This window comes from Nesoenas mayeri (genome assembly GCF_963082525.1).
Source record: "Nesoenas mayeri genome assembly, chromosome: 2".
In the NCBI taxonomy this organism is placed as follows: domain Eukaryota; kingdom Metazoa; phylum Chordata; class Aves; order Columbiformes; family Columbidae; genus Nesoenas; species Nesoenas mayeri.
In genome coordinates, this window is record NC_137543.1 from 104,882,559 (window position 1) to 105,170,916 (window position 288,358).

The 288,358-nt window shown below is 39.7% G+C and overlaps 3 protein-coding genes across 4 annotated transcripts in view; 1 reads left to right on the forward strand and 2 right to left on the reverse strand.

The window, feature by feature from the left end:
• The first annotated feature begins 57,938 nt into the window (after nt 1–57,938).
• On the forward strand, nt 57,939–107,746 carry EZH2 (enhancer of zeste 2 polycomb repressive complex 2 subunit). Of its 2 annotated transcripts, XM_080339093.1 has the most exons (20): nt 57,939–57,994; nt 76,733–76,856; nt 77,287–77,388; nt 80,298–80,414; nt 83,559–83,679; nt 85,829–85,972; nt 86,527–86,629; nt 87,188–87,351; nt 93,691–93,782; nt 94,768–95,008; nt 95,416–95,585; nt 95,954–96,048; nt 102,274–102,314; nt 103,445–103,570; nt 103,950–104,128; nt 104,958–105,053; nt 105,661–105,742; nt 106,546–106,626; nt 106,738–106,822; nt 107,578–107,746. In XM_080339093.1, the coding sequence occupies exons 2-20, from the start codon at nt 76,740–76,742 to the stop codon at nt 107,636–107,638; spliced, it is 2,217 nt and encodes a 738-aa protein (XP_080195219.1). In that variant the 5' UTR covers nt 57,939–57,994; nt 76,733–76,739; the 3' UTR covers nt 107,639–107,746. The 2 variants fall into 2 exon arrangements, with proteins under 2 accessions (XP_080195219.1, XP_080195218.1); XM_080339092.1 differs by lacking the exon at nt 57,939–57,994 and having other exon boundaries at nt 77,287–77,415.
• Nucleotides 107,747–110,028: 2,282 nt separating this feature from the next.
• Nucleotides 110,029–163,621, reverse strand: CUL1 (cullin 1). The gene is made up of 22 exons (XM_080339365.1): nt 163,550–163,621; nt 148,334–148,626; nt 137,938–138,112; nt 136,644–136,811; nt 135,571–135,621; nt 134,514–134,604; nt 133,666–133,829; nt 129,749–129,911; nt 128,062–128,192; nt 122,272–122,379; nt 122,081–122,187; nt 120,868–120,916; nt 120,209–120,340; nt 119,552–119,669; nt 118,517–118,593; nt 117,189–117,320; nt 115,384–115,476; nt 114,045–114,092; nt 113,853–113,935; nt 112,330–112,435; nt 111,486–111,599; nt 110,029–110,581 (listed from the first exon to the last, which is right to left on the reverse strand). Exons 2-22 carry the CDS (start codon nt 148,471–148,473, stop codon nt 110,501–110,503), a joined length of 2,331 nt encoding a protein of 776 aa, XP_080195491.1. The 5' UTR covers nt 148,474–148,626; nt 163,550–163,621; the 3' UTR covers nt 110,029–110,500.
• A 63,364-nt stretch (nt 163,622–226,985) lies between these two features.
• CNTNAP2 (contactin associated protein 2) overlaps nt 226,986–288,358 on the reverse strand; it is a gene marked incomplete at its 3' end in the record, with an annotated part of 1,137,334 nt that continues 1,075,961 nt past the window's right edge. Inside the window, exons 21-24 of the mRNA XM_080338877.1 lie at nt 286,177–286,270; nt 241,363–241,593; nt 228,120–228,191; nt 226,986–227,185 (exon numbers count right to left, since the gene is read on the reverse strand). Coding sequence (XP_080195003.1) covers nt 226,986–227,185; nt 228,120–228,191; nt 241,363–241,593; nt 286,177–286,270 — 597 coding nt within the window. The remainder of the gene's footprint in view (nt 227,186–228,119; nt 228,192–241,362; nt 241,594–286,176; nt 286,271–288,358) is intronic.

Genomic DNA, 288,358 nt, shown 5'->3' on the forward strand with positions numbered 1-288,358 from the left:
GCACTTTGCATCCCTGTTGAAAGGATGTGCTTCCCTGCTGCCTTAACAGGGGGACTGACTGTTAACAACCTGCCCAACAAAGCATGACTATTCAATTATTCTTGCAGAGGAGTTTAAAGCTGCACAAAGGTTTTTCATAATTAACAATTTGTCTGAAGCTAGTGAACAAAGCTCACCAGCAGATTATGAATAAAGGGGATGGTATCGAATCTCTGAGTGCTGGGATGCGCTTGAATGCTGTGCAGCTCCTGTTGTTTATCGGCAAAAGCTGAGAAGTGCTAAGTAACTGTTCAGGATCAGCTGTCAATTGCTGCTTTGTGTTAAAGCAGTGTAGTCTTTCACTTCAGGCCCTGGCATTGTCTGTCTCCTCTTTTTATGGTAGAGCGCTTTTTATCTACTGTCCTTAAATGTTCAGATGTGTGCCAAGCTTGGGCAATATTTCACCTACAAGACTCTTACTAAATTTGTTATTTTCCCATCATGTGCTATTTCTGTTTGCAGCTTTTCTGTAGAGCCTTCAAAGGCCATGATCTGTGCTAACTGTCTGTGCATAGGCAACAGGATGAAGATCAGACTTAGCTGAGCATCAGCTTGCACTAGAGGAGACTTCTTTCAGCTTTAGAAAGTACACATAAGCCAAGTAGCCAGCTTTGTCCTGTCTGCAAGTTGAGATCAACTCAGTTCTGCAAAGAAGTAGGCACAGACTTCTAAATCAGTTCTTAAACATAGTTAAGCTTATATCCCTGAGCAAATACCTCCCTTAATAGTCCAGGGAACAAGTAAATTACTCCTGCTTATTAGTTAGCTGTAGTCTTATAGGGATTTATTCCAAAACGAGATGTCACCTAACCAACAGAAGGATACAGATAAATATGGAACATGTGGAAGGGAGGGTGAAAAGTTCCTTATTGGTGCTGGGGACTACAGTCAGGGCTGAAGCTTTAACACTTATTGTCCCAAGAAGAATGAAGTTGACCGTAAGAGCTTCTCACCTCTGTTCTTGCAGGAGCTAACTTACTAACATCACTGCCAATGCTGTCCTGTTTTCTATAGATTTCTTTCCAGCAGGAGCTGGTACCACTCTGGGTTGAAAACAACCTCTCCAGCCTGCTGAGAGCCCTCATGGTATCAAAGGCACAAGGCGCAGGGGAGCATCAGGATATGTTTGCTGTCATGCCTTCCTGGTGGAGGCAGCCTGGTGCACAGTTACTCAGGGCTGTACTCAAAGACCTGAATTTTGTTCTGGAGCAGCAGTGCTTAAGTCAGAGCTAAATAAGGAAGAGGAATACACTAGTTGTAGTATTGCTAACTTAGTCTCTTGACAACTGTGAGCTGCAAGAGCAGGTAGTGTTACCCCAGGTAGGTTATGGGTTTGGGTTATGAGTAGTAGGGGGAATGAGGATTTGATCCATCTTTACAGTAGTGCCATCTGGCTGCGTTTCCTCCGAGTCCTTGGTTGTGCCGCACACCTCTGCATCTGCACCCCATAACTAATGTGTTTATCTTGATCACTTCCCAATAATATGAAGATATTGTTGCCTCTCAACTTTGAGCAAAGTCAGACATGAAAGCAAACTGCTTTCCTTAGCTCTGGTATCCTATGCCCTGCTGTTTGCACTATCAACATTGCGTTGACTTTCTGTGAAACTCAATGCAATGGCTACATTATTGAGCCTGTTATCTCTCTGTAGAGAGATAAAGCTCTCTACCTGGAAAACTATATTAATATGATTACCTTTTAAGGGGAACAGGTCACACCAACTTTTGGAATTCATTAAATGCATTATGCATGTCTGCTTTTCCCTTCCTGGTGCACTAGGATGTTTTCCTAAGTATCCTAAACTCCATTAAAGTATGACCTAGGTGCTGCTGATTAGCTTTGATGTTCCCTTCTTACAGAAGGAAAAACAAAATGCACAACAAGGGAGCTCCCCTCGCTTGCCCTTACCCACACCTGCATGAGTATATGGCATCATTCTGATTATAGTTTCAGGTGGAAGAAGCCTACAGTTTATACTTTGGCACAGGACCGGTTTGTGTAGTAACAACAGCTCCCAGGTGGGCTCCAAGGAGCCTGACCTGGTGTAAATATATTTCACACATGCATCCTCTGGAAAACAAATTTTTTTCTGTAAATGGTAGTATATCTTTTAAATAATCAGACTTAAGACTTGTTCATGGCACCTTCCTTTCCCTGAAGGGTCAAGGACTTCTGCCCCTCTACTCTGCTCTGATGGGGCCCCACTTGGAGTGCTGTGTTCAGCTCTGCTGTCTCCAGTACAGGAAAGACATGGACCTGTTGGAGAGTGTCCAGAGGAGGCCACAAAAATGATCAGGGGGCTGGAACACCTCTCCTGTTCCAAGACAGGCTGAGCCATTTGGAGTTGTTCAGCCTGGAGAAGAGAAGGCTCTGGGGAGACCTTATTGCCACTTTTCGTTACTTGAAAGAGGTCTATAGGAAAGATGGGGACAGACTTTTAGCAGGGCCTGTTGTGATAGGACATGAGGTAATGGTTTTAAACTAGAAAAGGGGAGATTTGGGGTAGACATGAGCAAAAAAATTTGCAATGATGGTGGTAAAACACTGGAACAGGTTGCCCAGAGAGGCTGTAGATGCCCTGTCGGTGGAAATATTCAAGGCCAGGCTCTGAGCAACCTGATCTAGTTGAAGATGTCCCTGCTCACTGCAGGGGGGGTTGGACTAGATGACCTTTGAAGGTCCCTTCCAACACAAACTATTCTATGACTATGGTAGGCAGCAACTCTAGCACAGCCAGGGCTCCTTGAGGAGTGAGTTTGTCAGTACTGTGTAGGACATTCAAGGTAACAGTAAATATTGGTCCGGGATCTTGATACTACGTTAAGTGCTATGTTTTTTTGGTACTTGAAGAGATTATTAACAGTAGAGGGACATGCCTCTTTGCCATTGAGGTTATTACTTGGTTTCTACTTTAAACAGTTTTGTTCTTCAGAACTATTAATTATGGTGATGCCTGGGTATTGCTCAAGATCTGGCTAGTAGCAAGCAAGCAAGACACTGCAGAGCTGGAGACTACTCCACAAAGTTTACCTGTCCTCTTGTAGCTGAGGCTATGCATTGAGAAAATGGGCTTCTGAAAAGCAGAATGCGAATAAGAACATATGATACAGTTTAAAGGCTCTACAGAAAGCAGCATTAACTGTAGTGGTCAGACTTCTGTCATTTCTTTTGTGGTAGGCTAGAGAAACTACTGCAAACTGTCCATGCTCCAGAAGGCTTTTTACTGACAGCCTGCGCTGGAAATAGACAATGATCAGAGGATTAAGTATTGTAGTGTGTATACTCAGCCCTTGATGTGGGGTAATGAGTACATCAAGCCTTGTGCAAACAAGTATGTAATCCACTTAGTCAAACTGTTACAGAGCCCTATATTTGTTACGCAGTTTTGCTTTGCTGTGATTAAGCTGTAAAAGGGGACCTTCTTCAGTGCAGAGCAGGGATCTGTGGGCAATGCTAGCAGGAGGCACTGCAATACTGTAGCATCTTGCCTGTGTTGGCAGGTATTTCAGCTAGTGGTGCTGCACAGCTTGTGCATGGAGGTGTCGCAGGAATCACTGCACATCACTGCAGTGCATTTGTCAGGGGAAATGTCTCCCCGTTACCAGCTATGAAGAGCTCCACTTTTCCTGCATGGACCTCTGGTGGGTTGCAGGAAGTCATGCAGACATGGGCAGGAGAAGGGTTTTCCTAGCATGCATGACCTGTCTTTGATATCTGTACCCAGAATCCCACAGAGCTCACAAAGTCAGTTTGTTTTCTCTGGAGGTTGCTCTGTGCTGAAGCCTCTTCCTTTAGAATCAGCTGTTCATGCTCTCAGAGGCCACAGACTGATGCCATGTTAATGCTAGTGCTGGAGTTTGTGTCATGAAGCCACTGTGCTGTTGTCTAACCCTTTGCAGCATTGCTTTCTGCACAATTCCTGAATGTCTGGACAAGCTCTGTAAACACTGTGTCTTTGCAAAGGCTGGGTGAGACTGCTTGGGTCTGGAAGGACATGGCCATTCTCCAGTTTCATTTCTGTGTATAGAGAGGAAGAGATCTGCTCTGTGAATTACCATGAATCCTTACTTCAGAAAGGTGGAAGTTTCAGTTTCAGAAATGCTGTTTGTTCAAATCCCAAGCTGTGTGTGGCTTGATTAACAAAAACATAAAGGAGATAAAGATATGTTTAATCCAATCATGCAAAGAAAACCCTTATCGCGATTGGTAACCCAATACTATGATGGATTTCCTTATGCCTGGGTTTTGAACTGCTGGCTGTTTCTTTATAGTAAAAGCTGATTCTTGTCAGCCTGCTTTTGATTAATGGTCTCCTCCTTGATTTGTCTAAGTTACAGGAGCCTTCCTGAAATTCAGTATGTTTCACTTTACAATAGGTGGGAATTGTTCTGCAATGCAGCCTGGTAAATTGCTGCTCAGAAAGAAGCAGAGTAAGAAAACACAGCAGAAGGTGGGCTCAGAAAAAGGCAAATGATAACGCAGATTTCCATAAAGTCAGAGAAACCAAGGCTAGATGGGAGCATTTGCTCACCTATCCTGAATACTTCACATATCACGCCACAAGTTTTCAGCTGTTTGCTTTCCATATTCAGCTTAATAACTTGTATTTAATCTATGCATCTGTTCTAAAAAAGTTTGCAACACAATCAAAGCTCCACAACTCTATTAAGAGCTGATGCTGAACTAATATTGACCTCTGAACCACAGAATAGATTCAGAAAATGGAACATGTCTCTTGAAAATGGTACTTCTTTGGGTAATGAAAGCAGTTGTGCATTTACTTGACATGTGAAATATTTCATGTTTCTTCTGCTTCTACCTTTGGACAGTAGATTTTTAGTCATATTTTAATGCAGAATTTGGCTCTTCTTTTGTACTTTGAGTTGATTTGCGTATTTTACAGTCTGAAGATGAGCTAACAATGGAAAGATAGCCAGTAAAACTCCACTACCTTAATTAAGCTGTAGCTATTCCCAACCAGCAGATCCTCCCTGACAACCTAGTGCCAGGTGTGTTGAGATTTATTCAAGATCCTTTCAACAAGCCTGAAGGAGCAGAAATAGAACACATAACTACAGCAGATGCAAATCAAGAGGTGCTTATTGGTGTACTAACCAATCCATCGAAAAGTGGCCTTACTGATCTGCCAGCCCCTTTATTTTTGTGAGAAATCACCCTTAATGTTCAATTTGGACAAACTCGTCAATCTTTGCATAGAAAAGTCACATTTTAAATAAAAAAGATCGCAGTGGGCTCTGTTTTTTATTCTTTTACTTGCATGACAATTCTGTGTTTGAGTGGGTTTTTTTCCGTAATAATGCAGCCTGTTCTGCTGAGGATTGTGGGAATGGTCAACCTTCAGCAGACATAGAGTACTTAACTTCAGTCTGAGGGGATCCTGTTGAGCTATAGATATATAAGGAATGAGTCATCCTTTTGGCTGTGGAACACTGCGCTCTGAAACTCTAACTTGTTGATGGAAAACGTACAGCTTGGAAAGAGGCTGTTAAGATAATGTGTAAAAAAAAAAAAAAAAAAAAAAAAAAAAAAAAAAAAAAAATCACAACACATATGTAATCATGAGTAACAGCCAATTACCCATATATGCCAGTAGCAAATACAGATCAATATGGGAGTGCAAGAAAATCTAGGAAAACATTTAGTCTGAGATATGCATCAGCTCAGACGTAGAATAAGTAGACCAGTATGAAGACGTTCTAGTGGGAATTGTGGATCTTGCATTACTGTTTGGGGAAAAAACAAAAGCGGAACTGGACTGGTTTGAAACCTTCCTAATTTTCATCTTAGAACTAGCTCAAATCAGTAACTAACTTAGACCACACATTTTTAATGGTGATCAAAGACTAGAGGAGCAGTGCCTGGCTTGAAATGTGCTCCTTGAATGGGCAAAGAAACTAACAGCTAGATGTAGTTGCTTCATAGACTTCGATTTCAGATAGTCCATCAAATGCATTTAAAAATACACTGCTGGACTCTTTTGTTTGAGACCAGAAAGAAGTGGTTATTATGTTTTTCTCTGCTGTCTACAACATTTGTGCTAGGTCAAGTTTTCTTTTTTCTCTTTTATTATGTTGAACTGAGTGTTGACCTCTTAAGAAAGATTTATCCATCATTATGGTGTGAACAAAGTTTTACTCATCCCAAGTCACAATTTATTAAATGCAGTAAAAGAGTCAGTACCTAAAAATTAGGTGACTGGTTCCTACAGTGGAATGTGAAGTTTGAAGTTTGATACCTGGGATGCACCTACAGGGGAAAAATCCTTCCGGATGGAGAAAATTAAGCATCTCGGACAAGATCTGAAACAAACAGGTGGAGAGTAAGAGAAATCAACCTCCAGCCTGCAGGAGATGCTGAGGAAAGAGCCTGAAAGCCACTTCTCTTCCAGGCTTAGGTAGATTTCTTGAGGTCATGGGAATGGGCTTGCAGTCTGTTGTGATCCTCAGCACAGAACTCTCTCTCTGGAAAGTGGGTGACTGATGTGCTCCATCCAATAATTTCTCCTTAAGCAGGAGGTGTGCCCCTCCATGATTTCTGTAACAGTGGTTATAGCAACTGCCCACAGTCAAGGAGGTATCTTCCCCTTTTCTTCCCAAAAATTATCAGAGAGGATACTCTAGCTCTTTACTCATCAGAGACAGCCAGGCTGTCCCTTCTGTAGCATCTGTTGGAGGTTGGGTTAGAGAAAGAAAACAAACCTTTACTGCATACCTGATGGAAAAGACCAGCTTACCGACTTTGTTTGCAGGGCAGGCAGGTCCTTCTCACCCAGTAGTTAGATCTGACCCATATTGTGCTGGAACAAGGCAGTCCAAGAGAGCATGGAGAGAGGCGATTACTCTGTTACCAGATCTGGTGTATGGGGCTGTCGCTCCCAGCCCACCCAGACGATAGTCTGTATGGCTCAGGGGATGCTGGAGGGCACATTTCCTCCTTATCCCTGCACATACAGCCAAGCAGGATGGAGAAACAGTGGTTTGAGAATTACCTTTCTGGGCTACTTGCTTTGAATGCAAGACTTCTAAAGTTAAAGGGCTTTAAAAAGTTGGGGATGAGGCAAGAAAGTAGTGAGCTGAGGGCAAGAAAAAAGAAAGGAAAGAATGGATGGAAGAGGACAAAGAACCATTGAATGGGAACATAAGGAGAGATAAAGAAACCAACCGGTAGGAAAAGCAAAGATAGTGAGAGTGTTATAATGCAATACTTAATCAGCTGACACATAGATTCATAGAATCATTTTGGTTGGAAGAGACCCTTGAGATCATTGACTCCAACCGTAACCTATATCTAAGCACTAAATTGTGTCCCTAAGAGCCCCATCTATACCCGTTTTAAGCTCCTCTGGGATGGTGACTCAACCACTTCCCTGGGCAGCCTGTTCTAATACCTGACAAGCCTTTCTGTGAAGAAATTTTTCCTAATATCCAATCTGAACCTTCCCTGGTGCAACTTGAGGGCATTTTCATTTGTCCTGTCACTTGCTTATTGGGAGAAGAGACCAACACCTTCCATGCTACAACCTCCCTTCAGGTAGTTGTAAAGAGTGATAAGGTCCCCCCTCAGCCTCCTTTTTTCCAGGCTAAACAGCCCCAGTTCCCTCAGCTGCTTTTCATAAGACTTGTTTTCCAGACCTCTTGCCAGCCTTGTCAGCCTCCTGTGAACCCTCTCCAGCAACTCAATGCCTTTCTTGTAGTGAGGGGCCCAAAACTGAACACAGTATTCAAGGTGGGACTTCACCAGTGCCAAGTACATGGCAACCATCGCTTGCCCAGTACTGCTGGCCACACTATGCTTGATGCAAGACAGAATGCTGTTTGTCTTTTTAGCCACTTAGGCACACTGCCAGCTCATGTTCAGCCACCTGTTGATCCTTTTCTGCCAGGCAACTTTCCAGACACTTTTCCTCAAGCCTGTAGTGTTGCATGGGGTTGTTGTGATGCAAACACAGGACCCAGCACTTGTCCTTGTTGAACCTCATATAACTGGCCTCAGCCCATCAATCCAGCTGGTCCAGATTCCTCTGTATGGCCTTATTACCCTCCAGCAGATCAACCCTCACACCCACCTTGGTGTCATCTGCAGTCTTACTGAGGGTGTGCTCAATCCCCTCATCCAGATCATTGATAAAGAGATTAAACAGAACTGGCCCCAATACTGAGCCCTGGGGAACACCACTCATGACCGGCTGCAACTGGATTTGACTCCATTCACCACAACTCTTTGGGCCTGGCCATCCAGTCAGTTCTTTGCTGGGCAAAGATTACACCTGTTCAGGCCATGAGCTGGCAGCTTCTGCAGGAGAATACTGTGGGATATGGTGTTAAAGGCTTTACTGAAGTCTAAGTACGCAATATCCACAGCCTTTCCCTTATCTAATAAGCGTGTCACCTTGTCATAGAAGGAGATCAGGTTGGTCAAGCAGGACCTACCTTTCATAAACCCATGCTGACTGGTCCTGATTGTTGTTTGTCTTGTATGTGGTGCATGATGGCACTCAGGATGATCTGTTCCATAGTTTTCCCTGGTACTGAGGTCAAACTGACAGGCCTGTAATTTTCCAGATCCTCCTTCCAGCCCTTCTTGTAGATGGGCATCACATTCACCAACTTCCAGTCATCTGGGAGCTCCCCAGGTAGCCAGGACTGCTCATAAATAATTTAAAGTGGCTTGGTGAGCACCTCCACCAGCTCCCTCAGCACCCTTGGATGGATCCCATTTGGACCCATAGACTTGTGTGTCTAAGTGGTGTAACAGGTTACTAACCACTTCCCCTTGGATTATTGGGACTTCATTCTACTCCCCATCCCTGTCTTCTGGCTCAGGGGTCTGGGTACCTGGAGCACAACTGGTCTTACTATTAAAGACTGAGGCAAAGAAGGCATTTAGTACCTCAGCCTTTCCCTCATCCTCTGTCACTATGTTTCCCCCCACATTCACCAAAGGGTGGAGATTCTCCTAAGCGCTCCTTTTGTGGCCAATGGATTTACAGAAGCATTTTTTGTTCTCTTTTGCAGCAGTAGCTAGGCTCAACTGTAGCTGAGCATTGGCCCTTCTAATTTTCTCCCTGTGTAACTTCACAGCATCCTTGTAGTGTTCTTGAGTTGCCTGCCCCTTCTTCCAAAGGTTATAAATTCTCCTCTTATTCCCCAGTCGCAGGCCAAAGCTCTCTGAATGTGATCGCTATGCCCAAGGCAACCTCCAACTCACACATCATTACCCACAAGTCCTTCTCTATTCACAGACAACAGGTCCAGTGAGGCACCTTCCCTAGTTGGCTCACTGACCAGCTGTGTCAGGAAGTTGTCTTCCTTACACTCCAGGAGCCTCCTAGACTGTTTCCTCTCTGCTATGCTGTATTTCTAGCAGACATCTGGGAAGTTGAAGTCCCCCATGAGAACAAGAGTTAGCAATTGTGAGATTTCCAGCTGCCTGCAGAATATCTCATCTGCCTCTTCATCCTGGTGGGTTGGTCTGTAACAGACTCCCACTAGCATATCCGCCTTGTTGGCCTCCCCCTTGATTCATACCCATAAACAGTCAACCCTTTTGTCACTCTCATCAAGCTCCAGACAACCTAACTATTGATATCTTTAAATTTCATCCCCCCACATGATGTGATTTGAAATGCACTAACAGATGAAATGTACCTTTAGAAGTGCTCCAATGGACTCTGAACCTTCCTTTATCTGACCAGGTATACATTCAAGATTCCTATACTGCTTCACAGAAATACTTAACAATACTTTTAATTGTTCTAACTAAATGGTATGTATCTATAAGTGTGTTCGTATTCATAAATACAATTCCAAATACAAGTTAACGGCTGCAGATATTTCCATTTTCCTCAGACGTCCTTTTTTTTTCTTTTTTTCCCTGAAGTTCAGACAAGTCTATGCCCATTACTTCAAAATAAAAAGAAAAGTAACACCTCCAGTGCTCTGAGATCTCCAAGCTTCCTTCAAACCACTTTTTACTTAGAAATGCCCTGAATTCCTCATTCTTTGCCCCTCATGATGTATCCACATTCCGTGAGCCCACATTTTGTATCATGCACCAGTCCCTCCCTTCCCACAAAAACTCAGAATTTCTTCTAACAAATACAAACCTGATATGCTCTCAAGTTTGCCTGAAGCTCTAGAACTCCACAGTTTCTCCCTCATTAAACTCCCTTAATTGTATTAGAGCCGGATTTCGTACCTGGACTATGCTGTTGATTTGTTTCTCACCCATTTTCCCTCTCGCAGCCCTGGGAAAGGGGGTGCAAAGGCTAGCAGGTTGGCTCACACATCCCGCTAAGGTCAGGGCAGCAGCCACAAGAAGAGTTATGTGCCTTTTGTATCTGAGCTCCTCTCCATCCTTTCTTCCACCCTGGTCCCCAGACAAGCAGGAGTGATGCTGGCCACCGTGCACTGCACTCAGCTGTTCCAACACAGTGTTAGAAGCCATAAGGCACAATTATGCTTTACGTAGCACATTCTGTCTCAAAGGGTCACCTCTGCCAGCACCACCCTGCTGTGCTTTCGGCATGTCACCAAACTAATCTCAAGTTTGCTTTCTATCTTTTCGGGTGCTTTCCCTTACAGTAAATCAAACCGAGAGACTGCAAGTACAGTATGCAAAATAAAACCCTGCCGGGTCTGCTCGATGGTGCAAAAGACTAGTCAAGTGCAGTAGTGGGAAGGGGGGAAAGAGAGAACGAGGAGATCAATCTGTAACTGACTGTGAACAATCATTTGAGATAACCCACTACCTTCGGACCAGCCAACACTTACTTCGCCTCCAATGCTATTTATAGCTCCCTGCTTGGATAACTGTATGGTCACGGCTAGTTGGGCAGAGTTGTTCCTAGTTTTTCTCTGGCAATATATTCTTCTCTGTATCCAGGAAGAGCAACGAAAGCCATGTCTGCAAAGAAACAGTTTTAAGAACAGCAACAAAAAGCCATCATTCCTCCTGCTAGTGGCCCCGCTGCATTCTGGGAAGGTAGTATGCAAATCAGGGCGGCCTCGGCTCTCACCGCCCCGCCCGTCCCCGGAGGCGGGGCTTGCGCAGGCGCAGTGGGCGAGAGACAGAGCTTTAACGCGTTCCAGTTTACTTCAGCTACCGTCCTTAGAGTGATCCCATGGCTGGGATAGTGATAGGGAGCGATACACACCGCAGTGCGCTCTTAAGGCGTGTTTCCTTTAGATGTTTGACCCACAACTGTTTTAAATTGGTGTGGAATGACTTCTTAAATTGTAGATCGGTGTTTTCAAGACAACAGTGAAAACTGTTTTAGGTGACACTGTTAGCAGCACTTCTTGTTTTTTCCCCTACTCAGGGTTTCAGTCCTAAGAGAAATGCCGTGTATCTCTGTGAAAACTTGGTGTGTTTTCTGGGCTGGAAAAAACCTGTGAAGTATCTGGAATTACACAACGTGTCTTCTTTTCCTTTCATAGTTTCCATACAATTTAGACTTTGGGAGGACTCTTTCTCTGTTAGGAATTAATTAAAACTACTTTATCTCTGCAGGCTATAGGCATTTGTATATTCAGAATCTTCCAATACCTTTCCCCAGGGAATGCTTGCTAAAGAAATAGCTCAGCTTTTTCAGCTGAGGTAATGATGTAGCATATTTGCAATTATTATTTCCTACACTAATCATCTAAGTTTGCATTTCCAGAATTCAGTTTAAATGACAAAACAAACTTCTAGTAAAAGGGTAACTTGGCCTATGTACTTTGAGCCATGTTCTGTTCAAAGTGTTTGTTTTGCCTTAATGTGACAATTTTGTAATCCGTTAGCCTTATGCTACTTCCCTATCACTCAGCTAAAAGAAGCTGAGTAAATTTTACAAGAAACTTGGTATATCATGAGAATATTATTTTTACTATTTTTGGTTACCACATTTGACTCTTGCAGGTTTATGGTGTAGATGTGGCCAAAACAATTGTGATTAGTCTAAAGACTGATGTGGATGCTAGGAAGGCAACAGTTTTCCCTTTGCAGCTTATTTTGGGGACCTCCTGCACCGGTGTAGATAACCCTTTGGCAGAAAAATAGCAATGTTTCTGTGGCACAAAGACTGTTGTGCAGAAGGTAAAGGAATGGGGAAGGAGCTCTCTAGCATCTGCCTCTGGAACTGAGATTAATGGCTGATGGCTGCATTTTGTCTCCCCAATGGATATTTCAGTGGTATTCATTAAGTTACCTTAACCTTTATTTCTTTTTTTCCTCCTGCTAAACTCCATGGGTCTGAGATGAAGAAAAACAGTGGCTCGGTAAATAAGCTACTCTAATCCTAAAAAGACCTATAAGTCTGGGAGAAGTGATTAAAAATTCCTAATGAAATTTCCACTTGAGTGATCAAACCAAGAGCACATGATTGCATGTGGCAATACCTCTTTCCCTATCACTGACTTTTATATCACATTAATTTGTGTGAGACTCAGCTGTTGCAGGTTTTATCACATAGTAATAAAAAGTTCACTAGGTTTTCCTTCACAATATTCCAGTAATCAATATTCTAATAATTGATACTCTGAGTAATTAAGAAACCAGTCTATAAAATTTCATTTGAAACCTAGCAGCTTAATACAAACATCATAGCTTAAAAATGTTCTGAAGAGAAGGTATTTTCTATAAAAATAATAATCACACAAATATAAAAGGCACTTTGTGGCATAATTACCTCCAAACATAAGGTACAGTATGAAGACTTGCTGTCCAAAATACATGGTGAGTCATGTTTAGTAGGAATTTATCTGCTGATCTAGTGACTGCAAAGCCAACCATCGGGTGTAATCAGCAGAGCTGGCTGATACATTTTTAGCAGACTTCCGAAAACTTGAAGTCATACAGTCCTAATGTTTAAAAATTTAAATTTTTAATTCCCCCTCAATTCACAACAGCTTATTTTTTGAAGAGACTGCTTTTAGGGTGACCTTTTCCTACATTTTTTGTAACTAGTATACATGCAGCCTTTACTGTTTACAGTGATTGCCTTTTCTTCCTCACCTAATTTGTAACCTTCAGGACTATTTTGGAAAACAATGGTGTAGTTTCTACATTTAGAGTGTAGGTACTACCACAGGTTTTGCACAGGCCTCCCAGATGAGGATAAAACTTAATCACTGCTTCTGTTTGAAGAAAGGGTGGGTTGTTAAGGCTTTTAAAAATAATGCTGACCTGGTTGTACCTTGTGGCAGAATGCAAACCCCCCTCTCTCCCCCTCCCTCCTTCAGTATGGAAGGAGTAGGCACATCTCCCTCTCCCTCTGCTACTTGAGGCTAACAGCTTCTTTTGTTTGGCCCCAGAGCCCTGGCCAGGGCCATTAGGAGAAGGGAGTGCTGAGGCGCCAGTGAGCCGCTGGGCACCTGTGGCCAGTGTGGGGGATGTTTGGAGGCTTCAGGGGCACCCACAGCCAGTGTGGGGGTGCAGAGAAGCTTCTAGAATGCCTACAGTCATATCTGATCAGCCAATATAAAAACGGGATTCTCGTCGAGACTCCACCCATTGTCGTGGGTCTCCTAGAGCACAAGCAAGATGCTGCCGCCGAGAGCCCCCCTCCCCGGGATGGAGACTCCGCTTGCCTTGCCGCCACGGGTGTGAGTAAAACTTCTCACAGGATTGCAAGTATATTTATACTATTCTCTGCACATATGCACGTATAACTTTCCGTGCTCAATATGAGCACGTATAAATTGATCCTCGCAGAATCGCGGGTGTATTTTCCTTCTGTAATAAATAATGGTCAAGGTTGTTGAACAAATCGAGTAGGGTTCAATCATATTATGCATATCGTTGTAAGAAGTAATTGCGTTTGTGCAAGTTTCATTATATTCTGTAAAAAATAGTAGTTAAGCCAATGACCGGATGCCGGGCCCCAACCAAGCCAACGGCCGGATGCCGGACCCCAACCAAGCCAATGGCCGGATGGTGCAACAGATAACAGAGTGGCCGGACGGTGCAACGGATAACAGAGCTCCCAGATGGTGTAACAGATAACAGAACTCCAGAGGCAGAAACACCAAGCGACACCCAGCAACATCTTTCACTGTCGACTAGCCAACCAGGAGCTAACTCGTCAGGGTGTCCCAGCGCGTGAACAAGTGTATAACATATATAAGCACATACGAAAAGTAGAGTTGTGTGCCATGGCGGAACTGAGCTTCCCCTGGTCACCCAGCGCTGTTTTGCCTAATTACTGCTTGCTTTAAATTCGCTTGCTCAATAAAATTAATTAATTGGCTCAAAGACTTGTCTTCATTTATAACAATTTTTGGTGCCGTGACTCGGATTAAGGATTTCTCGGAGGAACTTCTAAACTTCAGGGAGGCGCCCCGTCCCAGTTTCAGACGGCCCTGGAGTGGACGAAGGATCGCCCCGAAACCTTAACCTCCGAACCCTAAATTCAGGTAATTAGGCAAAAGAATCAAGCCCCATAAAACTTTGTGCACGAAGAACCGGATGAAGACCCCAGGGAGGGTAAGTATAGAAAGCGATTCCGTTCGGTTGGGGTGGGTTTCCTGGAGTGTGCTTGAACGAGACGCCCCCCCCCCCCCCCCGCCTTTTTGGGGAGGAAGCGAAGCGAGTGTGGACCCTGCCGTAAGGCAGGGCGGGACTCTCTAGTAGTGCGGTTCTCATTGCCCGCGAGGGCGTGAGCCACGAACGAGGGGGGTGTGTGTGTGTGTGAAAGAAGGCACTCCAGAAGATGGGACAGAGGAAGAGCAAGCCCTCTGATCTCATGGGGAAGGGACCCAAGGAGAGGTCACCGGATATTCCCCGAGATTCCCCACTGGACCTTATGCTCAAAAATTGGGAAGGTGCATTTTGCACGAGAAACAAGAGTAAAGAGAAAATGGTATATTATTGTATGTATGTCTGGGGAAACCAGCAGTGCCCTAATTGGGATAATCAAAACCCGGAACACAGGGACCATATGGGAGATCTCCGCACTATAATCGTACAACGGATTAAGGAATCGGTCCCTCAAGGGCAGAACATAAATAAAGCCTTTAATGAACAACAAAAGAAAGATGAGACTCCCACAGAATGGTTAGAAAGATTAAGAAAGAGCTTGCAGCTTTACTCCGGGATAGACCCTACGACACCGGTTGGGCAAGCTCTTTTAAAAACTCAGTTTGTGGTGAAGTCATGGCCGGATATTAGAAAGAAGTTAGAAAAATCGGAAGATTGGCAAGTAAAAAGAAACCCGTAGGATATTATTCCAAATTATTAGATCCAGTTAGTCGCGGCTGGCCTACCTGTTTACAGGCCATAGTTGCTACTGCTCTCTTAGTCGAAGAAGTCAGGAAAATAACTATGGGAGGAGAATTAAAGGTATACACACCTCATAATATACGAGGGGTATTACAGCAGAAAGCTGACAAATGGATTACGAATGCTAGGTTACTGAAATATGAAGGAATCCTATTGCACTCTCCTAAGTTAGAGCTTGAAACCACTAATTTACAGAATCCAGCCCAATTTTTCTATGGGGAACCGAGTGAATCTCCTTCCCATGATTGTATCAGGGTAATAGAATATCAAACCAAGATAAGGGAGTATTTAGAGGAAGAGGAGTTGTTATGTGGAGAAAAATTGTTTGTAGATGGATCATTGCGGGTAGTGTACGGGAAAAGGAAGTCAGGATACGCTATAATAGACGGGAACAGTTGGACAATTAAAGAATCGGGTCCCCTTAACATAAGTTGGTCGGCACAAGCCTGCGAACTATTCGCAGTATTGAGGGCATTACAGTTGTTAAAAGATAAGAGAGGAACAATATTTACGGATTCTAAATATGCATTTGGGGTAGTTCACACGTTCGGAAAAATTTGGGAAGAGAGGGGCCTAATGAATTCTCAAGGTGAAGGATTAATACATGAGACCTTAATAAAGCAAACTTTGGAGGATAGAGACCAAAATGAGCTGGGTGAAGTGACTCCCCTTAGCCCTCTTGAACATAAGGACACAACCGAGGGCTGATACAGGACTTTCCTCCTTTGAAATGTTATATGGAGTGCCCTATGATTTGGAGAAACCAATAGAACACCCTAAAGTGGAAGAAAAGATGTTACAAGAATACCTTATAGAGCTCATGAAAAGGAGGCAAGAACTGTTAAAGCGAGGCCTGGTGGTTCAAAGACCACCTTTAGATATAGCAATACATAGTATTAAACCAGGAGATCAAGTACTCATAAAAACATGGAAGGAATCATCGTTAACCCCTCGCTGGGAGGGACCTTTCCTTGTTTTACTCACCACAGATACCGCAGTCTGCACCGCGGAAAGAGGTTGGACACACCTAGTCGAGTAAAGGGTCCTATTCTGCACATAGACTGGGAAGTCGCCGGGAAACCGGATGAGTTGAAGCTGACCTTCAAGAGGAAACAGACACGTGACGCATAGCCCTGGATACCAGGCTTTTTATGGAGAATTGTAAGGAATTATAGAAGTCGCACATCGCATGTCCTGTATGTAAGCAATGCAATCCGTGGGTATGTCGCGTGTGTAACGGGTGTGGGATACAGCAGTGGAAAAAGTTTCCTTATGTTGTACGATGGTGTAATGAGTGATGGGGAAAAACCTTAGATACCATTAGGATATTAATAATCACTGGACGAGAACATAGCACGGATCCTAGTTACGAATACCGTAGAAGAGATTGGTACAAAACTGTTGCACAATTAGAGGAAGAACTTAGGGATATAGGGTGTAATAAAACTATTCAGGTACCCTCTGTTTGGACTGTAAGTCCAGACATTTGGGAAATAACCAAGAGGAATTGTAAGAAGCATTTTGGTAAGAAAAGATACAGGAAGTGTTCCAAACCCTGTGAGGATTCGGGACAGTGGCCAAAACCTTGTATTCGAAAATAGCCCTATTGGGTTGAGTATTAGAAAGTGGGTTGTGACAGAACAAGAAGAGAATTCAGGAGGCAGTTCCCTGAAGACTACAACTGCTGCCAAGAAGATAACTTACCCGGCTACTCTGAAGCAACAGAGTAGGCCCAGGGCAAGGCAGAGGGGTATCCTTGTGGGGATTGGCAAGTGCCTCCGAAAACTTCTAAAATAAAGCAGCTCCATTAAGCAGAACAACGCTCAACAAAATGAACCTCCACTGGCTGATTTTCAGCCAACTAAGGGCTGGGTCACTCTCCCTAATCCTCCTTACCTTACCGGTAATAATAGCAATAAACCAAGGGAGTTCCCATCAACCTTTTAAATGGACCCTCTATCGATGGGAGGACCAAACGATAATACAACAACAAACCACATCAGGGTCACCCTCTTTTACTCCAGCCTTATGCCAATTAGTTCAGGTTAAGCCATGCCTTAACGAAATGGGGTTTTATATGTGCCCTAGCACAGGACCCTCATTTTGTAATACCCCAGGACACTACTATTGCGCTTACTGGGGGTGTGAAACAATTGCCTCAAATTGGCAGATTCCTCAGGCCAATGTGGATAAGTTTTTAAAGGTTGAATGGGGACCTCCAGGATGCATTTCCTCTAAGTGACTCGGGGGCGGGATGCAATTGGCTCGCCGTGGGAAACTAGAACCCGATGGCAACTGTGAATACATAGTCATGAACATAACAAATCCTGAACATAATGGATGGCTTGTTGGAAAAACCTGGGGAATGCGGTATTATCAGCCGGGTAATGACAGAGGAGGCATGTTTATCATAAAGAAGGAAGAAGTTAAACCGACCTTTCGAGCAATAGGTCCCAATCCAGTAGCAAAATCCCCTCCCCCTCTAGGCAGGGAAACAAAGACAGTAGAAAATGAGAATATAATAGTAAGAGAGGAAACTGTCACTGAAGCCTTGAAATCTCTGAATACTGAAGCCTCAGAATCTTTGAATCCTCTGTGGGAAATTATCTGGGCTACTTATCAAACCCTAAACTATACTCAACCCAACCTAACCACTGGTTGCTGGTTGTGTTATAACGTTAATCCTCCTTTTTATGAAGCTATAGGGGATAATCGTCTGTATACCACAAGCAAGGAGTCTGCGCCTATTCAGTGTCTTTGGGAAAAGCAGTAAAGAGGGATAACTACGCAACATGTAACTGGGATAGGGACTTGTATAGGTAAAGTACCAAATTCCAAGAGGTCACTTTGTGGTAAGATCATACCGAGCCTTAATGAAACCACAAGATATATTATTCCCCCGAATGGAACAAAATGGATATGTTCCAGGACGGGACTTACTCCATGTGTGTCTTTAAAGGTGTTTAACAGTTCCCGAGAGTATTGCATGTAAGTTACCATTATTCCAAGGATATTATATCATCAAGAAGATGTGATGTATCCTAAATCGACTTATATGACTAGTTAAAAGCCGTGTAGAGCAGGTACACCTTATGCTGCTACAAAGATATGGTACTGATGAAGAAGCTGAAATGATCTTACTAGCCCAAGAAGCGGTAACTCGATTTGATCAACAAATAGATGCTCGAAAGGAAAGAGGGGAATTGTAATAAATAATGGTCAAGGTTGTTGAACAAATCGAGTAGGGTTCAATCATATTATGCATATCGTTGTAAGAAGTAATTGCGTTTGTGCAAGTTTCATTATATTTTGTAAAAAATAGTAGTTAAGCCAATGGCCGGATGCCGGGCCCCAACCAAGCCAACGGCCGGATGCCGGACCCCAACCATGCCAATGGCCGGATGGTGCAACAGATAACAGAGTGGCCGGACGGTGCAACAGATAACAGAGCTCCCAGATGGTGTAACAGATAACAGAACTCCAGAGGCAGAAACACCAAGCGACACCCAGCAACATCTTTCACTGTCGACTAGCCAACCAGGAGCTAACTCGTCAGGGTGTCCCAGCGCGTGAACAAGTGTATAACATATATAAGCACATACGAAAAGTAGAGTTGTGTGCCATGGCGGAACTGAGCTTCCCTCGGTCACCCAGCGCTGTTTTGCCTAATTACTGCTTGCTTTAAATTCGCTTGCTCAATAAAATTAATTAATTGGCTCAAAGACTTGTCTTCATTTATAACACTTCCGTGCACATTTGCACGTGCAACTTTCCGTGCTCAATACGAGCACGTGTATAAATTATTTCCTCGCACAATCACGAGTGTATTTTCCTCCCATGCTTCCACATAAGCATGTGTAATATTCCATGCACATTTGCACGTGTAAGTAAATTAACCCTCGCAGGATTGCGAGTGTATTATAAATTTACCCTCGCAAAATTGCGAGTGTACACTTTCCGTACTCACTACGAGTACGTGTATCTCTTTAAAAATAATCCCGCACCGTGTTCAGGCAAGTGTGTATTCCTCTCGGACTCAGGGCCGGCTCTGTCATTGTTTTGAGTGAAGCCGTGTGCATGCACAGTGTGGACCGCCTGTTGCATTAGTTGCTGCCCCTTAATAATTTTCCTCAACTGATACCCGAACCTTTATTTAAGTCACTTTGGAGTGTTAAAACCCTGTTTCTCACCGGTTTAATAAAAGTTGTTTTGGACCCTGTTGTCCCTTAATAAACCTCGGGGTGCCTCCGTGACATATCTTCAGAGGTTTCCTGAACTGTGTCACAGCAGGGCTGGGTGCTGCAATACCAGGGTAAGCAGAATACTTAACTTTCACCCCTCAGTTTATCTGAATTTTAAAAAAGGCCTCCATGTTTGGAAGAGGCAAAAGACAGAGCATGGATGTCAGAGGGGTGTTTTTTGAGCTTCTTGCACCCAAAAGGAAAAGATATTAGCAACTTACATTCACATAGCAGTAAGTTCTAGGAAATGATACCATATATTGCCTTATATTGGAATCCCCGTGAAGCTGAGTGTCTCAACAATTAAAGTGAATGCAAGGAGAAGATCAGCTGGTGATTACAAAAAGAAAACAACCAATATGCTATTTATGCCTAGAGATCCCTATTCAGCTCCAGCAGCTGGGGTTGTGGGTGCATTGGCATGGCTGTCTCCAGCAGGAGTGGTGCATTGGGAGGGATGGCAGGAGGGTACAGCAGGCCGAAGTGGAAGAGGAGATTGATCCTACATGTGACTGCTGCGGGGGTCCCAGGGAGGATTCTGCTGGGTCTCACTTCTTTAAGAGGCTTTCTTTCAAAATGAGCATGCCTGCCTGGAGGATGCAGCAAGTCGTAGGGAGCGGTGGTTAAAAAACAAAATCAAGACTGGGTTTCCAAAGCAGGAGAATAAAACTCCACGTGAAAGAAGAGCAATCTGGCATCATATACAGTAAAATAATTTTTAAAATTTAATACCTCTGAAGGCAGTGATGAATAACGCAGATGCCTTTCCTCACATGCTGGATACTGCATAGGTTTTATTAAATATCTCTGCAGTAACACAGATTTTACACAGCACATTGCAGAAGAGTGGTACAGTTCAGACATGGCCTCTCTTGCCCTAGGCATGGCAGAGCTGACAGTGGGCTGAAGCCAAACCCCAGCCCCACACAGCAAGGGGCGAGGCCCCATGGGAGGCCCTCAGGCCCTGCAGGGAGGCAGGCAGAGCCCCAGGAGGAGGCAGGGCCCAGGGAGGCTGCTGAAAGCTGAGGTGAGGCAGAGAAGAGAAAATGGCACTGAGGCCTGTCCACCAAAGAGTGGCTGGGGGCCATTGCTTGTGCAGGTGGGGTGGCACCACAGTGAAAAAAAAGCTGACATTGAAAAAGAAGAGAACGGATGCTTCCTGCCCCTTACAGAGGTGCAGAGGTGGCTGCTTCCCTGCAGCTCCCACCTGCCACCCTGCCCCTTGCAGCACCACGCATGGACCAGGCTGATGGAGACATGGCTGCCTGCAGGATCAGCTGGCCAGGCTGGAGCAGTGGGAGACCCAGTGTGAGGACGACTCGAAGGTTTCCTCCAGGTGTTTGCAACCCCTCCTCCCCCCAGAAAAGACATGATGTTGAGTTTGGAACCAGCTTTGTAATTTTTGCCTGCATGGCAAAACACCTGGCAGGACACCAGTTACTCAAAGGTGGATGTCACAGCATGGGATGAACAGGCAGCGTCTCCACTGGGATCCCAGCGGGCACAGCTGGATGGGCAGCAGGTGCCTGGTCAGCAGCTCAGCAGAGGGATACCTCGTATACAAACTCCAATAACCAGGACCAGGCTCTCAGCATTACTCCTGAAGCCCAAATTCCTTGGGATTTTAAACAACCATGTCCCTGTCGTATGCTGGAGAGGGCTTGCAGGTAGGGAAGTATTCAGGGCCCTGCTGAGGTAGAGCTGAGTGTTTCCAACCACCATACCCATGATAGGGCTGGGAAAGGGAGCACAGTTATCATCACATTTATTAACAGTGCTAAGTTAAATATTGGTATGTGGCAAAGGAGAGTTACTAGAAGGCTATCTTCAGTGCTCATTAAGAAAAAGCTTTCTCACCCTTGGAGAAGGGATGTACTGAAATACTACAACAGAGGAATTATATATGGGATTTAAATCTGTGACAGCATATGTAGGTTCCTACCATTCATGTCATAATGGTTCTTGATTTCTAGAGCTGTGCCTGCAGAGCTTGTGGAGCAGTTGCACCATGTGAACACAAGGGAGTTCTCACAGCCTTTCCATGTTCAGCCTGTGGACACAGTGAGGGAGGTTGTGGAGCGGGTGATAGTGTAGGGAACTATTACCTTGCCAATATAATAGGCCCAGGCAGGGTCTCTCAGCAAAGTATATTTTATTAAGGATTTTGCAAGACCGGGTGTTCTACCTGAAGGTAGGCACACAGAATAGGACAAAAAGCCCCTGCTTATAATTCCTCAAATCCTGTCTGCAAATTCCCTCCCCTCTTCCCCATTGTTTGGGTACTTCAAGGTTTACAGACTGCCTGATGCCTGCCTCAGTTTATCTATCTCATTCATCTAATTCTAACAACTCTCCCTGCCCCACCCCCCTCCCCCTTTATTGATTTATTTAAAAGATGGATTCCCGGCTCTTTGGTTACCCTTCCCCCTAGCTTAACTTTTTAAATACAGTAATCAATTTGCATTCCGGGTTTAGTCCGAAGAGACTTTGTTTTACATTAAGGATTTATAGTCTGATGTCTCTCAGTCCTTCCCCTCTGGTGGGGTCAAGCACCAGGTCCCTGGTTTTGTAAAAACAACATTCCTCCTTCGGTGTCTCCTTACAATAGGACTATGTAGTGCAACCGTGCCTCTAAAGCTCAATCCACAAAAGGAACCTTTAGTTTGTGTGCTATGTATTTGGGAGGGCTGTAAGTCACTCACAAGGTAGACATAATTGAAAGGAAAGCATTGGGGAAAAAAAACAACCAACCAACCAAACCAACCAAACAACAACAAAAAACACTAAAGGGTAATGGAAAAGAAAGACAAACAAGAGCAATAGCACTTTAGCTAGGAGGCATCAATAATTGAGAAATAAATGTATATTTCAAATAGATGAGAAATGTTTATATAAGGAACCTACAAGAAAATAAATATGTAGTGGCTGGGGGTGTATTCCTCTCAGCACAATTAACATCTCACAGCTGACTTAAAAAAACCCACCAACACATAACCCCCCCAGCCTAGAAAGAAGGGATAGAGACAGCTCGAGGCTAAGAGCTTTGAGCAGCAACATGTCAGAAGTGATCGTCAAAGAAGTATTTGAGGATCATGAAAGCCAACAATTAAATACATTTCTGCGTAAAGTGAATGCCTCCACCTTGCTCAGTTGCTGTGTTCTTTGGCAATCAAATGGCCCATTCACTTAAAGCACCTAGAGCAGAAATTCTTTTGTCTTAGATGTGAAAGGTTTAGGCAGCCATCACTTTATTTTTGCTATTTATCCTTTGACTGTTATTCCATTTGATTAATCTGTGAAAAGCATGCTTGAAGTTGTAAAAAGTGAAAACCATATAATTAAAGAAGAATCTCAGGTGACTCTGCTTTCCTCCTCTACCCCCAGCGGTGAGTAACGCTTTGAACTGCTATTGCAGAAATGCCTTTGAAGCACAGTGCCTGTGTTGTTAACAATGGTAAAAATCAAGTAAGTAGCAGGCACTATCTTCTCAAAGAGAGTAGGAAAGAAAGCATAGTCCGTGAGGGATTAAGATTAAAAAATATATTCTTGACTCAATGCTCATTTATTCCAGAAAATCAGAGCCTAACAAAAAAAGGCTTGTCAGCTTACAAATTAAAGGGAACAGGACTTACAAAAAATGTTAAAGTCACTAAAGCACTTGAAAAGTAGAAGCAGAATGAGGAATGTTTGATTACATGTGTGTGGTGTTTGAAATATTCCTGAACCTGGTCAGATGCATCCCTGCTTTGGCCTGCTCCAAGCTTCTGAGGTCACACTTTTTCTTCAGGATTCCCTGGTTGCAGAGTCCCACTCTCTCCTTTGCATCAACACGGCTAATCCAAGAAGTGATACAGTGGGGAAATAATACTTCTAATGTTACCTTTTTAGCCTGACCAGTTCACTGTGCATTTGCAAAAGGGCAGTGAAAAAAAACCAGAAAGGCTGGAATTGCCCTGGAAAATCTTCAGGAGCATGGGTTTTTATAGTAGTTAAATTGTTGTGTGTGCAGTAGCTCACTGTCTCATCTGAGGAGGAGGTTAAATAATCATAAAGAAAGCAAATATATTTGTCATGTGAAACGTCTGTGTTGAATTGCTTTTGGTAGGCCTGATCAGGGAATAAGACTTTGCTATGGTGACAATATGGATTTAAATATTTTCCTTGAGTTTTCTTACCCCTATATTCACGTATATTTTTTCACATCAGGGACGTACTTACCTTCACAAATGCATCTTTTATGTACTGCAGAGATTTTCAAGAGGTGATAGGATTAGACCTGTAAGAATAATCCCTTATTGCAGAAACTCAAAGTATTTGTAAACTCTGGTAGACAATGGGAACCTTGGACCAGCACACAGGGAGACATCAAGATTGGTCCTACCTTCATCTTTGGCCTTGGCCCAGCCACATCCCTATGGGCCTCAAATTCAGGATTGTTTTAGCACACTAATTAGATACCCTGCATCATGAACTGGGGTTCAGGGCTAAAGTAGGGTATATATGTCATGTTCTATACTACTTTTTTTCAATATACATGTAATAATACAGGCTGGACCCTTGCTATCTATTCCAGAGGACCCCATCTGCAGTGAAGACCCACTTTTAATGTACTAGGACAGGTCTTTAAGAAGGACTTAAGAGAATTTCTTTATGTAGCTTGTGTTAATTTGTTTGTTGTGAAACACTGCTCTCCTGACTAGCCCTGTTAAGTTTAATGCTGTCTTCTTCCCTTTCATTATCCACTGTGTGTTTAGCTGTGTCTTTAGAAATTAAAACTACAGTAAAAATATTTGACGTATTAAGTGGTGGAGTTAATCTTGCTACAGAAGCTTTTATGATTACTTATATATAGTTACTTTTGAACTAATTTTGACTGACTGAAAAAAGATGACAAAGATTCTACAGTGTGCTTCAAATATAGTGTGCTACACAACATTGCAACATCTAGTGTTAGTTGTGGGGCTATGGGCATTTGCTAAAAGCAGCAAATTACCTCATTTGACACTTGTCCCATAAAACATATTCCCAAGAGTGCTTGAGGAATGCAAGACAGCACATGATTCAACAAGTGTGTTCACCAGCTCTTTGTATCTGCCAGTGTAAACAATAAGAGGTGACTCCTTCTGTTGTGTAGGAATGGAAAAGCAGCTAATGTTCGTGAAAGCATTATCCTCAAGAAAAACAACTTATCCTTGAGAAGAAATCTTTTATCAATATTGCTGATCTTGGCAAACAATAGTATAGCTCCTGTCTCAGGAAGGAACTTTGCTCATCAGGACAATAATTCAAAGCACTGAGAAATAAACCTTGCTTGATTTCCATGCAACCTTAATCATCTAAAGAAAATACAGGAGTCTGGAGCCAATAAATGAGTCTTCAAAGTGAACTAATCTGGCAATAGGGCTGCAGTGGATGGAGATAAGGTCCCAAAGACATCTCTTTTCTCCTTTACCTTATATTTCCTAAGAGAAACACATAGTTTATTTTTAATAATGTTTTTCTGGGCATCCCTGGACTCATACAGTTTTTAAAAGTGTCACAACTGTGGCCAGGAAACAGTAGTAAAAAACATGTTTGGGGATGTAAATTTCCCAGTGATGGCTGAGCTTCCTGGTCAAAATCAACCAATTAAATATGACAGTATGCCATTATTTTTATTTGAAAAATTTATTTTTGTTCTCTGTACCATGTTGGCAAAGCTCTCCAATTCATTACAGACTTACAAGAGTCCACTGAAGACAAAGTGATATCACAAGGCTAACTAAATTTCTCATTAGTATATACTGCTTCGGTTTTCCTCCTAGGAGATGTAATAAGCCCATAACACTTCAAAATTACCATAAACCATGTGTAGTGACTACTTTTTTTTTTTTTTTTTTTTTTTCTTTCCCTATAAATGCAGTAATAAATGGCAGGACATTTCAGACTGAAGGAGTAATGAGACATGATGTAGTTGGGCAGAGGGACTTTGTTGTTTCATCTAAGGGAAAGCTTACAAATTGGCAGTTACGTAATTGGAAAGTGGAACAGAAATATCATCTTTTGAGCTTTTCCAGACACGGTGAAAAATGTTTTTCTAATTTCTCACTTTCTGTTTTAAAGGTACATCATGATTTAGTGTGCTGAATTAGCTAAATGTTAAAAATTATTAGAATTATTAGTTCACAGCAAAAAGCTTTCCTGCCTCTAAAGGCAAGAGATCATGACAGAAATATTTAAAGACTTGTAATGTTCACGATTATTAGCTTACTTGAAAATAATCTGTCCCAAGACTAAAGTTCGTTTTATTTACTTCTGTTCAGACAACTTTAGGAGAAGTCACCTGCAAACTGATTTCTATCAATTTCAGACAAGAAAATTATCTTACTGACTGTTTTGTTCTGACGGGCCTGACCATTTCCATTCAGAAAAATATATTTCAGTTTAAATTTTCTACCAATAAGTCTCTTGCCTCTCTCTATATTTCATCTTTCTAATCCAACTTGTTCATCTAAAGATGAACCGATATTGCAATTTCCTAACATATTGGTGACATGTCATCTTATTCAGGAACTTATAGATGCTGAAATAATGTTATGCCCATATAATCTGATATATCAATTATATTTGTCATGTGAAACGTCTGTGTTGAATTGCTTTTGGTAGGCCTGATCAGGGAATAAGACTTTGCTATGGTGACAATATGGATTTAAAACTAAAAATACAAATTATGGCCATGGATGTCAATACTATCATATTCTGAAATATCTCTGTTCCAGCTAACAAAGATTTAGGGCTACCCCTGACAAGTGCTTAGCACATGATGGTTTCAACTTAGTATTTCAAATAATCTTATCTCTCAGAACTTCACAGTAAGATGGCCTTTAAATTTAAAAAAAAAAAAAAAAAAAAAAAGATGCCTCTTTGCTTAAGATATTATTTACACTACATTTTTTTATTCAGGTTACAACCTTTTACTATACAGTCAGTTTATGACCATATGCAAGCAGTTAAATGGTTTATGGCAAAGCGCTGCTTAGTCAAATCTTACATAGTAACAGTGTCAACCGAAGTTCTGATCTAGCAAAATATTTCAATGTTGGCGGTACTGTAAGCATGCAGTTATTTCTTTTGATATTGAAAATATTGTGCATCAGTGTAATGCTGAATCAAGGCCATATAGTGTTTCATCTGTGCTGGTTGTCTAGACTCCGTTACAGATGTTATCCTGTAAAGGCTTTGGCAAACTGCACATTTGTGTTCCGAGTGGAAACCAGTTCTCGTCTTGCTGGTATCTCAGTGACCCTCCCCAAAAACATAGTGTTAAGAAAGGCTGAGGCTTCGAGACACAAGAAAATTAGGATAATTCAGTCCTTGGCAAGAAGGTGAGGAATGCCTCCTGAATTTTGTATGCCTCAACACATTTGCAAAAGTGGGTCTCAGCGGTTTGCTGAATGGCTTTGAAGCAACTAACCAAAATTAACTCTTATTTCTCCCCTGCAGCCTAGGTTTAAAGTTAATACTCAAAATAAGACATTTTGTATGCTAGAAACCTAAATAGCAGCTACTTTCTATGCTTCCAAAACGCACTAAGGAATATGAAAGCAGGTTTTTTTTAAAGACTGCAGTGCGCTAGGATGGAAGGATTCAAAGTTTGGAAAAAATACTCACTTTTTTTGTTTCAGAAGAAAATAATAATAATCACTATCTTACCCTTAAACTAACAGCATCCATTTTTAATTTTTATTCTAAGGTGTCAGTCAAGGCTAATGAGGAATTTTAACTTCAATTGAAGGTCCTCTGACAGTTATGTGGTCCTTGAGAAAGTACTTTAATAAGGCATTGAATAGCACTGGGCAAGAATGTATACACACATTACTGTATATATTCAAGCACAAGTAATGCTTATGTTGCTACAAAAGTCAGGAATGACCTAAGGGAGCCATGTTTGGATGCAGTTTACGTTTATAGTAATCTTTAGGCTATTATCAAAATCTGAGCCAGAGATTTTCATTTAGAAGGTTTTCCTTCTAGACTTTCCTTGTATTGTAAACCTTTTTCAAGGTCAGTTACATTAAAAGTAGGATAAGAAGCTGAAGTTCCTTCTGAGTTTGGGTTCAAACCACAGCATTTAGGCAGATTTCAGTACAAAAGACCTGTGTGTTTGTATTTCTCCTTGAAAATAGTATTCCTTTATATCAAAAATATTGGATTATTTCCTGTGAGAACATGCTTCAGTACTTTTGTTCAAGTTGAGTGAATACCTGGAAACATAGTTTTTAGATTACCAGCTACAATAGTAACATTTTCCTATCTCTGCTATTTACCTGCTTGTTTAAAATTCCTGTAGAAACTGGTAAGAACATCTAATGTAGAGCCATTAAGATTGCTTTGCTTGTATTAATGTAATTTAGTTCAGTAAAAGGCATAAACCAACTTATGTGTTTATAGTGTGGGCTCATGGCTGTTTTACAACATCAATTTTAGATTGATGCTGGTTAGAATACTTGAACTGCATAGTACAGACAAAGCTTGCTATAGGAAATAGCCCAGTATCCTCCTTGATGCAATATGTATTTGGTGAGAGGTAGTTTGTGAATTGTGTCTCAGCTGGAAAAAATTAGCTCTCCCAGCATTTCAGAATTGTGATCTCTGCTGTTTTGTACCACTAGTGCAAGGAAACAAACCAAAACATTTTGAGATATTGAATATGTTTCAGACTACTATGTGTGAAGAATTTTCCTTTATGTGTTTCTGTTCTATTTCCTTCTCTACCCAGAAAATGCTACTTGACAATGAACTGCTGTGAGGAGAGCCAGGTTATTTAAATAACTATACTTGGCCCATTTTACTGGGAATTTTTCCTGCTGATTTGGGAGTTTTCTCTGATTTCACATAGTGGTCCCTGACCCACCCTGACTTCTGGAGAGCAATGTAATGCCCTACAGAGGAAATTCTCAGACTAAAAATTACTAGAAAAATCAAAATATGTCTGAGGAACAAAAGATGTTGAGAAACAAGCAAATTTTTTCACAGAGTTCTACATAGAACATTTATCTGGTATGATAACTCATAACCAATGCCAATACTCAAGAGACCAGTTTCTACAGAAGTATGCAAGAACCTCTAATCAAGAAAAGGCATTTTTTCCTAATCCTCTCTAGCTTTTTGTTGTTGCATAAAAATTATCCTCTGTGCAAGATCATTACCCACAAAACTGCCACGTGAGTTTTGTTCCCCTGATATGGCAAGAATTTGCACAACTCACCAATGCCTGAAGTAAAATATGGTTTGTTTCAATACCTTGATTACCTTTCATCACTGTTAAAACTCATCTCTTCTCTTAATGAGTGTGAGTAGGGTCCCAAATTGACTTCCTCTCTGCTATAATTTTACATCCCTCTCTCATAACTCCATCTATTCATCTATTTTTTTCTCTAAACAGGCCCATCTTTTCCACAAATCTTTTACTTTCCTTGTCTGTGTTGTTTTGGTTTGGTTTTATTCAGAAAGCACAGATGAATAACAACTTCCTTTTGAAGAATGGGCTTAACTTATAGTTTGCCATGAAACATGCTCATTTCCATTTTTATAGGTCCTGATGATTCATCCACATGCTGAGACCCTTGCTGTCAGTGGAGCAGGCACTTCCACTGAGTTATCCATTGCATTGCTTAGGTTTTCTATTTTGTTACATACATTTTTTTCATCAAATGGTACACATATGTTTCCTCATGGCTTTCACTGGGTCATTGTGTCTGCATTGGTGCTTTGTAGGCCATTCATAGGACAACATTCAAACAAGTCACTGTGAAGACATTATCTGGACTTTTGTATAATTTTAACTTTTGACGTGATCACACTTTGAAGTCTTATTATAAATACCAGGCATAATTTCCCCTTCTTAGTTTGCTCAGTCTTGCTCAGAGTGTGACCCCAGCCAATGGGCCACTCACTTGGTACACCTGAGTGTCAGTAAGGATGCTTATCCTTGGTCTGCCTTCCTCAGTTGCTGCTCCAAAAATCTAATGAGATAAAGAATTGAGGTAAGGTAATTAACTCACCTTACTGAGTACGAGTGACGAGGATTTGTAAGTCCAGCTGGTAAATTCACTGCCATTGTCAATAAGAGTGAAACTTGGACAGGGAGACAGATGCAAGTCCCAAGTCTTCCAGAAAAGTAGACAGATAAAGAAAGGGACAGCATTTTTTGTTGTAGATTCCTTTGGTTTACAAATGATATAGAGTAACTGTGATGGTTTGATCCCAGAAAGGAATATCTACCTTGCAATCTGGATCAAGATAACACAAATATTATAAACAAATCTAAAGCATAGCTTTTGTCACAGATACTAGAAACTCCTCTGTAGAGCGAAAATATAATTAAACCCTCCATTTTCCTTTCAATCCTCCTGCCCTAGCAGACCTTTTCACAGCAACAGAGATACAGAAACAGAAAACACATGGTAGCAGATGACAAAGTGGATAATTTGTCATCATGAACACATTGGGAAAACCACATATTTACAATTATTTCTGTTAGACATAAAAACTTTTGCTGACTGCTCTTTGGTGAATGGAATTTACGTGCCCTGCTCTGATTTTCACTGAGGCTTACTACCCAGATCTTGTCCCAGTGACCATAACCCTCTACCTTTTTTGCCAAATAGGTGGTAGCACTTACAGTCTTCTCTCTCTCTGTCTGTCCCAAATAACAGACCCATACCCTCAGTACTGTCAATGTCAGGGAGAACTGCATCAAAGGAAAAGGAATTTTTTACACACTCATGATACTACCATACAAATGTTTGACATAATGTTTGAATTGGCCAGCTTATATTTCTGCAGGTACATCTTTCCTTTCTGGATTCTGTTCACTTCAAGACCAGGGTTTAAATTGCTGTTCAGCTTTCAGTGACAATATTTTTTTATTTTCTAGATTTTTTTGTTGTTGTTAAAATCAGCTGTCACGTACTTTTTTTTTTTTTTTTCTAGTCACCCTTGCAAAGATAGAGAAATCAGTCTGCAGTCTTAAGAAATCCATCTTTAAAACAATCATACAGATGTGACCTCCCTTATAAAATATCTTCCCTGGATGCTGGTAACCCTTACTAGAGAGAAATGTTTCTGTAAGTTCTTTACACTCTATGCTCTTCCCCACCTTTCACCATCTCCCATCTGGGTGTAACTTGCATTTTTCTACTGCAGTATTTCCCTTCCAATTCTCCTTGGCTTCTTAAAAGTAAAGTTCTTTTTTTGTTGTTGTTGTTGTTGTTTTTTCCCTGGTTCTATTTTATTCTCTGCAGGTTAGGTAGTGCTTACTGACTACCTAAATCTTACACAGCTGCAAGTACTGTTTTTTAATGTTGCCTTTTATCTAAAGCCATCATCAGCACCCTTTTGTATTCAAAAGAGTGAAATATAAGAGTTGTACTTTAAAGGAGGTCATAAAATACTGGCAAAGTAACAATTTACTGGGAGGATGTTGACTAATTCAATGAAAAGCTAAGCTTTAGAGAGAAAAAAAAGTAGTTACTTGTAACAAATGGCAGAGGAAGATAAAAAAACCAACTCTTTGTGGAGTATTATATGATATTACACACTTATAGGAAACACTGTCATGCATTGACTCCAGGGAGATTCATCAGTGTGCTCAAGCGAAGCGTGTAGTCAGCTTCAGAGGTCCAGACCTGCCAATCAAGAAGAGACATCTTGTTTCCCCTGCCACTGGAGTGCTGAACTTCTGCTGTGATACCTGGCAGTGGCTTAGCTACAGATAGCAGCACTGTACAATCACTTAGGAACCTTCCGACATGTCCACGGAAACTGTACAAATCAGACAACTGGGGTTAATCACTAGGGTTTCAATTTGGTCCCATAGCCAGATGTATCATCTCTATTTGCAGATGGTCTCCTGGAACCATGGCTTTTTTACTTCTGCCAAAAAAAGCCAACACCAGAAATTCAGTGCTCTGTACACCATATGTAGAACAATTATTCACTTTTGTTTCAGAGGCAAATGCACCATATACTGAACTATCTCCTGTAAAAGCTGCAGATGATGGTAAGAACTGACAGCCACGGCACTAAGAGTTTATCTGAGAAGATACAGACTACAGACTAATAGATGTGGTGGTCAACCTGTTGGGAAAAGCAGATGCCTAAAAGGCATTAAAAAGACCAGTCAAGGTTAGCAGTGGGGTGGAATATAGAAAGGTTAGTTTCACTAACAGTAATAATTTCTTTTAACCCACTACCATCGGACCAGCCACCAACTCTGCTGCTTTGGCTTTTATATAAACTACTCAGATTACTGTCCCACCCAGGTTAGGATGATCTTTCTAACTAATCCAAGTAAAGCAGATGATTAATGTACAGTATAAACTTTGTATATACGAGCACCAATAGAGAACCTCTCTGTCCCCTTGCCATGTTTCTTTGGCAGTTCAGATGTCAGAACTACTTCTTGGGTTGCAACAAATTTGCATGATGGGAAATATAAGCAAATGACTGAGTTGTAAACTCTTCTGTGCTCTGAAAACGTTGTTTGAGTTGAGCGACTATCAGGAGAGAGGTGTGTTTTGTTACTGGTTTAAAAATAATATTGGGTGCTTTGAAAATGATGCAGAGAGATGGATTTTGTGGGGCTTGTTTTACTTTCTGAGCTCTTCCGGCTATAATTAAGAAAGAAAAAGCACTCCAGAAACCTGTTGATAAAATACAGCAGATGGCAGCAATGTACAAAGGAAACACGATCCTTTGCTTATCTCAGGATTACCCTGAGCATACAGACTTCACCCTTCCTCACACTGGCTGGTCTAGAGCTGCTGATGTCTCCGTTTTACTCATCTAGATTTTGACTCACTTTGGTCTTTTTGTCAGCAAGAGTCTCAAATAAAAAATCAGGCAGGAAGATTCAAAGCTGAATGCCTTTACAAGTTCAAAAGAACATCACTGAGATGCTGTCAGCATAAATAAATAACCTGAAAATAAATAGCTGCTGATATGAAGACACACCTACTCAAAAAAAAGGATGTCATCTTGACTTCATTTTAGCTGTATTTTTAAAGCACCCATGTCATCAGTTAAAGTGTGAATGAGAGAAATCAAATTTAATGGCTTTTAAAAAGAAGTACCACATGGGTTCATGCCTATTTGGAAAAGCCAGAACAGTACAACTCTTCTGAATGCTATTGGTTACAGAATTTCATCATATATTTCCCGCAAAAAGTATAAAAACTTTCAGCTAAAATAGGGCATGCCTTACTGAGAAACATTAAGTGTTATTGATGTATTTCAAGAGATGATGATGTAATGTTTAGCATCCAAGAATATTTGACTAAAAATCAAGGGATAAAACCCCTCAACTTGATGCTGCTCAGAAGACCTTTAGGAAGGAGGTCTCCTGAGTCCTTCCCTCTCCTCACTTCCATGATGTTCCTGCTCATTCTCTTTTCTGTGAGATTAGTAACTCCAGGCTCCAAGTCACAGCCCATGAGGTTTGTGTTGGAGCAATGTAAGACCCAGTTTTAATAGACAGATTCAGTAGAATTAGCTAAATGGTGCTGCATCCGATTTTCAGTCACTGCTGAAATATGTATCAAACCCGCAATCAGTGATGTTCTGCATTGATATGTTGGGCTGCAACCTCTGACAAGGGTGTTGTGGCTGCCCTGGTGATTTGGCTGTGGGGTGATGAGACCCAGCATTGCCAGAGGCGATGAGCTGCAAGCTGGCTTGAACACCAGTCGTCAGAAAATGGGCTATGATGCTCCGATTTCAGCCAACCTGTGGCTGCCTTTTAGAGTGCACATGATTTACAGTCCCGTGAATTACCCACAACCAAAATGATCTTGTTGCACGCTGAGGCATGTGCTTTCAGCTGCAGCAGTGGTTGAAACCCCCCACAGAGAGGTTCCTGTGGCCGGTTCCAGAAACACAGTCGTCACCAAGCGATCTCGAAAAAAAGCCTGAGCATGACTTTGAGATTAGGAGTTAGGAAGGAGACAGTTAATTTTATATACTTTGGTTTTCTGAGCTCTTTGGCCTCATGATTTCATATATGTTAAGGACAGAAGCAAACTGCTGTGATTTGGCAAAGCCCAGGCAGCACCTAATGCAGTGTTCCCCAGGCCCACCTGCAGGATTTGTTTAGACTTTCTCTCAGGAATGCCATCAGTGACCAGTGTTTGGGTAAAGCTCTTTAATACCTAGACCTGAAGACAATACCGTCTTTGAGAAGTATTTCTTTTAAAGGAGCAGTAATGCTTTCTTTACCTTCATCAGTGGCCAGAAAAGTAAATGAATAGAAAGTAACTGAATAGTTAATGACATCTTTTTTGGTCACAGCCTACTCTACAGGAAAAAAACCCAAACATTAGATGATAATGACAACACTCATCTACTGCAAGCTAGACTAAGATATCCTAACAGAAACTACATTGCAGGTAAAACTTCTGAATATAGAGCCCAGTTTCATTAGTTCAGGAATTCTAGTAAGTGAAATAATTAAAACTGAGTCTAAGCAAAAATATTTGGATAAAGAGAAGCTGATCTAGTAAGAGCCTTGCAAAGTTCATGCTACCACCACATTGCAACCATTGCCTTTCAGAAGAGAACGAAGCAGAGTCTAGTATGACTATTTTGACCTAGAGAACCATGTATCTTTTCTGTTTGTCTGGCATCAGCTCAGATCATTGACAGCTCAGGTCACTGTGGAGTGTAACGCTTTCCTTCTCACAATAGCAGTATGGTGTTCTTAAAATTACTATTTTCATATAGCTACATATTTGGTGCTACCTCTCATGAAAAGCTATTTCTGCAATGAACTAGTCAATGAAAATGAAATTAGAGAGAAAGCAAAACTGTATTTTTTGTCAGTATTGTGATGGATGTAAAAGAATGCTGCTGGCTGTAAAACAAATTAATTGAAATTGTGTGAAAACTTGTCTTGTTCTGAGCCGTATTCAGCATGAATATCTAAGCATCTACGGAAAATCATCTATAGGCTTCAGTGTAACTACAACAGCATCCCCTTAGCCTTTTAAAAGGTATTATTACACTGTATGTATGAAACACAGAGAAGATAAGAAGATTAACCTCCATTATCTTAGGTATGTCCTTAACATAAAATTTAATCTTCCAATTTTTCCCAGCGAACGAGGCATAAAGCATACGATCTGCTACTGCTGGCTGAGTGCTTAGGTACACCTGTGTTTTGTGAAAATGTTCTTCCTATATTTTGTGGATTTTAGTTTCAAGCTATGCCTGTCAATTTACTTTAGTGTCTTTTTATGGCCTATTTTTTATCTCTAAGAGAAGTATCACACAATATTTCCTCAAAACCTCAAATCAATTATATTATAAGAGGTATCATCTGAGACAAATTCATAAACTAAATACTCTCAATTTTTTGAAAAACAATTCTAAATTTAGTTTTTGCTTTGAATATGGTAAACCGGAAATGATCTGACAGTGATTAGCCACACTGCAGTCAATTTTTCAGGTCATTCTGTGGGTAAGATATAAGGTAGTACTCTATTTCCCCTGCAGATGAATGCAGAGATATTGGAAAGCATAATTACAAGAAACAGTGACTCAAAAAGGGAGAATATATTCTCCTAAAAATACCAAAATTCCAAAGGGACAATTAAAAAAAATCAACCTCAAACAATGAAACAAGAGATGTCAAAAGTGAAATGAAATGAAATGAAATGAAATGAAATGAAATAAAATGAAATAAAATAAAATAAAATAAAATAAAATAAAATAAAATAAAATATGATCTTAGAGTTATATATTTTTGCTCTGTAGGAAGCAGGAAAATATTTTTAAAAATTGGAAATGCATTGGATTACATGAGTTTGTTTTGTAAAAGGTATGCACTGTGCAGAAATTTTATCTGGTTCTTTTTTTACTGTTTCAGCTGTTCTACTTTAAATCATTATATATACTATTTATACAGGCTTAAACAGAATATTAATTAGAAGTGATGGTTAAACCTGAATATAAAACAAGATGTTAAGTGGGTAGTCTCTGTGGACACTTAGAATTAGAATTTGAATGTATGAGTCGATAGTCATTTCAAGCTATCCAAAGAAATGTAGAAAAATCTATAGTTTTGAGTATGAAGGAGTTTGGGTTTTATATTATTGCATTTATTCGTGTAACACATTTTGATAAACATGGATTCTCTTGGCTGTCATTTCTCCTGAACCCACAGCAAGAGAATTTCTTAATGTCTGTCAAGACAATGACTGGGTTTTTTTCTCAGACAAAAAAAGAAGCTGGCAAGGATTTCCTGGACTCCAGGATGCTGGATGGCCTTTTTTACAAATCCCCTCCTGTGAGCAGCCATGTATATGCCAAGTGGTATTCGAGCAACACATTTAAATAGCATTCTCCTGACTGCACCCCAAGAAGCCTGTAGCATGAGTACCCCAAGAGATTCTTGCAATATCTCTGTTCCTATTATCGCATGGCACTGCTTACTGCCATCTGACAATAATCCGAGTGCTCACTCTGCTTCACATACTGCTGCTGGTAGGAAGAGAATTAGAATGTAAATGCTAATTTCACTAGGGATTCACAAGTTTCAGTAAAACCCAGCTGACTCTCCAACAGCTGCGCAGATCTGTAGTGTTAACAGTAGTTGAGGGTCTAGTTTTGTCAGCAGTGCCACCATGTGAAAGTCAGGGAGAGAATAGATACAGCATGTTGTAAAATAACATTTTTTCAAATGTTGAAAACAAAGATTTTAAATACTTTACATTGTCTAAATATTGATATATTATAAATATTATATTCTAAAAATAATACTTTAATTATGAATACAAGTATTTTAACTGTGGCTTTTTCTGAAAGTATTATTTTTCTAACTACAAACCTGCTTCTAAATCAATATTCCCCTCTACTCCACTCTGGTGAGACTCCCCCTGGAGTACTGTGTCCAACTCTGGAGCCCTCAGTACAAGAAAGACTGTTGGAGAGGGTCCAGAGGGGACCACCAAGATGATGAGAGGTATGGGACACCTCTCCTGTGAGGACAGGCTGAGAGAGTTGGGGTTGTTCTGCCTGCAGAAGGCAAGGCTACGGGGAGACCTTATTGTGGCCTTTCAGTACTTAAATGGGGCCTATAAGAAGGATTGAGACAGACTTTTTGGCTGGGCCTGTTGCAATAGGACAAGGGGCAATAGTTTTAAACTAGAAGAGGGGAGATTCAGGCCAGACATGATTAAGAAAATTTTTATAATGAGGGAGGTGAAACCCTGGCACAGGGTGCCCAGAGAGGTGGTGGATGCCCCATCCCTGGAAACACTCAAGGCCAGGGTGGATGAGGCTCTGAGCAACCTGATCTAGCTGGAGATGTCCCTGCTCATTGCAGGGGTGATTGGACTAGATGACCCTTGAAGGTCCCTTCCAACCCAAACTGTTCTATGATTTTATGATTTTAATGGTGTGGTTTTGCCTGCACTAACTCAAACCAGAAAATAACACCATCACTTATTCAATCCATTGTCATTATTACCATTGCATAACTTGCTGTAATTAATTATATGTATTAAAAATACTACTTAATTCAGAAGGAATACATTGTAATACACTATTTGATTGTCCTGCATAAAGCAGTCAACCAAAACTTACATGAAGCCAATCTGAGCATTTGCATTCTGACATCTAATTAAATTTTAGGTTGATAAGAAAAAATGATTGAAATTAAGCAACACTAAAAAGTGAGAAAAAACTTTAAGGGCAGTAAACTGTGAATTTTCATCATCATCGTCATTATTATTCTTCCTATTATTTTCTATTTCCTTGGGGTTTGTAGGGAGTATTTGGTATTAAAAATAATGTTGGAAAATTAAAATAATTTTTAGCTGATAATTATTATGTCTCTGATATTCTGCCATCCAATGTTTATGAATTATTTTACAAAAGCCCAGATAATCTGTTTTCTCTGATAACACATAAAGAAACAGAAATATAAAAAGTGTGACTTGCTCCAAGCACAATGATGCATCTGGGAGAGCAAAGAACAAACCCAAGGCCTCCTGACTCATAACTGTCTCCTCTCTTGTGTCATCAATGAAGAATAGCACCAGTGAGAAAGGAAAAGGACATGTAGCCATCAGCACCTTGCAGGAGATGTTTAGTATACACAGACATATGAACAACTTAAAAAAATGAGACCAAAACCAAAGACAGAATATGAAATCAGCGTTATACCCCACAGAGTAATCCCCCAAAGACAAAAGTGCTACTGAGATGGTATATTTAGGATAGAAATCTCAAATGTTATTTTCTAGCTCATCAGCTGTAAGATTCTGGTTGCCACAAGCACTAGATCCTACATTATAACCCTAGCTCAGTCCAGAACTCCTTTCGCATATTTACAACCTACTTGACATCTCAGAGTTTTTTCCTCCCTGTTCTGTGAATCCCCCCTTTTCTCTGGTTTTCACTCATTTCACTCATTTACATTCAACACATGTTTGTATTTCCTTCTTCTTTTCCACACTGACTTCTCATCTGGGGAACAAGTATGCAAAGAAATCCTTCCGTCCTGCTGCTTTCCTCTCTCTTTTATCCTTATGGGTTGCACTAGGGCATCTGCATCTTGGTGAAAGCCCCGCTGTTGGCAAAAATTTAACCATTCCAGTGTATTGGAGGAGCAACAGATTAACTTAAAAATGCTTCAACAAAATGAAACCCTGGAAACCCCTAGCTACCTAATTAGTTCTTAAATGTCTATTTATACTAGACAAAATTTACTTCGGATGGCCTTTCTTTCGCACCTTGTAGCTGAAGTGATGTCTCGGCTATCCATGGGCTCTCTAGACTAAGGGTAATTTCACATTTACCTCAAAAAAAGAGTATTTGATTTATTAAATGAATGATTTTACTGGTAATGTAAGTAAGTAGAATTTTATTCCATCAGCTAAACTTAGACTTTATTTAAAAATTATTTGCATTAATACTAAATTAGAAACTGGAATGTTAGTCTATTGATTAACTATAAAAATAAAATATATATGTGTCTTAATATTTTTACATGTAATTGACTTGTTTCAGTCATCAGTTAAATTATACAGTATCACCAGTCCTGCATATGTGCATAAGCACAAGTACATCTTTTGTATTAAATAATATTTAGCTGTGTCTACAGTATCTTGGGTTCCACTTATTCATGCTTTGTCTGTTTCTAACCATTTTCATAACATGTTGTGGATGATTTTATATCTTAGTAGATGTCTATGGATAAAGAAGATTTTCAATAACTTACTGGGAGACACAGATTTCTCCAGCAGGGAAGTCCATAGCAGATTGACTCTTGATCAGATAATTCAGCCATACCAGGCTGTACGTCTTGATGTCAGTGGCAAAACTCCAGAAACAATGGACACACACAAACATTCTTTCTTCTGGTCTTCAATGATGATACATTTCACAGCTGTAAACTTTCCTCTATACATTTCCCTTTCCATAAAATTCTTGCTTGAGGTCTAGTTATGTGACAATTAATTTGCCAAAGTTTGGGGCCATTCAGTAAGCTGAGGTTAACAACATGCACATAAGGGCATACAATAAATGTCCTTTTCTATCCATATGACTGTGGGGGAAAAGAATATTAGAAATAGCCTTTGCCTTCTAATTTTCCATATCGTATTGAAAAATCTTGGTACTTCCAACTGAAATACCTGAAAAAGGTTTAAAATTACACTTTGGTAGGACAAACCTACCTGCAGGTTAAGGCATATGTGCTGCACATCCCTTTTAAAGGTGCTACTTCAGCAATTGAGCTATTTCAGACAGCTGTAATCCATAGGAAACATGAACACTGTAGCACATGTGGCACCCGTTCAGCACAGACTTTAAGATAACTTTAAGACATCATAATTTATGCTTTGCATATACCTTCACTGATATATGCAGGTATACAAAATCATAACTTCTACTAAAACCAACTTCTCTCTATAACATTAAGAGCCAAGTTTTGATATTATTCCCTGATCTTCTACAAATATGCGTATTTCCTCTAGCAGAGATTTATGGCAGGTCTCAGCATCTGGACCCAAAATCTGGGCATGTGAGTAAGCTACTGGCTGGGTTGTGAAGGCAAACAAACTTGATTCGATAACTTAGAAAAGCAAATTGAAATGGTAAATACCTCTTTCATCTTTCAACAAAGTCTGACAGTCTATATTTGATTTAAATCAGCTGCATGAAAAATCTTGCTGTAATTTTTTGTCACAGTATATACACTTTGTGAAATATCAGAAAGGTTGCACACCTGTACTCCAAACATCTTCAACTCTTTCCAGTTTATTATACATTTCTTTGTGAATTTTGAATGTGTATACAGTAAGTGGTAAAAAGATAATCCTTTTTTGGCTGTTTCACACCATAATGTAGTGATGTATCTGTAGCCTTGAAGCATCTCATTTACTTGTTAGGCCTGAACTGCTGTTCTCAAGAGCCAGTTTTAAGGATGCTCAGGCAAAACAGAAAGGATAATGTATGGATTCATCTATGCATGGGTAAAAAGCTTAAGTAAAACACAACAGAAAACAAAATCAGGGAGAAATAGCTGAAAATCAATGATTAGAAAGGATAATAATCCAATAGATAAAGAACTCAGTGAAAAGTATCAGCAATTCTAAAACTGTATCTATCATCCTCATTGAACTGTAGAATGAAGTACACTGTGAGAGCATCATGAAATCTGACAAAATCATATCTTTCAAAGTTTTAAACCAGACTGGTATTTGTAATTATTACTTCTTTTTAATGAATTTGATATTTTTATTTCTTTTTAAGAATAGATTATATTATTCTCTGCTCTTCCACTGCTACAAAACAGCGTGGGAGGGATTTGCATAGGTTTATACTTACAAAATAAGTGTAGGTATTAATAAAAACCACTTAGCCAATAAAGCCCTGAAGCACTTGGATGAAAGGAAGTATCATCATCTCACAATATAAAAATTCCTATTAAGTATCAAGGAAGACAAATGTTTTACAATGGATATAGCATGTTTGTTAGTTTCTGAATTTTGACATTTCAGCTACTTGATCTCCTTCAAAAAAACTAGGCATTTGGAAACAATCCATAAAATTATTAGGATCATTCTATTTACACAAGACTAAGGTTTTATTGAAGCAAGGCAGATTCAAATAGTCTGTTAAATTTTGAAAGGTGCTGAACTAAACTGCTGCATCTATTATTGCTTTCCAGTGATAATGCAGGTGCACAATCCTTTCCAGAGTTTGTCTTGGTATTTTAACTTACTGATGTACTGCTTTCTCTCTCTGTGTTTTGTTTTGTTAAGACCTGTAATTAGAAATAAGTTGCCCCTTTCATTTACTGCTGAAAATAATTTCAATTAACAGTAAAATACAAGACATATGCTTACAGAAAATGTTATTGACATTAAGAAAAGAAACCATGCAGCATTTTTGGTTCTTTGCAGTGCTAACATTTTGGTCTAATCCATTTTAGATCTCTGGCAGCTTAATGAGGTGTGATCACATCTCTCTGCTGCATGCAGTGCTAAATGAGCTTAAAGTCAGACTGTGATTTCATACTACCATAAACTTAAATTTAACACTTACACCAGCACTGGATAAAAACCACAATGGACATGTCATTTGAAACACTGACCCAATATAAACTCTCCCAGCTGCTTCAAATGTGTTTACAGCCTCAGATGATGAGCTTTGCAGTGGCAGGCTTTAGTGCCAAAGCAGTTACTCTCTCTCTCTCTGAGCTACTCTGACCTTGAGATTACTTACGGATCCTCCGTTTTACTGTGGCTGATGCAAAAACTGCACAGAAAATACACCATCTGAACAAGCACATGCCCTGAGTAAGTCAACAGCAAGCTGGTTGCAGACGCACTCCTCTGGATCGAACATAGCACTCGTGGGGACCTTGCAGTGCCCCGATGAGACAGACATGCAGTCAGCTCAACAGCTGCTCTTCTGAAGATAAGATTGCCATCTTAAGAGTTTGCAAGTCTTTCTGCAGCCCCTGTTGAAAGATTGCAGCACCAGGGAAAAAAATAGATATATATCTATAAACTAATTTTACATGTAGAGGGGAAAAAATAAGGCCAACCAATATGTCTTGAGAGAAATTTTGCATAACAGATGTTTATCTGTTATCTCTGGCTTTCACTCATTATGACAAACAGAATGTTAATGTAACAGAAAAATGGAAAAAAAAATCTGTTTACAGATTTATTTCTACAGGCCTACAGTCTCTATATTGCATATCTAATGTGGCAGTACAGATATTCATAAAGGAACCACAACAGCGCCCTCTATCATTTTTAATTATAGCCAACTATCAACTTTTATACTAATATTTAGTATTGTACATATATTATTGTATATGTACGGTCCCGGGACTAAGCATTTTTCAAACCTAGTGCCAAAGCAGTCTCTACTGATTATGAGATCACTGTGAAAATTTCAGCTATTCCACAAATGGGACTAAATCCTTTTCTGATCCCCCCTTCTGTTCTATGGATGATGTGTGCATAAGTTTTGTTTTTCTTGTCTTTAAGTAAATGTCTCAGAGAAGACAAGATTTAAAAAGGGACAGATTTCTGAAATGAAACAGTAAATTTTATGGCAGTTGGTAAATTGGTGTAGTCTGTAGTCTACATGTATTATAAAAAAATAATTTATTTCTTTACATGCACATACTGTTTTGAAACATATGGATGATCAAAACTTTAGAAAATATAGTATAATGCATAAATGGAAAATAAAGTGCTGGTGTACCAATTCTTACATTGCTATCCTCATGGGAAATGGTCAGAGTTCATAAAAGTTTTTACTGCCATTTGCTATGGACAATGAATACTGAATGGCCAAATAACAGCTACTCAAGGTCTCCACTTGTTTCTGCAGGCTGTGTTTTTCTTTACTCAGCACCCAGTGCAGACTTACATAAGAAGTTTGGGACTAGCTGTTAATTTGAAACATTCACATATTCAAGGCATGCTTATTTGCAAGTTAGATTGCAAATCCAGCTCTAACATATAAGACTGTTTCTACTAAAACAGATCGAAATTACGTTTTTCTTGGCAGACTTGACTTCAACTAGAGGACATGACTATAAGCAGCTTTGGGGCCAGCAATGCAGTGTTTGTCCTGATATAATTGGAGATTTTCTGCACATGTGATTTCTATTGGTTCTTTCAGTCAAATTTAATATCCACTATTAAATTTAGAACAATAGTGAATAGTAAAGGTTCAGATGTTTCCTCCCTTAAAAAAAAACAAAAACAGGAACCCTCTCCTGAGGTCTTTTATAAATATACAGTGGGCAAAACCAGTTTGAGACAAATTCTTCATATATTCAGCAGAGTATACAGTAGTAGCGATCAATGATATTATAAAAATGCTTTGGAAAGATTGCTAACCACTTAAGTCCCAAACTTTTATTTATGTGTTATTGTCTGTGAATTTTTTTCAGATAATACATTGCCAAATATCACACATTATTTAATGAAGAATATGCTAAACCATACAGATCTTTCAGTAATCCCTAGGAGAGTATACATTTCAAAGCTCCTTTAGCAGAGAGGCGCTGGGAATCCTCTTGTGATTAATTTTGTGAGTAATTTTTTGGTTGTTGTTCCCTTTGGGCTACAAGTAGAAGATTCTTTACAAAAATAATCCCACACCATAGAATTGTTCTCTAATTCACTAACGCAGGATGTTAACAACTACCAAATGGAAATATTAAGCTTCTACAGCAATATCAATTTGGTCACAATGTACATCTGGTTTCTTTTACAGTACACACTAAATGGCAAAATTATAGCAATCGATATATTCAGTTAATTTTATTACTGAGTTGTATTTTATTACTAGGCAAGGGTCTAATTATATTTTTCCAAATAAATGTGGGAAATATAAATGTAAATAAATGTAAATGTGCTCCAGGTATGAATATCTTATTCTCAAAAATTGTGAAGCTTCTGCAATTTGAGAGAGGTGCCATAAATATGAATAAATGCAACAATGAAAACAGGATAAAAATACCTGACTCCATTCAGTGCAGCAGAGCTGACATTAGAACATTAACTTTTGCATTTCCTGACTTCTTACGTTTTAACAGTGTTAACTGTGTGTGCTTGAATGTAGTGTCTCGTTTATTTATTTTTGCATTTCATTTCCTAAATTTAGTGTTGGTTTTGTTATTTTTTTTGAAGAGGGAGAGCAAATAAAAACATGAAGCCTTCTGTTTCTGCAGTCCGATGAAGCTGATTTGGTGCTTTTGATGTGGTATTCTCTATATGCTGGATAAGGCACACAGGGATAAGTATTTCTCAGCTGTACAGTTTAGAAGACCCCTCTGAACTGCCACTGTCCTTCGGATACAGCTTGAATCTCAGGATTAATAAAGTTTCTCTTTACCTGCCTTCATACAGTTTCTCAGGAAAACACTGTACATACTACAACTCTGAGAATGTGTGAAATTTATTCAAAGCATGAATCAGAAGCTGTTCATGCTGGACATTCCTGTATCATTGTACAAACTGGTTTTTAAAAATGCAGCTTTTGTAGCAGTTTTCTGGTCCCTTGAATCTATACAGAGAGAATGGCAGAAAAAGATGGTGAAATAAATTTGGATACTTATAAAGTGTATAAAATGGCAGCAGTTCTTTATTCTTGATCCTCTCTACTTTCACACTAATGTGAACTTCTTGACCTGTGAGAGACACTTTGTGGAAGAGGCACTATGAAAGATCACATGATGTGCAGAGCTTATGCATTTGACTTCCATGCTCTGAGGAAGTACGAGGAGAATTCTGAGTTGGTTGCATGGCATATGGGCTAAGAAGGTGGAAAAGTACAGCACTTCCAGCGGGTAGTCCATTAACCTTAACAACCCCATGAGGTTCTGCTTTTGTGCAGGCACTGCTATGAGGCTGAAGATCAAATACGAAATGAATCATTCACATTTTGATTTACTTTTGTCTATTAGTCTAGTTTAAGAAACAGAGCACAATCTGATAGCTGGGTGCAGCAAAAACTCCGCAGCTACACTCCATGATCCATGGTAGACATCAAGCCACAGCCAGATTATGACCTTTTGAAGATCTACAAGAACTACAGGCAGTCAAGCATTTGCTTGCTGTATGCTGTAACTAACATGGCACATTGTCCGTTCTTATCTGAAAAGTTGATCCAGCTGTGGGCAAGGTTTCTCTCTCTGCATACTTGGCCACCCAAAACAAATATGACTTGATTCAACTCCTACTTATCTACTGATACTGTATTTCAATATTGGATTCACATCTTCCAGTACAGAAAGTACTTTGAAAATAATTTTAAATTTTCACAAATATGAGCATCACTGACAACTTAACTATGGTAAGTTTCCACTCTAGTGATGACATCCTGAGATGCTAAGCTTCCTTTTCTCTAGGCATCAAAAGCACTTTATAAAGATTCAGTATGCTAACGGTAGCCTTAGGAAGGACCACATGTTTTGATTGAAGAGGTCAATTAAAAAATTTCTGCTGTTTACTGTCACCGTTTACTGCAGGGCGACAATAAACCATGGCAGGTGCTCTCTGTTAACCCCACACCCTCCCCACTAGGAAAGGTAATAGGGGGAAAAGGGAGAGAGACAAGTTGGAAAAGTTAAAAATGCTTTACTAATGCTACCAATAAATACAGAAAAAAATACAAAATATACAAAATCAATCTTGAATTTCTTGGGGTAGTGCAGTGTTGCCTGTGGTGGAGCTGGCATTGCTCCAGCGACTGCAGGGCAGGCACCCAGAAGTCCTGGGCTGGACTCCGCAGCAAACCAGAACTGGATTCGGGGATGCAGGGTCTGGAATCAGGCCTTGGATCACAGGCACGACAGGCATTGTCCTCTTCAGATGCTGGCTGTAGTCAAAGAGAGTGAGACCCTTGTGACCTCCCACTTTATAGGGTGTATGACACGTATGGGATGGAATACTTAGTCACCTGTTCTGTCTACCTGTCCTTGGAAATACACCCCTTTCACTTACGGAATGTGTAAAATTTATCGATAACCTTGGCTGCCATAGCAATAAGTCTAAACCTGGGCCTCTTCTGCATACCATTGCTACCATTATCAGCTCTGGAGTGAACAGTATCTGCAAACATGCAGCCAAATTCAGAAAAGTGCAGTTACTTAGAAGAACTTAGCTGAAAGGAAAATTCATTAAAAGATAAACTGGTCTTGTTTTAAACAAAACCAGGACATTAACCAATCAGTTTAATACATAGACTGATAATTCTCAGTTTTCTATTAAAAAGTTTTCTATAAAAAAGTTTTGACATTAAAAACTTTTTCAATAATTTTTGTCCTTGTTTATCTCTGGGTTTGATCATTTTTGTCATGAGACCTAAATAGAATCCCACCTTAGTTTTACCACTGCATGAATAACTAGAACATACCTGTGTGACTTCCATCAGAACGGAAGTCACAATTTTTTACCTTTGGCATTGGGCTTGCACATACATCAGTGACTAGTTTTGCTGAAGAAGTCATATAGCTCTTTTGGCTAGGTGAAACTACAAAAATCCCAAAATTCTTGCTCTCTTTAAAGATAGTCACATAGTTTAAGGCATCTAAATCAAGATCAAATATACTTAATAAGATGGCAACATATGCAGAACATCAGCAATTTGCTAAATCACAGTTTGTTTGCCAAATCAGTAGTTCTCTGGAGGACTGCCATCCCAAACCCAGAGGATGTAAAAAGCAAATTATTTCTGCTTTTTAAAGAATGACAAAATGTTGTCAGACCATAAGATATATGAAAAAATACTGCAAGATGCTCAGTTTACTGAAACTTTCTGAAACAGTGCAGTGCGGATGAGAGGGCAGATTTTGGCTTAGGATCAGGTAATATATTCTACTGGAACAATCAGCTGACATGCAAAAAAAAGCCTGAAAAACCTGTAGGATTAATAACATAATATACACGTTTCCCATGACCTCAGTTTTCAAATTCAGAATAATTAATGATAATGAAAAGCATTCCCAAGCTCAGGTCAAGACATATTGAAATGCTGGTAACTACTAATGCTTCATATATTTTATTTGACCTTTCTTACCACTGGAAGTTACTAATTTTTATTTATTTCTTTCTTTATTTGAGAAAAATGGCAGGGCAATGAAAGCCAGTGGGTCTTCAGGAAAAAAAAAAAATCTATAGGAGGGAAAAACTAAACTTTCCAAGATTCTAGGCTATTTCTTTATTACCATGCATCACACTTATGATTGGATTGGATTTTAGCAGCATAGTATTGACTCCTGTTCTCTTAATTGCATGCAGCTATGAAATGAAAACTTACAACAGAACATGATTTAAATATGACACAATAGAACAAGATTCTATTCTGCTTCTGTTTGTGCTATTTGAAGGAAGAAGATTGTAGGGTCCCAAAATTATTGTTAGCCTTGTTAATCACTTTGAAAGCAAAGTAGCTGAAATACAGATAGCCAAATCTGTTCCTGTATGAAAGTGTAATACGACAGAAAATAATTTCATTGTCAAATAATATTTCAGTTTATATTATGCGATTAGATTTGCAATAAACTGCATGGTTGGTAATGTCACTTATAACACTAATCCTGGAAGAAGTAATAGAGTACTTTTCAGCTTCCTGATGCCAATGGGCTGAAAGCAACCTGCCATGGAGCAGCTGATTACTCAATGCAGCATTGCACCTGTGCAACTGAAAACAGATTTTGGCAAGTTCTCATTCATATTTTTTAAATTTTACTCCAAACTACATAACAAGTTTAGCTCTAGTCTACATGTATTAATATTCCAAATGCTTGGCTCATTAGTCTAATCAAATGACGGAAGGACCACACAAATGTATGGGTTGTTCAGCAGCCCTGACCTCACTCATTCACATGGATGTAATAGCCCTGCCGCTCACTCATGCATAGAAACGATCACAAAACCAAACAATGCTGTGCTCATTCATTCACTTGATTAGTTAGTCACTGTTTCACTCACTTGGTTGCCTCAGTCCTTCATACTTACAGACTTACAATCTCATCTTGCTTTCCCATTGAGTAGTGCTAATTAAAATTCACTTAAGACCCACATAGATGGACAAAGTCAGAATTACACCCTCAGTCTAATAGATACTAAACTTCATTAAACAATCTCTCAGTGTGACTTAGAGGTATTTTACTGTCTTAAGTAGAAATTTAGTGCCACACAGGTCTTGCCTAGCTTTCTCTTTTTCTCCTCTTTACCTTTTATGCTTTGAAAGCAGAAAATGTGATTCTGCCCTGGGTATTATTTAAGTAAGTATTATTGAAAGCAAAATGTGGCCTTTTGCACCTAAATAATAGACAAGGTTTTAACACTTATGTAGCTGCCAACAATCTATCCTTCATAAAGCATTTCTCAGCATCAGCCTGTGCAGACACTCATTTGTTTCAAAATTTTCTTTCTCAAGACCAGTTTCCTTAATTTCTCTTGATGGTGTGTTTCATACCAAGTGTTAAGGCTTCAGAGAGGAAAGTATTATGTAACATTTTCCAATTGTTAAACCAATTGCCTTTTTTATTCTATGATATGAGTTTGGTACACACTCAAATTGGTGATTATTTACATTATGTATCTGACCAGCATATTCAATTGACACCTGAAATGTAATGTTGTCTGCCCATCTCATGACCAAGTCTTACATCACTGCATGACTGATGTTAATGTATTGGTCTGTCTTTGTTTGTACACACACATAAATCACTGCAATGGTGATCCTTTCTGCCATAAAGCACAAACAACTCTTACCGTCTACTAATTTTAGAAACAAAACATCGTTTTCCCAGTAACAGTTTCACATATCAGCAATAGAGTGATTTTTGGTTTTACCATTTTGATCTTCAGAGATATATATATAAAGAACCACATTTTTCGCAAAAGACTGCCAGATAACTAGAAAGTAAACTCATTGACACAATGTCACAGCAGTGAATGTGTCTGAGTAATCCTCTTTTAAAATTTGCATTTATTTGTGAATGTTTTCATCGAGGGCTGGGAAAACAAAAAGCCAGGGGTGCTGGAGGGCTTTGCCATTCATTGTAGGAAGGGACCAGCATCTCAGCTCACTCCAGGCTCTCCAAAAAATGCAAACAAGGAAGCAGAACTGGGCAGCAATGTGGTATAATCCTGGACTTGAGAGAAGCTTTCTGCAACCCATGCCCAAGGGATGAAATTTGGAATGAATGATCATTTGAAAAGGCTCCTGCATCATGAGAAATGCTAACACAACTCTGAAGCATCTTCAAATAGGATACATATATTGTACTTCATATATCTCCATAAATCTTTGTGAAGAACATCTTATTTTTATGGCTTGCACTAGACAAAGTTTATTTAATGACAGGATGAGCACAACAATCTTTTTACTTTCAGGGTAGTCTTTACCATACATCTTCTTAAATTGACCTTTTTTTGACAATATAATTTACTAGTCCTGGAAAGATCTAACAGATTATCAAAGAATCCTGGTCTCCTCCAGACAGAGAGCTTGTCACACAAAGACTGTGGGGACCCAGGTGGTGGCCCTGCCCCAATCTGTGTCTGCTCAGGTCTCTGGCTGCAGGGAGTGCCAGAGGCGGCTGCTGCCAGGGCAGGGAGGCAGCATTCCACCTGTGTGAGGTGTGAGCAGGTGTGAGATCTGCTCAGTGTGGTGGTGGAACTCAAGGAGGAGGTCAAGAGACTGAGGACCATCAGGGAGTATGAGAAGGAGACTGACTGGTGGAGAAACTCCCTGGCATGCCAGGCAGAAAGGCCCCATGGTGATAACCCCACAAAAAGTCATGGACCCCCTGCCCTGTCGGGCAGAGGTAGAGGAGCAAAAAGAGGAGGAGGATTGGGAGCAAGTCCCACTTCAGCGTCATGGGTAACTCCCCTCCCTACCTGCCTTGCTTCCACAGGTGCCCCCCTGTAATAGGTTTGAGGGCCTGGATCTTGAGGGAGAGGTAGGTGAGGATGTGGTGGAAGGCCCAACTATGAGGTCACAAAGGAAGAGTCAGTTGACTGCAAACCTCAAGACTGCCTCTGATAAGAAAGAAAGAAGGGTAATTGTAGTGGGTGATTCCCTTCTGAGAGGAACAGAGGGCCCAATATGCAGAGTTGACCTTCATCATAGGGAAGTGTGCAGTCTACCTGGAGCCCGGATCAGGAACATCACCAGGGCACTCCCCGACCTGGTGCACTCGACAGACTACGATGCACTGCTGATCTTCCAGACATGTAGGCAGGAAGCTGCATCCCGTACTCTGAGGAGAATGAAGAAAGACTTCACAGCCTTGGGACAGTTGATGAAAGAGTCTGGGGCACAAGTCATTTTCTCTTCCCTCCTTCCATTTTTGGGTGATGACATGAGATGGAATAGAAGGATCCAGTTCGTAAATGCTTGGCTATGAGACTGGTGTTACAGGCAGGGCTTTCATAATGTCTGGTTTTATAAGACACCACAGTAATACATGGAAAAGATTTATCTCACAGGGGCTGGGATGCTGGGACAGGAATTAGCAGGGCTCATTTGGAGAGCTTTAAACTAGATTCAAAGGGGGATGGGGATGTAGCTGGGCTTGCACCAGTGGGGCAGCACTCTAGTATTGATGAAGACTGAGAGGCCTCCCATACCCCTAGGGTGAAATCAGAGTGCTCAGCTCACTCGCTGAAATGCCTGTACACCAATGCACGCAGCGCGGGGATTAAGCAGGAATTAGAAACCTGGAATGACCTGTTAGGGAACAGTGTAGGGGAAAGGGACGTGGTGGTCCTGGTGGGCAGCAGGATGACCATGAACAAGCACTGTGCCCTTGTGGCCAGGAAGGCCAATGGCATCCTGGGGTGTATTAGAAGGGGGGTGGTTATTAGGTCGAAAGAGGTTCTCCTTCCCCTCTACTCTGCCCTGGTGAGACTACATCTGGAACATTGTGTCTAGTTCTGGACCCCTCAGTTCAAGAAGGACAGGAAAATGCTCGAGATAGTCCAGCGCAGAGCCACAAAGATGATTAAGGGAGTGGAGCATCTCCCTTATGAGGAAAGGCTGAGGGAGCTGGGTGTCTTTACTTGGAGGAGACTGAGGGGTGACCTCATTAATGTTTATAAATAGGTAAAGGGTGAGTGTCAGGAGCATGGAGCCAGGCTCTTCTCGGTGACAACCAATGATAAGACAAGGGGCAATGGGTGCAAACTGGAACCTTGGAGGTTTCACTTAAATATGATAAGAAACTTCTTCACAGTGAGGGTAACAGAACACTGGAACAGGCTACCCCGGGGAGTTGTGGAGTCTTCTTCTCTGGAGACATTCAAAACCCTCCTGGACACATTCTTGTGTTCCTGCTCCGACAGGGGGATTGGACTAGATGGTCTTTTGAGGTCCCTTCCAATCCCTAACATTCTGGTTTTCTGTGACCTGTAATCCATTTTAGAACTGTCGGTATTCCCAGTCTTCTCTTGTAAAGGCAAGAAGACCAGGAGTTTTGGGTTGTTTTTTTTTAGTTTAATCGAGTTTATGTTGCTAAACCATATTTTTGGTTTTACCTTTATTGATTTACTAACCTTGAGTATGTCAGATCATATGTATATACACATTGCATAATATGCATTACTGTATTTTTTAAAAAGGTAGGTAAGGTCAGTGCCACTGCAAATACCTTCTACTATTTTAGATGTCAGGATTAAGTAATTCTAGGATAGGACAGGACTGCACCTTTACAGAGGAAGAGCTGAAAGTAGACATACTATAAATATCTTATAGAGAATTGGGAGGGGTAAATAATGCCAAAAATGGAGACCTACGCACGGCTAATTCACACACAGATGGAAGGGTGGCTACATTTGGAGGTAATACTTCTGAGAGGTGAAATTATGAACAGAAGGAAGGGGCATTTACTTTTGTAAACAATCTGACTTACCACTCTATGTATATTGAACTTTGCTGTTTGAAGAAGTACCTTCTGCAGCCGAAAAAGATTTGATTCTAGTCTGTGAACTCTATCTGCTACAGTAATTCAGCCACTGCGATTGCACACTTTTGACACCTCAGAAACAGAATATTCAAACAGACCTCAGGCTTTTAATCTTGGATTTGGCCTGATGGGAGACCATCCATCAACACTGATTGAATACCCACTTGAACCTTTAAATTTTCAGCTTTTTCTGTCTGGGCAAAATCCTTCACTGTGAGTGACACACCCAGCAGTTTCATACAACTGCACTTCAAAATATGCCTGGAAATGGGGACAGAGCTCTGGAATTTAAGTTCTCAAGCATATGCTTTCATGGTAATTTTGTTACATGAGATCATTTAGACCTTTAAGTGGTTTGAATAGAACAGTAAGTGCAGGTCACGTAAACAATAAAAAGAAAAGGGAAAAACAAGCAGACAAAGATGGGAAGGTATTTTTCTTACACAACTTAAGCAGCTTCTGTGACCATAAAATAAACAAAGGTAGATTCTTTCAAGTGAAACCATTACCTACAGATAGTTTTTAAAGTCAAATTAATTTCCAACAGAAGCCATGGGAAGTTAGTTAATCCCTTTCACAAATTGAAATGAATGATCACATGCAATTTCTCTGCCTGTTACAAAAAAGCTAATAGAAAGCCACTTATATTGCTTCTGTTGTTATATAAAAACAACACTAGACTTCTTTCCAGCAACATTTCTCCTTAGTCAAAAAGATACTATCCTGTATTTGATACAGAGCCATAGTTTGCGTCAATTTTTTGCATCACTGTCACTTCCACCTTTACTTGTCCTGCATCCCCTTCCCTCAAAAAAATCTCCTTGAACTCAGTGTAATAGAGTTGAGGTGCCCCAGCATGCTGAAAGCACTTACCCTTAGTATAAAATACATTACCTACCTTTATGATACATGGGGCAAACATTCAGTGAAAGGTCAGGTAGCTTTCCGTTACTTGGGAAGGTGTGGGGCAGACATGCTTTTACAGAGCTAAGAACCAGCTGCATGTGTTACCCTCCACAGTATTAGAGGCAGACAGCCCCTAAAGGCCACAAAAATCTGTGCATTTTCCTATAAGAGCACTTCATCAGATCTTGGTCATGTTAAGCAATGTACTTATTGTTGTACCTTTTTTTCATGCACACAGCCTATTTAAATGTCATGGTGCACTTGTGTTAGACAATAACTACACTTACACTTGCCACTGTACACTGACTGCACACACCTCTCGGCCCTTTCTGACTATGTGAGTTCCCAGGCACTGGCTCTTGTGACAAGTGCATCAAGTCAAATGGCAACTCCACGTCTGGTTGTACAAAAGGGGAAGAGTCTACAGAAGGAATAACTTCTGCTAGCAGGGGCCCTTTGAGCAGAAATGTAAGTACTTTGAGGGAAATGTAAGTACTATGAAGATATTAATGGAAAGTACTATCAATAGTATTGTAAGTACTATTAAGATATTAATGCAAAAAACATTTAAAACCATACTTGATCTCAAAATGGTTAGTTACAAAATGCAGTCATTACTTGTTTTAAAAAGTTAGCACAAAATAGCTGCTTTTTCAATAATAATGTAACAAGAGGCCAACTCTTTAAAAAGGGTCTGTGCTGACTTCTGTGTAATCATTGCAGTGTGTAACAGTTTAATGCTGTTACAGATTTATTGTTTTAGGCTCTGCATATGTTTCCATGTACGTAAACTTTGTGTAAAATCTTACCAAATTCACATGGACTAAAATGCAGAATTTAAGCCACAAAACAAGCCAAGGTATCAGTAAAAGTACCAATCAGTGTTAGGAATTGAATGAGCAGTGTGTAGAAGTCGTATCTGCCAAAACAGACATGGAATGTGTTTTAAGGGGAAAAAAAAAAATAAATAAGTACCCCAAACAAACAAAGAAACAAAGACTATGCTTCTAAACAGCCTGCTTGATGAAATATTATATGCAGTGCTAGAGGTTTGCTTGTAGGGGTAGGTATAACAAGGACAGGGTATGCATCCTCTTTCTCTCCTGACCACGGAGTAACTGAGCTCAAAAGCAACCAGACTGAACCTTTCCAGGCTGTGTGGCCAATATGTGAAGTCCACCAGACTGCACCACAGAGGACACCCACCCAAAAGCTGCACACAGCTTTGTTACAGCAAGATCTTGAAGCACAAATGGAAACAACACTGCGATCAGCAAGTCACACACTTAACTACAAGAATCAGAGATGCAGATACTGGCCCACCTGCTCAGGGCTACTAATGGTTGGGCAGGGACCTGTGCTTCTTCTTAATGAAGCCGAGCGAACAACGGAAAAACTGGCCAACATTTGTGGTTATTTCAGGCTAAGGCAGTTCCCTGACTGGTCTTGCTTAATTCCCTCAGCCAGATGGAAGTAATGCCACATGATTCTGACTGCAAGGAAATCATTAGGTAATAATGCATAAAGAATAATCTATGCTTTCGAAATACCACTTTATTTGAGATGTCAAAATCTATAAAAGAAACCGCTTAGGTATTAATTTTGCTTTATAGCACTGTACCTATTTTTTCTGTATGGAGCTTATTGCAACATTAAACTGCTGGGTGCAGAAAAAACCAGCACCTAAAACTCTTCTGGTTGTGTAAGACAGCCTGAACAACTGATCAGAAATGGAGCTCCTTGCTGAAGAGTTCATCACTTTCAGAGACAAGAACAGAGCCTTGGTAGAAAGGTTGTTTTGCTACAGAGCAAAGGAGACAAAGTAACTCAATTCAAAATATGTTTAATTTTCCAGTAAGCATTACTTTCAGGTATAACAGATGAACAATCTTCTGTACAAGAGAGAAAACCAAAGTGATCTGTGCTGAGGTCTAATTCACAGGGCAGGTTCTACAATATGGATTTTTCCACCTTGTGGCTGATTGTACCACTTATATTCAGTTACCCTATGCTTATTTATCAATGATTATTCATACTTGCTGACTAAAGCCGGGTACCATGAAGTGCAACTCTAACAAAATAAATTATGAATCCTAAGTTGTGAATGGACTGGGTAGCCAGTTTGGTGGTGGCAGCCATCTGGGGGAAGAACAGATTCAAATAGTTGAATTTCCAGAAATTACTAGTATTTTGCACATGTGATATTAGGTTGGTGCAAAAGTAATTGCAGTTTTGGACTGCGAATTTTAAATCATTAAAACTAGGCTCAAACACATCTTTATTAATCAAAATAAGAACGATTACAATCAACACACTTTTGCCTATGACAAATAAGTTTATTTATTCCTCTAGTGTAAAAACCTGTGCTTCAGGATTCGATGAACTCTTGGAAAGCATTTTCTCCATCCTGCGGGTTGTGGAAACATTTTCCCTGCAAAAAATTGTTGAGATGCTTAAAGAAGTGGTAGTTGGTTGGCAAGAGGTCTGGAGCATGAGACAATAAACTTCATAGCCCAATTTATTCAACTTTTGAAGTGTGGGTTGCGCAACATGTGGTCAGGCATCTGTCGTGGTGAAGGATCGGGCCCTTTCTGTTGACCAGTGGTGGTTGCAGGTGCTGCAGTTTTCATTGCATCTATTGATGTGCTGAGCAGACTTCTCAGATGTCATGGTTTTGCTGAGATTCAGAAAGCTGCAGTGGATCAGACCAGCAGCGCAGCACCAAACAGTGACCGTGACCTTTTTTTGATGCAAGTTTGGATTTGGGAAATGCTGTGCAGGTTCTTTCTTCAACCACTGAGCTGGTCATAGACAGCTGTCATATAAAATCCACTTTTCATTGCATGTCACAATCCGATTGAGAAATGGTTCATTTTTGTTGTGTAGAATAAGAGAAGACAACACTTCAAAATGACAGGGTTTTTGTTTTTTTTTTTTTTTAATTTTCAGTCATCTTCTGAGGCACCCACTTATCGCGCTTTTTCACCTTTCCCATTTGTTTCAAATGCTGAACAACCACAGCATAGTTGACGTCGAATCCTTCCGCAACTTCTCATGTAGTTCTAAGAGGATCAGCTTTGATGATTGCTCTCAAGTGGTCATTGTCAACTTCCAATGGCCGGCCACTACGCTCCTCATCTTCAAACCTCTTGTCTCCTTTGCGAAACTTCTTGAACCACCACTGCACTGTACGTTCATTGGCAGTTCCTGGGCCAGATGCATTGCTGATGTTGCAAGTTGTCTCCTCTGCTTGACGACCCATTTTAAACTCGAATAAGAAAAGCATTCAAATTTGCTTTTTGTCTAACATAATATCCATAGTCTATAATAAATATAAAATAAGCAGCAAGTAATAAGTCTGTAGCAAAAAAAAAACAACCATCAAGCCAGAAAAGTGCATTAAAATGATGTAAAACATAATCACATTTATTTAAGAACGTATTCCAATATCATACGGCAAATTTCAGCAATGCAAAAACTGCAATTATTTTGCACCAACCTAATAATTTAAAGAGAATATTTTCAATTGTCAGCCATTCCACTGGAATGAAAGAAAGTGTATGGCAATTTACCACACTCTGACACGTAACTGTAAGAGGTGATAATTTCTGCTGCACCTTTTTTGCTATTAACTCACAAAAAAATCCAGACTTAAAAATAAAAATAAGCTACTAGTAGAAACCTCTTTTCAAGGCCATGAAGTAAATTGAGAACATACGGTATAGGAATGCCCACTCTTCAGATTTTATTGCAAGTTTAATATGTGATGAAGTTTGGAAATTTTAAGGACTTATACACAGGAAGACAGAATATAAAAGCACACAAGAACATCACCTTTAAGTAGAAGAACACCGAGCCTCATTTGACATGAAAGCCAACTGCATGATTTTGGAATGAGGTTGCACTTGTGATTTATTTCCCCTCCAAGTGATTTTTATGACACAGAACCTCATTACTGTGGATGCTCCTTATTTTTTGAGCTTTGACCCTGAAGATGTACCAAAGCATTTGCAACAGAGAAAGGATCTGCTATTTGGTAAGGAAGGATGATGGGAATATACTGGAAGTGACGATGTGGCTGATGCTCCAGTGCACCTTGGAAGCAGCACTTGGTGCAGGACAGACAGGAAAGGGATACGGTCACAAAGGAAGGCCAAAGTACTAGCCAGAAAACTTATAGTCACAATTTTATTTTTCACTGCTGAAGACAAAAAAAGGCTGGATTGGCCCAAGAGCAGGACGACAATGGACTAAAGGAGCATGAATCTTCAATTTTAAACACAACCTTGGCAACAGGAATGATGAGCATGGCTCACAGATTAAAAACGAGGGAGAAGGATAGCAGTGTTAGAGGCTGGAGACAGCAAGTAACAAGCAACATGACCCAAGCCTGGTGTGGAGTAGACACCTTGCTGCTGCTGCTCTGTTAAGGCTCCCACGACACGGTTGGGCAGGGTTTTGAGAACAGAGAAAAAGCCAAGAGAAACAGCATGATGCACAATGAAAAGGGCAGATGCCGGTAAAGTTTGGGCAAGCAAAGGTCAAACGAGACAAAACGAAGGCGCGCCACGCGGCTCTGGAAAGTGACTCAGCCAGCCGACATCCGCCGGGGTGCGCAGGCTGGGGCCCCGGGGAGGAGCGCGGCCGCCCGACCGGGGGTGTGCGGGGGTTCGCAGGCTGCCGCAGCCCACCCTCGGCTCTTCCGGTGTGGTGCCGTGAGCCCCCGGCGGACGCCGAGGCGGGCGGCGGGCGAGCCGGAGGGCGAGCCGGCGAGAGCCGCCCTGACCGCCAGGAAAGCAACAGGCGGGGAAGCTGCGGGGAAGCGTCCGCCCGCCCGCTGCCGCTCACACAGACTTTCCCGCCCTCATGCCTGGCGAGCCCCGCGCCTCTCCCACAGGGCTGCCCACCCCCGCTCGCGCGCCGGCGGGACTGTTAAAACCGTTACGGCTCTCACTTTCGAACTGATTCAAACTCGGCGAGCAGCGCGGCCCCTCCCCGGGCTGCGCCGCGCTGTCTCCCGATGCCCGCCAATCCTCTCTCCTCCCTCCCCCCTTCCCACCCTCCACGTGAGGCGGCGGAGAGTTTCAAGCCTCTGCGGCCCGGTGTGCGCCGGCCCCGTCCCCGCTCTGGTGAAGGGGGAGCCGGAGCACCGGAGACGCGAGGCCGGGCCGGCGGGCGGGCGGAGGACACGGCGAAGCACGAGCCCCGCGGGCAGCGCGAGAACAAAGAACTCTCCCGCCCGCCTCCGCCACCCCCCCGCACGTGGGGAGCGGGCGCCCGCCCCTCGCCCCGCCCACCGTCGCGCCTGATTGGCGAGAAGGGCTCTGTCCGCGTCCATCCAATCGAGGCGGTGCTCAGCGCTCGCCAATGAGCGCGATGCCGATTGGGCCGCCGCGTTTGGCGCTCGGTCCGGGAGGGTGAATCCGGCAGCCGGAGGCTGAGGGGAGGGAGAGCGAGCGGCGCGGCGCGGAGCCGAGGGCGGCAGCGGCGGCGACCGGGCGGCAGCGCGAGGCCGGGGCCGCCGGGCGGGTGAGTGAGTGAGTGAACGAGCGAGCGACACCTCGCGGGCTTGAGGCGTTGGCGCTGGGAACGGCTATTTATAACCGGCTCTCTTTGTAGTGGGGGGAGGGGAGGAGAGCGCAGAGGGATGGGATGGGATGGGATGGGATGGGATGGCAGAGGGGCGCCGGCTCCCGAGGAGCAGTCTCCTCCCGTCCCGTTCCCGCGGGCGCAGCTCGAGGCGCGGGGGGCGCCGGCGGCGAGGCGCGCGCTCCCGGCCGGTGACAGCTGGAAGGGAGAGACATGGAGTCTGAAGTGCCCTTTGTCTAAGTTGGCTCGGTCCAGCCCGGCCGGCGGTTCGTGTTCCGACCCCAGCTCGGCGGAGCGCAGCCCCAGGCAGGAGGCTTAGCTCGTCGTTCCCCGCTCCGAGGGTGGGAGGCGGCGGCGGGAGGGGGCCGGCGTTGCGAGGGGAGCGGGAGAACGGGGAAGACCCGGCGGTTTCCTTCCCCTCCTCCCCGTTCCTGCTGACTGCATGCGGCGGCGGCTGTTTCAGGCGCGGTTTGATTGAAGGGGTGGAGGGGAGACATGTGTGTGCCCAGTATTCACACGGCGAGTTCTCGGAGTGCCCGGCGGAGGAGCCAGTGTACCCCGGGTGACCAGCGTGGCACATGGCTCTCCCCCGCTGAGGCGGGCTCCCGGGAGGCTCGGACAGGTCCACGCCGGGCTCAGGCGTGCTCAGCCCCCCCGGAAGCGGGGCGAGCCGGGCGGGGAGTCTGAGCATGGCCCGGGCCGCCCACCCGCACCCCGCTGCCCTGGAAACCGGTTTTGGGGCTCGCCACCTTTCGGGCTCCCGGCCTTGGGAAGGGTTCGCGGTTCAGGGAGGGAGTTTAAGAGAGGGAGAGGATAAATCACTCATGCGGCGGCTCCGGCGAACTTTCTAATCGTTAAGGGCACTGTACAGTCCTGATTTACCAGAGCACTGCAATAAAGTTCATAGGGAGCTGGAAATTCTGTTTTTTGGATCTAATGTCGCTAAGCACAGGTATACAGAGCGCTCTTTAAAACAAGGGTATCAGAGAAGGTGTGGAGGAGCGTACTGGGCACAGCTGTCCATGAGCAACAAATGTATGACTGAATAAAGAAATCGGTGTGTTGCGGCATCATGCGTTTGTGTTCGACAGTAACAGGTATTCATGGCGATTCAGAAATTGTTGTTAGCAGACAAAAAAAAAGCAGTCTATACATAGATGCAGCAGGAATGGGATAATAAACTTGTACATTGCGATACTTATTTCTAACTTACAAACCACTATCCTTATTGTATTGAGCTGAAGAAAAGGTGTGTGATTTTTTTTTTTTTTTTTTAATTATGGAGCTGGAAGTTCAGATTTTTGATCTCTGACAGCTTGTAACAGTTTGAAAAAGGTTGCAGGATTGGTTTGTCTTTAAGTCTAGCAACTGTAGTTTCAGCTCTTATGAATTTAGTTCTTACTAATACAGATTTCAGTGAAGAGTTTTACCAGCATTTTTAGTATAATCTTCACTTCTAAAATGGGTTTTCCTCATAGATAGGTTCATCTTTTTTTAGGGGTTGGCATGTTCAGATTCTTTATGTGACTTACCAATTTAAAAGGTCATTCTTTCTTTGTCCCCAGTCTATATCAAATTCAGAGTCTGGGTAATGTTTATTTGTGGTAACAATAAAGGGTCTTCAGAAGGGTGAGTATTACTTGTACATAGTGTGCTATAACTACTCTCAATTTAGATTATTAAAATGTGAATATTTAAGATCTATAGAGTCTTTCAGAGAGCATATTTCCAGATCTAGAGAGTCTTTCAGAAAGCATGCTTTCAGTATTTTAGGAGATATGACTCAAAAGTTTTGTGTGACATGTGGAATGTTTTTAACTTTGAAATCTAGTGCTTTATCAAGTACTGGCTTTAAGATTGTTACATTTTGGGTTGTGGAGTTTCCTCTACGAAAAAAAAAAAAAAAAAAGAAAAAAGAGGGGGAAAAATAGTTGTGTTTTATTTCTTTCTTCTTCTGTCTACATGAGGAATGAAAGTAACAAAGTTAATCAGCCTGTAGAGAAATCTGTGACAGTAAGATGTTCTATGAGATACCAACAGCTATTTTCATCTGGAACTTAAAAGAATTCAAGATTCTAATTTAGGAAAAAAAGTGGGGGGGCAAAAACTTTTTCAGAGATTTTTTTTTTTCTTTTTAATATGTAATTTCACCCTGAAAAGAGACAGATGTCGTCAAAAGGTCATAAAATGTCTTTCTCGGTTTAAAATGAGCTAAAGTGGCAGTGTGCAAACTTAGACCAGAAACTTGAAATTCAAGCTCAATTTTTTTTTCCTTGCTGTATTTTTTCCCTCTCTTGCTAGAATGGCCAGCAAGCAGAAATATGGTGTTTTTATTGAAGATACATATTAAAATGGATTTTTGTTTGTTCTGTGACATTGCGGCATTCATAGGTTAAATGTATTTCTGCAGTTCTGCTTACTTGCAAAGAAACTTTGGTTTAGTGAGACGGGAATTTTTGTAGTGTATGACTGAATGCACTAACTATATTATATAGAAAGAACACAAGCTATCTACTGCTTTCTGTAAAGAGACTTATGTCAGAATAACGTACATCTGGCATTTAGCACACTCCAACAATATTCCCAGGAAAGATGGTACACTCTAAAATTCCTCTCAAAGTTAGTAAAAAAAAAAAAAAAGTTATTGTCAACATTCGCAAGAAGATTCTGCTTCTTTAGCTGTATATACCATGTATACATTTTAATAAGTTCACAGTTATAATGTTAACAATTTTAGATGACAGCACTATGTTCATGTGATTGACCAGTGAGAGTTAATATTTAAAATGGCTGCACTAATGACAGAAGGCATATTTAATAAATGTTTGCTTTATGTTGCATTTGAGCAGAAATGCTGTGGGAAATTTTAGTGTCATCTGGAATCTGAAAGTTCTGCAATTCTACTGTTAATGCATATAGATGCATCTTAGCTAATGTGAAGAGAAGTTATCCGTGAAACTTAAGGGGGAATAGAGTTTTCTTCAGCAGGGATGCTGAAAATCTCAGGAACAGGAACTGGTCTCTGCTAAGCAAGGAAGTTTACTGAATTAAGTAGGTCATCTTTAGAGAATTACCTATTCAAGCAAAATTCACTTTACTAGATTAAAAACATGGAGGAAATGTACTACGTACTGTAAATCTAATTCTTAATGATTTGATGAAGTATTTGAATAATACATTAGGAAACAAGACTGCTGCTAACAGAAGCTGTACAACAGTAATGGGAGGTTTACTTTAATGTTAAAGCTGCTACCCACCTTCTGTTTATACTATCAGCAAAGTCTGATAGCAGTGGATAGCAGTGCTGGGCTCCTGGAAATGGTATCTGATTGAAGACAGACTCTGTCTGTATCTATAAATTTATAAATGTAGCTGTACATTTAGTATCTATCTCTATGATTTGTACAACTGTTCTAGAATGGCTAAGTCAATCTTTAAATGGATGAGTTACTTCGGTACTGGCATAGTTTATGTGATAAATTCAGTAAAGTGACTATGTCTGAGAGGAAGAAAGGTGACACAAGGAAGAACCTTGTATAAAATGGATGCAAAAGAGGGAGAGGTGTTTCACAGGGGAATGATAAAAATGTTGGTTACAAGTTAGACTGCTTCGGTTTGGTTTTTAGGTCTGAGTATATGCTCAAGAGTTTTGTTGAACTAAGGATTAAAAGGAAAACAATGTACAGAATTATTAAATAGACATTTTACCTGTTCTCACAGAAATTAAAGACTTTGGGATGATGCTGTGTATATCTATTTATGGATGGGGTGAAACTAGAGAGTGAAATTTGTTGAAGGAGAGAATAGGTTCCACTGAGATCCAAGCAAGAAACAGTGAAGTTTTCAAAAACATGTTAGTGACAATGCTGTGTTCTGTAACTGATAATAGTAGGTAGTTTGAATGTTACAGGCTTTTTCTCGTTATAGTCCTAGATTTCCACTAAGATGTGTCAGACTGTAGTCTTGAGGTCTGGATCCTCAGTGAAACAGAGAAAACTGCCTCCAATGTTATAGTCAGAATATATAAATTAAAAAGATAAAGTAAAACTAGTAAACATGGGTTGAGGCAACTCTTGAGAAGAAGAGTGCAAAGTAGAAGTATAATTTGTATATAATACTGAGAAATTAAGCTTCTTTTTAAAATAGTGGAAAAAGAAAGGAATTATTAAATATATATGAATTATTTAACCACAGACTTGTAAATTGACTGTCATTTAAAAATTATTGTGAGAGAAAAGGATGTATTTTAACATCCCTGCTGTGTCCAGAAAAAATTATAAACAAACAACCCCCCCTCACAGATTAATGTGGGTCAGGCCCTTATTTTAGGAATCTTTTGGCTGATGTCTGTATAGAGGATGTTTCAGTAATTGTGTCTTTTGCTCAATTTGTCAAAAATGCTGTTGTCTTGGGAAGATTTAAAATGCATTCTGTGCTTCCTTTCTAATGGTAAAATCAGTAATGCTTTTAAGGTGAGAAGGCCATTTGGAAATCTAGACAGATACTGTGCATATTTGGAACGCTGTGGTTAAAAATAATGATGTAATGATGTGAGTGGATCAGTGCAGTATTGTCATTTGCTTGAAAATGTGATATAGTACTTCCAAAACTTCTAATTTGGATATATACAATTTCATCAATAAATGAGGTAAAAATGACACCTTACTGTGTACAAATAAAGACTTCCTTGATATTCAATTGCAGAAGAGCTTGAGAATTTGCTTTTAGCTTTATTTTTTATATATGCATCTGGTGCCTGATTAAATGATGTTGTATGTGTAATTATGCAAGCAAAGTAGTACAAATTGCAGTCTGCATCCTGGGATTTCTAAGATGTGAACTGAAATTAAGTCCTTCAAGGGGGTATGATTTCCTTATACTCTTAAATTATTTTTTAATCTAGAACCAGGGCTATTTCCCTTGACAATTTTTGTTGTGTCTGACTCCTTCCCATTCTGCCTTTGATGAGATTGGTTCAGTTTTTCCTGCCATGCATTCTCTTTTCACAGCCTGTGTGTTTGCTTTAAATCAGATGTAATCTAAAGAAGCAAAGCCTTCAAGCCTTCAAGGGAAGGAAACTCAAATCTTAACACTCATATAGAGATTTTTTTTTTTTAATGTGAGCTGGTTTCTTCTTCGTGTTCTTTAGCGTGAGTAAATTTGACAAGCTTTATATTTTTGTGTGTAGTTGTCTGGCTTCATTTTTTACTAGTAAGATAAAAAATTCTAGAGATAGAATTCAGTTTGCTTCTGTCAGAAATCAGGCAGATGTGTGTTACAGATGCTTGATATGCCCGTGAAACTATACCACGGCAAATGGTTTAAAGTCATTAGGTTATTATTGTCTCTTTTCTAATGATACAATTTATAGCCATGGGCAGCATAGAATTAGTCCTTTGCGATAACTTCTTCCAGCTATAGGTTTGTGCCACGTTTCTAGTGAGTATTTATTACTAATGTATGTCATGCAAAGTTAAATCCACTGTTTAGCTATTAGAAGAGACTGACTATGTTGTTTTATTCTTAAAACAGTTTAACCATTATTGGTATTCAATCCATCATTGCTTTGAAACTTGGGAGACGTAATTCATTCCAAATCCTTTGAATATGTAATTCCCTTCCACAGCCTAAGAGAGATGAGTTTTTCACTGAAGGGTGTGGGGTTTTGGGGGTTTGTTTGCTGTTTCTTTGTTTTGGCTCAGATTTTTAATTCTGTTTTTAAGATAAACTGTTTCTCATTCATTTTCTCCATTAAATCAAGCTTCCAGGAAAGTAGTCTCTCTGTTTTTTCCCTTTATAAGCAACACTTAGTCTAACGTGTTGATGGTTTCATCCCCATATACCTTATAGAATAGGGATGCCATACAGTAGACCCAGTTATTTTGAGGGCTTTAACATGAGAGCTGTGTCAATAACTCTTATCGTTGCTGTCATCATTTGAAGTTCACTTTGGAATTTTTCAGACAGTTGGCAAATACCTGTTCAGCTCCAAAATCTGCTAGGCTGTTCTACAATAAATTCTGCATACATGAATGCCTAAAGTCCCTCAAAGTTTAGGCCTTTTGCCTATGCAGGGAAAGAAGTATGGAGTAGCTATTGAACCACTCGATCCTTATGTGGCAGGGCTTTTTTTCCAATATGCTTTTGTGTGTATGGATTGAGCTGAAGAACCTGTGGCTATTTTAGACTGTTTAGAGTAAAAAAGGTGTGTCCACAAACCAAGTTCGGGTGAAATAGTCAGTGCACTTCAAATTCACACCCTAAATTATTTTGCCTGTGGAGACATGCCTTTAGTGTTCCCAGCAAGTGTTACTTTTTCTGCCAGATTTAGCCAGGCTATCAAAATGCTAAATTTTAAGAGACAGAGGTGTTAGGCAACAGAGGTTACGTGGAATGTGTGTGGGAGTCATCTAACTCCTCTGGGTGTCTGTGAATTAATCTGGAGAAATTCAGAGGTATGCATTTGAACAACACGAAGGTGAAGTTCAAATTTTATGCATAAAACTTTTACTTTCTCCTGACAAGTAGCCAGGCTTGGTCTTACATAAGAAATGTGGGATGATTTTAGTGGTGAGTTGTAAAAAGCATGGTCAAAATCAGGCTTGAAATTTTTCTTCCTGGTCTGCTGTTTGGAGTTTTAAAATGTTTTATTTAGTTTTTCGTCCAAATAGTCTTACTCACACATGCAAATATAGTGTTTATACATGCAGATATCCAAGTAAAAAGTAAAGCGTTGCATTATCTGCTGCACAGTGTTTTGCTGATGTTCCCCAAATTGAAGTGATTTCAGTTGATTTTCAGTTAGTACCAGTTTTGGTTTGATCTTTAATATAAAATACTTGGTTATGATTTCCCTATTCTCTTTCCCTCTCTTCCCCAGCCAAGTAGATGAGTATGTGAACTTGTTATTTTTATTTCCGAACCAGTATTTTTCTAAAAGTATCAAATGTTGAAATGTTCTAGAAGAAAGCAATAATATAGGTAACTCAGAAAATTTTTCTTTGAAATGGTTACTTTTACTCCTTATGTAGTATTCAGTAATTATTTCATGTCTGGTTTTGTTTCTCTAAATCCTGAAGCTGTAGGGACACAGAGAAAGAACTGGATTTTTTTAGGGAAGAATACTTTTGCAAGTTGGAGGCTTGCATATACAGACTGAAGACTCTAATAAGGATTTATCTTTTAATGACTGTCTGAAAACAAATTTTACTACTCTTTTTTTTTTTTTTTTCTACTCTTGTTTGTGTAAGGAAATATATTTGAAATCTGTTTATTTGTATTGAAATATCATTTTGTTATTAACAGACATTCTCTACTGAAGAGAATGAAGCTCTGAGAAGTACCCATACCATTGTTTCTTGAAGAGTAAATGTTCTAAATGAAAGATTCCTTCTTTATGGTTGGTAGAAAATCTGAAATAAGCTTGTTTTCTAGAATAGTTCTGCTCTTGGATCTTACTCAGGTACTTCATGTTTTATCAATGTATAGTTAGTGTCAAAAACTTTTTTTCCTTTTGTTATTTAAATTTTTGAATCAGATTGATTAAAATTATTTTAGCTATTAAGAACCACAGACAACTTTGGCTATATTTTCTGAAATATTTCTGGAAGGTTTGAATTATTTATAAACTCTTGAGTTGCAAAGTTTTTAGCATGCTGGCAGATAGGGTAAGAGATCATGAATATCTGGTAGTTGCTTTGCTTCGATAGTTTTCTAATCCAAAAAAAAAATTCTAATGTAAAACCAGCAAGATGATAAATTAAGATTCCACGTGTTTTTCCAGGAAGAAAAAGGGAGTGGAGACACATTTCCTTCTCTTTAATATCCAAGAGCTGCTTGACTTTTCATTCTTCTCTTTCCTTCCTTGACTTTTGTAAAGAGCTGGAGTTACTAATGTCTGCCTGATCAGTTTATAATAGTGGTAGAAACTCCTGAAAAGAATATTCAAGCAATGTAGTGTTGAACTATTTGTGTGAATTAACTGTTTGGGGAGAAAGCAAGAAATAAAATATTGTGGGAGACTTTTATTTTTTTTTTTTTTTAATTAAATCAGATGGGGAGCATGATTGAAGAAAATGTGAGTTCTGTGAGCCCTAGAGTTGACTTGTTTCCCTCCTGTCTTGTTTGTCAGCAACTGAACTTCTCTCATTAACTATGTGAAGTGAGCATTTGATAAAAGTGGTATGAATTAATGTATTCAGCACATGCAGAAATTGATCTGCAGGCTTAGGCATTTAGTACATAGACAGGGAGCTGAAACTTGAATGTCTAAGGCCAGAGTTTAGTGTCTTTAGATGGGGACAGAGTGGCTGGATGCTCACTTTTCTTCATTTGAAAGTAGCAAAGATATTTTCAGCCAGAGAACTTCCTTACTTCTGTCAGTGTCTGACTGCAAAAATGTTCATGCTGTCAGGAGGGAAATCATAGCACAGTTTCAGGAATGAGTGGCAGGTAGAAGTGCTTCTTTTTATAGCAATGCCAACATAAAGTAGGGGTGATGCTTGAAAGTCCAATCTGTTTGGTCCTCCATGCAGTTTTTGTCTGGTATGTTTGGGCAGTAACGAGAAACTATGTTTGAAGAGACTAATTTAACAGTTAAAAACAGTCTAGAAACAATAATTCATAAAGAAAAGTAGATGTGCTCAAGGCAAGCAGAAGTCAGGAGTTAAGTATAGGGAGTGAAAACCCTATCCTACCAAATCTGGAAATTGGACAGAAGGTTAGAATTCCTAATAGCTAAGATAGGAGCGTTCTATAGCAAAATCTAGGGGTACAATGCAGAATTGTAGTAGTGTATGTAATTACGTTACATACTGGAGCAGAGAGCAGATATGGCAGTGAGTCTCCTAAATTGTGGTTAGCTGCAATGGCATTACTTAGGCAGGGGTCTGCTGCTGTTGGTACATCAGTGTCTGCAGCCCTAAGTGGTGTTTCTCCCTAGTAATTGGTTTTTATTTTTCATGACTTTCCTGTTGTTGTTGTTTTTTGGGTTTTTTTTTTTTAAATATATATAACGTGAGTTCACACTGCAGCTTTTCACAATGCCATGACATTTGCAGTCATTCATGAATCTGTTGCAGAAAACATATATAACTTAGTTATCTGTAAGCCATGTCACATTTGATATATGTTTGCCATTTGCATCTAAGTTTCTGTAGAGGATGTATGCAGAAGGATACAATAGCCTTGTTATCATAGGAGAGCTGAAAATCAGCCATTTAGAGGGAATTCTGATTACAGATGCAAGGTATTGCCTATGTTATAATTTAGTAACCACTCCAAATATTTTTAGTTTGGGGAATAATATTGCAAATAAAAATATAGTAATTACAATTAATAAGTTAATTTGGTAGAAGTACTACTGCCAATAAATAGTTTAATTGGATTAAGTATGTCATGAAACCGTAGTCTTAGTTCACTGGTAGCTGTTCATACAGCTGTAAGATAAAAGGGTGTATACAGTTATTTTGTTTATGATAGACATGTTGATCAAAGTAGTATGTGATGACCAGATATGAATTTGCTACAAAATGTTGATTTAAATTTTTTTTTTTTAAAGCCTCTTTTGAAATAAGCTGAAATTCTTAATCAAAAGATACAGAAAAGCATCTCAGTAGTCTCAAATATCCTGAAGTGTCAATTGGGAGCTATTAACTTAAGAAGCTGCTGGGATAGTAACAAGGCTGAAGAAAAACATTGTGCTTGGAAAGAAATAACTGTAGAGGCATGTTATTCGAGTGTCAGGGAAGCAGGTCATAGAATAGTTGTGTATTGTGAACATGTGTATTGCTGACTTGCATATGTGTATCTTCTAGAGTCTGTTTAAGTTTACTTAAAAATGAAAAAGGTAGACCTGAAGTCTGAAGAAAAACAAACAAAAAACCCCAAACCAAACAAAAGAGAACACCAAAGCAAAGCAAACAAAAGCAAACAAACAAAACGCCAAGCAAACAAACAAAAAACCAAAACACAACCAACCTTTAATGCTGCGGGGTAGAGATCAGGCCCCTGTTTTTCTTTGCACCAAGTGCAAAGCAAAGCTGTAGTCGCTTAAACAACAGCAAGCAAAAGGTCTGAGTGACACTTCAAAGGCATGAAGGTTGGGCTATAAGAGAAACAGAACCCCATTAGGATAAGAAGACAACTAATTTGAAAAAAAAAGCCCTCTTTATTTTAAACATAATGGTAAGTTTATAGCAAGTATGTAGCATTTTAGTTAGACTAAATTTTTAATTAGTGAAGAACTTTCAGATCTGTCCTTTTTAATTATGATTTCTAAGAGATAGACATGAAGGTTCCAACTGTACTGCTGAGCAGAGAAAGCCTCTTTCAAATGAACGAACTGGATAGTAGTGGGAAGGAGTGTGTGAACTGACTAGCTGATAGAATTATTAGAGTTGCTAAAGGAAGACTGTAAAATAACAAATATTTCTACTGATTAGAACAATCAGTGATTATACACCAAAGAGTTCAGTCTGATTAAACTCTTATGCATTTTAATTCACAAATTGTTGTTCCCTTGATAGCAGTAGTGTATTCTAAATTGTACCTGTAGCTGATTGAGGTACCAAGAATTTTAGAATAGAGTGGTGATTGTTTTCATTTTCTGAATATTAAACTGGAATTTAAAAGCCAAGCAAACTCCATAGCATCAGCCTTAAAAATAGCATGGCTCTTGGTTTTGGGATGGCTGGCCTAGTTCAGAGTTGTATTGACTTGTAGAATAGTTTAGGTTGGCAGGTACATCTAGAAATCATGTGATCCAGTCTCTGGCTCAGGCAAGGCCAACACTGAAATTGTCTTTTCTAGACCACTTTTGAACTGCTTTCAAGACTGGAGATTCTAGCATGTTTCTGCTTGATGCATTCCTATGCACGCTCCTGGTGAAGAATTTTTTTCCCATATTGAAATGAAAACTCTTTCTATGTTTTGTCTGTTGCCTCTTGCACTTTCATTTAGAATAGATAAATATATCTCAGTAGAAGAGCTAGAATAGTGCTCAACTTCTGTGGTCATCCGGGTTTAGGTCTCATTTGTGTAAGAAAGCAAGCTGTTCAGGGAAGTAGGTCTTTTATGTATTGGTTGAAATTCTTGAAGTGACTCGTCCAAATTTGATAAGGCCCAGAAACAGGCAAAACCATGACACACATTTTTAAATAGACTGTTTAGGAGTTCAGGATCCTACATGTCGTATTCTTAAATAATTTTATTAAGAATAAATGGAACATGCCTTGAAGTCTTAGACTTGTACTAATAACAGGAAATGGAAAATAACCATTGTTAACTATTTATTTGAATGCATGCAGTTGTTGTGAGTGGCTGTGGTGGTATATATGAGGCAGAACAAAGTTGAACAAACCTACACTAGATTTTAATTTGTTATACACATCTTCTGTATTTGTCTTGCACTGGCAACTAATGTAGACAAGTTACAAGTGGTTCCTGCTGGTTTTTTGCCACTTTTTGGAGCAATCTTTAGTTGACCAATGGATAGCAGGAAACACACTTCTTGAAAGATACTTGCACAGTGGTTTGCCACATTAACTGCTTTGATTGCTCAAAGCCTTGTAAAGAAAAAAAATTGCAACATGAATAGTATGTTGTATGTGCCATGGAAGGTAAGTGTTATAGGCTGAGACAAGTGGATGATATTCTCTAATCATTTGCTGACATTGACAGGGAGAGACCTTGCTTCTTTCCCTTAACTCTTCTGGTTACAGAGTTCCTCTTTGTGTGCTTATCAGGCCAGCATGAGCAATTTTTACTTTTTAGTTCAATTATGAAACTGCTTCTTTTGAGTGCAGAAAAGATCTGATTTGATGTGACTGATCACCTAAATAAAATTTGTCATTTTTGCTATATAAATTCTAGCTGAGATGCGGAAGTAGTGTAGACAGACAATGAAGAGAAGAATGTATGCCATTTTAGGATCCCACTTTCCCAGTCCTAGTCAAGAAATACATAGAGATGTAGTTGTTGTCAGCTTCCAAAACCAAATAGGTAAGTGAATGTGCTGCTTAGTTTTAGTTAAGTTGAGATGATGTTCTTCAAAGTTAAATTCTGTTAGGTAACAGTTAGTATGCTAGAAGCCACTGATTATGTCAGGGAGTAGAGAGTGAATTTGACAAATCTGTTCCAGTGGAGGCAAAGATTTTAAGTTGTTGGTGCATAAACCACTCTGCAATATTGTAGTGACAGAGTGCTACTTTTGAACGGATTACACTAATTGAAATGTGTTTTAGTGTTGCAAATAATAATTGCAAGTTACTAACTGTATCACAATAATAGGACCTTAATTGTGATGAGACTGCTCATCACAAAGGTATGCCTATTTATGGCAGCAGACCTTCTGCTTTTGGTGTTGCCATATTACCTGAAAGGCCTACAGCAGCCATCAGTCTATATTGGTGTTGGAGTTGACAGTAAAATGTCTTGGATGTGGTTGTCACTCAAAATACAATACAATTGAAACACAGGCTTTTAATTCTGCTTGCAACTCAAGGTTTTTCTGCTGACTTAGTGGGGGGGAAGAGGAAGTATTCTGAGATTTGGATATTTGATTTCACACAGTTTTCTCAAATTGCAGAATATGGAATCTTGTTATTATGTTAATTATGAGTGTTTCTGTAATCTACTTCATCTGCAACAGCTGAAGCCTGTCAGAGTGAGGAAGGGACAGGTGAACTGTTTGGAGTTACCTGCTTAGCTCAGTTCATGAACTGACTAATTTCATTTAGATACTGCCAAACAGAGCCCAAAAGAGGTTAAGCCTTTGTATGCTGTTACAAACCTGTTGGCATTTATCTACCTGAAAAGTGGTACAGCTGGCATGGGTGGATATGTTTCCTGTTTCTGGTTGTTAAGTATAATTTTTCTGTATTGGTAAAACTGAGTGGCAGAGAGATGACGTGGCTTGACAAACACTTCTGTTGAAGCCTAAAATGTCCAATTTCAATTCTTTGGGTCTTGTTCCTGCCCCAGTGTTGCCCCCCCTTAACTTGTGTTGATTCAAAAATTAATGTGGCTGCTGAACCAAAGCAGCATGTGAAGCCGATTTTGTTGAAAAACTGTATTTGAAAACAAAATGTGTTTATTTTCTGGGCTGTGCAGACAGATTTTTTTCCTGACCTAGTTTTATTGGTGGAATCATAAGCACTAAAGCTTTCACACTAGAGAAGGCTAAGCAAAGGTGGAAATGAGTGACCGAGGCCAATGGTACAATAGACAGATGTCTTTTTCCAGATAAAACTGACACCAAATAGAATTTGAGGAAGGTAGTTGAACTGATGGTAGCACTTGATATAAGTTCTCTCTCTAAATTTAAACATCGTTTAATGATACAGAACTTCAACATACAGAATAACAACATGAGGTAAATTTTAAAGTATAGATAAGTATCTTTAGGTATTTCTTAATTAAAAATAGGTTGATCTGCACTGTAAACTTAAAATACCTCATTCCTATAATACAGAATAGTGAAAAAACACACTACAGTTTACTGCCATCTGTTTCACTAATTCTGTAAAAGAATAAATGTGGTTTTGTAGTGAAATATTACTAATAAACTATGTTAACCTTTTCTATGTTGTATTCAGAGCAAGAGACTTTTTCAGTCAGTCTGGTTTGGTATCTGAAATACCCAAATGGACAGTGGCCTTGGGAATATTTTTTTTCCCATGGAAATGTGAATGTGCTCCTTTACATAGATAAGTTTGAAATAAAACCATGTTTTGTTTTGCTTTAGAAAATCCAGAAAGTAGAGTAGCAAGCAACTATAAAATTTCAAGGCATATTTTTTTGTGTGTGTGGGTCTGCTAATAGCTCAGGTAAAAAGCCCTTTGAGGTTCTGGGAGTGTCATTCTTCCCCCTCACCCCTGCAGCTTGCATAACTTAATGTGGTGGTAGTATTTATTAATAGCAGCTCTGAAATCACAGCAGTGAACAATTTTACTTACTTAGCCTAAGAAAGTAATATTGTTTCTTGACCGTAGTTTTTTTCACGAATCTCTCCATGCCGTTAACAAAAGTTTGTTATAAATAAAAAATATACATCTGGCAGATTACTGTGTTAATTTATAATGAATGTTCAAGTCAGTGTTTTTGAAATCTGGCAATATGTATGTGTTTTATTGATAGCTTATTTTCAGGTGCTTGATAATTTTAACAAGAGTCTACTGGAAGCTGCTTACTCTGGCAAGGTTTAAGATAGGTTCATAGAGAGTATTGTCTTGTTTTGCATTTAGAGTGCATGAAATAATATACTAAAAGTAAATTTCAAGAGTTTATGAGTAAAAAGTTTAGTTTAACATAGCTGAAAAATACTTAGCTACAGTTGAAGAATAATTTTGTTGTATTATGCTATGTAAAATCCTGTAATATAAAAGATCCTTTGAGGGATTTTTTTAATGAGGTAGTTTTTGGGAAGTTAGCAACTTTAGGTCTAAGCTTAATGCATTGATTTTTTTAAAAAATATTATTTTAATACTTGATTTTTTGTTTGTGTGTTTTATAGCAGGTATGGATTTTTTTGCATGCTTATGGAAAAAAAAAAAAAAATCTTGTTAATCCCTTCCGTTGCTAAAATTCTGCTTTTTGAGCTGAGCATGAAAGTTGTCCTAAATTCTGCTGCCTGAGCAAAAATATTTTTAGTTTGAGAAAGCATAGGAGGGTGTGGTGGGGTGTGGTGTTGGTTTCCCCCCCTTTTTCTTTTTTGTTGTTGCTTTTTTTTTTTCTTTTTTTAGACTAAAACCCAAGTTATGTGGATGCTTGAAGTTCAAGAATGACTTCAGATAGGGTTTAGTATATAATAATTTCTCCATTAGTGCTGTCTCCATATTTCTCCATATATGCTGTCTGGATCTGATAACAGTTTATAGTTAAAGAGCACACCTACGTGACACTCCTGAGCAAACTGATGTATAAAACCAGTGCCTGGTTGTGGTGTAATTGCCCACACTAGTTTTTCCTCAGTGTTGGTCTGAGTTTCTATCAATTCCTTCCTTACTTTATGATTGTGCACAGGAATCCACAGTTGTGATCATGAAACTGATCTGTGTTTCAGAAAACAATCAATCACAAAAGTGATCTTTTTATTTGGTTTTGGTCAGTTTAACCCAGCTTGCTGTGCATGCCCTAAAGAAGAGTGTCTGCTCTGAGTGACTGTAAGATGCCATTGCTGCCAAAGAAATTACTTGAGTAGATACCTTAATTATGTAGGTTTGAATTTAAATAGGTAAGTTTGTGGTACCTGAAGTGACAGCTCATGAAGCCAGCTCAGATGCATGCTTTGAGTTTACCAGTGCATCCAGTCCAGAGAACTTAGTGTAAGTATGTTGCTGTGGGCATGGTAACAGTGAGTAGGGGGAAGGTAATGTAATTTTGGTATGGTTTTAAATATTGTGTAATATTTAACACAATTACAAACTCATAGCATTCTTTTAAAAGGGCAGACCCCCTCATTTGTTCTCCCTTGCTTTCCACTTGGAAAATTTTCATAATTTTTTTATTTTTCCCCTGAAATTCGGCAGGGTAGCCAGAGGAGCTTAAATATTGTCTTGGGCAGCAGTATGACTGCCTGAATAGACTGCCTAATTTAGAGAATTATCTGTGTGTTTGTCTGTTACTGATGGATATTGCAAAAGTGATTGAAGAAAAATAGGACGTTTTCTTTAAATAAAACTACTTCTGTGTTCTGTAGTCAAAACAGGAGAAATTTGAGCTGAAACTACTACACTTCTTTGTCTCCCATTGCAAATTCTCAATATATTGTATACACTTTGGCTGCTGAAAGCAACTATTGGCTGATTTAAGCTTATAGGCATGAAGTTTCTTTAAAATTTATTGTAAAGAATGTGGATCTAGTACATCATTATGAAATGCTTAGCAGAGATTATTTAAAACACAAACTTATGCTGTATGACACTGCTGATTTTTGTTGTTTTTATTTCCAGCCATGTGAGCATGAGTAGAAACTGAAAAGAATAGATTAAAAGAATATGTTTGGTTTTGTGTCCTTGTAGTGTTTCTAGTTTGGGTTTGTTTTTTTGTTTGTTTGTTTTAAATCAGTGTTTAGGTGGGTTCAGTATGTCTCTTTCCTAAAACCATAGTTCAAACTCCTCAGTGGTCCAAAAAATATTTAGTTTTGTTAGTTTTCTCGTATTTGATAGTGGTCTGTTTACAATTACATTTGTCTTCTAATTTGTAAATTATTTAATGTCCAGTTCTACCCACATGCCTAGGTATACTGTGGATGGATATATTCAGGCACTTGGGTAGCTATAATATTACAAGTAATGGAAAAATATGGATGGTATGAGAGCTGGCGAGCAGAGTGTAGAAACACTCAGCAGTATGTATGGAATATGCAGTGTGGGGTCACTTCAGTTCTTCAGAGTTGTGCTTTGGGAGGACTGGCTGGGTTAAGCACAGCTTTGGACCCGAGGTGTTTATTAAGGCTTTGTATTTAAGTGTGACACATCACAGAATCACAGAATGTTAGGGATTGGAAGGTACCTTGAAAGATCATCTAGTTCAATCCCCCCACTGGAGCAGGAACACCCAGATGAAGTTACACAGGAACACATCCAGGCAGGTTTTGAATGTCTCCAGAGAAGGAGACTCCACAACCTCTCTGGGCAGCACAAGCCACCTCCTTGCTTGCTGTGGCATAGGCATGATTGCCCAATCTGGAATGAAACAGTCCATTTGTCTGTGACTGTACCAGGTTGATGCTAGAATCACTTGGGATGTTTCACTACATTTCCTAGTGTTCCCTCTTCTGCACAGAGGGTGCAGGGAGTCATGGCAAGGTTTTTCTCCTTAGTTGTGGTGCCTGGTAAGATCTGGCAAGGTTAGCTCAGGTTCTGCATGGGAGTCATTCTTTGCTGTGGGGTGAGCTTTTTCTAGAAACAATGTAACTGCTTTAGAGTTATGCTTGTGTTTTTTTGTATCTATTTTGGGGACCAGATAATCTGCCTGTGAATAAGGAGTTGACTGCTACATAGTTTCTTACTTTTGGACAAAAGTTCTCAGGACTGGGATCTTCAGCAGTTAGGTAGTTTCTGTAGGGTTGTGGTGTGAAGAGGATAAAAACGTCGGAAAGAAGAAGATTTTAAAACAATAGAAACAGCTAGGCAGGATTCAGAAGGGCAAATGGGGACAGAGAAGAGGGATATGACCTGAGGGCTCTCAGAATCAGACCATTGCACTAAGACAATCCAGTATCATGTTTTTATTTGTTACATGGAAACGGTTTAACATTTTGCTGTCTTCTTAAGACAGGCTTAACTATTCTTAGACTGATGGGATTTAGCTTGTGGCACTTGTGCTGCTGTAGGGAATATTCTGAAACTTCGTATGAAAAGTGGACTCGTTCTGACAAATGGATCTTAAAATTCGCTAGCTTTTCTGCTCTGCAATTCTAGCTGCAAACCCCAGAAAACATAATTTAATGAAAATATATAGGCTTTTTTCTTGTTTAGCAAAATTAAAAGTGTGTAGTTTGTTACATCTCAGAGTACTTACAAGTGTGAACAGTAGAAATGGTGGAATAAAGAGGTTTGGGGAAGGTTTTTCTTACACATAGGTACTACTGTAAGTGGACCAATAGTTGGTTGAGACAATATCTACAGTCCTGAATTTGTCCCAGAGATTATGTTGATGTTTCCCTGAAGTCCCTTAGTTTTCATTTCAGGGGTGGAGGTAGTGTCCAGTACCCTTCTGTAAGAGTTTCTCATATTTTGCTCCTTCAGTCTTGACCCGGCATGAGCTGTTCTTGTCTGTGACATTTCTTATCCTCATTTCTCAGGTTTGGTTTCTTAAATGTATAGTTTTTGGGGCAACCCTGCCCTCGTCTTGTGTTTCCCTTGTTTCAGGATGCTGTCAAAATAGTAATTGCCAGCATAGTCACAGCATACAGTCCTTGATTCTGAAAAATGCTGAGCAGATTGGCATATTCTAGCAACCTATTTGGATTATAATGTAAAAATACAACTTAATTGCCAACAGTCCTGTAACATAAAAACGAAGCACTTGGTACTAGGCGGGTGATCAGTTAAAGTGGAATCAGTGTCCTGTTTGCAGCCAGTTGAACAGTTTGGGTTTGTGTACAATACTTGAGAAAAGAGCAAGGTCTCCAATTCTGGCTCTTTCAAAACTCTCTCTGAACTTCTAGATTATTTTGACACTTTGAGTGGCTGGGTAGGAGAATTGTACTTGGAGTACCTCTTTGCACTTGAAATCAACTCCAGAAGCCTGTTCTAGGAGTTGGTATCTTATTGAAGAGGACCACTCCTGTGAGGAGGGAAAGGCCTGTATGCCATGAATGAGCAAAGCTGTCCAGAAGTTAATTTACAAGGATTCCAATGTGTGTCTTTGCTGTAGGAATCTTGATTTGTTCCGCTTCACCCTTTTAAATCCATGAGGTACCTCTCTATATAGAGGCATTAGAAGTGCTTAAAGCAGATGTGAATGGTCATGGTGATTTGTAATTAAAATTACTGTTTTCCAATGTGTCACAGTTAAATGTGTTGGGGTTTTTTGTTTGTGTGGTGTATTTCTTTTTATAATTGTTTGATTGAAAGGAATTAAAGGAATGTGTCCTACCTAACTTTGCTTTAACTAACTGTTTAAGCAGCAGTGTCAGATTTGGTGATATTAAAATGGCATTGTCTCTTGTAGGATAATCATGGGTCAAACCGGAAAAAAATCTGAGAAGGGACCAATTTGTTGGCGGAAACGTGTGAAATCAGAATATATGAGACTGAGGCAGCTCAAGAGGTTCCGACGTGCAGATGAAGTAAAAGTATGTCATCTTTTGACTCTCTTTTTTAAAAAGATACAAAAATGGATTTTTCTTCTGAAGTATGAGTTGTACTGCAGTTAACACTTGCAATAACAATTTCATTAAGTACTTTGTTAACATACTGATAACTTGTCTTAACTTTGTGATCTTAGAAACAGGTACAATACATTTATATGTAATTGAATCAGGCATGTTAAATATCAGAAAGTACTGTAGAGAGCAAGTATGGCAACTTCTTTAGCCACATACTCTTTCTAATTCCATTTAGATTCTAATTCCATGCTAAACCTCTAAGTCTCTAAACATGAGAACATGGCTTGAGTCAAAGAAAGGGATAATGAACTATATTGACTCTCGCTGACTTTTTTTTTCTTTAGTAAATGTTATAATGCCTTAAGATGTTGTAATGTTTATTGTGATTAATTTTTAGAGTATGTTTAATTCTAATCGTCAGAAGATACTGGAAAGAACTGAAATCTTAAATCAAGAATGGAAACAACGTAGGATACAGCCTGTTCACATCATGACTTCTGTGAGCTCATTGCGCGGGACCAGGGAGGTTGGTTAACATGTGTTGTGGTAATTCCACTTACAAGGTTGTTAGAACGTTTTTGTTTTGTTACTGGAAAGATGGCTGTTCTTTGCTTTTTTTTTCAGCATGACATGACTTGGCATCAAAATATTTTTCTTATGAGTCTCTTAAAGAATTTATTCGTTGTTTACTTTGATCATATGATGATATATGATATGAAAACAATAAATGTGTAGCAGGCTACTTAGCTTTGAACAATGCACAAAAGTGAAACTTCTTTATTCCTGATAATACTTGGATCATACCTCAGCGTCCTTTAATCAAACCATTTTGTCTCACTAATATTGGGAGTTTAATCTTGCTCCTGTTGGAGTTCTCCCCAGCAGTATAAATGAATACTTTGGTACTTACTGAGTTAAAGCACATGAAAGCTCTGACAAGGTCATCTTTATGTTTAAGTAATTTAACCACAAAGGTTTTAAAGGAGCTAGTTGAGTTAATCCACTCTTGTGTTCCACAAGCAGATTGGATGTTAAATTTGTGAAAAACACTTCCATGATTGTGATGCAGTTTGAGCATCCAAACTGTCTTTTGTGTTGGTAAACTCAAACGGTGATTTAAGCCTGCTTCATCTTTCTGTATTCAGCCCAAGTTAATTTATCTTTTTCTTACTTGTTTTTTAGGCACTTCTCCAAAATAAACGAGTTTAAAGATGTTTCATTTGTAATAATCTGAAAAGCTAACTCTTTTCAGTAGGATGAGAATTAAGAGACTTTATTGTGAATAGGTTTAAAAGAAAAAGCCAAACCAAATCGCTTTCTCTTCAAGAGAATTTGTCAGATTCCCTTTTCCTAAAATTTTAGCGAGGAACTGGAAGTGTGCCACAGAGGTGTATTTGTGTGCATGCATGTTCTAATGCAAACAGGCAAGGACTTTTGCCTGAGAGTGTTCTTTTAAACATGATTGAATATGCAGTTACTCCTGTACAGTTCTATACCTATTATGGTACTGTAGGATCAGAATTTCTTATAGTAATTGACACAGGTACACATCCAATTTTGACTTTTTTTTGTCAGTAAAAGATCATTCCTCATCATTTGTCTTTCTTTTTAATTTTTTTTACTTTGATTCACTGTTCCTTTATGTTAATTTCCTGCCTGAATTGTTAGAGCACACCAATTAGTGCATTCAAATCCAATCTCTGTCTTATGAATCAGAACTCTAATACTTGATTTAAGATTACCATAATTTATAATGAGAGAAGTAAGGCAAAGAAATGGTGTGGTTTTAAAAGATTACTTCAAAATACTTTTTTCTTAATGTGCTCAATTTCTTCAGTATTGCATAAGACACTGGCTAGAAGTTTAGTCACCTGATGGGCAGGTTTTGTGAGTGCTTTCATGTGTTTGGGGAAGACTGAAGGGCATCACTGGTAGCATAGGTTTTCCCTACTGGCCCGTCCATTCAGCATCAATCAGAGACAGTAATGTCCTGTGCTAGCACAATATACATCAAGCTGAATTCTGCACCAAAACAGTGGGACAACATAACTAGGACTTAGTACCCAACACTTTGAGTCATTTTGACGTAGCTCATTTGTCAGCCTGAGACTTCTAGTTCCAAAGATAAAAGTAATTATTTTTTACTTTTTAATTTTTCTTTAAAAATAAGTAAAAAATATTCTAGATGGCTGCTGGAAAACCAAACATTAGCCTGAAATGGGAATAAAGAGCTAGCATAGGACAGTGTCTTTAATATTGATCTACACAGCAGAAACCTAATTTCATTTTCTATGGATTAAAAGGAAAATTAAAAAAATCTGGCTTGTGCCATTCTACCAGGATGCTGTCTCTGTATACTGTTTGTTACATTACTTTGTGTATTTCTTTAGAAATGTGAAGCTGTGTTCATCTTTTCCTTCTGGAAAGGAGAAAGATCTTTTGTCTCCACTTCCTTTTTTTCCTTTCAGGTAGCTATGACAGCTGTTCTAAACTTTTTTTTACCTACCTCCGAATCCTCTTTGTACTTTCCCTAGCTTTGTATGTTCCTGTCTGCTTTTGTTTGTATAATAACTTTTTTTCAGAGTTCTTCACACTGCTGTTCAAGTATTTGAGAAAAGTTGATCTGTGTCTATTAACTGTTGAATAGGTGCAAGAATAAACTAGAAGTTGCCTGTATTTGTATGGGATGTTTATCTTTTCTAGGGTGCATAAACCTCCAAATCTCTTCAAAAAAAGGCGTGTAGCTGAAAAAACTCATTGATATGTTCAGAGTTGCCTATTAAGAGAAATTTTCATTTTTTCATTGTAAGCAGTGACCATAATCAAAGGTCTGAGAATAGGATAAAAATAAGCAGACAATAATGGAGAAACAGGGTAGGATTTAACATGATATATGGAAGGTTTATTTCCATAAGATGTCTTGCTGGCATTAAAGGTGTTTTAATTTTTTTTTTTTTTTTTTAACATAAATAATGGATGATTTTTGCAGTGTATTGACCTGAAGCCAGGGGAATTCAGTTGCATCTCTGATGGCCAGAGTCAATACTCTAACAACAGTGTAGCAGCAACAGGTGCTAAATCTATTTTGAGATACCAAACATAATTTGTATTGTAGATTGAATAGTCTGAGTAAAATACTATCAGAGTCACTCGTTAAATGGAAAAAAATGTAATGATCTATGGGCAAAGGTATTGACATATGAATAATTCTGGTGTCTTTTTTTCTTGCTAGACCTTTTCTTACTATTATGTCCTAAAAATCTGATGCATTTTTTCAGAGGCTGATAAAGCTAATTTCAACGAACACTTGGAATTTCATATGTTGTAGGGTGTTCTGCAGTGATTTTTTTTTTTTCTTGTTGTTTCTGATGTTGCTATGTAATTGTAACTTCATCCTCCTTATTTCAGTGCTCTGTTACCAGTGACATAGATTTTCCAAAACAAGTCATCCCACTGAAGACTCTCAATGCTGTTGCTTCTGTGCCTATAATGTATTCTTGGTCACCCCTTCAACAGAATTTTATGGTAAGTTTAATTAAAAAAGTGCTGGGAGGAGAAAGGTATGGAGAAAATGGAGGGCCCGTTTTAGAAATAAACCAGCAAAATCTGTTGGCAGTTACCCTCCCTATCTTTTTGGTATTGGTAATAAGGCAGTAATAATCAGGAATAGGCTCCCCAAAATAAAATAAATTAAAAAGAAAAAGTAATTTTGATTGCAAAGTAAACCTTTGTCCTCAGTGAACTGAAGTATCTCTAAAATCTTGCTCCAAAGAGACCCTAAGTTTATTTAATTCAGATGACCAAGCATCTTGTATGGCATTTAACAAATGTAGATTTATTTAGAAGCATAGAATTAGTGTAATGAGAAATATTTTCTGAGGGATATGAATGTCTTTATGTAACAAAATTGACTGCATACCTGGAGCAGAATAATAATTTTTATGGAATAAAGAGAACTTAGTCTCCCCACATAATGGTTATTCTTATGTAGCAACTGAGTATAGCCTTTTCTTCTGATTAGCTTCACTGTATGTAAAAGCCATAATGTTAGATTTCTGATGTAGATATTTGACTTATTTGAAAGCTTAGCTTATTACAAATCTTTGTCATATCATTTTGTATGTGATCACCTTTGACTGGTTATTATGATAATAATTGTAGCAAAGTTATCAGTATATGTACAGAGTTCTTCCACATACTTTTTTTTCTTGCTTTCAGTTAATCAGTATGTGGATATTTTGCACTGCTGCAGAATCATGATCAGCAGGAAAGTTTACATTTATTTTCTTAATAATAGAAGTTTCTTCTGTGGTATTGGAAGATACAGAATCACAGAATGGTTGGGGTTGGAAGAGACCTCTGGAGATCATCTGCTAAAGCAGGTTCACCTAGAGTAGGTTGATTGCACAGGAATGTGCCTAGGCTGATCTTGAATGTCTCCAGAGAAGATGACTCTACAACCTCTTTGGGCAGCCTGTTTAGGTGTTCTGTTACCCTCAAAGTAAAGAAGTTTCTCCTCGTATTCAGATGGAACCTCCTGTGCTTCAGCCTGTGCCCATTGCCCCTCATCCTATCATTGGGCACCACTGAAAATAGTCTGGTCCCATCCTTCTGACATCCACCTTTGAGATATGTTTAAATATTGATGAGATCCCCTCTCAGCCTTCTCTTCTCCAGGCTGAACAGACCCAGGTCTCGGTCTTTCTTCGAAAGAGAGGTGCTCTAGGCCCCTAATCGTCTTCATAGCCTGCAGCTGGACTCCCTCCACTGGTTCCTTGTCCTTCTTAAACTGGGGAGCCCAGAACTGGACACAGTACTTCAGATTTGGCCTCACCAGGGGAGAGCAGCGGGGGAGGATAACCTCCCTTGATCTGCTGGTCACACTCTTCTTAATGCACCCCAGGACACTCTTGGACTTCTTGGCCACAAGAGCACATTTTTGACTAATGGTCAATCTGTTGTTGACCAGAACTCGCAAGTCCTTCTCTGTAGTGCTGCTTTCCAGCAGGTCAAACCCTAACCTGTAGTGGTGCCTGGGGTTATTCCTCTCCAGGTGCAAGACCCTGCACTTGCCCTTTTTAAACTTCATTAGGTTCTTCTCTGCCCAGTCCTCCAGCCTGTCCAGGTCTCTCTGAATAGCAGCACAGTGTTCTGGTGTGTCAGCCCTTCCTCCCAGTTTGGTATCATCAGCAAACTTGCTGAGGGTGCACTCAGTCTGTTCATCCAGGTTATTGATGAACAAAGTGAACAGTACTGGACCTAACGCTCACACCTGGGAAACAAACTACAGGCCTCCAACCAGACTTTGCACCATTGATCACAACCCTCTGAGCTCTGCCATCCTGCCAGTTCATGATCCACCTCACCATGCATTTATCCAGCCCACACTTTTTGATCTTGCCTATGAGGAGGTTGTAAGAGACAGTGTCAAAAGCCTTGCTGAAGTCAAGGTAGACAGTGTCCACTGCTCTTTCCTCATCTACCCAGCCAGTCATACCATCATAGAAGGCTATCAGGTTTGTGAAACATGATTTCCCATTGATGAACCCATGTTGACTATTCCTGATAACCTTCTTTTCCTTCACATGCTTGGAGATGATGTCCAGAATGAGTTGTTCCATCACTTTTCCAGGGATGGAGGTGAGGCTGACTGCCCTGTAGTTTCCTGGGTCATCCTTCTTGCCCTTGTTGAAGACTGGAGTAACGTTGACTTTCTTTCAGTCCTCAGGCACCTCTCCTGTTCTCCAAGACCTTTCAATGATGATGGAGAATGGCTTCACCATAACATCTGCCAACTCTCTCAGTAACTCTTCCTTTTCTGTATCAGCTGTCACCAGGGCACCCTTCTCATTCAGTATCAGACCTACATTTTCCCCTAATCTTCCTTTTGCTGCTGATGTACTTGAAGAAGTCCTTCTTGTTATCTTTGACATTTCTGGCCAGAATTTCTGCTAAGTGGAGCTTGGCCTTCCTCACCACATCCCTACATACTCTAACAGCCTCCTTGTATTCCTCCCAGGTTGTCTGTCCCTTTTTCCACATTACATAAACATCCTTCTTCCACCTGAGTTTTGACTGAAGTTCCTTACTCATCCATGCTGGCCTCTTACTCCCTTTACTTGATTTCTTCCTCAGGGATACAGCTGAGAATCAAGGTCTGTAAATTCTACTGAGAAAACATGGGAGTATTAATGCATTTAGTCTATATGTGGACAAAAAAAAATGACACTGAAGTTCAGGTTAAATTGCGAAGCATGTCTGTGCTTGCTCTTTAGACAACTTGAATTTATACTTTCTTTGTATCACATTTTCTTATCTCTGGAAAAGCAATGAAGCGAACTGAGGAAGGGAGAATTAACTTATTAAAGGCAAGCTTCCCAAAGCTAGGAATCTTCCTGTGTTTTAGTAGTGGAAGCTTTGTGGAAACACCCTGCTTAACCTTAATGTTTGGCGATAGTGTCAGTATCTTGAGCCACTCAACACTAGCGCAAGAAATTGTTGAATTTGAGTTTTGTTTTATTTATCTAGTTAATGGTAAATGTGCTAAAGCAGTGAAGCCAGTTATTTAACTGTGATAGCTACACACTTGTAGATCATGAGAATGGCAATACAGAAATGGTCAACTGAAAATGCAATTTTTAATTGCTTGATTATAACTGTCATTATTAGGTAGAAGATGAAACTGTTTTACATAACATTCCATATATGGGAGACGAAGTGCTTGACCAGGATGGTACCTTCATTGAAGAACTGATCAAGAACTATGATGGGAAAGTGCATGGAGACAGAGGTGAGCCCAAACATTCAGGTATACTAATTACTTCTTCCTACATAAATAATTGTTGTCAATGTTGCTTGTTAAAACTTGATGCTTGATTGTTAGAGTAGTATCTCTAGAATCCCTACATTGTGTTAACATTGAGTATAAAAGACTTCCTTATTTATTTATATTGCTTTGCATTTTCATAAGGTTGTGAGTGTTAAAATAGTAGCACAGGGAAAGTAAACACAGTAACTTTTTTCCTAGACGATACAGTAATTAATCACAATGCCTAGGTGCAACACAGAAAAGTTCTTCATCTTCAGTTTCATGCTCAAAGCTTTGCAATATAATGATGGAATGTCCCTCCATGTGTCCTGCCTAGCAGAGAGTGACAGGAGAAGTATGCAAAACTCTGATAATGACAACACTTGCAAATGCAATGTGATAGAATAACATCTTGTGGGTTTTGCTTTTTTTCCTTTAAGGAAATTATTAGCTATTTAAAAACCTCTTTTCTATAAGTTGACTTATAGAGCAGAGCTGTATCCTTTTGTTGGTAGACTATATATATGTATTCTTAGGGGTAGTTTACCTCTTAATCTGTGTGGGAGCTGGACTCCATGTGATGTCATCTGTCTCTTGGTTTGCTAAAGTCTCAATGAAGTAGCTGCCTTTCACTTGCTCTATGTGCCCACTCACAACTGGCTTATACAAGCCTTAACTTAACAGTTGTAAAAGTTTCTTTGACTACTCTGCTTACCCCTTCACAGACACATTACCACCACCCCTCCCCCCACAAATGGAGAATCGTTTCTTAAAATTGATTATGTTCCTGTTAACGCTGGAGTGACTGAGAAAGAACTACATTTTTGAGTACATTGTGTGCTACTCATGAAGGTTAAGCTGCGATTCAATTATAAGTACTACTCAGTCCTACACCAGTCTTGTTAATGTCCTCAGAAGAGTTCGTGCCTTTATATTTCATCTGGAACATGAAATGTTTCATGAGGTTTTGCCTTTGGATATTTTTACAGATTTACTGATTGCTAACATACTTGTCGGAGAACTGGTTATGTCAGAATTGTAACATTGCTAGTAAATGTCTTCTATTATTGATTTAATTTATTATTAATGAGCTTAGCTTTAAAATTTATCTCATTTCACTGTCTCAGGTTACAAGTTTATGATGACAATTACTGTTATGGGTCCTTCAAAACTACTATGAAAAGTAGAACGTTTTTTTTTTTAGTCTCCTAATAACTAGTATTCTTGTACGACTGTAATTAAATGTAAATGTTGTGGGAATATGTAATCCAGAGGTATTCCCATGTAGGAGTTAGAATTGTAAACTAGCTCTGTAATTGGACTTTTGGGAGAGCAATTTGTACTAACCTGTTGTGTACCCGAAGAGTTCTGCTTAAAATATCCAAACTAAGTACCTGCCTGTTTTCATTGTCCACAGAGGAATAAAACTGTTAGATTCCTTCAATTTATAGTTTGATATCAAGCCTGAGTCCAGGTTCAAAAGGATGGCCCACACAGTTCAGTTTTTATTTGAAAAAGAACACCAGTGTCTGTCAACACTAGCTACAGTTTTGCACTCTGCAGAAATGCCTTATTGTCCATCTTTGCTGCCCTCTGAATTTCACATCATAACATAAGCTAATAGGCAAATATATGCAGCATTATATCATTCAGTTTTCTCTTGAATTTTTTTTTATATAACTATTTTTTTAATCACCTTGCCAGGGGCTCTATAGTGGGGAAGTGGCTGTTATGGAGCAACCAGCCAAAAATCTCTCTAGAGATTCCCTAGCTGTCCAAGGATAGCTTCATAGGCTGTTGCATGCATTGCCAGGGGTTCTGGCATAAAATTTCTTAAATAGTTAGCAAGTATTTTTTTAAATCTTCCAAGGAAGAGGGATGTATTTATGTCTACTGGTATGGAGCACAGGGTGTTGGGAAAATAAAAAAATCCTTCCTTCTCCCCTTCCCACATGTCAGTCTAACAAATATATACTATTTTTAATTCTTAGTTCTTACATTGAAACTGAGGGGAGAAATTTTTTTTTTTTTTTCATAAATTACAATATTTGACATAATTTAATTCAAGTGGAGGGGGGATTAAAAATACTTCATATACACTTCATGCTTTTCTGTTTTTGCTGAATTTCAGAATGTGGATTTATCAATGATGAAATATTTGTTGAACTGGTCAATGCACTTGGTCAGTATAGTGATGATGAAGATGATGATGACGGAGATGACAATCCTGATGAAAGAGATGACAAGCAAAAAGATCGAGAAGGTAACAGAATGGGTATGTCTGTCTGCCAACTTCAAAAATTAAAACTATAAAACCCTTTTCTTTAATTACTCAATAAATTGGTTCATACCCCTCTGCTTGATAGTTTTCAGGTCTAAAATGGCCTTTTTTTCATTTATCATTTAGTTCAAGAGTTGTACAGAGAGTACCACGAAAGGTGCTTTTGCCAATTTTTGTTTATCTCCGTAGTGGGACAGTCAAATGCACCAAAAGTCAGTTTGGTATCTGTCTAATAAGTGCTTGTGTACTCCTCAGAAAATGAAATATCATTATTCTAAATTATGCAGGAGTTCTGAATTGCCATCTCCATCAGCTGGTGAAAAAATGGTTTCTCCGCATTTTATTTATTTATTTATTTACAGTTCTCTCAGCAGTAAAGATTGCTTCATGCAGTTTAAGTTGTCTGTAATTTAGAAATGAAAACCCTTGCTTCTTTTTTTTTACTAGGATTTTGGCAAAGTCCCCCTTTCTCTCAACACCTCATTGAAGTAGCAAAGGAGCAGAAATATAATTTTTTTTGTTTTCCAAATTTTTTTCTTCTTTGACAGAGAAAGAAAGCCACCCACCTCGGAAATTTCCTTCTGACAAGATATTTGAAGCCATTTCCTCAATGTTTCCAGACAAGGGTACAGCAGAAGAATTGAAAGAGAAGTAAGAAAGTATTTTAGGATGTATTGCTATGTTGCACTATGAAAAAAAGATTCCTTGACTTTGTTAAATATTTGTCAATTAGGAATGGTCTCCCTTGCAGATAGGTTCTATGGCAGTTGTGTAACTTCTGCAAGGGACATTTGAAGGGAATTGGTTTTTCCCACAGAGTCAAAAACTACAGAGGTGCTTATTAGCCTCCCTTTAAACTATTGAAAAGTGTGTGCTTGCATGTGTTTAATAATGTATGGTTATTTTTTTGAGGTGAGGTGGTAAAATAAAAACTTTTTAAAAGTCTCATTTTTGAAGTTACTAAGTAATATATATGAGGAGATGATGGTTTAGAAAACAAACACATTATTTCCTAGCCAATTTTATATTTGTGTTAATGAATATGGAATCAATAACTTGTCAGGTCACTGACAGATTTACCTCTCTAGCTGGCACATATTTCTTATTTTTTTTTAATTTGTTACTGAAAAGGCAAAGTGGTACTGCAATCAAAAATTACTGGTTTTTTTCGTTATACTGAACAAATAATTTCTATTTCTTTCTTTTAAGATACAAAGAGCTCACTGAGCAGCAGCTTCCTGGAGCTCTTCCTCCTGAGTGTACACCAAACATAGATGGACCAAATGCTAAATCTGTTCAGAGGGAGCAAAGCCTGCACTCGTTTCACACACTCTTCTGCAGGCGCTGTTTTAAATATGATTGCTTCTTACATCGTAAGTGCAATTATAGTGTGCTTGTTTATCTCTTAGTTTAAAAGTACCATAAGATGCAGTACAGAGGAAGGAAAGAGAAGAAAAAATAAAAGCAGTAATATTGCTAATGTTTAAGAAAACGTGTGCATATTAACATTTATTTGCAGTGAAAACTATACCTCAAAAATTGAATGCACCTGTTTGGGTTAGTTTGTTATGCTTTTTACATTTAGGAGCTCATATAGAATTCCTGGCTTGGACCAACCTATAGTATTACTTCTCTTTTTATGATCCTCAAGGAAACTACGTTGTTTTCTACTGCTGTTTAGGTGTTACACTTCCTCAGTTTGTGCATGGAGAATGGAATATATTTCTCCCTAAAAATACCTGGTTATTCATCAGGCTTGCTTCACTTTCTAGCAGGTGGAATGAATATCCATGAACAGTTTTATTCTTTATTCTCTCAGGTTACTTTCTAGCTACTTTACTTGTACCTGGTAATTTGAAGAATAGTTTCAGAGTCTTAGAAATGGTGATATTTTTTCTACTGAATTGCTTTCATGTTGCCTCGTTCTTTGGGGGCAAGAATTTAACAAGACCATCAGTAATGATGTTAGTTTCCATTTGCGAAGCATGAAGAATAAGAGCGATTCTAAAGTGCTACTTGAGATAACTCTTTCTCTGAGAATGGAGTCACAGGTAAAGGGGAACCTAACATTCAAATGTAAAGTGGTTTCGACTTGTAGTCGAATGCTATGATGAGCTCTATTTCAAATAATTAATTTTCTTTTGACTTAACTGTTCATTTGCATGTTCCACTGTGAGTGTGCATGCATGTTCATTTAGAAATCTTTGTGCTTTGTCAGCAGCTCCTTATCCAGCACACGTGCAATCTAACTGTATTTGTACTTCACACTGAAGGCTTTACACAGTGCTGCTGCTTTTTAGTATCGCTTAGTTGCCTTTCAGTTTTGCAGAGGAACAGAGTAGTTCTCAGATGGTGGAGGGGAAAAGCTTTTCCTCTTCCTAGTTTCTTTAGTATTTGTGGCTTTTGGACTTAGGTCTTTTAGTTTCACTTTCTCCTCGCATTCTGTTGGCAGGCCTTGCTTGAAAATACAAAGAAAGAAGCTCTTGCTTCTGAATAATGTTTAAGCTGCCTTGTCTAACCAGCTTCAACACAGCGTGTTCTGTGAAGCTGTAGGTTTTGTTTAGAAGTATCTTAGTTGCCTGGAGGACTCATACTAAGAAGCATTGTGTGCAACCTTAGTCTGTAGGATAGGGAAGTGAAGCTGTATGCATTTGTGTGGTAGTGGTTTTACAAGTTCTTGACACTCTCAATAGTCTACCAGGGAGACTGAGCACCAGTCTAGTTTTACTTCTTCAAAAGGTGTCATGGTTTCTCTTATCCCCATACAGGCCACCAATAACAAAAACAGGACAAAAGGATTTTGGTTTTTAAGTCATCAAGAAAGCGTTGTCCAGACATAATGGGAACAAACTTTTTACAATAGCACCCCAGAATACTTTAGGTACTTTTGCAGCAGTGGTTTTAGGCTATTTTTCTCACTGATTTTATGAACTTTTAGGCGTTTTCCAGTGAAGATGTCTTGCTCCTTTAAAATACACATGTATTTGGTTACTTGCATAGTTTATGTAGATTTGCTTTTCATAGTCATTTTTGCAGATTGTTAAAAATAGAGCTGAAAGAATCCACAGACCACATTTTGGTACCTACTACTCTGAGGAGCCAAGTGTTACCAGTACACAGTTTTGGAGCACCATCTCTGTGAGACTTCCCCTAGTGCTGTGAAGGGATGAGTTCATAGTGTTGTTCATTTTCACACGTTCTTAAGTGCCAGATTCAGGCAATGTTATAGTCCAGAGTCATGTCACTGGCTGTAGGACCTCAGTTCTCACACTAGCAGCATCCTTTAGCTGAATGTGTTGTGCCCCATTTCTCTGGGTTCATAACCTTTGGAGGGAAGACAAAGTGTTTATGCTAAAATATTGCCTAGATTCTCGTTGATGGTGATTTTTGATAAACCCCCTAAACAAGTCAGTATTCTTTCCGAAGTGGTGTATGTCCAAGGCTTTATTTTAAATCATGCCTCCTGAAAAAAAAGGCCCAAACATTAAGTCATCTCTTCAGGTTTTCAGGGCCATAGCAGAAAGAAGGAAGAATAACACTTCTGTGGAGGCATTCAAGATGTACCTTTGTGTCAAGATGGAGTGTGAAGTTACCAGTTATGTTGTTGCTCTTCGTGACGCAGCACATACCTTGTCACTGATGAAAGCGTATTTGGTACTTGATCACTGCAAAGAGATCTCCTGAAGCTTGATTTGCACTTTTACTATATGTAATAGCTTCCAGACCGGACACTGAATGTAGTAAACTGATGCTTCAGTCACCATTCCCTGAAGACATATCCAAATCCCACCTCTGCAATGGCTGGTCACTGCTTTGGATGCATTGCTTCCTTCTGCTTTTTTCTTTAGTAACACCAAGGAAAGAGGATTGGTGTTTGTCTGTCTGCGTGTCTGTCCGTTGCTAGGAATTTACCTGTTAAGAACTGAGCCACTTTTATGACCTCTTCACTTTCCATGTATTTGTAAGGCTGCTGGTCAAAATCCACCAGATTCATTGCTGGGAACAAGTAATTTATCAAAAAAGACTACTCTGGTTATACGAAGGCTGCATTAGCAATTTAACTTTTTTTAAAAGTTCATAACATTTTTACTAGCACCCTAATCAGTTGCCCCTGTGTTCTACTTCATACAGTTGCCAAGCACTACAGAATGATGTCCTGGCTTCTGCAGATGACTTTTTGGGTTTAATTACCTTATTAACGTGGTGGGCTATAGTGATCAGATGTGTACTTTGAAAGGTACAAATCTCTGGAGGAGGCAAAGAAAATTAAAAAAATTACAAGAATTCTATTAGATGTGGGTTTGATTTTGTAATTTCCCCTCTTAGATTCCATTTTTGTTTTAAGATGAGCCTTATTTTATGTAGTCTCAAATCTTTATTCTAGAACATTTGAGTTAAATATTGGAAAAGTTATCATTAGATTTTTAACATATCAAGTCCCCTTGACGACCTGGCAATCCCTTTATGTGCAGGTGATGACATTACTGAAAAAACTTGTGTACCGACTTCATTTCCTGGCAGCAAGGAATTATGCCTAAATGTCTGGACTAACAAAGAATTTAGAAGAAGGAAAAATATCAGGTAGGGAGAATTTCCCAAATAGCTTGACTATGAAGAAAATGTACATTTCAGGCTAAACTATTGCCTGTGTACTTTCACATTATGAAAAATATGAGACTTGAGCCCATTGGCAATAAGACAGGTAATAAATCTCAAAGGCAGAAAACATGCTTAGTGAAGCAGGTTTAGAATTACTTTCCTAAGGAAATTATTGAAGAAATACGTAGTTTATTTATGAAATTCTGCAGTGTTGTTTCTGATTTTGAAAAAAAAACTTAGTATTAGTATTTGCAAGATTTATAATACAGCTATACAGTTTTGTTCTTGTTATGGTCCTTAATTTGTAACAAGCCTCCCAAAAAATACCTTGCAACAGTGGTAGATTCTGACTATAGTTGTCAGTACTATACTATGTTGAGTGTTTTTGAAATAGTGGAATACACAATATTATTCTAGTATTAAGTAACATATATAGCATATTTTTGAGGTCTCGCTGTTTTAAAAAGTCAAATATTGACTTGTTTCACTGCGTTACAGACTAAACATTTCTTTATTGTCTGAAGGAAAACAATTTTCTTAAAAATAAACACTTATTTTAGAACCTTGTACAAATGAACTTGAGAGAGATGTTTGCATTTGCAAGTGACATGAAGGAGAAGAGTTTCGTTTTGTGCACATTGTAGCGTTCTGATATGGATGATGGGTTGCAAATGTTTTACTGTTCTTTTGCATTGTTGCAAAATTATTTTCTTTGTGGTATGAAGACAGGGTAAAAGAGTTATGTGAAAAACAAAACAAAACCAAAACCCAAACAAACCCAAACCTGGGTAAATGAAACAGTATACTGTGTAAATTTAAAGATTCAGTGTTCAAAAATGTGTTGTTTTTCTTTTTCCCCAGCGCTTTTGGGTGAGGGGCTCCTGTCATCTCATTGTTTCTTAAAAGCTGGAAAAAGTTGGAATAATTTGGCATTAAATTGCAAGGTTTCTTTATTATTTAACATATTTTACCTACAGAATGTATGAACATATGAGAAGTGACATGCCACACAAAAACTTTTAACTGGAATGTGAGGAAGAGAGGAAGGAGTGCTAATAGCAACAATGTGCATGTATCACATTCCTATACTCGCTTGTAAATAATTTTTATGTATATATGTATTTGTATGTGGAAAATTGAAGCTTTTTGTGTGTTTCCAGATTTATAAAATGGAATGTATTTCCCTGGTGAAAGTGATGCAATATTTAATTAGCGATACTTTTATATCTTGGGTACCTTTTTAAGAAAGTCTTGGAAGAATACATTGTTTCCCTGAGGTTCCCATGTGCTGCTGTCACTAATACAGACATAAAATTATAGAATTTATTATTTGATTTCTAGCACACCTTTCCTTGTGGAAGGGGAGCATGAAGTGATGGTTCCAAGACAGAGTGGCTTCATCAAAGAAGCTGTCTTAAGAAGTGCTCACCATGACTGGTCGCCCTCCCCACTGGTGCCAAAACAAGCACTTGCGGAGCTGTGCTGCAAACCAGATCACTGAAACAAGATTTGCTTTTAAAAACGTTATCTGAAGACATGTGAGCTTTGCCCACATTATTTAAAAAGGGAGGAAATGCATTTAAAAAGTTCAGTCTTGAAAGCTTAGTAGACTGTCGTAAAGGGAAGCTTCATGCACAATCTAGATATGAGTAGGAAAGCTTATGGTGGTGGCTTAACAAAGGAGAAAGATGTGTGTGATGTTGGTACAAAACAGCCCTTACAGGCTAATATGGGTGAGAGGGGAGGGATCTCTTCTTTTGGTTTGAACATTAGTGCTTTATTCACTGAGTGTTGAAAAACTTAACTGTAAGTCACAATTGCCTAACTGCAGCTGTGGCAAAACTGCAGCATAAGTGCTTTTACAATGCTTGGCATCATGTATTTTCAGACAGACATCTTTTATAGGTGTTCGTGGAGTTTTAGGAAACAAACAGCTAGCATTGAGTAGTATTCTTATTAAACTTGAGTATATTCTTCATTTTCGTTCCATGCAGTTGTGTGTGCCACTGTTAGCACATTTAGGGGGGGAAAGAGTATTTATTGGTATCTTAATATCTATCTCTATATATTAACAAAAAAAAAAATTTTTTTTCCTTGAGCATGGAGGAATTTAATAAAAAGAATTGCAGAAGACTAAGGATGCTATTTTAGAAAGCTCCTAATGTAATTTGGGAACATGAGTATATGAGTTCTGGTGAGAGTTCAGCTCCAAGTTTTCCAATCTTCAGTTAAGTAAGGCATATGGAAGAGTTCCCAAGACTTTCAGCAAAACCAGGAAAGTCAGTCTCTGCAAACATCTTGCTGGGAGGCAGAAATTGCACAAAGGGAGGGCTGGTAGAGATAAGCTCTGGCAAAGGGAATGGGTAGGAAACTTATAAAAGTGCTCATGTTGCATCTGTAATGTACTCAGCTCTGCTCCATTCTGAGTTGCTGTTCTGCAACGTACACAGAGACCATCAGATACGTTGGCAGACACTTCTCTGCAAGGTGAAGACTTAATTTGGTTAGTTCTGATCTGTAGTGACTGTGATGCTAACTTACTTTTACACTGCAGCTGGGATATAGGAACTGAACTCTTTATCAACTCTCAGCTTAGCTGGAGTGGTGATAAACTACTAGAGTAAAAGTTCCTTTCTGTAGTTCTCACTAACAAAAATGACAAGTGGGTCCATTACCTTTCCAAAGTTTGTGGGATTGGATTTTTTTGACTAGATAAAAATTGAACACCTGCATCTTATGGACTGAGAGATGCTCATGCGTTAGTAGGAGAAACCCTGTGTAATTCTGTTTAACATGGTAGTGGAAATAAAGTTTGTTCTGTTTGTTGGGGAGATATAGCAAGCCTTCCTTGATACATGAAACAAACGTGATGTTCGTCTTCACAGATGTAAATGGGCACATGCAAAACTTATCCATGTGCTGTCTGTATTTATGTGGTAAGTCAAATGTCACTAGATGGTGTTTCTTTTGTGAGGTTTTCCCATTTGTGTGCAGGGTTTTTTTTTGTTTTGTTCTAGTTCTGATAAACCTTGTGTTTTAGATAATGTTTGAGGTTAGATATTTAGTGTGTTTTTAATATTAAAACTTACAAATGTGGTGTTTTGATTCAACAGCATTCCATGCAACTCCTAATACTTATAAACGAAAGAATACAGAAACAGCATTAGATAATAAGCCTTGCGGACCGCACTGTTATCAACATCTGGTAAGATAATTTCAAATGTCAGAATTCACTAAAGCAGTGCTAGTTGCAGTACTGTGTTGCAGTAGCAAGCTACACTTTGTGTAAGAAAATGCTGGATCTATGATAATATGCATACTTGTGGGCCACTTGCAGTCAAGTATGTTATCTTCAAAAGAAAAGAGAACTTCTAATCAGCAAATGAAAGTCTTAAGTAGAAGGAATTTTTAGCTCTATTAGATGTAACCTGAGAGATTTTTAGGGAAGAAAGATTATTACCTCCTAATAATGTGTTGCTGCTTACTGTCTCCCATCTGGTCAGAGGAACTGGGTCTTACAGACTTAGCTCGCTTCTAAGTTATGTATTGACAAGAAATTGTAGGTTTTTTTTTTTAGTTTGCCAAAGGTAGATTCCATCCAGTATATATGCTCTTAAGAAACAACAAGATGGAAATTAATAAGGGGAAATCCTTAGTAATGTAATTTCAAATCTCTTTCCTACTTTCAGTAATTTTTTAGTATGCAAAACAATGTAACTTTTTTAATCCAAAAACTTAATAGGCATTGTCGGACCCCTCTCCACTAGAAAACAAATTGCCAGTGATTGGATTTTTAAAAATGCAGAATACGTATTTTGTAGGTGCCGTGTGCAAGAAGAATTATTGTATTTTGAAAGGTATTCTCTGTGGGACATTATCTTTTTTCTCATGATCTAGAAAAATGCAAACTTACTACTAAATTATTTTCTACTTGGCAGCTAAACTGAAAATGGAACTAAATTACAGATATAAGTATTTTGTAAAGGTAGATTTTCTTTTTTCATGTTAGCATCAGAAGTATTTATTTTCATTATTAGAGTTCAATTAACTGAAATTTGTGTGTACATGATTAGTTTGTAGAATAATTAAAAGTTACACAGTATGCAAGTAGAACATGTTCTTCCCCAACCCTGACCACAGGTGAAAACACTACAATTTTCATTAAAATAATTTCAATGGTTTGTGATTAGGAAGGTGCAAAGGAGTTTGCAGCTGCCTTGACTGCTGAGCGTATAAAGACACCACCAAAGCGCCCAGGTGGCCGCCGGAGAGGAAGACTTCCAAACAACACCAGCAGACCCAGCACACCGACAATAAATGTATTGGAATCAAAAGACACAGATAGTGATAGAGAAGCTGGAACTGAAACTGGAGGAGAAAACAATGATAAAGAAGAAGAAGAAAAGAAAGATGAAACGTCCAGTTCCTCTGGTAAGGCTACTCAATGCTTCATTATTCAATTAGCTGCAGTGCTTGAGAGTATAAAGCCAAGTTGAGCCACGTGATCTTAGAAGCCGTGTATGTGAAATGTACGGAACTGAGTGAAAAGACAGAGTAAGAATATGAGTTTAACGAAATAGAACCCCATAACAAAATTTCCAGATTGTCTCAATTTATGTAGAGATGAGATTGTGTAATTTCAACAGGTTAGTGTTACCTAATTTTTAACTTCTTTAAGAGCCATGTGAAAAGTACTGTTTTGTTGTGGCATTTGGATAGAAAACAACAGCAACTTGGAATGTTTTTAACTAAAGTTAATAATTTGACATTTTTAAGGGCTGTGTGAATTTTTGAAACATGGCCTTACATTGACCCGTACTCTCAATTATTTATTACAGAAGCGAATTCTAGGTGTCAAACACCAATAAAGATGAAGCCAAATATTGAGCCTCCAGAGAATGTGGAATGGAGTGGTGCAGAAGCCTCAATGTTTAGAGTTCTTATTGGCACATACTATGACAACTTCTGTGCAATTGCCAGACTAATTGGGACCAAAACGTGCAGGCAGGTAAGAAAGGGAAGCTTCTTACAAAGGACAATAGCTTTTTACTTTTTAAAGTGAAGTATAGTAATACCAGTATTAATTACTAAATGAGAAAATTAATTTTCTTGGGTTTCCCAAGAATGCTATGATCCAGAACTCGTGACACAACTATATAAAACTTAGGTTTAAAACTGTTTTTAAATTAAATTTACAGGTTTAGATTAGACTATCTGTTCTTAAATGACAAAAATAAACAGCTTTAAAAGTATTGAAAAGAGACTATGGCTGGATCTGTAAGTTGTTGGTTGGAGGAATTCATGCTAAGTTAGAAAATGAGCAACTTTGTACTAGTGAGAGATTTATCGTGGATGTATTATGGTATCTCTTGTTAGGTGTATGAGTTTAGAGTAAAGGAATCTAGTATTATTGCTCCAGTCCCTGCTGAAGATGTTGATACTCCTCCCAGAAAGAAGAAAAGGAAACACAGGTAAATCTGTTACTAAATAACCTTAGCGTAACAATAAATTGAGATACAGGGGATCAGAACAGAAAGTTTTTTAGAGGAAAAGTCATGCAACTCTTCTCCTTTTGCTTTCAAAAACAAAATTTGCAGCAATAAAACAAAATGGCATTTTGGTTTCAGACAAAAGTGCTACCACATTGGCAAGTATAACCCTTCCACTTCTGTTGCCCTCCCCCTTCTTTTTAACCTCTTTAACAGCCAGATTCTTGTTAGCAGATTCTTGTAGGTGTATTGCTGCAGGTAATCAAACTGAAGTTTAGTTTAGAAATACTCTAAAGCTGGTTGTAATTAACATTCAAGATATTGCAGTTTAATTTTCTTTCAGCAATAAATTTATGAGTGTTATAGTGGGATTCAATAATGATTATATGGTGTTTTGTAAATTACAACTCATGGATTTTTTTATGGTGGAATGTATTCCATTAAGATTCTATTAAGAATGGAGAGAGTCCAGAGGAGGCCACACAAATGATCAGAGGGCTGGAACACCTCAGCTGTGAGATCAGGTTGAGAGAGTTGGGTTTGTTCAGCCTGGAGAAGAGAAGGCCCTGGAGAGACCCTGTTGTGGCCTTGCTGTACTTAAAAGGTGCCTGTAAGAAGGATGTGGACTGACTTTTTAGAAGGGCTTGTTGCAATAGCACAAGGGGTAATGGTTTAAAACTAGAAAAGGAGAGGTTTCAGACTAGGTAGGAGGAAGTTTTTTACAGTAATGGTGGTAGAACACTGTCACAGGTTGCCCAGAGAGGTGGTAGATGACCCATCCCTGGAAACATTCAAGACCAGGCTGGACGGGGCTTTGAGAAACCTGGTCTAGTTGAAGATATCCCTGCTTATTGTAGTGGGTTGGACTTAGGTGACCCTTGAAGGTCCTTTTCAACCCAAACTATTCTATGATTCTTTGATAAGATTAAGATAATCTGTAAACAAAAATGTTGTAGCAAACCAGTCAGATTGCCTTTTTTTCTTTAAGAGACTCTATTTGTTTGTAGCACTCTAATGCTATCAACTAGAACTGCAACTCAAGAACCGAGTTAACAAATTATTACTTTAAGTGAAGCTGCAATGAAGAACAAAGCCAAGCCAGAGCCACAAAGACCATCTGAAACAATTTCTGTTCATTGATTATTTTTATTCCCAAGGATAAGAACACAGGAGATAAAAAGCTGACTGAAAATTGGCAAGAACATTTATTTCTGCAAACAATAAGTAAACTTTTTTCCATAAAGTTGCCTATTTATCCCCTTAATTTATCCTTATTTTCCCCCAAGTTTGTTCTTCTAGTTCTTCTCCCATCAGTTCTTATTTCTGTCTTAGCTTGTCTAAGTATATTTATTATTTCCAGGCTTAGTGAAATTTGTGATACCGGCTCAAAGCTACTGTTAGCATGGAGTAGAATTTTTCTGCTTTGTAGTGTAGAGGCAACTGGTGTGAGCTAGGAGAAGATTCTGTGAGCATCTTGAAGAGATTCTTTCTGAGCAAAAACTATTGCTTTAATGGTCTTGGCACAGTTTTCAAGTTTTTTTGGCATTTGACATGCTTGACTCTTTAAATCCAGAGTTAGTAGCCATAGTGCATATTCAGAGTGTGCAGTTAGGAATTGCTTTGCTTTCAGCTTCATGCAAACTGCTATGAAAACAGTGCCACTACATCTATTTGAAGAGTGCAACTAAATGGCTCAAATGTGTTTTGAAGCTAAACTAGATTGTATAGTTACCAGGTTGACATTGTTTTGGAGGAATTTTGAGACTTTTTTTTTTGTTTGTGATTTGGTTGTTGGTTGTATGTGTGGTGAGTGGGTTTTTTATTTGGGTTGGTTGGTTTGTTTGTTTGTTTTTCTCCAAATAAATGAAAGCACATACCACTATGTGGGGTGTCTTGATCTTATTTTGTTCTTATTAGTTGCCAGTATAAAAACTTCTATACTAGCAATTTTGTTTTGAAACACCTTTTAATTCTTTTAACTCTCATTGAAGGAAGGAGGTAATTTTTTCATTTGATTTTACAGAATACGTGGCAATCAAGCTGTCTCCATTCTTCTATGTGCAGTAGTCTTAAAAAAGGAAGACCTTTTAGCCTGCCTACATACCACTGTAACCTGAGCATTCACACATCTAGCAAATGGGAAAACCATCTGGAACTCTTTCTCTGTTTCCTAACTTTCTTTGAGTTGAGTTTACTCACTCCTAGAGCAAATCTAGTCCTAGAGCCAGGAATACCCTTCTGTCCTGTTTGCACTTTTCCATTGCAGGGAACTTGGTGGTCTGCAGGTTTTCCATCTGTATGTGCAGTAACAGCCTTTGAGCAGAAGCAACATTGACCAAAGAGCAGCAGCAGAAGTTTGCTTTTAATGGCCTCTTCTAACTGATTTGAATGCAGACTTTCTTACAAGCCTTCTTACAGACTTTTCCTGTTTCCCATGTGATCTTGCTGTACCCGTATAAGCATGGTGAGCAATTAGCTGGTGAGACTACCTCCTTCGTGGATGGTAAAAGATATTCTCTCGCTCCTTCCAATCTGATTTTTACTAGACAGCCATAATAAGCCTTATAAATGAGAGGAGACTCACTGGCTGTCCAAAAAAAACCTACATAGAAAGTGTTAGGTCCTGTCCTATGCATTAACCTGTCAGTTTGTGAAAACTCTCCTTTGCTGGAGGAGTAAGTAGTTTGCATAGAAGCCAATAGAAAAATCTAAACTAAGAATGAATTCAGAAAAGCATGTGCATAGAGAGTGGATGCTTCAGTACTGTTCATTCTTTTACATGTGCATTTTCTTCCATTGCTGGGAGATGAATTGTATTTGCTTTAACTGATTGGCACTCATTCCTCAGGATTGATAAGGATGTGTTTTTGATTGCAGGGCCATGTAATGCTGCTTCTTGGTTATTTTTGTATTCCTCCCCTCCCTCATTCCCTATTTGGATATGAGTTTACTTAGTAAGCTTTATGTGAAAGTATTTTCTCATTTCCCATTTTCTCATTTTCCTCTTCCTGTCACTACCTTCCGCTGGACTACTGCTCACTGCATGTGCTTGAGTAGCTTACGTGATTCTGCATAGAGTTCAGGGTATCTTTTTATAGGGATTTAAACTCTCACTGTTATCAGGCAAAAGGTACAGGCACAGATATCCTTAGGTGCTACCTGTCTGGAAGGCTGAGTCTTGGAGTGGGGGGCAGGCCTTGGATGTGATATGACTTAGGGGACTGAAAAGAAGTCTTTGTTGGAGTGATGCCAGAACATCAAACCCCACAGAGACAAAACTACATATATTGACATAATTGGCATCTATTTTGAATTTTCAGTGCTATTTCAGATAGTAGAGTATCCCTGTGCAGAGGAAGAAATGCTAGTGTAGCTTCTTCTGAAGAATGCATTTCTGCTGCCTGATTAGCTGATACTGGTGCCTCCTGAAAACATTGGCAAAGTCTAGTAGGTTGTCAGCAGAGAAGAACAATATTTTTAATAGTTTCTGACATAATGCTTCTGGTGACACTTCTTTTATAAGCTGGCTGTCCTGAAGAAGTCAGCAACCAGATGTACAAATCCACCTGCTTGCTTGGAAATCTGCCACTGAGTTTCCAATTTGCCTTTTTTTCTGAAGCTTTGAGTCACAAGTGCTTTCTCAGCTTTTCTGTCTTTTCCTTGCCTCTGCTTCCTGGTGCATGAAACTAGAACCTTGCCTTTTGTTTCTGGTCAAAATAGCAGATTATAGGGCAGATAGATAAATTAGTCCACCTTTAGTATGGTGCTCATTCAGGCTTCAGCTTTGTGCAGTAATTAGGGGAACTTGCAGTGCTTACTGTCAGTTTTTTAAAGGTACAAGCTAATGAACGTAAAATTAATTTTGTTAATCAAACCTCCTGACAATTTAGTCAGTGTTGGCAGCTTGCGTCATGTTATTTTCTGTCATTCTTTGCAATACCTGCTCACACTGTATGTCTCCAGTTCCTTTCTTGCCAGGGTCTCTTCCTCCTGTGACACCAGGCTCTGTTACAAGAGTGGCTCAGCTGATGCCTTCATTGTTGTGACTGCCGTATTTAATTTTCTATCTGAGCTGTTGGCATACTGAAAGTTTTGTTGATGATGGCAATCTTTGTCACATTCGGGTGACCTTGTCCATACGGTCTATACTTTTCCATAGAAACCAAAATGTCTCAGGTGGCAACTAGTCAGCAAGTGGCATTTTACTTTTAAAGTAGTACCATAGATTACAAACAAAACCCCGAACAAACAACAACAAACAAAAAAACCTAACAAACCAAAGAAACAAAACCAAACAAAACCCACAAAAAAACCCACCAAAAATGCTCATACTAATTGCTAATGAAATGGTGTTTTAAGGAGTCTATCCACAGAAAGCTTTTAAGGGTTTAGTATGCTAGTAGGTCCCTTTTATCTTGGGCTGAGAGACAAGATTCTGTGTAAAATTGTTTGAAAATTTGGTAAACGTTACTTTTGCCAATACCAGCCAGACAAAAAAGAAAAGTAGTCCAGTGTACATTAGACTAAGTCAAAATTGGACTCCTTCTTTCAGTTATATGGGAACTGCCTTCTTACAAACAGTCAGGGTCTCATAACTCAGAAATATATGTTGGTATCCTTTTTTCTAGAGTGAGCCACTCTTAATAGCAATGTCATCTGTTTATTAGTGCTTTGTAATGCTGATAGTCTTTGGGTTTGTGCCCTCTCCTCAACATCAGTTACTTAGACAATTCTGCCTCTCTAAGTTTCTAACCTGTATGGGTTCCTTCAAATGCTGGTAAGAAAGTGGGCTGTTGAGCACTTAACATGAAGTCTAACTATAAAGCTTTGAAAGTGCAATTACACAGACACTCTTGTTTACCTACAGCTGCTGGGGAGAGCGCAGCACACTGTTTGGTTAAGTAGAAATTGGTATCATGCTTTTATGAAAGAAGTAGTACCTAAAACCTCCTATTTAATTAGTTACAGCAGGAGATATTTTTTTCAGAGCGCAAACTTCCAAGTGTTGCATTCACTGAAAGGCAGAATAGTTTCCTAAGTGTCCTGTGCTGGGAATTCCTGAGTGCATGTGTTCACTAGTATTTTGGACCGGTTATAAGTAAATCTGCACAGAAAGTGAGGTTTGCTAGGTGCAGCTAGCCATGTATTATTTAGCCAGGCAGTGAGGCTTCTCCCACATTCTCCTAATGTTGCTATATGACATACTAAGAGACTCCAAGAAGTATGAACTTTGAAAATCCTTAGTCCAATTTTTTTATTGTTTATTCGTTTAAATTCAAGTGCTAACTGAAATGGATAGAACTGGAGAAAAAGGATAAATCAATGTTTTTAGTTTAATTTTAAGACTACTGAGATGTAAGTCTGGTTTTCCTTTTGGTACCCAAGGTCCAGACAGGTGTCTTCAGTTGATTGTGTCTGACACTGCCATTCATGGAATAGTAGATATTTCCTGCCTGAAGAGCTTGCAGTCTGAAACGGATACAAAATAAAAGGAGTAATTGTAACTTACAAGAACTCTAAAGTATAGTGAGTTATGTTATGATGACTAAAAGCATGTTATTCTTAAAAACAAACAAACAAACCAAAACACCAAAACAAAAACACACAAAACCAAAAACCTGCCACTTCTAGCCAAGCTGACAGGGAAAGAGGAGAAAAGAAATACCGATATTGCATCAGTGTGGCTGCGTCAGATGTGATCTCCTGTTGTCATATACTTGGAGCTCAGCACATGAAGGGCAATACGTGGCTGTGACCTGTAGGAGACCACCAGTGTGGTGCTGGGTCCAAGTCCCACAAAGCAGTGGAGAGACCTTCACTCTCCTTTTTTGGCAGGTCTCTCGTGCATCTGCAATTCCATATCCTTGCTGCTGCTGCTCCAGTAGCCTCCTCTCTGCAGGCTGTCCTTAAAGGCCACCTGAATTTAAGCACCTCTAGCCTGGGCCAGGTGGGGCTGCTTGTCTGTACAATCCTGGGACTAGAGGCATGGTGTGGGGAGGGGGAGGGAGCAGTCTGCAGTGTTGATTTTTGTCAGCTCCAAGAGGCTGGGGTGAGGTGGTTCTGCTGCAACCACTTGCGACTTGGGTGCACTTAGCAGAAACTTTCCCATTTCAAGTCAAGTGTGGGTACGAGATGCAGCTGCCTTTCCCAGCCCACTGCAGGAGGAGTTCCTGTCAACCTTCTTGTGTTTGTTTTGTGTTTTTGCAGGTTGTGGGCTGCTCATTGCAGAAAGATACAGCTGAAAAAGGGTTAGCATCTTTCCATTCAATTTATGTCTTGAACTTCTAAGATCCTACTACTGCTTTTTTGGTTTTGGTTTTTTGGGGGTTTGGGTTGGTGGGGTTTTTTTTAGTGTTAGGCCATCATATACGCTCCATGGGGAGCTAGAGAGCATAGGGGGAATAAAAACAAAAAAGTAATCTCTCATTACAGAGGTTGTAGGGGAAAAAAGGTACTGTTTGGTTTATGTAACTGGAAGAGCTCTGTATAATTCCTTCTCGTTTTGGGATGGAGACTGAATTTACAGTCCTTTAAGTACAGCCTCATTGAAGCACAGATACAAATGATATTAACAACAGGAGCTGTGTTAAAAAGTGGCATTTGTTATTTAGAAATGGGTTATTTTAGAAATAGTTATCTTAAAATTTATTGAGTGGTTGGGACTTTAGCAACAGAAATAATCAGTGTCTTTCCTTTTTGGTTGCTGATTGCTAATGAGCATTTTTATAAATACATGCACACCCAACACAAACTCAGGAGTATTAGCAGCAAATATAACTTAGATAGCACTGAATTCTCCTAGCTGCTCTATAGGTAGAGCTCTAGACTTGTCCCTGATAGTCCCTCCTTGCCTATAAGATGTCAGCATTGTCTGTATTGGAAAATTGACTTGGGAAAGCACAGTGGTATAATGACCAGGTATTATTTTGCCAGTGTGTCTGTTTGAAAGTAGACTGTTGCTCCAGAGTAAAAATGACTGGGTATTTGAGCAAATTTACTTTGCTGAATGATATCAGTGTTACTCTAGAACATGTTCACACAGGAAATTATACCATTGTAGTTTCGTTTTTCAGTTTTCCGCAGGAGGTAGTTTTCAGCTCTGAATACCTGAAGCAGCTAAGTAATGGGAAGAATGAAGTGCACTAGGAAGCGGGCAACTAATGGTGACAAGCACCTAACTAACGTTACAGTTCTGGTTTGGTGTCTTTTTCTTTTTTTTTTAATCCCACTGATTATAGGTTTGGGCGGGTTTTTGTTCATTTCTTGGGGTTTTCTGTGTAAGTGACTAAAAGGGATTTTTTGCTTTAAAGAGTGAAGGGAATTGCATATTCTTTGTTTGCACCGTTCAACTTGGTAAAATGTTGCTATTTTTATTCAGATGGGTCATCGAATCATGTTTACAACTATCAGCCATGTGATCATCCACGTCAGCCTTGTGACAGCTCATGTCCATGTGTAATTGCTCAAAACTTCTGTGAGAAGTTTTGCCAGTGCAGCTCAGAATGTAAGTAGAACATTTAAAAGCTATCTATAAGCTCCTATCACTGTGCCAACATCTAACTGTACTAGCAGGCAACCTGAACTGCCGTGTTTGCAAGAGCAGCAAATCACATCAAGTCGTGTGAGAAGTGAGCACATGTCCAATTTAATTTGACCCTCCTAATTAGCCACTGAATGAAGTAAAAAACAGTATTAAGACGTAAAACTGAGGAAGACTAAAGTAAAACCAGACGAGACAAAAATTTACAGTGCTTCTGAAAGTCCTGTACAGATATCAATGGCTATGTTTTTTCTAATATTCTGATATGCTATAATCTGCACTCTTAATTTTACAATGTACTTTTTTCATACTCGGCCTTTTTGTATTCCATATTCCTTTTTAGGCCAAAACAGGTTTCCTGGATGTCGTTGTAAAGCACAATGCAACACTAAGCAGTGTCCATGTTACCTAGCTGTACGTGAATGTGATCCTGACCTTTGTTTAACATGTGGAGCAGCCGACCACTGGGATAGCAAAAATGTTTCTTGCAAGAACTGCAGCATTCAGAGAGGATCCAAAAAAGTATGTAGTTGTACAATTATATTTCTGGTTTTGAGGTAGGTTTGTATTTTTATGCCAGAGAATGGAATTTCTTTGCCTTCATGCTGTCACACAGGACAAAAAAAAAACCAAAACAAACAGACAGGGAGGTGGCTGTCACCTTAGGTTCTCTAGTGCTGCTGTTAAGCTCTGTGTACATTTCATCATGTACCAAGTAGTTAGTGTTTTCTGTGTAACACTGTGGGTAGAATATCTCCTTTTCCCCATTTAGTCTTTGCTTGTAACTTGAAAATAGGCTGTTGTTTTAAATTGATAGTTTGTCAGTCTTTCCCTAGATCAGCATAAGGAAGTTTGGCCATTTCTTTCTTCAGTTGTTGATTCTAAGAGACAAACTTTGTATACAGTCTACTGAAGATATCTCAAAAGCCCATTCAGCTCCGTTAAACACATACATAAAGAAACCAAGGTTTATTTCTGCTCTGGAACGTCTTCTCACAAATGAGTTCTCTCAAATACTGACCTAATCAGTACTGGGCTCCTGTCTGCAGACCTTTCTAGTTTGACGTCCTTAGTGTGCATGTTTTTATGTAACACCCTCATTTCAAAGTTAAACTAAATTTTTTATTGGTTTTCAAGTACTTCATGTGTTTTTTCTTTCACATGCAACATCTGATTCACAAGCTGTAATTTTGGTGTGCATTTGATAATTAGAGTACGTTTGTCCTCTTTCCTGGAGCCCCAGGGTACATTTCATTAAGTGATAAAAATAAAAACAAAACCAAACCCTAAAACAAAACCCCAACAAGTCCAAACCAAACATACATAAACCTCTTTATTTCCTCTCACACAGCACTTGCTGTTGGCACCTTCAGATGTGGCAGGCTGGGGAATCTTCATCAAAGATCCTGTACAGAAGAACGAATTCATCTCTGAATACTGTGGTGAGGTAAGAATGGGGAACACTGGTTACGTATAAGCTTAATTGGTAAAATTGCGTGTCGGCCAGGGACCAAGAGATTTGTCTCTAACTTGGTATCGTGTTCTTTAGAGGGAGAGATGTGACTGACTAAGTATACAGGTGCTGCTGTCAGAGGCTCAAAGCCCAGGAGCTAGATGGTTGACATGTCACAAAAAATTTGACATAGGTTATTGTGAGAAGTGGCTGGAGTGTCATTTTAATCTTAGATGTAATTTCAATTTAGACGTGCCTGAAATTTTATGCAAAATCATTAGTGTAGTACTAAAACTCAGTTTGTGCTTTCACTAAATTATATGCTATTGTAATAAGAAAATCCTGAATCAGGTATGCAGTCTTGGTTTTAAGATGAGAAGCCAATTCTTTCTTTCTTCTGTGCTTTTTGCTAAGAGCAAGCCATGGCTGAGTGCTGAATACTTGCTGAAAACAGTACTTCGTGTTTGGGAGTATTTTCAGTTCCAGGGAACAAAAAAACTGCACCTTTCTTTCGGAATGTCTGATGGGCTTTTTGACCTTAAGCTGCTAAGGCTACAGAAGGGGAGAGGATGGTCCCTTTTACAAGTACTATTTCTTTCAGATTATTTCTCAGGATGAGGCAGACAGAAGAGGAAAAGTATATGACAAATACATGTGCAGCTTTCTGTTTAACTTGAATAATGGTATGTATGTACTAATCACAACCCTTGCAGCATAAATAAAATAACCATGTTGTTCAGCTCTGTTCTGTTGCAAGCAGCAGCTAACATTAAGAAATTTTTCCTTCTGTAGATCTTTTCCTAGTAGTGTGTGGATTCCTAATATTAATAGCTAGTGCTTTTTTTTTCCTTAAGGCAAGTCAACTAGATAGTAGTGATGGAGCCTATTACATAAGCCGAATATACAAGATGAGCTGAGTAGAACTTCATAGAGTAAAATTATGTGTAAGCATTAGTAAAGTAGCCTAAATTGAGAAAGCTTGCTAAGTATTGTCTGAAATAATTCATGGTGACTTAAATTAGCAGTAAGTTATGATGATAATTTTGTATTAAGGGAATAAAAAGCACAGACAGACATGTGGCTACTGCCACTTGAGAAATATACAGATTGTACTGTGTTGTGTGCAATACTAAAAAATATTTGAAAAGGGGAAAAAAAAGCTGATTTATGTCAATGTTGAATTAACATATTTATGGAGCTTGTCTTTGTGAAATAAAGTTAGAGAAGCTTCAAATGAGAAACTAAGGTAGGGCCACTGTGGCAGGAGATAAATGGAATGAACAGGGTGGGACAACAGGAACAGCTGGAGTCTTGCAGAACAACGTAGCTATGGTAGGATGATGCGACAGCTCTTCCATGAGCAGTTGGCTTTTCCAGCTGCTAAAATTCAAGCACAATAGGTAATGAATAGACACAAAAAATGTTTGTAGGTGATCTATCCATCATTTGTGGTGTTTGCTGTTTATTTTTTTCCTTCCCTCCCCAGATTTTGTGGTTGATGCAACACGCAAGGGCAACAAAATTAGATTTGCAAACCATTCAGTAAATCCCAACTGCTATGCAAAAGGTAAGTTTTAAATTTACTTGCTTTTAGCAATGTATGAAACGTTATCAGATGTTTACTGTAAGTATCTTAGCAGTATTTGTGTTAATCTAAGCTTAAATTTGTTTTAAACAGTTATGATGGTTAATGGCGATCACAGAATAGGAATATTTGCTAAAAGAGCCATTCAGACTGGTGAAGAACTGTTCTTTGACTACAGGTTGGTAAATGGATTTTTGTCATTTCTTCCTATTGTAACTGTAGCTTTCAGCGTATTTTCAGTGCGGGCCCCCTTGCCACCTCAGGTGTCAGCAGCTGTGAAGCAGCCCTCTTGCATCTTTTCTTTTTAAGCCACATACTACAGTAAGACTGACATTAGCAGAGCAACTGGTCAAGAGCACAAGTTTGGAACAGCAGCTTGTTGAGAAGTTTACAGAGAAATTCATACAGAAAAGTTTAGTGACAAATGGGGACAAACCTGCACAGCCTTTCCTGGTAGACTTGTGTATTGAACTTTATCTGGTAGGGTTCCCTAGGTACGGATAGGGGTTTTCTCTGCTGTCATTCAGAAATGGGCAAGTAGTATTTCTGTGTCATTACAAAGAAGTGCTTACTAAGATTCTTTTCATACTTTACTGTAAAATCAAGAAGAAAACTAAGTGATGATACTATATAAGTAAGTCTACCTTGAGAAATGTAGTTGTTTTCTACTAGCTAAAATGAAATTAAGTATTGTGAGATTTGAGATGAAAAAGTGTGAAATTTTAGCATTTTGTTTCCTCATGGTCAAACTCTTCTAAAAGCAATTTCTTGAGGGGGTCAGCATTGATCTGCATCTGCAATAAAGGCCCTGGGTGGTGAGGAAGCTATGGGAGATCTAAGGATGGGGGTATTCTAGGCTGTGATGTTATGTCAGAACAAGGAAGCTGAAATGTTCAGTATTACTGGTTTTTTAATTTTATTTTTTAATTTTAGATATAGCCAAGCTGATGCCCTTAAGTATGTGGGCATTGAAAGAGAAATGGAAATCCCTTGACACCAGCTACCTCTTCTCTTAAACAGCTGCCTTATCTTCAGGAATTTCTAGTACTGTGGGTGATTTTAGAAAAATAAAAATGATGCAATTTGAAATTCTGTATTTGCAAAGTACTGTAATAGTAATTTATAGTAACAAATTTAAAGAAAAACCCAACTTTTTATTGCCTTCTCACCAGCTGCAAAGTGTTTTATACCTATGAACTTTTGCAATAATGTGGTGTGGTACATTTTTCAACCTTGAATAAAGGATACTTGAACTTCTTCATTTTTACTGGAACTGAGTTGGAATTTTGTGTTATCATCTAGTTGAGGAAGCTGATGGTGGGAATGTCAGGATAGCACCCAAGTACAATAGTCATGGTCGTGCAGTTTTCACAAACCTTTGGCTGGAACCCACTTTCCCATTCACTAAAGCATTGGTTGCAGTTCAGAAACTTGTACAGGTGTTCCTACAGCTAATCCCAATATCAGCTACACTCATCAGTCCTTAGTCCCAACAAGGTGTCTGGCCCTCAGCAGTAGATGCATTTAATGAGAGGGGAAAAGCAACAGTAATTACACATATATTTCTCTTCTGCATCTGGTATTTAATCTGATCTGTAAGCAACTACTATTTTTCTTATTGTTACACAGTTACTGCCTCTTACTACAAATGTTTTATATATGTTTTAATCCAAAATTCTTTAGGTTGGAGCTAGGTGTCTGTTTGGGTCTTGTACAGGGCTACCACCTTTATTTCTGATTTGCCAGCTGAGTGTGAACACTGCAGCCTATTACCAGATTGAACACCATGCTCCAGCCAAAATATCAGGGTGGGAAGAGCAGGCACAGGGACTCTATTGCAAAACTGAGTGCAAGAAATCTTGTCAACTAATGACAGGGCCCTTTCTACACTGAGGGTGCTCCAACTCACCCTTCCTGTTCATCAAAACACTCAAGTACAGCAGTCACAGCCACACTGTGGTGGCCAAAGAACTGACTTTCTACCCCTCAGGAGGGGGAAAAAAAACCAACAAACCACCACACCAGACACCAAATAATGTCCAAACAACACAAACCATCCCTGCTTGGGTAAAGCATGGCTGTGATCTGAAGCCAGAGTGACAGCAGTTGGGTTTTAAAAGTAATGCTCTGCAAGAAACAGCATACAAAATATACAGTGATGGATTAAAGCTGGGCTTTGAGAGGTAACTTAGAGCAGGTTATTTCTGGCCTTCCACATGTGACAATCATTCAGCCTGCTGCTGTCACCATACTGCTCTTGCCTCCTGGTACAAAAATCTACTAGCTCTCACAAAAACAAGCATCTTAAAACAAAAAACAAACACACGTGACACCACAGAAAGCATCAAGAGCTCCATTCTCCTAAATTTCAAAAAACAATTTGAAAATTGAACAGCAAGATGCTCTTATTACCCATCCTGACAGGCTTCAGTGCAATTAAAGTTATTTTGGAATAGGAATAGCAACCATTCAAAAGCTCAAGTGGGCATGAGACTTTTTTCCCCCGATTTTCCAAACTAGTTTGGATCATATATAATGCCCTTTATAGTTACTTTTTCCTTTTTAAAAACCCAGACATTTTGGTCGGTCAGAATTCAGCTGTAACCATTATGAATTTGTTTCCCTCAGAGAAAAACAGTATCAACACACACCATAGCTCTATTTACTTCGTGCCCAACCACCGAACATACCACAAATTCTAAGGGGAAGAAAGGGCTTGGCTTCAGAGAGGTTATTTTCACCATCAGGAATAGGAAATACAAATTAACAAAAACAAGACTGATGGTGAGGATGGTAGCATTTTGCTTTGTAGCATGTGGAAAACATACACATTACACATGTATATACTGAACCCAACCTTGTGAGACAAATGGGAGTAAGCCTGGCCAACGAATAGATGTGTAATAGCACTCAGAAATAGTAATTCCCACCACAGATTGCACTTCATGGGAATTAATCTTTAGGAACACACTCAATTTTCTGTTCTAGTCAAAGAAATGGGCAGCCTAAGCCTTGTTTATTTAGGGTAGCATTAAGGCAAGTATGATGCATTTTATAGCATACTGAACACTATTAAAAATAGCTCCAATTTCAAGTGGCCAAGTATTGCCACATATATACAGAACAGAAAATACTTAGAATGTATCTATGAAATCATCACAACTTTCTTTTCAAAACACAGACATTTCCTCTTAAAAAGGAAATAACATGCACTTTGGATGATGCTTGACAATTTCTTCAGAAAACAAAATGTGCTTTAAATCACTAGAAAACAGGGAAAAGGAGGAAAAGCAAAAGCGATTTCTACAGCTTTCATAACCATTATACCTTTTATTTACATTTAGAAAGATAAATCATGAAACTTAAAACAATAAAACCAAATGCAACTTGTACAGAAATCTTTTAATTTTTTTTATTTATCACACATTAAAAAATGAAACACACTATACAAATGGTTTTTCATAGCAGATTACACATGGGTCCATTCAGACTTGCTCTCAAAGTGCTGCCAACATTTATAAGTGCTGCCTGTGATGGCAGCTGTTTATCATATAGCCAATGTATTGATTTAAATGCAGTAGCATGCAACCCTTTAAGGAGAAGGGTTTGATTCCTTTCTGTTATTAAATTAGGTTAAATGGCATTGGTGTCCATATTTACATACTTGAAATGTATCAATCCTGAGCAGTTCTGATGTAAATCTGAGACTGGCTGATGGGAGTCCTGGTCTCAGTTATTAAAAAGGGAGGTCCAAATGGCAGCAGGGTGGCTGCTATGAAGTTCTGTTGCGTTCATTCGTTCCATCACATACCTATTTGCTGAGTGTCACACAGTCAAGTAATTGCTAATAAAAATGTTAAGCCAAGTAACTGTAGGTGTCCTTCTCGCCATCTACGCGTTCCAAGTACTCCTTCTCAATCAGGATGTCGATGCATTTCTGTGGGAGAAACAAGCATAAGCGGTGGGACACCAGAAGAAAAAAATCCCTCTCTGTGCTTGCTACAAAGTTTGAACAATTTTGGCCACTGAGTTTCATGCCAAGTAGAGGATGGGAGTAGGCAAAGGGCACAAACCATGGCAATCCAATCTCCCATTTCTGACCACATCCAATTAGGAGACTTCGCTAATCAACTAAACTGAATTACGCTTACTTGATGCCATTCCAGGGTAGTGACTGGGAGATCATCAGTAGGCTGAGCAACTTCATAGTAAGACAGCAAATAAAGAGTATAACCAAGATGCAGAGTGCTTATTGCACTGTTACTAAAAGCAGCAGTTGCAGTAAGGAGCTGTTTCACGGCTTGACTGGCTGCAGCTTTCAGCATCTGTGCCAGTTAATTATGCAGACGCTCTCCACTGCCTGTTTTCTGCCCCATCCATCCCCTTTGCCGTGGATGTAACAATCACTGGTGGGACCTCTAAACAAATGGGTGACAACGAACAAATAGAATGACCCTCATTCCCCAGCAATTTTATTCTAGAATACATCAGGAAACTCTTCTCTTGGGCCAGCCCACAAGCATTGGTTCTCTCACAACTGGGAGAGCAGAAACAAGAGGTAAGGCTGGAGCGGAGGCTGCTGTAAGCTGGCAGTGATATGAAAAGATGCAACCAAGCTACTGTTTTACCAGTGCCAACAATACAAGACACACATGTCACCATAAGAGAACTACAGTATCTCTGGTTAAAATATTTCCTACTTATTTACAACTCCAAAAAATCTCTCCTTATGCATCCCATCTCCCTGGTTTCTCTTTTTAATCCAGAAGCATGCATTTTATCTACATACATCCTCCTCACCTCCTGGAATGCGTGTTCAGAGAGATGCAGTTCTTACATACCTTAATTACTGGAACTCGTGGCTTGAACCTTGAGGACAGCTGTGTTAGCACTTCTCCGAGCAGCTGCTGGTGTTTCAAAACCTTCCTCATTTTCATAATTCTCACAATAGCAGCCTGCAAAGTCAGAAACGTGTGCTTAGGATCAAACTACTTCTCCTTCTGGATAAAGCCATTTTACTTCCCTAGCAGATCGCATCTGCTGGCACAGAAGCATTGTCACAGCAAACCTGAGCAGCAGGTGGGGAGACACACACCTACAAACGTCAACTACTCACAAAGACTTTAAGAACTCAACACAGCATCAGAAGTGGTTTTGACACATGACTTAAGAACTACTCAGCTTACGGTCGGTCACAAGCATGGAACCAACTGGTACCAAGAGCAACCTGAAACTACTTACATAACAAAAAGCCTTATTTATATACTTAACCTTACTGTGATACTCTTTTAGTAGTATATTTGTATTTCCTTCCCCTGCCCCTTTGCTTCTCAAGTAGATTCCAAATGAACTGATAGAAAAACACTTAAGTTCATACTGCCTAGGTATTACTAGTTTTCACCGAAGACAGAGGCCTGGTGAGTGTGTACAGCCTTGGAAACCAAACACTCAGCAACACACTACAAAAAATGTGAGGAACACCATCCCATCACACCCTTCTATGTTTTACATTACAGACTCCAATTGCCTTTAGGAGTATGGCAAATATATTTTTAGCTCCAACACAGTGCACTGCAATGGCATGTTGTCTCCTCATAAAAATTAAGAAAACCCCACAGTAAGCTTCATTAAAGGATGACAAAGTTGTAATTCACAGCAAGGCAGCGTTTCTGTAATACAAGTCACCTGAATCAGCAGTTTCCTATCTTCTTCTATATTTTTGTGTGTAGTTTCTTGCTCCTGCTTCTGTTCAGTCTTCATTGGCACATTGATGTTTACCCTTAACTTTTTACTGTAAAGAAAACCAGGAATAAAACAACTGGCCTGTTTAAAAGACAATCAAACAAACAGAAAACAAACAAAAAATTGCAAACAAAACCCAACTCCAAAATAAAAACCACACTACCACGATTACTTTACAACAAAACGGGACTTCGGCACTTCTGAAAATTTTAGACAATCTTATTCAAGTTAAAAAAAAATGAATAAAACCCCAAACCCCACAACCAACCAACCGCAACCAATTTGTTCATGTATTTCATGACTTATTGAATAAAACCTTGTGATCTGTTGGGTCAAATCAGTGCTGTGTAATTACACTATATTTGAAAGATTTCTATGTTTAATAAGAAGCTTCCAGTCAGCAAATGGAACAAAGAAAGTCAGTGGAAACAGAATCACCTTTCTGATGTACAGACTGGATTCTGACCATAATGTGGAAAAATCCATTTGTTCTGTAAAACTGAATCCTGCCTTTCATTTCACAGGCTCCCCACTATCACACGTGGCCACTGTCAAGACAAGCTGACATGTCATGAGTGGGGCAGGAGCTCCAGATGCTTCCCTAGAGAGGGGATCTGTTATTTATTTAGCATAGTCTTGTGCAGCATAAATTAGAAACTATGGAGCCACACAGTGCAGCAATGTCGAGCTGTTCCCATCACTGCATTAATGTAACTGACCATGAATTCTAAAACCTTAAATTATTGGTCAAGGAGGGAAGGAAGCAGATAAAGTGTGTACTACAAGGAAAGGCTTCAACACGCTGCTTTCACTTGCCGTCTTATTCTCAGGCAGTACTGAACTCTTCACTGAATTTATGTATGTTTACTTCTATACTCTGGTAAGTGTGATAAACACTCACTGCAGTACTATGAACAGCTTAAAATATACAAACATTAAAAGCAACACTAGTTAGATAATAAAAACTACTGAAAATCATGTTCATTAAGTTTTCAAATCACTGTACGCTCTGAAGTTCTAAAATGAGCCTGCTGATCTCATGTTATCTCCAGTGGATGAGACTTTGACCTTTGCTGGTCACCACACACCACTGTAACCTTGTAAAATATAAGGTACTTGCTGACTGCAAGCAAAGTCATGCACCCTGGTAAAAACCAGCACAGTTTCTTACCAGAAATAAATGCTACAGGAATTAGACAAGAAGCAAGGAATGAAAAGGAGATATGAAAATATGTTCAGGCCTTGACAGACTTTACAATAAAGGTTTAAGTCAGGGAGCTGGCATCTTCCCTTATCCTCCCTACTAGCCAACTCTCTCCTTTAAAGTTGGTTTGTTGGATGTGTATTTGAATTGGCACTTGAACCCTGGAGCTTTCTTCCCAGGTGTATTAGGTTTTACCCAAATTTTGAAAGCAGAGAAGGAGCATTATACACAAATGATGTATGCTGCTGTAGTTTTCTCTTACTTTTTATAACCGAGATACAGTTTTATTAAGGTGTCTGGTTTTAACTCCACCTCATCAACGTTTGCATTTTCATCTTCCAAAACCTGCAAGAAGTGAATAAAATAAATACATAAATATTCATTAATACATTTTGTTGAATGATGAGCAGGTCATAAAAAAGAATACTTACAAGCAATTTTGATTTATACTTACAAGCAATTTTGATTTTAACAGTATCTGTAGAACTTGTGCCAAGATATCCTAAAAAATTACAGAAAATGTTATCAGCACAGAAAGACAGCATCTTTCTCTAACTTAAAATATTTCAACAAGAATACACAGGCTTATACTAAGAACCAGCAAGTGCAAACCACTACAAAATGAGTGAACACAAAATATAGTAAAAATATAGTTCACAGAAATAAAATGTAATAAGGCCCTTTTTGAGTGTTAAGCCATATACCCTTTGCAGTCAGCCAAATAACATCAAATTCTTTACAAAGACTAATTCCAAACAAGAGATCTTTGCAGTTGCTGTTTTTTTGCAAGCAGATTTTTAAATTCTTTTTTCTGTCCCCACTGAACCATAGATACCACGGCAGACGTAACCCTCACAAAGCAAGCACTCTCTGCCTTCTGATTAACATGTTTGTTTTCTTGCTTACACCAAGGATCTGTTCTGGTTACTGTCACTGGCCAGTCACCCAGAAGGCTACGCTACAGGCAGCGTTCTGTGCAGGCTTTCAAAGCTGCTATTTTCCCACAGTAGAAGTCTTCTGGGTTCCATGCAGTTAGTTTTCAGCTGTATAAAGAGTTTTATTCTGGTCTGATCATAGATTGGGCCAAATATTTATTTTACATGAATAAATATATATATATGTCTGCAAACAAGCATCTATAATAAGTGGCAACCCCATAAGGCTTCTGAGGTTACTGTAAAACATCATCATCAGTAACTTTCTAGAGATGCATTTCCAAAAGTAAAGGTCTCACTGACCAGACATTGCCTAACTTTCCAGAAGTCACAGATGACTTGATTCAAACCTACTAGTAAAGGACACAAATGCCAAATAAACTGAGCCATTAAATCTACTTGGAAGAACCTTTTCCACAAGAGAGAGAGAACAAAACTGCAAATTTTACTATGTTCATGTATATGAACCCTGAGATGTAAAGAATGGATGCACAGATCAACCAATTAAGGAAAAAAAATGCTCTTTTTCCTAGAATGTTTTTTAATATTAAAATGTAAGTAGCAAACCACTGAAAACTTACTACCAGAGCTCAGCAGGAAGCAAGGCAATTCACTCTAGTCGTGAACAGGAGAATATATACACACTAAAATTCATTAGAAGACTAGGCAGTTTTAACTATTAGGAAGTAAACCAGGAAAGTAACTTGACCAAGAATAGAGCACATCTGTCTAACTTCAGGACAGAAACCAACTCTGGCTTCAAGCATGTCTAATTCCAATTTCTTACGATAGCAGGAAGAACCCTGAAGACCAAAATACTTGTTCACAAGAGTGTAGTAAAACGTGCAAAGTCACTACCATTTTTATTTGAGTACTGTCTGTCAGCTGCTGCACGGTATAGGCATCTTCTGTGTTGTATTGCAGTAAAATCGCCATCTGGAATGTGGATGCCTAACAGATGCAAAAAAAGAGAATGAAGGGAAAGGGGGGGGAAAAAAATCAGAAAATGAGAATGAATAAACACACTTTCTGAATTTGAACAGCCTAAAATTCACCAGTTTAATGCATATACTGGAATATTTGGACAACGGAGAATACCAAACTAGTGCTTATCATTACACAACACAGGAAAATCTGATGTTACTTATACAACCAGAACTCTACCTTCTAGCATTATCTGAACAGAAACTCTAAGATTATGATCATTTAACCAGGTGCAGACACTTCATTGGATCTTCTATTATGATGTCAAAGCCTGATCTTTCTACGTGCTAACGTAACTTTTAGTTCCTTTCCTCTGTAACTCAGAGGGTTACTCATTTGATCTTCATTAAAACCTACAGACTACTGAAGTCACCCTCACAACCCTCCCAACTCCAGTAGAATAATGAAGCCAAATTTATAAACAAGGCAGCTATCAGTGGCTTATTCAAGTCTATCGCCACGGGGTTAACATATCTTGTTTCTTTTCACTCTTGTGAACTCATCCCCTCTGTCTACTTTTCGAGAGAAAGCAGACATAAAAGTATAAGCAACATGAGATCTTAAACAAAGAGGCTGCAGTTGTCTCACACAACCCAGTTCAACACCTGTTTAAACCACTAGTCCAATATTCTCTTCCCTAATTAATTTTCTTTTAAACATAGATCTTAAGTATCATTAAAGCAAATAAACATACAGTGAAGGTTCAGTTAATCATAACACCAACAGCCACCTGGAAAGGGCTAACATTTATGTTCACTTCATTAATACACAGATCTGCAGCCACCAGGTCTTGCATCTGTGCTTTGCTTTATTTCAAGACAGCACCATTATTTGCAGGAGTTAATGAAAGCATGTGAGCACCGTAAGCAGTAGCTAAACACATACATATATGCATATGTATGAACATGTACACACCCCCAAATTAAGGAACTGAATGATTTAAAATACTTGTCATAGATCATTACATCCTGTTAATGAGTACTTTGACATAAAAATAAAATACAGCTCAGTTCACGGGAAACTGGGGCTGTTCAGTCTGGCAAAGAGGAGGTGGAGGGGAGACCTTATCACTGTCTACAACTATGTGAAAGGAGGTTGTAGCATGGAGGCTGTTGGTCTCTTCTCCCAAGTAGCAAATGATAGGACAGGAGGAAATGGCCTCCCATTGCATCACAGGAGGTTCAGATTGGATATCGGGAAAAGTTTCTTCACTGAAAGGGTTGCCAGACATTGGAACAGGCTGCCCAGGGAAGTGGTTGAGTCACCATCCCTGGAAGTGTTTAAAAGACACATCGATAAGGTTCTCAGGGACATGGTTTAGTGTCAGTGTTAGGTGAATGGTTGGAGTCAATGATCTTGAAGGTCTCTTCCAACCAAAATGATTCTATGATTACCTATTAAAATTATTTTGGATGCAGGCACAGTTATTCACATGAACTCCACTACTTCATCATCTACACAGTTCACCATTTTAAACACATTTACCTGCACAGTGGTCCTTTAAAGTAAGGAAAAGCAATTATCTCCAAATGATGAGAAAAGACGCTGAGCGGCTCATTCAGATCGCATAAGAGCAGCAGAACAGAGTGGGAACACATGTTCTTTAAATAATCATCTGCATCCAGTTCTCTGAATGCAACCATTGCCAAGTGCTTCTGTTGGCACGGTGTTATCCTTACCTGTAACGTGTATCTATTTTTGAAACAGTTGGTAACCAGTTCCCCTTTGGACAGCTGATACAACCATGTTAATTTTCTTCCACTATGACGACTGGCATAAAATGCAGTAAATCTCTGATAGCTCCTTTCTAACTGTAAAAAAAAAAAAAAAGAACAAACAACAATAATAAATAAGTATATAAAAAAAAAGTACCTTTTTAACCTTCATTTACCCTCACTAGATCACACTCTGAAACCAGCAAAGGAGAAACAAATCAGATCACTTTCAAGTGCCATTTTGTCTGATTAAGACAAACAGAAATCCAGAGCATTCAAATTCTTCAGACTGATGAAAATTTCCCCTTGTTATGGAGTTTCTCCTTTAAGTGTCATTAACAACACAAACCCAAACAAGCATTTAAGTTCCATTCTTCCATTTATTATAGACGAAGCTAGGCTAGAAAGGCAATCTCTTTTATTCACCTTCATCCTTCAAGTAACAGCAGTGACTTATTTCTTATGTTAAGTATTCGTGTCTTGTCTATTCTAGTTAAGGACTCAACAGAAAACTAATTATTATAATATCTAAACCTTTTACTGTACAGAACCAAAGCAATGGCAAGAATAAGTTTCTTAAATAAAAGTATACAAAGAAAAATATGCCAAAGATTTGCTTCAGTTACTGTTGAATGTTTTGAAGTCAGAGTCATTAACCAGGGTCTTTCCACAGGAGAAGACATTTATATATGTCACACAATTCTTTCCTACTACCTTGCTCACTTAGCTTGTTCCAAATATCCTCCAGCCAAATAAAGATAAATTAAAAGCTCAGAGACCTGGGTCATCTTAGCATGGAGAGAAGACTGAGACGGGATCTTATCAATGCTTATAAAATGTCTTAAGGGTGGGTGTCAAGAGGATGGGACCAGACTCTTTCCAGTGGTGCCAAATGATAGAATGAGGGGCAACAGCACAGGCTGAAGCATGGGAGGTTCCATCTGAGTGTGAGGAGAAACTTCTTCTCTTTGAGCGTGCCAGAGCACTGGAACAGGCTGCCCAGAGAAGTTGTAGAGTCTCCTTCTCTGGCAACATTCAAGATCAGCTTGGACACATTCCTGTGCAATCAATCTACTCTAGGTGAACTTCCTTTAGCAGGTGGGTTGGACTAGATGATCTCCAGAGGTCCCATCCAACCCCAACCATTCTATGATTCTGTGAAACCGGCAACCACCACAGAGACACCTCCAGTCCTCTCTTACACACAGCAAAACCAGGAGACATCAGCCATGTAAAACAAATTTCTCACATGAGCATTCCACACTCCAATGACCCAAGTGCAAGAACCTCACCTCAGAGGGCAGAGCAAATGTGCAGGACTGCTGGAACGGCCACGATCCAGAACTCAGCACCTGGATGCTGAAATCCACTGGAAGAGAGGTAAAGAGGCTGAGCTGCATTATCTCCCTTGTTCCCACTGCCCCTTTAAACACACAGTTCCAGTTCTAACACAAACAAGACATAGTTCTGCCTTGCTCAGACTAACATGGTAAAAAATCATTAAGCAACATATTTCTTTTTATTCTGACCATAAACCAAAGGAATTCACATAAGATGTCACTGCAGTTGGACAGGTTTAGATTTACTGTGACAGTCACTATTTTCTCTCATTTGTAGAAGTTATTACCCCAATTCTATCCCTACAACAGATTTGATGCAAGTGGAAAAATAGTAAGCAGCACTGGTCAACAAAAAGGGCCCAATTCCTCTCCACAACAAACGCCTGACCACACGTTGCACAAGCCACTCTTCAAAAGTTGAAGAAATTGGGCTACGAAGTTTTGCTTCACCCACCACATTCACCCGACCTCTCGCCAACCAGCTACCACTTCTTCAAGCATATTGACAACCTTTGGCAGAGAAAATGCTTCCACAACCCACAGTATGCAGAAAATGCTTTCCAAGAGTTCGCTGAATCCTGAGGCACCGACTTTTATGTTACAGGAATAAACAAACTTGCTTCTCGTTGGCAAAAGTGTGTTGATTGTAATGGTTCCCATTTTGATTAATAAAGATGTGGTTTAGTTATAATGATTTAAAATTCAAGGTCCAAAACTGCAATTAGTTTCGCACCAACCTAATACCTAAACGTGAGCTGCAAAATTAGGAAGAGGCTACCCATAACACAAGATATAAAGTGCTATTAGAAGACAAAGTACAGACCTATAAGACTAGTTTAAAAATCCTAATTACCTTGGTCAAAATAATATTAACTCTAATTTCTAGGGGTATGATGTCTACATCAAATATTTCCCTTGTATTTAGCTGTTTGGAAGTAAGAGGAAGCTAAACTACTGAACAGTAACTTAGGTAAATGTATTACTTACAATCTAACGGTTCTGAATTGGTCAGGTGCTTTTTAAATTGCTCATTCAAGTCCTTGCTTACACCAATATCTTGGAACATCCGCTGCAGCTTGGACGTATACTCAAAACCACAAGCTTGCTGTATTTTAAAAGCACAGATATGTCAGCAGACACATTTTTGACATGTGAGAATAAGAAGAACAAAGTATCTGACCCTGTTTTCTTAAACAAAGATGTACAAAGGTTCAGTATTTTCCTTAATCAAAGTACTGACCCCAGCTAGACATGACCTATAACTATCAAAAAAAAGAAGAAAATTTTGTTCAAAAATAAAACAAAACAGACAATGAAACAGATTACTAAAAGAGTATATGATCATATTTTGCTTGACCTTGAACGAACAAGCACTAATGAAATTAAGCAACAGTAATTCCCCTGGATAATTGTATCTATGTCATTCATATGGATAAGAATGATCAAGCTTAACTCCATCAGAGAGACATGCACTGTAAGTTCCCAGGAAGTTGAAGAAAAACAAACAAACAAAAAATGGAGACCTCTATTGTGTATTTTTCTATTGTACACAAAATAATGACATGAAAGGACATACATAAACGCTTTCTAGCAGCCTGAAGACCTGCAATATGGTAGAACATAGGACAGTCATGGAATACTCACTTTTAGTTTAGAGATCATGCTTGCCTCAGCATCATCACTAGCACTGTTCTGATGTACAAGTCTTTTTGCCAGCATTTTAGCATAGAATTTTTGAAACACATCTTTATCCTCAATGTACTTGAAAACAACCATCTGGAAAAGCCAAGAAAATTTGTAAGAAAAAAAATATTTAAGCATTTGTCTTGAAAAAGCTGTAGCAGCAGCTACTTCATTTGCACTTAAATTTTTCAGGGCAGGGATTATTTTTTGGTGGCAGTGAGAGTGGTGGTGTTTGTTTTAAATGTGGCTACTATTTTAAACACATTGACTGCACATTCCATATGTACAGCCTTATATACAAATAAATACGTATCACATATAGGCAATTATAAAAAATATATTGTAGAAATTATATATATTATAGGCATATATAAAAATGAAGAAAAAGCATAAGTTCCATCTGGCCACTTAAAATCTGCTATAAAGGGGTTTTTTAATTAAAAAACCACAACCAATAAGCTACACAGAGATAAAGACTATTACTGAAAAGCTGAATTATCAAGTAATGAAATCAAACATTCAAAATAAAAGGTCTTCTCTCATCTGACTTGTGTGGCAATTGCATACTACTAACTTGTCAAAGCTTACACATACAAGAACTGTATTTATAGATATCTTACCACTTGATTGAGTGTATCTTCCAATTCTGCTTCTTCTGGATTCTTTGAGCTGTAATTAAACAAGTGCATTTTTAATGACGCCCAAACTGCCAAATTTAAACAACATACAGATATATACGGGAATTCCATAAATAAAGGAACACAGAGCAGTTTTGGAATCAAAGACTCTTTAAAGAGGAAACAGTGTAGTTGAAATGAACACTTCACTACTCCACATGTCAGCAATTCTGAAGTAAGGGATTTTTAAGCAACAGGTTGAAGTCCTGGACCATGAATTGCTTGAGACTTCCTGATATCAGGACTTACGGGCTCAAACATGGATTCTCTCTCCCTGCCTTTTTTCTGCTGCTAAATGCCAGCTTCGTTTCTTATTTTAGATTCTTTTAAATTCTTTTTTACAGTGGAAAAAAAACAGCTCAGAGACCTGGGTCTTGCCTGGATGAGTGCTCAGGCTCACATTGTTATCTTCCATATCATGCTTGTCCATCAGGCACACCCCCAAATCTGCCCCACAGAAAGTTAGTATTTATACAGGGGAAAAATAAACCCTTTGCTGAAGGAAGGAGGGTAGGGGAAGGGAAAAGTGATCAAGTTCTTCTGGTTTTGCATTGTTTGGTGGTGTTTTTTCCTTCCTGAAAAAAGCTAGAAAAGTTGCCAGTGACAAATCTGACACCAATCCAGTATGAAAGGAACTGATACCAACTCAGTGTATGAGCTGCTGAATCATCTGAAGCAAAATACCTTAATTAAATTACAAACAACGAGAGGTTAGAAAGCAGTTTTTATCCTCCTCAGTCTCTGCCCAGATGGAAGATGACATAGAGAAAGTAACAGGAGGAGAACAAGAATTTTAATGGAAAAAGGGAATGTACATCTACTCTTTGCAATATGTAACACAACTCAAATTTGGGGGGAAAAAAAAAGCACATAAAAAACCTTCTGTTTTACTAAAAAAATAGAATTTAGTTTCCTATAAAGAAATAAAGGTCTTAGATCTTTTATTATTTCCCCTCTCCTCTTTAAAAAAGAAAAGTGAACTCCATAGAATCTTTAGGAACAGTCCTATTGAAATTTTTGTATTCAGAATTTGGTATAATTTATTCCCCTTGAAACATTAAGTTCCGTTTCTGAAGACACAATATAAAAATTCAGATACTAAAACCTTTTAAAACAAAACCCAACTTGAAATAATAATTTGTCTTTGAAGACGTACCTTTTCTTTAGTAAAGAGTCACAGTATCGCGCCAGTAGCTCTGGGGATTTACTGGATGATTGAGCCATTTTTGTCACTGCATTGTTATTTATAAATCGACCACAAGCCTATAAATTACAAAATACAGTGAAATTCTGGGAGACAAAACAATGAAAAAAAAAAGTACACCGTATGCCATTACATATACTTACTTTGTCTAGTGCAGCCACAAATCCAGCATCGTTGTTGAATGCAGACATGACTAAAGCATTATATTTCTTATGGACATCCAACACTGTCTGTACATACATTTTTGGATCCTGAAATAAAGAGATACTGTTTTTTGCAACCCATTGACTTTCTGCTTTCTACTTACTCTAAAGTAGAGCTACACACTAGCCCAAGCAAATAATTACAGAGACACTATATAAACATTAGAAATATTTTTAAGGTCAAATACTATCCAGACTAGCTTAGGTCCTATGTCTGGGACTGACATACATTAGTGCAAGCTTTGATTTACAGCAACCAGAGTGCAGCATGTACCACATTACAAGAAAAGAAGATAAAACCACTTTCTCAACCATTGCAAACATTTCGAAGGAGGACCTTTTCAAAGACATAAGCTTAGGTCGTATCAGACCTGAGAGAGCTGGACAATCATAAAATGCCATTGGCTATAGAAGAAACTGTTAAAATAAATCTTCATAGTAAGAATGTAACAAGTGTATCCCCAGTAAGTACAATTTAGTAACGAGACCTTAGTCATTGATGACAGTTCTTAAACTGTCCGCTCAAATCCCAGTGGCAGCCAAAGGCCAATAAACATCAAGTTTATGGCACTCACATATTGAGTTCTATGTGCCATTGATCTCTGCATCTCAATAAAGATGGAGTGGAGTCAGAGTAGGAACAGCAAGGGGCCACTAAAACACCAGGCAGTCTGGGCAGCTACTATGCAACAGACCAAAAAGGCTAGAAGTCTTCTATTTGGAGATGGTAAGTTTGAAAGAACATATGACTAAGGTTTACAAAATCATGAGGATAACTGAAAAGTGAACAACCACTAAAAGCCACATTTTATAACCATGGGACACTTAATGAAAGTGATAGGAAACAAGACAGAAAAAGAACATCTTTACATATAAGGCAGTAGACTTCTGGAACTTGCTGCCACAGGAGGTTGTTGGAAGCAGATAATATCAGCAGGTTCAAGAATGGATTTAGACAAACTCATGGACATCAGGCCCATAAGTAAAAACTAAAAGGACTGGGCATAGATGTACTCCTATAACATTACTATTGTAAGAATTCTGGATGCTGGCAACAAATGGCAAAAGATGGGCAGGGTTGTATCAGGATCCTGGAGACAGACAGAGATGATGTGGACCACCAGGCTGTGCTTGAGATAAAGAACTGAGATTACTGAGAACCTCCCAGACAAGAAATTCAGGTGGACTGGAGAACATTCAGAAAGGCATCTACTAATTACAAGGACTCCAAAAAAAGATAACCAAAGGTACTGAAAGCAGTAATCTTCTGACTGAAGAGCAGTCTTATTAATATAGTTAATGGAGCTTAGAGCACAACTCGTTCTGCAGTAAAAATCTAAAATAGGTCAGATGAGTCAAGCTGGTATGACTATTTCTCTCCACTGGCTACAGAGAAACTGAGAAGTGTTTGCCCTGCTGACTATCTGTTTAGACATAGTACAGAAAAAAAGAAGGTAGGCAGAATCAGTCCTATCTGTGTCAGAGGGCTAACAAAGCAATGATGAATAGTGACAGAGTGGAGTGAAGGATATTGGAGAAATAGGCAAGGTAGTTTCCAAGGAAGACAGCCAGAGATATTGTTATGAAAATGAGGAACAAACATATGGAAAAAGAAACAAAAGATGAAGAAATGTGTCGTGATCAGGAAGATCATTTTGTAGATGGTTGGAAGTCAAAAGAACTAATACATAGAAATTTCAGGCTTCCCCTCTCAAAGATGAATTAATTCCTGAAAAAAGAGCTTTTGTTTTTCTGGGAAATTCTTCAAGGCCTAAGTACAAAGAAACTCAAGAGTGATGACCACTAGGGGGTTCTGTCAACCATGGAGCACAACTGATTTCAGAATTTAAGGTGATGTCTACAAATTAAGCTGAAGATTCCTGAAGTTACTTCATGACTCATAAAAGATGAACACTGCTAAACAGCTATGCACTTAAAACTATAGAAGTGAACAGACACTACAGGTAGTCATTACAGATTACTGCTTTAATGAAGCTATTTCAAGAATATCTAAGGCAAATAACTGGTTAAAATGAACTGTCAAAAATCAAAGTGGAACCTCATTTTGAATAAAATTTACCAGAATCTATATTCTATCTTACAGTATCACAGTATGTTTGGGATTGGAAGGGACCTCAAAAGATCACCTAGTCCAATCCCACTGCTGGAGCAGGAATGCCTAGGTGAGGTCGCACAGGAACATGTCCAGGCGGGTTTTGAATGTCTCCAGAGAAGGAGACTCCACGACCTCCCTGGGCAGCCTGTTCCAGTGCTCTGTCACCCTCACTGAAAAGTTTTTTCTCAAATTTAAATGGAACCTCTTGTGTTCCAGCTTGATCCCATTACCCCTTGTCCTATCACTGTTTGCCACTGAGAAGAGCCTGGCACTCGTGGCACTCACCCTTTATATATTTATAAGCATTAATAAGGTCACCCCTCAGTCTCCTCCAAACTAAAGAGACCCAGCTCCCTCAGCCTTTCTTCATAAGGGAGATGCTCCACTCCCTTAATCATCTTCGTTACCCTACGCTGGACCCTCTCCAGCATTTCCCTGTCCTTCTTGAACTCAGGGGCCCAGAACTGGACACAATATTCCAGATGTGGTCTCACCAGGGCAGAGTAGAGAGAAAGGAGGACCTCTCTCGATCTACTAACCACCCTCCTTGTAATACACCCCAGGATGCCACTGGCTTTCCTGGCCACAAGGGCACAGTGCTGGCTCATGGTCATCCTGTTGTCCACCAGGACCCCCAGGTCCCTGTCCCCTACACTGCTCTCTAATATGTAATTTCCCAACCTATACTGGAACCTGGGGTTGTTCCTGCCCAGATGCAGGACTCTACACTTTCCCTTGTTAAATTTCATTAGGTTATTCCTCACCCAACTCTCCAGCCTGTCCAGGTCTCGCTGGATGGCAGCACAGCCTTCTGGCGTGTCAGCCACTCCTCCCAGCTTAGTGTCATCAGCAAAATTGCTGATAGTACACTCTATTCCCTCGTCCAAATTGCTAATGAATATATTGAATAATATTGGCCCCAGTACTGACCCCTGAGGCACTCCACTAGATACTGGCCTCCAACTAGACTCCGCACCATTGACTACCACTCTCTGGCTTCTCTCCTTAAGCCAGTTTGCAACCCACCTCACTACTCTATTGTCTAGACCACACCTCCTCAACTTAGCTGTGAGGATGCTGTGGGAGACTGTGTCAAAGGCTTTACTGAAGTCAAGGTAGACCACATCCACCACTCTGCCATCATCCATCCACCTTGTTACATTCTCATAAAAGGCTATGAGGTTGGTCAAGCATGACTTACCCTTGGTAAAGCCATGCTGACTGCCCCTAATAACCCTCTTATCCTTGATATGCCTTGAGATGGCACCAAGGATAAGCTGTTCCATTACTTTCCCAGGGACAGAGGTGAGGCTGACCGGTCTATAATTACCCGGGTCCTCCTTCTTGCCCTCTTTGAAGATTGGAGTGACATTTGCTTTCCTCCAATCCTCGGGCACCTCTCCCATTTCACAAGCCTTGGCAAAGATCATGGAGAGTGGTCCAGCAATGACTTCAGCCAGCTCTCGTGGATGCATCCCATCTGGACCCATGGATTTATGGATGTCCAGACTATTTGACTGCTCCCTAACCCAGTCCTCATCAACTAAAGCAAACTCCTCCATTGACCTGGCTTCATCCAGGGTCTCAGGGGTACAGGGCTCCCCAGGACAGCCTCCAGCAGAGTAGACAGAGACAAAGAAGGCATTCAGTAATTCTGCCTTCTCTGTATCTTCTGCCACCAGGGCACCCACCCCATTTATCAGTGGGCCTACATTGCCTCTGGTATTAGTTTTATCTGCCATGTATTTGAAAACGTTCTTTTTGCTGTCCTTGACCCCTCTCGCCAGCTGTAATTCTAAGGAGGCCTTGGCTATCCTAGCTGCCTTCCTACATCCTCTAACAGCAGCCTTATATTCCTCCCAAGTGGCCAGCCCCTGCTTCCATGACCTGTAAACTCTCCTCTTCTGCTTGAGCATACCCAACAGATCCCTATTCAACCACGCAGGCCTCCTGGCTCCCTTCCTTGAGTTCCTATGTGTGGGGATGCTCTGATCCTGAGCATGGAAGAAGCAATCTCTGAATGCAATCCAGCTCTCTTGGGCCCCTTTACCTTCAAGCAGTCTTGCCCATGGGATTTCTCCCAGCAATTGCTTGAAAAGGCCAAAGTTAGCCCTGCTAAAGTCCAGGGTTGCAATTCTACTTGCTATTCTGTTCCTGCCACACAAGATGCTGAACTCCACCATCTCGTGGTCACTTCAACCCAGGCAGCCCTCAACCTTTACTGCTTCAACCAGACCCTCCTTGTTAGTGAGGATGAGATCCAGCAGTGCACCTCTCCTAGTTGGCTCCTCCACCATCTGCATGAGGAAGTTCTCATCAATGCACTGGAGGAACCTCCTGGACTGTGGATGGCTGGCTAAGTAGTCCTTCCAGCAAACATCAGGGAAGTTAAAATCACCCACAACAACCAGGGCCTGTGACTGTGAGGCCGCTCTTAGCTGCCCATAGAAGGCCCCATCAACTTCCTCAGCCTGACTTGGTGGCCTGTAATAGATGCCCACAACAGTGTCACCCCTGCCAGCCTGCCCCTTGATCCTGACCCATACACTCTCAACTCGCTCCTCATCCACTGCTGGGCAGAATTTAGCACATTGTAGTTGCTCTCTCACATAGAAAGCAACTCCACCACCATGCCTGGCTGGCCTGTCTTTCCTGAAAAGGGCATAGCCATCCATGACCACATTCCAGTCATGTGAACTGTCCCACCATGTTTCTGTAATTGCCACCAGATCATAATCTCCCAACTGAACATAGGATTCTAACTCCTCCTGCTTATTCCCCATGCTGCGCGCATTGGTGTACAGGCATTTCAGGGAGTGAGCTGAGCACACCCATTTCTCCCTAGGGGCATAGGGTGAAATTTCATTTGTTTTGTGTATGGTTTATTCTATTTTTCTCCACCTAGCAAATGTCATTTTGTCTAAAGACAAAAAGGTTAGCAAAGGGTTTAAACAACTTCATGTTGCTGAGATTCAAGCCTAATTGATGCAAATTAAGTCTGAAATTACAATTATGGGATAAAAATCAAGAAAGCCAATTATATGGCTGAACAACCACAGTGTTGCAGACACCTGAATTGCTCCTTATATTATGACCTTCTCAAGCATTTCAGTTGTCTCTTCCTCTTATGTTTCTTGTGCTTTTCCTAACAGAATAAAACTATTCACCAAAAAACTGAAACAGAGACTTTCTCTACACAGTCCCATCCAAGTCAGAAGTCTATAAGAAGATGAAATAAGACACAGCCCACTGGAGGTAATAATTCTTGAAACAGTGGGCTTCCAGGTGTATTTGTAAGTGTAGGATGTTGTATTTGCACAGCCAGATTTCCAAGCAGCATGCCATCCTGACAGAGAGCAAAAACTCAGAAGGAAAAGAAGTCCAGAACAAACAAACAAACCATCCCCCGCAAAAGCTCAGAAAGTAGTACCACAGTGATATGACTCCTGTTTTAAGCCTAATATCAACATTTAAGAATTCCCTAGGTCGTCACAGATTAAATCGGTCAGAGGGAAAACACAAGCAAACTGGCAATTTTATCAGCAAGTATTCACCCTCCTCTAATATAAAACAGGCAGCAACCAAACACAGACTTATGTTGATGTAATACTTACATTTAGAGCAGCTTCCCCACATTTCTCAATTGCAGCCAGACCCTGGTTATGAATGTGGGTTTCCAAAAGTTTTTTCAGCTCTCCAAGGCCATCCTGGATTCGAGATACAAGGTTATACATGCGTCCCAAGTCTGAAAAGAGAAAAAAAATAAAAAGGAAAGCCAACATCTCCCATTTGCATTAGATAGGACTCCGATTTCTCATCTACAAGTTGCCAATAGGAGTTAAACAGCTACCATCAACAAAAACATACGTGAAAATGCTCCTGTAAAAAGAAAGAAATAAAAAAACACAGCAGAAAAATTATACAGTATAGCAATCTTAGCACTATTCTGGAAAGCTAAGACTAGTCAAAGAGAAAACAACGTGTTAAGGAACTGTTTTACCTTCACAATGTTACATAAATCTCAAGAAGATAAAAAAGACTTAAATTTCGGAAATGTTCTTGTTTGCGCTAGCACTGTTTCTATTGTCAGAAGATCTTTACAAACTCATTTTATTAGTCATCACCAGATAACTACACAAAAACCTTTTCCAATTACAGAATACATAGGTTTATTTACGAAAGTAGAAGACACCTCACTCTTAAATAGTAGTACAGGATAAATATCTTCTATTTACATTTGAAACAGGTAGCTTCTAACCCACTAATAATGCTGAATTGCCCTTTTCTATTTTGAAGCATCTCCTACTTACCAAAACGATTATAGTAATTATTCATAGTTGCTCTTTTAAGGTTGATACATAAAGAGACAGAGTCATAGTTGCAATTCACAACTCTCAAATAGTGTCATCAGTGTCAACTTAATCATAGCATCTCTTCAATTCCGTCTCTTTCTTAAAAGCAGCGTTTCAGCTGTAGAGCCTTATCTTGACTTCCTATATAGACTGAATTAATTCCCCAACTGGAAAAGTCAGAAGCACCATTCATCCTTATCATCTTCAATGCACAGGAATTATTTGGCCCTAGTTTTTTTCTGTTATTAACTCCTGAAGAAACTCATAGGAACCAATACAATCAACAGTTCCTTAAAGATATCTCAACTCTTTGATAACCTCTCTTATTTTAGAGGAACCACTGAAGAAGTCTTTATTCTGTATGTTCTCTGTGAAGGTATAAACTTAATCCATTACTGGCACTTAAGACTCATTTTCACAGCCAAAATTATCTCATCAGTTAATAATTTCCACCCTTTCCTTGTGTCCTATATGTCCTATCCTTTACCTATTTTATATACTGTATTTTAGATGTTCCTGCTTCTATTCCTCTTTTAACATTTCCTATACATACTTTTAGACAACTTGGATTTTAAAATTCTCATTGCTGACTGAAAGATCCATGGATTAAACTGAAGCAGCTGCTAAGACTACGGGTCTGTTTTTCATCTCGCATCTCTTACACAAGCTTCAGCTCCTGCTGGAAGGATGGCTCAAATGCTCTTGAAGGTCTTCCAGCCATGTTAAAAGATCAAAGTTAGTGCTGTTTTGCCTTAATATTTAGGATTGGAATAGGCTTCTTGAGGCAAAATCAGCAGCCATCCCAATTTAATAAAAAACTTCTTGTCAATCAATTTAGTACCTTCTCTCAATCTAGTTCCTGAACATTTAGCTATCACCAGAATTTACATTATTCACAAATCATCAGGGAGGATTTCTAAGTCTAAAACTAACAGTTGAATCTCCTTACCTTCATTTTTGTCAGCATCCAACAAATTCTGAAACTCTGTATGAAATATCTCCAGGTGTTTTTCAATAAGTACTTGCTCACATTTTCGTGCTAACTCATCTTGTGTGCTCTCATGGAGATACACCTGAACTCTACGCTGCTCCTCAAGAAGGCGCGCTTCAGCCTACAGAGAGATAAACATGAAACCTGTTCAGAAGGCAGAACAGAAATCCAACAGCACAAAACAGATGACTATTTAGTAATCTAGAAAACAACAAACCTCTCACTATTGCAATATTATGGTCCACCAATAACTTAAGCAGTTATTTTTCTAGGAATCATAATGTGACTCTCCCCTCTATACACACATGCAAATGATGTTTATGTTGATGATAATATTATGTACTCTTATAAATGGGGAGGAGAATCACAGCAAGATTGTTTTCCCATTGCTTCTGAATAAGAAGTTTACAGATGGAAATCTGCTGTCAGAAAAGAAGAAAGCTGCTGACAAGAGATGCTGGCAGTTTTAGCATCAGCAGGCTCTCCAGCTATAGAAGCAGTTCTGTTTAATACAAACACGAATATATTTCATGCCTCCACAAAACTAAAACATAGAAATCATCAGTTTACCAATATGCCCATGACAATTTTATTTTAATGTTTTAATCTACATTCTTACACAGAAAAACTTCCCAGTAATCCACAATCATTTAAATTATACTAGCATTTAATTTGGCATATGAAATTCTACATATACATATCTTCCCAGCAAACCAAATTTCTGAATGTCACTCGAGGAACAGTACTTATGCCAAAATGATAAAACTGAAGTTGTTTATATAGCAATTATCTCTATTTTATTTGCAAAAGTGTTAAAGATTCACTTTACAAGCCATCTGTGATTGCAGCACATTAGGGATAAAACACATATGTCCCCTTATAAATCAAAATTATTTCAATTAATAACGGCATCAAGAGAAGGAAATTAAATTAATGCATTTTCCTAGTATTTTAGAATACTGATTAAGATCATATTATGGACAACAACAAACCAACTATTTCACTGCTAGTCCACTGCATCATATACAGATGACTTTAAATAATATCTGCCACTGTTAGTTTCAATCATTTTTGTAATAATTTTGCATTTAGCTCTTGTGAAATGGTCCTGGATTACTGTTTCCTAGAGTTAAACCCATACAGGTCAAAATAAGGGAAACGAAATGAACAGTTTGCATAGGGATACAAGTTCATGCTTCAGGTTACTTGCAGTTTCCTACCAGTAAAGAATAACAAGTGACTTCCTTAAGGACAGCAAATAGCAGCAAATCTTTCTGATGAACACTGGAAACTGAAGTCAGACTACCAGGGCTACTTATGTTTAATAAGTTCTTTATTTCTGTAGTTCAGGAAATTCTGCCACTCCTAATGCTGCTTCTTAAAATAGCCTTAGACTTTCACGTGTAATGTGAAAGTCAACTCTTACTTTGAGCTCCTTTATGAAAATAAACATTCACTCTGACTTAAAATTTGCATATACTCTTTCACTTTGTGTGTTCTTATCATTCAATTTTCCTTTTAAAGTCATATTTCAGAAACAAGGGAAAAATAATTAGTTCACACAATGATATCTTTGGCTATTTTAACTATAAAAATCAAAAGTTCAGTTTGAGACTCTATTTCAAGGGACAGTCTTAAGAAATACTGACCTTTTTCCCTACAGCATATCAGGCCATGCCAGGTTTACTCATGAGTTCTGGCCTGAGAAGAAAAATTCACAATCTTTCTAAACTCAGTAAGTCTGTCTGTATAACTACATACACATATCCTAGTTCTAATTAAGATTTCATTGAGTACTCTACAAGAAACAACCAGAATTCCACTACAGCATTGTAACACTGCTGGTGTACACTACGGTACTCCAACGAGTTTCTTTTTATTTTCATTTCGCAATGCTATTTATCTCCAATTAGAACTCAATGCACAGTGCTTCAGTGAGAAAGTCAAGTAAGCCTACTAATAGTAGATTACTTAGTTCACAGTTCATACTTACAACAGATGACTTTTAATACCTTCTTACCGCTAGTATGCCGTGGGGCTGCTGGAAAACTTGCAGCTTTTCACATCAGTCTTATTTAAGGTGTTTTGTAACAGAAAATAACCTAATTCTAGCAATACCCAAGTAATAATTCAGGGGAGTACTACTCTGTTCCAGGCATTTAAGTGACATGCAAGACTACAACAACCAAACAGAAAAAAAACAATTGAAGTTTACAAAACTGCCTGTCATTTTTAAGTAATGTTAAGAATTCCTTATGCATAATGAAGTAAGATAAAACCAAAGGACAAACCTATCTGAATTTTAATTTAAGTTCTGCAAACTTGTACAACCTCTCTTGATCTCTCCAGCAGAGCATGCAGACTAGAGAAATCAGACAATTTGCTCAGTAAACTAGCTTTTAGCTTCAATTCCTAAGCTTCCCCTTTCCATTAGGTCACATCCTTTAGTTTGTATCATTTTGCAAGCTCTGATCATATTTAATGTAGAATCTAACACACATCTTTTTCAGTTTCATCAGTTAAATTTCAGGAAATTAGTAATGAAAACAGTTTCTTATTCAGTTTGATTTCAGTGTATGCACATTATCTGCAAGGAGATGCTAAAACAGCCCAAATACCTTGTATACATCTCTAGTATATGAATTTGAACAGAGAATAAAGGCTTTCTTGCTGAAGATTTCCCCAGCCTTCTGCGAGCTTTATATGTGTCTTCAGCTTCAATATCGGCTTCAGTCAAAGCAAGTTGCTGTTTTGTGGATGTTTTAAGTCTTGATTGTTTGAGTTACTAGTAAGTTCGTTCTACTTGCCACTAACCTCTAGTTCTTGATACACCAATGACCTCCAGACAGCTTTTTACTGCCCTGTACCAAGGAAGCCTGTGTGAGCCAGTCATTCAGGTTATTCCCTTGATCTGTTTTTTATATATTTTAGGATTGAAGTATTAATAAAGACAAGAAATTGAAAAAGGAAGTAACAAAAATAATGAATTCAACAACAGAAATTTGTGGGACTGCTGGAAAACTTGCAGCTCCCGCTGCCCTCTTTTTGGGGTAAATCATTGACTTTTATGCTCAGACTCAGACAGGATGTGTTCTATGGCAAAAGAAACATAAAAGATAATAGAAAGAGATATGTGCTTCTGCATATTACATACTCAAAAGGCTCTTTTTTTTTTCTTAATTAAACTGAAAGAGAAAAAATTGCAGCAATTTAGAAAGTGAGGAAACATGCTGAGAAAAATATAGAAAGCAGCACTTTCCCAGGATGGAAGATGACTTACCTCTTTCACACCCAGTAAGACTGACCCAATAACCAGGCTATACAGAGTTAATGTTTATCCAGCTTGCTCTAAATAGTCTCTGGTTTGGGGGATCTCAGGGCAATCTAAGAATTCAAATCTGGCCTCCATTGATCAGAAGTATTGTGTAAAGTTTATTACATTAACATATTCTGAGAGAATTAAAGCTAATTAATGATTTACCTTCCTGGCCAGCTTGCTTAGTAGGAGATTTCAATAAAGGTGCCAACACAGTTCCTTGTATAGGAACTGTAAATTTGTAGGTCTGAAGCAGAATGACTACTTTGGTGTCTCCAAGTCTAACAAAATCTGAATTTATTTTAACATTCTCTTCTGTTTTGCCCATTAAGAAAGTTTCAAGCTTTGATTGTACTTACTGAAATACACTAAGTAAACAAACTTCAGACCAGATAAACATAGAAGCAAATCACCACAGGGAAAAGGAGCTAATTGTTTCTCTAAGATAATCCACATTTTAAGAAACTGATAGTAAAAGCCAAGAATTCATATAACTTTACCTCTAAAAAAAAAAGATCTGTATCTATAACATAACCACGAAGCTTATTAAATAACTTACCTTCTTCATGTACTCTGTGACTGGGTTCTGTTGCAAGAACTCAGTACTTTCTCGTGTATAAAATCTCTCTGTGTCAGCAAGAAACTGAGATTCAAAGGATTCTTTATAGACAGTTAGTGTAGGCCCTTTTGCAAATGCATCATCTTCATTCAGCCCCAGCTCAACTACAAGAAAAAAAAAAAAAGAGCAGGCAATGACAAAATTGTATTTTATAAGGCAGTCTCTTGCAAATAAACAGGTACCGTCATTCCAACTTACATGAAGGTAATCAGCTGGGACAGTATCAGCATCACTTTCTAAAACTTTTTAAAATATACATTTATTTTGCATTTAAAAAATAAGCAGGATAAAACATCACTCACGTAAACTGCACTTCTTCATACAATGCTAAATGGATGACAGGATTTGAAAAACTTCACTATCCCAAAAGCTAGTTCTATTCTGCTTCCATTTTTTCCTTCAACTTGCAGATTATACAGATATATGGGGTTTTTTTATTCATGAAACTCCCAGTTACATGAAAACGGTAAAACACTGTCCCACTCTGCTTTGTAAACTACTATATTTCCCCGCCTGCAGATTTATCTCCTAAGTAACTGATTTGTAAACAATGAACACTCTTGCCTATCAGTTGTGCTTTCAAGCTTTACAAATATGGTATAATCAACTGAAATTATGTGAAGTATCTTTAAAAACATGAGTTAAACAATATATAACTGCATTCATTTTAGCATAAAAAACTTTCTTGGACATCCAAGGAGGTGGGATGCTACTCCTGGGCTCTGACAGGGGGTATAAATTTATTTATTTTTAAGAGAATAATAAAACCTTAAAGAAATCTCATTTACCATAAGATTGTACAACTCCACTGATCAGCCTTGTATTGATAGTTTCACCATTTCTTTCCTTTTCAATCAATTTCAACACAGCATTTGTTACCTTTGAAAAGAGGAATTAAAAGCAAGTCAGGCACAGAAAAATACTGTTTGACCTACCAGCTGCTTTATTCAGGAGTTTATTCCTATATTCAAGCCAAATCAAGCTCCTTGAGAACAAAATTTAAGGACATCTGAACATATAAAATTCCTATGGACATCACAGAGTATGCTACACCTTCAAGTTTTACAATGTAATTACAGTCCAACTAGTTGAGCTGTGAAAGGGTATAGAAGTGTCTTTTTTTTTAATTTCAAAAAGCACCTTCTAAACCAAATTTTTGTTTGTTTCGTACTTGAAACACAAGAAAACTTCGCAGTAAGAGCTGAACTAACCGCCTGTACTTATGTTGATAAATACTATGTTACAACTACCATTCCTCTAAACTGAAATCTAGCAAATATTTTCATAATACAATACAGTCTTTTCATCATGAAGTACTGGTAAGAGGGAAATCACCACACATACATATAATACTTTGTTGAGATGGAATGTCTTGTTTTATATTGTGCTGATTCACTAATTAAAAATATTTGGTTGATCTGAATCTCTCAGGCATCAGTGTAAATTTAAAGGTTCACAGTAACAGCCAAAGAGACAAAAACCCCAAGCCTGTCACTATCTTTTCTCACACAATCTTGAATCTCAAACCTCAAGACATGACTATCAGCCTGTACTCCTGTCTGGCTTTGAAACAGCTGAAGTTGTTACTTCAAGAGTTTACTCAGCAAAGAAATAACACAGCCTTAGCATCGAGCTTCAACCACACACTCAGAGAAAGATCTATTTCCCTTAAATATTTATCTTTTTAAGATCAAAGGTGAAGCAGAAGGCTTCCTTTTATTTTCTGGGTCTGACCCCCATCCCTGCTCCATCCATCCTCTAAATTCTCCTTTGAACAGTTACTACTGAGATATAAAATTAAGCCTATAAAACAACACTGTACTTTGTATATATACATTTATATACCTGCTTATTTAATGGCCTGAATAAGCAGTCTCTCCAGGTCACCAAGGCAAGCTAGAAGCAAAGGAAAGGAGATGAAAGATGGAATAAAGAAAATATCCTGCATGCATATGTGTATACATATAACTCCTTAAGGAAAGCTGATACAGTATGTTAAATAATCAACTTTTTAAATGATTATATTTTGGCGCACACATTTCTCATGCAATAAGACAGTTTCACAATAAAATTACCATTTGCCTTATTACTAACTCTATCTAAGACATCTCCTTTTCTGACGGTGATCCACTGCCAGCTCTGAAAACTAACAAACCCTACAAATTACTTTGAGAACATACAGCTTTTTTTTCTTGGTGATTTTCAGGCTGACACAGTCCCTTAGCACTAGGCCAAGTGAAGTTAAGACAGAGGGAAGTAAGGATATCACCCGTTTTTCTAACATATGTAAAGTTATTTTAGTGAAACAGTAATATAACACATCACTTTCCTGCTTCACCAGTAAGGACAATAATTATCTTTTATAAAAAAAAAAAAAAGCACTTTTAGTTATCTGAGATACAGAACTTCTGCTATGTTCTTCCTTTGTTTGTATTACTTTACATTACAAAAAATTTAGCAAGATCACAGTAACTTACACTACAAACCAAATGTTCACTGAATCTTAGCAGCTTGGGTGCTACAAAAACTGTAGAGATGTATTGAAATCAACACAAAGAAATGCAATTTACTTCTCCATTTATATTTGAAAAACTTGACTGAATTATATGTGGAATGATAAGGCCATTATGATGCACACAAATAACAGTATAAGCACCAAATATTCAGGGACAACCCTCAACAGTCTAATAGTGGTAGTCCAAATACATATAAGGCAGGCTGAATATCTCAGGTTTAGACCCATGGAATTTTAACAAATATGCTGGGATGGGAGTATGGAAAGAGGGTAAGATTTCTGCTTTGCCCTCTTCTTCAAAACTTCTGTAAACTTCATACAAGTTTAAAGGAGCAATCTACAGGATGATAATGCAAACGTGACAGAAGGAACGGATAAATCACTCACTTCAAAAGGTACTTACTGAATAAATTTCATATATTCCTTTACGACCCTCATCACACTCACGACGAACCCAATGTCGATTGAGGTAGGCACATATCCCGTTCAATACTTTGCTTGAAAATCTATAATCTTCCCATTGCTGAGTGTAGAATTTCAGCACGCTCTCATCCATCAAATCTTCACCATCCTAAAATAAAAAAGTTTGCCAGTACTATTGGGTAATTTTAAGGTACAACAAAGATATATAAGGGTATACAAATTGACTGTGTAGTAAATATACGCCATGCAATCTGTCTGTAGGAAATACAGTGCTAATACATTTACTTCTGCATTAATAAAGCACAAGGCCAGTACGAGATTCAGAAATCAGAACACTGGTGAAAAAATGCACAGCATGGATAAAGCTCCTGAAGACACTTCTGTCCCTCCTGTGTGAGAGAGAAAGGGTGCACCACATTAGAAATAGACAGCAACACTGGTGAGGACATTACGTAAAACGTACCAGTGGAATGACAATATATTCAACATGACTATCTCCAGAAAATATGCCACCCACTCCCACCGCTGCTACTTGGAAATGGGTACAGCATCATATTTGTTCTTGTTATAGGAAAAAAAAAAAAAAATATAAAATTTAACACATGGAAGTTCAAGTTTTCTTTTCAAACAGGACCACTCTACAGCTTGAATGAACAAGGGAATAAAACCAGGAGGGCATTCTGGATAAGATGTCAGACACCTTTATACAGCTTGATAAATTAATTACACAGTAGACTTGAAAGGACACCAATAATTCTTTTATTATTGCTTAAAACTAAAAGCCCAAAAGCTAAAAGCATAGTTACTTTCCAAAAATAACTAGGAACCATTCTCTTACAATGCAGCTGAACATCCTGCTCTATTGGTAGTTTATTACATTACATTAACAGTTAAAATCAGGCATTTTCAACATTACAGGCAACCATTTTTTCAACATTATTAATATGCTGGTTAATTGGTTATGAAGTCTGGCTATTCTTGTTCAAGATACAGGACAACTTAAAACGGCATGTAACATTACTTCTAGAAAACCGAGAAACACCGTTTTGGCTTGAAGAGGAAAAGCAGCTCACAGGTACACTTAGCGACTGATCTGTGCCCAAGGTAAAGTCTATAAAAGTTTCTAATGGCTAATGAAGAGAAAAGCAAATTTCAAGATCATTCAATTTACCTTCAGTGCCTGCATACACCTCTAGCTTTGTTGACAGAAGTTTCTCTCAACCCAGGCCACATTGCTATGACAAAATGTCGATCGACCTAATGCCCCATCTTACCTTAAGGAGATTTGTCAAGTAGTTCTTCAGAAATTCTTTTAGCCGTTTGTACAATTCCAAGCCAACAAACTGAGCACCTCCAGGTGTCTGGCCCTTTTTCGATTTAGAAGGAGGTACTCCAGCTCCTCGTGCTTGATTAGACTGGTGTACACTAGTACAGTAGTTATAGACATGACTGACAGGAAAGTTAAGGAATATGTATGTGCCAGCATAAGACAAAAAACACAATGAAAAACAGAATGTTAACTTCAATAAGCTATTTTTATAATACTATAAATGACCAAACCATAATACATTACAAAATGTATTAACATAAAATCATAAAATCATACCAAAGCTAAGAAAATGAAGTGATTTTCAGCAGAATTATCTGCAGCAGCAATGTGTCAGACAGCAAAATGCACTCTAAGTACAGACGCCAACATTAAATTTAATTAACACTTACTTAACAAGAAAATCAAGAAAATAAAGCAGGGGAATTTGCTGATAAGGTTATTTTCAAGGTTTAAACGTAATTTTTTTTATGTATTAGGGTGGTGCAAAAATAATTGCAGTTTTGGACTGTGAATTTTGCATCATTGTAACTAGGCTCAAACACATCTTCATTAACCAAAATAGTAATTATTACAATCAACACACTTTTGCCTACGAGAAATAAGTTTGTTTATTCCTGTAGCATAAAAATCTGTGCCTTGGGATTCGGCAAACTCTTGGAAAGCATTTTCTGCATCCTGCTGGTTGTGGAAGCATTTTCCCTGCAAAAGGTTGTCAGGATGCTTGGTAGGTGGTTGGCAAGAGGTCAGGTGAATGTGGCATATGAGGCAAAACTTCGTAGCCCAATTTGTTCAACTTTTGAAGTGTTGATTCAGACCCTTACTGTTGACCACTGCTGGTTGCAGGTGCTGCAGTTTTCAGTGCATCTCATCGATTTACTGAGTAGACTTCTCAGATATAATGGTTTTGCTGGGATTCAGAAAGCTGCAGTGGATCAGACTGGCAGGACAGCACCAAACAGTGACTATGACCTTTTTTTGGTGCAATTTGGCTTTGGGAAAAGATTTGATGTTGTTCTTGGTTCAACCACTGAGCTGGTCATTGCCATTTGTCATATAAAATCTACTTGTTGCATGTCACAATCTGGTCAAAAACTGGTTCATTGTTGTTGCATGGAATAAGAGAAGACAACACTTCAAAATGACAGGTTTTTTTAATGATTATTTTCGGTCAGCTCCTGAGGCAGACACTCATCATGCCTTTTCACCTTTCCAATTTGTTTCAAATGCCAAAGGACCATAGCATGGTCGACATCAAGTTCTTTGGCAACTTCGTCTTTAGTTCTAAGTGGATCAGTTTCGATGACTGCTCTCAATTGGCTGTTGTCAACTTCCGATGGTCGACCACTATGCTTCTCATCTTCAAGGCTCTTATCTCCTTTGTGAAGCTTCAGAAAAGGTTCCTCCCCCAGAGGGTGGTGCAGCACTGGAACAGGCTCCCCAGGGCAGTGTCACGGCCCCAAGCCTGACAGTGTTCAAGAAGAGACTGGACAGCACCCTCAGATACATGGTGTGAACTGCGGGGTTGTCATATGCAGGGACAGGAGCTGAACTCGATAATCCTTGTGGGTCCCTTCCAACTCAGGACATACTATGACTCTATGAAAACTTCTTGAACCACCACTGCACTGTATGTTTGTTAGCAGTTTCTGGGCCAAATGCATTGTTGCTGTTGCAAATTGTTTCCACTACTTTACAACTAACTTTGAACTCAAATAAAAAAAATGGCTCAAATCTGCTTTTTGTCCAACATAATTTCTATAGTCTAAAATAAGTATAAAATAAACAGCAAGTAAGAATTCAGTAGCAAAAAAAAAAAAGAGAAAAGCATACTAAAATTATGTATAACATAGCCACATTTAAGAATGTATTCCAATATCAAACAGCAAATTAAACAATGTAAAAACCGCAATTACTTTTGCATCAACCTAATTTTATATTGGCCTTCTACAAATACATAAGCTTTCATTCGAACAGAACGAAATTTCAACACTAGCCTCAAGGAACATTCAGCAGTTGAAAACACAGAGGAGAGCATTTTTGCATTCTTTCAAACACAATCTTTGATAAAAGTTTTGGCCATTTAACACAGGCAGACAGCAGACAAACCTAGAAAGCAGTAATGGTGAGACACGCACTCCCAAATGCACACCATGAGATTCACCAAAACCCAATTTTAGGCTACAAGTACAATCCCAGCATTTAAGTATGTAGTAGCATTAATTTTTCCTCACATACTAATACAGTCTGGAAGACTTGCTGTATCTGTTAACATAACATTTAAAAAACCCATTCTGTTTTCTGATCTAAAACATTGAAATATTGATAATTCTTCCAAAGTAGTAGGTAGAAGTTGCATTGCTCAAAACACTTTGAATAAGAAAGCATCCTGAAAGAAAATGCACTCCACAAACAAGGAAAATAAACTAGCTTGGTAGCACTTAACTTCAACTTGATGAGAACACAGATCTGACAACTATTACCCTAATGACTCACCCAGACAACAATTAGCCAACAGGAACAAAGCTACTGAGCACTCACACTTCTACCGACAGTCCGAGGGCAGGGTTTTGAGTCACATCCCTTGTTAGAGAACATAATATTAAGCAATCCAGAAGGTCTCATTTGGTTTTAACTTGTGTTTTAACTAATAGACAAAGCTTTAACCACTAGATAGGTTTCCTCCACACTATGCCACATATTAGGAAATTAATATGCCTCTTATCTTTCTTTTCAGAAAGCCTAGCACAATATAATGGAAGACATCAGCACAATTAAATACCAACGGCATTAGAAACCCCAAATATAAAATGCATTACAGTCATTATGAACAGACTTGCTCTAGTACTTAAACAGTAAAGCTCAAGCAGAAAAATCTCTTAAAATATCCAGTTAACTCTCTTGCAATTTCTTTTAAAAAAAAAAGAAAAAAGCTTCACAGACAAATCATATCCTTAAACTGTGGTTAAGGATCAGAGTATCCTGCATGCCGCCAGGAACAAGGCTTTGTGTCAAACTGAAAGCAAAGCCTTCCAATGGTCTATACTCAGATATTTGTTCAGAAAGTCACCACATTCTGTCCAAAAGAGTAATGCTCTTTGCCTAAGATTAACTCTTTTTGAAAACATACAGCACAATTTCTTACCTGTTACCTCATCCAGGTGTCAAATAATTAGATTTTCCATTATATCAACCAGTAACATAAACCATTCATTTGTGCTTAGCAACTGAACTTTTATCAGCCTCTTATCTCTATGAAGCCACTTATTTCCTGGATATTTAGTGATTTCTTGCAGCTCCCAGCTAGTTGTTTGTTCAGCTTTCCTGGCACTGTCACTACTTTAACATCTACTCTTTCATTTCAGAATCCCCTGTTCAAGTGAGTAACTTCATACAGCATAATAATTCTTAATAATTCTTCTCTAAACACAAAACTCCCCCTCTTCTTGCAAATAAGAAAAGTGGGGATTACCTCACAGTTTAACTTTAAAATATTTAATATAAGGTCCTCTGAATTGTGTATGGAAAGTCTCTCCACCATGATAGAACAGATTGAGGGTTGATTCATAGTTGGCAGTCTTGCAACCTTCTTTACCTAACTCCCCCATCTCAAGTGGCTTCGAGCAAGCCTGAAAAATATGAGGACTGTCCAGATGATAGGCAGTTCTTACAGCTTTTGTGAATACCACCTGATCAAAATATTCTTTCTGTTCTTCAGAAAAATAAGAGACCATGATTAGAAAACATAGGCCTTTTTCTAACCCTACACATTTTACTGTTAAAACCAGGATTCCTTATAAAGTAAACACAGAGACCTTTTGTCTACATCTGACAATAATCAACACACAGCTGGAATAAAAATATACCAGTAATGTCCATCTTTATTTGTTATTCTGGCTTGAGTCTTCCTAGCCAAAGTATCCAAGACAGCACTTCTGAAATGCTCTAGTTCAGTTGTTCTATGCAAGACAAACTGAAGTTAGTTTGCCTGTGCAGAAGCCAGTTTGTAAGTGCAAACAACTCTTTGACATATTATACATTAAAAAAAAAAAAAATGCTCTCACACAATATTTTTTTACAATCTGTGTCCCCATCTGCTAAAACCAACCATGGACAGAAAGGCTGACGTATTCAAAACAAAAAACAGACTTCTGCTGCTTACAACGAAGTACATGACAGTCCATCTGAGAATTACAAGGAGAACACTATGAAAAGAATTCTTGGTTGCAGAAGGCAAACTAATTCCCTCAACTGCTTTGTATATTGGAAGCCATATACATATCCAAACAGCTATTAGAAAACATTTCTGTGGGTGTCTGAATAATTCTGCATAGCAATTTGCATAGTATAACAAGCAGAGAAGTCACCAACAGAATAGTTTGCACTGCAGCAAAGCTGCATTGTTCCCCAGGCTTCTGGCTGCTGAAGTTCAGATTTGGCCCAGCAAACAGAAAAACCATCTATGGAAGGAACAGATCTCCTCTAACTTCTACACCTTCCTTACAGTGAAGAAAAAATTACATTTACTTATCCAAATTAAAATTTGAGGTAGAAGACCAAAAGGAAGTTAATATCTTTTTTTCAGCATTGTGTTGTTTAAAATGAAAGAATCTTTTTCAGAACTTTATTCTTCTCTGAAACTCTTCAAAATGGGATACAAGAAGCAGTAAAAGACAAATTACATTGAAGACAAAGGTGGCAGTTAATTTACACTGCTTTTGACAACTTCAACTCTGTTTCTAAAGCTGGTCCATGAAACAGAAAAAACAAACAAGCAAACAAACAAAAGAAGAAACATTCCCATGCTGTCATACCATAATGAATTTATGGGCTTACAGGAGATTATTACCACTGAAGAAAATGATCCTGACACACAATTCACCTGGAGGCCCTAGTTGCCACCCGCTTTTCCAGTAGCATGGGAGTTCTTGCAGGTAACCAGTGATTTGAACTGGGGAAGTGACTGCCACTACAACTAACTGTTGCCCCTTTTCCTAGATCCTTGGCTAAGCAGATCTGAACTTCTGTGTCTGTACAGGGGAAGTGAAATAGGCTCTTGCAGTAGCAATGCACATAGTTTTTCAGCAAGTACACCATCAAAACACAGGGCTGAGTGTGCCACGATCACCTCTAATCTACCATCCACCTCAGAAAAGTACCAAAATACTTCACACAGCTTTTTTTTTTTTTCTGTGCAAACAGAAATTATGTCAGAGAAGTACCTGTTTGGTAATGCAACAGACAACAGGAAAACACTCTGATTTTACACTAATTGGTGCAAATTACTCAGGTTATTCATGAGTCCCTAATCTTACAAATTTTTATAAATAAAACCATTCTGCTGAGGTAATAACTTATTCCCCTTTCCGCAGGACAGCTGAATGGTTTTTTTTTTCATTTTACTAAGAAAAAGTAACACAAGTGGAATAAGTCTGCTTGAGGAACAAATATGTAAAATTAAAAGGAATTGAAAGGGAAGCAGAATTAACACAATGTACCACAAAACTATAGCACAAAGAGAAATCACACCAAAGCTTTTGAAAAGGAGGAAAAGGAGGAAGAACAAGAGCTGAAAAACTCTCTAACCAGAATTTTTCTAGAATAAAGAAACTAGAAGTAATGAGAAGGATCAATTTTGGACATAAATTCACTGTTTCACAGATCTAAAGCAGTAATTATGCTGAGTGCTCTGTCACCTCAACAGCTGGCCTAAAGGAACAAGTTGAGATTAGTTCCACTTTTGCCAAAAATCTGTATTTTCCTAGATTATACCAAAGGCATGCAAGAACAATACATAAAAAAAATACTAAAATTACTGTTAGGAAAATTGTTAGGAAAGATTATGAAAGTTTGCATTCTTGGAAAACCACTTCTAATATAAGCAACACAGCTTATTATATCTACTAGAGAACCACTCTAAATATTTTCTTCAAAATTATTAAAGCCATTTCAACTCCTGTGTGTCTAGAAGATAAGCTGTGAGTGCCTCACAAAACCACCTCATCTGTAAGTAAAGCTGCTAAGAGAAGTGGGCATGCCTATATGACTTTAACACTAAAACAGATAAAGGAATTTTGCACAAATGATAAGGTTGCCAAAAATCAGTATCTTTTCAGAACAAGTGCTTTAAACACCCACTTCAGCTTTGTGAGGAGCAGCAATACAACCAAAAAACACAGAAATCTTCGTTCTTTTCAGGTAGGTATCAGCAAGAGCCTATTTTAAGTATCTTCAGTTTGTCATCCAGTAAGGAAGGGTTACAGATACCCCACAAAGCAGTTCAAAGAAAATCAACAAACAAAAAAATCAAGACCTTGCCCCCAGCCTCACACATTCTCCATTTGTGTTTCAATATACTTAAATTTGTAACTGAACTTAAGACAAAGCCCTTAGATTAGATACCATTGCACTATTAAAACATCCCAATTTTATTCAGGGAAGGACAGAGACAAAGACCGAAAGAGTTATTATAGCATGAGCCATGCAGCTACTATAAAAATCCAGGCATAACTGAGCTCAGACAAGTTTCTACAAGTCTGAGATCTCAGAAACTTCCAGCAAAAGCCATTTGAAGACTAACAGATAATTTCTTGTTTCCCTTTTCATGGCATAAACTCAAAAGAATCACAGGGAAGCACTGAGTTACAAGAAAAACACAAATTTTCAAAGCCAAATTCATAGTGTACAGTCTTTATGCCAGGAAGTGTAAGAACCACCCTGAGGTTGCTTTTAAGTTTAAAGTTCTTTGCACTGACAGAAGCTGTTTTTGTAGAGAATTTTCTTGGTTGCTACGAAAAGCAAGTAGAACAGCAAATGATCTTTGAAGAACAACATAAAAAAACCTGATTGCACTAATATAAAAATATTCTGTACTTCTTTCAAACTGAAGCAGCAATTTTTATAAATTACACAAAACCACATAATCATACGTACCTTTCTACACAAGAAAAAGTGTATTCGGTACCCTTCTAACACACAGATACTTCTACTTTCTCATTCCACATAGGCATTAACTGATATGTGAAACACACTACGAAATACCATATCGAACATAAGCAGGATTAATATTAGTAGGACAGCAGAGATTGCTTTGATGTATCCAGAGTGACCTTAAACAATTTGGCATTAAAGCAAAAGGATGATTTAGAGTGAGAGAATCTCAAGAGAAAGTGGAACAGTTTCTGATGTTTAAGAAGTGCATACCCTAACACCCCTGTACGCTCTTTCAGTACAGAAAAGAGACTAATCTGTCCAGAAGAAAAACAACAACAAAAAAAACCCCACACAACCACAAAAAAAACACCAAAAACCAAACAGACCAAGATACCAGCTGCCTCATAACAGATTCATGTGATCAAAAACAAAAGATTCTCACATTTTTATTGTACACCTGCTGATCTAAAAACCTACTAAAATACAGGAACTTCAGTGAAAGCCACTGGCATAAGGCTTGCAATAGAAGGAACTACAAAGGACCTTGGGCAAATGGATGCCAAGAGAAGAGCTTCATGATTTTGCTTGGGGAACACATGCTACTGGTACTGAAGCTATCCACAGGCAAAAAAAATGCTAAATGTATTTATACATACTATTTTATGAACAGACAGATTAACCTGAGTCACCTGGCATTTTAAAATGTAAGCATACTATGCTTATTGTGTTAAACATTAAATAATTATTTCCTTTACCACTTGCTAATAACTGAGCAAAAAAAAATCTTATAAAAGAGATTTGCAGTAAACTCTTGTGACGTACAATTATTTATATTCAGTCTGATGGATAATTGGTAACTACCACCTTGTTAAAATAATAAAATTGAATGACAATAAGCAAGTTTAGAAACAAGGAAAATATTTTTCATAAAATAATTAAATGTTACAGAACAACCTAACTTTTACCCAAACTTACTTTAAAATACTTAAAGCAATTACTTTTGAAAATAATGATGATGGCTAATACGGAACAATAATAGAAATAGCTATAGAATACAATTTAGGGATGTAAGACTTGAACAAATTTTAAGTTACAGTAAATTCAGCCACTTCAGGTCAAAGTTTCAAATAAGAGCTATATGATAATTATGCCAAACATAACTAATCTGATGTATTACAGAACAGTTGAAATCAACAGTATGATCAGAAGGACACTGAAAGCTAATTTGGACATTGCAGATGTACTTTTTAGTAAAACCACCACACCTTCCATAGTACTGTATACTCCTCTTCTTACCAATGAAAAATTAAGATCTCAATGTGGATTAAAAGTATATTTGTTTTAAATTAATGATACTTGGGAGTCTTTTTTTTTCCCCAACTGTATTTTCTTTAAATATTGTAACTGGACAAAATGTTCCTCTGTTCCATATGGGCATAAATTAACTACACTGTCTAAAAAGTTTCCTTAAAAATGCTTCTCAGACTATGTTTTGTAAATCAAGACAGTGAAAGCATGAGTTTATGCCCCAAAAAAGTCATTTTGACAAATAAAAAGTACACACAAAATTAAAGTCTATCACTTTTCATTTACCAATCAAATCTGGAAATTGAGAAGCTGATGTGTGCCTTGGATGAAGAAAATAGGAATTTCAGAAAGTTATTCAGCTTTTCGTGTAAGCCACTGTGAAAAATTATACCAGTTAAATATAGTGCAGGAAAGTTTCTTGATACTTGGTTTTGATGAAACAACTCCTTGAAGTAGTAACTAAGATGAAATTAGTAGTTATTAGACATATCCCTTTTAGAGCTTCATCCCAAGAATATTTGGGAACAAGAGAAGGAGAAGAAAAAAAGTGTTTTAACATTACAACTGTAGGAAGTATTTAGTCTTCAGCTGCCCTGCTTGATAGAACCCACAAACAGGAATGTATTAAAGGCACTCAGAAAAAAAAAGAATTCTCAGAGGTTCTACTACATGTCAGATTTCCATCAGACATTCAGCTCTGCAGACTTGTTTCATTCAGCCAAGAGCAATACTGAACCTAGCACTGCAAGAAATCAGTCATTTTAAGTCTTAGAAGTTCTGACCCTAAATCAAATGTTGTTTCACCTTCCCACTACTACTAAAGAAGTAACCCAGAAACACTTGGCAGGTTTTTCCCACACCCTCAAACAGAATGGATTCTGCAGTCACAGGTAAGATTACACATTGCTTTCTGTACATGTAATCACAGAGTCAAACTTTTCTATTTCCTTAAACAGTTCAGAGAACTACAGAAGTAACTGCTTTATAGCCTTCGAGCTCCTCTTTCTTTTATAAAAGCTATGTCCTTCCAAAAAAAAAAAAAAAAAAAATCACACAAACTAAAATTTCATATCCAATTCCAAATCAGTGTCAACAACAGTTTTAGATGTTAATTTATGTATCAGAACAATATTTTTTTAATAAAAAACCCTCAGAACTACTTGAAGTTAGATAGGAAATGCATTCATTCATTTCTTTTACCATATGTCTACAGGGCTTACTCTACTACTCTACTGCACAATACAAGGTTCCAAGAGTGAACACAGAACCACAGATGCAAAACAGAGGTGGCTCCTCATCATATCTATTTACATGCCACATTATAGGTGGAAGATAAAAGAAGGGCTTCTCACTTTTCAAAGCCCTGAAGTCAAACACTGAAGTTATAATGCAGCAAGAAGCACATCTCTCTTTCAAATTAGTTTAAAAAAAAAAAAAATCCTTACACACTACCTGACAGAAACAGGTTTCCTACAATATTCCAAACAGTACTTCAGCACACATGTACAAGGATGAATACAACCCCCTTTTAGCATCTTATAACAACTCTCAGAATGGGGAGATGCTGGAAAAATTCAATAACTCTCTGATGTAAGCTCGGAATTAAAGAGAAATCCATCAGGTACATTCTTATTTTAGCTGAAAAATCATAAAACCAACTCAAGAGTAAAGTACTGCTCTGAGGCTGATAAGATAAAATTTTCCAGGTAACCAGACATTATTACCAATAAGATATGCAACATAATGCCAGAGACTAACATATAAAGGAAAAAGAATTTCCATTTTCTTTTGGTGTACTGTGGACTCAAAATTAGACCTATCAATAAAATCACTTTAAACATCTGCCCTGCCAAAGACAATAGTAATCAAACCTGAAATTCACAAGTAGCCATAATTATGATGACAGTTTCCCAGACAACAGGCTGCTCCTGCTTATTTGCCAGTTAAGATTAAACAGAAAAGGCTAATCTTCAAAATAAAAACATATTCTTAAAAGGCAGTAAGTCAAACAGTTATGAAGCAATTCTGAGTTTAGAAAAGTAAAAAAGCTATCTCTAATCTATTAACTGTTAAAGTACTATCTGGCTTAGACATTAGGATACGTGTAGAGTTCCATGTATCTGGATTTTGCCATACTTTGTCTGGTGTAAACTTGTTGAATTCCAGCTCTTAGGTCATCCCATATCTGGTCAAGACCAATCTGTTTAAGTCCATGCGGGTTCTGACTCCTATTTGATGACATGTTGTATTTCCTGTAAAGTTTTCCAGTGCAGCAGCCCAAGATCTGGTTATTCCTCCATCAGAATCACAAGTCAAGTAGCATTCTAAACTCAGATGCAGCAACTCAGTGAGATGTTCTTTACATACAAAGAGTGATGTTTCCCAGGAAGATAATCTGCAAAATAAAAAGAAAATATACACATTATGAAAGTCCAAACTTATTCATAGTAGAAAAAAAAAAAGTAATTTTCATTGAAGTATTTTCATTTGCACAGATTATAAACCCATTATGAGATATGAGAACCAAATAACATAATTTTGCAATTCAGCAATCCACTATAAAATGTGAGTATTAGTGCCCAGATCTGTCCAAAGCCTGTAGGTCAGTGCTGAGGACAATAAAACATCAATGCTAATAAGAAAATGTAATAGTAAAAGTCTTTCCAAGCAGCAGATGCTATCCTACTAAGAAGAGTTTCCTCCCTATCCTACAGTAAAATTCCAGTATTGCCAAACAACTCAGGGTTCTGTGGTAACTCCTTATTTAACAAGTATCTGGATGGATATCCAAGATGAACCAGAAGATATTAAAAATAACAAATTTTATTTGGATATCAATAGCTCTTCCAGACTTGAGAGTCTATTACAAGTAACCTGAAAGTCCAAGGTATTTTGGGAGCTGAGAATTTTTCTACCTAGTAAATGCGTGCTTACATTAATTTCTTTGCTAATTAAATGAACACCACTTCCACCAGTGTTATCATACCAGCACAAGAATATGCACACAATGATGGTGGGAAGAAAGAACAACAAATAGCATGCACAAAATAAAGATTGTGTAATCATTCATCAGCCTCATGATTTGATAGAGTAGGAAAACAGTCACCTGGAAAGGACTACAGAGAATTATCAAGCGGAGAAGATACATTTTTTACATGAGTCCCTAAAATATCTTGCAATTTTAACATGTCACATCCACTGTGGCAACAAAACTAAGAAGATATCAAAAAATTACAAAGGAGGTAACATGATTTAAAAAAAAAATAACCCATAAATAACAAGAACCGTAATAAGTCAGGACCAGCTTTTACTGCAGTTGTCCAATATATAAAGGGGGCTTATAAGAAAGATGGAGAAAGACTTTTTATCAGGGACTAGTGACAGGACATGGGTCAATGGTTTTAAATTGGAAAAGGGTAAATTTAGACTAAATATAAGATTTTTTAATTATTTTTTTATTTTTACAATGAGCATGATAAGACACTGAAACAGGTTGCCCAGAGAACTTGTTGATGCCCCATCATTGCAAGTGTTCAAGGCCAGGCTGGATGAGGCTTTGACCAACCCAATCTAGTCAAAGATGTTTCTGCCCATGGACTACATGATCTTTAAAGGTCCCTTCCATTCTGTGCCCTAGAGCCCATTCACTGAAATACTCAAAACACAATGAAACATATAATGACTTTTTGACATGCTTCTATAGGTAAGAAGAATACAGCTTTGAGATAAATTTGTCATGTAATGGAGACTGTTGGCCAAGGATTATATGAATCCTTCCACAATTTCAAGGATAGTATAAGCTAACACCTGATAAATCCTATTTTTTTGTTTTGGCCTCTGAGCAGCAGAAAAAAGCTATTCCTTCAGGATCTACACTATGTCATAGGTTCTTTGTCACAGCCACTTCCAGGTTGCTAGATATTCCCCTCCAGATCTCACCCTGTTTTAAAGATTAAGTATTTTGTTATACCCTTCCTGACCCTCCCCTGCCCAAGTTATTTGTAGGACTTCTCTCCCGCCTTACCTCCTTGACCCTAAAAGGACTAAGATCGAGACACTTTTTCAGTTTCAGTTAGTGAACCTGTCTTACCGCAGTAACAGAGAAGCTACCACTTCTCATAGTCCTTTACTATCCATCACCTGTAAGCATTTAAATCTCAAGCTCTAAGTAGAAAACATTATGTCAGTCTGAGCAACAAGTACTGTCTCATTTCAATCAAACAAAGTGCTTCTCTAGTTAATTTTTCTATTTACATGAGCAACAATTACTTAGAAGATTAGGTGAAAAAACAAGAACTAAATCAATACGTATCTTACAAAACATGCACTTAAAATTTATCCTTGCCATTCTGTTTCTATAATTACAGCAAACTGGTTATTAAAGACACATGGTAACAATGCATCACCATGCTGAAGTCTAATACAGACTATACCTTGTTTTTATTTAACTTCTTTAATTTCTGGAAATTGAACCTCCTGTAGTACTAACGATGATGGACTTCCACAACTGAGCAATGAAAGCCCAAAAAAACCTGAAGTTCACAAATGGTCAATCGCCTCTACAGAAGGAAACACTGTGCATGTTACACACCCACAATCTTGAACTATGATCCTAAGTCAGAATTGCAATACAAAGCAAGAAAATAAATTTGATGTCTACAATCCAGGAAAGAGGAAACTTTCTGATTCCTTAAATTGGATACTATTTGAACCCTCCACATAAGCAAGAGATGACATGGTTAGGAACCTACAACTCCACTACAACTGCAGTATCTGTAAGAAGTAACTGACCATTACTCTTATTAATCTGCAAAAAGAAAGCAGCCTAGAATTAGAGCACATTCTAGTAAAAATATTTTGGTCTAACTGATATAAAATACTGCAGTGTTGCATAACAAAGGGCCAACCCACCCAGCTAGCTAGCAGAAAACACAATAAGCTTTACAATAATTCACAACTGGACCAAGGTCCATTCCCAGGCATCCCACAGAGAGGGGTGACAGCCAGGGCTCTTACTCAGACATCTCTCCAGGTGCCACTAAGATGTAGCCACTCTTCCATTGCAAGCTTGAGGTCACTGGCTACCCAGTGGATGTGGAGTTTATCCCTCTATGAAAATGAAAATATTTAACTTATTTCTCCAGTTAAGCATCTCCTAGTTTTTATGTACCTTGGTGCATCTACAAATATTACCTTTACCTAGAATCTTTTAAACTCAAGCTCTTCCTTCTTCACATCACACTAATTTTGCCACCCCTCCCCCTAAAGTAACCCTCTACATTTAAATCAGAATGTAGCCAATAAAAACAATGCAATGAGAAAGAACTTAAATTTGATTTTTATTTTCTCATGAAGCCCACTCCATAGAAATAACTTTGCTTTATAAGTAATAAATTCCACTGAATTTGACAACATTAGCTCACTATCCCTTGACTGGTTTCCAATTTGAATTTTGCAATTAAAGACGGGAATACAGAATCATAGCATGCCGTTACTAACATCTTAGACTCAAACAATTTACTTTTCCCAGATAGTTATTAGTTAACATAGTTGGGAAATAAAGCAATAGATGAATAATGCTATAAACTACAATTATTTTTTTTTTCAGATTTATGTGCAGAAGAACAGAAATGTAATCATTAACATATTACCGTAACAGGAGTAAAGTTTCACTACATAAGAATACTTTAACTACAAAAGCATATTTATGAAAGCAACCATTTTTACTCAGTGGTTAAACTAAGTTATGTTGTTACATGTACAAAGAGAGAAGGGGTAAAACAAGGTTTTGCTACTCAGCACAGTTGGTATTATACACAAAAATCCAGTGAAAATATTAAATTTTATTTCATGTGAAAAGTGCAATTTTCAACTTTACTTTTGTCATTCATGCACAGAAAAGCTCTTCTGGGCAAACAATTCTGGAAGGTCAAATCCGGTCCACAGTAGTTACACTGCATCTCTCTACCTAGGGAAAAGCGAGTTTAGAAGTTTACTGTTTCTCAGTGCTAGGGCTTGCCAAGAGCAAGGTGGCTTCCCCATGAACTGTGAATTGCTACAGGTAAATTAAAACCTCAACATTAAATGATAACCTTTACATCAGTGAAGATCAGACTTACTGGTGACCTGCTTCATGGACAGGACCACCTGCCCCAGTTGCAACACCTGCTCTGTAGCTCTGGACCAGAGAACCCAGATTTCATTATATCTTCAGAACTAGGTATATTAACATGGAAGAAGTTACCCCTGCAGTTTCCAGCTGATATATACACAATTTGATGTAGCAGCATGCCAATGTTCAATGCCATCCTGTCTTTCAACCTTGCATTCAAGTACTGCAATCAAAAACGCCTGTCAAGCAAAACTGTCATTTCTGCCCATGCCAATTGTCAAAAGGAGGTAATATTTCTGCCAAAACTTTAGAACAATATCCTTGAAGGACAGAGGGAAATGCTAGTTCCCCCCTTTTCATAACTGGGGAAGACTGAACAGGACATACCTCATATGCAAGGAAACATATCACACTGAAAAACACTAGGTTTGTTTCTACTTATCATCTAATAATCAATGGTATTTCTTTTACATATCACATCTGAGGAAAATTATGTGTATGCTGAACGATGCCTACAAGAAAATCTTAAAGTTAACCCCACTTTTATCTAAAAACATCATAAAACCCACCAGATTTGCAGCATCTCAAGCCATCCGCTGGAAAGACTACCTCATTTTTATGTTCTAATACAACATAACTTTCATCCTTACAGCTCAAGGCCTTGGAATCACCTGTATTTCTTCCACAATCACTTACTTCTGAACCACAGATTTCAAGATAGCTCAGAATTCGAAGTTGTCAGCTTCTTGGCCCAGTAAGAACTTATAGCTCCAGAGCCAGGTTTTCCAGCTGACTCAAGAGCCCAGATGGCATTTTTTTTTTTAAAGACAGAGTAGGGAGGCACAGGACTTAGACTGAGTCATCTCCAAGTATTTTACCCCTTGTCTAGTTTAAAACACAAGGAAAACATTCTTGTCACACCTAATAGCATAAGCCAAGATGACCGCATTTAATCATACTGAAACCAAATACATTTCACTAATAAGCTATGGTGGAATGAATACCATTAAAAGTAAGTTCAAAGACCTTTAGTGTTACAAGGTTTCCAAGGTCTACAAGTCAGAATTTCACTTCTGTACACTGCCTCAAATCCCTTTTCTAAAACTGAATGCAAGTTTCCTAGTACAAGTTCATTTGGATGCTGCTGCAGTTTGACATCTTTGTGTAAAAACTGGTGCAGTGACCATTTTCACTTATATGGCCACTAAAAGCAAATTATCAGCCCTCTGTGCTAAAAGGATAAAACATAACAAACATTCAATCTTTGGCTTCAAAAGATAACAAAAAGGAATAAGTTTAATACAGCCACACACTTAAAAATTCCTCTTGCCCAACTCTTTCTTCCCCATTTTTCCTGCTTGATTCCTCTAACTTACTTTATTCTGCTCTCCTGTTGCTGTATTTCAGCAAGCCTGATCCAGAAATTCAACAGATGCTCTTGTATTTAAAGAACAACACTCAGAAAGGTTCCCAGTCAGCTTTACTTCCTCAAAGTCTCTGCTACCTTCACACTAACTCAAAGCAACTATTAAGGTTATTTACCCAAGATATGCAATAATGATTGAACCAATGCCATACAACACAAGCACACAAGAAGTATTTTCAGAAATTCAAACAGAAGCGCATGAAACGCTACCTCTCTTCTAAAAAAAGCTGTTTGCTTGTTCTTATACTACTTTAAAAACAATTTAAGGTATTGGATGCTGGTTTATACTCTAGCTCACACAAATTTCAAGGTTGCTATAGTTGAAGTGACTCTAAAGTATCGCCATATCAAAGTGTTTGGCAAGTTTCTGCCTTACAATAAGCCTTCAAAGGCACATCTACTGATTTCAGTGTTAGGCTTGATACAAAACATACCAAAAAATAACCAAACCCCTCTCATAACCAAAGGGGTCAATTTATAATTCACATATCCTCTCTTACCAAACATGGACAGTTTCACAGCCAGGACATTGCAAACAATCCATTCTACAAATCAGGTTTAAGATTTCTCTTGAAGTCACGCACATACACACCTTTTGAAAAGGCATGTAAATGCAAAGTACAGAGCTGAGAACAATATACCTGCCTCCTCTGCTAGTTAGCCTGTAAAACACAACCTACAGGATTAATCCAATAAAAACACTGGGGCAGGGTGGGGAGACACTTAAAAATTATCTTGGTTTTTGCCTGTTACTTCTTTGCCTTTACAATTTACAAGCTATTTCTCAGAAAGTTTTTTCCATGTTAAAAAACATCTCTTGAATCCTGAAGGACACAGCCTCCACTCTAGCACACAAATATTTGATGGAGCAGAAGGAAACAAGAGAAGTAATTCTATTTTGTCTCTATGATCATGTGGACTCACAAATTATTATTTCAAAGACCCTTTTTAATATCCATGTACTTACAAATTAATAATATTGTGTTTGACTACAGCTGTGGTTACCATTATGTGCTCAAAACTACAACTGTTACATAGCTTAGTTGAGCCATGGTCCTGTATGCAACATTTTGTAGCACTGACATCTCTGTCCAGAAGTATTTTAGGTCACTAAATATACAGACTATAAACTAGGCAGACAGTTTATGCATGTAAAGGGACCCAATCTTTAAAGCAAGACTAGGAGAACGCATAATGTCCTTAGCACTTTACATGCTAAAAATGTATAACTAATGAAAAATCTGAAGAATCTGTCTATAGCAGAGATTTCCACTGTGCCCCAGAAATATTAAACCACAACTACTATAAGAAACTGTTATTCCAGAAATCATATCAGTACCAGAAGAGAAATATTAGAATATTATCTCCCTTTTCAATATGAAAGACATCTAAGAAACAAATGATGCAAATTACAATGTTCAGTTCCTCTGCATTATTACAAAATACTGAGTTACAAGTAGTGTACAAAGCTTTAGTTCATCTTATTTTCAAGAGAGTTAAATCTTGTTTGTCTCATGAGAAAAAGGCAGATGTAAATATGCATACACTCCTCCCTCTCAAAAGTGGTCTTTGGGTGATAAAAGTATTCTGTGCAGCATTTTTTAAAGTAGTTTAGAGTAGAAGCAAGCAGGCTCAATTTGCCAGTGGTTTAATAACAAGCTGTGGAATTTTGGTGCTTTGAGCAGTTGGTATTTTACCTCCCTGACACAGTCTTCATTCAGGGCTTCACTTTTCTTCCCACATTCCCTCCTCTATGTTTTACAGCTCTGATCAATGATATCTAAAGTGCTATAGGGAATACATCCCTATGTTACTTATGTGCAAGTGACACAGTTGCCCACTGAAAAAAAAATAAAAGCCTGGATGCATTCTTCACAGCTAGAAAGACATATTTACCTTTATTTTCACATTTAAACAGAATATATGGAAGTAACTTGGAATTACACCTTTCTCATTTACTTAAATTATGCATTAACATGTTTACTAACAGCCTTTTTAACTGACATGGTTTCAATTTGGATGTGTCATTACAAGGATTTTTCCAAAACATCAATGACTATCCCTCAGAAAAGCACCAAGCTAGTTTGAGTGTGCCACTTTTTCACTTCCCTTTGCTTATACTTTTTAGTTCTTTCACATTTTTTCATTTACTTCTTGATTTCACACATACCTTTGTCATTCCTGAGCAAACAGTTTCTGCAACTTCTAACCGAGATCTCACTAAAGGAATGCAATAGCTAATGTAAAACAAACAAACAAAAAATATATCTGCTGCCTAATAAGCAGAGGTTAGGTCTAGACTAGACAAGGTTTGCTGATGTATCTACACAAGCAAATTCTCCCTTCTGCACTAGCAGCTGAAGTTAACTTTGCTCAGTATTAACAATCCTGCCACCAAGAAAAGTTTCATGGTAGTCTTACTGCATCATCAACTGCACAAATAATTTAAGGGACTATGTCCTTAACACTACTACACTGGGGTTTTCTTCGGCCATCTTTAAGAGAGTTCACTTTTTTGCTGTTCAAGTAATCCTTGTGTACAAAGTTTTTAGACTACTCCTAAACTGAACATGTCCTTTCTAACTTGAGGTCTCAGGTTTTCCTGTGCTACAAACAGGATGCAGACCCTACAGTGTTTTTTAACTGAGCCTGTGGTGATAAGTTTCATAGCTTCTTAAAACACTGATTATGCTCGGCTCTTGCATCTGGGAAAAAGGAAGTCAGCAGACTAGGAAAAGAGCAACACTGCACGCAGAGAGAATCAAGTCAAGATAACAAGAGCACTGAAGAGGAGGGAGAAAGGTTTACACAAAACAAAGGGTCTTGAGTATTCCCACTCTCTCTGACTTAATTCATATATACAACCTGCATTAAAAATAAATAAATAAATAACCCACCACCAAACAAACACCAAATACACATAAGCCTTGAAGGCCAGATGACATGAAGATGGATTTTTCGAATCAGCCAGGAAGATGCAGAAAAGGAAGATGAGGGATGACAAGTGCAAGAACAAACACAGAAGATTCTGGAAACTCTGAAATACCAGTTTAGAGATCTTCTTAATGGCCCTGCAAGGACAATTCTTACACAAAACTGCTTTCCTAAAAACTCTTAGCAGCCATCAAAACTCTAACTAAAACCAATTTAATAAACTAAAACACTGTGATCCTACTGATCTCAACAAAGAAAATCTTAGTACGATCTTACAATCCAGACACAGCATGATCTCTGCCAGAACCTGCAGGGCAAGGCTCTGAACTCCAACACAAATTTCCCTCCATTACAACAGCATTTAGTACACCAGAACATACACTTTCATACTGACCTATTAGACACAAACAGGAATTTTCATCTGTAATAATGCTTCCAAGTTTCCCCAGGCTTTCAGAAGGTGGTCATTCTTATCAGTAACTTTAAAAAGCACTAACGTTAACAACTGTAAAACAATGCTGGCTGGAATCTCTTCCCAACAGCTTGCTAATTTTACAGCATCTTCCATCTTGTTACTTTTGCAAGAGCTCAACTGATCAAGGCAATGCAGTTTGCCACTTCAATTTATAAATAAAGATAATGGTCACACTGATTCATCTTGCAAACAGTCTGACATTTTCAGATGTTCAAATACACCACAATAGCATGGCTTAAATACTGAAGAGCTTCCTCCTATATTCACCTTCATGCTAATGTTTCATTCAGAAGCAATGAGGATTGCAACTATCAAACAGTAAAACGCCTACATACCAAAGACTGTTGCAGTTGCACTCATTTCCTGTGTGTGGCAAAACCGCTACCCTGCAGAAGCTGCCCCTCCATCTTTTTCTTTTTAATCAGGTCTACATTAAGTGCACAGATCCATCTGCTAGAGATCTAGATTCCTAGTACCATATAGTGCTGCAAACACTGTCAGCAATGAACAGTAGAGCTCTTATACATTACATTCCAGACGCCTAAATATTGACAAGGCACACTTCCTCACTTCCACAGCCAGCAAGAAAAAAAAATGAGGACTTTTTCATTAAAGTATAGAAAGGGATTCATACATGATGTTTCTAATTCAACTATGAAATTTGAACTGTAGCAGCCCTAATTCATAGCAAAACTTTCCGCCTCACAAAAGCTAGTTCCACATAAATTCGGTATCAATTTCAGAAAATTTTTCATCAGTTTTGACCTCTAATGACTGTAACTGGCAAGCTGGGCAGGGAAGCGAAATAGTTAAAAGTAATTTTGTAACAGTTAAAATTGATACACACCCCTAACAGCCACACTTAAATCCCCCTTCTAGTTGAATTAGCTTACACCGCCATTTTTTAAAGCTAAGCCTACATTAGAACCTAACAAAATCAATTTAATTTACTTAAGCATATAAATTTTATTTTATAATACTCCTACTAGTGGTGGCACTCTAGCAAAGACAGACTTTCAGAGATACAAAACCTTTCCAAAGGTATGTCTGAAAAAAGCACAGTAAGAGAACAGTCTGTTTTCTTAAGAAAATGCAAAAACTTTTAAAAAGCGTTTTCAATTGTGAAAAGTTTTTCCTGTGGCTACCCAGAGGCAAGCAGAATGTTGGCCCATGACATTATTACCACGAAAAGCAAGACAGCAAGTCTAGTAGCTAACAAAACAAGAACTGCTTCCTATAACCTTCTTTTTACCTCTCAATTCAGTCATCCAAACTTTAGATAAAACGTCCAGATGACAGTCTCCACTACTGCAAGATTAGAGGAGCTTCCAAATTTACATAGGAAATTAAGTTTAAATTACAAAGCAAAACAGAGTAAACTAAGGTCACATCAGCAGCCTTACTTCTGAACTCTAATCCATAATAAAATAAATTAAAACCTTTAACACAGAGCAACAAAAAGCCAAGTTACATCAGATGTAAATTAAAAATACAAACAATTATTTTCTGAGTTCAGCTATGGCTGAAAGTGCATTCCAAATTCTTGGAGCTCCCTGCTTTTGAATTTTAAAAATTAACTTTTGTCTACCTTCTATATTAATGAATCAAATACATCTGGGTCCCAGCAGCAAAACCACCAGTGTAGCCATGAAAATAGGAGATATGAAGCATATCTGTGTCTTCAAAAGATCAGCGCATAACCAGCAGCCCACACTATAAAAACTTTCAATCATGAATCTCACCATCCTATGTGTGAGTAAAAAGTCTCCAATTCCCCATCACAGTAACACCAAGTTTGAAACATACTAGAAACACACTAACTAGAGCAAATCCAATAAAACCCAAAGACAAGGATCATTTTATATCACCTTTAGGTACTTCTAATTTAAAGAAAAACAGAAATCAACCCTATTGAACTGATATCCAAATCTAGTGCATACCTACAAAGACCACAGAGAAAATGAGTCTTTATTCTTTGTACTATTGTCAAACATTGCTTCACACCAGCTAGGCCAAGCTATAGCAATGAAACCTGCTGACTCAAAAAAACAGAATAATCAAACGGGGAAGAAAGGGAGATGACATTTTTTAATGAGTTTTTGGAAGAACATCACACCTTAGTTACACTGTTTATTCAACAATCAAAGAACCATAGAATGTTTTGGGTTGGAACGGCCCTCTAGGGATCCCCTGGTTCCCATCTCCCCTGTCATGGGCAGGGACATCTTTAACTAAATCAGGCTGCTTAAAGCTCCATTCAACCTGGCCTTGAACACTTCCAGGGATGGGGCATCCACAACTTCTCCAGGCAGCCTGTTCCAGTGCCTCACTACCCTCCTAGTGAAGAATTTCTTCCTTGTATCTAATCTAAATCTACCCTCTTTCAGTTTAAAACCATTACCCCTTGTTACCACAGGCCCTGGTACAAAGTCTCTCCCCACCTTTCTTATAAGCCCCATTTATATATTTGAAAGGTCTCAATAAGGTTTTCCTGGAGCCTTCTCATCTCCAGGCTGAACAACCCCAACTCTCTCAGTCTTTCCTCTTAGGAAAGGCATTTCAGCCCCCTGACCATTTTCATGACCCTCCTCTGGACCCTGTCCAACAGGTCCATGTCTTGTCTTGTGCTGGGGGCCTCAGAGCTGGACACAGTACTCGAGGTGGGCTCTCATCAGAGCAGAGTAGAGGGGAAGAATCACCTCCCTCAACCTGGTTGTGCTTCTTTTTACAAGTTCAGGATACAGCTGGCAAAGAAGGTAGGGCAATCTTGAGGATAAAGTACAGAGACCCTAACTCTGGCAAAAATTTATACATGACTCTATACCAGTGTCCTGCAATGCAAAATGGAATTGATATTTTCCTATTTTCACAGTGGTCTTCATTCCTTTTTTCCAAGGTTTTGAAAAATCTTACATTAAATAAAGTGGAATATAACAAATGCTTGGTTTATTTTTAAAAAAAATATTTGATTTTGCCCTGTATCATTTGTAAGAAGTGAGGTAGCAACATGATGCAGTTCAATGCTGTGGCATCAGAGGTGCTGTGGGTAAAAAGAAAACTGGTAAAATTACCCACTGGGGCATGCATTATTTCCTCAACAGTGCTGTTCCCAGTAGCTGTACTGCAATCATTTCCTGATTAAACCTCATATAACTATTCATGCTGGATAATGCAACGAGAGTTTAAGTCTGACGACATTCCATCTCTGTAGTTATGTTAAAGTCTACAAGCGAAAGCATTACAGCAGGACACTTTCATTACCAAGACATTTAGCCATGTTGGTAACAGATCTGAACTGCATCGTTGTAGAATCATCAATAATCAATCTGTAGTCATTCTTCCCCTGATAAACTTACAACTCTCATAATAAAATAGCGAGATACATTCACAGACAAGCTCAACGGCTTTCTATAATTTTCCAAACTTTTCTTCCTTTTCCTTACTGAAATTCTCCTTCAACAAGTCAGGGAAACTCAATGGTCTCTGTAACAAATAATATTGGTGGGGAAAAAAAAAAAAAAAAAGTAGTACTTTAAGTTTGCACCCTATATAGGTTACAAGTTTTACCAAGGCTTCTAATTGTTGGTTGCAACAACCATTTTTGTACATGAAGAAAAATACAGTAATTTAAAGGTTTTTATGAGTTTACTCTCACCAAAAAACAATGCTGGCACATACATAGTCAGTTTAAAGCAAGTTCATGCATCCCTAAAACACATGAAAAGCTTCCAATACTAAGGTTTCCACACTCTTCTTTCCTCCAGGCTTTGTGCAGCAGGAAGATGTACCAACCAGCGGGCTGTTGGAACTGCCTGTGCACATCCTCCCAGCATGCCCATTCAAGTGGGACACCTATCCTGTTTTTCTCCTGACACAGACAGACCATGTTGGACAGTACAGGAAGTACAATAGCATGGCCAGGACAAAACAACATCAGCACTGATCCAGACACCTTACACTTTAACATGATTCTTCTGCCTTTGTCAAGTTAGAAAATTCTGGCTGAAAGGTGTAATACACATGCCACTGGTATCCATCTGTAACAACCTCTTGCTAGCACAACCCTCTCACTTCACATTCATGATACAAATTTTTTATCTTGAGAGTGGTGTAAGTGAAAGTGGGACATCTTTAAAGCTGTTTCATTCACTAGGAATTAAAAAGAAAAAAAACAAACAAACAAAACACAACAACAACAAACACACAATAAAGAAACAACCACCACAATATCAAACAAAACCTAACTAAACAACCAACCACAACTTCAATGCCAACAGAAAAGACTCCAGGTGTACTCAATTCACACAACCACTGACACCCAGGATGTGACTCATCATTAAGTTGGGCCCTACTGAAATAATTGTGATGACATAAATTAGGCACTACTTGGGAAATGTAACAGATGAAAAGCAATACTCAGACATCTTAACACAAACTGTAAGAAAAAACTTTTTAAGCTGAGTATCTGTGATAACTTTCTCAAAGTACTCAGTATTGTTTTCATAACAATACAGCCAGAATGTAAGACTTGAAGCCAACATTAAGAATAAGCTAAATTCAAAAAAGCCACCCCCAAAATCAGTATCCAAATAAGGATGTGCATCAATGTGGCATAGATTAATTTCCATTATTTAAAGCAATGTAATGTTCTCATGCCATCAAAGTGACAGGCCCAAGTTATACAAAAAGTTCAAACCAGTGTAAAAAGGACTAAGGTGCAAGAAAAAAATTTCCGTTAAACCAGTATAACTGTTTTGTCAGCCAAAGAGTGGGATGCATATGCGTAATTTGGGTGCCTAAGCTACGAAACTGTTCTCTACATGGTCCCTGGAAAGTCTACTCCAGATGAATAATTCAGATCAAAAGCCTAGTTCAGATGCTTTGTGCCATTGTCGAGTTACTAGGATCTGTGTGTACTTGGCTGAGAAAATAAGAAACTGTCAGTGCTAGCTACTGGAGCTGGATTCTATAGTCAGGTATACAAATACTCCCAAGATAAGTGTGTTCCCCACATCTCCATGAGAAAACTACATCCAGTATTTCAGTTGCACCTCAAATGCACGGTGATGATACGATTATGAAATGTAACCAGTCTTAAGAACCAAAGCAACAAAAGATGTAAAATAATAAGTTGGGTGACAAATATTGAGAAACAACAGAAGTCACAAAGCAGAGGGAAGAGTTCTTTATAGTGGAGTCAGCAGCAGAGACATAAAGCGCCAATGCAACACAGACACCTAACCATCAATATACAATATTGGAACAGCATCTCTGGAGTAAAAACCATGGTACCTATCTTACCACTTCCTCAAAGAGGATGTATGCCAAAGTCACCGAGAAACAAATGGGGCAATTATCTGCAATGACAAAAACACTGCGGGACTAATCAAGTGGATGGAGGCAATAAATGCACAAACAGATAAAAGGGTACAGGGGGCACCTTCTCTGGTAAGGCCACAACAGCAGGGGGCAACACAGGGAAGTCTGGTGCACAAGTCCTTGACAGTGAAAGAAACCTGGAGAAGGTGAGGAGGAGGAGCTGCGGGAAATATCTCCCAGCAACCACGATGGTACTGGGGACGTGGGGGAATTCCTCTGGGTACAACCCAACAGCTCCTAGACAGACCTGAGTGTCACTAGGGCTCTGGGCTGGCACACAAGAGGACGAAAGGAGGCGACACAGAGGACAGAAGGCAAGTGAACACTCAAAAAACAGTGTTCAGTGAGGTTATGGGCAAAAGCTCATGGGGAGAAGAGAGCAGAGGCCTGGGACGAGCAGGGCCTGGGATGGCTGGGGTGTTAAGTCCTGGGGCCGAAGGGGCAGAGCAGGGGTCCGGGAGGACGGGCCTGGGGTCTAAAAGCCCGCGGTGGGGAGGGACGAGCAGGAGCAGCCACCGAGGCGGCCCCAGCCATACGGGGACCGCGGTCACGGGGGAAGGGCAGGGAGACGGAAGCGAGGGCCGGGCCGGCACGGGGAAAGAGGGAAGAAGCAGGCAGGCTGGCCGGCCAGCGGGCAGGTTTCACGGGTGTGGGGCAGCCGGCGGGTTGGGCCAGCGAGGGTAATACATTTTGAGTGCGCAGTTAGCGGCCTCCTCCCTCCAACTCGGCCCACGGCTCCTCGGCCCGCATCTGCGAGCGAACCGGACAACACCCGCCGCCTCCCTCGCTCCGGAGCCAGGTGCGCGCCCGGGAGAAGAAAGGCGAGCAGCAGGCCGGGCGGGCCGGGCCCGGCCTCTCCTTCTCCCCGCGGCGTGACTCAGTGCCGGGCCCCTTTCCGCCAGGCCCGCGCGGCCTCGGCCCGGCCAAGCCGCCTCGGCCCGGGCCCAGCCCGGCCTCGCTGCGACACAACGCCGCGGCCTCTCCGCACTCACCAGCATCGCGCGTCCCGCAGAGTCAGGCCGCGTCCGCCCGCCCCTTCCGCCTCCGCCAGGCCCGGATCTGCCACCACCTCCCCCCAGCGCGGCCCGGAGAACAAGGAGGCACCGCCCCTCGCCGCCCGCCCCGCCCCGCTCCGGCCTACGGCGCGGCGAGGCCCCATGGCCTGCGGGGGGGTGCGTGGGTCTCGGGCCGGGGGCTGACTGCCCGCGCCCTCCTCTTCCCTGGAGCCGGGCGAGGGCCGCTGCCCAGGGACGGGGCTGGGGCGACACTGCCGCGCCCACTCTCACTGCCCGCACCGCCGGCCGCACCGGGAGAGCTGCTGGGTGACCCGATCCCGGGCGCCTCTCCGGATCTGCCTCTCAGTTCAGGAAGGACAGGGAAATGCTTGAGAGAGTCCAGCGCAGGGCACCAGAGATGATTAAGGAAGTGGGGCATCTCCCTTACGATGAAAAGCTGAGGGAGCTGGGTCTCTTTAGCTTGGAGAAGAGGAGACTGAGGGGTGACCTCATTTATGTTTATAAATATGTAAAGGGTGGGTGTCATGAGGATGGAGCCAGGCTCTTCTCAGTGACAACCAATGATAAGACAAGGAGCAATGGGTATAAACTGGAACACAGGAGGTTTCACTTAAATATGAGAAGAAACTTCTTCACAGTAAGGGTGACAGAGCACTGGAGCAGGCTGCCCAGGGTGGTTGTGGAGTCTCCTTCTCTGGAGACATTCAAAACCCGCCTGGACACCTTCCTGTGTAACCTCATCTAGGTGTTCCTGCTCCAGCAGGGGGATTGGACTAGATGATCTTTCGAGGTCCCTTCCAACCCCTAACATTCTGTGATTCTGTGTTTTCTCCCTTCCTTTCCTCTCTCCCTTACCGTCAAGAGAAGAGCTTGAGCATGTCGGGGCCTGGTGCAGCCACTGGGCGGCCAGCAGCAGCGCTGGGCTGACTGAGGGGCCCAGCCACTGGCTCCCAGCCCAGGGCAGTGGGGCTGGGGGGCTCAGCCCAAGCATGGGGCCTGCCCAGCAGGGCCAGGAGGTCAGTGGTGTGGGCAATGTCCGGCCGACAGCCATTGCCTTTGCCGCCGCGCCCCTGCCCTGGCCCCAGGGGTCATCACTCCGACCCCCCTAAAGTTAGTCTAGTGCTAGAAGAGCTGCTGGATATGTTTCAGGGTGGCACCATCAGACGTGATGAGACTTTCCTCTATAACTACGCAGCCACTTTTGTATTTACGACAAACATGGGTTCCTGGCATGTCCTGAACATACTGAGCTGCACCATGCCCAGTCTTGGGGCCCAAGTGGCTGTTACAGCTGTGCATCAACAGCTTGTCTTTGTCAAGCAAGTGTTAAACCAAGCTGCGAGGCTCTCTGAATTATTCACATCAAGAGTCATTACCTCGAGGTGAACATTCCATTGAAAACTGTGATGGTTATTAAAGCGCAGCTGTCATAACAACATAGTTGGAAATCTTTCTTTAATTGTGACTTTCAGATTGATAAGAAAACAAGTTGGAAAACAACATTTCAGAGAGAACAGGATAGAAATTGAAAGAAAGGAAGTTTTATTGTTCAACAGTGACCTGTTTGGAAGATGTGTGAAGATATTCTGACTGATTTAGGAATATGTAGTTACATTAACCTTTTTGTAATCTATAAACAAATTTGAGCAAAAATACCTAGTGTCAGTAGCATTAATTTATTATGATAGAATATAAACTTCTTAGCATATTTGCATTGCCTTTCTGTGGGTTGCAAGTGGGGCAGTTAATTTTTCTTTTTAATGATATGAAATGGGTGATGCAAAATCATACCAAAATTTTGACGGGTTTCAGAAAATAATGTTTTAGAGTCAGTCCTGTCTTATTTATTCCTCAGGACTGTGGAATTACATTCCTGGAGCTGTGCTGCAAAGAAAAAGAATGGGGTTTGTGTATCCTTGGTATTGTGCAGTGCCACAGTTCTCTGCACTGTACTTTCACAAGATATGCAGATTTTCCCTGCCAATACGAAGACAGATTCTGAACTGAATGATACCAGGAAGCATTTAAAGCAATTCAAACAAAGTCAGAAAAGGTTGTCATCGTTTATATTAGTATCAAGAGTTCAACTCAGAAAATGCACTAGCTTCATAGAAAGGAAAGAGAAACAGGAAGGAAGAAAGGAAGGAAGAAAGGAAGGAAGAAAGGAAGAAGATTTCTTTGCTTTGCAAAAAGCTTCATGTGCATCCTGGCTCTGCCAGCTGTACACCATTTTTGAAAATTGGCCTTCTCAAAGCTAATGGTCCTTAGTCACCTAAATGCTTGCAAAATTATTTCCCTGTATAATAATGCCTTACTATGGCACAGCCTACTGAAGTGGACACAAGCAAAGTCATTGACACAGCTCTTCTAATGAAACAGTGCTGGCTTAGCATCTGAGCAGCACTGTCTGAGGAACTGGTTTAATGTCTCAGTCAGCTGGGTGGCGTTGCAATGCTTGTATTCATTTTGCCCATGTGGACTTACTTTGCAAATACCATTCCTAGGCATGACTAAATTTCTGGCTTGCTAACATACATGAGTTGTGCTAGAGGAGAGTTTGTGGTAGTCATGCTGGATGCTGCATCAGCATGGCCAGTTATGCATGGTGTGTTAAAGACTGGGAAGAGTGAGGGCAAAAAAAATAGTCTGTGGGAGATGGGAACCAAATCCAAAGGAGGGTGGACTGATTATAAAAAATAATGACTGATTTTTCAGTCTTGGACATTAAGTTTAATGCTGTATTTTATAGCACTTGTATTTACATAGTGGTAAAGCCATCATTGTTTCAAAATCCTAAACCAAGGGAAAGATAGAGCCATGGATAAGCAAGGTAAGTGAAAAAGAAATGACAGGAAGGGAAGAAAATCTGTGAAGAAGGAGGGTCTGAGTTAGCACCATCCTGCACTAGACTGGGATTTTTTCGCTTTTGTGATGAACTACAGTGCAAGTTTGAGATCTGACAGTTTAGAGTATTGAAGGTTTGTTTCCTTTTTTTTTTTTCCCCTAGGGTTGCATCATTATTTGCATATACTTTAAAGAGGCAACGCACAGTTCTCTGATTTTATTTGTGATGGTGCTAGCTTGATTGGCACTCTGAAAAGTTAGGCCATGAAAAAATCCTCACTATACGTTTTAGACATGGTGCGTAACACAGCTCATTCATACATCCATTGAAAGAATTTCAGTATTGAGATAAGTGGTCTCAGAGAGAAAAGGAAATTTAATGCCAAAATAAATATTACCAAATTACTCATAGGAGGATGGCTGGTGCACCAGTGACTCAGGCTGGCAAAACAAAACCAAACTAAATAAAAAAATAAATAAAAAAAAAAAGAACACAACAAACAAACAAAAAATCCCCAACCAAACAATGGAGAGAGAGAGAAGTGCAGAAGTGTTTAACCAAATATGACAAATCTGCTTTTTGGAATTTACTGAATCTGTAAGATATGATGAAGTAGTGACAGCGGTCAAACAAACCCCATGATGTATTGTATAAATTACAGCCAGCTTGAATATAAACAAGTATTTATTTGATTATGATACTGACCCAAAAGAAAAAACAAAACCAAAACAAAACCAAACAAAAAACCCACCACCACCATATTAGACTCCAGCTTGCAAATAATAGTTTTGAAAAACTAGAAAGAAAATTCCTGTGTGACAGTAGCTAGCCTGGATGCAAAGTTCTCCAAGACACTGAGATTGTTACTAGTGTTCGCATAGAGTATATGATTAGAGGACAGATAATGGCAGAGAGGTGACTGCTAGACTTGTATCTGTCCTAAAAGTTGGTGTCAAGACTATGCTACAGGGATTCCCCAGTGTATTCTAACTTTGTAACCAGTGGGAAGGTACTTAGTATTTTTAACTTCTTCGGTTATGCTCAGTGGGCTCACAAAATGAGAACGACTTCATAGAATCACAGAATGTCAGGGATTGGAAGGGACCTCGAAAGACCATCTAGTCCAATCCCACTGCCAGAGCAGGAACACCTAGATGAGGTTACACAGGAAAGCGTCCAGGCAGGTCTTGAATGCCTCCAAAGTAGGAGACTCCACAACCCCCCTGGGCAGCCTGTTCCAGTGCTCTGTCACCCTCACTGAGAAGAAGTTTCTTCTCAAACTTAAGTGGAACCGTTTGTGTTTCAGTTTGTATCAATTACCCCTTGTCCTATCATTGTTTGTCACTGAGAAGAGCCTGGCTCCATCCTCGTGACACTCACCCTTTATATATCTGTAAACATTAATGAGGTCATCCCTCAGTCTCCTTCAAGCTAAAGAGACCCGGCTCCCTCAGCCTTTCCTCATAAGGGAGGTGCTCCACTCCCTTAATCATCTTTGTTGCCCTGCACTGGACTCTCTCCAGCAGTTCCCTGTCCTTCTTGAACTGAGGGGCCCAGAACTGGACACAATATTCCAGATGTGGTCTCACCAGGGCAGAGTAGAGGGGGAGGAGAACCTCTCTCGTCCTACTAACCACCCCCCTTCTAATACACCCCAGGATGCCATTGGCCTTCCTGGCCACAAGGGCACAGTGCTGGCTCATGGTCATCCTCTTGTCCACCAGGACCCCCAGGTCCCTTTCCCCTACATTGCTCTCTTATAGGTCATTCCCCAACTTGTACTGGAACCTGGGGTTGTTCCTACCCAGATGCAAGACTCTAAACTTTCTCTTGTTATATTTCATTAATTTTTTCCCTGCCCAACTCTCCAGCCTGTCCAGGTCTCGCTGGATGGCAGCACAGCCTTCTGGTGTGTCAGCCACTCCTCCCATCTTTGTGTCATCAGCAAACATGCTGATAGTACACTCTATTCCCTCATCCAAATCATCGATGAATATATTTAATAATATAGGCCCCAGTACTGACCCCTGAGGCACTCCACTAGATACTGGCCTCCAACTAGACTCCGCACCATTGACCACAACTCTCTGGCTTCTTCCCTTCAGCCAGTTTGCAGTCCACCTCACTACTCAATCATCCAGACTGCACTCCCTCAGTTTAGCTGTAAGGATGCTGTGGGAGACTGTGTCAAATGCCTTACTCAAGTCAAGGTAGACCACGTCCACTGCCCTGCCATCATCCATCCATCTTGTTATGTCCTCATAAAAGTCAATGAGGTTGGTCAAGCACGACTTCCCTTTGGTAAAGCCATATTGACTGCCCCTAATGACCCTCTTATCCCTGATATGCCTTGAGATGGCACCAAGGATAAGTCGTTTCATCAGTTTCCCAGGGATGGAGGACTTCAGAAAGTCTCCCTCAAAGACCTCTTCCAAAACTATGCTAGATAACAAAATTTTGCACTACTACTTCTGTTAAAGTACAGGAGTTGTAGTTAGCTGATCAAAGTGCTTTTCAATAACCAATACATTTGTGTGATGAGCTATAGCTGAGTTTTAAAGTTACATTACAAAATGTATCTAAATGTAGCTACCAAATGTTTTGAGTCCTCACTGTGTTTAATGAATTTATACATGAAGGAGAACTTTTATCTCTGCATCTGACTTTTCTTAAAGGTATGAGAACATTAACTAGTGTTGTTTTCATCTAGGTTACTTATCTCGGTGCTTCTTATTTTTAAGTATGCAACCAGTCAGCAAAAGTGATGAACAGAGACTGCTGTTTCCTTTCTGTCAGGAAAATTCTTTGGATGCTGTGTGGACTAAGAAAACGTTCATATGATTTGCTTGGAGCAATAATATTATAGAGCTGCAAAAATAAGTTATTAATTGATAATTTGGCCTTCAGAATACATCTAGATACAGAAAATCACTGGATATCTAGAGCTTTAGCTAATACTCTTGTGCTTTGAAAGATTTAGGAAAATGGTACTCTGAGGAGTAGACAGGTAAAACTAAAATGAATTTGTTAAATATGATCTGCTAAATTTGAAATATTTTTGTCAGATATACAAGCTAGGTAGAGAAGGGAAGGAGGAGATTTAGCCAGCTACCAGTCTGAAAAAAATTACTTGAGAGCAGAATTAATGCTAAGCTGATACCACAGACTTCGCTGTGCATGTGAGATGGAGATGAGTGAGCAGAGCATTCCTATCGCATTTGGCAGTGCTAGTGGATAGGGAACTGGAACTCTCCTCCCTAGCCTGATAGATCTCCTGGTAAACAGGCAAAAAAGTTTGAGTTGTGTTTCCTAAATTCAGTTAGAGGGTTGGGTTGATTTTGGTTTTCTGCAACAACATGCTGGATAGAAAAGAATCATTTTGGTTGGAAAAGACCCTCAGGATCATCAAGTCCAACCTTAACCTAACCCTAGCACTAAACTATGTCTCTAAGAACCTCACCTATGCACTTTCTAAACACCTCCAGGGATGGTGACTCAACCACTTCCCCAAGCAGCCTGTTCCAATGCCTGACAACTCTTTCCATGAAGATTTTTTTTCCTAATATCCAATCTAAACGTCCCCTGGTGCAACTTGAGGCCATTTCCTCTTGTCGTATCACTTGCTACTTGGGAGAAGAGACCAACAACCTCCATGCTACAACCTCCTCTCAGGTAGTTGTAGACAGCAATATGGTCTCCCCTCAGCCTCCTTTTCTCCAGGTTAAACACCCCCAGTTCCTGCAGCCAGTCTACAGAAGACTTGTGCTCCAGACCCCTCACCAGCTTCATTGCTCTTCTCTGCACTCTCTCTAGTACCTCCACGTCTTTCTTATGATGACAGGCCCAAAACTGAACACAGGATTCAAGGTGGGGCCTCACCAGCACCGAGTACAGTGACACAATCACTTCTCTAGTCCTGCTGACCACATTATTCCTGATACAAGCCAGGATGCTGTTGGCCTTTTTTGGTCACCTGGGCACACTGCTGGCTCATATTCAGCCAGCTGTCAATCAACAACCCCAGATCACTCTCTGCCAGGCAGCTTTTCAGCCACTCTTCCCTGAGCCCATAGTGCTGCCTGGGGTAGTTGTGACCCAAGTGCAGGACCCAGCACTTGGCCTTGTTAAAACCCCATACAGTTGGCCTCAGCCCAACGATCCAGCTGATCGAGATCCCTCTGTATGACCTTCCTAGCCTCCAGCAGATCAACACTCTCACCCAATTTGGTGTTGTCTTCAAACTTAATGAGGGTGCACTTGATCCCCTTATCCAGATAACTGATAAAGGTATTAAACAGACCTGACCCCAATACTGAGCCCTGGGGAACACCACTTGTGAGTGGCTGCCAACTGGATTTGACTCTGTTCACCACAATTATTTGGGCCTGGCCATCCAGCCAGTTCTTTATCCATTGAAGAGTACACCCATACAGGCCATGAAGTGTCAGCTTCTCCAGGAGAATGCTGTGGGATATGGTGTCAAAGGCCTTACCGAAGTCTAAATACCCAACATCCTCAGCCTTTCCTTCATCTACTAGGTGGGTCACCTTGTCATAGAAGATCAGGTTGGTCAAACAGGAATGGCCTTTTATAAACCCATGTTGACTGGTCCTGATCACTTTTTTTTTCTCGTATGTGCTGTGTGATGTCACACAGTATGATCTGCTTCATGACCTTCCTTGCCACTGAGGTTAGACTGACAGGTCTGTAGTTCCCTGGATCCTCCTTCCAGCCCTTTGCAAACTTCCAGTCAACTGGGACCTCCCCAGTTAGCCAAGATTGCTGATAGGTAATGGAAAGTAGCTTAGTGAGCACCTCCAGTAGCTCCCTCAGCACCCTTGGGTGTATCCTATCTGGCCCTATAGACTTATGGATGTCCAAGTGGTGTAGCAGGTCACTGACCATTTCTCCTTAGATTATTTGAGCTTCATCCTGCTCCCTGTCCCTGTATTCTGCTAAGTCACTTGGTTTGTTTAGCCTGGAGAAGATGAGACTAAGAGGAGACCTCATGGCAGAATATAGCTTCCTCACAAGGGGAGGAGAAAGGCTAGGCACCAAACTCTTCTCTTTAGCAACCAGTGACAGAACTAAGGGAATGGCAGGAAGATGTGCCAGGGAAGGTTTAGGTTGGACATTAGGAAAAGGTTCTTCACCCAGAGGGTGGTGGAGCACTGGAACAGGCTCCCCAGGGAGGCAGTCACAGCTCAAAGCCTGACAGTGTTCAAGAAGAGACTGGACAATTCCCTCAGACATATGGTGTGAACTGTGGAGTTGTCATATGCAGGGACAGGAGTTGGACTCAATGATCCTTGTGGGTCCCTCCCAACTCAGGACATTCTATGATTCTGGCTCAGGGGGCTGAGTACCTGAAGCACAACTGATGTGACTATTAAAGACTGAGGTGAAGAAGGCATTTAGTACCTCGGCCTTTCTGTCATCTTCTGTCACTATGTTTCCGTCTGCACCCATCAGGGATGGAGATTCTCTTTAGCCCTCGTTTTGTTGCTGATATATTTATAGAAACATTTCTTGTTGCCTTTTACAGCAGTAGCTAGACTCAGCTCTAGTTGGGCTTTGGCCCTTTTAATTTTCTCCCTGTATAACCTCACAAAATTTTTGTATTCCTCTTCAGTAGCCTGCTCCTTCTTCCAAAGGTTATAAATTCTCTTTTTATTCCTAAGTTCTAGCTGCATCTCTCTGATCAGCCAGACCAGCCTTCGAGAAGAAGGCAAGCTCACCTTTCAGCACATGAGGACAGCCTGCTCCTGCTCGTCTAAGATTACCTTCTTGAAGAGAGACCAGCCTTCCTGCACTCCTTTGTCCTTCAGAACTGCCTCCCAAGGGACTCTGCCAACCAGCCTCCTAAACAGATCAAAGTCTGCGCTTTGAAAGTCCAAAGTAGCAGTTCTGCTGACCTGATAGAGTTAAGGATTTGATGATGTGAAGGTGGGCCTGCTAGCATCTGTTTTTAAGCCTATGGGTTTTCATCAAATTTGATCCCAGTGTGTTACAATATTTTCTTTCTTTGTGAATAGGAACTCCCTGAGCACCAGTGTAGAGGTTGTCAGATGTCTGACTGGGAGACCCCATCAGTGGTTTAACTGAAGTACTCAGACCCCTATGTAAAGAATTCCCATAGTCCAAAAGGTATTTTAGTTCTGCACGGGGCAGGCAGAACCAACAACTCTGACTCACACACCTGAATCTGCCATGAGGAAAGGCAGATGTCTGGAAGCCTGTTTTGTACTTGTTTCCAACCAGTCATGGCGAGCACAGTACTTTCTTCACTGTCTTTCCTTGAGAACTGATGAAAGCTCCTCAGACATTTAAGAGAGTCAAATGCTATTAGACTTACTCTCAAATCCATTTTTTTTGAGCCTGAAAGCCACAATTTCACAGGTAATATTTTTACAAGGTATGGCTATAGCTGAGAGGTGCTCTCAGCTCTATTTTCTGGATACTTTGCCTTTACACAGTAGATAAAGACCCCTTAAATGCCTAGGTTTTTTTCATATTCCTTTATAGCCAGAATACTGTTACTAAATCATACATCCTAAAGTCTCAATGGCAGATACTGTTTCCAAATATCTGGGAGATTCAGAGGCCAAATTTCAGTCTTTTTGTGTATCAAGAGCATGTACCAGAAGAGATTTTCTATGCGTCTCATATGTTCTTGTAAACTGGATTATCACAATAATATTCTTCTACCTCCAGGAAGCAGCCTAAAATGTTTTCCTACTGTTTTTGTCCTTAAAAAGATACTTGTAAGCTATCTTTTGTATCTAGTATCATCCAACTTACCACTAGAAGCCAATGAAAACTATTATCTTTCCCCTGTGAATCAGGACAGTTTTGTCCATTACCTAACCAAACTGCATTCTCAGAAGTCTTATTCTCTCTAGACCCTGTGAGGGTTTTGTATTTGAATCTGGCATTAAACAATTCAAGGCAGAATGCTTTGAATTACCTTTTTTTTGGATTAAATTCTTACTAGTCATTTTCTTTTCCAGGAGAAGGTCTATGTGGATAATTATTTTCAGAAATGGTTACAGATCATGGCAGATGCAAATTTTCACAGTTTTTTTTCCATCTAGAAGAACCCTCTATGTCCTTCTTTCCTTGCCTTTTCTGTCTCACTTCCCCTCCTAAATCTTCAGTTTGTTTGACAGAAAGCATTTCAATTGATCTGAAAGAAAATTTTGTCTACAAGTACTGGAAAATGAGTTCTGTTTTCTATCAGAGTGAGAGCATTGTCCTATGCTTGACAGGATTAACATTTGCCTGTGGCTATAAAAGTAGCAGCAGATTAATCAAAGGTTACTGTATTTGTGCAACATTCTTAGACTGCCTTTTTATTAAATATATGGGTCTGGCACTGCCCGTCTTCCACATGCAGAGACTGGTGGTCTTTGTGAAGAACAATGTGATCTCTGCAAATGTTTTTTTTACCTTCCAGTAAATGTTCACAGCACAAGAAGCAGTAGAGCACTGGAGCATCATCTGCCACTGACAGATTGTTTCACGCACCTTTGAATCTGGAAGCACAGGTGATCTCTCTTCTCAGTTCACACAAAAACAGTGAACCCGAGACTGATTTACTAGTGATGATGGACAATCCTGAAACTCAAATTTTCCACTCAACGAAAAAGCTGTAGAAATTGGTAGCTGTTTCACAGTATGTTCAAATACTGTACACAACCATATATCCCTTTCCCAAAACTTTGGGTTTTTCCTGTATCTTAGCTTGCAACCTCCCCAAGAAGGAACAGTGAGGGCAAAAACATGGCTTCTGCCTCTTGCTAGTTCAACCAACAGAGGTTCTCAGAGCTGGGGAGAAAACTGCTTGGCTCAAAGGCAGGAATAAAGCTTTTAAATGGGGAACCATCACTTGTAAGCCTAACCAAACATTCCTGACTAAAGCACTGAGGAAAATGGATCTGCCAGTAAAAGCAAGAGATGTTCAATACAGCTATGCAACCTTTACCAGATATAAGTATTAGTACTGTAATGCAGTATCACACAGGAACAGCTAGGCATTACTAGCAGTGATTGTATTGCTTCTTAACGCTGGTGATGTGACCAATAATTGTCAGATTTGATGTGCTTCATTAAGATCAACAAACCAGCACAAAAGTAGCTGACACCATCTAAGCATGTAATCTCAGTTTTGCTTTGTTTTGAGACTCTGTGAGTTTAAGCATCGAAATTGAAAAGCACAAGAGGAGGATATTTTGTGGTCCTGGAGAGGTAATGCATATGAATAATAAAGATTACAGTCAGTGTGTATTCCTTATGTCAGCCTTCATAATACTGCTTTCTCTTAACACTCACAACAATCCCTGCTGTTTTTGGCAAATGTAATAGCCAGAAAAAAAGACAGCTGTAATTTGGTAATCTCAAACTATTAGCAAATTTGAACTATGGGCAGGAGGTCCCACCTCCCAGCTGAATGGCATAATAGCTCCCCACTCTTCTTCATTTCTGCAAAGCATGTTAAGGCTCATGCTAGTCCAACAAGCAGATTTTATCCTTCCTGCATGCTTGCTCAGGCTGAAACTTCTGACCTTCCAAGGCTTATGTTTCTTGCTGTGATCCCTTTTAGATGCTTCACAGGACATTCTCTTGTGAGGGAATTAGTATCTTTCTGATCAGTATCACGTTTAGGCACCATAAACATAATTCTACAAAGCAGGAGGTCTCTAATAAGTGTGGTCAGGAAAAGACATGATATCTGAAAAGCTCTCTGAAATGTATGCTGCATACCATGTGTTTCTCTGACCCAGAGATTTCGATCCATTGTCTCCTTTCCCCAACAGCCTGGCTAGGGAGGTCACTATTTCTTGATCCTTTACTTCTAGAGCCCACCTTTCTCTTTTGGTGGCAACTCAGGACATCGTGTGGTTTGGTACTATGCCTTCATGGCTTCTTCTGTCTCCTGCCTTTGCTTCTCTACAGCTCTTGCGAGAGCACTGCTGCTGCATTTCCCTCCAGCTTGTCTCCCCCTTGCCTTGCCTGCTGTTTCTAACTGGTATGCTCAGCACATGCCCTCTCTTGGACTTACTAGTACTGGTGTGATGTGAGAGTTTTCTTGCACTAACCCAGGAGATAGGTATAGAGATAGATATAGAGGTAGATATAAAGATAGATACAGATATAGGTATGCACGTGCTTGTGTGTGTATGCATTATTTGTTCCGTGTTGTTTCTAAGAGGTGATTAGGCTCGTTTTTGACCAGGAGTGGGCAGAAGAAGTAGCATTTTCTCCTGTTGTTTTCAGTGTGAATAATGGTGTTTTGCCTAAAAGAACAGTTTGTTCAGACAGACGCAAACATTTCCTTATTTCAGACAGGAACTCAGCTGGGGCTGTCTTCTGCAGCCTACAGCAACATCTCCAATAACAAACGTGGTGGTTTTCCTTTTTTCCCAACAGACCACTCAAGAAATCAGCCTCATAGGAAAGAGACCAACAGTCCTTCTGCATTTAAAGGATGTGAACAAACTTCCTGGTATGATTTGTTCTCAATGTCTCAGTCTCTTCCCTCTGTACAGTACCCTTTTCTCCAGTGATATTTAGCTGAGGTTGTCTAAACTGATCTACAGAACTGAGCCAGTTACTTGTTTTTCCTGAGTGTTGCAGGGAAAACCTGCTCAGTCCACGGGGCTCAAACAAAATTGGGATGCAAGAGCTTTTTTGATCTGTCAACAACATGAAATTAAGCAGGAATCAGTGAAGCGCTGCATTCAAGGTCAATACTAGTAACAGAACAGGTAAATCCCCAAAGTAGACACTTCAGAAGGTTAAGAAACACCAGCAAATTTCTAAACACCCTCTGTACCAAATGCAAAAAAGATTTCTGAAGTGCTAGAAGCGTTTCCATAGGAAAGGCAAGCATTGTGCAAAGCCCTGGTGCAAACTCAGCTGGACCACTAGGGACCTTTCTCATTCCTCATGTTCAAGAAATATCAGTTCCATCCGGGATGAAGGCAAACAAAGGCTAAGCAGTTGATCAGGGCCATGGAGGACCTATAGAAGACTACTAGCAGGAGCAAGACAAAGGTTTAGTGGGGAACGAAGAATAAGTTGAGTCCTTGTGATTAAAAACTGAGGCACAGGCTAACAAGGGTAACACTGTTGTGCATGTTTACTACAGGTGACCTGATCAGGAAGAGGAAGTTGATGAGGCCTTCTGTAAAGAGCTGTAAGCAGCCCCACAGTCAGAAGTCATAGGTATTACGGGGGACTTCAATCACCCTAACATTTGCTGGGAAGACAACACAGCTAAGCAGACTCAGTCCAGGAGGTTCCTACAGATCATTGTTAATAACTTGTTGACACAGGTGGTGGAGGAGCCTATGCTGGACCTTGTCCTAATAAACCAAGAAGAACTGGTTGGAGGTGTGAAGGCTGGTGGCAGCCTCAGCTGCAGCAACTGTGAGATGGTGGAGTTCAGGATTCTGCATGGAGGAAGCAGGGCAGTAAGTAGCATTACAACCACGAACTTTAGCAGGGCGAACTTTGGCCTCTTGGAGGTTCTACTTAGAAGAATCCCATGGGTTAGGGCTCTGGAAGGTAAAGGGGTCCAAGAGAGGTGGTTAATATTCAAGCATCACTTACTCCAAGCTTAAAATCGATGCATTCCTGTGAGCAAGAAATCAAGTAAAGGGAGTAGGAGGCCAGCATAAGGAAGGAGCTCCTCTCAAAACTCTGCTAGAAGAACGATGTTCATGAAATGTGGAAAAAGGGATAGACCACTTGGGAGGAATGTTAGGTTGCTGTTAGACTATGCAGGGATGTGGTAAGGAAGGCCACGCTCCGCTTGGAATTAAATCTGGCCAGGGATGTCAAGGACAACAAGAAGAGCTTCTTCAAGTATATCAGCAGCAAAAGGAAGGTTAGGAAAAATATAGGTCCGCTGCTGAATGAAGTGGGTACCCTGGTGACAGATGATACGGAGAAAGCAAAGTTATTGAATGCCTTATTCGCTTCTGTTTTTACTGCTAAGACTGGCCCTCAGGAATCTCAGACTGTGGAGGTAAGAGAGAAAGTATGGAGAAAGGAAGACTTTCCCTTGGTCAAGGAGGATCAGGTTAGAGAACATTTAGGCAAATTGAACACCCACAAAACCATAGGCCCTAATGGGATACACCCATGAGTGCTGAGAGATCTGGCAGACATTATTCCTAAGCCACTCTCCATCATCACTGAAAGGTCATGGAGAACAGGAGAGGTGCCTGAGTACTGGAAGAAAGTCAGTATCACCCCAGTCTTCAAAAAGGGCAAGAAGGATGACTCAGGAAACTACAGGCCAGTTAGCCTCACCTCCATCCCTGGAAAGGTGATGGAACAACTCATTCTGGATGTCATCTCCAATCATGTGGAGGAAAATAACGTTATTTGGAGTAGTCAACATGGATTCACCAATGGGAAATCACGCTTGACCAACCTGATAGCTTTCTATGATGGCATGACTGGCTGGGTAGATGGGGGGAGAGCAGTGGATGTTGTCTACCTTGATTTCAGCAAGGCTTTTGACACTCTGTCCCACAACATCCTCACAGGTAAGATCAGGAAGTGTAGGTTGGATGAGTGGACAGTGAGATGGATTGAGAACTGGCTGGCTGGCAAAGCTCAGAATGTTGTGATCAACAATGCAGAGTCTAGTTGGAGCCTGTAGCTAGTGGTGTTCCCCAGGGGTCAGTACTGGGTCCAGTCTTGTCCAACCTGTTCATCGGTGACCTGGATGAAGAGACTGAGTGCACCCTCAGCAAGTTTGCTGATGGTACAAAACTGAGAGAAGTGATTGATACACCAGAAGGCTGTGTTGCCATTCAGCATGAATTGGACAGGCTGGAGGACTGGGCAGATAAGAACCTAATGAAATTAAACAAGGGCAAGTGTAGGGTCCTTCACCTGGGGAGGAATAACCCCAGGCACCACTACAGGTTAGGGTTTGACCTGCTGGAAAGCAGCATTGCAGAGAAGGACTTGGGAGTCCTGGTGGACAACAGGTTGACCATGAATTCAGCAATGTGCCCTTGTAGCCAAGAAGGCCAAATGGTATCCTGGGGTGTATTAGAAAGAGTGTGACCAGCAGGTCAAGGGAGGTTATCGTCCTCCTTTAGTCGGCTGTGGTGAGGCCACATCTGCAGTACTGTGTCCATTTCTGAGCTCCCCAGTCTACGCAGGACAAGGAATTACTGGAGGGACTTGAGCAGAGAGTTACAGAGATGCTTAGGAATCTGGTCCATCTTTCTTATGAGGAAAAACTGAGAGAACTGGGTCTGTTCAGCCTGGAGAAGAGAAGGCTGAGGAGGGACCATTTTTATGCTTATAAATATCTCAAGGGTGGGTGTCAAGAGAACGGGACCAGACTCTTTTCAGTGATGCCCAACAACAGGATGAGGGGCAACAGTCACAGGCTGAAGCATGGGAGGTTCCATCTAAGTACGAAGAGAAACTTATTTACTTCGAGGGTGCCAGAGCACTGGAAAAAGCTGTCCAGAGAGGTTGTGGAGTCTCCTCTGGAGACATTCAAAACCCACCTGGACACATTCCCATGCAATCTGCTTTAGGTGAACCTGCATTAGCAGTTGGGTTAGACCAGACTATCTCCAGAGGTCCCTAACCATTCTGTGATTCCGTGAAAGGCTGAGAGAGATGCCATTGCTTTCAAGGAAGACATCAAGGGTGAAGGCCAAACAAGGAAAAGAACTATTGAAGTGCAAGGAAAAAGGTGGTTGAGAACACAAAAAAGTTCAGGACTCACCATAAGCAGGCTAGTAGCATGTGTCCCTTGGTGCATCCATAAGGAATGGTGAAGAAATCTTGCACGACATCTGTGTCTCTGCGAAGTTTATGCAAAGGGAACCAAATGCCTTTCATTCACCTCTGGCATGTCCTTAGCCAAAGGAATGTCTATGGTATAAGTGCCCTTATTGCACAGTCTGAATGTACAGATGAATGTACAGGGCTCCCCAGCAGCTGTGCCCAGTGCCTGGTCACCAAGGGCAGGGACAGCTCCCGGGGCCTCCTGGGCACAGAGGCTACCTTGGGTCAGTACCCCAAAGGCTTCCTCCATAGGATGCTGGGTGGAGGGGTGGCGGGCAGGGCTGCACAGGGGAGGCCCCGTCACCCCCATGTCACAGTGCAACCACCCGGCAACGCAGCAGTCACAATGCCCCGGCACAGGATAAAAGGGACCATCCTCCTGTGTCTGCTGCCAGAGCTGGCCTGGGGACAGCCTGAAAAACGGTGGAATTACTTGGAGTAGGCTGAGACAGGATGACTGGAGGAGGCTGGATGAAGCTGCTGAAGGTTCCCCACTCCAAGGCCAGATTCCAGCAGGACCAACTTCAAAGCACATCTGAGGGACAGAAATCTTTTTCAGCTGGAAAGCAGCAGGAAGAGCAAGGTAATGCCTTCTTGTGGAGCACTGCAGAGCTTGTTGTCATCATCCCCTGCAGAGCCATGGGCAGCAGCTATAAAAAATGGGATGCAGAGATGTGTCAGGGGTCCCAGTTCTTTGGAGTAGCCACTGCTATCCTGCCAGGCATGGGAAGGCTTCTTGCCCCCAATGCAAATCAGGCTGGAAGCATTTGGCCCCTCTTAGAAACTCCTGAAATTGCTCCAGACTGAGGGTGAATAGGGCCTGGGCAGCTCCTGGGGGATGTGAGCAGCCTGTGGGACAAGGAGCCGGGTCTTGCTCACATGCTCAGGGAACAGCTGATCACCAGTCCTGGGGTCAGGAAGGAATTTTCCTCTGGGGCAGATTGGCACTGGTCCCTGAGGTTTTTTTGCCTTCCTCTGCAGCACTGAGCACAGTCCCTTGTCAGGGCTCCTCTGGTCCCTTTTGGCTCAGTTACTGCCTGATATGCACCACAAAGATGGCCTCTCATGCCCTGCAGTTGTGGGAAGGAAGGCTTTTTTCCCCCACAGTGGGCTAACAAGTGTTCATGGGGGTTTTTTTGCCTTCCTCTGTAGCATTGAGCATGGCCTTTTGTAAGGGCCCCTCTGGGCTCTTTCAGCTCTCTGCTCTTGCCTGCTGCTTTTGCACCACTTGTGCACTGGTGCTCTCTTGCCCAGTGAAAGTTTGTAGCAGGAGTGAATTCTGCTCTTTCCTGGGCTCCATTTTCCCAGGGCTTCTTCTGTGCAAAACAGCCTGTGCTTGGAAGGGCTCCAGGCTTGCTGCACCATCTGGAGCTGCCACTTTTCAGCTCTCGCTGTGTGCAACACAAGTGCAGGGCAGGCACAAGAACCCTTGTCATGTATCACTGGCCAAGAAGCACAATGGAGCAAGTTTTGTAAGGCAAAAAGTGTGTTTGTCATCCCTATGTGTCCTACTTTGGGAAATACTCCACAGTACCACACACCTTCTTTTTCTTCCACATTTGTGTATGGTTGGTACCATTTCTCATTCTTCAAGTTCTCCCTCTTCAGAAAACAGGGACTACTTGACGTGTATTCCTGCTGCTACTTTCTGTGGCTCTGTGGCTTTTCTTTGCCAGACTGCAAGGGACGCTTTTTCAACCCAAACTGAAGAATGTCAGCCTGCTCCTGGCTGTATATGTGCATTGTCTGAATGCTTGTGAGCATTGGTTATGAAACAGATTCAGAAAAAAAGGACATCAAATCCTATTTCCATTTGTAACCTTTTTGATATGTGTCCCTGAAAGAGTTTTTTGAGCTGAAAAACCGTTGGCATTACAGGCAAATAACAGTATTGTAGTTATTTGACTCATGGTGAACACATGGAAGAGAAGGAAAGGGAAGGGACCTACACTGACCATTTAGTCCTCATACTAGACCACTTCAGCGCTGACCAAAAGTTAAAGCATGGTATTAAGGGCATTGTCTGAGTGTCTCTTCAGCATTGACAGGCATGTGGCAGACATTTCTGGGGGAAGCTGCTCACACATTCTCTGTGCCATTGCTTAGGTTTTTTTACTGTTGTGGAAACTGGCAAAGCAGTACTTCAGTCTGAACTGTATTTGAACAACATGGTAGCAAGAGTGCTTCTTTGGTATCAGCAGAAACAAAGACGTTGCGAAACTGAATGTTGAAAATTATTATAGCTGGAACCCAGTACTTAAGTATAATGCTCTCTAGACTCTTAAGGTCTAGTACAGTCAAACTCTTGAGTTCATTTGCTATTTCAAGGTGAAGAACAATCAGTAAATGTAAAAAAATCTAGTTTGTGTGTTTTCTGTCTAGATCATAGAATAATTTTGGTTGGAAGAGACCTTCAAGATCATTGACTCCAACCATTCACCTAACACTGACACCAAACCAGGTCCCTAAGAGCCTTATCTATATGTCCTTTAAACAGCTCCAGGGATAGTGACTCAACCACTTCCCTGGGCAGCCTGCTCCAATGCTTTGCAAGTCTTTCCATGAAGAAATTTTTTCCTAATATCCAATCCGAACCTTCCCTGGTGCAACTTGAAGCCATTTCCTCTGATCCTATTACTTGCTACTTGGGAGAATTGGCCAACACTCTCCATGCTACAACCTCCTTTCAGGTAGTTGTAGAGACCCTCTTTGCCAGGCTAAACAGCCCCAGTTCCCTCAGCTGCTTCTCATAAGACTTGTTCTCCAGACCCTTCACCAGCTTCCTTGCCCTCATCTGAACTCTCTCCAGCACCTCAATATCTTTTCTGTAGTGAGGGTCCCAAAACTGAACACATTATTCAACGTGCCAGCCCACCAGTGCCAATTACAGTGGGATGATCACTTCTCTAGTCCTGCTGGCCACACTATTCTTGATGCATGCCAGGATGCTTGATGGCCTTTTGGCTACCGGGACACACTGCTGGCTCATATTCAGATGGGTGTTCACCAACACCCACAGATCCCTTTCTGCCAGGCAGCTTTACCAGCCACTCTTCCCCGAGCCTGTAGCACTGCCTGAGGTTGTTGTGGCTCAAGTGCAGGACCTGGCACTTGGCCTTCTTGATCCTCATACAACTGGCCTCGGCCCAATGATCCAGCTGGTCTCGATCCCTCTGTAGATCCCTCCTACCCTCAAGCAGATCAGCACTCCCACCCAACTTATCAATGATCCAGATCATTGATAAAGATATCAAACAGAACTGGCCCCAGTACCAAGCCCTGGGGAACACCAGTCATGACCACCCACCAACTGGATTTGACTCCATTCACCACAAATTTTAGGGCCCGGCCATCCACCCAGTTCTTTACCCAGCTGTGCTGGTTTGACTCAAAATGATTTGATTTTCTTCATGCAGTTAGAAACCTTTCTTTTTCATAGCTAGCACACTCATTATTTGGACTCAGTTTGAGAACAAGAGGTAACACCACAGCACAATGTTAATGTCTTTATTTGCTCTGGTCTGACAGCCAAGGAAGTTCTGAGCGCTCTGCCCACAGGTGTGAGATATCGAGGAAGGGGGGCATGGATGGGGCAGAGCTTGACTGGTCAATAAGAGTATTCCATCCCATCTCTCTGTCTCTCTCTCCCTCTCTTGCTCTCTCTCTCACTCTCTCTCCCTCAGGTGTTTTCTCGCTCTTGCTCTGTGACGTTTTCTCTCTTGAGCTGGGGAAGTTTAGTGCAGGACATTTAGTTTGGCTTTTTGCCATTTTGCAGAGGCCTCTGGGCCTTTCTGCCTTTTTCCTTTTTTCCTCTTTTCGAGACCGGGGTGCAGCTTCCTGGGACTGGCTGCTCAGTTGTGGACAGAGGTTGTTGGGAATTGCCTTGACTATCTTTTATTTCTATTTTATATAGATCTATTTGCTAGTAGTGTATTAGTATTTTGTTATCTTATTAAACTGTGTTTATCTCAGTCCAAGTTTCTCCCTTACGATTCTCTTCCCTATTAGGGGGAAAAGGGGTGAGTGAGCAGCTATCATGGTTGTATTGCTAGCTCGGGTTAAACCACAACACCAGCAAAGAGTACATGCGTCCAAGCCATGAGCTGCCAGTTTCTCCAGGAGAATGCTGTGGGAAACAGAGTGAAAGGCTTTACTGATGTCTGGGTAGACAACATCCACAGCCTTTCCCTCATCCACTAAGTGGGTCACCTTGTCATAGAAGGAGATCAGGCAGGTCAAGCATGACCTGCCTTTCATAAACCCATGCTGACTGGGCCTGATTTCTGGGTTATCTTGTGTTTTAGTTATTTGCATAATGAGAGAGCTGCCAAAATGCCTTAATGTTCCTATCCTAGAAGTCTGTGAAAACCTAATGAATTTTTATAGCTAAGAGACCTATGCTGTTGGCTAATAAGAACTACCTTCACACTATTGCAAAGAAAAAGCAGTAGTAGACTTACACTCAGTGGAGCAAGTTATAATTTTTTTCCCTAATTTTCTGGAGTTTTTTCATAGCCAAGTACTAAACCCAGATAGTAACAGATGATTTTTTTTTTTTTTTTTTTTTAAAGTGGGCTAATTTGCAAGCTGATTATGAAGGAATTAAAATAACTGTTGCTAAAATAAACAAAGTACATTGTGTTATTTATGACTGGTGCTTTTACTTATTTGTTACTATGGTTTGGTTTTTTGTTCAGCAATTTACAGTGGGTCTCCCACGTATTATTGCAAATTAGCCTACTTTGCTGGATAACAAATACTTTTATCTTTTCACTGAACAAAAGACTGCATAAAATGAATAATAGTAGTATTAGTATGTGAAAAACCTAGTGCTTCAAAAGCCATTGTAAATACACTTGAACTGTAATTACAGGAAAAAAATGCCTCTTTGTCATAGAAATTGTGATAGCACTAAACTTGATTAAAATCTGGGACAGTTTAGAATGTGATCTACTTAAAGACATTACCAAATCACATCTGCCCCCTTTGAAATAAACACACAAAAATATGCCCAAAAGCTGAATTGTGTTAATTTTTTCCTCTCTTTTCATATATTGATTTCTGAAAACAAGATAGTCCCACTTAACTCTTATTATTATTATTGCACCTATCTGCATGAACCACATGTACTTCAGTTATACAATATGCCAAGACAACAAAACTAAATGATTTTTCAAGAGCTACGTGTAGTGTTCAGGCCCAGATGCCATACTCAGGATAAGTGCTATGCCACTGTATGCACCCTTTGGCACCTTTCAGACCTTTTAGTTCCTGCTGACTTTATTTTTTTCTGCTGAAGACACAAAATAGCATAAACTTTCATCCTTTGACAGAGGCTTAGCTGTATGCTTGGGAAGGATTACTTAAGTTCAATAAGGCAATTTTGTTAAATTGGAGTATCAGATTGATGGTCAAAAGGTACACTGCCCCCTCTTCTGCACCATTTAAGGCTATCTGTCAAGATCATGCTATGCCAGTAGGGAAAATAATGTTAAATAATACAAGTGATTCCCAAGGCAACTAATCCCTAAGGAACAGCATATAAAAACATTTGAAAATAATTCTAATGACATAAAGGTCAGTCAATCACACAGATGCATCGCACACCCTCATAGTACACAACCTGTAAAGTTGTAGGCTGAAAACAGACCAGGTGCTAGACTGGAGACATTTTTATGTTTCTACCACTAAATATGATGCTTATTATTTATTTTGTTTCCATGCTGTGTAAAATGACATTATAAAACTAGGACTAATTATTACCGAGATGATCTAGACAATGTCTGCTGGATTTAATGCTCTGGCTTTTTGGTTTGGTTTGGGTTTTTTGATCTTCGAGAAGTTCAGGAAGGCACTTAAAGTAAAGCAGATGAAAGCCTATGTCTAATGGACTGTATAAACTGGAAGGCTTACCACACTTTAGAACATGTAAGTGAATAAAATGCTAAGTGCAGCTTAGTTTTCCACTTGGACAGTCTTGGTTTTGCCTAATATTAGACATCAGCCTAGTTGGTCGATGTCTGACAGTAACTGATGGATCGCTGTAGCCAAGGCCCACCACAAAAGAGGTTCTACATATACAAGCTGGTCAGCTGACACATATGTGCTTGCTTGAGATGCTAAATACTGCTGCTATTTGGCATAAACATGAAAAAATTCCTATTTGATTAAAACCATCCTGAGTGCCATTATTTAATATTGGAAATGCAACTGAGATTTATTTGCAGTAGCAGAAGACTACTGTTCTTTGCTTACCCATAGAGTAGACCTCACTCAAGAAATTTCCAGAAACACTCTTGTTGTCCAAATGAATAAAGTATACCTAGAGATAGTTCTAGGTTATGACGTGAACCTATGTCCTCACACCTTACTTTCCTGATGTATACTTTTGCATTTTGGTATTTCAGAATGAAACCATTTTGAGTCAGAAATTAACACTGTGAGGAGAAACTACAAGTTAATATTTGTTAAACAAAGTAACATGCTCGATTGATCTGGGGCAAGTGGCGGATGTTGTCTACCTGAATTTCTCCAAGGCTTTCAATATGGTTTCCCACAGCCTCCTCCTGGGGAAACTGTTGTGTTACGGTTTAGATAAGTGGTCACTGTAGTGGGTGGGGAACTGGCTGACAGGCTGCACCCAGAGGGTGGTGGTAAATGACTCCTTTTCAAACTGGCAACCAGTCATGAGTGGGGTCCCCCACGAATCAATATTGGGCCCAACACTCTTCAGCATCGTCATAAATGACCTGTATGATGGGATCAAGCATACCCTGTTGTAGTTTGCCAATGACACCAAACTAAGTGAAAGTGGACACTTTGGAAGGGAGAGCCACCCTGCAGGAAGACCTGAACAGGCTGGAAGAGTGGGCTAACAAGAACCTTATGAAGTTCAACGAGGACAAGTGTAAGGTCTTGCACCTGGGAAAACATAATCTAGGAGTGCAGCACAGGCTGGGATCTACTCAGCTAGGGAGCAGCTCTGTGGAAAGTGACCTGGGGATCCTGGTGGACAACCACCTCATATGCACGAGACATCATCACCGTGTTCTAGTATTTAAAAGGTGGCTACAAAAAAGATAGAGATTCTCTTTTTAAAAGGAGTCACATGGAAAAGATGAGGTGCAATAGGTAGAAGTTGCTCCTGGGGACATTCCTATTGGGCACAAGAGGGAAGATTTTCATGATGGGAACAGTTAGCCATTAGAATAATATCCCCAGGGAAGTGGTAGGTTCCCCATCATTGGACACTTTTAACATTCAGCTCGACAGGGTGCTGGGCCATCTTGTCTAGACTGTGCTTTTGCCAAGAAAAGTTGGACCAGGTGATCTTTGAGATCCCTTCCAACCTTGTATTCTATGATCTTATTTTTCTATGAAACTGACCTCTAACAAGCCAGAAATTCTCATTTACTCTTAAAGTGACTCAGTCACCATCATGAAAGCCTGCATTAGTTCATCAGTTTACTTCTGATGAAAGAAACAGTAAAAATACCCTGACCTCTAACAGAGCAATTAATATCTGTTCTAATTTTTATTCAAAGCAATGCTCACCTCCCTTATGTAAAGTCCAGTGATTCCCATTTTGTAATGACCTTTCAATTTTTAAGGATTTAAGGAACTCTGTGAAACTAATTATTATTACTGTAACTGTTCCTATCTTAACATCATTTTTCTTGTTAAGACTTTGAGTATTTAATTAAGACTAGAAGATAAAGACCACTGCAGATTTTCCCCTATTAAGTTTGGAAAGCCATTTTTACAAAGCATTACAAATGAACTGAATTAGAGATGCTAGTGCCCCAGCTGCTTCACACTGGGGAGGCTGGTCAGAGGCTTGTATGATCTTCTTCAGGATTGTGTGGTGGCTGTTGTTTTTGTTAGCTGTCCTTGACATTTCTGGCCTCCAAAGCTCCAGGCACCATCAATGAGTCTATTAAACTCTTGCTGCAAATGCAGTGGTGCTGGGGCAGGAGGAGGTGATGGGTAGGTGCTGAGCTCTGGCTGCAGCAGGCAGCATAGCCCATGTATGCTGTTAGGCAGTGAGTGATGTGCATATGTGTGGGATGGCATGGGGGAGAACTGGAGCTCCTGCCCTCTCTGTCATCCTGTTATCTGGATATCAAGATTTCTTCTGCTCATTGAAGCTGTTATTAATACAGAGATGCTGCTCCACTGGTAGTCTATGGTGCCCAGAACAGATAACATCTGTGTTTCCAAAGACAGTGGATTGATTGGGGAGTGGGGAGTGGAAAGGGAAAGGTTTCCCTAACGAATCTTTCAATAAAAGGATCTTAACAAGCATGGCTTCTATTACAGCATAGCTGGAGGGTTTTGAAATGTCCCGCTTTTAAATTGGAAGCCCATGGCATAGCACAGTGCAGCTTTTCAGAACTGGGTTAGGTGTATCACTCCGTATTTGTGCAGCTAAATTATGGGTAAACTGAATTTTAGAGTTGCTGAGCAAATATGTTTCCATGCATGTAGTAGGTATTCAGCGCTGAAGGCACCTTATTGAAGTGCCTAATATTTATGGCTCCAAGTTTGAAAATGTGATCTTAAAAAAAAAAAGTACAGAAATTTTGTAAGATTATTCTTCTGTGACTTTATTATGAGCCAGTCTTTGGTTGCAGTGTGCTCCTTATGGCTGGTTGCCTTTTTTCTTTTCTCTTCAGCTCTGAGTGTCACTAGTGGAAAGTGCAGACTTCTATGAATCAAATTTTTACAGCAGCTCATGACTTATCAAAAAGACTGACTTCTGGTATGTGCCAGAGAAAAAAATGATGCATGAAGGAGTCAAATACATAGTGCCTGTAGTAGGTGCAGTCTGAATTGCTATAAAGTACAAAATACCAAAAATCATTGCAAAAATGTTGTCTAACAGAAAGCAATCAGCAGGCCAAATCAAAACCATCAATGTGCCAAAATAGACCAGCAGCAGGAAAACCACACCAGTTACAACTAACTAGGCACGTTATCACTTCTGTTTATTTCGTAAGACACTCATAAGAGATAATCTAAGAACATTTCAGTGATAATTTTGTGAAATTATCTTCACAGTGCATCTCCTTTTTTTTTTTTTTTTTTAATTTTATTTAAGTGAAACTGTAAGAGGACCTGAAAGTCTAAATATCCTATTTCTTATATCTGAAGAGGAAGGCAAGTGTGCTAGCTCGGTCAAGGTGGGATTGATTTCTACACTGCCAGGACATCTGGGTATTCTGTACCATATAAGGTCAAGCTCAGGTATAAAGGAGAGAGAAGCCAGGGGCATGTTCTATTTTCCACTTTTGATGCTGATCTGGAACTGCTTCTTCTTGGTGCAACCAAAGCTTGCCTGCAACAACTGGTATACAGCCACCTCCTCGAGGTCAATGCCTTTGATATGCAAACTGTGAATACGAACTACCTGTTCCAGGTGTAGCATGCAGCAAACTACACTCCAGCATGACACGCCATTTTTCCTGCATATCCTGATAGGATCCAAAAATCATGGACTCAAAGACTATTTCAAAGGAATGAGACTATGCCATGAACTAAGGGAGAAAATATCTGTGTGTATATATGTGTATATGTATGTATGTATTTAAGGTAGTTGTAATTAGTTGAAGTGTATGGGTACATGTAAGACCTGAGCATGACATAAATAGTATAGAATGAGGAGTGGAATGTGCTGGGTTGGTCAAGATGGTGTTAATTTCTGCACTGCCAGAACATCTAGGTATTCTATATCATATAACGTGAAGTTCAGGCATAAAGGAGAGAGAAGCGAAGGCCCTGTTCACAAAACCACAGAATGTCAGGGATTGGAAAGGACCTCGAAAGACCATCTAGTCCAATCCCCCTGCCGGAGCAGGAATACCAGGTCACCCCTCAGTCTCCTCTTCTCCAAGCTAAAGAGACCCAGCTCCCTCAGCCTTTCCTCATAAGGGAGATGCTCCACTCCCTTAATCATCTTTGTTGCCCTGTGCTGGACTCTCTCAAGCAGTTCCCTGTCCTTCTTGAACTGAGGGGCCCAGAACTGGACACAATATTCCAGATGTGGTGTCACCGGGGCAGAGTAGAGGGGGAGGAGAAACTCTCTCGACCTACTAACCACCCACCTTCTAATACACCCCAGGATGCCATTGGCCTTCCTGGCCACAAGGGCACAGTGTTGACTCATGGTCATCCTCTTGTCCACCAGGACCCCCAGGTCCCTTTCCCCTGCATTGCTCTCTTATAGGTCATTCCCCAACTTGTACTGGAACCTGGGGTTGTTCCTACCCAGATGCAAGACTCTAAACTTTCTCTTGTTATATTTCATTAATTTTTTCCCTGCCCAACTCTCCAGCCTGTCCAGGTCTCGCTGGATGGCAGCACAGCCTTCTGGTGTGTCAGCCACTCCTCCCATCTTTGTGTCATCAGCAAACTTGCTGACAGTGCACTCTATTCCCTCATCCAAGTCATTGATGAATATTTTGAATAGTACTGGTCCCAGTACTGACCCTTGTTCTCTTTTCCGCTTTTGATGGTGGTGCTCCTTCTTGACCACACATTTCAGTGCTTTGGTATGTCAGGCACGAGTCGCGGTTTGGGGCAAGGGGAGAGTGGTTTCAGCATGAGCTATGTCTGGGGCAATGGGAGGGTTTCAGCAAGAGCTGCAGCACTGTAAGGAACCATTAGCAAAGAAATGTTGTTTTTACAAAACTAGGGACCTGGCGCCTGACCCCAGTGACGAGCAAGGACTGAGAGACATCAGACTATATATCCTTAATGTAAAACAAAGTCTCTTCAAACTAATCCTGGAATGCATACTGATACCTGTATCTACACAAGTTAATTTAGGGGGAAGGATAGCCAAAGAGCCAGGAACCCATATTTTAAATAGATCGATAAGGGGAAGGGTATTGTTAGGATTAGATGAATGAAATATGTAAACTGAGGCAGGTGTTGGGTAGTCTGTAAACCCTGCAATACCCAGCCAATGGGGAACAGAGGAGGGAATTTGCGGCCAGGATTTGCAGGGGATATAAGCAGGGCCTTTTTTCCCTATTCTGTGTGCCTACCATTGCTGAGAGAACCTGCCTGGGTCTGTTATATTGGTAAGATGATTGTTTCCCATAGCAGGAACTGCTGCCATGGCAGGGGTGGCTGCTGAGGGAGACAGATTGAGCTGGGTGTCCATCACTTTGTGGGTTCTTACATTATTGTTGTTACTGCTTGTTCGTGGTTTTTTGTTGTTGTTTGGGTTTTGTGTGTGTGTGTGGGGGGGGGGGGTGTTTTTTTGTTTTGTTTGGTTGTGTTTGTTTGTTTTTTCTCCTTTGTTATTCTGTTAAACTGTTCTTATCCTAACCCATGAGTTTTGCCTTTGTCTTTGATTCTCCTCTCCACCCCACTGGGGGCTGGGGAGGGGTGAGTGAAGCGGCTCATGGCTTTAGCTGCTAGCCAGGGGACGGGACGGGGCTAAACTACCACAGCAGGTATGCAGGGAGATTTTCCCCAAACACAGATGTTTCTAGCCCCTCTTGTTTTAAACAGAAGTTAGGTACAGATGTGCTGTTAACAATATCACCCAAATTTCTATTTGCAAGTTGAAACAGATAAATTCCTTTCAAAAGGCCTGCATGAGTTGATTACCTCCCTCTCACTCTTTTCCTTGCTAGCTCTACAGTATTTGCTCAGTACTGAAAGCATTTGGAAAAATACAGTGAGTCATAGGAGAAATGTAATGTGTTCATTAACAAACGATGTACTGGTAGATGGAGGCAGTGCAGAGAACAGTACATGTTGAAGTAACACATAATTGTCTTGTTGACTGAACCATAGCCCACTCTTAGCTGGGCAGAGAGTATTTAAAATCACAGGCCTTTTAATACCAAATGCAGTAGTGGGATCTGCTCGCTGCCTTTATGTTTAAATGTATATGCAAAGCAAATATTTATGATCTTAAACATCACAGGCTGTGCAGAGATTACTAGATGAAGAAATGCATTTCAGGGGGGACTCGGTTCCTTTGTAAATTGAAGTTGTTCTCCTTTCCACAGCTGTCAGTGCGCTCGCCAAGTTTTCTGACCCTCCTTTTAGCCAGCAATTGCTGGAGGTTTATTGGAAACAATTGCCAGCAAAGTTGAATGCTGTGTGTCTGTATCCTGTAGATGGAGGAAGATCTTAGATTAGACACCTAACCTTCTTGGTGGCAAAATGAAGTGATATAAATCCCGCCGCCCCTGCCCAACAATGAACCTACTCAAGGCCTGCAGCTCTCCTATCCCGTTTGAGCTCTAGGAAATGGGATCAACGCCAGGAATAGGAAGAGCAGTTCCTCTGCAGAACAGGATAGATTCTGTTGGTCTGTGAAGCTATACCTACTTTTCCTTAACAGTTTGAAGCCTTCTCCACTTGGTTATGAACTCTGTTTCTGGTGCTGGGTCTGGCACAGTCAGACAAGAAAACAGTGACATCTGCTCAGTAGTTAAATATGTCCAGGGAGGGAATTTTGTTTGAAACAGAAGAAACTGAAAAATTACAATCTTACCTCAGAAAAGTTGCGGCATTAATATAATGTTAAGTAAACATTAACATTATAAATAACTATTACTATTATTTCAATGATATGAATAAGTGTTAATATTATGTTTCTGCATTTTAAAATGTACACAGTAATGAGATTGTGCTGCAATTACTTTATGATACTGTAATCTTTGTAGGTATTGAGTACTGAGCATTTTATCAATGAAAAATTGAGGAGTCCAAAAGCCATTACAACTAAGTTGTGTAGTAACCAATGCCCTTTTCAAATAAAGGCTGATGTCTTTTTTTTTTTTTGTAATTTCCTCATCCCTTTGATATCTATCACTAAAAACCAGTGAAAATAAGCATATACATTTTCTTTTTCCCTTCTTTCCATTTTCATTTCTCTTTCTTTAATAATCTTTTTCATGTCCTCCAATGTTTTTTGTGTTTGTTTGTTTGGTTTTTTTTCCACAGTTTTTAATTCTAGACTTTTTAAAAGGCCAAATAACATTTCCTATTCAAACCAAACCAAACCAAGCCAAACAGCAAAACTGTTGCTGGACATTTCTCATTGATTTTCTGAATATTTTTAATTCCCAGACTTTTCCTCTCTGATGTGTTCTTTCTTTTATGGAATTTGGTATAATTCTTTTGCACTTTTGCTCACTTGTATTTCTGTTTTCCAGTTATCAGTGTCTTTCTTTTTACTGCCTCTTATCCTTCAAAACTTCCTTTACCTCTGTCTTCTGTCTGTTTTATCCCATGAGCTTTACCGTTGAGAACTGTAAATGATAGTACTCAAAACATGACAGAAAAAGTTCAGGTTAACTTCAAAGGCTTGAAAGACAATCCTTGGAACACAAAATGAGAAAGTATCATTGGTGTTGTGAAAGCTAGACTCAGGGCATAGTTTCAACTGACCAAAAAATCTTCTATTTTGGAGAAACTCAAACAGAAGATAAGCATTATACAAAATGTAATCGATGTGCTTATTGATGCCTTTGGCCAATCAGGTTGATACCCATAGCTGCATTTTACAGTTGAACACACACACACAAAAACTCCTGTCCCTCGACTTAGACTTGATATTCACCTGGGCTTTATATGCTTATATAAGATCTCTCTCGCTTATATAAGATCTCTCTCACAGTAAATTTCACCCAAACAAACACAAAACAAGGTTTACAAAGCTGAATTTCTAATGGTACTCAACTATATGGCAATTTGGTAACCTAAAAGAAAAAACAGCAGGCTGATTTTCAGAGATAGGGAGAGCCTCACAGCCTCTACACAGCTTAAATTCAGCAACCAGACTCAGTGCCTCTGGCAAACAGACCATCTTTATTAGAATAGCTAAAGTTAGGCAACTGGTTTTTAAATAAATGTTCATCTCTAAGAGCTCACTACAAGTTGCATAGAAAACCTGTCAAAGCAGTCATTCAAATCTGGGATTTCCAGACTTCAACTCTATTCATTAATCATGGGTCATTCCTGGGTTTTTTAATCATATCTAGCACAGTGGCACTGTGGATGGCTTTACAAAATACAAACAGGCAAATCATTTTAAATGTGGCATGCCCCAATTTTCATAGAGTGTCTCCATTGTAAGCTCTGTTTTAACTTGCATTCCTGCAGAGGTGTCATTACAGAAGCTAAAGTGACATGGCAGAGACCAGTAAGGATGTGTCAGGGTCTGTTTTCAGTTTAGCACAGTATCATCTGAAAAGTAGATTAAATCTATGCATATGCAATGACCTCTTTTGCCATTGCCTATAACTGGTGCCAATAACTTCTATAAATTCCTTCTCAGACCTCACAAATACGGTGGGGCTGTAGCCAAACACATAGGCTGAATCTTCTCACTCTGCTGCTGCTGGGCAGCTCTTTGGGCCTGTCATCAGCAGCATGGCTGCGTGAATAAGGGTGAGTGACAGCAGCAGAAAATAGACCAGTATGGAAGCAGGAAGGCTCATTGAGGACTCATCTACCTTTGACATTGCAGCCTCGGGAGAAGAGGTGTTGCCTTTCCAGGATTCAGCAGGGGCCTCTGTGAAGCCTGCCTGAGGAGGAGGAGGGTGAGAGGCAGGGGAGTTCACCTCCAAGGTTGTAATCTTACTACTCAGTGATGACATGTTCTTTAGGCCGTAGCAAAGGTGGAGCGGACAGCAGAAGCAGGTACAACCTGAGCTGATCAAGCTGTTCTGGAGAATCGGGATTGCAAGAGGTGAGAGTGAAAAGGGAGTAACACATCAATTTGAACTGGCTTTCTAATCAGACTCACTGCAGAGCAGGAAGAACAAATTTACTGCTTGGTATTACCTTAAATCAATTCAAGCAATGCTCAGAAAATACTACAAAAGATGCTCAAAGACATGGAATTATTCACCTGTGAGATACTGCTCTGTTTTTACAGTAATCATTGTATGTACTATGTTTTAGTAATAAAAAATGATCAGAATAAGTTATATGTGATCCAGCAGTTATGAAGATAAACCTGGTGCCTGTTCTGGGATGCTTGTGTTTTCTAGCAGGAGTGTTTTGTAACAAACCAAGCATCCCAAGCAGGGCAGGTGCCAGGGATGCTATCCCACCTATGCAACATGGGGCAGGCTGTGATTGCTGGCCTTGCACTGCAATGACAAATATTGTGCTAGCAAGGGATAAATCCTCCAGCTGGTGCTCAGCTCCAGTGAAGTGCATGACACCAGGACCAGCTAAGGGAAGAGTGATTTGACTGCACATCTAAGCCCTAGCAAGACTGAGTCCATGGGTTAGATGGTTTTGGTTTTGCTCCATTTCTTTGGAATGTTACAAATAGAAGTAAGAGTAATGTTACAAATACAAATACAAGTTAACATGGAAATACCAAGATCCTCAAGATTATATATGTATATACATACATGTTTCATACAATATTTCATTAGCATTTGTGTCCCCAAAAGGACATGCTATGGCTTACTGGAAGGTCACAGCTGGCTTCTTCAAGACACAAGCCCAGATTGACCTGTTCTTGGCTGTTTCCACATAGATGTTAACATTTCAATGAGCTTGTGTTTTAAAAGGTCTGCAAACAAACCTTTTAAAAGGTCTGCAAACAACTTAATGTTTAAACAATTTAAATAAATGCCAGGTTAAATAAGCAATTTCAGCTATCATTTTACTGGAAAAGTTTTTTTAATAATTCAATGAAACTATAAAATTATCTCACCAAGTAATAAATCAGTTTTGTTCTCCTAGTATGGAAAATCTTTTAGACATAAGCACATCTCCCCACACTTCTAAAAAAACATGCCAGCAAGAGGAAACCGCCCCCCACCCTACACAACTCCCAAGCGTTCCAATAATAAAAGAAATTTTTATCTTTACCACACAAAGACTTTGAAATACATTTGCCTAGCAAATAATATATCTTATTCATGCAGTCTAGTACACAAGTCAGGTAAGTCCAGTCCTTAATAAGCTGAGTGCATCAGAGGGTGCAAAAAGAAATGAACATGCCCCAGTTTGAGGACGAAGAAAGCTCTTGCTGGTCACACTGTGTATCGCAGAGCCTTCAATTCCTTAAGTTTCTTTCCAGGAGCTCTAGAAATTGCTATGTTCATATTTTAGTTGCATCTGGGAACAGAAAACAAAACTACTAGTTTTAATTTTTGCAATGAATTTGTTCCAGAATCACCGCTCCTTAAGTTTATATAACATGAATCTCTGTGCAGTTATTAATTACAAAACTATGAAAAAACTTTTTATATATTTATTTTACTGTTAGCAAAATACTTTGGAACATAAGATTTTGACATCTTACAAAACAAAACCAAACCTGTCATTGTCAGTATCGTTATTTTAAAGAGAACCCACCCATGCAACCTGAAAAACATAGAATCACAGAATGTCCTGAGTTGGAAAGGACCCACAAGGATCATCAAGTCCAACACCTGTCCCTGCATATGACAACCCCACAGTTCGCACCATGTGTCTAAGGGCCTTGTCCAGTCTCTTAAATGCTGCCAGGCTTGGGGCTGTGACACCTCCCTGGGGAGCCTGTTCCAGTGCTCCACCACCCTCTGGGGGAAGAACCTTTTCCTAATGTCCAACCTAAACCTGCCCTGGCACGTCTTCCTGCCATTCCCTCGGGTTCTGTCATTGGTCACCAGAGAGAAGAGATCAGCACCTGCCCCTCCTCCTCCCCTTGTGAGGAAGATGTAGCCACCATGAGGTCTCCCCTCAGTCTCCTCCAGGCTGAACGAACCAAGTGACTTTAGCCGCTCCTCATACGGCTTCCCCTTCAAACCCTTAATAAACTTTGTAGCCCTCTTCTGGACACCTTCCAGTAGCTTTATATCCTTTTTATCCTGTGGTGCCCAGAACTGCACACAGTGCTCCAGGTGAGGCTGCACCAATGCAGAGCAGAGTGGGACAGTCACCTCCCTCACCTGGCTGGCAATGCTGTGCTTGGTGCACCCAGGACACAGTTGCCCCTCTTGGCTGCCAGGGCACACTGTTGGCTCATGTTCTACTTGCCCTTGACCAGAACCCCCAGATCCCTCTCCAAGGAGCTGTCCTCCAACCTCTCGTCCCCCAGTCTGTATGTACAGCCAGGGTTGCTGTGTCCCAGGTGCAAAATCTGGCACTTGCCCTTGTTGAACTTCATGCAGCTGGTGATTGCCCAGTTCCCCAATTTGTCCAGATCCCTCTGCAGGGCCTCTCTGCCCTTGAGAGTGTCAACAGCTTCTCCCAATTTTGTGTCATTGGTGAACTTACTTAGTATTCCCTCTAGCCCTGCATCTAAGTCATTTATGAAGACATTGAAGAGTGCTGGCCCTAAGATGGATCCCTATGGAACCCCACTAGTGACTGTTTGCCAGCCTGACATAACCCCACTTACTAGGACCCTTTGAGGCCAGCCCATCAGCCACTGCAGTGAGTGTTCAACCGGCTGCATGCTGGACATCTTGTCCAGGAAGATATTGTGAGAGACAGTATCAAAGGGTTTACTGAAATCCAAAAAGATCACATCAACAGGCTTCCCTTGCTCAACTAGGTGGGTAACCTTGTCATAGAACAAAATTAAGTTTGTTAAGCAGGACTTGTAGTTCATGAACCTGTGCTGGCTGCTGACTTCCACACCTTAAACCAAGTGAAGATCGTGATGCACAACTGGGTACCAGCAATCTTCTGTTTTGTCTCACTTTCCAGACACGAATGCAGGAGGGGAAGCAACTGGAAATGTTCTTATAAAAATAAGACTAGAAGTCTTCCTGTTGGTATGGAGATAGGAGTGAATTAAAGTCATTAAAATTAAAATGCTGTCAGGAATTGTACCTTGTTAAAAAATCATGATCCAGTGCTCTATTAAGCAGCACAGTTTGGGAAAGAATAATTTCTAGTCTCCATACTTTATGCTTGCTTGTAATTCCATTCCAGTCATAATTGAAAATACAAATACTAGAGAATGGAATAAATAAGTTCAGTTATGTGTCCAGCAGCCCCTGAACAAGGTAGGTATTGGCTGACCAGCTCCACAGATGTCCCTTCACTGTCTCCTCCTCAAGAAATCTGTTAGGCAGCTATACAAGGTTTGAGTTTTGTTTTAATTTGATTTGGATTTTTCCCCCATAGATTCATATTCCTTCCTATCTGGGAAAACCTGCCTTTGATTCTTGCAAAGTGGTAGAGCTGTGAGCTTTTAGTCCTGATTATCCAAAAATAATACTTTCAGTAGTGCTGTAGAATTGCTTCCTAAGATACTGTGTAAAATAAAGACAAATTATTGGTGATATTAAAAATATGCATTGTAAAGTTACCTATAGGACAATTATTTCTCATTCTAGATGCAGAATAAAACTAGGTTACTTTACATGCATAGACATGGATGTGCACACATGTATGTTCATCCATAACAAAATTTTTTAAAGTATTTTTCAGTCCTTATATCACAAAGGAATAGAAGAAAAAAAGAATAGAAAAAGGAATCAGCAGTGAAAGGCAAACACAGGCTGAATTCCAGCTCTTCCTTCTCATAGCAAGCTGTCAATCAGATGCAAATAATGTATCTGTATGTTGCAATAAGCACTTCCACAGGGGAAAGTGGATTGTCTCCCTGTTGTTGTTTCCCTCAGAGCATAACCACCGTGCAGATCTTCTTAGCATACCTAAACCCACATTAGGTAAGTACAGATTAAGATTATTTTATTTTATTTTATTTTATTTTATTTTATTTTATTTTATTTTTTTATTTATTTTTAATTGCATGGGGATATCCTAGAAGTACGTTATTAAGTCTCTTCTTCTGTGATAAAAGGAATAATTAAGTCTTTCCTCTCCTTTAGTTGATGTATTGGTCTGGCAACAGGTAGCAAGAACTTCTGCTCCCCCTGCAAGTACTCTGCACAGCAAATATTTGCCTTCAGAATGAAGCTGCATCAGTGCCAGATGTTTCCAGCTCATCATATGCTGCAGGTAACAAGCAGAAAACCCAGCCTATGGGCCATTCTGCAACCCTCTTCCACCTTTCCTAGCTTCATCGACACAAGCTAGAGGCTTTCTGAAATACGCTGTTTGCAAAATATGTGACAATCTCTTTTGGTTACAGCTGTCTGAAAGAAATAAATAGTTTTCCCAAACCCACAGGAAGCTTCTCTGGGAGGAATCCAGGACTGGGTGAGACATCAGAGGCATTTTACCAGTGTCTTTTCCTTATGTTGGCAACTCATTGTCACTTCATCACACCGCACTATGTTTAACTGTAGTTTATAGATGCATCAAGAGCAACAATCCCTACAACGACCTTAGCACAAGACTGTGCTAAGTAGGCGGCTGGCTGTATAATGAGAAACATTGGATCAGCATCAGCTTAAAGTGTTGTCTGGTTTAAGTGAAGCAATAGGACTGATGCAAAGTACTTTAGATATTCCTAACAACTTTAAAAATAAAACTAATCTGTGCTAAGAAAATTAAAGTCTGTTGGTAATCTTTTTAAACGGGGCAAGTCTTGTCTACATTGTAATATCTGTCAGGGCAAAAGCTGTTTTTGTTGGTCTGTAATGGGAATAGGCTCCAGAACAGTGTCCCCCAAAGTGGTTTCTGCATTGCTGATGAAGATGGCTCATTGCTTTTAGTTCAGAGATCAGTTGCTTATTGGCTAAAATTGTCTGTTCTTTGTCCAAATTTTGTGTACATGTATCTTTATATACGCATGTACACACATGCACACATGTGCATGTATATATATACAGACGCACACACTCAAGCACACAATATGTATTCATATATAAGTATTTCCAGATAGAGATCATTTTAGTTTTAGCCAAAATATTTAAGTAATTTTGCAGAATGGAAACAGAGAGAAATACTCTGCTTTGGGCAAATTTCAGAGTTATGGTGACTTTTTCTTGGAGGTCTCTAGTGCAATCTTCACCCACTACACAACCTGCCCTCTTCAACTCCCTGTAGTTTGGACACTGTCTAGCAAGAGCACATTTTACCTGGCTTCCCAGTTTAATACATTAACTAGGGAATATGCATACAGTGTGATGACTCTCTCAGTTGTACTGTGCTGGCAGGGTTTGGCATAACGAGGCAAGCCCAGCATATCTAATCCTGCAAAGAGCATGCATGGCCTTCTGATGGGATTTCAGCCCAAATGTGCTGCCAAACAGCTTTGTGACGTTACTGTGCCTGTACAATTTAGGAGCAGAAGCCAAACTGACAAGAGAACCTTATGGGTCACACCTTGGATGTTCGTGGATTTTGGGCACTCTGTAGGTTGGTTCAAGGTTGTCTGAGTGCCAGGAGTAGCAACTCTTCTGTAAAAATGCTGCACAACTGCTTGTTTGCTTTCAGTAGCTCTTTATCACCAACCATGGGCTAATGTGACTTATTAAGCATCCCACACATTAGAAACATATCCATCAGGTAGTGGCTTAAGTACCATGGTATTTGTCCAGGGGGTTCTCTCATGCATTGTATTAGAATTTTAAATCAAAGTCTGAAATGTCTTTAAACTGTTTGAACAGTAACAACTATCTGACCCCTTCTACACCAGCCCATGTTTTCAGTCCCAAAGGAACAATTTACATGGAAGTTATCTTTACAGAATAGACCAAAGATGAAACACTCCCAGACAGTAGATAGAGTCAGAGCACAATATCCTTGCAATTCCAGAAAAGCAGAAAGCAAGCTACTTTTGTGCTTTAGATTTTGTCTTCAAAATAATTTATTTCCCTTTCCCTCACAACTCATTTCCATGGTAAAGCTTTGTGCAAAGGCTCCCACTGCTTCTGTTGTGACAGTGCATGCAGTTCCTGTAGCTTTCCTGAAGTTGATTAAACCAGAAAAAGAAAGCACTTGAATTCCTAGAAAGACTGGCCCAGTCAAAGAAGGACTGTTTTGCAGGAAGCAAGATAAAAGAGTAGATCCTATACCTTTCTGAACATATCCAATATAGACAATTCTTAAGGAAATATTAAGAGAGATTAAATATATTAATAATAACATATATAACACATATAGAATAGAACACATCATATCTAGAATACATTACATATCATAGAAAATATATAATAGATCCGTAATATAATATAGTCTATATTATACTATATATAAAAATGTTACTTTGTATTATATGATACATTGTGTAATATATATTATACTATATATGTGCATATATATTATACTATATATGTGCATATATAGAACATTTTAAATGACAGAATTGGTCCTAATTTACCCTGTGGACATATCACTCTTATCCAAGTCTGTACTTTCCTAGCAATGCTTCTAAGTTTCCATAATGACTACACAAAGTTTTTGGAACATTAAGCAGGATTTCAGCTGTGCATTTGTAATGCACAACAACAGTAAAATTTCTGTTGGTAATACTTTTAGTAATAATAAAAAACCGCCTTCTAATTAATGCTAATCTCATGTCTGCATTAGCAGTAAAACTTGAAAAAGAAAACCCACCCCAAAGACAATTAAAAGTACTCAAGGATGACCAGGTGCACATGTGAGGGCTAAACCAAGTATTTTTTCTTTAGCTTATTAGCTGTTCATCTGTAGTTTCTGCTACTTGCTTTTAATGTTTTTAAAGTTGGGGCGGGGGTGTGTGTTTTGTTTTGTTTTGATTTATCCCAAACTAGCACTTAACCTCCAGCCTGTACATTCTCTCCGTTCTTCCAGGACAGATGGAAGGTAATTTGAATGCGAGAGATGTGTGGCACCTTTAAAAACCATTCTTAGTTAAAAGCTGAAGGGGAAAGAATTGAATTTAACAGGAGCTACACTTTCTAAACTGGAGTGTGGTAAATCACAAAAAGGTCATTCACCCATGGTAACTGCTCAATAATTCATTCCTCAACTAAATCCGCATAGCACAGCAAAATATTTAGTTCATGAGATGGTAACCATATCTCACGAGCCTTGCATAAATGCACTCTAAAGTTGCATAATTTGAAATAATTTACAGACTTTGGAAATTTGGTGTTGCAGACTAACTACATTACAGATTATAGTATCTGTACAGATGCAGAGTTTGAGTTTAATCTTGAATTCCTCCCACTTATGTGTATGTTACACCAAGTCAGCTAGGCAGGGGTGATGCTACCTGTAAAGCAACCTGTCAGTTCGGGATGACTTTAAAGCTTTGACATGCTCTAAAATTATTGAAATATCATAGTTATTAAAATATTAGAATGCTTTTATGGAGGGTGATGTGTATTTACCTTTCATGATGTGTAAGGATATTTTTAATTCTTGGTCCTGTATACTTAGCTAAGGACACTGAACTCTGCATTCTTATAATGCTTTTTATCATTAATAGCCATGCTCCAGACCAAAATAAACCCTCAGCTACATCCAAACACCTTTGCTCTCAGTGTCAGGTTTGCACACACTCGGTATGAACCTGTACTTGAGCAATTGCTTGCAATTTTTCTGAGGATCAGCAGGAGAAAGTTGGTGTCTATCTTAACTTCACTATTAAAAGCAGCAGTTGTGCTTGTACACGCTCTAGGAACAGAACAGTTACTGAAAAGGGGCTCATTTTACATGGTCAAACACAGGATAAGTCCACACTTTCTGACGATTTTTTGATGTTACTATGATCAGTTCTTGCTGCTCTGCTTTTATAAAGTAGCCATTGCAACCAGTTCAACCAGTACCTTGAGTAATCCCAGCACACATGGAAGTGAGGAGCTGTTGGTGCATTTCCACATCACTTAGTTAAACAATGCTCTGGTTGGTCACCTGCTGTGGTTCTCACCAACATGGTGGCTTCGCTCCGCGTCCTTGCTAGGGTAACATGAGGTTCATTGAAAGTTAAACCGAGACTACAGTTTGGTAGGACTGTGCAAGCCAAGCATATAAAACATGATCTCTCCTTTCTATAGCCATCAGAGTGTTTTGGGATTTGCTTGCTCCCTATTTAGTTCTGCCCAAGTTTCTCTGATTACTGGAGAGGACAGGGATGACTGGTGTCAGAACAGCTTGGGAGTTTAGGGCAGGTGATTTAATAGCTCCCTGAAAAACATCATGTGGACATGTCCTATGACTTGACTGCTGCTGTTAACCAGCTTATCTATGTTAATAGCTGGTTTAGGGATGTCTGCTCATACCACCCTAAGGGTAAAAAGGGAGAACAGAAAGGATAAGGGTAGAAAGAGGAAGAGTAGAGATGGAAGTAGCAGAAGACCAACTGAGAAGAGGGGTTTCTTGTGGATTTATGATTTTAGAAGCCTTCATTGATGAAGTGTGTGAGAGAATATTTCCCATCGTGCTGTCACTGTTTGCTTCTACTCACCTGTTGGGAGCATTTCTGTTTCCCATAGGCCCCAAAAGGCTTGAGTCTTCATATTCTGCTTGCACTGATTTATATAAATTGCCATGAACATTTTTACTTTCCATGTACTTTACTTTTCATTTAGCTTTATAGAGCAACATAACTCACCCCCTTAAAACACAACATAACTCCCTGGTCTTTCAGAAAAATCTAAAATGGCAATTGGCAGGAAAATATTATATAAAAGCAACTCAGATTGGATTATGTTTCTGTTTATGTTTTACCCAAGGGAAGGTGTTCAAACTGTTACAACTTTTGGCCAGCTGAAAAAAAAAATGCAGGTGGCTATACAATGTTTTTAAACACGAATAAGCTAGTGTTACAGGAAATACAAGTAATTTCATTTTTTTAAAAAAGTTGTGTTGAATAGTACCATATGAGAAGGTCTCTCAGCTTTTCCTAAACAACCTATGTGTGTTGTGACCACCTTGTGGTTTACATCGCTGCGTACCTGTCTCCTTGACTCTCTGACTTGCTTTGGGACTTCCTGTCTTTGGTGACAAGCTTGCTGTTTGCTTGCCAGCCCATATTGCTCCCCTGAAGGTTACTACCTCTCACAACTTCTATCAGTCTTTAGTCCAACCCTTCTCTTCCATCCTAATACCTGCCATGCTTGCTAGTTTTGAGCACTATGTAACTTTTTGCTGCGACCTGGCACAAAAGAGTTGACAGAGTTAAAGACCAGGACTCTCCTACAGCTGGTCACCAACATGCTCCGGTTACCTTGCAATTGTCTGCTCTCAGCTGGGTCAGGTAAAACTAGTCTGATGGATTCAGGTCAAGCAGTGGTAGTGATGATTTCTGTGTAAGACAACACACAATAGTTTTAGCTCAGTGATGCTATTTTCAGAGGACCATAGTATGTCTAAAGACACCAAATCTCTGTATTCACCTCCAAGGCCCATTAGGGCAAGTAAAGAGAGAGTCAGCTATACTATTGATTTGCTTGGGATTATTGGTCTGACCAAGTCAAAGACAACAGCTCTTATAATGAGGAGAAAGGAAGGATGTCTTTCAGAGCTAAAATAAGCAACTAAAGCTTTTGTTCCCTCAGGATACCTGAAAGAATCAAAAGGTGCATGTTGTGATAAGCATCCAGCAGCAAAATCCATGCATCTGCAGGGTAGCAGTCAAGGGTTCATCTGTCATTTGTAGGTCATTCAGAGAATGGTTCAATTCCTTGTGAGGTCCCTCCTCTGCTTCCCCACTGTTGCAAGCATCCTTCTGTGACTGAGAACATCAAATGTCTTTGGGACTGGGAGATAACATGGTGGCAACTTCATCCATAAATGCTGGTGGTCTCTGGCCCACTCTGTGCTGCTGCAAATGGTGCATACAAAATGCCAACTGATCCCCTCAGAAGATATCCGAGGGGCACAGGATTAGTCCCCCCATCCAGGCTGTTTTTCCTCCTGTTGAAGCCAGCTCCCATCAGCTGTAGAACTTGAGAGTTGAGGCTGTAGAGAAGCCATTGACTTAGACTGCCACTTGCTTTCCCACCACTGTATGCCAAAGTACTGTAAAACAGAACACAACACTTGGTGCTGCAGGGGATAATTGCTAGAATGATTCATCGTGGGTTAATCCTGGATGAATTGTTTTCAGTTTTTCAAATAGTGGTTGTTGCAGTTGCAAGCGGGAAAAAAGCAAAACTCAAACAACGTACCTCACAAGCTTCTGCATACTCCTGCCTGTGCAAATGCCAGGAATTTGTAAACTGTCAACTTCCAAAATGCTAATGTAGTTTCATGACAAACTGAACATCCGTCTTCAGGGGATCTCCTCAGGTGGCTTTAATGATGAAGGGAGAAAAAAAAAAAGAACTTCTCTCTACTAGAAAAGTCTTTTAAATTCCCCTAGACTTTGGAGTTCAGTGTATTTTGCTGTGTTTTATAATGCCGTATCACATGCTTTCATGAAAGGTTTTCTTTTTCCCCATGTGATGTTGTGATCTGCTGCTTGTCAGCCCCAGGGTTTGTCCAAGCAGCCCTGTAGGTGTTGGGGAGGTATGTGGCTCATGCCTTGTAGGAGGAACATTAACATACCTGCTTGTTGACAGAAAGGCATGTACTCGTATGTGTGTGGAGAGATGGATAGATACCCCCAGCATTTAGGCAAGGTATGTCCACAATCACAAGGTCGAATCTGTGGTGTCCTAGATGTTGATAGTCATGCCACTACTTAGAACTTTGCAAAACTACCAAACTGTTACAGGAAAGGTATTTTTCTTTTAGACCTAGTGCTATAGTGTTATTCTTCATGCAAGTGTAAGATTCTGACAAGAGAAACAGATGATGAAGATCAACTTTGAATTCTGGACAGCTTTATACCCTTGCAGTCATGTATGCCTGTGTGCAAAAGCAAAAAAAAGTACGCACACATGAGAACGCTCACAGTTGTCCGTACACCCACATATCAGGCACACGCTTCTGCACCCACTCTCCATTGTTCTTTACTGATATAAGCTCTTCGATTACATTTCCCTTTGAACGCTACTGCTAAGCATTGTTCTTTATGCGACTGTGAAGAGTGTACCAAGGAAAACAGATTGCATGGCACAACTTTCAGTTCTGTTTTCCTCTGTCTCTGAACCTTTCGTGGACGCTATCTGAAACAGAGAAATAAACTTAACAACAAAGTCAATTATATTGTTAAGCAGGCATTCTTTATTAACAGCACTGGGAAACAGTGGGGATTATCCACCTGAAGTGCTCCAACGACTGGACGCTCTTGCATTGCTTCTAGTCACACAATTATTGCATATTCATTACAATTTTTGGAAATTTTTAACATACAATACATCTATACTAAGAAATAGTTGCTTAAACATAAGGTCCGTGTGGAGTTATTTATTTCACGGTCTTTGCTTCCCTCTAGCAGGCTTTTTGGGTACTGCAGTCTCTTTCAGGGGGGCTTCTGAGCGTCTTCTTGTGTCTCTGACTGACCTCTCCACGTTGGCAGCTCTTTGCGGAAGCACAACTAGTAAAACTCGTAAGTAATTGATGAGTTTCTTTCTCAGAATACGTCTATTAATCACTAGTAAAATATAAGCTAAGCAGTCTGCTTCTAAACAACGTATTACTTAATCTTCTGTCTCTCTCTTGTCATGCAGAAGGATCTAAAACTTGAAAAATATCCTCTTGTTTTGCAGGTGGTTAGAAAGCATTTATCATATCAACTGGTTAATGATGGGTGCATCCTTTGTAACTTAATCACAGTATAAATTAATTTATCAGCTTCTCTTCATGTCACTTGTGTGTCCACATACAAGCACGGGAGAAGTCAGCTACCTATATGCAGAAACTTTTTCCCAAACACTCACAGTTGTGCACATGCTACAGCTCTTGTATAAATAAGCTTCCATACAAACACACATGCATGTACACAGGCATGGAACAACACATATGCATGTCCGCACACAGGAGCATGTCCAAAAGCATCACTACCCACGTGTATAAATGTACAACCACATATACCTCTGTGCAGACTGACAAACTCCTACACAGATGTTCGTACACTCACAGACACATGAACTTGTATACATGCAGCCACAAAAACAAAAGCTCTCTAACATGGGCTCTGCTGTTCTTCTGCTAATAAATGACCTGTTTGGAAACATTTCTCTAATAGATCTACTGCTAACCTTTTTTCTTTGTGTAATTGCGAGAAGTCACTGAAGGGAAACAGACTGTATTGAACAAATTTCATTTCTACCTTGTTTGTGCTTTGTCTACCTAGTTGATTTCCCTTCTATCTGTTCAGATGAGCATCATGGTTGTTGGGCTACAGACAGGCACAACAAACATAGTTTCAACAAACGCATGCAGTTGAGCTCACACACCAGCACAGATGTACATATGCGGCGACATTAACACATGTGCTTGTTGACAGAATGACATGAACTCACATGCGTGTGGAGAGTCAGACACATACTGCAGGTGCTTATACAGACCCCAGCTTTTAGGCACAGTGTGTCCACAATCACAGGCTCGAGTCTGTAGGTATCCTAGACGTTAATGGTTGTGCCACCACTTAGACCTCTGCAAAACTACCAAACTGTTACAGAAAAGGTATTTACTCTCACAGGAGCAGGAACAGTTTTGAATTCAACCATATATCACAGACAAGCTTGTGAACAGATGCCCTGCTGTTCTTTCTCATTATGACATCTTCTGTTACATTTCTCTTGTAGATCGATTGCTTAGCATCTTTCTTTGTGTGACTGTGAAGAGTCTGACAAGAGAAAGAGAGAGCATGGCACAACTTTCAGTTCTGCCTCCTTCTATGTTGGTTCCTTTACTAGCAGAGTTCCCTTTGATCTGTCCACATATGTAGTACCTTTTCAACAAACAGCACAGTTGTGCCCTCACACCAGCATATGGATGAATAGAGCCCATATCAAGGCACATGCATGTGGATAGACAAGCATTTATAAGCATACTTGTTTCCACGCACAGGAGCAGGGTTTGCAGGAGCTCCTGCAGCAGGAGGGTCCAGCCGGGGCAGCTGCAGGAATCATGGCTGCTGGTTTGTTCCTCTGCCAGACACTGCACTGGGGCCTGGGGGATGTTGTTGCTGCATCTGGCTCAGGTGTGCATGGGCTGCTTTGGCCTTGTTCTCCTGGGGCAGGGGGAAAGGTGCAGGTGGGCACTTGCTGGCTTTGGAGAGGTGATGCTGTGGCTGAAGTGATCAGGAAAATCTAAAGCAGCTGCAGAATGAAAAGAAGGGGATCCCAAGAGACAGTGTGCCCTCCAGGTGAGGAAGGGTCCCTGTGAGCAGCCCTCAGCACAGCAGAACATGTATGTGCACCACAGGGTCTCTGTATGGCAGGAAAAGTATGGTATGGCCCTGCAGTGTGTATGAGGGTGTGTGTGGTTTGTGTCTGGGAAGCCTCATGTTGTAAGAGCTGTAAGACACTGATGTGTTCTCTTAGGTGGAGGACAGGCAAGTGACTGGAGCTACAGAAGAAGAAGGGAGGAAAGAACAGACAGACAGAGATGGAGAAGTGCCTGAACTCTAAAATTTGCCTGGCAGTGCAGAAAGTCAGAGCTCCAGTGAGTCCCAGGCCCCTGGGGCCATGTCACCCCTTTGCTGCATCTCACTACCTCCCTGTCCCTTGCCTCCCTGGCTTTTCCCTCTCTGTATGTTTTTCACTTCCTTGTACCTCTCTTCCTCTCTCTATTACTGTGCTCAGCTCTGTGTCCCTCATTTCTGTTTTCTCCAAGTCCCCCTCTCTCTGTCATCCTACCTTTCTTTTCCTCTTTGTGCCTCTTTCCTGCTCCCTGTGCCTCTTCTTTTTTTTTTTTTTTTTTTTTTTTCCTGTCTCTCTCTGTCCTTCAGCCATCTCAGCTTTTTCCTTCTCTGTCTCTTTGTCCTGATACGCAACTTTCTCTGTTTCTCACAGTCTCTCTGGCTTGTCCCCTGTTCTTTGTGTCTCTGTCTGCACATCTCCCTCCCTGACCTTGCGTTCCCCTCTCCTTCCTTCTTTCTACTTCTCTTGCTTTCTCTATCACTCTCTCTTATTCACTCTCACTATGTTTTTACATTCTATATCCCAGCATCCCTGTTCTTCTTCCTGTTAATCTCTTCTCTCTCTATCCCTCTGTGCTGCTCCCTGACTGTTTTCTCCACCTCTTCCTCCTGACTCCTATTTCTTTTTCTCCATCCATTTGTGCTGCTCATTGTGCTTCATTTTCTCTTTCTTGTTGTTACTCTTGCCTGTCCCTCTGTCCTGTTCCTTGCCCCATCATTTCTTGCTATATCCTTCTGCCCTGCTCCCTGCCCCTATCCCCACCTCTTTTCTTTTTTTACTCCTTCTCTGCCTTGCTGCCCACCCCAGCCTTTTTTCCCCCATCTCTTTCCTGGCTCCATCCCTTATTTTTCTTTCTCTCTCTTGCTCCCTCTTCCTCTTTCTGCCTCTCTTCCTCTTTCCACGCTGCTTCTTTCTCCTTGTCCAGATCCCTTTTTTCCCTCTTGCTGTCCTTCTGTCCTTTTTTCCTTTTTCTGTCTTTCTGTCCTGTTATAGGTCTTATCCTTTCTCTACTATGTCCCCCTGTCCAGCTGGCTGCCCCTTCTTTCCTCTCTCTCTTGCTCTATTTTTTCTTTCTCCATCTCTTTGTCCCATTGCCCATCACAGTTGTCCTTTTCCTTCAGTGCTGTCCTGTCCACTGTTCCTTTGCTCTTTCTCTGTTGCTCTGTCCTGCTCTCTGTGTCTTTTTTAAAAAATTCCTCCATCTCAGTCCTGCAGCCCATCACTATTCTTTTCTTCTTCCACCCCTTTGTCCTGCTTCCTGCCCATCTTTGTCTCTCCTTCCATTTGTTCTCCTTCCATTTCTTTTTCCCTTCTTGCTCTCTGTCTTGCTCCTGGCCCCTCTCATTCCCCCTCTGTTTCTCTGTCCTTCTCCCTTTCTCTCCCCCACAATACTTTTCTTTCCTGCTCCTGCTTCAGTTTTTCTTCTATTTCTGTCACTCTATCCCGCTCCCTGTTGCTGTCATTCCTCACTCCACCTTTGTTCTGCAGCCCAATGCTGTTTTTTTTCTCATCTCTGTCCTGTTGCCCAGTCCAGGCTTTTTTACCTCCATCTATGTCCTGCTACCTGTCTCTTGTTTTTGCCTGTCTCTCTCTTTGTCCTGCCTCTCTGACCATTTTTTCTCCCTCTGTGTCACCCTGTCCTTCTACCTTTGTGTTTCTCTGACGATCTGTGTCCTTCTCCTTTCCCTTGTCTTTCTCTTTCTCTCCCACGTCCTTCTTCATATATTTTTCTTTTCTATCTATCCCTCTGTTTCTACTGCTTCTTTCTCCACCTGTGTCCTGTTCCCTGCCCCTTTTTGCCTCTTGCTGTCCTTCTGTCCTGCTTCTTGCCCCATTCTTTTCTGTCTTCATTCCTCTGTCTCAGTGTCTGTCCCATTGCTGTCCCATTGGGCAGGCAGGTGCTAGCACCCAGCCCCAAGCAGTGCATCATGGCACCCACCACAGCTCAGCCAGGATGGACATCCAGCCCCGTTGCTCTCCTTGATGTCTACGGGATCTCAGTGTCACCTTGGGGTCGGGGTAGGTTGGAGCTGAACACTCAGCTTGAGGCTGGACACCAAACATCTGGGCAGCCTTGAGTGGTACCTTCATTTAATTCATCCTTGTGTGGTTTGTCTATCTGTTTCGAGTTTCATTTCCAAAAACTTGGCTGTGGTTTTCCTCTTGTTTCAGAGGACAGTGGGCTCTTCAGTGCCACTTGTGAAAGTGCCCAGAACACGGTTGCAGGAGCCTGGGGTTCAGTGTCCCATGTATGCTACCCTTTCTGTGTGACGGAGTTGGCCTGGTGGGATGTGCTTCTCAGGGGGCTCTTTCCCTGGCTGAACTAGCTGCAGCTTTTTGCCATTCTCTTTGAAGTAAGTAATTTAGTTTGCCAAAAATGGCCCACATGTAATGTGAACAGGAAGATCACATACAGTTTCCTGGTTTCCCATCAGGTCAGGTTTTGCTGTCTGTACTTGTAAAGTGAAAAGTGTCATGTGCTTAATTTTGTCTCTGAATGACACATTGATTGGACTAGATGCACCCCCAAAAGCCCAGGATTTTTTCTATGCTTTATTACTGTGTTTGGAGAGTATTGTCTCCTGAAGGTATTATGTTCCTGATGAGGAAGTTACTTCTCACAAAACTGCCCCACTTTCTTTCTAAAGAGATGGACCATGAGACGGAGCAGAAGAGCTTTCTGAAGGGAAGCAGTCACACAATGCCAGTCTCAGATGAAGAAAGAGAGACAATTCCAGCAACGGGCACACCAGGTAATTGCTGTCCTGTGGTCACTCTGTGTCACTAGTCAGATTTACTGTGTACCTGCAGGCTCTTTGCTGGCTCTTGCACATCCTGTCAGCAGCCAAGCCTGGAAGTCTTGGTGCAGAGAGAGGTTAAGCTTTGCTTCCCTTGAGATGATAAACTCATTACTAACCTGAGAAAGAAAAAGGAAAAACAAAAAAATCCTTTGCAACATTGTTGACAGAACTACAGTGCTGCTAGGACTACTGGCCCATGCAGCCGGTCTCCCAGCTTTGGGTTGGTCCCAAGAAGGAAATTAAATGGTCTGAGATACCTGAAGTCCTCATATCATAACACCAGCTTCATGCAGGAAGCCACATCCAGCACCCAACTTTGCTGTGCTGTGCACGTGACTTGTTCTTACAAGCAGTAGATGGCACTCTTTAGATTAACTTGCTCTAAGTGATTTTTATATTAATAGAAACAGGCACATTTATACACCCACACCAATATTTGGTTCTCAGCAAAATATATAAACCATAAAAATTTGCTTATCTGAAATTTTATTTTAGGCACAGTTAAAAAAAAAAAAAAAAACAACAAAAAAAACCCCCTAAGAAACTGAGAATGAGGACAAATCTAGAGTTTCTAGGTTTTTGTGGTTACACCGCAGTATTTCCAATGTTCCCATCTCTCTTTTTAACTCTCGAGAGTAAATGGATGCTTGGTCTCTCCATCTTGCATCTTTCAAGACTGCTAAATGACCTACACAAATGAACAATGTAAGAACTAGCCATTCTCACAGGTTTTCCATAGCATATTCCCAATAATAGAATGGGATGATAATTTTTTCCTATCCTTTTTTATAGTGGAAAAACACGAAGTCACACAACGACTGCCTGCACCCAGCCTGTCGCTCTGCTTCGTCTTTGCTTTCCCATGTCCCATTCTATCTTCCTTTTCTGGCCTCTCTGAAGAGCTCCACAGAGGCCCTGCTGATGTGCTTTGTTTTGCTCAGGTCCAGGGAAACCGCAAAATTCAGTCCTTGCTCTTGACATCTCATACAGGAGCTCCATGTTTGTTAGAATGCACACCACAGCTGGGGAAGTAAACCATGTGCTCCTTTTGCCTGGCCTTTTTTTTTTGTTTTAAATTTGCATTTGTGAAATTCTCTTTCGAGGCGCTTTTCTGGATTCAGAACAAGATGGAGAGGCTGTCATCTCCACCTGCGAGACACTGCCTTTTGACTCTGCTGAGGTCCTTGCCGTGCTGAGATGCTTAGATGATGCACTCTGACATCAACTAGTTAATCTGGAGAGCAGGTGGCCAGCCCAATTAATTTTGTTCTGTAGTCAAAGCTGAGGAACTTCACTAGGAGGTGCTGCACAGTAATGCAGCGACTGAATGTTTGTGTGACAGGGCTAAGAAAAACCAACAGTTCATTGATTTTATAATCTGACAGTACAGCAAACCATTTATGCACCTCAGATGGTGCTGGTGATACCAGGATGCCAGCCACACTGTGCTTTTGCTGGGGAGGCAAAGATTGCCATGGGAGTTCACATGCACATCCATAATTTGCAACTGAATTAATATTCAGTGTTGGCAAGATGATCTCAATATTGCCATTGTGTGAAAAGGGAAATAACTAACTCTGCTGCTCATTTCACTCATACCTGCACTGGGGATTTATAGTCACAAGCTCTCAGAATCGCTTGCTCTGTTGTATAGCAGGAAATATTCTGGAAGGAAATTACTGTTTAGAAGCAAAGGATGTGCTTTGAGTCTCTGTTGGCTGTTTGAATCCACTGTTTTTTAATTCTGTGGTGTAGATTTACAGAGAGGTAAAACAACTGAGAACAGAAGTTGAATAGCATGTTTTATACATCAGGATTCCTAATTTTTCTCCTTACTGAGTCTTGCAGGGGTGGGAGGGAAGAGGACTTTTCCCCAGATCATAGTCAGTCAGTGCACAACAGATCACAGTCAGCTGCTGTTAGCATATTCATTTTCTGATGATTATTTGGTTACTGGAAATTTTGTAAATTTATTTTCAATTTAGTGGTGTGGGTGGGTTTTTTTTGTTTGTTTGTTTGAACCAGATTTGTTTAGTGATCTTTATTCCAAAGTTCATCTTAAACTTCTGGTAACAAAATGCAATTCCTGACAGAAGTCCAAAATGCCATTGCTCTACAGCCATAAATCTCAAGGGCACCCTTTGCAGCAAGTGGAAATACTAATGGAAGAAGTGAGATGGAGAAAGCAAGCTGATAAATATTATCGTGTTTATGGAGTCTGAGTCTCTAATGACAATGTCTATCATTAGCATTAGAAATGCTAGAATGCCACCCAAAAGCTCCTAAACTGACTCCAGCAATTTTGGCATTTCTGTTTTTTCCTCCCTGTCCTTTTTCTTACCACTTCTTGTATTGTTCAGAAAGTGGATAATACCTTACACTGCTATCTGCAGCAACCTCTTTACATGTGTGAATGGTCGCCATTACTTTCTCCCATCCTCACTGCCATTAGAAATGAAATGATGCTCACATCTTTGGGGGTATGCAGGCTTACCTGGCCTCCCACTCCTATGTCACCTCTGGCCAGGAGCTGCCAGCCTTGCTGCTGGTGATGAGTGTCACTCTTCTGTCCTCTGTGCTGCCTTTCCTCTGCTCCTCTGCCTCTGTTTGCCTGCCAGCCTTAATCACACTTGTGAGAGGCCACAATAACGTTATGATATTTTTCCCCATTCTTTTCCCTCAAATTCCTGCCTGTGACTACTTGGTGTGCCCAGGGATGGTCTTAAAAGCAGTTGATGTCTGTAAGAAAAGGAAGCAGTAATGGACCTTCTCAGAACACCTTCTTAGGATGAAGGACAAAACCCTACAAAATTACAGGCAAATGTAAGCGTTTAATAATTTCAAAAGAGTAGAATAGAAGTGCAAAAGAAGCTAAGGTTGGAATGCCACCTGATTTATGGTTCCTAGGCAATACTCATTCTTGCCTGATGCAGAAAAATGATGGGTGCTTTTGATGTATAATCAAATAATTCATAGTTTTTTACCAAATCCTTTTATCTTAGGTAACTGGGTCCATGCTGTGGCACTGTGAGTGAATTGGCATTGCATGCTTGGTCCCAAAATCAGTTGTACAAGAAGCAGAAGTGGGAAAATAAGAGGAAAAATAAGTCAATGCAATGTATTTCGACTTACTACAATGCATCAGAGTAATTTTTCTTTCTGCCAGTGTGAGAGAGTCCTTGTGGCCTTTACAAATGGGAGAAAACTAGAAAGGTGGAAGGAGAGCAGTGCAGAAATTTGTTCTAGGCAGTAGCAAAGCACCTGGTTAGGTTCAGAAGCCCTAACACCATTCAAGCAATTTGCTTTATTAGGGGCTTGTGAAACCTGCTGCCCTTCTGCATGTTGCAGACAGGGTGCAGTGGCCTGGGCTGGTGCCTGGTTAACCAGGGCTAAAAGACTTCTAGCCTTGGCTGCACTGGAAGGGGATCTGATTGCATCCTCAGCTGCACGGAGGTGTGTTTGCAGCCCTGCGGTTTATCCACTGCCAAATGGGTTGTGGGAAGCCAGCAGCTAAAACCTCAGTGTGGGTCTCCGAGGCATATCTGGAAAAGCAGTCTTGGAAAGCTGGCAGCCTCAACAGGGATAAATTAAAATCAGCGTCAACTGAAAAAAGGAGTGTGTCTGCAAACTGGGCACTACTTTTGCAGGTCCTGAGCATGCCTGCTCACCCTCCTTTAGCTTGTCAACATTATCACTGCACACCTGCAAACCTTTCTTCTGGGCAGCAGCAGGTGTGAGCAAAGTTTTGGCCTATTTGCTTCCATTTGGTTGCCAACCAGTGGGCCAGTCCCACTGAAAGTTCCTGTGGTGCTCCTGCTATGGAGGGAACTGTGAGGTCATGCCTGATGGTAACTCTCAGGGCACCTTAATCCCCACATCCAGGTTTCTATGTCATGATACAGAGGTTCACCTTTTTCACAGCTTCCTGCCCACAGGGGACAACCACAAAGGAGTTCTTGCACAACACATTGCTTGGTGCGAAGACTGGTGGCTGGGTTAACCCGAGCTAGCAATACAACCACGATAGCTGCTCACTCACCCCCTTCTTCATGCCCCCAACAGGGGAGAGAATCAAAAGGGAAGGGAGAAACTTCGATTGAGATAAACACAGTTCAATAAAATAACAAAATACTAACACACTATTAGTAAATATAGTGTTTCAAGGTAAACAGGAATAGAGAGGCTTGGAGAGGTCAGGCACCTCTGGCTTTTCTTGGTTCATATAGCAGCAGGACCGACAGTCAGCCAGGACTCTGAGGTAGCACTGCCTATAGTTCTTCCTCAGCATGAATATACCAAAGGTGCTGTTCAACTACACAGTTAGTTTTCATTTAGAATCAAACTAGCACAAGGGAACTTCTGAAAACAAAGCAAAACAAAACAACCTCTCAGCTTTGATGGGTGATTCAGAACAGAAACAGAGCAGATCTTTCCCTTGCCTGCATTGCCTTCCCAGGCCAGCCCCTTTCCTTCATCCTTGCCCTCAGTTCAACAACTTTCCAGGCCCTCCTGTGTTGCAGCAGACTTGCCAAAACCTTCTTTCAGGGTTTTCTTTCTGCCATCTTTCTTTCTGCCATCTGCCTTTAAGCAGGTGGATAACAGCAGTCAGCTCCAAAAAGCAAAGCATCTGCCCGGCTCTCATACAAGAAACATGACTAGCAATTGACACTGATAGATGAGGCAGTCACAGGTAAAAAATAATCTTTTAGGGCACATGGAACATGGGATCAAGCTACAAATCTTGTTAGGTGATGATGTGAAGTACTTGTCAGAAGTCAATCCACACAGGGCTGCAGATGTATCTGGGTATTGGGACTGTGCAGTTTGTCCTCAGTGTATCATTATAAAGTGCAGTGATCTTTATGGGCACATGCAGAGACGTAATTGGAACTGTGTAGAGCACAAATTTGGTTTTAAAATTTTATTTGGCATCTCTGTTTAAAGACATGGTGAGGTTATTTCATTAGCCAGCAAAGAAAAAACTTGCTAGGTGTTTTTTGAATTAAATATCACAGCAATTTGCTGTTTTGAAATTACTGGAGTTGTGAGAGGATGCCACTTGTTCTGCACAACCACATGGCAAGTAGGGATGAAAAAGACAGCTTAACATACAAAACCACCTCTGGCCCAGAAAGTCCTTAAACTGCGCACGGCTGGCAGCTGAGAGGCTCTTCTGAGGAAGTATCACAAGTATACTGCGCCGTGTACTTACCTCATTATCATTGTCCCTAGGCATCTGCTTTTGGGCATGACAACACCAGGGTACAGCACGAAATATACCTTTGATCTGAACTACCCTGGGCTACATCGCTGAAAAGCTGAAGGCAGCTCCTGAGATGCAATTAATTAACCAGGGGGCTGTCAGAGATGAGATTCCCTGTCCCCTCATTATCCAGGCAGATGCTTTTTTTCTCTTGCTGAGTTAGTCGCAGGGAAGGACTCACATAGTGGTGTGGGGGAGGCAGAGTTGCCTGTGATAAGGAGCCAGCTGAGGTCTTTCACCAGGAAAAGCAAAAACCCTGCATGAACAGGCAACAGGCCATTGTGCCTGTGCCAGCACTCAGCACTTCATGTGTACAAGAGCATGGGTTTCTGTCCTGCTGGCAGTACTGGTGTGTCTTCAGTATCCACAGGTATCAGCTGGGCTGCACATGGAGGGAGAGCTGGCAGGAGTGCCCATCTATCGTGTCCCACACAGCTGTTGTTGGTCTGCACAGGGGCCAGGCGGGAGGATGTCTGCAGGGAGAGCAGTCTCCAGGATGTCTATTCCCCTAATGAGTAGTCTCATGAGCAATAAAGTCATTATTCAAATGTACATGGTGTTTTTTGGGCATGGATGGAAACACTCCATCCAAACAGGGTGGATGTGTACAGGGTGTGTGGTAAAAGAGCAGTGGCACGACAGCTCTTGCTCTGAAGGGGCCTAAAGCTTCCCTAGATCTTTCCCTCATTAAATAAACGCCAGTTGGATGTGCAGTGGCAGCATTAGCCTGAATTCTTACTATAATTCAATTTTATCAAATCCTATTTTAAAAATCTCCAGCCAGTCATTTGCATTACCAGCCACTTTTGTTTCCAAATAAAATTGGGTCCAAATTATTCAGAAAAACAGAAACACTTGTCCTCTCCCTGGAGCCACTGATACACAGAAACCTGAAGAGCACTCTGCACATCATCTCAGGCTTTCATACAGCCAGAGCTTTTGTTTTTTTTTTGTTAAATTAAGATTTAAAATATTCAAAGCAACTGTACACACACACACACAAAAACCCCAAAACAAGTCCTCATCTGGCAAGGCTCTTTTAATGTTGTACTTTTACCAAACCACAGTACATACTTCAAATAAGGCCTAACAGATTATACTCTTTATAAATTTACAAACAGTTTATTCTCCTTAAAGAGATCATGTTACTTTTATCAGTCTTCTGTATTTCAATGAATTATATGTTTATTCAAGCATAACATAGCAAATGTAGCCATAAATCTGTAGACTAAATGTCTATAACAGAGGAATCTCAGATACACTATATTTTCAGATTAGGATTTTTTTTAATATACACATTTTTGTTTAAATAGGGTAACGGTCCCATCCTGGTTATGCTTCCCATGGGAAAATTGTGCTCAAGAAAGAAACTTGTGGACTGGAATAACTGCAAACAGACAAGGTCTTGGTTCACCTGCCAGGAAACTGGGCCAGCTTTTTAGGCACATAACCCTGGGATTGGCTTTCAACCTGATCTGGAGGGAAGGGCTGAGAGGCTGGTTTTGCTTTCCTAGTAGCTAATGGCCCTGGTCCTTTCCTGGGTGCAGACAACTCCACAGCAGCAGGAATGAGGCTGATAGGAAAGCACAACTGCATTTCTGACTCTAACCAAGAGCCCAGGTTGTTGAGAGCTGGCTGGCCGGTAGAGACGTGGTGTACAAACAGTATTTAAAGAAAAAGGACTAAAAGAAAAAAGGAAGTAAAATGGCCTGCCTCAGTAGCAATTTTGACTGTCTTTTGCTACTGCTGTGTTCATGAAGCTATTAATACTTCTGAACCCTCATTCATGTTCTAGTCTCTCCTGACCCCTTTTTCTGCTCATGAGGCTATATACCCATAGCCATGCTGTGGCTAGCTTGCTAGCTTGCCAAGCAATGACAGAGAAATAGGAGCACCTCACTGAACTGTGAAAACCCCAATAGCCTGCTGAAGAAACTCTGTTTCAAGGCTTTCATACTGATCGACACCATAGGCTGTGCCAAGCAGGTGTTTTTGAAGTGCTGAATGACACGGATGGCTTCAATCCATCTCTCAAAGACTGAGAAGTTCCTGCTCGAGCCCAGTGTGTCCCTGCCAGAGAACCAATGCAGAAAGGAAAAAAAAAAAAGAAGACACTGATACAAAACCCAAATTTAAACCATGCAAATTATAGCTGGATAATAAAAATCAAAATCCAAGCCCACACCCCAAGTCCCCCTTGCAACAGAGAAGGCTGGTTGCTTTCTAAAACTCCAGAACCAGTCACTCTGTATCTCCTAAATAACAAGAGTTTGGCAATAATTACCATGCACAAAGTAAAGGCCACTTATAAAACATCTCCATAAAAATATCTATTTATCTCTATATCTCTATTTATATATGTCAGTAAGAAGCTTCAGACTGAGCACAGCCCAAGCACTCCATAACGGGGAAGAATCTATTTAATCCCCATGAAATGAAGCGCTCTTAGTTAAAGTTGGCATCCACATATAGGATTGAATCAGTACAGATGATTTCCAGCAGGCTCCTGGTAATTAGCACTATTCAAATTGGGTAGCAGGCTGATGGAGGAGCTGAAGCCTTTCAAGAATATTGTGCCAAATCATGCTGTTGTATCAGAGGAACTCCCTGGACTCGGAGTGCTCAATGCATTGTTCAGTTCACTAGGACTGAAGATATTTTATGTGACACCTACCCAGCACACTGATGGGTCTTGATCTACTGAAAAGCAGAGAAAAAGAAAAGATCCTCCTTACCAGTGTATGAGTGAGATCGACCACGCAAAGCAGGTTTGTGGAAAGCCACTTCCCTGGGCTTCAGAGTTAATGGGAATCAAGTGATGCTTTAGCCTTCTTTATCCAAGCGACTCTGATCCCTTACCTTAAGTAGCTGGGAGCTTCAAAAGATTGGACACAATGTAGGAGTTGCAATGCGGTGAGTATAGTATCTCAGGTACTCCAAATACAAAAGCATTTTTTTTCTGTCTCTGAGAAGCTAGTGCAATGAAAATAAAATTCTTTAAGAACCAATGTTGAGAATTTTCTTGGATGTGCTAGTAACTGAAACCTGTAAGAATGCTCATCAGGTGCCCTGGTTGAGACGAAAACCATTAGAGGCTTTTATAATGTCACTATATTTGTGTCCTCTTTTAGAGGCTACAAGTGGCCTTCTACACATGCCACAGAAGCACAAGGGAAAGGGATGTCTGAGGGTTAATTGTGAAATCTTGTGGCTCTAAGGAAACAGAAGTTGGTGTTTGCTAGGCATTTATTTTAGTATTGATATCTCTTGGGAAAATTAGAACCAAGCAGAAGAAAGCGAGTACGCTTAATAGAAAGAGGTGCAGCTGCCTCATTTTCAGATTCTTTTTGCCAGATGGTACCATGATTTTGAACCAAATATAAATCAGTTATAAAATAATGCTGGGGATGCCAGAAACCAAACTTTTACTTTCAGTCACTGAGTATTATAGATAGATAAAAACCAGCTGCAAACATAACAGATGACAGGAATTTAGTGGCATAAAACTCTCCCACTACAATAATCACATTTTAGGAAGGTGAGAAGCTTCACCTTGGTCAAAGTAGCAAGCCTTGCTGAGAAGGAGTTTAAAGATGACAGTAAAAGACCATGAATTTATTGGTGAGAAGGAATATTTCTGAAGGGGAACAAGAGATGAAGAAAAACAAAACCAAACAGAACTGTCAGACATTTCTTTCCATGCTGGCCTTGGAGTGGTGGGTAAGGGGTTCCCAAAGAAAGAAATGTTAGATGTGTATAGAGATCTTACTCCTATACCAGGAACTGTGTAACAAAAGGGACTTTAGGTTGTGTTTCAGGATGTGCAGCAAGGGGGATTGATTTCTCTTTGCTACCTCACCCTGTTGCAGTAGTTTATGTTTCAGGGATAAAGGTCTTGTTAGGGCAAGTTACATAAGAAAACTCTGCAGACAGACCTTGGTTTTATAACGGAAATAAATTACAACTAGCCACAGATATGTGGCCAGTGCTTTACGATAGCAAACCATAGATTTTAAAGTATCTACCCAATAAGAGATTTTTAAGACAAAGCTTGTGAATTTATTGACTCTGCCAAGGTCAGACTCCTTCAGTGACGTGTGAGGATGTGCAGTTTAGAAAATAAACATTAGCATACAGGGGATGACTACCTCACCTTTATTCGGCCAAGTTTATTTATCTTGCCTACCTTCACATAGATTAAAAGAAATACTACATAGACTTGGTTGGTTGGTCCATTGCTAATCAAAGCTATGACTAAATGTCAGAGGCCTGTTAGGCTGGAAATTTTCCAGGTAAAGCCTGCTTCCACTAGACGTGAGTCATCTAAAGTTACTGCTTTTTGGCTGATTCAAGAGTTTGTTGACTTGCTCCAGTGACTCTTTCAGTCTATCTTAAACAAGAGTCTGTTGATAGCCAGTGGGGGGAAAAAAGTGACTGGACAGGATGCTAGATAACCTTATCTAGCCTCTCTTTCCCGTGGAAGGTTGGACCGAAAGGTTGAACCAGAAGGTCTTTCGTGGTCCCTTCCAACCTGGGCTATTCTGTGGTTCTGTAAGATGGGGGAAAGGGGACAACACAGGGACAGGTAGGAACACATCTGAGAATTGTCTTCTAAGCAAGGACAGACATACAGGTAGAAGAAGAGCTTGGGACTTGTGATTCTGTGCTCTCACCAGCAGCCTGGAGCAGCCTCCTTAAGTTTCATGTCTTCCGCCGTATTCCCGTAACAGCCTGTTTTAAAGCATGTAAAAGATGATAGAACCTCAAATATTTTGGCCAAAAAGGCAATGTAGACATGGTGTAGCAGCACTGTACCCATCCCAAATCCCTAACTGGAAGGCAAGAAGAAATTCTTTCTGATATAGTTTATTGTTCAGGATGCTAAACATTCTGTCACATGCTTTCTGCTCTAGTGCCATTCCAGTAATTTACTTTTCTTGTTAGAAAATGTCATCTACACCTTGACATAGGTTTTCAATAAATAAGAATCCTAGAGCAGCCCTTTGCTAGAATCCAGAATGCCAGCTGTTTAATATTATCAGTATAAATACCTCTAGGTTCTAATAATTAATCTCTGACCCTTGGGGACAGAGAAATTAGTGCTACAAAATTTGAGGAAATAACCATTTGCTATTCTCTATTACTCCATTACATATCAAGTAAGAACATAGATCTATGGTAAAACAAAGGGTACACAATTTTTCTTATGTTTGTTGTTTAATCCAGGTGTTTTTCCACTAAGGAAAAAGTAGCAGTGGGAGCATAAGTAGACACTATTGGAAGTTGCTGCATCACAGGAGTGGGATGCACTGCATTTGTAACTTGATTCTGTGTATGTTTCCAGAGTATATCTTAAGTTTTTTTTCAAAAAACAGTTTTGGTTGTACTTTGTATCATGTGGAATAATTGCTTATTTTTTCTCATATGATGTTTTGAAAATAGAAAACTAGTCAAAATAAACACTTGTCTGCGAAAGAACCTGTTGATACCAAGCTTTTCGATGTGAAGTAAATTTTTAAAAAAACCTCATTTGTAAAGAAGCCACGAATCAGCCACTTTTCTTCCTGGTTCTTATACTGTTGGCATAATCAATGGTTTAAGCACAGTGCTTTGAGAAGTCTGCTTATATAGGGTGTTAAAAGCAGCGTGTTACAGATTGTTAAATAAATGCTTTTCAGTAACCAGGTCCAAGCCTGCTCTCATTTGAGGAACCATATGTGCCTACTACTGTAGGGCAAAGTCTGAGTTTATCTCTAAAATTGCACTTAATCTCAAGAGTGAGTGATTTTGCTATCACTGCAGACTCGTGGACTTGAAGCAAGTTTGGTATCTTATCCACCACAGACCCACATTACAGAAGTAATTACCCAAGAGCTGTAAAAATTGCATCCCAAATAACCTCAGATTTCAGAGGTGCACGTGCACACTCACACACTTCTGACTGCAGTGAAACACATACGGTGACAGAAAGGAGTAAAGACTCCCCATGTCACAGTGTACAAGTATCAGAAGGAATTTAAACTTGAACCTTTATTCCCATGTCTTTGTTCTAGAGTTTTCCTATAAAAATGAAAAATATTTCTGTAGAAAGCGTGACTCTTCTTCTAGGGGTTACAAAATTCAGTACAAATGAACAGTCAAGACATGATCACAAGGCATCGCAACAGGACTTTGCCACTACTGTGTTCCACAAAGTAAGTTAAGGTGTTTGATGGGCTTTGGGTTGGTGGTTAAAGCAATTCACACTGATGCTTCTTTGCTTAGATTTCATGCTCTCCCATTCAAGTGCACTTAAAGTAATTCTTTTATAAAATGCTTCACATCATAAAAACTTTTTAAAGCCTCATAAGGTAGTTTGTAAAAGGAACAGAAACAAGTCTGTTGACCTAGGTATACATTTTTCTTGACAACTTCAATAAAAGGCTCACATTCACAAAGGAAAGGACAGAGCTATGGTAGGAAAGGAAGGCAAACGACCCACACTCAGCCATTTGTAGTAAGTCTTGTGAAGCTGGCAATACTACAGAGCCTGCAATAATAAATGTCAGCGGAACTGATGGCAGAGTGCTTGCTGAGATCTGCAAAGTGATCAGAAAGGGAAAAATCTCAGAAAGGCAGTCAGGGTTGCATCATGCAGGAGGAACATACATGCACTTCAGTACATCTTCTCTGGTTTTAGCACCCTCTCTTCTAATGTATAACTGTGTTCTGAGGTCCCTGTTCTCATGTATTTTGGGTCTTTTCTTAAGAGGCCTTTCCAAACTGACTTCCTGGTACTAGAGAAGGAAAAATATAGACAAAGATCAGAATATACAAAGTATGAGGAAACAGCTGTTAGGGTAATTAAAACTACTTTTTTGTTTGTTTGTTTGTTTTAATTTACCAATCTGGTTTCTAATAGAACTTTAGTTAGATGAAAAGACATTCACAGAAGATCTTAGGTGTACATACACACTGTCCTTCTCTCATTCTAGTTTACATGCTGTTGCTTTTAGAAGCCAAGGTTTCTGTTTCTTTTCTCTACAATGGATAATGAAATCTGATCGACAGAATTTAGGTTCTGCTTTTTAAAAATCACACCCTTTCAGGATCACCATGCTTGACGGAACGTTAAATCATTTAAGGGAGAAACCATATTAAAAGCTATTGCTTGTCAAACTGAGATAGCTTCACATTTCAACATATACCCAGGAAATTAGATGCATCTGCCATTAAAGGGCACCATTTTAATGACAATGTAATTATTTACTAGACTCTCATATACGACTGCTTTTGTGGTCTTAGTAAAATATTTATGATGACCATCTTTTCACATACACCATGCTACCTAGAGCACGATATTAAAATGCTGCCATGCCTTTGAAGTGGTAACTGCTAGAAAAGATAAATAAGGCATAGGTAATGTTTAAGACAGGAAAAATACAAAGCAGAAATAACTCCAGTACCAGCTAAAGATACATATTCCTATTTAATACATCTGAATTTTCTATCAGTATATGGAATAAGCGGTGTGTGAAAGACCTCATTCAAAACCACCAGATTGGATCAGGGACTTCACCTCAAGGCTAGGTTGACATCAAAATCAGTTTTCTACCATTTTGGTTCTTTGGAGCTCCATGACTCTTTACCTGGTGGTCTGTGTGTGTTGTGAATGAGGATCTGAAATATTGCTTACATTATTTCACTAAAACCGAGAGCTCTAGTCTCCAGTCGAGTCTTGTTCTTCACACCACTTGTGGCAGTTTTGCCACCAATTCCCGTGGAATCAGGAATGAGCCTTTTAGAAACACAACTGTGACACTTTGGTTCTCCAACCAGTACAAAAAGCTACATTTTCCTGCACAGTTCAAATAGGTGAAACAACTAAAAAGAGGTGACAAAACACTGACTATTTTAATATTCCTTGGGGAAAATACAGAGTTTTATAAAAGCAGAATCCACTCTCCACTCCACCAGATTTTCCCACTACAGGCGTGTGGCTAATACCTGTCAAACAACATGGACTTTTGGCACAAATAAGAGCGGGTGAAGTAAACTGTAGACCTTGTTTCAACCTCCGTAATAGGTCTGCAGATGAAGTCCTCAGAATAGATGTAGTGCTAGCAAAATATACAAGCTACTTCTCTGAGCCTTCTCCTGCTTTACTGTTAGGCTGCTGAATGACCACTGCCTAGATATATGTATGCCATGTATGCCAAATGTATGCCATTCTCAAAAATGAAATACAAAGGAGACAGGTGGGAATTCACCTACAGTCACCAAATGCCTATACAGAGACGAGCAGTTAGTCTACAATACCATGTCTACAGTCCAATTTAAGAAGAAACAACGATTCTAATACTTAAGAGAGTTTCTAGAGTTATAAAAGTGACTGTATCATGAAAAAAATGACAAGATTGAAGATTATCAACACTTTAACACAGCACTAATGAACTTCACATAAAGAGGTCCATGGTGTCCAGTCAATGGAGAGACGCAGATGCTTACAACCTGATTTCAGAAATTCAAAACTTGTTTTTCAAATTTAAGACGCTAATTTACAACCATTTTTTGTGCTATGGTCAAAGGTTGTTTTCCAGAAATTCTGCCTTATGGGGTTGTGGGAGATTAGTTGGTAAACTTCTTAGAAAATCAGTGAATAGGTATTACAGGCCTTGCTACTATAACCCAGATAACTGCCCCTGGCTTCACTGGGGACTTGGTTAGGCACAGATGGCAGAATTTGGCAAATGTGCGCTGTGGCTGCTAAGTCTGTCTCTCCCACATGAAGCAGCAGAGGACTCTGATCTCTCAGGACACACAAGTCTGATTCTCCTCCCAGACATTAAGTTCAGCTTAGTAAGTAACTTTTTGCTGCAAACCATATCCGAAACTATGCAAATGATGCTATATTCACTTCTCTTGGTAACTCAAAGTTGCAGGCAAGGATGTTTTTCAGAGTGGACTAAAATAACAGTAAAAGCAAACTAAATGTAAGATAATATAGAAAAGATAATGCCTTTTCAATCCTACAAAGACGTGTGTGATTGCTATGTATTTTGCAAAAGTTAGTGATGCAGCCTAGATCTACCCCATGTTGATACTCTCCAAGGGGTGGAGATTTATCTTACATTCATGATTAAACAAGAATAAGGACTCATCTGCTCAATTAAACACAAGAGAGGGAGAAGTTAATACTGGAGGCAAGGCAAAAGACTGCAGAACACAAGAGTGACAGAGGTGACTTTTATGCCTACCCAAACCTCTATGCCACATAATGTTACCTGGGAAACAGTCATTTTTGTTTTTTTTTTAAATGGGCAACGTTTTTGTATGCTAATTCCAAATCCACAAACAGAAGAAATCAATGAGTTTGGTTTGTTCTGATGTCTGTGTTCAATGAATCCAGAAGAGAACTTCAGGCTACCGTCCTTAAAACCCAAATTACTCGGTCTTGTCTGTCTGACAAATTGTGCTTATAAATTTGTTGTCTGGTAAGACATGATTTTCTTTTTTTCATTTTAAAGCATCGACTAGAACAACGAAAGATACAACCAAAAATAGGAAATTAAAGATGCCAGCATTGCTCAGTGCAGCAGACTGTGGATATGTGTTAAAAATAAATCTTTCTTGTACAGAAAAATGAATTAAATCTGTGCATAACAAACCCAGAAATATTAAAGACATAGCAAATCTAGAAACATAAACCCTTCTAAAGTGAAACTCTTGATATTGTTTCTGTTCTTTTAGCACAAAAGAAATGCCCTGCAATACATTAATTCCTTCATTCTGTTCCACTGTAAAACCAGCCCATTAAGGCCTTAAATTCCTATCAAATCAGACCACTGGAGAACCATGCTCCTCTGCAGAGAGCATGCTAAAGCTATTTTATTGCCATAAAGGGATATTAGGTCTTCAGGCTGCCCCTTTGCCTTCCCTACAAGCTGCCTGCCTGCTTCTCAGATGATACCTAAAACTTCCCTGGCCTGAAAGGGGGTATGGGGTGCAATGCTGCAATTGGAATTAGCCTTGCTATTCTTAAAAATGCCCTACAAAGACACCAAAATAGCAAAATAGATAAACCTCTGTATTGAAAAGTAACTCTCCACTGTGCACTCTGTTTCTCACATGCTCTCTGGGCAGAGCTTCCAAGCCTCCTTTGCCTTAGGTTCCTGCCTTTGAGAACACTACTGGCAGAGGCTCTCCTCACAAAGGGACTGAAACAAAGGATTTAAAGAATAAATTGCTATGCTAGAGTTAGAAAAAAAAGTATTATGTGAAGCGTGTGGGTTCATATGCATTGACTAGAGCTGTGCTAGTATTTCTGTGACAGCCTATAAAAAAGAAACAGAAGCAAATAAAGTCTGGCTCTAATTCCCTACTACAATGCTTACATCTAAGTACAGTATATGCCAATATGCCACAAGCAGAGCCAAGTTTAAACTGGCACCTGCCTCTTGTCACCAGTGCCATAACTAAAGACACAGGAACAGATTAGGTCTACAGACTCACACAGCATCATCCTCCCTCAGAGACCAACAAAATAATAATAATAGTAATAATAATAAAAACCCCAAAGCTTACTGTGCTTTATGATCACCCTCTCTGGTAGTAGGAGTTGCAATAACAGTATTTTTACACTGCTGATGGGAATTGTATGCAACCAAAAAGTGCCTGGCTCAAGAAGATTGATCCTGCCAGGGTTGGTATGGGCTGATGAGACGCTGAAAAACTGGTGAGTATGATTTGCATTAATCCTCACTTCTGTGTCCCACCCCCAGCCCTGAACTCCTGGCTCAACACCACCAAAATGAATGGTGATATGGACAAGGTGTGGGGCTGAGGGCAGCCTGTGGGGAAGTGGCTGGCCATGAAGGAACAAAATGCTAGGAAGAAAGGCCTGCCACTTGCTCTCAGGACAGAACTGCCAATGTTTTAAACGCCTTTTAAAAAATGTAAAAAAAAGTCTCCTTTTTCTTGTAGCAAGTATCCAGAACACTTCTAAACACCCACAGAAATAGAAAGGAATTACTGAAAATTTTAAACAATGCTGAAGCTGCAAAACTGCTCTTTGTTTTAGTTGCTCGGATATGAAAGGGGCAATTTGCTGTAAATAAATATTAAAAAGTATTTTTTCTTAAATGCTTGAGATATAATTTTTTTCCTCCAGTCTCAGTGGTATTTTCGTGTCACTTGCTCCTCCAGTTGTGCTGATCTTTCTACCGTACATATGCTCAAGTGTCTGACACAGAGTGTTCTCGCCCCATTGCAAGAGTAATCCCAGTCCCACCCTGGCCCAGCTTCTGTCCCACCCCAGGCCCCATCCTCCAGGGCCTTAGATAAGCCATTCCTTCTTGCTCTCGTCGATGGTTTCTGTGAAGTTGGGATCATTGTTCATGATGGCAGCGTCGGCGCTCTCAGCTGACTCTGCCCCTTTGGCCTCATTGGTGTGGTAGGTTCCCTTGTGGCGAAACATGTAGCGGATCAAGAACACCAAGGTGCAGAGGATGGTGAAGATCACCACTGCGATGACGCCTACACAGAAGAGGAAAGATGCCACTAGTGAGGAGAACACCAAATTTTGACAAAAATAAAGGATCTCACAACTCTGAGCTGAGCCAAAGCTACCTGGGCAGTTCAATGTTACCATAGTTACTTGGTTTCCACTACTCTAATATTTATACATAGCTTAGTGGATGAAAGGACAAACCTACCACCAGTATGTCATTTTATAGGCATTTATATGACTGAAAGCTATGAGGCTGATCTTTATAATTTTTTTAATATGCCTTCAGTATTTGATGTGGCAAATTTCAGCGGCAAATTTCTCCCATTAAGAGTTATGGTATAACATTTCTGTACTGCAGGACAGGGCAGAGAAAATTGCATGGTGTATGCATAAAATTAATCAGGATCCTTATTTCTGGAAGCAGCTGGACAGAATGTACTCAGTTGAATGCTAATTCAAAGTTCAACTCTAGTATTGCTTAACATCACCTAGCACACTGAATGGGCCTTTTCTGGCACGTAAGTTATAGGAGAACTTGGTTCCTAAAAAACAACACAAGATCATGAGAGATTTTTGTCAAGAGCCATTAGTCTTTGACACAGATTCACACTGAATCTGCTGTAACTGGAAATGTGCCCATGCCATTTCATAGAAATTAATCACTCTGTTAACGTAAGTAACTACAGCAAAGTAGCTCCCCACATGGATGTTTAATATGTGGATTACATAAATGAGTATTTTTGTTTGGTTAAAACTGAGTCTGAGGGGACAAACTAAGAGAGAACAAATCATTCCACTAGGACAATGTGCTGGAACTGACTTACAAAAATCTCTATTCTGTTCAGGTATAGTTTTCCCACATAGTCAGCTCTTAACAAATAGTTCGAATATGTTACCAACTGCAATTCAGCTGTCACTGTCATGTGCAAAGTTTCTTAGAAAAGCAGACATTTTTCCTACCTCCAATAATGGCAGAGTTTCTGTTAACTCCATCTCCTATAGCTTGACCGTTGTATGGGAAATCAGCGCTGGCTGTAAATAAGGAATTAAAGATTCATGTTGCAGTATTAGTGAAACTTCACACAGTAGTTCAGAATACAATTAAAAAAAAACCATGATCACTAGATATTTATCCAAAGAAGAAGAAAAAATCTTTTACTATTATCTAATCCCTCAGAACTTCTTGCTTCCTCCTCTTAAGAAAAATAAAAATAAAATAAAGGAGGTTACCCGCAGTAAGCATTGCTGTTAACACAGAACATCACTTTACTAACACAAATTCAGCAAGCTTCTTTAGCACAAAACCAAACAAAACCAGTACAGGTTTAAAGAATCAGTACAGGTTTAAAGTAGAATTTGGATGGTGGTCTTGGTTTTAATCCCCAGAAAACATCACAGAGGCTTTTCAAGGCCAATCTCATCAAACCTATCATCAACATTTTCTTTATAGTCAGACATACCAGCTGGACACTGCAGTGACTAAGCAGGCCCAGGGAGCTCAGCAAGTGGTTGCAATCATTCTCTTCTTTTCCACTGGACTATGGCGTTGATTTTGAAATAGAAAAATTGTTGGTAGATGTATTTAACTGAAGACTGGATAAGTTGTACCCTGCTGCAACTGCTGGAGAACCAGGAGTGCTGTCATGCAAAAATGAGCTTAGATGTTCATGCTTTTTTAAAGCATCTACGGCAGTGTTGGCAGATTATTATCACCATAATTCATGAAATCCTGTTCAGTTACTCTTGTGTCAGCAGGAGACCTGCTTACCTGCTTTTATATTATGGTTTGGTTTAGTTTGACTGAAAAATTGTATCTAAAATCTCAGGCAAATGTGGAGGTATAGAATACCTTTTGCTACAGAAGTGTCTATACCACTTTTTTTACTGAATGTATTATTACCGATGGATAGAGGAGGAAGAAAAGCACTCATTACTTTCTTTCTTAGGTGGAAGATCCCTTGACATTCTTCTGAGCAGCAGTAGCTTCTCAAATGATCAGAAATAGCTACAGACCAGGGGTCTAAGAACTGCAAAAGGGTAACGCCTGCCACAGCAATTAGGCAGAAGAGAATGTATGAGGGCACATTCCTTGACCCTTCAAGGTGAGCTTAAAAACAGAGCACTGTCACCAATAGGCGCCAAGTGCAGTTATTTCAGATAGCAGTTATGTCATTCAAACACATAGGGATTCATCTCTGACCTTACTACGGTCACATTCCTCAGCAATATCAAGCAACTTTGTCAAGAAGACAACTGAGATTCTTTCTTCCATCATTGCTGAAATTGAGGAACTAAACAAGGAAAGAACATGCTAAAGGAGGCTGACAAAGGGGCAACAGTAATACTGATGCTCTGGTAAAAGCAGGTTGTAAAGAGTAACTCCTAAAATGTTTTAAAATTACTAGACAGATAAAATTAATATTGTTACTACTGACGCTCATGTTTCATGGGAATCTAAATCACAGTGGTATAATAACTAATTTGCATAGCTGTAATATGCAGATGAAGTACAGGGCGAATTGCTAATGGCCAAGTGTGTTACCTTCATTTCTCTGTCGCAGCTGGGAACACCTCTTTCCTGTTCAGATTCTTCCATTATCATTGTGACATCAATGTGACTTGCCCAGAGCAAATGTGTGCCATGGAGCTGCAATTCCTATGTGTAGTTACTCTGCAAAGCCCACGTGGACAGCAAGTGGGTTGAGAATGGAACGTAAGGTGGGTTTGAGAAGGATACTCCAGGAGTTTTGTCCTACATACTGTGTGATTTAATTGTTAGCTGAGGCCACAAATAGGACTATTCAGTTTTCCTTTATTACCTGCCCTACAAAGTTGGTTTCCAACAGCTGATTCCCATTTGGTTTGGGGACTGTACTGGAAATGTTTCCTTACCTTGAGAGCTTTTTCTGAATATTCCCTACGTTTCTCTATGTGAATCAAAATATAAAAAACAGAGCAGAGAGCTAGCCTGGAAAACCCTGGTGCAAGAGATGTGCTGCCAGTTCCCTGAAATCCTCTGCTCATACAGTTGTGGCACAGAGCCAGTGGTTTGCTGTCAGGACACATCAAAAACATTTTCCTAAAACCTGCAGCTAGTGTGAGGAAAGACTAAACTGCACCAGCAAATGCTGAGCTCATCTGTGGCTTATGAACATCACTTCATCTGATTCCCTTCCAGTATCCAAGCTGGGCGATGCTGTTCTTTGCAACATGTCTTCCCACAGCAGGCAATTGGGTTTGCTTCAAACACTATCATCCTGAAGCTAACTTACGTAAAAGGACACAGCATATTTTGCTTTTTCTTTAATGGGATGCTGTTTACAAAGCCATAGTTGCAATAAGCACAGAGTAAATCTACAGAGCCTGTTATTAGATTTTGCACTTTTCAACTTTCTGTTATTAGTCTCAGGGTAAATGGGGTTAAAGAAACTTTGCGGCACTTAAAAGAGTGATTAAAGACTGACTGCAGGCAAAATCCATGTTTTGGTCATCATTTTAATGACATTTGAAATTTTAGATGACCACAAAAATGCAGTAGGAGACCTACCATCATCCAGCACGCTTGGCATGGTCATTGCCACAGCCAGCTGCACTTCAGCAGCACTCGCTGAATGGAAAGGGGAGACAGGACTGAATAAACAGACCATGATTAGGATTTAGATGTTAAAGATGACAGAGTGAATAATAATGTTGCTTCATTACAGTAGGCATGATTTTGCATCTGCCATTTGCAGAGGCAGGGTTTTTACAAAGCCTTCTGCAAATTCACAAAATTGAAATCCGAAATGGCCCTGTTAAAGTACAAAGGTAGTCCAGGAAGTAGGTGTGGGCAGAGAAATCAGAAAAAGGCTGTTCAGTAAATGCAAGGGGAAAACCAACAACAAATGGGGAAACTTTTCAGCTAGACAGCAGTACTGAGAATTACAAAGTAAAAGGCAAATCTCATTTTGACATACACTGCCAGGACTGTTACATATAAGCTATTGGAAGTAACTCTTTTAGTTAAAATTTTTTACTGAGTGGGCAAGTCTTAGTTAAAATACACCATGCTACGAAGGAAGATACCATTTATATTTGCTCCAAAAAAGGAACGGTGGACATGATCACAAGTCTAAAATAAACAATGGATGAAACCTGTGAAATGCTAGAAACTGAGTTTGTTCAGCCTAGAACTAACATAGGTTGCGAGGCTGCTGTGACCTGTCAGCTTTACAGATGTCCACAATTATGAGAAGTATTCTCCCATTATTAAGACCATCTATATTTTACCATAAATATGAACCAGAGACACAACTGTAACAACCGGATGTCGTGATCACAGAGCAGTCCTTATTAAAGCCTGCGAGTACAGAAACTAATAGCTTGACTCTTGATAGTAGAAACTAATGTTCAGTCGCAGTCAATTTTCCCTTCCTAAGGGGACTGGATTACAAGAGAAACTCTGAATACATGCACAGAAATGATGGAGCAGGAGTAAACAACTCCATTACACAGTCCTGCATCAAAGGTGGACACCACAATCTGTAGACTCTACTTGCCCTTTCTTGCTCATCCCACTGCCCATGTTTGTCTCATCCACTGCTCTCCTCCCAAGCCTGGCTCTGTGAAGAACCATGACAAGTAAACTACGGCAATTCAGAAAAAGAAGAAAACAAACCAAAGCCTTATTAAAAATGCTGTGTGCTTTTATGCTGCCAAGGCAAAAAGTTAAAGTTCCCCCCCTTTTTTTTAACTTTATTAACACATCTATTTTTTTCCTACTTCTCCAAGCTGAAAACAGAGAAAGGAGGAAAACTGCCCTTCCTCCTGCTTTTCTAGACATTTAAGAGCAGATTCTGAGGGAACATTGTTTAACACTAAACTCTGTTAACAGAGTTTAATTAAAGTACCACAGATATCAGCTTAAGTATACAACTGAGAATTTAGCTGCAGCTAATATTAAGCATTTCCAAGTTAAAAAAAAATACCCACACCCAATCATAAAATATTTGAGAGATATTATTAACCACAACTATATTATTTGTAAAAAGTTATTTTTGTTCCAGCATGGGGGACAATCATTACTTCCCAAGTTTTAAGTGATGCCTCAACTGTAGCATTAGACACTTACAAGTAAATCCCTACTATGAACCATTTTTCTGTCTCTATGTCACAGTCACAGACTTAATAATGGTTTTGGTGTAAACTACGGGATACTGGAAAAAGTACACCCATATCATAATTCTGAAGCTACCAGAACATACATGCAGGCTTTTGACTTTAAAAATGTAATTTTCTTCTTTCTGTCATCAGTAATGCAAATTATTTGGAACATGAAATCCTCAACATAAGCTCAAAATTCACAAATTTATTCAATTCTTTGCAACCTTCTTTGCTGGGAGGGAAAGGGAGAAAACAAAATGAGAAAAAAAGTACATAAATGACTAAAAGTCCTCCAATGCATCGGTGCTATTAGGAACAATTATTTAAACTAAGTTTTTTTAGGTATGTTCTGTAAGATCAAAAACATTTTGAAGGCTTCTGTTATTTTTTTTTTCTAAGAATTTTTCACTGAATCGTAAGCATTTTTACTGAGTTATCGGTGAGCTCTGCTGAGAGAGACAGTCATGCACAGATATGACAGAAAACAAAAACCCCACATTTTTACATTTTCGTTGTGAAGGGTCTCCAATTGTGTCTTTTTATTCTAATATGAAATGTGCATAAATTTAAAAATCCTCTGAAATCATGGCTCAGTAGAAAATTGTCCTCTGAACAACCCTTCTGTATGCAAATGCCTGGGACAGTGTGGGAAAGTAAGCGCAGATTATAGAAGAAAGAGCAGTTGGATGTTTCTGTTAAAACAGCATGAATTTTGGAGTGAACAATGGAAATGCCAACAATGAACAACGGCAGCGCTGGAGGGAAATCCACTGAATGATGTTCCAATGATTGACCACTCCATGGTCAATGAACTAGGACAATGCCAATTCTCACCGCTAGACATGACAGTCAGCAACTCAGTAAGTCATGATAGTTGTTCCTGAACCAGCTGTGTTATTAGGCCTTGAATTTCATTCTGCAGGTGAACTTTGCTGTCCACAACCTTAAGTAGAAGAGGAAATGGAGTTTTATGAATGGCTTGCTTTGAAAGGGCAGTACAATATTCTTTCAGTCTTAAAAAGCAATCTTCCTAGCAAAGGGACAGAAAAAGCTGTGCCTTATTAGGAGACCAATCTTTGCAGCTTAAACTGTCCCAAATCAATTCTAGATGAAATATGGAACATGGAACACATTCCCGTTCTGTTGGTTGGAAGGCATTAGATGCTTCTCCTCTGCTTTGCCCTTTGTATGGTCATTTCCCAATAGTAACTTTTACACTTCACAGAATCACAGAATGTTAGGGATTGGAAGGGACCTCAAAAGATCATCTAGTCTAATCCCTCTGCTGGAGCAGGAACACCCCGATGAGGTTACACAGGAAGACGTCCAGGCAGGTCTTGAATGTCTCCAGAGAAGGAGACTCCACAACCTCCCTGGGCAGCCTGTTCCAGTGTCTGTCACCCTCACTGAGAAGAAGTTTCTTCTCAAATTTAAGTGGAACCTCCTGTGTTTCAGTTTGTACCCATTACCCCTTGTCCTATCATTGGTTGTCAACTGAGAAGAGCCTGGCTCCATCCTCATGACACTCACCCTTTACATATTTATAAACATTAATGAGGTCACCCCTCAGTCTCCTCCACACTAAAGAGACCCAGCTCCCTCAGCCTTTCCTCATAAGGGAGATGCTCCACTCCCTTAATCATCTCTGGTGCCCTGCGCTGGACTCTCTCAAGCATTTCCCTGTTCTTCTTGAACTGAAGGGCACTTCCTTTTGCATAGAAGCAAGTAATTGTACAAAGCAGTGGAAGACAAGACCAAAACATTTTACTAACTAGTACTTGTATACTACAGGATTTTCTTCCTTAGTTTAAAAGGACAGCAGACAGCTAGCATCATTTTTGCATTGTGTTTATCGGCAGTTTGAACTTCAGCAAGTTCTGTCTCAGAAGCAGCATTTTGAACATTTGCTTGGCCAAATTTCCAATTCTTTTGCAGCATATTAGAGCATCCTCATCACTCAAAGACCTAAACTCACCTGTGTTTTAATTCCTGGTATTAACATCTCTCTCACAGTGGGTCTCACTACAACTCCAGACAAGAACTGTATTAGTCATGCTGGCCTAAGCTATTACTTTCATGAAAATTTTATGAGCAGTGCTTACATTTCACCTGTTAAGGAAGACAAACAAATACTTCCTTTTATAATTAATGTAGAATACGAAACTCTTTGGTGGTCTCAAAGGAACAGCAGAGTTAAGTGCTGATCAAAGCCTAGCTGTATATGGCTAATTGCTGACAATGGACCCACAGGGAATACCTGAAAGAAACAAAGAAAAAAACAACAACCAAACCAAATCAAACCAATAAAATATCCAACCCAATGAACGAGAATACAAAACAAAACTGTAAACTTATGACAGCTAGAAAAAAAATTATGGACTCTGTTTATTGAGGTCATTGGAAGAAAAAGCTTCTCACAGGCAGAATATGAACAACAATATCAGGTTCTGCACTTTCAGCATTCATGCGCTTACAAAAAAGAAAGGCTTGAACTAGGAATGAGGAATGAGTCAGACTGGAGAATTTAAATCTAAATAAACTTTAATACCTGTAATGACCTGACTGTAGTCTCAAATAACCTCTTACACAGGAAGTGAAGTGCTTTTCAGCCTAAGGAAAGGAAAAAGAAGGCAGTTGCATGAAGTGCTCAGGCATCTAAATGCTTCCATCTCTACTCCATTTTTTCCCTAATTTATGCCATCCCCAAGTTCCTGGTTAAAGTTAGTACTTGTGGAAAAAATATAGTCTTTGCAGAGGATGGAAAACACCCTCTTTTTAATATTACCACCTTCTTGTCTTGATGTTAGGTAGCAGCATTAACATTCAAATCACTGCTTATGAAATAGCTACTATGCTGGTCACTCAAGGAATGCCAGAAGAATTTACAAGCTTGGCAGTCTGTCAGCTGTCTGACATACTAGACAGTGTCAGAAATTTCATGCTGAAATTATATATTGTTAAAGATAAGAAAACACTATGCATAATTGTGTGAAGGAACTAGATGAGACTGAAGGAGGCACTTTTATTCCAAATCAATAGACTTACAGTAATTCAAAGACAATAATTAAGCCATTCAAGGATGAAGCACTGATTGTGCCAAATTTCAGACAGATGCTCTTCCTAGTTAGCTACTCGATGGGGAGGAGAAAAGTAGAAGCTGTTGCATCTCAATGTTTACTACTTAACTTCTCGCCTGCAAGAAACACTCAGTGCTTAGAAACTGAGATATGAATTTCTGCTAGACTTACTTGCTGGCTGTCTAAAAAAAAATGCCACCTCCCTGTTTGAAAAGAACTCAGGCCAACTCAGGCCAACACTACGGACTTCAGAAACAATATTTATATTGGCAGAACTAGGGATGAATGCTGGTCACTCCCAGAAGAGGAAACCTGATTTTGCTGTCAGTGGAAGAATCTGCTCGCCCACAGGGCAAGTTGCAAGTGTATCTTCCATCTCTTGTATAAAAAGTATAAATATTAAACTAGCTTACTGGCAGACAAAGAGCACCCCAATGTTTACACATTAATTTAAAAAACCCAGCCACCTTGTGTGATCAGTAACTTCAAAGAGAGAATCTGGCGTCTTTCTCTGATTGCAGTACAGGTAACCAATTCTGTTTGCTATGCTTGAAAAAGGAGGGGCATCATCTTATTCTAGCAACTGCCTTCACATCCATTTCTAATTTTGCTAGCACCTAGGAGATCAAATTTTGATATGTAAGGCTGCATCATGAATAAAAGTGGTGCACTTCTTCCGTCCCTCTCACACAACTCACTTGCCCCTTGCAGGAAGCCCAGAGAAGAGACCCTGCTCCCCTGCTGTCCCTTAGAGGGGAGACTGAGTGCTGCATCACACCTTACCATTGACTCTAATCCTCCTGCTGTTGGATTCGCTGATGCATACAGGAGGCTTTCAATGTCTGTGGTCAGGAGAATATCCCTTTGTTCATGTGTTTGTAACCCAAGACCCTTTTGAGGGCTAAATGGCTGCCCTCCAGCAAGTAAAGCCTTTGATCCTTCCTTCCCACTGTGCCGTACTTGACAAGGGCAAAAGCTATTTCTCCTTTCAGTTGCCACAACCATCCTAGTGCACGTCTGACACAGCCTCTCCTCAGATGCTGCTGTTCTGCCCTCTGAGATGTGGGTACCATTGGTCCAAGGGTGGGACAACAACCCAGCCAATGGCATCTGAATCCAGAAGGTGACCTTCATCACTGTCACCAGTAACACGAGTGGCACTTTCTTTTAGTTCAGAAATTTAATATCTTTTGCTTAGCAAAGGTAACTAGTTGGCCAACTAGGCGAACATGGATGATATGGCCAATATTGAGCCCTCCCACTCTCTTCTGCCATCACTTGTGAAAGGATGAATTTGTAACAAAAAGGGAGTTAATCCTGCAGGCAGTTGTTTTAATCTTGATGACAGTGGTGCATGGCTTCATACAATGTCTTTGCCGGCCATGTTCAGAATAGGTTTCAAAGTAAGCTGTTGATTCTTAAAAGGCTAGGCCTTTCATATTCTACAAAACTAAAGAACGTTTAGAGTTTAAAAACATACAGTCAGAAAAAAAGTGACACCACTTGGAAGAACATTCCAGATGTGGCATTTAATCCCACTCCATTTAATTCTTATAATGTTGATGCTAATAAGGGTTTAACTAAATCCCACGTTAAATACTCTAAATGCCATTCTGTTCATAATCAGAATAAATGCATCTTGCAGCTGCACAGTGCCATGGCAGCTTAGAGGTGCTAAAGCATGGTTTATCAACTGTTGTATATGCCTTGACGCTTCTGTTATCATTTGCTTTTACTAAATTCAAGATCAGGTAGCTTGGCAAGCTGGAGCACATTTCACCTAAAATGGAGAGGCACATACATGTAGTAGGATTTTTTTAATCCTTTTTTATAGAAATAAGAAAAGTTTGGAAGTAAAACCTTATTAAGAAACTGCAGAACCTTTATCTTAGATAAAAACACCCACAAACTAAACAACTCCACCCCAATAATATGTATCTGCTGATTTTAAGTACAGGGCTCTTCAGCCGTAGGAGTTTATTTACTATAAAAATAAGCATCTGTTTGGGCTTTTGTTTCCTTCCCTAAAATGAGCAAGGTGTCAGTTATTACTGACATACATCTTTGCTAATTTGAACTGAGTGCTATTAAAAAACCCCTTGGTGATTTTTATTTTTTTTTTTTTACATACACTACAGTAATAGATATTAAAACATGCATGCTGATATAGTTAAAGGCATGCAGTTATAACTTTTGTCTTCAAATGTATGCTAGACAGGTAATTCGCTGGGTTTAGACAACATGTAAAGGTAGGACATGTAACTTTTAAGTAAGATGGTAATTGATCAGGCTCTCTTTTCCCTCCTTTCTACACTCCTTTTGATGTAACCAAAGCAAATCGGACTGTCTGACACGAACTGAGATAATATGGATGGGAGGAAAATACAGGAAGGGAACTAGATTGATGATCTGCTTGAGTTTGATTACTGACTTTTAAATCACTAGAAAGTCATATACTAGAAAAGAATGACTTGTGGAATTCCTGCACTTCATCAACACCAAGAAAGGATTGCCATAGCAACAGGAAGATTATGCATTGTAAGAATACTCACAAGCTGAAAAAGATAATAGTTTAAGATAATTTCCCAGTAGCATGGCAAAATGCCAGCCAGGGTTGGGGAGGGAGGGAAGTGGCATTTTTACAATGACAAATATTTAAAAAGAACAAATGTTGTGAATGTGAAATATATGTGAATTCAAGGCTACTAGAAAGAGCAAGATCATGAATTGAGAAGCTGTACGGTCCATTTGTCTGGGGAGTAAATCAACAAGGTTTCTTATTGATAAACCCCTGAACTTGTTTCTAAGGGTCAACTGCAAGTGACTGATGCATGTCTTTACGATTTTCCCTTTAGCCTTTCTGTTCAGGCATCCAAAACGTTTTGCAGCTAGCAGGAGGCGTCCATGGAGTAACTACATAGAAGAGTTTAAGGTAAACCTTTCATGTAGGTCACCCATCAGGCAGAACCTGCTTAACGTTTGGTAATTACTCATAAGGTCTGATCCAGCACTGCAGTTTAGACGTGAAAAGATCATTCCATTTGCTGTCTGTTGTATCTGTCCTATTTAAACACTTATTTGATCCCTCCTATAGCATTTTTCAATCCTCAGTGTTCAATTCTACAGTATTTGAGAAGCAAACCTACAAATCTACACTTAACTCAAAATATGAATCAGGATAAGTGTGGAGTATGTCGCTGAACGAGATTTAAACCACGACACTTGCCAGAAAATATTTCCTGATATTTTCACTATGAACCACCCATCCTCAACTCTCATGTTCTGTTAACATCTATTTAAAATGAAGTAAGAAAAACAATAAAAATTACAGATGAAAACATTTTTTAAATTAGAAAACCTCTACAAAGTAACTGCTGCTTTCAAAGCCATGTTCTTTGCAACCATTCCTTTGTGGCAGAGCATCTGTGGCTTTTGTTTTAGCACAACTGCAAGTATTTCTGTGAATTTCAAAAGGGCTTTTTGTCTTTACCACTTCAGCTGGTTTAGTGAAGGAGTAAATTAATGCTGAGAGTACCAAGACTATTCCAGCTCTGGAGCCAACGGGAAACACTACCTATACCTTTGATTTTTCCATTTTCTCTTTCAACACAATTTGTATTAGAAAGTCTTGTAGTGGGGTTTGGGAAACATAAATCATCAGTGCAACCTGCCAACATACTAAAGCAAAGTGACACTGAAGCCAAACCCAGGAACCAGTCATCAAGATCACCTGTGTGTGAGGTTACACAGTCTACAGTAAATATTTTTCCTGAGACTGAAACACAGCTGGCTCTGTCAGACCACCAGAGATACTTTTACAAAGACTGAGTTGTTCTTACCTGACACCAATAAATGAGTTGCCATGATGCCTCCTCTTTGTGCTGCGGGAATGTCACTCAGAGTGAAAGTCAGGAATTGTTCACCCACGCTCATATGTCCTTTCACTCCTGTCCCAGTGAAACAACACCCCCTTGCTGTGAAAACTCTTTCTACTGTGACTCACTTGACAATGTGGTTCCCTTCAGTGTACAGCAGTCCCCCACTAGAGGTATTTAGAGCAATATGATCTTTTTCCTCTAGTGCTGCAGAACACTGGAGAGGATAATAGGAGGGGTCCTGAGCTCACAGTCGTACTAAAGCTTATAATGATCAAAAATGAAGGTGGGTCACTTGCATTCTGTCTGCCCATGACTTGAAGCAGTCAAGTCTGGCTACGGCAATCAGATTTTTTTGCTCAGCAAAAATTAACAGACAGCTTGAGCCAACCTAATTGCATGCTGTATGCTCCCTGATATCCTTCAGGCTGGCTCCATGATCAAATACTACAATTAATCCAGAAGAAAATAGGTAAATTTTTAATCTGTCAGGTCAACAAAGTTGAATCAACCCACCAAAAGTTTTCAAAAGGAGATTGAGCTAACACAAGGACGAGTGTAGTAGCACATGGAAAGAACAAACAACGGGAGCTATCAGGAACAGTTCAAATATCTTGAATAAATCCAATTATAGCCTTTTACTAGCTTGCAGTCAAAGTAAGTGCAGCAAAAATAAACCAATGAAAATTAGCAAGCAAAACCCATTAGCTGCACAAGATTCACAGCAGCAGTGCATCCTCAAGTTGTTTATGGCATACTTTTCAAAGACGTGAGCCAGTGAAGTATCCTTCAGGAAATGTGCTTTTACAGAAAGAGCACAGAACACAACCTTCAGGTACAAACTGACCTAATAATTTCAGAGAAGAAAGGGACTATGAAGTTGCGATGAAAAGAATCAAGTAGGAGATTGCATGTTATAAACAGGGAAGAGACGAACTGAACTCTTACAATGGCATGGCAGCAAGGAGGAAATGGCACGTTTTAGAGCATGATGCTGCTTGTGTCAATGCTTGGGACCCTCAGCCCTGGAATATCTGCCTCTTCTTATAAACATCTGTCCTATTTCTCCTACTGAAGAAAAGCTGAAAGGGCATACTGCAAGGAGTTCATCAACATTTCAAGGAAAAAAAAAAAATCCAAAACCCAAAGGAATGACCTTGGCACATACTTCTAAGAAAAACATATGTACCTGTCCCCTCTTATACAAAAATGGGTGGTTGTATCCCCAAACACAATAGGCAAAGACTAATCAGAATAAAAATAATTATTGACACAGTTTTTGCTCTAGCATTTTAATTTTATACCACTGAAAACCCATCAGCCTTGCCTTTACAGGTTCTAATTTACACTGCTACAAGTGAAATCAGAATGAGGACAAAATACAAGAGAGGGGTCAACAAACACTCGACCCTATAAACATAGAGGGAAAAGATTTTTTTAAGTATTCAAAGAGAGAAAAAAAAACACTTCTAAAATTAGGCACAATGTATACTTTCAAAGACTTTCAGTCGCAAAAGCAGAATGAGATTGCTGAGATCAGAAAATTGTTATAGCTTTCCAGCATTTTCAGTATGAGATGAATGCCATCATGACTAATGGGATTTCCCATTAAACAAGGCCTAAGGAAAGCAGACATTTCAGAAAACAAATCAGTACTTCATATAAATATATTTACACATAAAATTATACTTGTTTTTTTTTTTTGTATGAAACTGACTACAATATACTCACTTATTAGGAATACAGTGTAAGAAATGCTACTGTACCTATTTATTTGTAACTGAAACTTTTTGCTTACTACATACCTACTATGACAATGAATGTGCTATCACAGCATAAGGTAAAAAAGCAACATCCAAAGAGTGTAAACTTATGGAAAAGAAAAATAAAGCAGAGTATTTAAAAAAGGCAAAGAAAATACCCTGTAACTGCACTTAGAAGTGGTGGCTAATTTCTGTCATTCCAGCTTTGCCCTTCCTATCACAATTACAGTACTAGAGTCATCTATCAATCACATCCACTCAGTTTTGGTTTCCTCACAGAGGAAGGTGGATGTATTTTTTCTCTGAACTGCTCCACTGAGCTAACGTGGCATGAACCCCAGCTTACCTGAGTCTAGGTGCCATGGGTCGGTAGCAGCCGACATTGGTGGAATGGTGAGTGGAGATGCTCCGCAGTTGGATTCCACCAGCTCTCCTTCGACGTGAACGTGAGAGGACACGTTGGTAGGTCTCAGAGCTGCTTTGAGTGGAGCAATCTGGTTGAACCGCACTCTTGATAGGCAGCCAGTGAATCCTGGGGTGTTGTATTTATATATATCTTGGTCAATCTTCCCAATTTCTATGGGAAATTAAGGGGGGGAAAAAAAAAAAAAGATGAATCAAAACAATTCACTGCTTTGGGAAGCACATTGGTCTGAACACTTGATTCCCAGATCTCAGTTCCCAAGTCTCTCTTTCAGGAGACTGAGAATGTGTCAGACCTTGCTAGGTTTCTCTACATTTCATTACAGATTAAAGCTGGAAGCCTTCAGGCCTTGGTGTGACTTGGCTTCACTGCTACGCTATCATTAAAACGAAAGGCCTGTATGAAGGAGTCATCAGAGAACAAGAAGAGGTGGTGAAAAAGAAGGTAGAGGGACAGTCATCACCAGGGTTTTTCCTCCCAGCTGAAGCTGCTGCTGTGAGACATGCCTCTTCCTTCACCCTGGCCCATCACCCTCTGGCCCCTCTCAGTGGGCCGGGACCACTCCTATTTACTTCCATCTGCCTCCTGTCTCCTCGCCAGGAGACCAAGTGTCCCTTTGGCCCAAGGTGGAAAGCTGCCCCACTCCAGCCTCCTTCCTTCCCCTGGCAGGGGTGAGAGCCAGCAGGAGCCCACCCACCCCTGCCATGTGCTGAGGAGCAGCAGGTGTGCCCCCGCACCACCACAACAGGGCCGACATCGCCTGAGAGACAAGTAGTTTTCTCACTTGTGGCACATCAGTTAAAATGATTCTGAAATGGTAGCCATAAAATGTGGCACATGCCCTTACCCCCCAGGAGCCTGCAGGCTGCTCATGGCTGTTTTATTTTATTTCTGCCAGGACCTGTTGTGACAGTCTGAGTCACAACCGAAACCAAACCACTGCTCTCCCTCAGCTGCCTGTTTTTGAGGGGGTATTAACATTTCAAAGCATCACTGTGGTGTCCAATGTAATATCTACATGGCAGCGAGGAGTTCGGCTTCCTTTCTTCTATGGTAGCATGGAGTGAATGAAAAAGAAACACGGCAGCATGATGTTTGTGCTGTACCAGGGAGTATTGCTCTGGAGGCACTGAGATGCTTTTAACTCCCTTTCCCTGGGTCAGCAGGGATAGGAGTTAATGTCTGGTCCTTGAAGCCAGTGGAAAAAATCACACTCAGTCGAGCAAGGCAAGATGATATCCCAGTGACAGAGAACAGGGTGCAGCCCCAGGCTGTTCAAAGGCAAGCTTTTCAGATAGGAACAATGATGAGGGCTTGAAAAATGGCGTTTCTGGAAAAAAATTACATATATCAATCACAACATAGTGCCATAAAAAAAAGAAAGAGGATTCTCCTGAGGGATGTGAGAAGAAAGCAGGAAAAAGTTTTATTGTAAGAGTTTGGGGAAGAGCTGGGAAGCAAACTGCATCTGTCTTTGAGTTTTGTTACCAAAAAAATGAAATCAGAGTTATTAGAAAATGCATTACAGAACTTTTGGATGCATTTGTTTTCAATTCTAACCAACCCAGGATCAATTATATGAGGGCTGAACTGCTATCAGGGCTCCCTAAAAAACTACTATGCTATATATGTCCATGCTATTCCTCAGAGTACTGAGGGTTTTGCATCAGGGCTATGTAAGAGAAGTTTCAAGGCTGCGAAGCAGGCAGGGTATTTCAAGTACACTTTATTTTTTTGGGTTCACATGTTAGACATGAGGTGGGGGGGAACTGGCGGAAACTGGACAAATCTTAAACACAATTAAAACAGCTTACTGGTTTTCATGCAGAACTAAGCTGTATGTTTATCTGTCTTTGTAACCCCATTAGAGTGACAAGCAGACAACATGTAAGTCCTGCCCCCACCAGCATCAGGATACAAAAGGAATATGCATAATCTGAAAATTACTTGCATTAGATCTTTATGTGATCCACTGTACAGTAATAGATTTGTTCTACCCCCACTGCCCCCCACAGTTTCCCTTTTCCTCTTTCTGCTAGTGCTTATCCAGTCTGTGTCAATATTATAGCCACATTTCACAGGCTGTCAGTGAGCAGTGACTGTCACCTGTGACAAAACTGTAACATGCTCAGGACTCAGACAGAGACTAGCTTAAATGCATTAAAATTGCTGTATTAGTCATGTGGGTCTTCCATTCAGCTCTCCTTTAAGACAATGGCTTAACCAATCAGCATCATCTCCTGCAAAAATTTGATAGTAAGTAAAAAGCCACACATGTCCACACACACTTTCCATTGTTAGCAGAAAAGCTGTACAAAAGCAAGTGTTCATACAAATGAATGCTACTTGTAGACCATACCACTCAGACAAGGTTCCTACCTGACTACAATATTCACTATATCTTACTTCAATAAAATATTCAGGGTATATTCAGTGAATAGCTGCAATTTTGAGTAATCCTTATAAACTAAGGAACAATTAGAAGACCATATTTCTCTTTAAACACTGTAACAACTGTCAATAACAGTTTAGTGATTACCTTTTCTTCATATTTTATATATTCTGTGGAATTTCATGCAGCAATGCTAACAGCCTCCCACTCTCAATTCTACATGACAAGAAAATCTGTGAATATGATCGTGCTACATTAGCAGCTTCAGCACCATTCTTCTCCAACTCTGTGGATAATAAGCAATGGATACTAGATCCTGAAAGAATTAAGGAAAACAAAACACACACAAAACCCCAAGACGGCACCCTGCTGAAGTCCTGCATTTTTGTTTAAAGCACTCCACAAATGATGGTTGTGGAAGTCATCTCAGGGAAATTTACCACCGGCTCCCATCACATCAGTGCTAAAACAAGTCAGATCGACTTCTATGACTGTGACCACATTCCTTCCCGTGCACGTCCCACAGGGCTCAGCGCACTGATACTCTCTTGATATTAGGCCATTATACTTTGCCTCCCTGTGTAGTTGAGCTTGCTATAAATACATCCCTGGAGAGTGTAATGATTATATAATGAAATGTGCCTTTGTTGTCGTGACTAAAATTCAATTTTCTCGCTATAACAAAGGAGGGACAAAAAGTAAAGATGACAATCACATTTAAAATAAAGCGAAGTGTACAATGCAACTACTTTCCCTTGTTCTAATTTTCAGCACATAAGCCAGTGCAAGGTCATATACCATAGTATATAGTATTTGCATTAGTTAATAGCAACATTACTATTATTGCTTTCAGCTCTGATGCAGCGATTTTCTGCTGGCACTCTACCCACAAGCATTTCTGTAACTAAAGACTTCAAAAAATACCACTTATAGGCCTTTTTAAACTTTAACTGGTTTTAACTATTTGCTCTCTTGGCCACAGAACCAGCAGACTTGAGATGAAGACCATGATTACAAGACAGATACCATTCAGGCAAATCCATTCTAGCACAAATGCACTGCACTATACGAATCCTTAATGTTGAACATTCACACAATAACTATGCAACCACCTACCCTGATTACTCAAACATTCAAAAAATACATATAACTAATATGCAGCTGTCCTGGTTTTGCTGGGATAGAGTCAATTTTCTTTCCAGTAGCTGGTATAGTGCTGTGTTTTGGATTTAGTATGAGAATAATGGTGATAATACATTCATGTTTTAGTTGTTGCTAAGCAGTCATGGCCTTTTCTGCTTTTCATATAATCCCACCAGCAAGTAGGCTGGGGCTGCACAAGAAGCTGGGAGGGGACACAACCAGGACAGCTGACCCCAATTGACCAAAGGGATATTCTATACCATATGATGTTATACTCAGAAATTAAAAGCTGGGGGGAAGCAGAAGGAAGGGGATGGATGTTTGAAGTGATGATGTTTGTCTTCCAAAGTAACCATTACACATGATGTAGCTCAGCTTTCCTGGAGATGGCTGAACATCTGCCTACTGATGGGAAGTACTGAATGAATCCCTTATTTTGCTTTGCTTGTGTGCGTGGCTTTTGCCTTACCTATTAAACTGTCTTTATGTAAACCCATGAGTTTTCTCACTTTTACTCTTCTGTCTCCCCCATCCCACTGCGGGGTTTGAGTGAGCGGCTGAGTGGCGCTTAGTTGCCAGCTGTGGTTAAACCACGACAACAGTATACTAAGTTGCCCCATGTCTTCTCTGTTATCATTCACTGAAGATATACTTAACATCAATTACTTGTTCTTTATGTTTTGTTATTTCTTTAACTGTAAAAAAGATACAGGATTTTAATCCTCAGTTACTGGTGTTGATTTCATCACCACATAGTGAAAATACTACTATTTCTCTATTGAAAATTATGTGCTACTAGTGTAGAAGCTCTTTTCCACTCAAGTGAAAAGATGTATCTATTTTTGAGACTGCTGATGACACAAAGCACCATTAATTAGTACCCAACAAACTGAAATTCAATATTCTATGAATCTAGAAGAAAACAAGTAAAAATAAATTGTATAGAGGAAAAAATTGTGGCTGGACTTGTGCATAAGTAACAGCTGTATAAGTAGCACATAGTGATACTTATCAGTGTAATTAGGTTATCTTTTTTTAAAGCCTTTTTGGCCTTACCACGCTACCTGGAGATGCAGAGTTGTGGCTCCTGCCTAGGCACCATTATAAGGCAAACAAATAAACAGTACAGTTCAGATTATTACCAAAGTTGATGTAGTTAGTATGCATCTGATGAGCTACTTGTAGAAGCAGACATGCTGCCAAATATAGTTTTTATCTACTCTTTCTCTCCCTTCTCTACTTTCCCTATCTACAAGCAAAAGATCTATGGAGTAGCCAAAAAGGTCATGGTGATTCTAACAGCATAAAAGGTTATCGCACTGCTGCAGAGGTCCAGCTCTGCTTAACTCTGCCATTTATTTTTTATACATTCTTGTAGCATCACTTAGAAAAGCTAAAGAAAAATGACAGCATGATCTGGCAGAAAAAAAAAAATAAGATGCATTTGATCCCACAGTCCCGAGCAGGTTTTTGATAGATGAAACAGAAATGTTTCTACTTATGAAAGGTTCCCCATGTGAGGATCCAAGGATGATTTGTATGTATACAAGGTTCTGCAGCACAAAGATGTAGAATCCAGCACAGCCCTGTGCCGTTCTAGTATAGTCGTATCACATGTGGACAGCCAGCCTTGGACGGTGTTAAACACCGACCTTGGAAAGAGGAAGAAGAGAGAGTTAGCTGTGAGTGAAGAGGTAAACACCCCCACTGCTAATCTTTGTAAACCTATAAAAACTGCTTTTCTTAATAATATGTGCTGAATACATTTTCTATTCTAACTGATCTGTACATTTTTTTCTTTATAGGACTCCGAAACACGGATCAATACAAAAAGTTATAAAAAATCCTGAACCTTACGTGGTGTTCAATACATAAAGAAAGGATCAAGACATCCATTTATTGTGAATTATGATCCATTAGGAAGGAAATGTAATAGATCTTGAAGTACTGTTTGTGGGTGAGCACAACAATGTATGTAATAAACATCCTGTTATGAATTCCCTTGGAGTTTTCCAGTGATGCCCTTCAAAGTAGAAATAAGCCATAGCTATGAATACTTATAGCAAAGCAAGGCTCTCACCAAATGTTATAGCCATCTAGTTCTTTCTTTGACAGTGGGAAAGCTCTGACCGAAGCAGCACATAGCAGGGCAGGGAGAAGAAAAGCACTATATAGTAGAGGGATTTTAGTTGTGACAGAAGATGCCTTTTAAACAAAGAAAAGTCTCAGCAGCACAACCAAAGCCCTTTCAGTTCAATTTACTCAACAGAAGACAACATTTGAGTTTTGCTTTAAAAATGATGAAAAACTCAGCTGTTTGGATTTAGGACAATGACCTCTTTACATGTGCCCATGTATGCCCAGAAATATAACAGCTTAATGATTTTGGAAAGAGAGTAGCCATATCTCTAGGGGGAAAAGTCCAGGTTTGCCACAGGGCAGTATTCATGGCTGAACAACCAGGACGCTCTTTCATTTAAATTAAGCATGCACTCAGCAGATAGATAGAAGGTAATCTGTTATAAATCTCTATAACCCCTCAGCTAGCTGTACTAAACTGAACTTAAATTATCTCGATATAATGTTATAATAGACTGCACAGGTGAATTCATGGATTCAATTAAATGAACCACTAATTGCTTTCAGGTCAACCTTAGCAATATATTTTCCCTGCAAAATAAAGCACCATGTGCTCTCTTGTCCCCTGTACTCAGAAAGATTTCTTCTTACATTACCCTCTGCTTGAAGATCAGCCCAGTTGGCATCTTAAGCATCTCTGTGCTACAGCATCAGGCTCCACATAATAGAAAGCAGTTTAAACTCCGCCTGAAAGGAAACTATTGATTTCAAAAAGTCACAGGCCACTGAGATTACTAAAGCACTTTCTCTTATTTGCAGTATTTGATGCCCAGCTGCAGTGGTCCAATGCAATATCAAACCCTGGCACATTCCAATATATAAGGACTGGTGTGGTGTTTCAATTAAAAAAAATAATAAAGAGGCTTGAATCACATGCAGTACATAGTCACAGGGAGAACCTATCTGAGGTGACATAAACTGCTAGAATGAAGCCAACGGGCTAAGAGGGCTAAGACATCCATGTCAGGAGCAACTACTATACACTTAAAAAGGGGGATAATACTAGACAAAGGGAAAATTATGTTCTGATACATCAGCTGGTTCTTGAAATGTTCTCCAGTATGAAGCTTAAGCATCTGTTTGCTTATTGGCTGTTTATACGTTCTCTGTCCTAAATCAGCAATTTCTATTAAAAAACATACTAATACAACTTAACCATGTAGATACCACATCAGAGACACTCAACATCCACAGTATGAGACAAAGAAGCTAAACGCTCAGAATGATGTTTAATGGAGCTGTAGTTGATGTAAAACCGCGAGGCACATATGGACACCAAACTGAGGTACTGTAAAGACTTGACATGGCCTTCAAACTTCCTTCGCTTTTAATTTCAGCCTCTAAATTAAAATTTAGTAAGTGGTACTAACTGAACATAAAAACAACAGGAACTTTATTTTGTCCATTACTCAAAACTGAGCTAGTGCATTTAGCTCTCAGGACACTCGTGCCAGCAGGAGAAGATGCTCAGTCACAGAGAACTTGTTACAGGGGTGCTGGGGGTAGTGAAGGGGTGTGTGATCCCTGAGAATGGGGACCTGAGCTTCACAAGACCCAAGTGCAAATGACTACCAACTCCTCTTTATGCAAAAACTGAAATCCCACATAGCAGACACGCTTTTTTTAATCTACTGGTCTGCAAGGGCCAGGCAGTATCTGGGTGCCTCCCTACATGTTCCTTTCCTGTCACGCTAATACACTTGGTGCTGCCCAGGGGCCTGTGTGGACAGAGTAAATATGGTGAGAAGCAGCAGGGTGGTCTCCAGCCCCCATGGGGCTGGGACAGCCATCCTGTCACTTCTTATTGGGGCATGTGTCGTGAGACACTTGCCATCCCCTCTGCCCCGGACTCCTGATCAGATCCCAAAGTCAGATGCCTTCATACCTGCCTATACCCGATTGCTCTCCAGACCCTTCAGGTACTGCCCATAGTATGGCCTTATCATTTGATGTGGTCTTTCCACAGATATTTTAACATTTTCTTTGCAACTTTATGTTACTTATTGTAACTTTTCTGATTTTCTTTTATAAGAAATTATAGCTTGTATGGAGTAATTTTGTTTAGACAATTTAAGTCTAGACTGACAAACTCACTGACCACGCACTGACATATGGAGAAGATGCTGTTTGCAGCTTATGAAGCACTGCGACAGAAACCAAAGGAAATAACGTTAACCCAGCAGTGTCAAGTGATAGCATTGCATGACAAGCACATGGTGCTTTCATGTGCTGTCTGACACTTAAGAAATGGCCTTATCCACAGTGCAAACGAGAAAAATTACTCAGGAAGACTGTAACAGCTGATTGCATTTTTCAGTTGCAGCAGCAGCTTTATCAGCATTGCCCAAAGGCCATTTCTTTATGAATTGTTCCTGATACCTTTTGCACAAGCTGGAAATGACTGAACCACGTGAAAAATACACAGAATTAGAGAACCTGAGCCACCCTGGAAGCTGTGCCACAGCTATGGAGCGCTTCCAAAGCCCAGGCCCTGGCAGAGGAGTTAGAACTTTCGGGTCATGCTCTATGGGAGATAGTAAATCGACAATGTGAAATGTATTCCTGTCAGGATCCCATTATTGTAGAAATAATAAAGACTAGTGCTGAACTGCAGCTCCTCAGTAAAAAAAAAGGACTGTGAAGAATGCTAAAAACCAGAGATGTTATTTGACAGCAGCCTGGTTTCACATTGCCACATATGAAGATGGTTTGAGAACAAATTGGGGTTTTTTCTCCTCTACTGATGGTATAGTTACTGAATGTTGCAAGATACCACATTGGATGTATGATTTCCTGGAATTTTCCATTTAAAAATTTCATGTGTACCAGCAAGTTATTATTCAGTAATTCCCATTGCCTTCTAACAAAAAGGGAATTAACTGATGCTGCAAGGTTCTTAGTAATTGCATTGTAAAAAGACAACACTAAAGCCAACAGTAAAAGTGAACAGCACTCTTTCACAGAAACAGGTGTGTTCTTCACATTTTGTTACTGACTTGCTGTATAACCTTAAGTGAGTCACTTCAGATATTCAGATCAAACTCTCCCCCTCCCTCTTAATAGGACATAGAGAATTCCCCCTGCCATCTAGTTGGGATGTGTCTCACTTGAGATGTTTTGAGATATAAGTAAAAACCACATGGGCATTCCTTTTAAATATGATAATAAAATATTTTTTCTAAACATGCCACAAATTTCTCATTACTTTGGAAAGGTCACTAATGGAGGCACAGTTCATAATGGTGTTATTTCCATTGATTAAAAATAAAGCTTACCCAAGCATAATGGAATAATGCAAATATCAGGGCAAAAGCAAAGAAACACCAAGTTTTTAGAGACCCTTTTGATACTAAGGAATGATACATAACATACAGACATCAACTAGAACTCTTGATTTTGACATAAGTCTTCAAATGCTCCCACTGAAGGATGGCCCCCTGGGAAATGTTCAGTTGGGGGAAGAACCTGAATGGGAGCTTTGTGCCAGTGGGACCCATGGGTCTCGGGGAAGAGAGACCTCCCCGTGCATTACCCTTTATAACCAACTATGAGTGGTAATACAATCATTTCACAAATTGATGCAGCATTTTATTTCTCCTCTGGATGAATAATCATTCTCCCCAGGTACCAGAGGCAAAAAGCTCAGCCTGTTGTTTAATGCAGGAATCTCAAATTTAAGGAGACCTAAAAGAAAGGAGACCCACCTAGATGGTAGCCTGAGCTGACAGAACGAGGCACTAACATTTGGTCAGGTCATACAGTGTGCCTTGACTGCAAACCCTCCTGAGTGCTAATGGAAATCTTCTGACTGACAAGCAAAGTGCTCAGTACCCACTGACACCAGTCAGGCTATAGAGATCAGCAGTTCTCAAGGCAAAACCACATAAGAAGTATCTCATAATTAGCTTCAAGAGCAATGATTTTTTTTCTACCCTGTCCTCTATCCTCTTCACAGGATGCAAGAGCCATGTATGGCTGGAGGGCAGCAGAAAATGAGCCACCACTAGGTGTCTCATCCACAACAAAGAATTAAATGGTTCATCTACTTTTTGTCTGCAGGTGAGCTCTAAACAGAGTGAGAGAAAGCACTGTGATAGGGGAGGAAATGAAATTATATAGCTGATTTAAAACAAACAAACAAACAAACCCACAAATATAAATGGCTAACAAAAAATAATTGTTTTATCACCACAGATATCACTATTAAAAAATAAAAGTTATCACATAGAAAACATCCTCAGAATTGGCTGGGACACTGGACTTCAGCAGGATTTATAAGCCCATTTTAATTTATGCTCATGATAAATTATTTTCACAGCATCTTTCATAACCTTTAGAGGAGAATGTAAAACAAATATATAGAGGTAGCATTACTATGCAAAAGAAATACGCAGTTTTGTTCATATAGTTTGCCTAAATGTGCTTTTATGTCTGTGCAGGCTTGCTGCAACATAACTCAGCAAATGCTTTTGAGGCCAGAAAATAAATAAATAATCAAATAAGACTCTTACAACCTGTAGTCAAACATAATGTGTCTTGGCCAAACTCCAATACATTTATTTATATTGTGCTTTTGTTAAAACTATAATAAAATAATACAAATTCAGTCTGATTATTATTTTGTGGTTTAGTGGGTACCATTCTATGACTATGTGCATACTATGCTTTGCATTCTATATTACCAGCCTCAAGTATCTTAATAAAACTGCAGCTGCATCAAAGGGTGGGTAGGCTGAAATTCCCACTCTTGCCTCCCTCTTCCCTTGCTTATATTACTGTCACACTTAGATATGGTGAAAAAGCTAGAATAACCATTTGAAGAAGATTTATGGTATGAAACTAAAACTGGAAAATGATTTTTCAGTAAGATATTATTTTTATTTATATACCAGGTATGCCCAATAGTAACCTTCTGTATTTTTAAGGGTTTTTTTTAAATTAAAAAGGTAAGGATCTGCTATCTGTTTGTTAAACCACTTTCAGGGGTGTTAGTATCACAAAGATAAAACTTCATCATTCCCACATAATTTTTATTTACTTAATTTGAAAGAAATCCATGGCTATTGCACCTACAATGTCAGATTTCAATACAATGTCATATATAAATAAAAGTTTTTTTGGGAACTAACATTTTGCAGAAGATATTCAGACTATCACATTGCGAATAAGCAATGACTTTTCTAAGTAGTGGCAGTTTTAATTCAGTTATCAAAAGCCTGGAAATAGCAAGCAAATGAAAAGCAGAATGCCAGCAAGGATGAGAATGCTGTAACTTAGTAGGTAATTTTTTTCTAACATTTTAATTGTTTGCTTTACTTCTTCACTTGAAATTTATTTTTTCTTAGATCAGAACATATACTTTGTGTAGAGACAATATCAACCGATGTGTAGTCCTGAAAACACCATTCATTTTAACAACTGGAAAAATACTGTGGAACAGTGCAGGGAAAAAGAATTTCATTTCTTAGAACCAATTTCTTTTATGCTTTTTTCCCCCATATCGAATGCTTTACAATTTGAAGCTGAGCAATTTATACTTGAACAGTCTCTATTACGTCTCAAAGTCAATTATGAGGTTGATCCAAGAAATGCTAAAGGCTTTTCCTTCTTTTCTTTGTTATACATACGCATATGTGAAATACTCTTTTGTATTTCTTCTGCAGGAACAGGCTTGCTTGCAAGAAATTTACTTCTGAAAACTACTGCTATTCAAAGCACAATATCAAATTATCATAAAAATTTAACAGCCGCATCAGATAGATCAATGAATTACCTAGTTCATTGTTTTCTCTTCAAAAAAATAGGTGACTGATAGTGGATGATTCACAAATAGTATAACAGCATGGAGCGTGTAAAATGATCCTCTCCTAGAATACCTTTTCAGCTTCGCAAAAGCACGGGCTTTAAACCTTTCTGAGACGAAGCTGCATCTTGCTTTTTATTTTTAGCTATCAGCAGAACTATCTCCAGTGTCAAACCATTTCAGAAAGCACTAATGGTTCTGGCCTCCACAGCATCCCACACCAGTGAGCTCTGACACTAACCACCTTCCTGCCACTCACTTCAAGGCTGCATGCAGCCTGGCAAGGTGACTGAGTGCCTCAGCCTCCTGTGCTGTGGAAAGCACTGCACACCTCCACTATTACAGGACTGTGCTGTGTCAAAATTCGGATGCTCATTTTTGCAGCTTCATGATTTGCTCATCCACAGTAGGCAGCGATAATAGACATTTTGACAAAAAGACACAGAGATGGGCGTGTGGAGGGATGATGGATGAAAAGGACCAGACAACGTATAAGGACTAACTTGGTGACTACCTGTACATCTCATTAGGTGATGTAAGGCAAACACTTCTAGCTGGCCTAAATCAAACTGTGCACTACCACCATGCTTTATCATTATTATTATCACATCCAAGCATAGAAAAATATTCCAGAATAGCGTCTTGAGGGCACAATGACATTTGCACCATAATGGCTTTGTTAACAAGCTGCACCAAGTGCTCCTACTGAAATACTGAAACAGAGCTTTGGGTATTCTAACCTCAAACCTAAAAGATTTCTTCAGAGGGACAGCGGAACCTTTGATCAAGCTACAATGAAAATCAATACAAAAAATATTAGAATTATAGTGTCTCTTTATGCTTGTTCTAGCACAGAGATACGTTAAAACAGTACAATAAGTTAGTTCAAGATGCTACACTGACAAGAAGCACTGCCATTTGCATTTTCCTTAAATCTTGTACTAGATTAAACACTCACATCAGCTGGGGATATGTCCAACAGGACAGCTTATTAACTTGCTTCCTTTACAACTAGTTTGTATCAAAATAAACAAAAACTTACAGGTGGGTCACAGGATCAGCATCAGATGGTCTTAATCAGATTGCCCTTCCTCGTCCCTCTCTCCTCACCCCCAGCGTCCTGATTAAAATGAGCCCCACGCAGAAATAAAGCATATAAATCAAGGCCAGGAAACCACAAACACCAGACGGGCATCCTGGGTGCCTCGAAACATGCATCGCAGCTTTGTTTCTGGCACAAGACGTGTGGTCATTTATCTCGTCTCGCTTGCAGGCGCCGGACAGAGCTGCTCCCCCCGCCTCGAACACGCCGGCAGGGGCAGGCGGGCTCCGGAGACTCGGCAAACGCTGCGGGGACCGCGGTCCACCCACCCACCCCCCAGGCTGAGAACTGGCGCCAGCTCATCACACCAGTGCCCCAAGCCCCGCGGCGGGTGCCCCGTCAGGAGCAGCCCCGCGGGCTGCCGTGCCCCCTCGCCTTGCAGGGCAAGCCCCCCCGCCCCCTTCCCCGCATCCAGGCTACCTGCCGTGTTCCTGGCCCTGCCCGCCGGGCCCTGGGGGCGGCCTGAACGAGAGCGGCGGCAGCGGCAGCAGCGGCGCCCCGCACAGCGAGGCTGCTGGGGGGAGCGGGCGGGAAACGCGGAGCGGAGCGGAGCCTCCCCCGACCTGCCTGCTGCGGCCTGGAGGCGGAAAAACACGGACTGGATTCAGCGTGAGAGTGGGCGGCGAGCGGGGGAGCCGACGGCGGCGGCTGGTTCCCCGCTTGCCGGGAGGTGCCGTGGCCCTGAGTGCGGCTGGATCCTCATCCCGCGGTCACTGCAGAGAAGGGGAAAGGTGCGGGTCCGGCTCGGCCGCCTTTCTTTCACCAGCGTCGTGGGTTTTGTTTGTAGGGTTTTTTTGTTTGTTGTTGGTTTTTTTTTGTTTCTTTTTTTGTTTGTTTAGTTTTGGTTTTGTTGGTTTGCGGTTTTTGTGGCGCTAAAGGGGCATTAGGGGCATTAATCGTCTTTGTAGAAGATGCTGCTCAGCATCAAGAGCTGGTACTGTTAAGCAGCCATTCTCAGTGAAGAGGTAGCTAGGTTACTTACCATTAATGTTAGACCTCATTAATGTTTATAAATATATGAAGGGTGAGTGTCCCGAGGATGGAGCCAGGCTCTTCTCAGTGACAACCAATGATAAGACAAGGGGTAATGAGTGCAAACTGGAACACAAGAGCTTCCACTTAAATATGAGAAGAAACTCCTTCACAGTGAGGGTGACAGAACACTGGAACAAGCTGCCCAGGGAGGTTGTGGAGACATTCCTGTGTAACCTCATCTGGGTGTTCCTGCTCTGGCAGGGGGATTGGACTAGGTGACCTTTCAAGGTCTCTTCCAATCCCTAACATTCTGTGATTCTGTGAAGGTTATTCTGGTATTTAATGGGTTTTGAGAGGTACTGTTCTAATATTTTGGCTTTTAATTTACTCACATACAACGGTGAGGAAAGCCAAATAAGAACCTGCATGGAATGGTTTTAAAAAGTTGAAATTACTGAGCTGACTTCATTTGCTCGCTTTTAAGATGAAAGAATAGAGACTTAGCATCCTGCCTACAGGGCTCTGGAAAAAGCAGGGGTTAAAACAGCCAATTACAAACACAATAATCACTTACTAGCAAAGAGATCTGGAGACCACCTCTTCCTTCTCTCCCCTCCTCAGACTGACAAGTGCCTCTTTGCTTTCTCCTTCTCCCCTAGTTGCACTACCACCTTCCTCCTCATCCCTGCACCATCACCCAAGCTGCCAAATGGAAAGAGGGTCCCTCGTGCTGGAGAGGACAGGAGGAAGACAGAAGGAGCAGATCAGAACTGAGGATTGACATAAACCCTGAAGAGTCAATAATAATGTAGGCTACAGCTCAGGAGGGATGGCTGGGCTTGGCCATTGCCATCTGCTGTCCATCTCGCTGCTACCAGCACTTTGTGGCGGTACCAGCATGGATGTAGATGCTACATGGCTTTGGGAGAAGAAGGCTACCAGTACTGACCTAGACCAAGAATATCACTGCAGGTAACAAAATGCACTGGCCAGGGGACAAACTATTATACAGGCGAGTAGTGGGAAGTGAGCAAGTAAAGCAAAAAATTAAATAGTACTTTACTAGAAGTGTGCCATAATGGGAATAACTGATCTAGGAGGAACTGGGATGGAGGAAATGTGGCACCAAAGTCTCCCATCATAAGACCTAAATGCTGTCGCTCCAGAATCAAACCAGAGATCATGGTACTCATCAGCAGGAGCTCATCTAAGATCTCTATTCAGCTAGCGTGGTATTGCATTTAGCCACATCAATTCAACTGACGCTTTCACTGTCCTGTCCCTGTCCTGGAGGTTTCTGTGTTGCCCAGAATGGCAAAACTTTCACAAGGTCACTGCTGAATCATTCAGCTCTTACTGCTAGAGAAACAGCCATGGTTACCAACTCTGCAACACCTTAGACACCATATTTTTTAGATATATTCCAGAGAAAAAAAAGTAATTTCTCCTCTGCATGTTTTCAGAGAAACAGTACTGGATTCCTCACAGTATGGCCTATATATTCTTAAGGGTTTATTTGTTCTATATTTTTTCTTTTTTGTGTTAAAAGGAGTCTACTCAGTGGAAACACAGTTTGAAGTGTGATTTGTTGTTTTTTTTCTTTGGTACTACAACTGTTTGCGCTTCCGTTAAAGTTCCCTCTTTAATGTGATCTGATTCACTTCCCTCTTATTTGGGATGCATCAGTCTTCACTCTTGGAAGAGTGTTTGCCATAGCATTTCATTAACACCACTGCATGCAGCAGCAGGTACTTTCCTCACTAAATCATCATAAAATGACCATATTTTTAAAATTCTGTGATGCTCACCTCTTGACTAGAAACTCAGCATGGCTTACCTTTTCTGACAGAAAATAGCAGCAGCAGTAAATACTTGACCGAAGGGCTTTTTCCTATTTGGATTTATTAAATGGGAACATAAAATGGAGGACTTCATTGAACAAAACTGATGTTGACAGTTTTGTTATCTATGTATTTCTGAGGAAGCTGCAATCTGAGACCTGTAAACCAGCTGCCCTCATAATTTTACTGAAGTCTATTATCTTTGGTTGTTCTGAAACAGGTCAGCTTTGATGTAATAAAATTGGGTCCTGTTCTGCACAGGCACACTATGTCCTGGTCTGTTTGAATATTTGACATTGAAAACTCATAGAGAGCGTCCTTGGTCTGCACAAGTTAATGCATGAAATTGTTCATTTTTATAATGAAAAAATAACTAGTAAATAAAGAATCTCTAATTGATGAATGGTTGTTTGTAATAATTCTAGCAGAGAAAATACACAATTTGTGCAAGCAGCAGTTCAACCACACACAGTGAAGGCAGAGTTTAATAGAGAGCTGAAAGGTGTCTCAGTATGGCAATCTGCAGTTTAGAGATACTCGGTTGGCCCAAGTACTGGAAACTGTTTAGCTGCAGATGAAAAGAACTCTGTGCAGCATATTTATTCCACCTCTTAGAAGTATAAAATAATAATTTAGTAGAAAAGGACCCTACCAGAATCAATTTTTAATTGTCTGTATTCATAAGCTCTGAATCTGAGATGAAAACAAAGGGAATGGAAATTTCTTACTTATAATTACATTATTGAGAGACAACTTGCTTGACAGGAATGTTGATTTCTGGGTACAGAATGCTGAAGATGGCTTGGGATAGACAGAAGGGAAGAAGCACATCGCTTGTGGTTTTCTGTTGGTGAGTACCTCAAGCCACCATGATCCTAAATGGAGGTGTCCTAAAATGTATGCTAATAAAGTCCATGAAAAGGGGATGATAGGGATGGCTGCTCTGTGTGGAAAAAATCTCCTCATTCTTGTTTCCTGGAGACATCAATTTGAGCTGATTGTGCTGGGATCCCATGTAGGCAGTAGTAAAGCATCATTAGATTTCGGGGAAAAAAAAATCCCCTAAAAATTTTAGTGACTGTGACATAAGGTAATTAGTTTGGACTTTCATTATGATGGATAAAGATGACTTAATCACTGGACTAGAAGATGGTGGTTGCCTAGGGACCAACAATGATAACCTGATTATGTTTAATATGTGATGTATGTGCTTTAAAAAGCCTAACTGGCCAAAGCCAAGGCAAATAATGAAGGGCAGTGAGAAGGAGGAGAGGCAGGAAGAAATCTGTGGATGGAAGCAGATGTTTAAGAATAGCTTGTATCTCAAAGAGCAAGGTTCCACACTTTTAAAACTTTATGCTTGTATCATGAAACAAGAAAAAAAAAACCAAATAAAATCTAAATCATACATGCTTATGTCGATCTATACATTACCTATACCTCCTGGGTGTAAATAGAAGAGATTACTGTCCCTACAGCGTTTGATAGACCTTTAAGCACTGGAGAAGTTACAGAAAACCAGAATAATCTCTAGGTCCTTTAAAAAAAATGATTTTTTTTTTTAAAAAAAAGATGTTAAAAAACGGGATGATTAACTATTGGATAATTAGCCTGATATCACTTTTCATAAAAGCAGTGGAAGAAATATAGAATTCTAAAAGTAGCAAATAAATTTAAAAATTTGTAAGTAAATAAATGACATTTCCAAATAAATGAAATCTTCAAATAAATGAATAAATAAAAATGTTTTATTAAAATAAATTTCAAATTTCAGACTTCGAGTACAAGTTCGGTCAAGCTAGATAACTATAGGTGGAGTACATTTTAGAAAGGTGTGTGTGCCTTCGTAGCATGTTGGATTAATGAAATTAGAATCCACAATATCAATAAAGCACATGCTCAGCAGAAGCAAATAATGGATCATAAGCTTAAAAGCTTAGAAACTACCTAAGCAGGTACAATGAGCTAAAAAGCTCTTTAACTGAGCCAAGAAAGGCATAGGAAGAGTCAGTGTCTGTCAGCAAAAGCTAAACACATTATGGAAATAAACTGCAATTTTTAAAGGTGTAGTAGACTAACTGTTGAAAGAAGCTACCCAAGGAGGGGATGACTTCAAACATGGAATGGATGCCCTTTCTGGAAGACGTGTTTTACACAGGGAAGTTTTTGGAACCAACAGAGAGTTTTCATGTGCTGAAAAGTCAGAGCTTTCATTTAGCTCCATATCTGCTCAAGAGGCCTGAGAGGCTGAAGAATATGGGCTATAATTGCAATTATTTCTTAATTAAGAATTTTTCTTTTTGTCATTATATTGGGACTATTCTCTTAAATCAACTGTAGTTTATCACAGTGAAGTTGCACTTTGAAATGGTGATTAGATATTAATTGCATGTGCTATAGTAGTCATTCTCTGCCACTGTTCAGGCTGATGAACAGTCCTGCATATCACCATTCTGTGATCTGAAAGACCCTGTGAATAATAACTACAGAAAGATCTGGACAGATATGCAATCTACGGATCAGCATACACCTTACAGTGAAAAAAAGAACAAGATTTGCTCTTTCAGTAAATGACTCCTAAAAATCCAACCTGCAGGGCACAGTTTGGGGGAGGGGAACTTCTGTTTTAATCAGCCCTTTTCTATTTTTTAGGGACTTAAGGGTGATTCTACTGAAGTGAATGAAAAAATATTTCAAAAGGTCCAGGCTCAGGATTACATTGTGTTATTTTATGCTGCTTGGTCCAAAGTGCATGGTTGTGTTAAGTTGTGCTTCAGCACAAGCATTAGAGTTTTGTGATGCTATCTAGGTTCCCTCTCAGTCCCTCTGAAACCTACATTTAAACTGATAGCTGCTCTAATTGAAGGGAGCAGAATTATTTCTGGGACTCACCACAAGTGCTTACTCATTTCGTTAAAAGCTCCTGTCTTTGTTAAATTATGAGCACCCTGTCATCACCTGATGCTGTGTTTCAGTTTTAGAAGCACGTTGAGCTTTTCCATGGAGTATGTGAATGTGAGCAACATGGCCTTGCTTTCATTATTATTTTTGGTACCTCTTGCATGCTACTGGAACATCAATGCCTGTCTCTACCTAGCTCATGACACCAACCTCTACTGCTCACTTGGAGTTCAAGAAAATGTTTGCAAATTTTCTACTATTCTACATGTCTTGCAGGAGGTGAGATCCAACTACCTAAGAAAATGTGATTGAAATACATCTGCAGAACACTTGAAGTAATACAGCCCCAACTTCCAAAAAAGCTCTGCAACCAACACCCTTTTAGACACAGAGAACCTGAACACAAGCTCAACTGATGCCAAAGGACAAAGGCCCCATTGGCTTCACTTTTAAAGGTGCAACTCCAGATTGCTCCAGCTGTTTCCATCCCATACCAAACACAGGCAGTGCCATCTGTCTACTAGAGCTGGAACTGCTTTGTTTTTCCAGCTGCCAAATAAGCAACTAGTTTACAGCAAGACAAGTAACTTGAAATAGTCACCTGTAAATGGGGATAAATATTCACTAAGCAAATTTGTTATTATTTAATAAGATAAAAACACTGACTAAAATTCCAAGAGTATTGCCATTACTTTTTGCTGTTATGACTACAGAAACAGAGAAAAAAAATCTGTTAAAATGGACAACAGAAAAGTTACAGAATGAACTCAATCAATTTGTGTTGACATAGAAATACCATGGTTGAGACTCTGGCCTAAGCCATTCTCTATTGTGAGAAAGAAAAAGACAGAAACATCATCTTTCACTCAACTGAATGAAAGCAGACAGTGATGCTTTACTTCGGCTCATTCAGTTAAAACACCAAGTTATAGCACAGGATGTTGAGTTGAAAGTATCATCCAGTCCTTGGCTGAGAAATTAAGAGCAATTGAAGGATATTTAATAGAGTTAAATGCCTTTACCATATTTACTACTGTTCTATCTGAATGCAATAAATCCTTTCCAGTAGTGCAACAAGGCTTATTCAAAGTTTATCACAACCTGAGTGAAGTTCTCCCCAAAAGGCAATCAGGCAGCTGGGGTGTTCTTGTGCTCCTGTGCTTTATTTTCTGACATCTGCAGCCTCATGGACAATTAATCATTTTTACTCAAGGGCCATCTTGTAACTGAGTAACACAATATTTCTTTTTACTATGTGGGGAGACTGTCTTGGGATGAAGAAAAGAGACACAAAAGACGTTGGAAGACTTTCTTTAAGGAAAACATCTTCTTCCATCACATGTGGCATATGCTTCCATATTATTCCATACATTAAAAAAGAAAACTCATCAATCATTTTAAACACTGGTATTGGTTCAGCAGTAAATCCTCTTAGCAAATACAATCTTAAGACAACTGATGTTAAGAGAGTTGATCTCAAGGAGGCTCCTTTTGGAAGCCATCTGAGAAATGGTTGTGCTGTCACGGAAACTTTGAGCAAATTGTCACTGTGAAGTGGTTTGTGTTTGGTTTTTTTTGTTTTGTTTTGTTGGGTATTTGTTGTTGTTGTTGTTTGTTTTTATTCCCTGCACATGCTTGATCCAAAAGCAAGAACTGTAGATTGAAGAATAATTTTGTGGATGGGATGTGTGTGAGAATACAGATACACATGGCCAAATGATGTTGCTCTTGGCACACCGAGGACAATTTTGGTAGTAAATTAGACATACTTGACAGTAGGGAAAAAACTATGAAAAAAAATTCTGGCAAATTTCTGACTTACAACATGTAGGAATTCTAAATAATATATAATGGGATGATGATTTAGCTAAAACATTTTAACTGGAGGGTTTCCAGTGCTTTGTTTCAGATCTTCAGAAGAACATCATCAATGAAATACGGAAATGGATTTGGAGGAAGCGTACGTTACCATCTCTTCAAGCATAACCTCAAACCTAGCTCTAAATTTTATGGATTAAACTAGTTATCAACATGTAAAATACATGTCATACATTCACTTCAGTATGTGTTTCAATCCCTGAAGGAACTGTAACTTACACTTCATCAAAGAGAGAAAAAGTACCAGTCTCTTTTTCCTGTTTCAAGAGTAAACACCTGGAGAAGAAGGTTGGTGTAAGCACTATGAGACGGGCTTTTTAGTTTGGGAAACCTATCTACAAGTCTCTGTGCTTGGCTCAAATTGCTTTTGGCCTTGATTTTCTGCTTAAAAAAATGAGGTGAAAGGCATTTCTCAACTTCTTAGCTGAATTTTGAGGCTAAATAAATCTGGAGGTAGTTTGCCAAGAGGAAAAGGTGTGGAGAAGAGGCACATCACTCTGATGATAGCCACCACCAGAAGGTCTGCACAAAAGGCCCAGAGGCTGTGAGGACATGTCAGCTGGTCTATTCTCTCTCAAGTAATGCAAATAGTTAAAGAATAATTGTAGAGAGTTTGTAACATTCTTGCTGACACACCTGCTCTCCATAAAAGTAGGAGGTTGACTGTTTTGTCCTTCAGGAGCTGGAAGGCCTTTTGTATATATATTTTCACCTTGCAGATCTCAGGGCATTAATTCCACATAGTAATTCCTGCCAAAGTTTGAATTCTTCCTTTCTTTTTAGGGGGACTGACAGCCTGGTAGTCACTCTGTTGGTGACACCTGTGTTGCACACAGCCTTTGGAGAAGGTCACTCTGAAACAAGTGCCACCCTAGGGCAGCTGCTTGAGCTTTCATGTACTATGGGACCAAAATTATTCTCGGTTACCCAAAACCAGACTGCCACAGGACTTAATTCTTGATTGCAAAGATTGTGAATGGAAAATATAAGATCAGGTTTTACACATTTTACTTCAATGACACCTTCAGCTAATGCCCTTTCCAATACAGTGGTTATGAGGAGTGAGCTGTGTACTCATGCAGCTCTTCCAGAGTTTACACTTCAGTTTAGGAAACCAATATGATTCCCCTGGCTAGTAAAATTTCCTGGCACCACCTAAATGTCAAAAATAACTTGTTGTTTTATAAACAAAGTAAATCAAGTTCAGATTACCATGATTTTATTCCCTGGATTTTAAATTTTATGGCTCATTGCTAGACCAGTAACCTTTACAATGTAGATCCAACTTTCTTTCAAAATATACAAATAGGACACCTCGGTTTGAGCTTTTTGTACACTTATCAGGACTCTAAAAGTGAATTACTGTCATGGCTGAAAGCCAATGTGTTATTTATCATCTGATCAGCTATAACTGAAAATAACGATTATGAATGTAAGCAAATACAACAGATACTTCATGAGAGTTACGACATATTTTACCTAGCTAACAATATTGTCATTTACAGCATGCTGCAAATATCAAAGACAAATCAAGAAGGAAATTCAAATCTTAATTACTGAGATATGATGATCTGAATGACACTAATTACTCCCTGAAATGAGCTTCTAGAAGTCTGCTGCAAGAATGGAAAGTCAGCTTGTTGTCACCTACTAGGAAGCCATTTGTTCCCTCACTGCAGCACCTGCTCAAATTGCTGTTCTGCAAACCACTGAATTCTAGACAATCAGTCCCTGTAATTTTGTCTTCACAAGCACTATGTGTTTCCCTCATATGGGTTATTATTATGTCAGATAACAGATAAAAGGAAAACAGTAGCCGTTATCTGTTATAGGAAACAGACTAATGCAATACTCATTATAAACACACAATTCCTATTTTTAATTCCCCGATAATAACTTTCAAGGCAAAAATAAACCAGTACACCCCTTTAACACTACATCTTTTTTGCTGTTCTTTGCGTCTGTGCTGTAACAGTGCCTCAGAGGTAAATATCTTGCTTCCTGGCATCTCAAGCACCGTAGCAGAATGCTGAGTCTTGGGGAATTCATCCGTCCTGATGGAACAACATGCCTAATCATCTATCCAAGGAGTGGAGCCTGTTTGCAAAGGTCAACAATGCTCAAGCAACTTAAACCACAGCTTTGCTGCTCTCTTTAAAAAGGATTTTAATATTTAAAACTGTCCAGAGCCATGACCTGAAAGTACTTCTGCACTCCCTCTTCATTTAGAAGGTCATAGTCACCAAAGTCTATAAGCCATTAGCTAGGTTCATTTCTGAAGTCTACTATTCCTCACTGAATTGTTTGTCTGTTTTTTAAATACCACAATATTATCTATCTGTTCTTCCCATCCAACATAATTTATTTACTGCCTACATCAATTTAAATTGACTGTAAAAGAATTCAGGTGAGCTTCACAGCAGTGCTATGATCATTAAAACACAGCAAGCTACTTTTAGAATAATACATCTCCAAAACACGATGCAATTTGTTTTCAGTTTGTCAAAATTGCTACCATCATAACTTGACAGCCAGGAACAAAACAAGTACAATCCTTTCAGGCACAGGCTACTCTGAAACATCAGCATTGTCAAGATTTCCATTATTTCCCTTGAACTGAACCTTGAAAATGACTCTAAACGCTTCAGTTGAATTGTAAAACAGTTTGGCTCAATTGTGAGCCAACATAGTCTGCATTAGGGCCAGGTATTAAAAGGGAAGAAAAAATAAAATGGTAAAATTTAAACTCCTATGGTTTTGATATAAGGTCAGCTCAAGTTTGACAGCATATAAGCCTGATATTAGGGGCCAAATTTGAAGGGAAACAAAATGCAAGGCCAAAGCAATCCTGACTGAAGCAAGGATTGCTATTTGCAACATGTTCAGACGTGTTTAGCTCAGAATCATCATAAGAGCATTTTGCATTGGGGTGAAATTACTAATCATTATCTCAACATGAAGAACAACATAGAAATAATAAATATTCTTACATAGCCTTGAAGAGCTAAATCAAATAATTTTGTTAAATTGTTTCAGAAATCCGTGTCCTTATTGCAAACTCCATCAGTCTGGGTCATTAGTCTTTCCAGCATGTGGTTTGCTCCTGTAAACCAAGAATTGTTTCAAACCTGACGTTTCCCCAGGGTACTATGTAAACCAGGTTGTATATACAAAAAAAGATAAAAAAGCCAGCAGAAGAGTATCTAAGATGTGTATGTATAGCTCATAAAGAGAGAGACATTTGGCAGTATGACATAAGTTTGCTTTATGTCTTTGCTGTCTTGAGTCAGAAAAACTGAACTCCAGGAATCCCTACCTATCTATGCAATATGCCGAAAAGAACAGAAAAGGAATGTTCCTCCTGGTTAGAAGTTTAAAAAATAATTGAGTTCTACAATATCAAAGAACTTATTAAAAATAACTCTTTAAATATCTTATTTAGGTAAAATTTAAGACACTGACAATGTAGAACATACTGGGAACAGTGGGAGGCTTGCAAAGCTGTGGTGGTGACTCCACAGGCTACTGCAGCCATTGTCTTGTTGCTACTGCAGGTTTTGCAGTCAAACGAAGACAGATGGCATGATGCTATTTTAAACAGTTTCCGAAAGTCTGGATCTCAAATCCCAAACTAGCAGACCAGTTTATTTTCCACAACATCGTTCCAGCTGACACTTACAAACGTGCCGCACAACTGCCTTCAGATCCTGCCAGGACAGTCTGCAGGATGGTCAGTCTCCATCCAACTGAACATATGCTGCCTCTGTAACAAGTTTACCAGGCTGATGTTGTGGATATTTCACCAAGCCTTAAAAGGCCCCCAAACCACCTGATGAAAAGGCTTTGCCTGTGCAAAACAAAGCTCTAAAGCCAGGGAGTCTTGGATTAGATTGTTGTATGGGACATGCCCTAGTTATATGGCAAGGAAGTAGAACCCCAGCAGATGAACTTATAGGGGGCATAAACCTGGGAAACAGTCTCTACTTGTATGTGAAATGCTGCTCAGGCTGTGAACCACTGCAAAAGAGCAGTGATTTGATGTCTCAGAGTGTAACACAAGAGCAGCATTTGCCAGGACTCAAAACCAGGCCTTGTGATCAACTATTCTACAGCAATGCACGGTTTTGTGCAAATACAAGAAGCTTTCACTACAGATATTTCACAAAAAAAAAAACAAAACCCAAACAACAAGACATGAAGCAGATGAAGAAAAAGTGAAGCTGTTTCCCAGTAACAGAAGCAATGGAGGAGGCAATAAAATAACAACCCTGGAAATACAAACATTTTTCCAACCACTTCCCGACTGCTCAGATAAAATTCACAGAACAGAAACGCCTCTTGTTGGTACACCACAGTATGAAGACTGAGCATAATCTAATAATAATTTGGTACTTCTCTTCATTTGGAGTGCCTGAAATCTCTTGACGATAAATGCCACAGCTCTGTGTCACAAAGAGATTTATTTCCTGCTTATTTGAGATTTTATTTTTTTCTTGGATGAATGCCCTTTCAATTTCTAAAACAATGCACCAAGGGTGAAAAGGGATAAAGAATTAATTATGGTGAGATACCAAAGAGAAGAAAATTAGGTAATTAAAATAAGATTTTCTTTCCTAAAGGAATGAATTTATTCTTTCCAATCAAAAAGGTAATATTGAATAAGCTGGCAAAACATCAGATCCGAATCAGAGACCCAACTAGAAAATTAGATATTTAATTAATATATACAGAAATGCATGAACTGTAAAATCTCAAGAATGGAAGAATATTCAGACAATATTTCACTGGAAGGTGAAAAATGGTATTTGAATTGATAAAGAACCTGCAGTCTTTAGTATGCTGAAGCACGCACACAGTCTAGGAGGATTCTATAGTCTGCTTGGTATTGTCCATACATTTTTTGTTTAGCTTATATATATATATTTATAAAAATAACCATATAAAAATCAACCTCTAGCAGAATTTAAGATTCTTGTGTAAAGTTTTAGTCACAACATACATATATGTTAAACTGTTAGAGCAGAGAAGCCAAATCTTTGCTGTCCTAAGGTGTTGAATCATTTGCAGTTTGAATAAGACAAGGTCACCAGAGTATTAATATTAGAAAAAAGAACTCCAAGACCTGAGAAATTAGAGAAAATGCTCTCTGTGAAATGTGCAGAGGTTTTTGGTAAGTCAGCTTAAGAAGTGTGGATTTTAAGTAGAATTTGATGCCTTATCTGGCATAAAGCTCAGGGTGTTTTACCACAGGTTTGCCACCATCTCTCAAGAGCTTTCTGTTCAAGTATTTCATGCCGATTATCTGCTACAGGTCACCATCTATCTATTATGGTTTCCCATTCAGTGTTTTCTCCCCATCCTCCTTATTCACCACTGTTCTTCCATATCGTCTCATATCGTCTTTATTCACGTTTCAGTTGTTTCCTTCTTTCTCTTCTTTCTTGTTTTATTCCAAGTATTATCATCAGTTATATCTTTTAATCTATTGTTACATTTACCACTTCCTTTTTTTTTTTTCCCCAATTTTGTTTTGTTTTGCTTTTGTCTGGAGTGTCATGGAAGTAATGCTAATGATCTCAGATCTTTTCATGTCGCAGTATTCAGGTACTTAGAACAAATGTTTTTCTTTGAGATGTTAAGCATAAAATGGTTGCTTCAGGCCTCTGGGTGATGTGGATTGGTAGCCTGAGGTGAGAAGGAAAAGACAGTTGTTGCCAAGACACTCATTTCACACCTGAAGAGTTCTTCACAGAAATCTGGAAAACTTGCATTATTTGAGAAGCCTCAGGTACTCCAAGAACATACGTGAAATGTTAGAATTTCTGCACTAAGAAATCTTGGTGTTGTTCATCATGATCTCTATGTTGAAATTTACTGAGGTACTGAATCCTCTAAAACACATAATGCTTCTTCCATCCCTGGATATACACACTATTACTTACTGATTGAAGCAGTTTGATTTAAATTGAGGAAAGAAAAAAACAATAAAGGTTCTTTTGCCCTAAAAATCTGCACTTCTCTTTCCCCTTATACTCCCCCTGCAAGCTGGGAAAAATAAATACTTTAAATATTGCTGGTAGCTGAAATATAACAGTGAGCTTTGCCATGCTCACACATCTGACAGTATTGAAATGCATAGAGAACACAGTCAGACACATCAACAGATGTACAATGAGGCTGAAACATTCTGAATATATTGAATTTACTGGGCGTAACATCTATCTGTGCATCTGCTAATGTAACCACACATTTCCAGTTCATGGTCTGTGCAAAGCAGAACTTAACTTCACAGGCACAGTGGTGAGTTGTCCAAGATTTCTGAATCACAAGCAACCTGCTTAGAGTTACTGCTGGGCTGCTGGCTGGATGCAAGTCAGAGGAAGAGCTGGAAAAAAGGAATGGTGATAGGTGACCTTTAAAAGCAGTTTGTCTCAGCAGCTGACAAGCTGATGGTACTCATCTGCAGAATCTCCTTTTGTGGATAGTTACAAAAGGCTGTATTTGAGCATGCTCATCATCAAACATCTGAATGCTGGCACAGGAGCTGAATACTGCCACAAGAAATTCCTAATATTGATTTTTTTTTTAATTATACTCAGGCTTTTTGTGGATGAGTCCATCTGAAAACAAGAAAAAATTCATCCTTTCTTCCAGTTCACTACTAACAGAAGTTCGAATCAGGCAGCAGTCTAGACAATAAAGGTGAAGGCTAGATTGAGATTGCAGGTGTTTAAGCAGGACATCCTTGTCCTTTTGTCTTACAAAATCTATGGTAAATTGAAATATTTGCCTTAAAAGGCTGGATAATGTGTTTTTAAACCAACTAAATAACAAAGCAGGGAGGGTGGTGGTTAGAGCAGGGGACTTTCTGTCAGCTGCTCAAACTCAAAATGTCACTGTAAAGGTGGCACTGATCACACAATCCTGTACATCAGATTTCCCTTGCACGCAGAGGGGGAGAGCAACGTGTTGCTAGCTTTATCCACGATACTGAACTCTTGGGACTGGAGGTCCAAGAGGATGGAAATGTGCCAGTACAAAACCTGATGCCCTCAGTTCGAGATCTGTGAAAACAGCAGAGGCTGAAGCCAAATTTTCACAGGCTCAGCTGGTACAGTTGCTGTGCATTTTCACTGGAGATCTGAGCTTGATAGCGAGTGGAAGTTAATCCACCATAATTAAGAAGGAGCAGACAGGTGAGGTAAAGATATATTCGTTCATTTCTTTGCCTCATGATCAGGCAGTAAGAACAACACAAAGAAACAAGAAAAACTGGTACCTTCCATGGATAGCTGATTAAGTGTGGTTTCCCAAGATGCACATTGCTCCAAGCTGGCACCACAGAAGAAGGACATCCTTGCTTGATCCACAGGTACCTGATGTCAGCCAGCTTTCTAGCTTATCAATGCCATTGCTTTGTCACCACCACTTTGTGTCCCACATCTGTGCTTCACATGGCTTCTTCCACTCCACTCCACTCCACTCCACTCCACTCCACTCCACTCCACTCCACTCCACTCCACTCCACTCCACTCCACTCCACTCCACTCTCAGTCTCTTTGGCTCTTCACCTTTTTCTCCCCATCCAGAGGCACTTACCCAACTTCACAACAAGAACTTGATATTCTGAATGAAGGCAACCCACCTGTTTCATTCTCATGAAAAGGAAATTATCCTAGCAGTTGATAATGATTTCTACTTACTTTTCAAAACAAAGTAATTTCTAATAATTTCCAGTTGAGCTCTGGAAGAAAGGAGGAAGGACGTACAATGTATTCATGCTAAGAGCATGGTGACGGCCGATCTGCAGAGCTCTGCCAAGCTTTACAGACCACACCACAGCTTTGGGCACCCAGACTCAGGGCAACTGTGAGCCTGTGAGGCATCAAAACATGAGTAAGTGGAAGGACGAGCAGTTAGATCCAGAGCAAGACTCTGAATACAGCAGCAGGAACAGAATGCAGCCTGACCTGAATATAGTTGAGATAAAATCTGCCTGCTGCAAATTTATATGTGAGCTGGAGCCAGAGGGAACCAGGGAGGGTAGTAAAGGGGAGTCAGAGGATGAAGGTGGGAGGAGAAGGGAGTAATGGGCTAGGCAAGAAGCCTAGAGCAAGTGTGTGCATAAGGAAATCTCCCTAAATTCCTTTCACTTTGGAGAAAGCTAAAGTAATTATAGCATTCTAGAAATGTAGCACAATTTTTAGTACTAAGAGGAGTCCTAAACCTGCAGCCCTCGGAGATGTGGAGAAGCTCCAATGGGAACTTGCACACACATGTTTGTACATGTCTCCGTGATACTGTGATTTGGTTCATGTTTAATTTGGCTTTTTATCTGATTGGATACATTACTATGACAATTACATAAACAGTAAATTAAAAAAAACAAACTTAACAGCCACAGGTGAGTCTTAAGGAAGGACTGGAAACAGCCACCTCAGAAGTTACAGAAATACTTTTGATGTGTAAGTGCCATACACATCATTGAAAAGCCACAAAATCAGAGCAGAAAGAGCTGTGCAAGCACCACTGTTGGTAAAGGCATCACACTGGGAATAGAGGACAGTGCCCAAACCCTGTTATTAACACCTTACTACCTAATTCCTGTTGGGGGAAGCAAGAAAGAGGACAGATCCATGTCTGAACACAAAAGCTCGTTGTCTGTCAACCTCATCATGTCCCACTCTCCCTCTGTGTCCCCTCTCTGCTCCCTTCAGAATAAAGTGGAAATGTAATGCAACTCTGCCATTTCCCATTTAGAAAAGGTAGAAAATAGAAGGTGAAAATATTTATTTTTTCTGTCTGAGGATAGGGTACAGTGTATCACCCTAATTCCAGCAAAAAATTCCTTCATAAGATTAATGCACTGGTTTCACTGCATTCCTCAGCAGAATGGATTTTGCCCACTACAAGCAATACTCAGGTATCAGATGTAGTGCAAGCTTAGCTGTCAGCCAGGCATTCTTTTGTTCCTGGAGGGGACGCTATTACAAAGTCAAGATAACAGCATTAAGCAATTAAGATATGCTCTGTGCATTAACAGAAAGAAATTTGTGGGCTCCTGCAAGCTTGCAGGCGCTTGTCAGAGAGATGCTGAATAGGCTTCTTTTTCAAGGTAAAGAAAGCACCTGAGAGTATATGCCAGTGTAAAATGCCATTTGCTTCAAGCAGGGATAAATCTACAACACTTAAAAACACCGCCTTCCCATTCTGACAGAGGAACTCGGCAGGGCCGTGTCCCTTGTGAAACAGCCGTGTTGGCTCCTTTGCTGCCTGTGGAGATGCCCGTGAGTGCCTGTGCAGGTTGCTGCGGGACTGCACATCCATGGCAAGCCTGTGTGAGCCACCAGCAAAGTGGAATTAAAGAAGAGAGGCTGACCAGAAATGCCTCAGGTCTCTTCCTGCTGCTGTGCCCTGGGGTAGAGCTGAAAAATACTCTTGGTGAAAGGTGCAGTTCTTTAAATCTTAGTCCCATTCTCCATATGTACTGGTTATTGTGTCAATGTAATTCTCATTTCCGTATCCCTTCTAGTGGTTAGACACCTTATACCCTAGCACACTGTGTTGATCAGCTTTTTAACTGACATCAATGATTTATTGAAAAAGAATGACTTCACTAGAGAAAAAATAGATCTAAGCAATTGAGAAAATAATTGAGTAGCATCATTTACTGAATGCAAGGGTCCCAGCTTGCCTTTAATTGAATGGATGTAGGTAATAATTTGAAGAAGAGTGATAACTATCTTGAAGGTGTTTGATAAAAGCACTAGATTCTACATCTGACTGTTGTTGTAATGCAAATATTTGAGGAAAATCACTACTAGTATTTTTAGACACCAGTTTTTCAAAACAAATAGGAACAACAACCAAAAAGCTTACCACGGATGATGTACAATTACAATGTATGAAATCTATCCTTTATTGATTAATGAAATTGGTTTAATTTATAGGAGTGCTGCAAGTCAGGGGGAAACGCAGTAGCTGCATTTTGTTGCTGAATGCATAGGCTAGGACAGTATTGGAGCAAGCTAATAATATCACAATCAGAAAAAAAGGGAAATTATTGATGAGTTACCCTCTTAAAAAGAGGAAAAAATATCTGTCATCAATTTACTATTTAGAAATGCATCCAAGAGCTCAAATGTAATGATGAAATAACAAACGATGTATAAAAAGTGACCTAGAAAGGAAAGCAGGCCAGCCACCCAAGTCATGAAACTTGACTGTAGGCCACAGGGCACAGAGCAGCACTGAGCAGAGGTACTTGAACTGGCTCAGGCACTGGAAGCTCTGCTGATGATGCCAGCGACATCCTTACTGAGGCATCCTACCCAGTGCCATTAGCTCTGCTGGAGTGCAGTGTGGGAACCACCTCAGTTTCTTCTGCCAGTCCTGCATCACTGGTGGGACAACGGTGATTTCCAGGTTTCCTTTAAGATAGGAGTTAGTCTCCAGAGAGGCACAGAATGACAGTGGTAACTATGATGAGAAGGTGACGTGAGGTAGGTACCCAGCTGTGTCCATACAGCTCAGCCAGAGCTGCTGAGCTGCTCCCCCTACCTTCCTGTGTGCTGTCCCCTCTACACATTCCTCATGGCTGAAGTTTCCACTGCTGACATCCACTTACCTCCTCTCCTCACAGAAGGGACAGCCCTGCAGCCAGAACACCTTCCAGCATGGTCAGTAGGACAGAGCTGGCTCCCACAGCTCTCACCAGATCACTTTCTGACCCTAGCACCTTCACTCTCCAAAATTTGATCAGTTTTGAGAAATTCAATTGCCGTCGTGAATTTCATTGCTTTAAAATACTCTTTGCTTCATCCAGATGAATACTCAAGTGGAGACTGAGTTTCTGGTAGGAAAAAAGAACCTAAAGAACTTTTCACTTTGTCATCACTATCACTTAATATTTCCTGTGGGTCAAATAAATTTTTTCAAATACAGTGATCTAATGTGGAAAAAAAATCATCTGCTAAGTTATCTTGTGACTAAAACTAAGAACCTTACTTTTGATGTAAGAAAACCAGTTCCTTTTAAACAATACAGTTGTTATTATCTGAATTACTTATCAAAATGTAGGGTGCATTACAATCAAGTCCTCAAAACAGTCATTACATATCTTTGCCAAATTCAAACTATATTGTAGCTGTTGACTGCTATATATAAAGATTTCCTATTTTACTTGTTCAATGTGTATAAGACAGTCTGCTAAATTCCTCTTTAACATATTAAAGCCACAGGAGAAACTTTAAATATGAAAACAGCATAAGAAGACTATATTTAAATATAACCTATTAATTACTTTAGCAATTATTTTATTTCAGCAAGTTAATGAACATTTCAGGAATGTTTGGGAAATTATGCATCTATGTTAGAGGTGGAACAACTGATGAAGAGAGAATAAAATAATCTACATGTAATCTGTAAACAACATTTGAGGAATAAAAATGAGACTTTCAACTGCCAGTTTCTGTACTACTTAAATGACATGCTGGGGTGTATTAACTTAAACTAAACAGATCTTACAATGAATTCTAGGGCATTAGAGACAGCTGTATAAGGATTGCAGTTCTAAATCCTCTAAGTGATGTCTGGAGTTTTCACAGCTTGTCTTTTAAACTTTTAAATTAAGTTGGATAATCTGAAGATTATCCAAAACCCTATTCAACTGTCCCCCTTCATATACTCTTTCACTGTATCACTTTCCAGAACTTTCCAGAAAAATTCCCAAGGTTTAAAAATGCTTTGCAATTCTTCAATTACATGCCAGAGATCTAAGACTATTATTTGAAAGAAGAGGCAAGTACCAATGCACACAGTTCCTTTCCTCTCATGCATTTTTCTGACATCAGGAAAGAACTCCTTGTTTAAGGGTCTTCCAGTGGCTGCAGCAGCATTTAAGAGCAGTGAAAAGCACATTTTTGAGCACTGTGGCAAAGAAATTTTTGGTATTATTAGCTTCTTTAAAGTTCTATAAAAATGTATTATCCAAAAGTTCTATAAAATTGCATTGTCCAAAAGCCAGAACTGTTCCTTAAGATGTAAGGTGAATAACGTGTCTGTTGTAAAAGTCAGAGAATCATATAATAGAATCACAGAATGCTCTGAGATGGAAGGGACCCACAAGGATCATCAAGTCCAACTCCTGTCCCTGCACAGGACAAGCCCAAAATTCACACCATGTGTCTGAGACCATTGTCCTACGGCATCTTGAACACTGTCAGGCCTGGGGCTGTGTCTGCCTCCACAGGGAGCCTGTTCCAGTGCTCCACCACCCTCTGGGTGAAGAACCTTTTCCTGATGTCCAACCTAAACCTCCCCTGGCACATCTTCCTGCCGTTCCCTCGGGTTCTGTCACTGGTCACTAAAGAGAAGAGTTCGGTGCCTGCCCTTCCTCCTCCCCTTGTGAGGAAGCTGTAGCCACCATGAGGTCTCCCCTCAGTCTCTTCCAGGCTGAACAAACCCAGTGACTTCAGCTGCTCCTCATACAGCTTCACCTCCAAATCCTTCACTTTGTAGCCCTCTTCTGGACACTCTCTAGTAGCTTAATATCCCTTTTATACTGTGGTGCCCAAAACTGCACGCAGTGCCCAGGTGAGGCTGTCACTCAAAATAAAACCAGTTTGCGTGACTCAGGGTAATTCAGATTATTTCTAAGCCTTACAGATCACAGATCTCATTAAATTAAGTTTCATTAGTGTCCTGATTGTCCATATTTAAAGCGGGAGAACAGAAAAACCCTATTAACATTAATGAGTAACGTAAGAGATAGTTGAGAAACTTTCAGCAAAATATAGTATCCCAGTTTACTGTCTGGTCTTTTGTATTTCACATAGATGAATCACAGATTGACCTCTGAACTGCACTAAATTGGGAAAGAGGAAAGGAACACCACTATGAACTGGTAGAAAAAATTATCTGGACTCATAACAAAGTTATTTTACTGGGAAAAGTGTATTTCTTTAGAGAAAGGAAAAAAAAAGTGCAGCATCTTACTAAATGCTCAGACTTCTAGTGTTGTAACATGCAGTATATAAGAATTAGTATAGACACTGAAATATATTTACATAACAGCACCTGCATATTACCTTCAGTTTTAGCTATGAGCTACAGAAGTTTCCCGGTGTGTTTGGGGTTTGTGTGTTGGTATAAGTTAATTTGTAATTGAGAGAACAAGGCCCATATCACAAGGACATAGTTTGGCAAGTTTTAAGTTACTTCACACTTGACCTTTTCTAGTAGCCATTTATGCTCTCCCAAGTGGTTTATTCAAAGGATTTCATGGGGAAAATGATACAAAGAAAATTAGGCAATAAACTTCATGTTAAAAAGTTTGCTACAGTATTCTGAGAAGTTTCCAGTTCTTTAACCCACACTGTGGCTTCAAGATTTATTATGGTTTATGAAGATTTTGGATATTTTTCTTTTTATTTTATTTCATCAGGGAATAGAAAAGGAAAGTGCTCAACTGTTACTAAGTGTTAAAAAGTAAACATTTGGGTTTGCCTAAGAGAAAATGCAACGTTTTAGTATCTTTTTGTCTATATTTAAATTAGAAGGAAATTCAAGATGTCACCTCTGAAAAACGGAAAAAGACTCTTTAATTCTTGGTCTAATTAACACACAAATAGTAGACCAGGGATGTCAAACTCATTTTCAGTGGGGGCCACGTCAGCCTCGTGGTTGCCTTCCTATATTTATGTAGTCCTAAAATTACATTCGGCCCTTTGAAGGCAACCACGAGGCTGACATGGCCCCATTGAAAATGAGTTTGACATCCCTGTAGTAGACAGTTCCCATCTTCATTTGTCATGTTATTGACTGTCTTGCAAGGAATCCCATGAGAATGTAGAAGTAAGAAACCAACTAGAAGTTGCCATTAGCCAAAGGATGCTGGGAATTATGCTAATTTTGTGCTAAGTGAGTATGTAGCGAGTGAAGAAAGTACATATTTTCAAGATGCTAAAGAGAAATCACATTGAATTTGGCTGAGAGTGATGTGACAGCTTGATGAATTACGCTAGTACTTGTAATAGTGTTTTTCCCTGAAGATGTCTCACAATATCAGCATTTCTGAGGTCCCTCATCAACCACTACAGAGGAAATCCTTTTCAAATTATTCTAAAAGAGAAAGGTTTTAGGAGGAGTCATTCTAGCTTGAGTATTTTAAATAATTGTGTTTTTTTCTAACACTCCATAACAAATACACTTCTCTCTCTGAGCATTTTTGAAGAACAGTATATACTATGCTGAAACTTCTACATAGGTTGGATTCTGCAGCTGGGAAGTAGGATCAAGAGATTATTTTGTTGATCAACAAGCATTTTCATGTTACAGTGAAGCAGCTCATAATCTTTCAAAAAAAAAAAAAACCAGGGAGGACTGGTAAAATTCTGAACACTCTCTGAAGAAAATGGAAAATAGGAGGGAGTAGCAAAATCAGTGGCAGCATATGTTATCTTGCTATTAGACTGAATAAAATAAAAATACTAACATTTGGTGGGAGGTTGACTGTAAATTCATTCGACTGCTTCATTTGCAAGCAAAGTACAACCCTGACATTTCATTAGCTGAAAATCACTGAGAGATAGATTTGTAAGTTCATGTAGTCATACAGGACTGATTTCTGGAAAGTGGTATGCAGTTATGGTAAAGGAAACAGGCTTCTCTAGAAAGAAATTTGTAAAGATGTTGTATTTAAATGATGTGTTTATGAACTAGCCGCTGAATTCCAGATTAAATAGAGTTTTATTATGGCATCTAAATCTAAGGATCAGTAACTGTCACAGTCAATGGCATAGCACTGCTACTAGTCAGGCTGAATATCAGAAAAAACAACAAAATTGCAGCACAAAAAGCTGTTACTGATATAGATTGTGCTGCAGAAAACTTCTGGATCTAGTTCAGGAAGCTATTTAAAAATCGTGCTATACCTAGTACTATCCTATCCCTAATGCTATACAATACTATATTATTGAAATTGCTAAAATTTTTGTAAAAAGTTATTCCAATAAGATGCCGTATTTTAAAATACACACACACACACACACACAAAAGACATGACAGAACCACTTCAAAGCCTCCATCAAATAACACGCCAGCCATATTTCCACCACAGAATTGGGGTGTCTTTCACCATACATGCCTTTTCAGATTAATTTAGATCATTCTTGGGTCTTGGTGATAAGTTTTAGCTGTTACAGTAGATCTCCCCGTTGAAGACTTGTGAGGGTCCATACAGTTTCCATATTTCCCTCAAAAAATAATTCTATTAATTTCTGATCCAGAAAACAATCTGAATTATTAAATTAGAACAATTTGTTTCATTTCCTTAGCTATACTTGTTAGAGTAGACCTCCTGTATTTTGCTGGGTAGTAAACAACAACTTCCTCAAGTGACTGACTGCCATGTTTCAGCTTGAAAATGTGTCAGTCTGAAACTTACCTGAAATATGTTCCACCATATATGAAATGACACATGAGAAACACAGGTGGTGCAAAAATCTAAATGAAGTGTATGTTTTTAGCTCAGTACTGGTGACTAAGACATAGCAAGCAGCAATGAGGGAATTGGGAGGAATTATTCCCAGTGTCTCCCTCTTACACACCTTAATACCATGAAGATAACCAGAGACAATCAGTCTGTGTTGAGCAGTATCATAGCTATACTGCTATGGCAAGTTTTAAGTGAAATCACTGATGCAACTGCAGCATGGATGTAGTTGAAGCCACTGCAAATGGAACAAGCAATCTTTCAAATGAGCTCCTTCTCTGTGGCAATTAATAGTGTTTCAGCTGGTCCCTGTAATATGCAGATGGAGAATACATTACTGTACCAATCAGAAAGGGCTTATGTATAGAGTGTATACATATAGCTTTGAAATTTGCTGGGAATCAACACTTGAAAAGAAGACACCAGTCAGGTTTTGGTTCTGTAATTTAAATAATGAGAACATTTACTTTAAAAGAAATGCCAAGTAACCTACTGTTAAAGGTCTGGCTTAACAGGAAAATGTTAGATTATCTTTGCATAATTTATTTCCTCCCCCTCTTTTTTTTTTTTTTTTTTTTTTTTTTTTTTTTTTTGATAGTAGGAGTTAAGCAAATTATTCACCATGAATAATTTACCTATGAATTTATAGTTCTATATAAAGTACCTACAAAAAGGTTACCTTATCTTAATTTTTAAAATTGTTTGAGGAATATGTTTATTTTACTATGTCTTGATTATACTTATGTAATACTTATATATACTTATGTAATATGCAAAGAACAGCAGTGCAATATAGTCTTACTTTACATTCTATGTAAGGTGTACTTTAGCTGTGGATTAAAACAGGGTTTAGTAGTGCAAAGATTTTGTGTTGAGCCTTTGAACTGAGATAAGTTTAATCCTACAAAGCTGTACAGCTTAAAACCTACATGCATGGATAGGTCCAGACTTCTCTGAGGGAAGGAAAGCTGTCCAGACCTAAGGCAACTCTAAGCCTCATGGTATGAAGGTGCATTAGTGCAGGGCTTTGCTAGGGGCAATGGTCCTATCCTCCTTTTGGGGATTATTGTATCAGACACAGTAGCAGAGACCATGAAAATGCTATCTAGTTCACATCCCAGAAACTCTCACATCCTTTGCCTTTCCCAGGTTCTCCAGCAATCTGAACAAATTTTCTCCAGGCTTCAGGAAACCTCTGGCACTTCTGGCATAAGAAGTCACTTCAGATCAGAAGAGGACATGAACAACTTAAAATTTTTACTGATGAGAGTGAAAACTAGAATAGATGTTGAGGGAGAGGGTTGACTTGATCTCAGTGATCTTCCAAAACATGGGACACAAGCCTCTTCTCTTGCCTGTCTGACAGTGTCTCTGAATTGGACAACAGACTTGGAGGCACACAGTCTCTTGGAGAGATTATAATTCATCTGAGTAAAACTGAGAGTTTTAGTTTCAGTATTATTGTCAGGTTATGTGTTGTGTTGTTCTGATTCTTCCCTCCACTCCCTTCACTTTTCTAAGTGAAACAAGTGTCAGATAAAAACTGAGGTATTTTCCAGTTGTCAAACGAGTGAGTTTTGAATTAGACATAATTTGTTTACCTGACCTTATAAGGAATGGCATGTAGATAATCTTCACCCTCAACCAAAATAAACTGGTCAGAATGGATATTTATATAGCTGTTTCTGATCAAAACATGAGTACATGTTCATATTGTTTTTTAATGTTTTCTATCTGGAGTCATGGACAGAGGTTGCCCATATTAGGTAAAATAATGTAGAATTTAAAAACTTGTGCCTTGACCTAGTAAAGACAATTTTTGTCAATTCTGTCTTTCTGTTATTTTAGGGGAGATCTTATTTTCAGTTTTTCCTTCAAATATATTTTGAGGAAAATTATAACATGCTCTCACTTTCCACTTCAGGTATACCTTTGGCTTTCAGTTTTCAGATTGCATAACACTTCGCTTTAGGATTTACAAGCCATGAAGGTGGCCTAAGCTCTCAGATTTTGCAGTCTATGCCATTATAATTTTATAGGGCCAGCAGCAGGTTTTATTGATGCCCTTGGTGATCTTCTCATGTTCAGTTCCCTTCTTTGACCCTTTAAAGCAGTTGAATTTGAAATAAATTAGTATGAGATATTACACAGTACAGGTGAAATAGCTCCTCTCTTCCTGTGGTAGGGAAAAGCTGTATAACTAAGACATGCCACCCTAATAAAACACAGAAGCTAGGAAAAAAGTCACTCTAACTACTGAAGTTTAACTTTTCATTTTATCCCATTATTTTAAATATTGTTATCACATGGTTTTGAATGTCAGGTAAGACTTGTGCAAATACTCTGTTTAAAATGGCATTAACTAAATTAAATGTCTTTACAATCTTCTCTTTCTTTTTTTTTTTTTTTTTTTTTTTTTTTCCCCCAGAGCCAATAGATACTTGGAAAGAGCTGTAAAGCAATCTCTGCAAGATTTTGTAGAGTTTTTTGTATGAAACAATTTTATGAGACATCTTCATGCAGAGAGGAAAAGAATTTAGGAACTAGGAGCCTCTTGCATCCTGTTACAGGCTGAAATGCATGTTAAAAGAGCACGAGGGAAAAAAAAAGGTAGTTGACCTTTTGGAGCTGTTGGATGCCCTCAGATTTGAGGACTAGTAATCAGTGAAGGCTTTTTACCTTTTACCAAGACTGCTGCAATAACCATGTGAAAGGGGAGCTGCCATTCACTAAGTACAGGATAGGGCTGAGAGATGAAGAATGACGTGAAGGGTGGGAGTGAAAGTGGGAGGTATTACTCCAGATAATTTTTGGAAGAGCAGAGCTGGCTGTGCTCCTAACTACTGAGATTACCATAGGATCTAATTTAGTCCAGTTTGTCTGGGGTCTACCTTCTGCCTCTTTGGAGCTGGCAATGTAGCAGCAGCTGAATCCCATAGTATTCTGAAAAACTGAAAGAAGATGCAGCATGGATGCTGTGAGGTGAACAGCACCAATGGATATTCCCGGGTCTCCTTCTTCACTTCAGTTCTCAAACAAAAGATGAAATTCACTTGGGCTACCCTGATTACTGCCACAGAAGTTATTGGAGTGGAACCAGCAATTCAAAGTCTTTACGGTGTCCCCTTAGATAGGAGGCCTGTAGATGGGAAACATTCTTTTCTGAACAGGGCTTATAGTTAGGATTTCTCAGAGGAACTAGATAGGTCAAGAACCCAGAGGTCTGAAAGAAAAAATATTTTTCTTTTACTTTCAATCTTGTTTTAACTAAAAGAACTGTGGAACGCTTCGACCATTACCAGAAACACTTCAGAGAGTGAGATATGGAGAGACAGACATCTGAGATCAGAGAGATATGCAATATCAAATCCCAGAGGAGTTTCAACCAGAAAATCATAGAATGGTTTGGGTTTGAAGAGACCTTAAAGATCACCTAGTTCCAGTCAGGCTGATGCTATTAAATAGGGGGAGAAGGAAAATTGTCCAGATGTTATATTTTTGTCTGATAATTAATGTGTGACTCATGCAGGGGAAAGCACATTAATATTAAACTGCTACTGTAGCAGGAGGGCTCATATTAATGACAATATACATATGCATTCTCCCTGAGATTACAGTACTGAATGTTAATGCTGGTGCTCAGAAATGAAGTAACAGGCAGTTACTTTGAAGTAAATTAGTGGATGAATTTAGTGCATGCTAGCTGTTTTCTAATGATCAGTGAAAGTAAGCTAGGCTACCCTGCACTCAGATTATCTGTCTACACTGCAAAATGGAAAGCCACAGAGCAAACTGAAGCTGTAGAGCCATGAATGCCATGCTGCTAATATATATATAATGTTATATATATATATATTTTTTAATATCTGTATATAAATATATAGATATATAAAATATATATAGTATATATTTTTTATATATATATAATCTCATCAGGGTCATGAGGTAGTAGCAGATACATGTCAAAGTTGTGTAGCAGAAGAATACTTTTAGACTATTGATAACCTATTTACAGATCTGCATTACCTTCTAGGATCTAAATTCAAGAGCTGAGCAAAGTACCTTACAGTATGAGGGACGTAATTCTAAACCAGTAATTGGTTTTATGATTTCTTTGATTAACATGGTCTAGTGCTAGAGTCAGGTTATGGTTGGACTTGATGATTTTAAGGGTCTCTTCTAACCAAAATGATTCTATGATTTGTATCAGATTATGTCAGTGTGAAGCACCATACCCAAACTGAGTGCCAATGACGACAATGTCCAGATCCTTTAAATAATTTTTTAATCAAGGCTATTAAAACCCCCTTTTCAATGATGGTAAATGTTCTCAAAGAGATGAGTCTAAATGACCTCCTTTGACATGAAACAAACCCTCTAAATAATAAACCTCTGCAGTCGTGCAGAAAAATGGACATCGAAGTTAGTTTCAAAAGTGTATGATGGTTTTGGTAGGATAAATTATTGTACATTTTAGGTAATTCCTGTTATTCATCGAGAAGTGTTGAAGTATCAAACTGCTAGGCTTGTTCTATAGAAAAGAAAGTATCTTATTTAGTAGTAAAGAATGGTTACCTCTTGGAAAAAATGCCATTGTCCCTGCTGGTAGTTCAAAGGATTTAAAACTTTTGCCTCCTATTATTGAGTATTTATAGAGATGTTATGCAAGAAAAAAGCAGTTCCCATTTCTATACTTTACCTAAGCCATGTAAGCAATATCATTTTATCTCCTACTTTTAAAAAAGTTTTTCTATGTTCTCTCCTTTGCATGCTTGAAACTAATTACTTGGAGAGATGTAAACTGGTTTTAACTCCCATCAGTCCAAGGCAGGGAATGTCACCACAAATCCAGAGAAATGTCTCCTGACCAGTTTTTATTCTGACCACACACACCAGTAAAGAAACAGAGAAACTCCAGCAAGGGAACGATAAAAAAATCCTTCCATTGACTCAGGGAAACAACACATCTAGAAATGGACCTTCTACCTCTTCTTCAGGAATTGCCCTTTTGAGAAAAGTCTCCAGGCCCCTGAGGTTGATTTCCAGGATCTCTCTTTAGTTGCTGAATGGTGGCAGTTGCTTTTGTAAGAAGGCAGGAAGACCTGAATGCTACTTTGGTTTTTGCTACTCTTACAGGAAGTACCTGAAGAGCACTAGGGTACAGCAGAGACATAAATGAAACCTACAGAGATTAGCTGCAGGCACAGCTGTCTGTTCTAAAATTTATAATCTGTGTTATAGATGACTTATGTTAATTGTTTCCAAGTGGATATGTAAGTATTTTTGAAATAATTTGATTTGGAGTGGTTACTTGTGATGGAAAACAGACAACAGGCACATTTTCTGCCACTTTCTCAAGAGCAACTCTTGTCTATCTAGGTGTTTCTCTGCTCAATCAAATTAATCCTATTAAGAAACTCTCAAATTATTTCTGTTCACAAGAATGATACCTATACAAAATCATGTTTAATTATGTGTAGCTAATTATTTAAAAATGCATAACCCCCCCCCCCAAAATACAGACTATGACAGCAGTTCCCTATCTATTGTTCCCATAATGGAAATTGGTGTTGGTCTCCAAAATGGATGTGAAGACAAACCTGAACATTGCATCCAAACCCACTCCACTTAAGAGGGAAAATAAAACCTCTGCTCTATTTTCTTTCAGTAATGAGTCTCCAGTTGAAGCCTAAATGGAAATGTAGATTCAGATCTGAACTGTGACATATGACACTTCCTGTTACATTGTCTACTTTTAGATTTTTTCTCTTCATAGCTGGTCATCTGGATAACCAACTTTTCCCTCTCACCTCATTGGTGTCAGCCATCAAAGCCTAAGTGTCTTTAAATAACAGATTAAAGAACTTCCTTGAAACATGAACAATTCTATTCTATCTTTTTCATAAAATCCTGCATTTCTCTGGTTGCTTATATTTTTGTTACTAAACACTCATGTAAAACAGGATTTTTCATTCGTTGTCTCCTTCAGCTATATTTCACATCTCAAACCATAATCCATTTTACCTGGGTAGGAATTATATACGAAATGCCTTTACCTCCAGTTTCCCAGGAGGCTATAAATATTTTATCAAGCCAGTGAATAACTGCGTTTTCTGGAAATGGTTTCAGGAAAGCAGAAAACACCCCAACTTGAAGAAGAAGAAATTCTCCTTGATTACAACGGCAGTACAATAATTTATTTTTGTTCCTTATGTGACCTTCTTGCTTTACAGAATATCTTATGACAAGTTATGAGGCATGGAGCCATTTTGTCACAATTTTATTCATCAGCCATATTGTTGTAACCCCTAGAGCAGAGAGTGGTGTTGCATTCTGGTAGGTGTTGTACAAGTGCTTATTCCTGACTAGCAGCAGGTGAGGTATCACAGCAAGCACAGCTGTGTCAGAAATGGCTGTTCCTATTCAAATAACCCTAATAAAAATGGAAATGAGCCAGGCAGAAGATCAGTTTCTTCGTAAGATTATTCCAGAGTGCTCTTCAAAAACCCATTTATCCTTATAAATAGGGCCTTGCACTCACTTTTGATGACAAGTAAGAATTACGTGGTATGGGAACAATAGAAACTGAATGCAACTCATGACAGACTAGCACTGAAATAGGAGGCTCCTCCGATATTGCTCATTTAGAGATTGTAACACGATATAGATATCCAGATATTCTGTTGGTGCTAATTCCTCTGGTCCACTGTAACATGCCTAGCCAGTATGATGTGACAGCTAGAAGCTTTAAAGATACTGGATTCTGAACTTACTTTGCCCTGCAAACTGCTGCACAGCTGTAGGAAAGGAACAGGGTCCATAACTCATTTTATTTGACCTCTGAGATGGTTATGTCTTTCAGTCGCTGCCGAAATTGAAAATTTCCTAGACATGAAAGGTTGTACATTGGACCATCTGAGCTGCTCAGTTCTTGCAACCCCTTTATTCTCCAAGAATGCCTAAAGAAAATTTCAGAATGTGAATACTAAAAAGCGGCAAAGAAACCAGCATGTGGGCATGGGGTTATGTGGGAGACAGCTGGGTGGACTTTTGTAGTGCTATGACTATATTTAAAAATTTAGCTCAGAAAGAACGAGTGTAAAGACTAAACCTCCTGCTTACGTCATGGTTTCATCGATGTGGTTACCTGACTAAGTTGTTAGTATACCTGTCAGCTCAGCCACTCAGAAGAATAAGAAGTGGTTCCCTTGCATTGCTCTGTCTGCACTCTGAGTATTTTAAATGTGTAGCATAAACAGTATTTTTTGCCTTCTCATTTACTTTGTGTTTCTTCCATTTTCTTTTCACACCACAGCATACAGTGCATTGGTTCCATCTGTGTTTCAAGAATGGCCCTTTTCCTTCACTCTATTATTTATCTCTGGTGCTGCAGTATTTTCTCTGTTGTATGCCTGTCTCCATTTTCTCTCATGTACCTTGCTCAGTCTCTCTCAAACCTGATTCCTGATTAGAATGGCCAGGAAAGTGTTGTTTTTAGCTGGATCCAAATAACCACTCAAAAAAGTTAAGCTTATTTACCAGCTAAGCTGTGGAGGCAGTACTGTCATACCATGGTAGTTTCTTAGACAGAAGGCATTTACAGAGAGCGGCCATGTCAAAGGAAACAGAACCTCTCTGGCAATTAGCCTACCATAGGACATGGACACTGCAACACTTCTCAGTGAATTCTAGCTGATATTTTTGTGCACAATAACTTGGCAGGAAAGAGCCAAGCCCCATTCCTTACTGGCAGAGCTATTCCAGTTGTTGAGTGCTTCACCTGAAGTAATTTGTCTCCTCTCTGCAGCCTGGCTGAGGCAAGGAGTCAGCTCTAGGCCAGCCGCCCTAATTCAGTGTGGGGAGGTGTGAACGCACCCAGTTTCCAGAGACTTGCCAAAACCAGACTGCATGGTCTTTTGTACTACCTACAGAACTGACTTGGAGAGTACCAGAAAATACTCCATTGTCTCTCTCGCTAACCAACCACTTTAAAGGCCTGTTATTTCCTATTTCATAGAGGCTAAATGCATTAAATTTTAAAAAGGAAACAAATGAAAAAGTGTATCTTGAAAAAGTCACTTAGCGATGTGGTCAACTGTTTTTTCAGTTCAAAAATCAGTTTCATTGATTACTGTCTTAGACCACTAAATTAAAAAAAGTTCACAATTTTCTGGATTAAACAGTTCACTGCAGTTCAATCAACCACATTCCTGTACAAAGTACCTAGAGAAAATAATATCAATACCCTCTTATCTCTGAAAAGGGGAAAAAACCCTCTTTGAAAGCTGTAAATGTCAGGGAAATAATTGATTCCTGAAGTGAGTAACCCTGGAAATTCATGTAAGATGCCAGCAGTGGAGAAATTAAGTAATGGAAAGTGAGACAGCCTAAAAGTGAAGCCAAGGCAGTTTAAGATGCATCTGCATTGCCGTTCTAGTTCAGTTGGGGAGCTGGCTGGGAAGCTGCTGCACTGGGAAATAACAATGAGGTCCCTAAAAGGGATGGAAAAAGTTTAGCAGAGTGCTCCTATAGGTGTTACGGATTTCCAAAGGACCTCGCTGGTGGGCCTCACTGTGAGAAAGTGGCAGTTTTGGCAGAGCGATGAGAGACAAGAGGATGCACTGCGATAAGAGCTCTGACTGCATAGATAAAGGTGTTATACAGAGCATATGATAACTTCACAGTGGAAGATACTGTTTAAAATAACTTCAATATCTCCTCATAGAAGCAGTCATCCCAATGATTTCCTTGTATTCCCTTCACCCAACACCTGGAGAGTAACAAAACTGTACAAATATGATGTTACAAGTATCTCTTCGCTTCTCTCTGTTTTTCTCCATGAATTGGCCAGACAATCACTTACTTGTGTGGAGACCAGCCTATGTCACAAGGTGAACATAACCTTTCCTTTACGTATAACTCCAATGTCACCACTTTCTAGTCAAGAACCACATGTGCAGCAAGTGTTATGCTGCAAACACAACACACATCACTGTCCTGTGTGCTTATGGTTTTCAGTATTCTCTGAAAATACCTAACAAAATAACCAGACATAAAATGAAATCTTACCTATAACTTTTCCTAGGAATAGTGCCTTTGGGGAGTTGAACTGAATGTCAGATGCTGTTGGCAGGCTGTAACTTGTTGGAGGATAATGATCAAGCTGGGGGAAGAGAAAAGAAATTATGAGTAGTTTGAACTGATCTACCTTCTTACAGTGCTACCGGATCAGGTCTACTTTATAGAGTTTATGCCTCCACTTAAAACTCACATAAGCTCTGCTTTCATTTTGATAAAGGAGAAATAACAGTTAATAGTCCTACTTCTGTATGTGCCATTTCCAAGGTTTCCAAGGCCTGAAAAACATCTATACTTGACATTTGTTTGTTCTTATTTCTGGAGAATAATTTCAGCTTTTGCTTGTGTGATTCAATATAATTGCTAAAAATAACAACAGCATCCACATTAACAATAAAACTTCTTATTACTTTATGCAAGAGTTCCATTTGGGACTTGTTACTGCTAAATCTAGATTTACATGCTTTGCCTACAGAAAAATAGCTAAGAATTTGACAATAATGTGCATGTTAGCCATTCTCTTTTTCTGTCAGAAAACTCATGAATTAGTGACATAAATTTTTGTACTTCATGTTTATTATTTTCTTGTCGAAAATGTTGTTCAACTTAATTGTGATGACACCTAGTGAAACCTAAGAAACAAAATCAAGAGTAATCAACCTAGCTAAATAGTTTAATGCACAGGAAACTCAGTGTCCCTGATGTGGCATGGGAATCACATTGTATTAGCATATTTTTTCCTGTTTTTTTAACTATTTGACAGAAAAATGTGAAGAGAGAGGAAGAAAACTAATTGCCTATGCTTAGCAATAGCACTATAAAGATAGTTCAGTACAGCTCAGTAGTTTTGATGATCAGATTTCATGAAGTTAATTCAGGTGAATTTTTATCTTTGCTGTTTTTATTCATTTGCTTGGCTTTATGTATTCAGTACATAGGCTTAAAGAGGACAGAACAACAATTGTATATTTTACTCTGGCATTACGTTGGCACAAAACAAGACAGAAACTCATATATGATCTAAGATTTTGCAGGGTATTATAGCTTGTAGAGTAATTCTCAAGAAGCTGCAATATTAAAGCGCCTACAATTTTGTCACATACCTTTTTGCGATATTTCTAATTTCAAAACATTAATATCTTGGATTAGTTTGATTGAATGGCACTGCAAAAGTTCATTTCAGTGGTTAAAAGGAAATGAATGGCAGATAGCACAGAACTAAAAGGCTGAATCCCATTATACCCTGGAATTCTGTGAGTTCATTACTTGGAAAGCCTGCTGATGAATCTGCAAAGGCAATCATCTCAAAAAACTATGATAACTGGAAAAGAGGACTCGTGTCTTTCTTATACTGCCACATAAAACCTCAACAAGAGATAGAAGAAGTTCCCTGCAGGTGCTAAAAGAGGTCTAGCAAATACTCATGTTCAAAAATTATTTTTAATTGATTATAATTAGTTTTCACACTGATTATTTAAAATTTGGCCATCAGTGTTTATCAACATGACTACTGGCTAGCTCCCAATTTTAAACTATAGATTTTTAAGTAAAATTTATGGAAACACATAGTTCCATCTTCTTACTCTGAAAGGTAAGAAATTTCACTTTGTTCACAGCATCTTGAACTGCTTTTCTCAGATTTTTAATAGAGAGCAGAAATACATATTTTGCCCAAAAATGGACTTAGATCATTTCAAATTCAAAATATTTTTGAAAGAGTGTAGTCAAGTGAATACAAATAGTTCAAATACAAAACAGTTCTTGACCTTAACCACATCAGGTCCTACTAAGCACAAACTCCAGTTAAGTGCTTCTTATTGGGCTCTCTGGTGGAAGGGAAATCAGTGTTACAGCACCCAACATCACAGCCATCAGATCCGCTGTCAATGCAGCAGACATATCAGGTGAGAAAAATACCCCCTTCTTATTTCAGAAGATGAATAGGAATAGCTCAGCGTTTTCATGGTATTTACCAATATGGTTATTAAACTAAAGGTATAAGCTCTAGAGAGGCATATCAGGAAAAGATTGATGAAAAGACTGATCCACAAAACCCTGATTCTCCAGCCTCTCATATGCCAAGGCTTTAACCTCATGTAACTTCTTTGTCTGCATTGGAATTATTTCTGATACATTCTGATTGCACAGGATTCATCTTCTAGGTTCTCCTTTT

Coding starts and splice junctions, on each gene's coding strand:
- EZH2 (XM_080339092.1), top strand. CDS start 76,740: ATGGGTCAAACCGGAAAAAAATCTGAGAAGGGACCAATTTGTTGGCGG. Junction 87,352..93,690: donor ATATGATTGCTTCTTACATC/GTAAGTGCAATT, acceptor TTGATTCAACAG/CATTCCATGCAACTCCTAAT. Junction 96,049..102,273: donor AAGAAGAAAAGGAAACACAG/GTAAATCTGTTA, acceptor GTGTTTTTGCAG/GTTGTGGGCTGCTCATTGCA.
- CUL1 (XM_080339365.1), bottom strand. CDS start 148,473: ATGTCATCAAATAGGAGTCAGAACCCGCATGGACTTAAACAGATTGGT. Junction 122,380..128,061: donor GTGGGGAAGCTGCTCTAAAT/GTAAGTATTACA, acceptor TCTTTATTTCAG/GATCCAAAAATGTATGTACA. Junction 115,477..117,188: donor AAAATAGATACACGTTACAG/GTAAGGATAACA, acceptor TGCATCTGTTAG/GCATCCACATTCCAGATGGC.